Source organism: Homo sapiens, chromosome 8, assembly GCF_000001405.40.
Source record: "Homo sapiens chromosome 8, GRCh38.p14 Primary Assembly".
Lineage (NCBI taxonomy): Eukaryota > Metazoa > Chordata > Mammalia > Primates > Hominidae > Homo > Homo sapiens.
Genome location: NC_000008.11, coordinates 75,374,163 through 75,662,520, shown reverse-complemented (window position 1 = coordinate 75,662,520; position 288,358 = coordinate 75,374,163). Strand labels below are relative to the sequence as shown.

Sequence of the window (288,358 nt, the reverse complement as noted above, 5' to 3'; positions counted from 1 at the left end):
ATATTTTACTGAACATGTGTGCTATATCAGGGATCCCCTTATGATATACTAGATTTGGAGTAGTCAGGAAGACAGACATGTTCTATTCCCGCAGACAATGCATAGTCTAATGTGGAAGCAGGCATTATACTAAAAAATTGCAATGCAATTTGATGGCAGTTACAGTGCACAGAATGATTCTGGAGCTTATTATAGCTACCCTCAGAAATATCAAACAAGTCATGGTCTATTTTAATGTGTAGAAGACCTCTGGGAAAACTAATCCCAGATCATCTCTTGAATTCTGATTCACCTTATTTCCTGACTTTCAGATAAATTAGTATGATTAATCTTTTTCTTCAAGACAATCTGCTTAGGCATTTCCCTGTTGTGCCCAACACTTGCACTCTTTGTTCCCATTCATGTAAATCCTCAAAGCGTAACCCAGCCACAGTAAAAACAAACAAACAAAAAAACCAAAAAACCATAGCCTAGAACTGTCCACTAAATCAGGGATGTAGTAGTTTCAACACAAATGCCAAACTACACTTTGTTGAGAAAGATTCTGAAGTCACATCTGAGATCAGGAAGAAAAAGGACCCATGACAATATCTGACCTGAAAATAAGAAGGGGAGGACTCATTCCTATTTGTCATTCCTGTGCCAGCTGGAGCACATCCTCTGTGGCGAGACTGAGAACTCCACTACAAGGCTGTGAGTTTCCTGAGAGCTAAACGTTGTCCTATTCATTTCTGGCACTTATTTAGAGGCTAATAATTGTACATGAGAGAAAAATTTTATATGGACTCCCTCCACTGAGAATTGTCACTAGGAAAAATCTTTGTGATTAAAATCTATCCCACATTTTTTGAATAAATGAAAAAGGAATTGTTGGGAATTTTCTTAGAAAATGAGACATATCACCCCACTCTTCATTACCACATGATCAAATTGTGCCTTTCTAGTTTATATGATGTCTTTAGTTGCATTGGTATTTTGATACTATTATCGTCTAAATTTATACTCCACCCAGGAAAGATGGCAGTGCTAAATACAAGAAAATTACAGTAGACCAAATTGGCAAGATATGACAAACATGTAATAAAAGGGGGACATTTTTTCTTCTACTTTTTTGGTGACATGGTCTCAACAATCCAAGTACTTGTATGATAAAAATTCATGGAATAAAGAGAAATAAGAAAAAATATATACACTAGTACTCTAATAAACCATGTGCAACTCATTATAAAACCCCCAAATTCTTTTTTTTTTTTTTTAAGACAGAATCTAGCTCTATCACCCAGGCTGGTGTGCAGTGGCGTGATCTTGGCTCACTGCAACCTCTGCCTCCCAGGTTCAAATGATTCTCCTGCCTCAGCCTCCCAAGTAGCTGGGACTATAGGCATGTGCCACTGCATCCGGCTAGTTTTTGTATTTTTAGTAGAGATGGGGGTTTCACCATATTGGCCAGGCTGGTCTCGAACTCCTGACCTCAGGTGATCCACCCACCTCAGCCTCCCAAAGTGCTGGGATTACAGACGTGAGCCACCACGCCCAGCCAACCTCCCCAAATTCTTATACTTCTCTCAGAAATAAAAATATTTTATTGATATGAGCATACGATCATTGAATTTTTCACCTGAACAAATTGTTGCGATGTTTATTCTAATAAGATTTTTCTTTGTTTCTTAAGGAAAAGGCATTTTTTCAGTTTTCTCTTTACTAGCACATTTTCTGGGTCTTCCTCCCCAGTGCCCTGTTTGTTCTGAGCACCTTGTCATTTCACATGCTTATTTGGCACTTCCCTAAGTGCTTATAAAAAGCCTTTCAAATAATTATTCAACCAGATGAAAATTTTAGAAGAGAATACAATTTGTACTTTTGCTGGGGGTAGGGTGGGCAATATTTAAAGAAAATTATTAATATTAGCTATATCACTTACAGTGACTCATGGTGAAAAATATTTCTCAGTTTATTGCCTTCATCTGAACAGCAAATCTATGTAGAAAATCTGATCAAAGAACACTCTTTAATAATGCATCATCTCTCATTATTGACATTTTTAAGTTGTGTTGACTTTTACAACACTGATTGTAAGGTAGGAGAAGGCTAACATTCGTAAGTGGACTGATATTTAAAATATATATTCTCCACTTGAGTATGTGGAAAGTCATTTGAATGGTGTCTGAGGTCAAATATATGTTAAAAAAAATATCTGCCAACAGTTTATGGAATGAATGTGGATCAGTATGGATGGTATTTGTCTCTGTGCATTCTCTTCTCATCTGGTAGAAGAATAAGACATACATCCTGCTGTGTATTAAGGCTGCACTTTAGCTATTGGGTATCCAGTGGGTTGGTCATGAAGGGACTGATTTGTGAGTGGTGAGTTTTCTGATTTCAACACTAGCAAAGGTGTTTCAAGAGTGTTGTCTCCTCAGTTGGTATTCTAATGACCTTTCAACACTGAATTGAGATAAAGCAATGGATGCTACTAATAGAATTTGCTGCAGGGAGGCCCATGGTGAATTGCTGACTTTACCATGAACTCCAGTGCTATGTGACACTGAAACAAAGCTATAGTAAAGGAAGCAAATGTGAATAGAAAATAAAGAGAAAGTACAATTATGTTAAAAATCTGAATATTCAGAAGCTTGTGTAAAACATTGTATAATTTAGCATTCAACAATTTTGTTTGTTAAATATGCAGCCAGGCAGCTGTCTTCTTAGGTTAAATAAGTGCTATAGCAATGCACATGTTTTTATGCTGCTTTGTAATACTTAGGAAGGTATTATACATTATAATAAACAAAATGCAGGAATGTCACAGTTGGCTAAATTCCTATCAATTATGAACTTAATTTTTATACACATTTAATGCTTATCTCATTTCAGACTTTGCTATACTGAGAAATTTTCTTTTAAAGAAAAATGGTTTATACAGTTCACTTCCTGCCATAATCAAGGTCTTTCTAACCTGATATCTGAAGGTTATGCTTCAGTGAATAATTCAGTAGGTTAGTGAAACTCTGGCAGCAAAGAAAGTGCTAATCTTAGATGGAAGCTGTGAGGGATATTAAGAAACAATTGCAAAAAGTGACATATTTAATAGAGAAAGATTACGCTGTGCTACATCTACTTAATTTGAATTGAATAAATTTTGCCAGTATTTGATGAGATGCAGACTAGAAATTATGTGAAACTTCAGAGTGTCACGGAAGTCTTAGAGAGAGAATAAAGGCCTTAAAAATATTTTATTGTGATTTTGAAAAATTCCCATTCAAGGGAATTCTGAAGGAACTGAAAAAGAATTCACTCCAGAACTTTATTAATTTGAAATAAAAATAAGGGACAGTAGAAGTTGATCTACCAAAAAAATAAATAAGGTGTAATAAGGTGTGGACCTAAAAGGAGATAGTCATGTGAGTTTTAAAAACAGGGATTTTCTTCTGAACTGTAACTGAGTGAGGCAGGTTTCCTCCTCCATTTTTCAAAGGAGATTTAATTGATCTTGTTAAGACAAGTCTAAAATTTTGAGTAATTTTAAGTGTGAAAAATGATAGGGGGCAGTTTGGGGCCTTGATCACTAACTAGATCCTCAGATGAGCCCATCTCTGACATTTACAGTTATCTTTCACAGTGTGTTCCCCTGACATAATTTCTACAAAAGAAAACATAAATATTTCGAATGCTTAACCTAGCACTACTTAGTTTAGGAACTTTAAAATGTCAAATTTATTAATATATTAACTTGAATGGTATTTAATTGTGAGGAAGATGTCTAGTATAAAACATCACAGAATCCATTCTCTCTACCCAGAATCTGTCGCATGAAAAGTACAAGTCCACATCAAATAATTTGGGAAAACATATATACTTTATCTCTATTCTTGGTGACTAAATTATATGGTGAAATATAATTCTTGGGTAGTCACCATATAATTTAACATATTAAAAATTCTAAAATGTCCTGAAGTAAAGCAAATTGAAAGGTTAAAATATATGTATTAACCAAAATAACTGTTTAATCTCAAATATTCCTAACTTATTTGGCTTCCAAAGTTGATCCCCACTGCAGATAATATCTACTAACATTCTGCAGAATATATTTTTGCAAATTGCTTCTTACATTGCTTTACTTATTCTTAACTTACATTTTATGTATACTACATCCTTAGGTCACTAAAGTTTCTTCTGTCTTTAGACCACATAGGGACATGGATTTCAGTCTTTTAAAGTTAGAGGCCTTTTAAAAGTGGAAAGAATTGTGGCCTTGCTATCTGTCATCACATCCAGGTTCTGCTACTGTGCTTCCTGGAGTAATTTTTATACTTTCCTGAGCATTAGCCTTCTCATCTAAAGTTGAGAATAGTGACATTACGTTGCTGAAGTGATGCAAAAATGAAATAAGTTATCTTACATAAAAAGTTTAGAACAGTACCTCTAGATGGTAGCCTTTTAGTGTGTGTGGCAGGAAATTATTATGATCATCATTAAAGGAAACCTAAAAACCAGACCAACTAATTAGACCGTTATCAATATTCATTTGCATGCTATAATAATACCACAACAACTTTGAAGCACTTTAGCATAGAAAGCAGCCTCAGTAAACAAGTCCACTGGGTTTCTGATCCCTTTCGTGTTTAGCCTTATGGCAGATTGAGAAATAAAACCTTGCCCATTTAGTTACTGTGGCAGATACTGTCAATTTCCCTGCTCGCATCCTGCAGACCTTACTGATTCAGTGTACTCCTGCCAACTTGCAGTTGCCAGCCAGCTGTGTGTGGGCTAAGTATGCCTGAGGGGCTTTTTATCTAGCCACTTGGTCCATGTGCAGCAGGCTGGAAGTGCTGGTGGAATCTATATCACCCCCAGGATCCTTCAAGAAATTACCCTTGAGAGTTGGGTATAAATCCCCCAGTTCACTTGCCCTTCGGTAGGATAATTCTGAGATAAGGACATTTCTCAGAATTTCCTTGAGGGATTAAGCTCCCTTCCTTACTTTCCTTGTGGTGTCCCTGTACTTTCCAAACAAACTACTTGAGCTTGAAGCTTTTTCTCAAAGTCTGCTTCTGGGAGAAACCAGCCTAAGACACTTGCAACTCATTAGAGTGGGCAGGAGAAAGCCTGTGTAGATTGTCATGCACACACATGGAGTTTCCTCAGGGATGCTATTGTCTTGATCAAGCTACTTTTAAAGTCCAGGTTTTGAACTGCAGTTGTATGAGTTCCACTTGCCTTCATCACCCTTTCCTAAAAATCTTAAAGATTTCTTTTTTGGCAACATTATGAAAATATTAAAAAAATGAACTAGATGAAAACTGAATCCACACTATATATAAAAGAGACACTAATAATATGACTGACACTTGAGTTTCAAGTCATCTTATGTCTCTGGATTCCACGCTGAAACAGTTCAAAGTCCTTATCAAATGTCCTGAAATTTTCAGGGAAGAATGTGAATTCTCATCGTCACCTTTGCTTCCAGGACCATGCTACTAGGCATGCCTCTTTAACTTAAACACAATTCCCACTCACACTAATTAGCAGTAAGTGTAACTGACTTTACTGAAAACTGGGGAGGTTGGAAAGCCAGAAGTAGTTTGTATAGTAACAGAAAGGAGAGCCATTCTTCTGCGATAAAGCATTAGCCAATCCATTGTCAAAATATTATCTGGCCACTATATTCTATGCATTATAAAACATTCTCTCCACTATAGTAGATTCTACCCTGGCCTTACCTTAAATCCATCCCCTGAAGTAAGCTGTTTCTCATGCTCCAATCCATCTTTATCTCTCCTCTCTTTACTCCCCCTCTTTGAAAAACAAATTACTTGTTGCTTGGACCCTCAGAGTTTCATTATCTCCCCTAAAGGGAATGCAAGGTATTTTCTTCTCAGGTTAAGAAAAATTCTGTTGCCATTTTGTTACATAGACATATACCATTTACCTTGCATATACTGTGTACTGTTTATTTATCTAAATAGATTAGTAACTACCATATTAATTTTATTTGCAATTAGTTATTCTCACCATGCCAGAGTAAATAGATGTGGTTGCTTTATGGCATTCAACACAAAATTATGAGATAGGTTAACTTTTTTATTTTATTATTATTATACTTTAAGTTTTAGGGTACATGTGCACAATGTGCAGGTTTGTTACATATGTATACATGTGCCATGTTGGTGTACTGCACCCATTAACTCATCATTTAGCATTAGGTATATCTCCTAATGCTATCCCTCCCCCCTCCCCTCATGCCACAACAGTCCCCAGAGTGTGATGTTCCCCTTCCTGTGTCCATGTGTTCTCATTGTTCAATTCCCACCTATGAGTGAGAACATGCAGTGTTTGGTTTTTTGTCCTTGCGATAGTTTGCTGAGAATGATGACTGGAAGGTGAATATTATTTAATTGGTTATAAAGTTAGTTTATCTGTAGGAGAAGCAACATAACTATAACATTAAATTCAAAGTTTTAAAGAAGTTGTGTAAAAAGAGACTAAGGAATTCTGATTGAAATTAAAGTTGATATAAATAGAAATAGTATAAAGAATGTGCAGGTGTGGTGGCTCACTCCTGTAATCCCAGCACTTTGGGAAGCCAAAGCAGGAGCATCACTTGAGTTCAGGAGTGTCGGCAACTTGCTGAAACCCCATCTCTAATAAACATACAGCAAAATAGCCAGATGTGGTAGTGTGCACCTGTAGTCCTAGCTACTCAGGAGGCTGAGGTGGGAGGATCACTTAAGCCTGGGAGGTGAAGGCTGTAGTGAGTCAAGATCGCACCACTCTACTCCAGCCTGGGTGATGGAGCAAGACCCTGTGTCAAAGTCAAATATATATATATGTGTGTGTGTGTGTGTGTATATATATATATATATATACAAATTATATACAAATTATAATATATATATTTTTATATATATACACATTAAGAAGTCAGTAATACAGATGGCCAACGGAAATGGCAGGAATTATGAAGATGGTATTTGATGGATTGAATGAAACTTTTGAAATATTTCCCTAGGGTAAGGGTGAAGTATTTAATTTAAAAAATGTCTCAGAGAACATTTATTATAATCCAGGGCCTGTTTTATTTATCTCAAACTTTTATAAATTTCTTGAAAATATATGCTACTGCCAGTTGGACTGTTAAGTTTCTTTTATCAGAGCTGATATACTAATTTCAGTTAATTGTGGCTCTCCATTTCACTAACTGTTCAAAGTTTAATACTGACTCTATTGGGGAAAGTTCTATTGCCCTAGTTATTTTTTTCTTATTTAATACTTCATGTATATGTGCACACACATAGATTGGTAAGTAGGTAGGTAGGCAGGTAAGTAGATAGATAAGTAGGTAGGTAGGTAGATAAACAGGCAGACAGATATATAGGCAGGCAGACAGACAGAAGACAGACTGACTGACATAGATGATGATAGATAGATAGATAGATAGATAGATAGATAGATAGATAGATAATAGATAGAGGTATAGGGCTAGATAGAGAGAGAGTGACACCTTCAACTTCAGTACTGTTTTGATGCATTGTCTTCAATATTCCCACTTTCAAAATGCATCTTCTATGCTCTTCTACAGTAAGTCAGCTTCTGTTGACTACTGTAAATTTGAAATTAAGAGCATAACAAATCTTAGGCTAAGCACTTCCTCAAAGAGACATTCTTTTTACTTTTCCTTAGTTTTTTAATCCAAGATTCTTATTTCCTGGCCCCCAAATTGCAGAAATCATGACTAAAACTGACTTTTCATGACACTATACTGGAATTTTATTATTTAATGGTTTTTGGATAGTTTGTCAGTTGTGCTTCAGCTGGTTCCAAAATTTAGGAAAGGACAGGGTGAAGGTTCAAACAACCCTTCTGAATGCCTCTGAACATTAGCAGAGTGATTCATTTATTCAATGAATATGCATCAAACATTCTGCTATGATTCACATAGATAAAAACAAAATGAATCTTGGTGTAGAACAAAATTGAATATTGTTTTTTATTTGTCTCTCTTTGGAGTGAATGCAGTAAGACATTAGCATTTATACTAAATATATAAATATTTATCTTGCATTGACTCAATAGACCACAGCCCAACTTCAAACTTTGCCATCGGTATAATTTATTTCAAAGAAGAGATTAAAATAGCTAAGCAAATTTCATCTATGTTTCTTTTTGTCTTTGAATAACATTTTATACTATTTTTTCCAAAATATTATCTATATGTTACCTAACTTTATCTTCACAACAAACAGATCAACTGGGTAGATTTTGTCTTTGCACCCAATTTATCAATGAGTTATGAGAAGAAGCTTGCAGCCCTTAAGAATGACAAACATGCTTATTTCTAAATCTTCATCTCAGTCTCTCCCACCTTGGTTACATGTCCCATCTCCTAGTTTGCCACAGACCAGTCTTACAGTAAGGAAGTAGTAGCTAGGGAAACAGTTGTTAAATTATAAATCTCAACCATCCAACCATTACCCTAAAGCAACCTGCATTGCTCAGGACCCCTGTGGTGAGACTCTGCTCTGACCTGTGTAACTGTTAAATTACTCAGCTCATATTACATGTCTCCCAATAGTTCTTATTGATACAAACACAAACAAAAGAATAACCCATCAGCTTTTGCCCAAAATATGTGATTCAGTGGCTTTGTTTAGACACCTCATAGAACGAACATTTGTCTTCTGAGATACCAGCCTTTCCACTTCTGCCCTAAATCCTATAATTTTCACTTACCTTCTATTTCATTTCCCCTCCATTCATCCATCTCCTCATTCCTGCCTTCGAGCATAGCCAGGACATTTACTATTAAAAGAAAAAAATATCAAAAATTCAACACTGCAGCTTCCAAGTAGTATGTATTTTATTTTTCCTCCCATTACATTTTTTAAATTTGAATTTTTCACAATCTGTCTTTAGATAAACTTTAAGTAATGTATGCTCTAAGTACTTGATTATATATAAAATTTGAAGTGCATTAAATGGTACTCAGTGAAAAATGCCTCTTCCTTCCTGGCTTCCATCAGAAGCCCAGCTCCCCTTTCCCAGATGCAATCGTTTTTATTACTGTATGTTCTTCCAGACAGCCTAAGCATGTTTAAGCATATATGTTTATATCCTGCTTATACAATTGATTATATACGATGCACACTGTTCCATGTGTTAATTTTTCCACCTGACAGTATATCTTGGAGGCTGGAGAATATCAATACATATGAGACATCCCAGCTCTACTTTTGTTGTTTCTTTCATTTGTTGGTTTGCTTGTTTGTTTTCATACTTGCCCAGTAGGCACGGCATGGGGATGCCATAATTTATTTACCTCTTGAAGACTCAGGTGTCTCAAATATTTGATATTATAATAATACCCTAATGGTTGTTCTGTATACATGTCATTGCTCACCTGAGCATATATATGTGAGATAAATTTCTAGGCATAAAACTGCTTGTTTGAAAACAGAACACACAAAGCTTCTTTCTAATCTTTTCTTTCAGTGTGTTACTGAATGACTCTATGCTCCAGCCAAATAACTGACTCACTAATCCGCACTACCCTCTATTTCCCTTTCTGCTAACATTCATTTTGTGCCCTTCTTTTCAAATGCCCTTGCTGCCACCACCACCTCCACAAACTCAAGTTTCCCTCTTTTCAGTTAACTAAAATCTTTCTCCTTCATGAATCATTCTCTAATTATTCATTCCATGAGGACATACCTGTTTCTTAACATCTCTAATGCATCATGTCTATAATAAACACTTATGACCCTTACTGGTCTCAACTTGGTAATGTCATTATTTGTATTAAAACTTAATTTCCTCCTAGGCGCTTTGAGGACAGACTATATCTTTTTGCTTGGTTTGTTTGATTGCTCCATAATTGCACTTAGCACAGACTGGACATTTATTAGACTCTTAATAAGTATTTGTTGCAGTAGTGTATTGTTAGATAAATGAATACAAATGAATGAGTGAATGAATGAAATCTAAGTTTTGCAGAAGACCACCTGAATTCAGTCATAGAGGACTGTGTTCATTCTCTGGGACTTTTCTCTTTGTATCTACTTGACATTTTTTGTCTTTAAAATCTTTTTTTAAATAAAATCTTATGGTACTTCAGAAAGTAGAGATAAATTGTAGTACTTTCAAATTCAGTGCTGCCCATATAAATTTGGCACACAAATGAAGATGCTGCTAAGACAATGTTATTCTACTCTGCTCATATATAGAGGGCCTAGAAATTAATTCCTAGGTAGTAGTAATTGGGAACGCAGGCATTGCCATGGAATGCCTTATCTTCATCACAGCTTAAGGAAGTTTTGACTTCTTTTGTATTCCCTCTACTGTTTTCTTTTAGAGCCCAGATTCCCCTGGAGTTTGGAAAAACAAACAAGCAAACAAACAGAAAGCTAGTCTTCATGTAAAGCGGAATGCATGACCTCTGACTGGTTCTGGGAGAGATACACAATTGAGAGAACTGCTATCATAGGTGATATTAACCATGTTTACTGCCCCCACTGTACAGATAATAGAATTGACGATCTTGTGTGATAAAGCTCTGTCTTCTCAATAGGGCAGCCTATAAAAACCATTTTTTTGTCTCTGAATCCCAGGGTTGGGTAAACTGTGAAATAATTACTATAAATATTGGAATTTTTAAAAAATTTCAGACATTCTCAAACTGTAGGAAAAAAACTATTTAAAATGCTGATTACAGGATATTGTGGTATAGGAAAAAGATCAATGAATTAGAAATCACAAAAAAAGAGCCTTAGTCTTAAATCTGTCTCTATGTCACATTGTCCAGGTCCTTTTCTTCCCTGTCCTCCATCTTCTCATTGAATAAATAACGATTTAGACTAGAAAATTTGAAGGTCCATTTGAGTTCTAATGATCTATTTAGGAGAGAGAGCTCTGGAGATAGAAAACCTGCCTCCTAGATATAGTTCCACTATTTCGTGCTAAGTGAGTCTTGGCAAGTTATTTAAGTCTCTGAGCCTCCATTGCCTTATTTTTTTTTGAGACTAATGATGCCTTCTTTACACAGTTATTGTGGGTTCAAATGAAACAAAGTTAAGTAAAAAAATTTGTAAATTTAGAGTCACTCCACACAGATAGTAATGATTATAATAGTATTCTTATTTTTTAAAAAATTATTAATAGAGACAATTCTCATTCTCATTGTACAGCGATTTTTAGGTAGAATATGTGGTGAAGAGCCCTGGTGTGTGACACATTGGTTTCCATAATCTAAGCTCTATTTTATGCATAGCATTAAAACTTTGGGAAGGTGACTGACATTATCTCTTTTAGCCATAGCTTTCACTATCTCTAGGAAACAAACAAAAAAATCTTTGTTTCTTAGAGAAAGGAATAAATGCCAATATAAAAGTGCCAAATACTATTCAGAAATATTTTTAAATAAATACCAAGAAATAATAAAAAGAAATGCTTAAACATTACTAAACTTCATGTATTTCTAATAACTATAATAGCAATATGTAACATTTTACATTTGACTTTCGGATATTTTTGTAAGGACTACATACATTGACTCAATTAATACTGAAATCAGGTATATATCTTTTGAATTTTAGAGATGAGGTGAATTGAGAAAAAGGTTAAATAATTTGTTCAAAGTCACATTAGTTAGTAATTTAGCCATCATTTCAATTCACATTTTCAGTTCATAATCAGAGATGACAAATATAAACTACCTAGCTTACAATAGGTGTTGAATAACAAAAAACATAATGTAATTATAATAGTTACTCCAGGCTATGATATCTGCAACAGTTACAAAGAGAAAATTTAATACTGAAACTTTTTATTAATCTCATCTTTTTAAATATGGAGAGAGAGAGAGAGATACTGTGAGATGGGAAGTCAGCGTGTAGCAGAAGGAAGAGTTGAGAAAAAGATATGTGAAAGTTCATTATGAGTTTTGTCCCCATAAGGTAAATGAAAGGGCTATTCCTTTGAGCTTATCATTTCTGAGACAGATGAACACTGATGGCAATGGAAATGTTGCAGCCAGTAACAATAATACCAGTAGTGGAATCAGTATCAGGACATTAGTTAGCATTGGTACATAAAAGATGTTACTGAGCATCCAAATTATAAGGAAAAGTGCATTGCCCAGTTAGTTTACTTTTTTCTTTGATTATTTTTATGTCTTAAAAACATTGCACCAAAATTGATGAAAAAAATAGGTAAAGAAATGCTTATAATTAAGCACATGCACCTGCCCTTGAAAACAGCAGTAGTACAATGTTATCTTGTCATGTATTTCTTCATGAAGGTTGGCATTATTTGTCTTTTATATAATTTATTCTGTTTGTTTATAGAATGTAACATTTCCATAATTAGTGACATTTATCTCTATTCCAATGAGGAAATAAATGAAAAACCTAAAACTATCAAGCATTATCATTGCAATAATGATATCAGTGGGAAGCAACTGGAAATTTTGAGAAACTTTAACTTGCCTTGAATCTTTAGGTTTAAGAAGTCTTAGAATCTAAAGGCGATGATATCGAGGATTTTAGCAACAGGAATTGGTTAAATACCTACATTAGAAAAGAGGGTGTTTCATTGAGCGTAAAGCATTTACTCTTCATATACAAAATGTTATTTTATTTTTAATAAAGGCAGGCTGCTTGAAATATGGCAAAAGTCACTGTGAGCATGTTTATATAGAAATAAAGGACCACAGGCACGGACAACCACAGAGAATGGAAAGAGAATAGTTTTCTTAAAACTCAAAGACCCTGAGTTCATTTACATATGATCAAATGTAATTAAGAGGCCTAAACAGTTTGCCAAAGCCAAGAGATCCAGACTTTCCTTTGCTTTATTTGCTTGTTTTATGAAATGTCTTTGGTATAGGCACTGTAATTTACAAATACACCTTGTTTGTACATGTATCAGTAGATGATAAGTGGTATTATCAGAGATATCACCATTTTATTTAGCCTCGAACATTAGGATTGTGTTTCTTCGGAAGAGAGTGAGAGATGTTGTCTACCAAGTGTTAGATTCTGTGCTTGTTAACTCAAAACTGCACACTAAACTTTCTCTTGAAATTTTGCCACCCTTGGGTTTAAGACAGTTCCTCCAAGTCCTTTGTTTTAAATTCAGTCTGTACTTAAGTAGGGAAGAGCATCTCTGCCTTACAATTGTCTGCAGAGTTTAAAGTCACTGGTTTCCAGGATGACACTTGAAACAAGAGTCACAGGAAACATTTTGTCCTCTTTAAAAAAGCAGGAAAGGAGAAATATGATGCTTAGATTTCTAGAAATATGTAATTAGAAAATACTTTTTTATAAAACAAGTACCCACATGAAAGACAGAAAAAATAAAGAGTCCTCTTAAAAGTGGAGACTTCATTTCTTGCTTTTTTACAGAGTCCTAAACTGTGCATGTTTATATAACATGTATATGTATATATTGCATTACATTTAAAAATCTAATGTAAATGTATGTATATATGTACATCTCAGATAAATAGGTAGTTATAGAGAGAAATGAGCAAGAGACACAGATGGAGAACAAGGCATATTTCTAAAAGAGAAGAGAAGGGAAGGAGACAGAGAAAAAAGAGAAGAAAAGAAGAGAGAAGAGAGAGATTTTGTGAAGAGAGTATCTTTCAGAATCTGGAAACCACTTCATTTGCTTTCATATCCTTTTTTTCCTAGCAGCTATAGGGCTAAGAGGAGCATTCTCACCTGGCTTAGAGAAAAAAGGAAAATCTCTTACCTCTTTTCTAACCTCTCCAATTAAATCCCTGCCAACAACCTGTACTTAGTCTCAAAGCATCTTTACATAATGCTGGGGATTGCATTTCACTATACTCTGGAATTGAGAATACTCACTCATTTGTATATTCCAACACTCGGAAGGAAATTATAAAAATGAAACTAAATCAGTGGTCTGTATTTTAGAATCTATACTAAAACACAAAAACAAACAAACAATAAAGGAAATGTAGATAGATATGAGTAATATTCAGAAAAAATATAGCTTGACATCAAAATATTTATTAAACACCAATTAAAAGGTATATGTTCAAACTGTGAAGATGAGTATTCCTTTCATAGCATCATAAATGTTCAAGTTGTCCTAAACCAAAGAAAAAATAAAATTATATCTCCACCTAGTGGATACTGATGACAAAGCAGGCATTAAGAAGTAAAAGCTAACACATTCCCACCAGGTAATAAAAAGCAACAAATCAGGCTTGACATAAAAATCTCGGAAATGAACCCCAAATTGGTTTATGATGTCTGAAGGGATTCTAAGAAATGCTAAGGTACCCCTAGTTCCAATTGTTTATCTAACACCAGCTTATTCTTTGCTACAAACATGATCCTTGCCCCTTTTGTCGGCAAGACGTTTTCACTGAGTAGTAGTAAATGCTAACTTTATACCTACACATTTGGATTGTGCGATGCAGTTGATCTTTGATGGAAAAATATGAATTTTAAACAAAATTAGGGAGCTTCGCAATTATCACCAGGGCCAAAGAGAATTCCAGATAAAATAGAAATAGAAAGAAGAGAAAAAGAGATCCTTGGGTTGCATTAAGGACCGTCTCTTAATTATTTGGATGCGTCGGAGGGAAAATCTGGACACTTAAGCAAACTCATTCAATACCAATAGTTAGGTACCGATTATTGGTTATAATTTAATAACTTGAAGAAAACTGTAGTATTTTTTATCCACTACAAACATTTTAACATTAGGAGCAAATGAAAAATTTTATTTTGGCTTTCTCCCTTAAGTGTTCAAGGGAATGTTATAAATATTTAACAGCTGTGATTTACAGCTATAAGATCTGGAAGCAGTGGACTGAAGTAATCTGCACTATGTAATATGTGTAGCACAATAACGTTCATCACAAAGATGTATATATGGGGTGTGTGTTGGGCAAGGGTGAAAAATGCACTTCCTGGAGAGCCAAAGAACAGACTGCATGAAAATACCATGATTTCTCAACACAAAAAAGTACTTTGAATTATTGCATGAAAACTTAAGCCATGTCTAAGTTTTTAAAAATTATTGAGCCCAAAACTAAGGATAACTTTAAAATCATAAATTAAAAACAAAGAAAAAAGAAAAGAAAGAAATTTTTAAATGAGTATAGTAAAAAGTAATAGAATTGATAGATTCCCTATGACAAACAGGAATGAAAATTTATAATTTATTAACTAGATATCTACATATCAAAAAGGTATATTAATTCTAGCAAAAAATATTCAGCAATAAGAAAATCGTTCTACTAAAGACTGTAGTTGCATTTAAACAATAAAATAAAATGGCAGCCGAAAAATAAAAGAAATACAATTTTAAAATGGTCCAGGAACTGATATGCTGAGATTTATTTTGCTTGTACTTTTATGGTTTGTTTTTATTTCTTTTTTTTTAATTCCTCAGACTTCTAAAATATGATATTTTGCCATTCTTTTCATTTCGAAATTTTGTGATATATTGTTGTTTTATAGATAAGCTTGTCTCAACAACTTATATTGATAATTTCAAATGTAAAGGAAATAAAATTTTCTACCCAATTTTGTTTTCTCTTGGAAGACTGAAAGTTAATTTATAATCTTCTTGTATATTTTTTATTATTTATCACAATCTTTTGCTGTCCTTGAATTTGGAAAAGATGTTGAATGACATTTTCATAATGTTGGCATATTTAATATTCTGCTGCCTAAGTCTACGATTTTCAAAATTTACATTTAAACCCAATTTTCTAATTTTACAGCAATTTTTTAAAAGAATAAAAACTTGTAAAAACACTAGCAAAGATTTTAAAAATATTGTTATTGGCAAATTATCCAAAACGCATAAAATTAAATATGTTTAACAGTATTTATTGTAATTTTTCAGGCCTGTGTCACAGTAACTGAGAAAGCTGATTTAGTCATATAGTTGCTTCCAGTATAGACTAACAGCAATGAGACTCTTTTTCTACACTTATATTCCTGCAAATGTATTTGGATTTTTTTCTAGGCCTTTTCCTCATTTCTTGTGAAACTAAATATAGATACCATGCCTCCTGTTGTCCTTCTACTAAAGATTTAAATTTAAGAAATAATAAATGCCTGTCTAGACAACCCTAAAATTGTTTTAGTTACTGATGTATGGATGACTGATAAATGTCATCTTTTCTGCCTGCAGTGCATTTTGAATCTAGTCTACTGACATTTGTCTATAGCTGACCTGTGTCTGCAATTTAGATTTACATGAAACATTTAAGTTTTACAACTATAAACCTTTTGGTTTCATTGTTCCTACTCTACATTCAATACAATAAAACAATTAGATCCTGTACCATGTTTCTTCTTCCTCACATGGATGTTTTTAATTAAACCAGCAGGGAAGATTGTAATCAAATGAAAGGCAATGGAATTTACTTCATCTCTTACCTAGTGAAACAATTATTAAATTCCCTAGCTTCATATTTCTCATACCGATAAAATTAAATCTGCAGCTCTGCTAGGAAAGGCAAGAAAAAAAAAAAAAAGCTGTCCCAAGTAACCAAAGCCTATAGTTCTTCAGAAAAATAATGCAAAATATATAATTCCATTGTCTGGAAAATTGTTAGCTTACTCCTGTAGATTTCATATCAGTTTTCCTTATTTTCACATTATTGGAAAGTGTTCCTATATTTTACACATAATAACAGAACAGTAGCCCTTAGAAATGTGGTTATAAGCCCTAATTAGGTTATTTCTGAACCATGTTTTTATAGAATAATGGCTTACCTTGAGTTGACCCATGATTCTATTGAAAGAAATAGTTTTCCTTGCTTATACTATATTATAAATGGGAAATTATCAAGAACATGAATATGAATAAGTGCTTTCCAGGTTGTGTGCCTATGGGTCTACGTTAGACATCTCATTACCCTGATACAGTGTGACATGTGACATTCCCACTTTTCACCTTTTATGCTGTTTACACTGCTTGGACAAGTTTAAAAATTTATGTTAAAAACAATCATCCTTACATTTCAGACATATGGAGGAAACAATTTACATAATTTCTAGCCAATAAAAAAAAAGAATTTGAGCAGCTACAAAAGTGATAACTTTAGTAACGTGAACAGGGATTGCTGACAGCCTTTCATCTGATATAGGTTTCCACTAGACTATTAGCTAGCAATAGCCAGTGAAGATGTAATTTCCATGCACATACCCCGTTTTCAGCACTTATCTCAAATATATCAGTATTTGTCTCACTCATTTGACTGTGCAATTAAGAGCAGAAAACATAACATTTGTCGCTATCAAATACTTGACTCATGGTAGGCACTCAATGAATATTTAATGGATTAATAAATATTAAAAGAATGAATATATGTGATGGGTGACATGTTGTTACTAAATCCAAAGTCCATCTTCTTTAACACCAAAATATCGAAAACACTTGTTAACGTGCCACAAGGCCTTCTAAAGAAACCTGAAAGTCATAAATAAAATTAAGCAGCACATAAAAGCACAAAGATCTTGAGAAGAAAAGGGGGAGACCTTCTAGATAAGTAGTATATTTGCATAATATGAGAAGAGAAAAAAACAATTAAGATGGGCATAATTTTACAGTATTTTTATTATGAATGTGAAACTTTAAACTGCATTATTGAAGGGACTTAGTAAAAATTAGGCTGCAGTCCCAACCTCATGGCTCCTTATGATTTATTTTGTCTGGATTCAAAAATAAATTCATGTTCTGCGAGGAATGCTGACTCTAATTTATGAAATGATTTATATGGGCAGATGCAGACGACTTTGGCTGAAACTGGTGTTTGGCCAGGGATACAGGAAATGGAGTTATTATATCTGTGGTAAATGTTACTGTGTAAATGTGACTAGAGTCAATGCAAATTTTTCAGACAATATAATTAGTAAGATGATCATGATTTTTGAAAGTAATTTACAAAGATAAATTATGCTATCCTATGCCATTTTGGATATGGGTATGGATATAGAAAGTCAAGAATAGAGTCCACAAATAATAAAAGAAATCCACTTAGAGAAAAAAAGAATATTTCCCAAAGAGGTACAGTTAATGAAATAAAGCAAAATATAAACAAACTCATTATTGCTGTCCTTAAAAGAGGTATTACCTCTTCATTAATTTCCTTAGTTATTATTTTTTATAAATTTATCATGTATTTTCTACTAGCTAACATAAATGGGAAGTGAAACCATAATTTATCTCTAAAAATAAATACTAACAAGTTATTAATCAAATAATAAAAGGCAAAAATTAGTTTATAAAACACAATTGAATTTAGATAAAAAGAAATGAAATTATTTTTAGAATAAAGTTGAGTTTGATTTTCTACAATTGTCTTCACAAATTATCCCAAATCACTCAAAATGAACTTTACAATGCTGAGCCATATGCTTCCTTAAAAATTAAGGTATATAATCCAGAATATCTCTGTGTTTGGGAGGTAAATGTTGCTCAAGTTAGCTCAGCCTACCACATTGCAGAAACCTCAAATTAACTTGCAAAGTGAATGGATAATTAAAATTTAGAAGATAGACTCAATAAATTTACCCAGAATGCAATACAGAGAGATATAAACTTAAGAAATATGAACAAGACTTTAAGATATTAAGGCTAGAATGCAAAAGTACTAGATATGCCTAATAGATATTGTAAAGTTTCGCTTTTGATACAGTGGAATAAGTTTTCAGTGGGCTGAACTTCCTGCACCTATTTATTGTTATAAACTCTTGGCAAAATACCATAAAACAACTACTTTAGGAGTTTGAAGTATGCACGAAAGCCATCTATTTTGGATGGGAGCAGACAATTGGAAATATAAACTTTCCAAGGGAGAATCCTCTGTCTTGGTAGCTTTGGCCTGAGGGCAGGCTGGCATTGTAACATGGGCTAAAGTGACTCAAGCTCCTATAGAAAACCTTCCATCTTTCTGGTATAAGAAAGAAGCAAGGCAGACTGAATTCCATCATGGTGGATGAGAGCCAGGACTAAATTGCAGCTCTGACTCCAACAGACAGAGCAGTGTGTGGAGGCCCGCATCATAAATTTTAGCTCCAGAATGACTGCAGGAATAAATCAGGAAACCTGAGAGGACCCACAGACTGTCTGAAGGAAGTGGATTGTTCCTGCAGAACCCTGAAGACCCCCCAAATACTGTACCGGTATACACAGCTGAGAGACCCATAGATGGTTCACATCACAGGACTCTCTGAAGACAGCTCCCAGTACCATCCTGGAGCCTGGTAGACTTGCTGGGTAGCTAAACCCAGAAAAGAGATAACAATCACTACGGCTCAGATCTCAGGAAGCCACATCCATAGGAAAATGGGAAGAGTACTACATCAAGGGAATACCCTGAGGGACAAAAGAATCTGAAAAACAGCCTTCAGCTCTAGCCCTTTCCTCTGACAAAGCCTACCCAGATGAAAAGGAACCAGAAAGTCTACTCTGGTAATACGATGCAACAAGGCTCTTTAACACCCCTAAAAAATCACAATGACTCACCACAATAGATCCTAACCAAAAAAAAAAAAAAAAAAAAGAGAGAGAAAGAAAGATCCCTGATTTACCTGAAAAAGAATTCAGGATGGTAGTTATTAAGCTAATCAGGGAGGCACCAGAAAAAGGCAAAGCCCAGTGCAAGGAAATACAAAAAAAAAAAAAAAAAAAAAAAAAGGCACAAGAAGTGAAAGGAGAAATATTCAATGAAATAGTATAAATAAAAATAATCAAAACTTTAGGACACATTGGACACACTTACAGAAATGCAAAATGCTCTGGAAAGTCTCAGCAATTCAATTTAACAAGTAGAAGAAAGAAATTCAGAGCTCAAAGAAAAGGTCTTTGAATTAACCCAATCCAACAAAGACAAAGAAGAAAGAATAAGAAAATATGAACAAAGCCTCCAAGAAGTCCTGGATTATATTAAATGACTAAACTTAAGAATAATTGTTGTTCCTGAGGAAGAAGAGAAATCTAAAAGTTTGGAAAACATATTTGGGGGAATAATCAAGGAAAACTTCCCCAGCCTTGCTAGAGACCTAGACATCCAAATACAAGAAGCACAAAGAACACCTGAGAAATTCATCATAAAAAGATCATTGCCTAGGTACATTGTTGTCAGGTTACCTAAAGTTAAGACAAAGGTAATAATCTTAACAGCTGTGAGACAAAACACCAGGCAACCTATAAAGGAAAACCTATCAGATTAACAATGAATATCACAGAGGAAACCCTACAAGCTAGAAGGGATTGGGGCCCAATTTGTAGCCTCCTCAAACAAAACAATTATCAGCCAATAATTCTGTACCCAGCAAAACTAAGCTTCATATATGAAAGAAAGATACAGTCTTTTTCAGACAAACAAATGTTGAGAGAACTCACCACTACAAAGCCCCCACTACAAGAACTGCTAAAAGGAACTCTAAATCTTGAAACAAATCCTGGAAACACATCAGAACAGAACTTCTTTAAAGCATAAATCTCACAGGACCTATAAAACAAAAATACAATTTAAAAAACAAAAACAAGAACCAAAAAACCAAGGTACACAGGCAACAAATAGCATGATGAATGGAATGGTACCTCACATCTCAATACTAACATTGAATGTAAATGACCTAAATGCTCCACTTAAAAGATACATAACTGGGCTGGGCGCAGTGGTTCACACCTGTAATCTCAGCATTTTGGGAGGCCAAGGCAGGTGGATCATCTGAAGTCAGGAGTTTGAGACCAGCTTGGCCAACATGGTGAAACCCTGTCTCTCCTAAAAATACAAAAATTAGCCAGCCTTGGTGGAGGCATCTATAATCCCAGCTACTTGGGGGGCTGAGGCAGGAGAATGCTTGAACCCACCAGGTGGAGGTTGTGGTGAGCCAAGATTGTGCCACTGTCCTCCAGTCTGAGTGACAGAAACTCCATCTCAAAAAATAATAATAATAATAAAAGATACATAACTGCAGAATGGATACGAATTCACCAATCCACTATCTGCTGCCTTCAAGAGACTCACTCAACACATAAGGACCCACCTAAACTTAAAGGGGTGGAAAAAGGCATCTCATGCAAATGGACACCAAAAGGGAGCTGGAGTAGCTATTCTTATATCAGACAAAACAAATTTTAAAGCAACTATCGTTTAAAAAGACAAAGAGGAACATTATATAATGGTAAAAGGCCTTGTCAAACAGGAAAATATTACAATCATAAACATATATGCACCTAACACTGGAGCTCCCAAATTTATAAAACAATTACTAACAGACCTAAGGAATAAGATAAATAGCAACACAATAATAGTGGGGGACTTCAATACTCCACTGACAGCACTAGACAGGTCAACGAGACAGAAAGTCAACAAAGAAACGATGGATATAAACCATACCTTGGAACAAATGGACTTAACAGATATATATAGAATATTCTATCCAACAACTGCAGAATACACATTCTATTCAACAGTGCATGGAACTTTCTCCAGGACAGACCATATGATAGACCACAAAATGAGTCTCAATAAATTTAAGAAAATTGACATTATATCAAGCACTCTCTCAGACCACAGTGGAGTAAAACTGAAAACCAACTCCAAAAGTAACATTCAAAACCATGCAAATACATGGAAATTAAATAACATGCTCCTGAATGATCATTGGGTCAAAAATGAAATCAAGATGGAAACTAAAAAATTATATGAACTGAATAACAATAGTGACACACCCTATCCAAACATCTGGGATACAACAAAGGCAGTGCTAAAAGGAAAGTTCATAATCCTAAACACCTACATCAATAAGACTGAAAGAGCACCAATAGGCAATCTAAGGTCCAACCTCAAAGGATTAGAGAAACAAGAAAAAACCAAACCCAAACCCAGCAGAAGAAAGGAAATAACCAAGATCAGAGTGGAACTAAATCAAAATGAAACAAAAAAAATTACAAAAGCTAATGAAACACAAAGCTGGTTCTTTGAAAAGATAAATAAAATTGATAGACCATTAGCAAGATTAACCAAGAAAAGAACAGAGAAAATCCAAATAAGCTCAATAAGAAATGAAACAGGAGACATTACAACTGACACCACAGAAATACAAAAGATCAGTCAAGGCTACTATGAACACTTTAAATACATAAACTAGAAAACCTAGAAGAGATGGACAAATGCCTGGAAAGATACAATCCCCCTAGCTTAAATCAGGAAGAATCAGATACCCTGAACAGAACAATAACAAACAATGAGATTGAAATGGTAATTTAAAAATTACCACCAAAAAAAGTCCAGGACAAGATGGATTCACAGCAGAATTCTACCAGACATTCAAAGAAGAATTGGTACCAATCCTATTATAATATTCCACAAGATAGAGAAAGAGGGAACCCTCCCTAAGTCTTTTTATGAAGACAGCAGCACCCTAATACCAAAACCAGGAAAGGACACAACCAAGAAAGAAAACTACAGACTGATATTCCTGATGAATATAAATGCTAAAATCCCAAATACTAGCTAACTGAATCCAACAACATATCACAAGGATAGTTCTATATGATCAAGTGGATTTCATACCACGGATACAGGGATGGCTTGACATATGCAAGTCAATAAATGTGATACACCACATAAACAGAATTTAAAATAAAAATCACACAATCATTCAATAAATGCAGAAAACACATTCAACAAAATCCAACATCCCTACATGATTAAAACTCTCAGCAAAATCAGTGTACAAGGGACACACTTCAACGCAATAAAAGTCATCTATGACAAACCCACAGCCAACATAATACTGAATGGGGAAAAATTGAAAGCATTCTCTCTGAGAACTGGAACAAGACAAGGATGCTTACTCTCACCACTCCTCTTCAACATAGTACTGGGAATCCTAGCCAGAACAATTAGACGAGAGAAAGAAATAAAGGGCATCCAAATTGGTAAAGAGAAAGGAAAACTATCACTGTTTGTTGACAATATGATCATTTACCTTGAAAACCCTAAGGACTCCTTCAGAAAGCTCCTAGATCTGATAAAAGAATTCAGCAAAGTTTCTGGATACAAAATTAATGTACACAAATCAGCAGCTATTCTATATACCAACAGTGACCAAGTAAAGAATCAAATGAAGAAATCAAACCCTTTTACCATAGCTGCAAAAATAAAAATAAAAAATACTTAGGAATATACCTAACCAAGGAGTTGAAAGACCTCTCTACAAGGAAAACTACAAAACACTGCTGAAAAAAAAATCATAGATGACACAAACAAATGGAAACACTCCCATTCTTTTGGATGGGTAAAATTCATATTGTGAAAATGACCATACTGCCAAAAGCTATCAAAAAATTCAATGCAATTCCAATCAAAATACCACCATCATTCTTCACAGAATTAGAAAAAACAATTGTAAAATTCATATGGAACCAAAAAAGAGCCTGCATAGCCAAAGCAAAACTAAGCAAAAAGAACAAATCTGAAGGCATCACATTACCCAATTTCAAACTATATTATAAGGCCATAGTCACCAAAACAGCATGGTACTGGTATAAAAATAGGCATATAGACCAACAGAATAGAGTAGAGAACCCAGAAATGAACCCAAATACTTACAGCCAACTGATCTTTGACAAAGCAAACAAAAACATAAAGTGGGGAAAGAACACCCTTTTCAACAAATGGTACTAAGACAATTGTCTAGTGACATGTAGCAGAATGAAACTGAATCCTCCTCTCTCACCTTATACAAAAATCAGCTCAAGATGGATTAAGGACTTAAATCTAACACTTGAAACTATAAAAATTCTAGAAGATAACATTGGAAAAACCCTTCTAGACGTTGGCTTAGGAAAGGATTTCATGACCAAGAACTCAAAAGTAAATGCAATAAAAACAAAAATAAATAGTTGGGACTTAAATAAACTAAAGAGCTTTTGCACAACAAAAGGAACAATCAGCAGAGTAAACAGACAACCCACAGAGTGGGAGAAAATCTTCACAATCTGTACATCTAACAAAGGACTAATATCCAGAATCTACAACAAACTCTAACAAATCAATAAGAAAAAGACTAACAATCCCATCAAAAACTGGGCTAAGGATCTGAATATATTATTATCAAAAGAAGATATACAAATGACAAAAAAATATAAACAGTGCTCAACTTCACTAACAATCAAGGGAATACAAAAAAAACAAAAACAAAAAACACAATTTGATATCATCTTACACCCGCAAGAATGGCCATAGTCAAAGACTCCAAGATGGCCAAATAGGAACAGCTCAAAGCTACAGCTCCCAGCGTGAGTGATGCAGAAGATGGGTGATTTCTGCATTTCCAACTGAGGTACCAGTTTCATCTCACTGGGGCTTGTCGGACAGTGGGTGCAGCCCACGGAGTGTGAGCCAAAGCAGAGCGGGGCATTGCCTCACCCAGGAAGTGCAAGGGGTCAGGAAATTCCCTTTCCTAGTCAAGGGAAGCCATGACAGACGGTACCTGGAAAATCGGGACACTCCCACCCTAATACTGTGCTTTTGAACTCAACTCTGCACCAAGTGGACCTAATAGACATCTACAGAACTCTCCATGCCAAATCAACAGAATATACATTCTTCTCAGCACCACATCGCACTTATTCCAAAATTGACCACATAGTTGGAAGTAAAGCACTCCTTAGCAAATGTGAAAGAACATAAATTATAACAAACTATCTCTCAGACCACAGTGCAATCAAACTAGAACTCAGGATTAAGAAACTCACTCAAAACCACTCAACTACATGGAAACTGAACAACCTGCTCCTGAATGACTACTGTGTATGTAACAAAATGAAGGCAGAAATAAAGATGTTCTTTGAAACCAATGAGAAATAAGACACAACATAGCAGAATCTCTGAGACACATTTAAAGCAGTGTGTAGAGGGAAATTTATAGCACTAAATGCCCACAAGAGAAAGCAGGAAAGATCTAAAATTGACACCCTGACATCACAATTAAAAGAACTATAGAAGCAAGAGCAAACACATTCAAAAGCTAGCAGAAGGCAAGAAATAACTAAGATCACAGCAGAACTGAAGGAGATAGAGACACATAAAAACCCTTCAAAAAATCAATGAATCCAGGAGCTGGTTGTTTGAAAAATACCCACAAAATTGATAGACCACTAGCAAGATGAATAAAGAAGAAAAGAGAGAAGAATCAAATAGATACAATAAAAAATGATAAAGGTGATATCACCACCAATAGCATAGAAATACAAACTACCATCAGAGAATATTATAAACACCTTTATGCAAATAAACTAGGAAACCTAGAAGAAATGGATAAATTCCTGGACACATACACTCTCCCAAGACTAAACTAGGAAGAAGTTGAATCCCTGAATAGACCAATAACAGGCTTTGAAATTGAGGCAATAATTAATAGCCTACCAACCAAAAAAAGTCCAGGACCAGAAGGATTCATAGCCAAATTCTACCAGAGGTACAAAGGGGAGCTGGTACCATTCCTTCTGAAAATTTTCCAATCAATACAAAAAGAGGGAACCCTCCCTAACTCATTTTATGAGGCCAGCATTATCCTGATATCAAAGCCTGACAGAGACACAATAAAAAAATAGAATTTTAGACCAATATCCCTGATGAACAACCATGCAAAAACCTTCATTAACATACTGGCAAACTGAATCCAGCAGCACATCAAAAAGCTTATCCACCACGATCAAGTTGGCTTCATCCCTGGGATGCAAGCTGGTTCAATATACACAAATCGATAAATGTAATCCATCTTATAAACAGAACCAAAGACAAAACCCACATGATTATCTCAATAGATGCAAAAAAGGCCTTTGACAAAATTCAACAGCCCTTCATGCTAAAAACTCTCAATAAATTAGGTATTGATGGGATGTATCTCAAAATAATAGGAGCTAGTTATGACAAACCCATAGCCAATATCATACTGAATGGGCAAAAACTGGAAGCACTCCCTTTGCAAACTGGCACAAGACAGGGATGCCCTCTCTCACCACTCCTATTCAACATAGTGTTGGAAGTTCTGGCCAGGGCAATCAGGCAGGAAAAAGAAATAAAGTGTATTCAATTAGGAAAAGAGGAAGTCAAATTGTCCCTGATTGCAGAAGACAAAATTGTATATTTAGAAAACCCCATCGTCTCAGCCCAAAATATCCTTAAGCTGAAAAGCAATTGCAGCAAAGTGTCAAGATACAAAATCAATGTGCAAAAATCACAAGCATTCTTATACACCAATAACAGACAAACAGAGAGCCAAATCATGAGGGAACTCCCATTCACAATTGCTTCAAAGAAAATAAAATACCTAGGAATCCAACTTACAAGAGATGTAAAGGACCTCTTCAAGGAGAACTACAAACCACTGCTCAATGAAATAAAAGAGGACACAAACAAATGGAAGAACATTCCATGCTCATGGATAGGAAGAATCAATATCATGAAAATGGCCACACTGCCCAAGGTAATTTGTAGATTCAATGCCATCCCCATCAAGCTATGAAAGACTTTCTTCACAGAATTGGAAAAAACTAGTTTAAAGTTCATATGGAACCAAAAAAAGAGCCTGCATTGCCAAGAAAATCCTAAGCCAAAAGAAGAAAGCTGGAGGCATCACACTACCTGACTTCAAACTATACTACAAGGCTACAGTAACCAAAATAGCATGGTTCTAGTACCAAAACAGATATATAGACCAATGGAACAGAATAGAGCCCTCAGAAGTAATACCACACATCTACAACCATCTGATCTTTGACAAACCTGACAAAAACAAGAAATGGGGAAAGATTCCCTGTTTTATAAATGGTGCTGGGAAAACTGGCTAGCGATATGCAGAAAGCTGAAACTGGATCCCTTCCTTACACCTTAAATAAAAATTAATTCAAGATGGACTAAAGACTTAAATGTTAGACCTAAAACCATAAAAACCCTAGAAGAAAACCTAGGCATTACCATTCAGGACATAGGCATGGGCAAGGACTTTACGTCTAAAACACCAAAAGCAATGGCAGCAGAAGCCAAAATTGACAAATGGGATCTAATTAAACTAAAGAGCTTCTGCACAGCAAAAGAAACTACCATCAGAGTGAACAGGCAACCTACAAAATGGGAGAAATTTTTTGCAATCTACCCATCTGACAAAGGGCTAATATCCAGAATCCACAAAGAACTTAAACAAATTTACAAGAAAAAATCAAACAACCGCATCAAAAAGTGGGCGAAGGATATGAACAGACACTTCTCAAAAGAAGACACTTATACAGCCAAAAGACACATGAAAAAATGCTCATCATCACTGGCCATCAGAGAAATGCAAATCAAAACCATCTCACACCAGTTAGAATGGTGATCATTAAAAAGTCAGGAAACAACAGGTGCTGGAGAGGATGTGGAGAAATAGGAACACTTTTACACTGTTGGTGGGACTGTAAACTAGTTCAACCATTGTGGAAGCCAGTGTGGAGAGTCCTCAAGGATCTAGAACTAAAAATACCATTTGACCCAGCCATCCCATTACTGAGTATATATCCAAAGGATTATAAATCATGCTGCTATAATGACATGTGCACACGTATGTTTATTGTGGCACTATTCACAATAACAAAGACTTGGAACCAACCCAAATGTCCATCAGTGATAGACTGGATTAAGAAAATGTGGCACATATACACCATGGAATACTCTGCAGCCATAAAAAAGGTGAGTTCATGTCCTTTGTAGGGACATGAATGAAGCTGGAAACCATCATTCTGAGCAAACCATCGCAAGGACAGAAAACCAAACACTGCATGTACTCACTCATAGATGGGAATTGAACAATGAGAGCACTTGGACACAGGAAGGGGAACATCACACACCGGGGCCTGTCATGGTGTGGGGGGAGGCAGGAGGGATAGCATTAGGAGATATACCTAATGTAAATGATGAGTTAATGGGTGCAGCACACCAACATGGCACGTATATACATATGTAACAAACCTGCACGTTGTACCCATGTACCCTAGAACTTAAAGTATAATAATAATAATAATAATAATGGCCATAATCAAAAAATCAAAAAACAGCAGATGTTGGTGTGGATGCGGTGATCAGGGAACACTTCTACACTGCTGGTAGGAATGTAAACTAGTATAACCACTATGGAAAACAATGTGGAGATTCCTTAAATAACTAAAAGTAGAACTATCATTTGATTCAGCAATCCCACTACTGGGTATCTACCCAGAGGAAAATACGTCATTATATGAAAAAGATACTACACACGCATGTTTATAGCGGCATAATTGGCAATTGCAAAATCGTGGAACCAATCCAAATGTTCATTAATCAACAAGTGGATAAACAAACTGTGAGATATATATATATATATATATATATATATGATTGATATATATCACATATATATGTGATTGATACATATATATCACATATATCATCATATATATATATATGATGGAATACTACTCAGCCATTAAAAGAAATGAATTAATGGCATTTGCAGTGACTTGGATGAGATTGGAGACTATTATTCTAAGTAAAGTAACTCAAGAATGGAAAATGAAACAAACATGTGGAAGGTAAGCTATGAAGATGCAAAGGCATAAGAATGATACAGTGGACTTTGGGACTTGGGTGTAAGGGTAGCAGAGGGGGAGGGATAAAAAAAGATAATAAAAGAAACAAGGCAGTTCAGCCAGAGAAGCAAGAAAGTGAGAGAACAACTTGGACAAAAGAGATTGATGAAAGAGGATATCCCATTCTATATACAAACAGTGTCCAAGTCCCAGCTTACCACTGAACCTATCATGCAAGAAGCAGTCTATAAATAAACGAGCAAATGAAAAACACCTCAAAATAAACTTAGATCTGAACTGCCACCCACAGTAGGTAGAACAGAGTTTTCAGTTTGAATCTAATCATGTTAATTATTTGCTAGAACAAAAGTATCACATGCTTCAAAAGAAAACAGCAGAATCCAGGGACTCCACAGCCTAATATTCAAACTCCAAAAAATTCAATCCAAAGTTACTCAATGTGCCAAGAACTAGGAAACCATGATTCATTCACAAGGTCAGACTGGAATAGGATGGACTCTAACTGCAGTCACTGGTGTCCTCATAGGAAGAGACTAGGAGATACAGAAGAGACAGAAAGAAGAATGTCATGGGAAGATGGAGGTAGAGATTGTGGTTATGTTGCCACAGTCAAAGAACACCTGCAATCACCAGAAGCTACAAGAGGCAAAGAAGCATTCTTCCCTAGAGACTTTGGAAGGAACATGGCCCTACCAATCTATGATGACATACTTCTAGCCTCTAAAACTAGGAAATAATAACTTTCTGTTGTTTGAAGCCAGCCAGTTTGTGTCAGAGCAGCCCTAGGAAATTAATACAAGAATAAAATGGAAAATTTTAAACTGCAAAACACAATACAGAGCATTTTTTAAATTAACTGTATAGGCTTAATAGCAAACTGGAGATGATAGAGCAAAAGTTTAGTATATTTGAAGAGAAATCACAAGAAATAATCTAAACTGAAGAATAAGGAAGAGAAAATTAAAAAGAACAGCCTCAGGGACTGTGGGACAATATCAAAACATCCGATAGATAGATAGTGTGAACCCCCAAAATTTGAGACAGGTCTCAGTTAATTTAGAAAGTTTATTTTTCCAAGGTTGAGGATGCACCCATGACACAGCCTCAAGAAGTCCTGACCACATGTGGCCAAGGTGGTCGGGCACAGCTTGATCTCATACATCTTAGTGAGACATGAAACATCTATCGACATGTAAGAAGTACGTTAGTTCTGTCCAGAAAGGTGGAGACAGCTAAAAACAAGTCCCCACCACTGGAGGCTTCCAGGTCACAGGTAGGTGACAGACAGATGGTTGCATTCTTTTGATTTTCTGATAGGTCTTTCCAAAGGAGGCAATCAGAATATGCATCTATCTCTGTGAGCAAAGGGATGACTCGAATAGAATAGGAGATGGATTTGCCTTTACTGGTTCCCAGCTTGAAAGGGCCCAAGATATTTCTCTTTCACAATAGAGACAGATAGAGACATACATACATACATAAATAGATACATAGAAAGATGATATGTAGGTAGAGATCAATAAAATTAGACTTTCCAAAAGAGAAGAGAGATAATGGGACAGAAAATTATATTTGAATAGATAATGGTTTCAAATGTCTCAAATTTGGTGAAAGACATAATTTGATAATTTTTAAAACATCAAGATATCCCTAACACCATAAATAGAAAGAAACCATGCCTAGGCATATTATAGTCAAACTGCTGGTAACCAAAGGTGAAAAAATACATCTCAAAAGCAGCCAGAGAAAAGTGAAAGATGACATACAAGGAAACTACAATTAAATTAATCATGGACTGTTCATCATTAACTATGAAGGCCAAAAATTAGAAATAAAATTTAAAAAAATCCAACAAAGAATTTAACAAAAAATAAAATATTCACAACTAATAATATGAAAAAAAACCCTTTCCAAAAAAAGAAAAAGAAAAAGAATAAAGAAAACTAAGAGAATCTATCACCAGCAAACCTGTACTATAAAAGGTAGTTTTTCAGGCTGAAAAACAACTCAAGTCTTCTCGAATAAAGGAAAAGTATCCCAGTGATTATTTAGAACAAAAATTACAGCATCATCTTCTTGGGTTTATAACATATGGGGATATAATACACTAGGCAGCTATGTCAGAGGCATGTGAACCACAGCAACTCCATCTTACATAGGAACTGGGTAAAATGAGGCTGAAACCTACTGGGCTGCATTCCCAGATGGTTAGTGCATTCTAAGTCACAGGATGAGATACGAGGTCAGCACAAAATACAGGTGATAAAGACTTTGCTGATTAAACAGGTTGCAGTAAAGGAGCTGGGCTAAACCCACCAAAACCAAAATGGCAACCAGAGTGACCTCTGGTAGTCCTCACTGCTACACTCCCACCATGCCATGACAGTTTACAAATGCCATGACAATGTCAAGAATTTACCCTATATGGTCTAAAAAGGGGAGGTATCAATAATCCATGCATTTTTTTAGCATATCATCAAGAAATAACCATAAAAAATGGGCAACCAGCAGCCCCTTGGGGCTTCCCTGTCTCTGGAGTAGCCATTCTTTTATTCCTTTACTTTCTTAATAAACTTGCTTTCACTTTGCCCTGCAGAGTCGCACTGAATTCTTTACTGCTCAAGGTCCAAAAACCCTCTCTTGGGGTCTGGATCGGGACCCCTGTCCTGTAACATATTTCTGGTGGACCATGGAAGGGATGATACTGAAGAGACCCCCAACCCAAAGGAAAATCATCTGTGTGCACCAGTTGGCTGACTTTGGGTAAGTGTGGTGCATATACCTGCGTAAAGAGTGGGATTAGGTTAGAGGCCCAACTTAGGGGAGTTAGAGCCTCTCCTAAGACAGGGTGGGTTAGAAACCCCTCTTAATAAAAGCCAAGGACACTTGACTAACCTTGGGTTAGAGGCCCAACTTAGGAGGGTTAGAGTCACTTCTAAGATTTACGGGGTTAGAGGCCCCTCTCAGTAAAGTCCCACTCGGCTAAGAACAGGTTTGACAATGTAGGATGTTAACTACTATTCTCTTTGGATTAATCTGCCTTGCACTATTTGCTGATGGCTGTGGATGACAGGGTTAGGCATGTACAGGATCATGGGACACGGGGAGTTTTTTCCTCCCTAAAAGTGGAAACTTGAGAGCTGATGGGACTGCTGGAAAAGATCCCTTTGCTAACAACAAGCAGCGACTTGAACTTTTCATTGTTGGCTACAATGAGTGGGTCTTTTCTCTGGCCTCCCTAAGCTCTTCGCCTTTCCCACCCTGCCACAGGCAATACTTTCCTTCTCTACTTTTCCTTTCTTATCGTTTTGGTTACTCAGGGCAACCATCTTGCCCAGAGACCATGGGTTGAAACTCCATGTTGGAGGTTGGATTAAGATGATGGGGTTCATCTGGGGGCAAATATAAGCCTTGCCAGTTTGATATTGGGTGCTGAGCAGAGTGGCTAATGTCTATGTTTTATCACACATATTCTTCCCCGGGCAGAACAAAAAATAATAATTTTCCTTTATGGTGTGGCTCGGCCCCCAGGGTGATATTGCCACAAGCCAGATCACTAGGGCTATTCATGGAAAGGGAACCCAGAAGCCTGGCATGCTGGCAAAATGGTAAGAATTTCTTACCAGTCAGATTTCTGGCTTTTCTCTCTCTGTGCAAATGGTTGAATGAATGGGGAAAAAAAAGTGTTTATCTCTTCTGTAAAGTTTTGATTAATGCAAAAAAGAATCCTAAGGCTAGTCTTAAGGTGGTGTCTTTTGTGCTATGAATTTGTTTTTCTGTGTCAAGGGATACTTCAGGATAAAACACGGGCTTAGAACACCTGTAAACCCACTTTTCAAGCTGACCCAGCAAGCTGGTCGGTAACAAACTTGGCTGCAAGTCTCTGGAACAACCAGAAAAACTGGATGAAGTCTCCACCTTGTTTTATGTCCTTGGGAGCTTGACCTTTTAACCAGGTGGCATACTTTATCTTGGTCTCCACCTTTCAGGGAATGGGAATTTTAGGGTTCATGTCATAGTTAGCTCTAAAAATCATATTAAATACAAGCCTTTGCAAGCTCAAAATTAACTACTCTAGACTCCTTCTAGGAAAGGAAATGGAGATTCACCCATGCTTTAAGGTCATAAACTGCTTTTTTAACTTTTAAAAACTGTTCAATTTACCTACCTTAAAGCCATTAGATTCTAGATAAGGCCTGGAGACATGTGGAATTAGCCATGCCCCCTAGCTATACAAAGACAATTATAAAGAAAAAGATTTTATATAAGAAAGGATGTTGTGCTATAAATTCTTGTCCTAAAGTAAAATGACTGGTTGTTTAAAAGGAGGGATGTTTAGGGCAAGTCAGAAAGTCCAAGAATGTCTCAGATGGTCTGTGTAAGCTGTGAAAGGATTTGTGAATAGGAATTTATGCAAAAAATGTTGTACAATTCAAAAGTTGTTAGGTTTCCTAAGTGCTTCATAAAATGCCACTGTGACTTACTGTACAACTTGCCTGCTTTACAGCTAGACAAGGTCTGGGGACATGTGGAGTTAGCCATGCCCCCTAACTATGCTGGAGAGTCAGCTCTTATCTGCACTTCTGCCTGGTGTGTCCTAGGCTAGGCTCCACACCTAGTACATAATTAAAATCTCAAAGTTACCAAGGTTTTCACCAAAAATAAAAAATAAAATATAACATGTAACTGACACTACTAAAGAAACAATTTTACATGCAAAGTGTGTAAAGAAAGTAAAATGTGTTTTTTGTGAAAGATTATAAGAAGACATGGGAATGTGGATTTTTTCTGCCTAAAGTGTTAAAGGATTGTTTTAAGTAAGAGAAAACGCTAAAGATTTAAACAAGTTGTGGAAGGCTTATAAAAATTAATTGTAAGAGATTCTGTGTGTGAACATATTGGCTAAAGTTAAAGGGGTGTTATTCAGTTTTTCCATAAACTAAACATTGGAATAAAAGCACAACAGGTTTTTCTTAAAGCATTGATCTGCTCTTTCACACACAAAAATGTAAAGGGTTGTAAAAGATTTATAAAAATCCTACCTTATGTTTAAACATTAAAATTGGATAAATATGTCTATAAGGTTTTATTAAAAATTGGATTTAACATTAAGAATACATTAATGTAAACATGTAATTTGGCTTATTTAGTATAAAGATCATACAGGAAGCATTATCAAATGTCAAATGGTATTTTGCTTTCTTTGGGCTGTATTTGCATAAACTTATTATTGGTATATGTTCCAAAGTTATGGGAAACTCCTATAATTGTAACATGACATAGTGTATGGTATTAATAATTATAATTGTTATATAACATTTTGTGTGCCACAGAAGTAACCAAATTTCCTTATCAATTGTGGCTTTAATAGTAGCTGTCCTAAAACTTTTTATCATCCACAGACAATTATTGTCTTTTTTAAATCCTCTTTAGAAGGTGGTTTATAATCAACTGCAGAACTCTAGCAGCTGTTCTTAAATGCAGGTTTCTAATAACTTCGGAAATTGTAACATTAGAATAGAGGAAACAACTTTCAGAGTTCTCATGAATAGCTGGAATGTTCATGGATATTAAATAGAACAGGAGTTAACTGAATTAACTGAACCAATAGAAAATGGAAGTAATCTTTTTAATTTTGCTTAAAATGCTGCTGATCCTTTGTTTTGTTTTTCAGAGTCAAGGAAACTTTTCTTTTGAGCTATTTACAGCTTTTAGCAATTGAGTAAAGTATACTCCTGTGAACAAAATTTGGAGCATATTTGTTTCTCTCTCTCTCATTTCTCCAACATTTGGAAACTATTTGTAAGTATTCTTAAATTAATGACAATATAGTTAATTGCATAAGTGCAATAAGAATTTGTTTTCCTTTGTAACAAGACACAATTGGGGAGATTGATTATCTCACCAAGGCTTTAACTGAAATGGTGTGCTTTCCTTTAAGGAATCAAATTTGACTTGTAAAGCCAATAAAAGATCCTTGGAGAATTGGCCTCAGACCTTGCCTGCAACAGTCCCTGTACAGGGTTTCTGATCTGTGATAAGTAAAGAATGTCACTTTCTGACAGGTCCAGGAGCCCCAAGTTATCTTGGGACACCAAGAGGACAGGAATTTACTCAACTCATAGATATTTGAGGGTACAAACTCATGGTTGAGCTTGGCTTTAAAAAGTCTAATCTAAGATTCCTTCTATGGAACAGAGTTCCATCAAAGGCAGTTAAAAATAGCCTATATGCAGTGAGGCTCCGCCTTGGTTTTCTCAGCTGTGATGTGTAGTCTCCAAACAGCTTAAGGGTTTTTAAGGAGTTTTCTCACATGGTCACCTCCACTCCACTCAGTTACCATCAGCATCAGAAAGGTTAACATCCCTGGGACCATTCCAGTTTTAAAAGAGATGAACTAGTGTGCTTTCTCCCCTTTTACAAGTGTGCCATCCATATACAGTCTCCTCTTGGCCAAGTTCAACAAGTGTTTCCAGGGAACCCTCTGGGTTGAGGCAAAATAGCCAAGATGTATTGAGTTTAAGTTTTTCGGGGAGGAGCCAAGATGGCCGAATAGGAACAGCTCCGGTCTACAGCTCCCAGCATGAGCGACGCAGAAGACGGGTGATTTCTGCATTTCCATCTGAGGTACCGGGTTCATCTCACTACGGAGTGCCAGACAGTGGGCGCAGGCCAGTGTGTGTGTGCACCGTGCGCGAGCCGAAGCAGGGCAAGGCATTGCCTCACCTGGGAAGCGCAAGGGGTCAGGGAGTTCCCTTTCCGAGTCAAAGAAAGGGATGACGGACGCACCTGGAAAATCGGGTCACTCCCACCCGAATATTGCGCTTTTCAGACCGGCTTAAGAAATGGCGCACCACGAGACTATATCCCACACCTGGCTCAGAGGGTCTTACGCCCACGGAATCGCGCTGATTGCTAGCACAGCAGTCTGAGATCAAACTGCAAGGTGGCAACGAGGCTGGGGGATGGGCGCCCGCCATTGCCCAGGCTTGCTAAGGTAAACAAACCAGCCGGGAAGCTCGAACTGGGTGGAGCCCACCACAGCTCAAGGAGGCCTGCCTGCCTCTGTAGGCTCCACCTCTGGGGGCAGGGCACAGACAAACAAAAAGACAGCAGTAACCTCTGCAGACTTAAGTGTCCCTGTCTGACAGCTTTGAAGAGAGCAGTGGTTCTCCCAGCACGCAGCTGGAGATCTGAGAACAGGCAGACTGCCTCCTCAAGTGGGTCCCTGACCCCTGACCCCCGAGCAGCCTAACTGGGAGGCACCCCCCAGCAGGGGCACACTGACACCTCACACAGCAGGGTATTCCAACAGACCTGCAGCTGAGGGTCCTGTCTGTTAGAAGGAAAACTAACAACCAGAAAGGACATCTACACCGAAAACCCATCTGTACATCACCATCATCAAAGACCAAAAGTAGATAAAACCACAAAGATGGGGAAAAAACAGAACAGAAAAACTGGAAACTCTAAAACGCAGAGCGCCTCTCCTCCTCCAAAGGAACGCAGTTCCTCACCAGCAACAGAACAAAGCTGGATGGAGAATGATTTTGACGAGCTGAGAGAAGAAGGCTTCAGACGATCAAATTACTCTGAGCTATGGGAGGACATTCAAACCAAAGGCAAAGAAGTTGAAAACTTTGAAAAAAATTTAGAAGAATGTATAACTAGAATAACCAATACAGAGAAGTGCTTAAAGGAGCTGATGGAGCTGAAAACCAAGGCTCGAGAACTACGTGAAGAATGCAGAAGCCTCAGGAGCTGATGCGATCAACTGGAAGAAAGGGTGTCAGCAATGGAAGATGAAATGAATGAAATGAAGCCAGAAGGGAAGTTTAGAGAAAAAAGAATAAAAAGAAATGAGCAAAGCCTCCAAGAAATATGGGACTATGTGAAAAGACCAAATCTACGTCTGATTGGTGTACCTGAAAGTGATGTGGAGAATGGAACCAAGTTGGAAAACACTCTGCAGGATATTATCCAGGAGAACTTCCCCAATCTAGCAAGGCAGGCCAACGTTCAGATTCAGGAAATACAGAGAACGCCACAAAGATACTCCTCGAGAAGAGCAACTCCAAGACACATAATTGTCAGATTCACCAAAGTTGAAATGAAGGAAAAAATGTTAAGGGCAGCCAGAGAGAAAGGTCGGGTTACCCACAAAGGGAAGCCCATCAGACTAACAGCGGATCTCTCGGCAGAAACCCTACAAGCCAGAAGAGAGTGGGGGCCAATATTCAACATTCTTAAAGAAAAGAATTTTCAACCCAGAATTTCATATCCAGCCAAACTAAGCTTCATAAGCGAAGGAGAAATAAAATCCTTTATAGACAAGCAAATGCTGAGAGATTTTGTCACCACCAGGCCTGCCCTAAAAGAGCTCCTGAAGGAAGCGCTAAACATGGAAAGGAACAACTGGTACCAGCCGCTGCAAAATCATGCCAAAATGTAAAGACCATCGAGACTAGGAAGAAACTGCATCAACCAATGAGCAAAATCACCAGCTAACATCATAATGACAGGATCAAATTCACACATAACAATATTAACTTTAAATATAAATGGACTAAATTCTGCAATTAAAAGACACAGACTGGCAAGTTGGATAAAGAGTCAAGACCCATCAGTGTGCTGTATTCAGGAAACCCATCTCACGTGCAGAGACACACATAGGCTCAAAATAAAAGGATGGAGGAAGATCTACCAAGCCAATGGAAAACAAAAAAAGGCAGGGGTTGCAATCCTAGTCTCTGATAAAACAGACTTTAAACCAACAAAGATCAAAAGAGACAAAGAAGGCCATTACATAATGGTAAAGAGATCAATTCAACAAGAGGAGCTAACTATCCTAAATATTTATGCACCCAATACAGGAGCACTCAGATTCATAAAGCAAGTCCTGAGTGACCTACAAAGAGACTTAGACTCCCACACATTAATAATGGGAGACTTTAACACCCCACTGTCAACATTAGACAGATCAATGAGACAGAAAGTCAACAAGGATACCCAGGAATTGAACTCAGCTCTGCACCAAGCAGACCTAATAGACATCTACAGAACTCTCCACCCCAAATCAACAGAATATACATTTTTTTCAGCACCACACCACACCTATTCCAAAATTGACCACATAGTTGGAAGTAAAGCTCTCCTCAGCAAATGTAAAAGAACAGAAATTATAACAAACTATCTCTCAGACCACAGTGCAATCAAACTAGAACTCAGGATTAAGAATCTCACTCAAAGCCGCTCAACTACATGGAAACTGAACAACCTGCTCCTGAATGACTACTGGGTACATAACGAAATGAAGGCAGAAATAAAGATGTTCTTTGAAACCAACGAGAACAAAGACACAACATACCAGAATCTCTGGGACGCATTCAAAGCAGTGTGTAGAGGGAAATTTATAGCACTAAATGCCCACAAGAGAAAGCAGGAAAGATCCAAAATTGACACCCTAACATCACAATTAAAAGAACTAGAAAAGCAAGGGCAAACACATTCAAAAGCTAGCAGAAGGCAAGAAATAACTAAAATCAGAGCAGAACTGAAGGAAATAGAGACACAAAAAACGCTTCAAAAAATCAATGAATCCAGGAGCTGGTTTTTTGAAAGGATCAACAAAATTGATAGACCACTAGCAAGACTAATAAAGAAAAAAAGAGAGAAGAATCAAATAGACACAATAAAAAATGATAAAGGGGATATCACCACCGATCCCACAGAAATACAAACTACCATCAGAGAATACTACAAACACCTCTATGCAAATAATCTAGAAAATCTAGAAGAAATGGATACATTCCTCGACACATACACTCTCCCAAGACTAAACCAGGAAGAAGTTGAATCTCTGAATAGACCAATAACAGGCTCTGAAATTGTGGCAATAATCAATAGTTTACCAACCAAAAAGAGTCCAGGACCAGATGGATTCACAGCCGAATTCTACCAGAGGTACAAGGAGGAACTGGTACCATTCCTTCTGAAACTATTCCAATCAATAGAAAAAGAGGGAATCCTCCCTAACTCATTTTATGAGGCCAGCATCATTCTGATACCAAAGCCGGGCAGAGACCCAACCAAAAAAGAGAATTTTAGACCAATATCCTTGATGAACATTGATGCAAAAATCCTCAATAAAATACTGGCAAACCGAATCCAGCAGCACATCAAAAAGCTTATCCACCATGATCAAGTGGGCTTCATCCCTGGGATGCAAGGCTGGTTCAATATACGCAAATCAATAAATGTAATCCAGCATATAAACAGAGCCAAAGACAAAAACCACATGATTATCTCAATAGATGCAGAAAAAGCCTTTGACAAAATTCAACAACCCTTCATGCTAAAAACTCTCAATAAATTAGGTATTGATGGGACATATTTCAAAATAATAAGAGCTATCTATGACAAACCCACAGCCAATATCATACTGAATGGGCAAAAACTGGAAGCATTCCCTTTGAAAACTGGCACAAGACAGGGATGCCCTCTCTCACCACTCCTATTCAACATAGTGTTGGAAGTTCTGGCCAGGGCAATCAGGCAGGAGAAGGAAATAAAGGGTATTCAATTAGGAAAAGAGGAAGTCAAATTGTCCCTGTTTGCAGACGACATGATTGTTTATCTAGAAAACCCCATCGTCTCAGCCCAAAATCTCCTTAAGCTGATAAGCAACTTCAGCAAAGTCTCAGGATACAAAATCAATGTACAAAAATCACAAGCATTCTTATACACCAACAGCAGACAAACAGAGAGCCAAATCATGAGTGAACTCCCATTCACAATTGCTTCAAAGAGAATAAAATAACTAGGAATCCAACTTACAAGGGATGTGAAGGACCTCTTCAAGGAGAACTACAAACCACTGCTCAAGGAAATAAAAGAGGACACAAACAAATGGAAGAACATTCCATGCTCATGGGTAGGAAGAATCAATATCGTGAAAATGGCCATACTGCCCAAGGTAATTTGTAGATTCAATGCCATCCCCATCAAGCTACCAATGACTTTCTTCACAGAATTGGAAAAAACTACTTTAAAGTTCATATGGAACCAAAAAAGAGCCCGCATCGCCAAGTCAATCCTAAGCCAAAAGAACAAAGCTGGAGGCATCACACTACCTGACTTCAAACTATACTACAAGGCTACAGTAACCAAAACAGCATGGTACTGGTACCAAAACAGAGATATAGATCAATGGAACAGAACAGAGCCCTCAGAAATAATGCCGCATATCTACAACTATCTGATCTTTGACAAACCTGAGAAAAACAAGCAATGGGGAAAGGATTCCCTATTTAATAAATGGTGCTGGGAAAACTGGCTAGCCATATGTAGAAAGCTGAAACTGGATCCCTTCCTTACACCTTATACAAAAATCAATTCAAGATGGATTAAAGATTTAAACGTTAGACCTAAAACCATAAAAACCCTAGAAGAAAACCTAGGCATTACCATTCAGGACATAGGCGTGGGCAAGGACTTCATGTCCAAAACACCAAAAGCAATGGCAACAAAAGCCAAAATTGACAAATGGGATCTAATTAAACTCAAGAGCTTCTGCACAGCAAAAGAAACTACCATCAGAGTGAACAGGCAACCTACAACATGGGAGAAAATTCTTGCAACCTACTCATCTGACAAAGGGCTAATATCCAGAATCTACAATGAACTCAAACAAATTTACAAGAAAAAAACAAACAACCCCATCAAAAAGTGGGCGAAGGACATGAACAGACACTTCTCAAAAGAAGACATTTATGCAGCCAAAAAACACATGAAGAAATGCTCATCATCACTGGCCATCAGAGAAATGCAAATCAAAACCACTATGAGATATCATCTCACACCAGTTAGAATGGCAATCATTAAAAAGTCAGGAAACAACAGGTGCTGGAGAGGATGTGGAGAAATAGGAACACTTTTACACTGTTGGTGGGACTGTAAACTAGTTCAACCATTGTGGAAGTCAGTGTGGCGAATCCTCAGGGATCTAGAACTAGAAATACCATTTGACCCAGCCATCCCATTACTGGGTATATACCCAAAGGACTATAAATCATGCTGCTATAAAGACACATGCACACGTATGTTTATCGCGGCACTATTCACAATAGCAAAGACTTGGAACCAACCCAAATGTCCAACAATGATAGACTGGATTAAGAAAATGTGGCACATATACACCATGGAATACTATGCAGCCATAAAAAATGATGAGTTCATGTCCTTTGTAGGGACATGGATGAAATTGGAAACCATCATTCTCAGTAAACTATCGCAAGAACAAAAAACCAAACACCGCATATTCTCACTCATAGGTGGGAATTGAACAATGAGATCACATGGACACAGGAAGGGGAATATCACACTCTGGGGACTGTGGTGGGGTCGGGGGAGGGGGGAGGGAGAGCATTGGGAGATATACCTAATGCTAGATGACACGTCAGTGGGTGCAGCGCACCAGCATGGCACATGTATACATATGTAACTAACCTGCACAATATGCACATGTACCCTAAAACTTAGAGTATAATAAAAAAAAAAAAAATTAAAAAAAATTAAAAAAAATTAAAAAAAAAAAAAAAATGTTTTTCCAGAGGCAAAAGTATTTCTTGTCCCTTTCCCCTCATGCTCATATGTTTTAGCTGAGGCTTAAATGCCAAGTTGAGTAATGTCTCTGGAACTGAAACAGAGAGCCAGGGACCCATGTACCCAGGGACCAGTCCCCTGGGGAATCACACAGTGGCTCAGACTAGACTGCTCTATCCCACCAGAACTCTGCTGCTGTTCATTTCCATCAGGAGCACACAGGAAAGCAAATAAGTTAGCCTTCTCATCATTAGGTCACCTAATCCCTTGGACTGCAGGATGACAGCATATATAGATCTCCTGTTTAGACAGAGTGTTCAAAATTGTAGAAAGGGGTAGAAAATTGAATAACCAACAAGCAGAGTCATTTTTGAAGAGGAAGGCAAGGATGACCCCAAATTAGCTCAACAAAACTGGGAATCCAAGAAATGGTGCTTGTAGGGAAAGAGAGGTCAGTTGTGGTCCTTAAACCTCTTGGCACCTGGTGTGGGTTATAAAACAAGGAGCTGGAGTAAAATTGCCCTTACCCCCAATTCAAATGCTCTCCAGGATTTAGGAGCTACCCAACCTGTGGGTATATGGTCTTGGTTTCCATTTTTTGTTTGTTTGCTTGTTTCCAAAACAACCTTGCTTGGTACTGCATGGAAAGTCAAGCTTTTCTTCTTGCCCACTCAGGACCACCTGTCTGGGTGGGCCTCTTCCCTGTGTCTTCACAGCGTTCCTAAGGAAGATTTTTGCAGTGCTTTCTGGAGCTGAGGGGAGTGGAATATTGTCCAGAGAAGGTGGAAGGAAATAGTTTTCCTGTTTCCTTTTCTCAAGGCGGATGTTCTCAGCCTTCCTTCATACCTCCTTCCCATGGGTGTGGCTGATAGTACAGTCAGGTTGTGGAGGAGGGCTGAGAAGAAAGGGACACTGGTCCAGCCCCAGGTTTGGTCCGAGACAGGTACACACCAGATACCATCCCACCTTCCTCTCTTAAGAACAGGCCAGCCACACATATAACCCCTTTCCCTACTTTACTAATGTGTCCCTTATGTCGTACCAGCAACAGGGGACAGGCAGACTTATGCCCTGCAATCTAGAGAGAATATTGTTACTGTCTGTAAAACGTGACCACCCCCATATCTCGCTCCTTTTTGTAAAAACAAATGCTTAAACCTGTGAGCCTGCCGTTCCTTTCTATGCGTTAATCAGTTTCCTTCCACTTGAGCTGTGTGGAAGGGAAGGGCATTGAAACTGTAGGTTGTAATCTTGTGCCAACCAATAAAAACCAGTATTTCTCTCTCTCTCTCTCTCTCACACACACACACACACAGAGCCTATATGAAAACTAATTATTTTTGCTGCACTTTATACAAATAATCAGGCCAACAGTAATAAAGAAAATCAGTCTTACCATGACTTATTTTAAGTAAAAATGGGAAACTCTAGAGAGAAATATATGTCTCAAGAACTATGGTATACTTGTCATTAAATTACTGTCTCATTAGTTGTTTTTAAGTTTGTTTCTGCAACTTAGGTTAACCCTGCTTACTCCTGTGAAACAACTGGTAAACTCTGTTGGCTACTCAGAAGAAATAAGAGGGTTGGGTAATGTAAAAATCTGAATCAATATGCTAACCCTGGGTATGTATTGTAGTCATCTAGCAACCCCATATCAGTTTGGTTACAACAGATGCCCAGTTCATGGAAAGCTTTCTAATTTAGTTTACTTGGAATAACTTTATTTATTTTGCTTTACTCTTGTGGAATATATTGCTGTTACAGTCTTTGTGTAGGAATACAGGACAAATTTACTGAATGTTTTCTTAAACGCTTATTAATCTTCCAGATATCACCCTTTGTCAAAACTCAAGAGTTATAAATGGACCTTACTATACTGATGGTTTCTGACTGAGGTTCTCTCTACCCTGAATGCAAGAGACCCTCATAGTTAGGCAGGTATATCATTGCCCCTATTCAGCCTGAAGAAGTTACAGAAGATGAGTCTTTGTCCCTCTGCAACCCTTAGGATTAAGGGTTCTCTTGTGAAAGGAAGGGGGGAAATGTCAGAAGTGTGTGTACCAAAGCAATTCCATCTTAAATAGGAGCTGGGTAAAATGAGGCTGAAGCCTACTGGGCTGCATTCCCAGATGGTTAAGGCATTCTAAGTCACAGGATGAGATATGAGGTCAGCACAAAATACAGGTTATAAAGGGCTTCCTGATTAAACAGTTTACAGTAAAGGAGCCGGCCAAAACCCACCAAAACCAAAATGGCAACAGGAGTGACCTCTGATCGTCCTCACTGCTACACTCCCACCAGAACCACGGCAGTTTACAAATGCCATGGCAATGTCAGGAAATTACCCTATGTGGTCTAAAAAGGGTAGGCATAAATAATCCACCCCTTGTTTAGCATATTAGCAAGAAATAACCATTAAAGTGGGCAAACAGCAGCCCTCAGGGCTTCTCTGTCTATGGAGTAGCCATTCTTTTATTCCTTTACTTTCTTAATAAACTTGATTTCACTTTGCACTGTGGAGTCGCACTGAATTCTTTATTGCGTGAGATCCAGGAACTCTCTCTTGGGGTCTGGATCAGGACCCCTTTCCTGTAACAGCTACAACAGAAACAATTGTTGCAGGGGCAGGGACAATCAGGGAATGTAAATTTACCTATACAGTTGTAAAGCTATTGCACTGTACATGAAGTGGTACAAGTTTAACACTATGTTGCCTGTTGAAAGTGGAAGACATATATCTAGCTCTTAGAGCAACCACTTTTTAAAAGAAGTTCTATCTTAAAAAAAAAAGTGCATAATAGGCAATGCAAAAATGAAAATACATAAACGTATAGAAAATAAGCTAATTTTGAATTGGTGATATCTATCTTAGAAGTGACATAATTCTAAGGGAAATAAATATAAATAAAGGTACCTTTAGGTATATTATAGTAACACTAAAGATAAATACAACCAGAAAAAAAAGCCCCAATTTTATGCCTAGGGCTCATTAAAATTTAGATGAAAGCATAATTCTTATAAACAAAAAGATTTCAAAAGACAAATTAATATTTCAAATGCTGGGGAAAAAACTCTCAACCTAGAATTCAATATCCAGCCACATGCTTATCATAGAAAAATGAGAAAATAAAGACATTTTCAAACAGAGCCAATACATAACTTTCATGCCTTGAAATGAATGTTAATATTCTTAAATATTTGTTAAGAAGGAAATTGAAGTCTTAAGAAAGGCTATTGGAAATTCTAAATAAATACTAACTACAAAAACAGGAATGATTGCTTTAGCAGAAGTAAAAATCAAAGTAGGACTAAAGTACTAGACAACAATAAAATGAAAGAATTCATTGGGAAGTTGTTTTGACTTCAGATATTATGCGGCTTTGTATTGTTCAGGGTGGTGGTAGCAATATTTATAATTTATAATTTAGTAAATGTAAGATGAAAATTAAAATATAAGAGTAACTAATAAAATAATTAAAATATAGTCAATGTCATAATAACTATAAAAATATATATATACCTCTCTTAAACAACAGCAATTGCCACATTGGGGGAAACACACAAAAAGCATAATTTATTCAAAAAAAGTTTAATAATATTTTCAATACACACACACTGAGAGAGGTAAAAAGAAAGCAAGGACTAACTGGTGAGCAACATTACCACCAGACTGAATGTATCTTAAGGGTCAAAGCAATGTTAGGATTATGGATTGTTGCATAATAATAAAGTAAAAAAATTACCATAAACATATAACTAATTCTCAATCTATATACATTTAACATGTTGCCTGTAATTAGTAAAAAACAAGATTCAAAGAACTAGAAGTAAAAGTGAAATAAATGACAGAGTTGAATAATAAATTGGGATTACAGTTGAATGTGTGTGTTTGTGCACGGATGTGGGCATATATATATATGTATGTGTGTGTATTAGATGCAGGAGGCAGATAACGGAAGTTACGCGGAGAATCTCCAACATGCCCCACAAGTGTTTACATCAGATACTTTTGTGTAGATGAGGAAACCTGTCCAGGGTGTCTGAGCATGCCCCCAACAGGCTGGGGGCCCACCTGCAATATTGATAGAGTGAGGTGGAGCCACTGGGAATTCACGCCTTATGCAGGGGGGAGGAGCCTGGCCTCTCAGCTCGTGTGTGGTGGCCTGGTATTCAATATGTGAGGTGGAAGCCTGTTGGCAGGACCTCTTTTATTCACTGAGAGCTTTCTTTTAATAAATTCTGCTCTCCTCATCTTTCAATATGACCATGTGCCTAATTTTTTCTGGTCATGTGACAAGAACCTGGATTTTAGTTGAACTATGGAGCAAAAACTCCTGCATCATTAGATAGATAGATAGACAGATATAAAGAAAGAGAGAGAGAATTCTGAACACACTACTTAAAGAGTACATATGCTTTTCTAGTTATATGGATAATTACACAAATTAAGATTAGCCCGCAAAGCAAATTTTACAAATACCAAATATTATTCCAAATTTTTTTTCAGATCATACTGATTTAAAACTAAAATGTAGCATTTTAGAAAGCTTAATTAAAAAAATCTAAACTTTTAAAACAGTTCTAATTAACATTTGAGTAAAAGAAAACCATAATGAAAATTACAAAATATTTATGACTAAAAGACAATAATATCACTACATATTATATGCATGTGTACATAGCTAAAATTAAAAATTTACAGGTTGAAATATTTATTAAAAACTAACAAAAATTAAAAATTAACAGTTAAAGCATTTATTCAAAATATTTTTAAAATAATGAAATAGAAGAAAGTATAAAAAGAAATAAGACAAAATATAAAATGAAGAAGCAAAAAGATTATCCAAATCTAAAGCTAGTTCTTTATTATTAATCTTTAATTAAACAGACAAAAGACTGAAGCATTTATGCAAATAAAATTAAAAACATTAAAAATATAAAAAGTAACATAACAGTAAAAGTAAAATATTTTTGAGAAGGCATCAAACTGTATTATGTTAGTCAATGTTAATTAGACAATTAGTTATGAAAGTATAACTTTCAAAAACTGATCTAATAAGATACAGTAATCCTAAATAGACATCTAACCATTAAGTTAACTGCATCAGTAGTCAAATATTTTTTCTGAAGTCTCCAAATAAATTCATTTAAAGATTAAGAGTAAGCAATTATGAAGATACGTGTTAAGCAGATGTTTTATAAATACCAACAGAGTTAAAGCATTTGAGATATGGTGCGGCCAAAGGTCTGAAAGTGGGAGTAGAGGGTGGGTTGTGTTTTCCTCCTGATCCTGAGGATTAGGGAGGACTGAAGAAGCAAAGGCTGCAATACTAAAGGGAAGTAATATATTCAGGAGAAATGCAAATTAAAACTGAGGAATAAAAAGACAGAAAAAAACAATCATATCATTTCATAGGGGTCAGGAGTGATTGACAGGAGTATGTAAAGAATCCTTCTACCCTGAAAAATGGCTGTAAGGGATTGACTGAAGGTAAACTTAGAAAAAAATAAGAATGAGCTGAATAGGATTGAGAGAAGTAGAAAGCACATTTTCAAAAAGATAAGTCAATTACCCACTGAGGTGTAAATACTGATAAATGGATGAAAATAATTTACTGCTAGGTGTGTATGCATGTGAATGTGTGATCGTGACTGTGTGTGTGTGCATATGCATGCACACACAAATGTGTAGGATGAGAAAAACTGGGGGTAAGAAAAATAAAGACTGGAGAGTTATTAAAGGCAATATATTTTTCTTCTGGAAGTTTCTTGGACAAACTTAATAAGGTCTGATTGGACTAGAGTAAAATGGGATGATTTCCAAAAACTACCAAATATGCTTAATGTTGCTAAGGGAGTGCAGGTAGTCCTAAAAGCAATTCCATTTCAAGCACTATTTTCAAAAATAGATTATACCATCTATACCCATCTAGAAATTTAGGGGCAATGCTTTTTATTTGGGACAATACCGGTTGAACCAACGTAATACCTCACTGATTTTTATAAACACAATCTCTAACTTAAATAAATGATTGTCTCTGTCTTTGGCAAGTACAAATTTACAATGCCAATGATAATTGGAAGCCCATGGAACAGGATGGAAGGAAAAGGATAAGAGAAATTTTATAACTTAGCCCACAATCACTATCAATGCCAACTTTTTTCTGTAACAATAAGAACAACAAAAGCACATTATATTTAAATATAAAAAAAACTTTCATGTTGTTGCTGTAGTTTTCTTAATCAAGGACTAAATATGGTAAAATGAAACAAATTCCATTTTGTCACTATTCTTTAGATGGTGCTGTTGACCCAGATTCTCACTCTCCACACTAAAACAGGGACTCATACAGTTGTCTGGTCCACTCGCTCATAGTAATATAATATCTAAACCAGTTCCTCACAGAAGTGAAAACCTTTTTTAAGTTTTCAAAGTTTTAAATGCATTTTCATCTAAAAAACTGAAAACTGTTTTTAAAAAAGTAATAATAATAACATCCTTCAAAAATTAGCAATATCATATCTTTTAATATTTTAGTTAAACATATTTAACATTTTCTATCTTTTCACACATGAAACTTGCAACTTTATTCTTTATGCCACATTGAAAAGCATTTTCCTATTTCTAAAAATAATCCCTTAAATATCTGAATATTCCATTACTTACTTGTAAAGGTATTCTTTTCATTTAACTTAGGTCCTTAATGAAAAATTTAATTGCAACATAAAACTAAAATCTGAGTATAAATATAGAAAAGAATTTTATGCATACAACACACATATGAACATATGAACTGTGGAATCGATCAGTGCTCTGATGTTAACTGTTAAATCTTTCTCATGAAAATTGATAAACTCTTCTGTCCATTATGGGTCTGGAGAATGTTCTTATTCTAAGCTAGGTTTGTGTATTCTGTTATTCTGGCTCTCAATCATCTACAAACTGATTTCTGCCAGTGTCACCCATTAATGATACAAGTAAGATGGATTTGCAGAGAATTATTTTTCAAGTTTGCAAATGTTTAAAAGTAGAGCATTTGTCTTCTACTGTTAAAATATTGTTTCCATAGTGTTTGCAAAGCTCTGGCTGTTTCTGTCTCTACTTGCAACTGTACACATTTGAGAAGTTCAAAAATTCCAATGTGCCTATTGCAGGTGACTAGGGATGCAGGTGACCAGGGATGCAGGTGACCAGGGAAAGCCTTTTTATAAACTGCTGTTACAGTGACAGAATTTCATAGCCCTCCATGTCACTTGATGGGATATAAACATCTTTTATACTGGTGCCATCTGGAAAAATGTTTTTGTTTCTTTAATTTGGATATCCTATAGTTTTAGAGGATATACATTTTGTGTTGCATCACCAACATTCAACCCAGTGGCTATAATGATTCTTGAAAATAGTCCAATTATTACCTGGGGATTTATGTTTTAACTACTTGACACTAAATATATAAATTAAACTTAATTTTCTTTATAGTGCACAGCACAAATATAAATATAATTTATTTCCCAGACTATGTAAATATCCCCACGATTATCCAGAAAATATTAGAAGCAGTAACATATGAACTAAACAGCAGTCAGTCTTCTCTCAGATATCTGGTTCACTATGAGAAGATGACAAACTTTTTCTAGATCTAGCCTGGTGGAGTCACTGTGACGATTTATTTAGTGAATGTTTATCTGGTACCAAAGGATGAAAGTGATGAAATAATATAAAGAGGGAAACAGAAATGTATTATAAGCTTTTCTTGTTGGTTTGTTATTGTTGATTTGGGGTTTCGTGATTTTCTTCATTTTATTATAAGTAATTATGTAAAACTGTGGCATATTTTTGTCTCCTCCAGTCTTCAATAATCAGGGCTAGACTAGACACATGGGCGCCCTAAGAAGTCTCATAAACTGATACCTCTTCAAACATATATCATCAAACTACTTATAAACACATTTTGATAAGGAGGATGCTAGGGTGCACCAGAGGAAGAAAGGAAAATAAAGAATTGCTGTGTTAATACTATATTGTCTTGAAGAAGCCATCTCCAAACTCCAAGCTCCAAACTTGCATTTTCCACTTAGCAAATGATATGGTTTTGCTGTGTCCCCACCCAAATCTCATCTTGAATTGTAGTCCCCATAATGCCCACGTGTTGAGGGAGGGACCAGTTGGGAGGTGATTGGATCACGGGGATGTTTTCCCCCATGCTGTTCTTGTGATAGTGAGTGAGTTCTCAGGAGACCTGATGGTATTATAAGGCAGTTTTCCCTGCTCTTGCTCTCTATCTCTTCCATTCCACCATTTAAGATGTGCCTCTTCCCCTTCCACCATGCCAGTTTCCTGAGGTCTCCCCAGCCATGCAGAACTGTGAGTCAATTAAACCTCTTTTCTTTACAAATTACCAACTCTCAGGTATGTCTTTATAGCAGTATGAAAAATGGACTAATACAGAAGAAGACTGCAATTTCCTCAGAAGAGAGTCTATATAAATAGATGGGGTTGGGAGCCAAATTTCACCTTTAACATTCCATCTTCAAACTACTCACAGAACTTTCCACAAGAAGAGTTCTAGGGAATACTTTTTTTTTTTCAAATCTTCTTACATTTCTGGTGGTGTTTAACTGCTTAGAGAATATTGAGCAATTTCCATTCTGGTCTTCCCCTTAACCCAGCTCTGACATTTTCAGCATTAGTCTTTTAAGTGTGAATTCTGAGAAAATGATTACTTCTTTGTCTTGTAAGCATTATACATATGATGCTTTCAAAAAATTCTTCATTTGCTCAATATACAAATGGTCATTTGGAAAACAGAGACTAATAGAAGATATATATAAGTGATTCCCTACACATTCTTTCAGTACTCCTCTTTTTTTCACCCAAAGCCCTGTATCAGAACTGCTTTTCCTGGCTTGATTTCCACATGTTAATCCCTTCAACTGAGATTTGCCACAATCTTACCTAGTCCCTTATAATGTGACATTTTGGGGTCATATGTCTTCAAAATAATAGCCATGGGTGCAATGAATTATGACACAATGGGAGGCAGGTGAGTTCCTTGATAATTTGTTTGCACCAATGAATTAATTGCTATAAAATTTAGACTGAACCAATAATAAGTTTTTTCCAATGGGATGGCTATCTCAAATCCCTTACATAACATCTAGTAGGAGGCCTACAAATATTTATTTTTGTATTTATTTATTTAGGTAATGAAATCAAATACCTGCAGAAAGATCTCTATATAAATCCAGGTAGGCCATGATTCAGAGTCACCTATGAATGCCATTTACTGCCTTTGTCCTCTGGAAAAGTCATGAAGCTTCTCTAAACCTCTATCTCCTTGCTATAAAATGTAGATATTAGTAGTACCTATTTTATGCAAGGATTTTTAGAGTCAAATGAAAAATGCACATACAGTACTTAGTACAGTGTGTGGAAAATAAATATTTCCTACTATTGATGTTATTTGCTCCAAATAAACACGAAAATAATTAGGATCCTGTTGATTTAGTGGCTAAATCTAACATGTTCGGTACTAAAATATTACAGAATACAAACAGCGGAATAAAAAATATGTAACTTCTATTACATCCTTAAACTCTGGAGACTAGTGACTCAGTTATACAATTATAAATTATATTTTTTAATATGTATCCAGTCACAAACAATTCTAAGCACAATGCTAATATATTTTTCAATTTTACTTTTTTTTTTTTTTTTTTTTTAAGACGAAGTTTCACTCTGTCGCCCAGGCTGGAGTGCAGTGGCGCGAGCTCCGCTCACTGCAAGCTCCACCTCCCAGGTTCATGCCATTCTCCTGCCTCAGCCTCCCGAGTAGCTGGGACTACAGGCGCCCGCCACTACGCCTGGCTAATTTTTTTTTTGTATTTTTAGTAGAGATGGGGTTTCACCATGTTAGCCAGGATGGTCTCGATCTCCTGACTTCGTGATCCGCCCGCCTCGGCCTCCCAAAGTACTGGGATTACAGGCGTGAGCCACCGCGCCGGGTTCAATTTTACCTTTTTAAAAAATAGATTCTTAGCAGCAACCTGGTGGCACTAGAAAACAATGAGACTCTAGTGTCAATTTCCTTAGTTTTACTTGAGTATCAATATAACAAATGTGGGTGCAACTGTTTTACTGATGTTGAGAAAATGAAAGTAAAATCACCATTGAAACAAATGGAAGTTGATGACTCCCCCATCACATTATATGACATAATTGTTAAACATCATTTCTTTGGGGATGTGTTTATTGTCGAGTCCTATTGACATCGGTGAAGATGCCTTCATTATCTGATTGCCCTGACCGAATGTTCATGCAGTGAAACTTAGAAAGTTTTTCTGCCAGTACACAGCAGCAATCTGATGATGTTAATGCTTTTGCTCTTTCAAAACTCAGATTTTTTTTTCTGAACGGCCAAAGGCAGTAATGCCACACTGCTGTCCGATTATTTGGTTTAAGAATCAAACTAAACTCCTAAGTCCAGTTATATCTTTTTGACAGATTTTGAAACCAACCACCAGAGCTATACTACAAACTGTCAAAAAAAAGTTGTATTTAAATCGTATAGCCTCCCCAAGGCCTGGTTACCATTTGCTATCCTTAACTTACTTATTGAATTTTCAGTCAAGTAGTCTGGGTTTCTGAGAATTGTCAAGCTTCTCTATTAGCAAGAAAAGCTTATTTGTAAAATGGCAATGAAAACATGGCTCAGCCAAAATTATGACAATTCACTAATTTTCACCTCTCACATGGAGTATATGTCATATTTGGACATAATATTCACTTGGCTCAGAATAATCAATGTCTAGAGAGTTCTTGGTGGAATAACTACGGGTAAAATAAACCTGGTCTTTAATTTTATTTTATGTCAAATTTAAATATTTTGTTTCAAATCACTATGAATATTGCAAATTGTTTTACAGATTATGTTAATAAGTTGTAGTAGCTTTCTAAACAGAGGAATCTTTTGGAATACATTCTTTTCTTAAAAACACAGAATAGTAATTCTTTTACACATTTTTGACATTTTATTTTGCTGGCAAATATATCGTGTGTGTATATACACACACAGGGAATATATGTATATATACATATGGATATATATGGATATCCATATACATATATCTATGGATATATATATGGATATATATGTGTGTGTATATATATATATACGTTTTCTTATATTCTGTCCCAAATGTAAATTTTTTATAATGACCAATTACTAATAGCCCTAGAATTCAAGTAATTTATAGGTATCCTAGATATAAATTAAACAGAGCAAGTCAAGCTGCCATATATGTGGCTAAATGTTTGCTTAAAAATAAATCTTTTTTAAACAGGATATCAGGTAGATTTGCACTTCTAAAAGTGCATTTTAGAGAATATATAGGATAATTATCTTATTATACAGCTATGAGGATACTGTACCAATGAAGGTAGTTAACTTACCCATAGTCATAGCTATAGCATCAAAGCCATCATTATCCTGATCCCCAGTTCTGATGATTTGCCATTAGTTCATGCTACCAAACATTTATTTATTTATTTAGAGACAGCATCTCGCTCTGTTGCCCAGGCTGGAGTGCAATGGCACAGTCTGGGCCCACTGCAACCTCTCCCTTCCAGGTTCAAGTGTTTCTCGTGCCTCAGCCTCCTGAGTAGCTGTAATTACAGGTGCGCACCAGCATGCCCAGCTAATATTTGCATTTTTAACAAAGGCAGGGTTTTGCCATGTTGGGCAGGCTGGTCTCAAACTCCTGGCCTCAAGTGATCCACCCATCTCAGCCTCCCAATGTACTGCGATTACAGGCATGAGCCACTGCGCTCAGTGCCCAATCATTTATTAATTCCAACTTTGTCAACCCAAGCTGGTGTACACAACAATGAAGTTAACAGAGAAGAGTTCTGTTAATCACTCACCAATTACCACTTTTCTAACACTCTCCCTAAATTTTAAAATGTTTCACAAATAATAGAACAACAATTCAACACAAATCTCCAATCTGAAACTTTTTGCTCTAAGATTAAAAAATGACTGTAGAAAAAAAATTAGTGTTCAAACATGATTTTCATTTAAGTAATTTTGGTGGTAAATGTGGTAGAAAAGATAAAACTGAAAAGGAAAATATTTTATACTTTAACAGTGGGGAGTTGAATTTTGGTAGGCGTAACCTTATTTTAATCTCAAATACACATCCAGCTGGTAGAAGTTCGACAGTGTTACTATTTTTATATATTTGCATATGTGGCTATACATGCAAATACATACATACAAATATATGCAGAAAAATAAGAGAGAAGGCAAAAATTGTCCTTAGGAAGTTTCATTTTTGTTCTGTATGTGAGTCCTTCCCTCATATCATTTCTGTGTTAATTCTCAACTTTAAAGTTCTTCTACATTTTGTTTGAAGATCATGAGCTCTATACTTTTATACTCTTCCTCTCTCCTTTAAGTATGCAGATGTCTCTCCAAACTTCTACAACTTCACACTGTGGCCACTGGCAATAAAATGCAGTGATAGAAAAAAAAATTATCTGGGGTGCTATGTGGTTACCATATTAACACTTTCTGTCATTTTTATTCAGGTGCCTGAATGATGTACTCTATAGCTTGTTTGATATTGAATGATAATATGACTATTCTAAGTAAAATGTGTCAGTTCAAATAAACATTATGGAATATATAACAATTTTAAATGAAAATTGAATAAGATGATTTTCCTTTATACAAGTTGCTGAGGTGTATGTTATTGTTTAGATTGATAAAAAAGTTTTTGCTATATTCTGATGATTTGGCATGAATTAGTGACAACAGTAGCCCTTTCAAGAAATTCTCCAGAACCTCTTTGGCTACTTTTGACCAATCATCTCAGAAAAGAAATAGAAGAGACAGAACAAAGGAAGAATAGTTGCTTAATATTTATTCTATGCCCAGCAGCATAATTTGAAATATGCAGGCTATATAGCTCAACATTTACATTAATAGAAATATAACATATGACGCATATACCCTAATGCCTATCAGTTTATTCTATCAGATTATTAGGGGATACTGTGACACTATAAAATGAGTTGTTGTTGTTTTTGCCACATAGAGCAAATATCCAAAATACTCAGCATCTCAAACTCAGGTAATACACACTGGCTTCAAAGAGCTTTGCTGAGTAAAATGCACTTTGTTCTTTATAACTACCTGCTCTCAGTCCTCCACCCCTCTCTCTCTCTCACTTTAGATCAGCAGCATGGGTATTGTTTTGAAAAGTAAAACTACATATATATAAATATACATATATACACACATACACATGTATAGATAGCTAAATAGAGATATAAAAAATAGCTTTGACAGTGTCTATAACTCCTAATTATTTAGCTCTCTAATCTTTTGAGACAAACTTCATTTTTGCAAATGACTAGGTGGAAAACTATACAACTCCTCATACTACTCTCCCATTGTTAATTCCAACATGGTGTATGAACATGTATCTGGGAAGTTTGCTTTCTAAATAGGTTATGGAAGAACCTAAAATCTGCTCAACTGCGTGGGTGCCCTGCAGCAGTTCTCATTTATTTCACTTGAAAAGACAAATTTTACTTTTTGAAGCTGTGCAAAATATTAAGCCAAAAGAAGCAGAAGTTGATCTAGCATAAAGAATAAAAAACTGGAGCAAAAATTCGAAAACTCTCTTCAGAGTTACCTGCTGGTGTGGTATAGGCAGGAATCCAGAAAAGGAATTGGTAAGAGGGTACAGGGCAGTTTTGTATCCTTTAGGAGAGAATAGATGGGTTGAAGTTGGGCTGTTTTCTGTTCGGGCAGTAGCCAAGGACTACAAGACAATTAACATGAATTCCCAGCACTTAGGAACTGTGCTTGAGGAAATGCTTGACAACCAAGGTCAGCACATCGGCCTAGAGAAAACAGCAGCATGGCTACCAGGTGGAACAGGGAGCATGTCCAGTATGGAGTGAAAAGCTGTGGCACCCACTAAGCCATTTGTCATGGGAGTTTCAATTATTAGCACTTTCCTCTACATGGTATGTCCTAAGCGAGGCTGGAAAAGAAGCACCTAGCTGACATGGTTGGTCATCTATTGAGTGGAAACAATAGCTTTTGATGTTTTTAATCAAAATTACTGTCTCAAATCCTTCTGCTGCCTCTATGAAACTCACAGGAGGCCACCAGTATAATGGTTGACAGTCTTCTTCCATCTCAACATTGAGTTCATTTGTCCTTCCTGAAAGTTTCCATTCAGCAACATGACCTGCATTTATTTCATGTCACACTAAGCTTCTTTCATTAGTTCTGATTCATCAAGAATTCACTTTTTTAAAAAATTAGCTAAGAGGTTTATATACATCCACACATGAATGTGGGACTAATAAAAATTAGCATTTGTAATAGAAAACTATACTGAAGGAATGTCCCCAACTAAAGCAATGAGAGAACACAATGAAAATATACAAGTAATTACCTGTGTATTTGATAGAGTTATGTACTAAAATATGACTGGCACAGACTGCAGAGAAAAGAAAAAATTATCCTGATAGGTGATTTTTAATAGTAAAGATGGGGATAAATTTGGTCACTAAAAAAAAGCCTTTAAACTGGTTGATATCGTATGAATTCATATCTCACATACCAGGAAGAGACATTTAACATGATTATGTTCTGAAAAGTCCCTTGGTTAGCCAATTGATCACACATTGAATCTAATAATTTTAGTCATACACACCCTGCCAATAAAATAACACAAAAAAATTCTAACATCCAAATTAGCTTCACATTTTTTCTAACCAGTCTTTTGTTTCCACCTAAAAGTTTTAGTTAAGGTGTAAGTTATTTAATAGTCTTAGTACATTTACTCCTCTACAGAAACGCAGTTACTAAAAGAATTTTGTTCATTTGTTTTGCCAAGGTTTGAAACATTTGTAAGGTATTTATGGACAGAAAAGCACCTATTCCTGTAACCTAGTAAACATAACAGCTGCATCTTTAAGGTTTCATGTAGCCCACATTTAACTCTTAAGTAAATGATACCTTAGAACATAATAGGCTTCTATGACTAAGTAATTTAAAAAATTTTTGTTTCTCAGAGTATTCTAAAAGTTAAGTTCCAATCATTTATAAAATGTTTTTGGATACTGCCTGGCATGGTGCAGGTCTTTAATGAATGTTTAATAAGATATGATACTGAACTGACACAAACAAACTCTAACAATGGAAAATCAGAATCAGATACAGTAACATTCACTCATTGAGATTTGAGATCACTAACACCTGAGATGTTTCTTCTGTCCTATTTCTTATGCTTGAATTGTTGCCATAATTAACTGTTTTTATTGATATGCTCATTAATTTATTTCATTGCTTCTGAAAGAACAATAACACTATGACAAAGTCATTGAAACCAGTTAATAGAACACTAAAGAGTTGATACATATCTCATCAAGTATCTGATGTATGAAGCATGATAGGAAGTAATTTGCTAATTTGTAATTTTTTATTGTCTCTTCTTATTAGGTATTTTTAACATTACTTTTTTGCTTCCCTTTCTGTTTGTCAAGATCTGCTATTTTCTCCCTCCCACACATTTCTTTGTCTCTCTCTGTCTTTCTCTCTCTCTCACACATTTTTCATTTGTAAAATAATCACAATTACTGTTTACACATTGACAAAACTGAATTTTTTCCCAAATATCAGCTTTTTATTAGATCTTATCTTTTTGGGTCCTCATGAATTTTTGTGCATTAGGATCAATTATTATATTCAAGGTATTTTTCTCTTTTCATTTTGACCAAAATAAAATGTTAATTCTACATTTTATTATATTCTTATCTCATGTAGTTCCTTAATTATTACCTTATAGTTTAAATAAGGGATTTAATATGATATTTTAAAGTTTCCTCTACTCATTTAAATTATATGCAAAATGTTGGTGTGGTTATATGTGCATTATTATAAGTTCCATCAGTCTCATGAAATTTTCAAAGCTTTTGGTTGGTTGAACTTTTATGACTAGCTTACATAACAGGTAGGGACTGTTAACAAAATTATAAACTGAAATATCCCTCAATTGGCCAAGTAATCACATACTGAATCTAATAATTTTCATTATACACACTTACAAAAAGAAAGCCTACAGATAATTATTCTAGCATCCCAAATAGCTTCATGTTACTTCTTATTGGTGTTTTTTTGTTATAACCAGCAAAAAGTTGAAAACTACAGGTTAATCTTCAATGCAAGTATACAAGAAATTATTGAGGATATGAATAATGAAGGAGATAATATACAGAAGGAAACAGAAATGCTTGTCTACTTAATTTTGCTGAAAACTTTTTAATGATTTATATACCACCATGTAAGCTTTTTTTGTTCATGTATGTACTATTATTGGTAGCCACATTTTTTAAAAAATATGACAATCTCTGGGAGAATGTTATTTTTTCCATTAGAACTCAAGCTATTAAATCCATTATCCATTTTTGTTTCTCTGTCAATGCAATCTGTCTCTTTGCTTTGCCCCTATTAATGCCACATTGAAAAATTGAATCTGTTCCCTAAGTTAGTCTCTAACCTCTTTTATTATTTGAAAGAGAGTTTAGTGCTTGGAAACTTGCTCAGGGAAATAGAATTCCCTTCCTAAAATTTTCCATTTCACAAACATTAGTATTGCAAGCATGTTCACCAGTGAGCCTCTGGCCTGCTTTTGAAGAATTACTGAACAAAATGACTGAGGTCAATATAGGGCTTCTCAGAGGCTCTGCTAATTCATATGTTCTAGGACGCTGATCCCTTCAGACTAAATGAAAAGCCACTGCTTTCTAATGCCCGCTGTATGTGGGGGAAGTGAAGGTGGGAGATGGGATGGGGAGAGATTGTCTGTTTGGTCTATGGGCTTGGTAGAACTAAAGAGAAAAAGCTTATTGAAACTCAATGCCACTTTCAGATAACTTAAAATACATTTCTTTTTTAGTCTCAAATGTATTCTGTTTTTAATATTAAATTATTTTATATATTTCTTGACAAAATTTTTGTTTATTATACATAATTTGCAAACATTAGATGAGCTAGAATAATTTGAGTGCTCAACTCCAACATGTACAGTGGATGAAGTAATCTAAAAAATAAATCAACATTTTTTTCTCAGATGAATAAGAAAATAGGGTAGGCACATCAGCAGATCTCATCCACCTCAGCCACCCTGAACTCTGATCTCTGTCTCTTGACTTCAACTCATTGAGACCACTCTGCTCTGCGATGGATTTCCCTGACTACATCGTGGGTGACCAGGTTGGACTGATCCTCCAGGCAAAAAGCTGGGGTGATTGAGGACTCACAGCACTTGAAAGGAACACTTTCCCACTTTTGCATTTCCTGCTCTCCAATGTCTAAAAAGAGTATTTTCATATATTTTGTTTAGTTTTCTACATATTTACAATGGGAAAATAAATTCATTCCCATCTACTCTCATGAAAAGAAGCAGAAATCCCTACCTTCATTTTTGGATTGGAAAATTTTAAATTGAATTACATGGCCGAGCATGGTGGCTCACACCTGTAATCCCAGCACTTTGGGAGGCCAAGGCCGGCAGGTCACCTGAGGTCAGGAGTTTGAGACCAGCCTGACCATGTGGCGAAACCCTATCCCTACTAAAAATACAAAAATTAGCTGGGCATGGTGGCCTGCACCTGTTATCCCAGGTACTCAGGAGGCTGAAGCAGGAGAATCACTTCAACCTGGTAGGCGGAGGTGGCAGTGAGCTGAGACCGTGCCACTGCACTCCAGCCTGGGCGACAGAGTGAGACTCTGTCTCTAAATAAATAAATAAATAACCTCATATAAAAAAGTACACAAATCATAAACTCAAAGATTAATTTTCATAAAAGAAACAAACTCATGTATATAGCACCCAGACTAAGAAATAAAATATTAACAACACCCCAAAGCCCCATGTATGCCCCTTTCTTTAACCATTGTAAACACTGTGCTGACTTCTAATCCCATTAATGAGTTTTGCCTGTTTTTTAACTTTATAGATGGTTCACACTCTATTGGGCCTGACTTCTTTTGCTCAGCATTAGGTTTCTGTGTTAACTGTGTTGTTGTATATGACTTGTTGTAGAATATACTTCTCTATTCAATTTTAGATATACACCACAAAAATTGAGCAGTTTTTAGTTGGGAGCTATTACTAATTGTGTGCCTACAAACATTCCTGAATGCTTCTTCAAAAACATATATTCATATTCTCGGTATATATCTAGAAATTAAATTGTTGAGTTACCTGTTCATTTAACAAATTCATACTGCAAAATAATTATACAGAGTAATTTTTCTATAAGTCTGCTAACAATGTATTATATTTCCATTTGATCCACATCCTCATTAACACAAGGTATTTTCAGTTTTTTTCAATTGTTAGATATTTGGGTAAATGTGTGTTAGCATTGCAGGGTTGTGTTAAATTCCATTTTCCTGATGATGATTAAAGTTTAGCATCTTCTTTTTTTTTAACTATACTTTAAGTTCTGGGAAACATGAGCAGTACGTGCAGGTTTGTTACATAGGTATACATATGCCATGGTTGTTTGCTGCACCCATCAACCCATCATCTACATTAGGTATTTCTCCTAATGCCAACCCTCCCCTTGCACCCCACCCCCTGACAGTCCCGGGTACGTGATGTACCCCTCCCCGTGTCTATGTGTTCTCATTGTTCAACTCCCACTTATGAGTGAGAACATGCTGTGTTTGTTTTTCTGTTTCTGTGTCAGTTTGCTGAGAATGATGGTTTCCAGCTTCATCCATGTCCCTGCAAAAGACAGGAACTCATTCTTTTTTATGGCTGCATAGTATTCCATAGTGTATATTTGCCACATTTTATTTATCCAATCTGTCATTGATGAGCATTTGTGTTGGTTCCAACTCTTTGCTATTGTAAATAGTGCTGCAACAAACATATGTGTGCATGTTTCTTTAGAGTAGCATGATTTATAATCCTTTGGGTATATACCCAGTAATGGGATTGCTGGGTCAAATGGTATTTCTGGTTCTAGATCCTTGAGGAATTGCCACACTGTCTTCCACAATGGTTGAACTAATTTACACTCCCACCAACAATGTAAAATAAAAGCGTTCCTGTTTCTCCACATCCTCTCCAGTATCTGTTGTTTCCTGATTTTTTGATTGCCATTCTAACTGGCATGAGATAGTATCTCATTGTGGTTTTGATTTGCATTTCTCTAATGACCGGTGATGATGAGCTTTTTTTCATATATTTGTTGGCCACATAAATGTCTTCTTTTGAGAAGTGTCTGTTCATATCCTTCACCCACTTTTGGATGGGGTTGTTTGTTTTTTTCTTGTAAATTTAAGTTCCTTGTAGATTCTGAATATTAGCATTTTGTCAGATGGATAGATGGCAGAAGTTTTCTCCCATTCTTTAAGTTTCCTGTTCACTCTAATGATAGTTTCTTTTGTTGTGCAGAATCTCTTTAGTTTAACTAGATCCCATTTGTCAATTTCAGCTTTTGTTGGAATTGCTTTTTGTGTTTTAGTCATGAAGTCTTTGCTCATGCCTATGTCCTGAATGGTACTGCCTAGGTTTTCTATAGGGTTTTTATGGTTTTAGGTCTTACATTTAAGTCTTTAATCCATCTTGAGTTAATTTTATATAAGGTGTAAGGAAGGTGTCCAGTTTCAGTTTTCTGCATATGGCAGAAAGTTTTCCCAATACCATTTATTAAATAGGGAATTCTTTCCCCATTGCTTGTTTTTGTCAGGTTTGTTGAAGATCAGATGGTTGTAGATATGTGGTGTTATTTCTGAGGCCTCTGTTCTGTTCCATTGGTCTATATATCTGTTTTGGTACCTGTACCATGTTGTTTTGGTTATTGTATACTTGTATAGTTTGAAGTCAGGTAGCGCGATGCCTCCAGCTTTGTTCTTTTTGCTTATGATTGTCTTGGCTATAAGGGCTCTTCTTAGGTTCCATATGAAATTTAAGGTAGTTTTTCTAATTCTCTGAAGAAAGTCAATGGTAGCTTGATGGAAATAGCATTGAATCTATAAATTACTTTGAGCAGTATGGCTATTTTTATGATATTGATTTTTCCTGTTCATGAGCATGGAATATTTTCCCATTTGTTTGTGTCCTCTCTTATTTCCTTGAGCAGTGGTTTGTACTTCTCCTTGAAGAGGTCTTTCATATCCTTATAAGTTTTATTCCTAGGGATATTATTCTCTTTGCAGCAATTGTGAATGGGAGTTCACTCATGATTTGGCTCTCTGTTTGTCTATTATTGGTGTATAGGAATGCTTGTGATTTTTGCACATTGATTTTGTATCCTGAGACTCTGCTGACTTTGCTTATCAGAGTAAGGAGTTTTGGGCTGAGACATTGGGGTTTTCTAAGTATACAATCAAGTCATCTGCAAACAGAGACAATTTGACTTCCCCTCTTCCTATTTGTATACCCTTTATTTCTTTCTCTTACATGATTTCCCTGGCGAAAACTTCCAATAGTATGTTGAATAGGAGTGGAGAGAGAGGGCATCCTTGTCTTGTGCCAGTTTTCAAAGGGAATGCTTCCAGCTTTTGCCCATTCAGTAAGATATTGGCTGTGGGTTTGTCATAAATAGCTCTTACTATTTTGAGATGTGTTCCATCAATACCTAGTTTATTGAGTGTTTTTAGCATGAATTGATGTTGAATTTTATCAAAGGCCTTTTCTGCATCTATTGAGATAATCATGTGGTTTTTGTCATTGGTTCTATCTCTGTGATGGATTACATTTATTGATTTGCGTATGTTGAACCAGTCTTGCATCCCAGGGATGAAGCCAAGTTGATCATGGTAGATAAGCTTTTGGATGTGCTGCTGGATTCACTTTGCCCATATTTTATTGAGGATTTTCCCAACAATGTTCATTAGGGATATTGGTCTGAAATTTCTTTTTTTTGTTGTGTCTCTGCCAGGTTTTGCTATCAGGATGATGCTGGCCTCATAAAATGAGTTAGGGAGGAGTCCTTCTTTTTCTATTGTTTGGAATAGTTTTAGAAGGAATGGTACCAGCTCCTCTTTGTACCTCTGGTAGAATTTGTCTGTGAATCTGTCTGGTCCTGGGTTTTTATTGCTTGGTAAGCTACTAATTACTGCCTCAATTTCAGAACTTGTTATTGGTCTATTCAGGGATTCGACTTCTTCCTGGTTTAGTCTTGGGAGGCTTTATGTGTCCAGGAATTTATCCACTTCTTCAAGAATTTCTAGTTTATTTGTGTAGAGGTGTCTATGGTATTCTCTGATGGTAGTTTGTATTTCTGTGAGAGCAGTGGTAATCTTCCCTTTATCATTTTTTATTGTGTCTATTTGGTTCTTCTCTCTTTTCTTCTTTATTAAACTGGCTAGCAGTCTATCTATTTTGTTAATCATTTTGAAAAACCAGCTCCTTGATTCATTGATTTTTTGAAGGGATTTTTTGTCTCCATTTCCTTCAGTTCTTCTCTGATCTTAGTTATTTCTTGTCTTCTGCTAGCTTTTGAATTCATTTGCTTTTGCTTCTACTTGTTTTAATTGTTATGTTAGAGAGTCAATTTTAGATCTTTCCTGCTTTCTCATGTGGGCATTTAGTGCTATAAATTTTCCTCTAAACACTGCTTTAGCTGTAGCACCATTTTCACATGTTTATTGAACATGTGGATATTCTCCTTTGTGTGGTAAATATATAAGTCTTGCACATTTCATATTGGCATGTATTTTGTATTTGACATTAATTTGTTGAAATTTCTTATATATTTTGATAAGCCTCATTCATCAGATATTCATGTTGAAAATATCTTCTACTATATGGCCTGTTTTTTCACTATTTCAATAGCATTTTAATACAAAATTTTAAATTTTATTTTGGCCTATTTTTTCTTCCTTTTTTTGTATCTTTTTTAAGGTTTGCTTAATCCAAGTCAACATTGATATTCTCATTTTTTAATCCCAAAAAGCTTTGTTGCTATGCTTTTTAACATTCTGAATTTGATTCTTAACATGGCTGAAGTAAATTTCTTTATTTGTTTTGTAGATATGAATATTTAATTGACACCACAACTTACTGGAAATATCAACTTTTCTCCACTGTGCTGAAGTGTCATCTTGTGATATATGGGTGTATCTGTTTCTAGACTCACTATTCTGTCCAATTGCTTTATTTTCTATCTTTGTACCATTTATGTACTCTTAATTTTTGACCTTCAAATAGGTTGGTTATATGGCAGTGTACCTCCTCCATCTTTATTTTCTTATTTAAGAATTCACTGGCTATTTTGGGGACTTTAATTTTTAGAAATAGATTACCAATTTCTACCAGATAAATACTGGAATTTTGACTTTGGATTGCACTGAATTAATATATTTACAATATTAAACATTTCTAACGCATGAACATGAGTATCTTGGTCTTCATTCCAATGTCTATAGGGTCTGTAGTGATGTCCCTCTGTTTAGTTGTGAGGATGAATTTTTAAACTGTTTGCACAATTTTACTAATCTTTTAAAAGAAATAACCTTCAGCTTTCATGTATTTTTCTGACGTACTTCTGCTCTTATTATCCACATGTTACACTTTTTCAGGTTCATATTCCTTTTGAACTTATTGGAGTAAAAGTATAGGTCGTTTATTTTCCACCACTTTTTTTGCAAATATACATTAAAATATAAATTTTCTACCAAGAACTGTTTATCTACATCCCATAAATTTAGGTAGATCACATATACAATTCCATTCAATTAAACATCATAAATAATTTCATACATAAATTCTTATTTTACTCATGATTATATACAAGTATGTTGCTTAATTTTCAGGCAGCTGTATATTTTTGATTATTGATTTCTAAGGGAATTCAGGGATACTTTGAGTCATTTAAAGTCTTTTAAAATTTTTTGAAGTTAGCTTTGTGACCCAGAGAGTATATTTTACGAAATGTTTCATGTGAACTTGAAAAAAAAATTATTGTCTTATAGCAGGATTCATTGTTCTTTATATATCAATAAGTTTTTTTTTAGATTTGGGACTCAGACTTTCTTTTTTTTTACTGATTATTTTTGCCTTTGTTCTATAAACTATTCACACAAAAGTGCTAAAGTCCCCCAGCATGAATGTGGATTAATCTCTTTTTTTTTTTTTTTTTTAAAGACAGAGTCTTGCTCTGTTACCAGGCTGGAATGCAGTGATTCAATCTTAGCTCACTGCAACCTCCAGCTCCTGGGTTCAAGCAGTTCCCCTGCCACAGCCTCCCAAGTAGCTGAAACTACAGGCGAACGCCACCCTGCCTGGCTAATTTTTTGTATTTTAGTAGAGATGAGGTTTCACCATGTTGACCAGGATGGTCTCAATCTCCTGACCTCGTGATCTGCCTACCTTGGCCTTCTAAAGTGCTGGGATGGATTCATCTCTTTAATCCATTAATTCTGCCAAATTTTGTTTTACATATTTGAAGTGGTTAATTGCCCCATAACAAACTAGAAGTCTTTGCCTTAATATTTGCATAGTATATCTGCCATGCATTCTTTTTCCAGTTCTACATCTTTTACATAAAATGTGTCTCTTGTAAGCAGTATATAGTTTTGTCTGTTTGCTTTTTTTGTTTTTTGTTATTTTTCCCCAGCTTCAAAGCCTTAGTCTTTTAATTAGAGGATATTTTCCATCGATATATAGTGTACATATTTGTACATTTGGTTTTGTAGCAATCATTTTACTATTTGTTTTCATACTATACCATCTCTTTGATAAACACCTCTTTTATTCGTTTAGATCAATCAAATAATTTGAGTACTCTTTTTCCATTAACTACTTAGTTATACATATGTTACCCATATTAAAAATGCATTATTAATTTTATAGTGTAATGCAAAGTATTTCTATTACTACTTATTATATATCTGAGTGTGTGTGTTAATGCAAATGTGTTTGCGTTAAAATTTTTTAGTTTTATTTGCAGCCAAACATCTTTACATCGCTGATATATTTGCAGGATTTTTGCTAGGTATAAAATTTAGAGTTAGCAGGTGTGTGCATTTGTGTGTGTTTATGTGTTTAAAGATAACATTTTATCACCATCTACCTTCCACAATTTTTTGAAAAATTAGTTTGCAGTGTTATTTTTACTTTTGGAATGCAATATATTAATTTCCTCTTGGAACTTTTAAGATTTGTTTTTGTCTTTCATTTCTAAACTTTTGTTATGATATACCTAGATGTCACTGGTATTGCCCCATCCTTTTGTATTGTTTTGTATTTATTGTTTCTAGCTTTCATAGATTGTTGTCTCTGGGGTAACAGTTTTAATGGTTTTGGAAAATTCTCAGCCACTATTTCTTCAAATATTACTCTGCTCCTCCTCTTCCACTTTCACATATGTTAGACTTAAGCATTTCTCACATTTCTTAAACTGATTCATAAGGTTCTTTATTTCAGATTTCTAAAAATCAGTAATAGAAAGTTCGTCTAATTTTTAAAAAAAATTTCTATTTTATAGTAAATTTTACAATCTGTCAATATTTTTCCATTTTTTTCCAATATTTTCCTTTAAATATTAACCATGATTATTTTAAACTCTTCCTCTGATAACTCCAAAATCCAGATCATAACTTATATCTTCTTATTTTTCTTGATTTCCTTAATATATCCGTGGTCATTGGTCACATTATTTATTACACAGCATGATAAAATAATTTTAGAGTCTCTAAATAATATTATAGTGTTCCAGAGAGTTTTTCCATTTATTTCCTAGTCATATAAAGGGTAAGTTGGTTACTGAGCAACTTCAACTGAAGAATTGGTTTAATCATCACAACTCTTCTCTCACAAAGATTTCTCTTTGGTACCACAAGATTTCTGGAAACTCCATTCTTACTTTCAGAGTCTTTCCAGTTGGCCTTTAGTCACTTTCCATGCGTAACTTCAAAATTCATCAAATATCTTGAAACAAATTTGGCTTTGTGTTGGAGGTGTTTAAGACTATAAATCTTCTATTCTACCCTAGCAAGACCATCAAAAACTTTACAAATATCTCTTCCTCAGTAATGAACTTTGTCTGGTCCAAATCTGAATTTCTAATCTTTTTCCAGTGTCTAGAGTTGATAATTGTCCCAGAGAAAAAGAAGCCATAGATTATCAGCTTTTCTCTCAAAATATTTTCTCTCCAAAATCATAACACTTAGTACTTCCTTTGCTTTATTGGCTTTTCCTATGCTTTTAAAAACATGACTTTTAAAAATGTATCTGGATTTTTTAACTTTCATAGTCAGAATAACAGTCTGCCACAAAGAACTACATTACACTATATCATTTCTATGGAGCAGAAACCTCACATTTTTTTCTAACATTGACCGTGTTTTGGATGATTTCCAGGTACCGCATCATTTGAAACACATTTATAAGATGTTATCATATACTCAGTCAACATACTACATTTCTTTAGTAAGAAAACACATGAGGTTAATATTCTTATAAATTGGTCGTTGAATCTAATTCTCTTCTAGAAAGACAAAATTGATCTAGGTGTTGTATAGGGACATTAGATCAATGGTAGTAGAATTTTAGAGTTTTCATTTGTCATTAGAAGTATCGTAACAGTGACATCAGCAACATGGGCAAATAGGAGGCTCCTGACTATCCCTCCTTCCACAGGCACATCAAATAAACATCTACACGTGGATCAACTGTCTTCAAGGTATAGCCAAAATCCAGTTGAAAAGTTCCTACACATCAGACTACTGAGAAAATATCCACATTAAAATGGGGAGGAAAAGCAAAGGTAAATTTTTACATGAATCCCACCCTACTCATAATACCTTATAATCAAGAAGAAAACTCCAATTCCTAGCTTTTCCTGAGGGGTGAAGGGCTTGTATCACACATATAGCATCCAAATTTTACAGTCCCTCCAGAGAACTTGATTTTTAAATCACTATACTTGACAAAAAGCAGGTACAGGACATCAGAGGATTTCCTTCAATCACAAAGAGTAAGGGAGCACTTTGAACCATATGAACATTTCTAGCAGCGGTAGCCCCCCGGAACAGCTCAGCTTCCAAATTCCTCCTGGAAAGTGTTTGGATGCATGCTTTGCCAGCAGCTTTATGTGGCCTGGCTTCTAACAAGCTAGTATCTGAGAGCCTGTGTAGCAAATAAAAAATAAATTTATTTGAGCTTAAATGGAAATCACAATATTCCCACACCTTCTTCTTCAGCTTGCTGTAGCAATAATTCTACCTCTACAACCTCTACATGATAAAAGGCTGGAGGTCTCTGCCTGAAAGAACAGCAGGGACCACATCCCTGAACCTTCATTCCTGGCTTGTCCTTGAGGTAAATTTCAGCAACTTCTCAATAAAGGAAGGCTGGGGACCTGTCTGTGCCTGAAAGGGGAAGTGGATACTCTACATGCTGTCCTCTTTTGCTTGCTCAGTGACAACTCCAGACAAGAAGTCTCCCTGGGATAGAAGGGTTTGAGATTTCTCCTTGCTTGAACAAGAGAGAAGACACTATCTTCCACGACTGGCTCCAGAAATAAATCCAAACCTGCAGGCTCTCCCTGGAAGCATATCTGCATGAACCAAACACCTCAACTTTTATAGCTTTCATCCAAGGGACTGGCTCCTAAATTAACTGGCTCTGGGAGCTGATTAAGCTTTGTACTCCTGTGTCAACTAGACCACAAAGAACAAATACATAACTTTTAAACTTGCAAACATTCAGCATCTATTTCTCCAGCTTCAAAGTAAACAGTCTTATCAAAACTATGGGCATTGCCTTGGACCCTCTCCTTCATGTAGGGCAGAATGAGTGGGATATAAACTTTGGCTCTCAGCTTCTCTGTAAAGAAAGAAGGAACTGAAAAATGCATCTAACACCCTAAGTTTTCCAGTTGTATCCCAAGGGACTAGCTTCCTACCTTTCTCAAAGCAATTGCATGACTTGACACTCTCAAATTTCTTGAGGGCCGCTAAGAACAAAAACAACATATTAGACAAGCACAAAGAGCTTAGAGGCACCTAAACTCATCTCTGAATGGGATAAATCGGGAGAAACATCTCCTATACAAGACTGGTCCGACAAGATTGTGAAAGGTGTTTCTTCTCTCTACTGTGCAGAAACTACCAAGATAGTAAAAAATAAATAAACAAATGGGAAATATGTTCCAAATAACAGAACAAAATAAATCTCCAGAATCCAGCACTAATAAGATTGATACATGTTATTTACCTGGCAGAGAATTCAAAAAGACCATCAGAAAGATGCTCATCAAGGTAATGAGAACAATACATAAACAAATTGAACTTCAATAAAGAGAAAATATTTAAAAGTACCAAATATAAATCAAGCTGAAGAATTTAATAACTTGACTAAGAAATTTAATAGAGTCATTCAACAGAAAACTAGATCAAGCAGAAGAAAAAAAGTAGTGAACTTGAAGACAGACTATTGGATATCATTCAAGATGAGGAGCAAAAAAGAAATGAATAAAAAAGAGTGAAGACAGCCTAAAGGACTTACGAGAAACCATAAATTTAAAAAATACATATACATTGTTGACGTACCAGAAGGAGAAAACAGAAAGTAACACAATACCTATGCCAAAAAAATAGTGGCAGAAAATTTCCCAAGTCTGGGAAAGAAAATAGAAATCAGATCCAAGAAGCTCAATAGACATCTAATAGTATTAATCTAATGAGAACTATGTCAAGGAAAAATACAATCAAATTATCAAAAGTTAAAAAGACAGAATATGGAAAGCTGCATGGGAAAAGCAAGTTGTCACATACAAGGGGACATCTATAAGACTTTCAGTGGATTTTGCAACAGAAACAACAGGCTACAGCAATGATATATTCAAAAAGCGGAAAGAAAAAAATAATGCTAACTAAGAATACTATAGCCAGTAATCCTGTCCTCAGAAATTGAATGGAGATAGAAAACTTTCTGACACAAACAAAAGTTGAAGGTATTTATCAGCAGCACACTTGCCTTACAAGAAATGCTAAAAGGAGTCTTTCAAGCAGAAAAATAAGATCACTAAGCAGCAAAATAAAAATATATAAAAATATGAAACTCACTGATAGAAGTAAGTATGTAGTCAACCTCAAAACATTTTTATACTGTGATGGTCATGTAAAAATTAATTATATCTTTAGTATGAAAATCAAAGACAAAACTATTAAAAACTACAGGAATTTGTTAAGAGACAGAAAGTATAAAAGTACCAAATGTGTCAACACAACCAAAAGACAGGAAACTTCAGGCAATATCTGTGATGAATATAAATGCAAAAATCCTCAACAAAATACTAGCAAGTCAAGTCAAACAGCACATCAAAAAGCAAATCCATCACAATCAAGTAGACTTTATCCCTGGGATGCAAGGTTGATTGAACACACACAAATCAATAAATGGATTAACAACATAAACAGAACTAAAAACAAAATCCACATGGTCAGAAAAGGCTTTTGAAAAAATTCAACATTCCTTAATGTTAAAACCCCTCAGGAGGCGGGGCACTGTGGCTCACGCCTGTATTCCCAGCATTTTGGGAGGCTGAGGCAGGCAGATCAGGAGGTCAGGAGATCGAGACCATCCTGGCTAACATGGTGAAACCCCGTCTCTACTGAAAATACAAAAAATTAGCCGGGCCTGGCGGTGGGGGTGCCTCTAGTCCCAGCTACTTGGGAGGCTGAGGCAGGAGAATGGCGTGAACCCACGAGGCGGAGCTTGCCATGAGCCGAGATTTTGCCACTGCACTCCAGCCTGGGCGACAGAGCGAGACTCCGTCTCAAAAAAAAAAAAAAAAAAAACCCTCAGTATACTAGGCATTGAAGTAATGTTCCTCAAAATAATAAAAGCCATCCACGACAAACCCAGAGCCAGTGTGATACTGAATGGGCAAAAGGTGAAAGCATTTTCCTTGAAAACTGGCACAAGACATAGATGCCCACTCTCACCACTCCTATTTAACATTGTTCTGGCCAGGGCAATCAGGCAAGAGAAAGAAATAAAAGACAATCAAATAAGAAAGAAGTCAAACTATCTCTGCAGATAATATGATTCTATACCTAGAAAACCTCATAGGCTCTATACCCCAGAGCTCCTGGATCTGATAAACAACTTCAGCAAAGTTTTAGGATAGAAATCCAAAATCAATGTACAAAATCAGTAGCATTTCTATATACCAGTAACATCCAAGCTGAGAACCAAATGAAGAACTCAATCCCATTCACAATAGCTGCAAAAAGAATAAAATACTTAGGAATACAGCTAACCAGGAAAGTGAAAGATCTCTACAATAAACATTACAAAACACTGCTCAAAGAAATCAGAAATGATACAGATGAATAGAAAAACATTCCATGGATAGAATCAATATTGTTAAAGTGCCCATACTGTCCAGAGAAATTTGTAGATTCAATGTCATTCCTATCAAGCTATCAATGACGTTCTTTATAAAATTAGAAAAGACTATTCTAAAATTAATATGGAACCAAAAAGAGTGTTAGGATTAACCCCACAATCCTAAGCAAAAAGAATAAAACGGGAGGCAGTACATTACTTGACTTCAAACTATACTATAAGACTATAGTAACCAAAACAACATGATACAGTTAGAAAAACAGACACATAGAGCAATGGAACACAACAGAGAGCCCAGAAATAATGCTTCCTACCTATAACCATCTGATCATTGTCACAGTCAGCAAAAACAAGCAATGGAAAAAGGACTCCTTATTTAAAAAAAAAAAAAAGGTATTGGAAATACTGACTGGCCATACGTAGAAGATTGAAACTGGACCCCTTCCTTACATCATAACAAAAATTAATTTAAGATGGATTAACAACTTAAATGTAAAACTATAAAAGTCCTGGAAGATAAACTAAGAAACACCATTCTCAACATAGGCTTTGGCAAATATTTCATGACAAAGATGCTAAAAGCAATTGCAACAAAAACAAAAATTGACAAATGAGGCCAATTAAATTAAAGAGCTTCGGCACAGCAAAAGACACTGTCAACAGAGTAAGACAACCTACAGAATAGGAGAAAATATTTGCAAACTATGCATCCAACAAAGGTTTAGTATACAGAATCTATAAGAAACAAATCAACAAGCAAAAAACAAACAATCTCATTAAAAAGTAGACAAAGATGCAGGGCTTAAAACCTAGATGATGGGTTGATAGGTGCAACAAACCACCATGGCATAAGTATACCTATGGAACTAACCTGTGCGTTCTGCACAAGTATCCCAGAACTTAAAGTAAAATAAAAAATAAAAATAAAAATGAGCATGAACAGACACTTTTCAAAAGAAGACAGATACATAGCCAATAGGCATAGGAAGAAAATGCTTAACATCACTAATCATTAGAGAAATGCAAATCAAAACCACAATTAGATACCATTTCACATGATTTAGAATGGCTATTATTAAAAAGTCAAAATATAGCACATGCTGGCAAGGTTGCAGAGAAAACAGAATGCTTATACAGTGCTGGTGGGAAAGAAAATTAGTTCAGCCATTGAAGAAAGCAGTTTGACAATTTCTCAAAGAACTTAAAACAGAACTAGGCCAGGTGTGGTGACTCATGCCTTTAATCCCAGCACTTTGGGAGGCCAAGGCTGGCAGATCAGGAGGTCAAGAGATAGAGACCATCCTGGCCAACATGGTGAAACCCCATCTCAACTAAAAGTACAAAAATTAGCTGGGTGTGGTGGTGCACGCCTGTAGTCCCAGCTACTCAGGAGGCTGAAGCAGGAGAATCGTTTGAACCTGGGAGGTGGAGGTTGCAGTGAGCCGAGATCACGCCATTTTACTCCAGCCTGGCCACAGAGGGAGACTCTCTCTCAAAAAAGAACCAAAAAAATAAAATATAAATAAATAAATAAAAAGGACTACCATTTGACCCAGCAATCCCAATATTGGGTATATGCCAAAAGGAATATAAACCATTCTAACATAAAGACACATGCGTGTTTATGTTCATCACAGCACTGTTCACAATTGCAAATATATGGAATCAACCTAATTGTCAGCCAATGATAGATTAGTTCAAGAAAATGCAGTACATACATATCATGGAACATTATGCAGCCATAAAAAAGAACAAGATTACACCGTTTGCATCAGCATGAATGAAGCTGGAGGTCAGTATCCTAAGCAAGCTAATGCAGCAACAGAAAACCAAATACCACATTTTCTCACTTATAAGTGGAAACTAAACATTAAGTACACATGGACACAAAGAAGGAGAAAACAGACACTGGGCCTACTTGAGGGTGGAGGGTGAGAGAATGATAAGGATCAGAAAACTACCTATAGAGTACTATATTTATTTGCTGGGTGATGAAATAATCTGTACCAAACCCCCATGACATGTAAGTTACCTGCATAACAAACTTGTACATGTACCCCTGAACCTAAAATAAAAGTTTTTTTAATGTGTCAACAAAAACAAATTGTGGAGGGAAGTAGTAAAAGTTTGTGCAACTTATCAAAGTTAAGTAAAACTTACTAAAACTTATAGGATGTAGCAAAAGCAGTCTTGACATGGAAGTTTATAGCAATAAATACCTGTGTCAAAATGAGAAAGATCTCAAATAAACAATCTAATGTTACACTTCAAGAAACTAGAAAAAGAAAAGCAAAGTAAGCCTGAATTTACCAGAAAGAAAGAAATAACAAAGATCAGAGTGGCAATAAACAAAACAGAGACTAGAAAAACAACATAAAAGATCAACAAAACTAAAAGAGTTTTTTTAAAGATAAAATTGGCAAACGTTACCTAGATTAATAAAGAGAAAAAGAGAGGACTCAAACAAAATCAGAAGTGAAGGAGGAGACATTGCAGCTAATATCACAGAAACACAAAGTATCATAAGAGACTGCTATGAACAACTCATCGCTATGAACAACTCATCTGTGTTCATCAAGGATACTGGCCTGTGCACACACATACATATATATGTATATCAATATACATGTATGTAGGTATGTATGCCAAAATCTTAGATGAACACAGATGCAAAAATCCTCAACAAGATAATTGCAAACCAAATTGAATAGCACATTGAAAAGATTATTCACCATAATCAAGTAGTATCTATCCCAGGGATGGAAGGATGATTTAACATATATAAATCAATAAGTTTGATCAAAATATTAACCAAATGAAGTGTAAAAGTGATATAATCATCTCAGTAGATATAGAAAAAGCAATTGAAAAAATTCAGCATCCATTAATGTTAAAAACTCTCAAAAAATAGGTATAGAAGGAATGTACCTCAATGCAATAAAAGCCATATATGAAAAGCCCACAGCTAACATCATGCTAAATGGTAAAAAGTTGAAAACTTTTTCTGTAAGATTAGAAACAAGACAAAAATGCCACCTCTCCCCACTACTATTTAATTACTACTGAACATCTAGACAAATTAGGCAAATAAAAGAAATTTAAAAATTTATGTGAAAAAAGAAGTGAAATTGTCTCTCCTTGCTGATAACATAATCGTATATATAGAAAGTCCTAAAGACTTAACCAAAAACCTGCTAGAATTGATAAATGAATTCAACAAAGTTGCAGGTTACAAAATTAACATACAAAAATTACTAGTGTTTCTCTACACTAAGAGTAAACTATCTGAAAAGGAAATTAAGAAAACAATCCCCTTTACAATAACATTAAAAAATAATAAAATACTTAGGAGTAAATTTAACTAAGAAGGTGAAAGATCTATACTTTGAAAATTATAAAACATTAATGAAAGAAATTGAGGAAGACATGAATAAACAAAGAGATATCCCATGTTCATGGATTAGAAGAATTAATATTGTTTAAATATCCATACTACATAAAACTGATCTAAAGATTAAATGCAATTTCTTTCAAAATTCCAATGTCATTTTTCACAGAAATAGAAAAGAAATCTTCAAATTCTTATACAGTCAGAGAAGACTCCAAATAGCACAAACAATTTTGAACAAAAAGATCAATGCTAGAGGCATCATATATTCTAATTTCAAGATATATCATAGAGCTATTATAATCAAAACGGTATGATATTAATGTAAAAACATACACATCAATCAATGGAACAGAATAAAAAGCCTAAAAATAATTCCAGTTATGGTCAACTGATTTTCAACAAATATGTCAAGAACACACAATGGGGAAAGGACGATCTTCAATAAATGGTGTTGAGAAAACTGGATATCCACATGCAGAACAATAAAATTGTACTCTTTTCTTACACCACATACAAAATCAACTCAAAAATGGATTTAAAACCTTAGATGTAAGACTTAAATTTGTAAAACTATGATAGGAAAACATACGGGCAAGCTCAACAACATTAGTCTGGGCAATGATTTCTTGATTAGAACCCTAAAGCACAGGCAATAAAAGCAAAAATAGACAAATAGGATGGTATCAAACTAAAAAGCATTTGCGCAGCAAAAAAAAAAAAAAAAAAAAAAAAAAAACACACACACAAAACACAATTAACAGAGTGAAGATACAACCCACAGGTTGAGAGAAAATATTTACAAACCATGTGTCTGATAAGACTGAAGGAGGCAGATCACTAGGTCAGGAGTTCGAGACCAGCCTGGGCAACATGGTGAAACCCCATCTCTACTAAAAATACAAAAGTTATCCGGGCATGGTGGTGCAAGCCTGTAATCCCAGCTACTCAGGAGGCTGAGGCAGGAGAATTGCTTGAACCCAGGAGGTGGAGGCTGCAGTGAGCCAAGACCGCACCACAGCACTCCAGCCTGAGTGACAGAGCGAGACTCCTTCTCAAAAAAAAAAATAATAATAATTAAAATAATAAAAAATAGATCTATAGAAAAACACTAAAATCTTTAATAATATTATAAATATGTGGTAACATTTTTACAGTAATTTATTATAGTGATTTTTTTCAAATGAATTGTATATGAAAAGTTTTATTTTTCATGAACTTTGAGACCATTTTAAGTTTTCAAATTTATATTACAATATAAAACTATATTTCTTTATCTGCTTGGTTTCAAGCTGGTAAGGCTTATTAACTTCTACTCCTGCTTCAAGCATGCAAAATTAAAACATAGTTGAAGTAATGAATAGGAAGACAATAATAAGATAGGTATGTCATTACAATGATGAGGAATCTCACAAAGTTGTAACACAGCCATGGTTTATTTTTGATACACAAAAATAGGCAAGTTTATATCACACAGTGATTTTGAAAGTGTGATTAATATGCAGGTGATTTTTGCATATTTTTCTACTCTACATACTCAAAGGAACAGATTTATTGAAAACACTGGTACAAAGTTCAAAGATTAACTACATGGCAGGATTTTACCAGTGGAATCTAACTGCTTAATAGGGGTTATGGATGAAAATGTTTGTTAGAAAGCTGAATTTGAGAAATCAAGTTTTCTATTTGGAGATCACTTCTACTCCATAAACTCCCTTTACTCCGCACTATCCAGGACCTGGCTTTAATTCTCTCTTTTACTTTGTTTTTCATGTATGTACATCACCTTAATGTTTAGAGCACTGCCTGTAGATTAATTATATAAAAATCATATGGATATGTTGATATAAAAATATATCATACATATTTTATATATAATTAGATAAAATAATATTTATAAAATTATACTAACATAATATAAACACAAGTATTTATATCATATATGTGCAGGTTATAGAAATTACAGATATTTAGTGTTGTACATACAATCTTAATTGAACACTGTGTAATCCAAAGATTTCATTATTGCACACTCCCAAGCCCAAAGTCCAAATCAGACAAATGAGTCACAAGTGAGCATCAAGTCATATCATTGGAAGGTTATTCATAAACAAGATAGTGCTCTTATTTGTATTCTTAAATACTAAATTCACTTGTGAAGATGATTGTGTCTACATATTTAATAAACTGTGGAAGATACCTGGCTAATAAAGGAAAGATACTTTTGATTTATTTGTGTAAAGATTTTCACAAGTCAATTTTGAGGTTGAACTGCTGTAGTGATTATCTTAGTTTTGTACTTTAATTAATTGGTTCTTCAATTAGCTATTCAATCCCTACTCAGGACCGTCCCCAACTGTCTCAGACCATTTTCTTTCCTGTTCATGGTTGCTACTATACTTACATCTTGCTCCCCAGATTGGAAATCTCCTTTTGTGAATTAAGTTCTGATGAGAATTCTTTCAACACTAAGTATTATAGAACCAAACCTTGACAGCTAGTTGGATCAGACTATTGCTATGTGCCTCAAGCACAACAAAAAGAGAATAATTTTATATACACATAATACCTTGAAATCTTATAAAAGTTCTCTTTGAAGAGCTTAGAAACATCTCTCTGGACTTACAGAAGATTGAGAATATATTTTAGCAGTAGGATCCCAGTGCATGACTATATTTCATTCACTGATAAAATTACAAGATAAATCTGAATGTGAAAACAGTAAATGAAAGAAATTTATAGAAGATCTGAGAAAGAGACTTGATAAAACAAAAGAATAATATTAAGCAAATTCTTAATTAAAGAACTTCTGCTAAGAAATTCAGGATTTATATTTTAAAACACACTATTAAGAATTTTCCTTTCTTTGTTGTAACATGCTTAGTTTTACCAGTCAGATATGGTTTAAAGTTTGGTGTTATTTTAAGCATTAGGGTATATTGTCTCCTAGTTTCATTTTATACTCACTGCCATTCAGTGACACTCATACTAAATTTGGAAGTGTCAAAGCATTTCTACATTGAAAGATTGCCAAATTCAAAGACTGTAGTTTTGTTTGTTTGGTTTTTCTAATTTATGCTTGAGAGCCAGTTTTATTGTACACTTTAGATGCTTTCAGAGTTGTAATAGTTGGATTGCTTGTCTTCAAGATTCTTGGTGCAACTTCCATGGCTGCCAACAGTAAAATAGTGTTATGAGCAAACCACTCACGCAGGATGAAACTGCTCAAAATGAAAGATGATCTGATGCGCTATTTTGAGGATTATGCTTCTTCAAAATATGTTTACTTGTGTTTATTTGAGATATACCATTCTATGACATGAAAGGACTGAATAACCATGATTGTTAATACAGAGTGTCAACTTGATTGGATTGAGGGATACCAAGTATTTATCCTGGGTGTGTCTGTGTGGGTGTTGCCAAAAGAGATTAACATTTGAGTCAGTGGGCTGGGGAAGGCAGATCCACCCTTAATCTGGTAGGCACAATCTAATCAGCTTTCAGCAAATATAAAGCAGGCAGAAAAACGTGAAAAGGAGAGATGAGCCTAGCCTCCCAGCCTACACCTGTCTCCAGTGCTGGATGCTTCCTGCCCTCAAACATGGGACTCCAAGTTCTTTGGTTTTGGGACTCAGACTGGCGTTCCTTGCTTCTCAGTTTGCAGACAGCCTATTGTGGGACCTTGTGATCACATAAATTAATACATAATAAACTCTGTTTATATAGATATATATCTCCTATTAGTTCTGTCCCTCTAAGACAACCCTGACTAATAGAAGAACTATTAATGAAATTCTTGAAAAATCAAACTTAAGTTTACTGGTACATTCCCAAATTACCCAGTGTAATTTTTTTTGTATAATAAATGCAAGAGTAAAGATTCATGGACTGTTAATCTGATTTTCAATATATATTTTCATTAACTTTATTTCAAAAGTTTCAGAAATTTTCACACTTTAAAGCAAGATTTTCTGTTTGTGTTTATATGGCATAATAAAACGATAAATGTATATTTTAAAAATTCGTTGCAACTGAATAATAAATTTAGCATTTACATAAAAGAGGTGTCAGAAAGGTGAAGAGATCAATGTCAAGTTGCTATATCGTCACATACTTAAGATCAGTAGTTATGTTATACAAAAAGCAAACTGACAATATTTAAAAATAAAAATAACATTAGTAAGTTAATGTTTAAAACTATAATTTTAACACATAAACAATGTAGACCACAAAACTTAACATGACTTTACATGTCTATATTAGTTTTCTTTTAAACTAGATCAATAATATCATATCATACAAAACATAGATAACTCAAATCAAACTGTAATTAGAAGTACAGTGGAAATGAAGTTATTGCCTTTGTGTGGTCTGGAGCTGAGTTATGAAAGTATACTGGCAGAAAAATTAGCCAGACCTTTTTTGCAATAGGTCTGTCATGGGAACCACCATTATTAAACACTTTAGAAAAGTTTTTCTTTCATTTTACAGCAGGATTGAATAGACATTATTTTTAGATCAATTTAGGGTTCACAGCAAAATTGAACAGCAAGTACACAGAGCTCCCTTATATTCCTACTTCCACACACACAAACTAACCTCACTATCCGTAATACCACAATAATAAGTTTATTAAAAGCAATGAGCTTTCTGTGATAGTTCATTATCACTCGAAGTGATATCACCTTTCATTAAGGTGCAGTCTTGGTGTTGTACATTCTATAGGTTTTCACAAACGTATAATATGTATCCACAACTAAAGTGTTATACAGAATAGTTTCACTGCCCTAAAAATCCTGTGTTCTCCCTATTCATCCCTTTCTCCCACTAAACTTCTGCCAACCACTGATCTTCTTGTTGTCTCCACAGTTTTACCTTTTCCAGAATGTCATATAGTTTAAATCATACAGTATATAGTCTTTTCATATTGGCTTCTTTCACCTAGTAATATGCATTTAAGTTTCCTCTATGTCTTTTCATGGCTATCGCTCTTTTCATGGCTTGATAGCTCATTCTTTTTAGTATTCAATGATTCCCCATTATCTGGATATACCACAGTTTATTTATCTTTTCAACCACTGAAGGACATTTTGGTTGCTTCCAAGTTTTGGCAATTGTGAATAAATCTGCTATTAACACCAGTGTATTTGTTTTTGTATGAATGTAATTTTTCAATTCATTTGGATAAATAGTAAGAAGCAAACTGCCGTATTATGTGGTAAAAGTATGTTTCGTTCTGCAAGAAACTGCCAAATTGTCTTCCAAAGTGGCCCTATCATTTGACATTACCACCAGCAATCAGTGAGAGCTCCTTTTTTGTCAACGTCTCCACCAGCTTTTGATGTTACTGTTTTGGATTTTGGCCATCCTAATCAGCCTGTAGTAGCATCTCATTGTTTTATTTTGCCTTTTCCTAAAGACACATGATGTGGAGCATCTTTTCATATGCTTATTTGCTATCTGTATATATTCTTTGGTGAGGTGTCTGCCTAGATCTTTTGCTCATTTTTCAGGTTGTTCATTTTCTAATTGTCAAGTTTTAAGAGTTCTTTGTATATTTTAGATAACAGCTCTTAAACAGATATGTCTTTGGCAAATATTTTCTCCCATTCTGTATCTTGTCTTTTTATTTTCTTGAAAGTATCTTTCACAGATAAATTTTTAATTGTAGTGAAGTTCAGCTTATTGGTTATTTATTTTATGGAACATGACTTTGGGATTTTATTTTAAAAGTCATTGCCATATCCAAGGCCATCTAGATTTTCTCCTATGTTATCTTCCAGGAGTTTTGTAATTTTGCATTTGACAATTAGGTTTATGATCCATTTGAAGTTAATTTTGGTGAAGAATGTAAGGTCTGTGTCTAAGCTTATATATTTTGTTGAACTATTTATTTTCAGCTATCCCAGTTCTCTTCTAGAACTATTTGTTGAAAAGACTATCTTTTCCCGTAGTACTGCATTTGTCCTTTGTCAAATATTAGTTGACTATATTTATGTGGGTCTGTTTCTGAGCTGTCTATTATGCTTGCTTTATCTGACTATTCTTTTGCCAATACAATACTGCCTTGATTACCATAGCTTTGTAGTAAGTCTTGATGTTGGATATTATCCATCTTCCGACATTGTTTTTCTCTTTCAATATTGTGTTGGCTATTCTGGGTCTTTTGACTCTCCATGCTAAGTTTAGAAATAGTTTTACTATATATATATAAAATAGCTCCTTGAGATTTAGATGGGATTGCATTGACTTTATATATCAATTTGGGAAGAACTGACAACTTAACAATATTGAGTCTTCCTATCCATGAACAAGTAATATCTCTCCATTTGTTTATTTATTTATTTATTTATTTATTTATTTCTCTTTTAAAATTTCACTCATCAAAACTTTATAGCTTTTTAAATATAGACCTTACATACATTTTGTTAGATTTATACCTAGATATATTATGGTTTTGGGTGGTAATGTAAATGGTGCTGTGTTTTTTATTTCAAATTCCACTTGTTTATTGCTGGCATAAAAAAGTGCTTAACTTTTATATATTAACCTTGCATTTCTTAACTTTGTGTTAGTCATTTATTAGTTCCAGGAGATCTTTGTCTGTAGATTTTCTACATAGACAATCATGTTATCTGTAAAGAAAAACAGTTTTATTTCATCCTCACAAAACTGTATACTTTTTATTTTCCTTTCTGTGTTATTGCATTAGCTAGGACTTCCAATAAAGTGTTCCTGATCTTAGTGGAGAAGCTTTTAGTTTCTCGCCATTAAATATGAGGTTAGTTGCAAGGTTTTTTGTAAATACTCTTTATTAAGTTAAATAAATTCTCTTCTATCCTAGTTTGCTTAGAGTTTTTATCATGAATAGGTACTGAATTTTGTCAAATGATTTTTCTGTATCTATTTATATGATCATGTAGTTTTCCTCTTTAGCCTGTTGTTGTGATGGATTGTATTAATAGATTTCCAAATGCTGAACCAATCCTCATACCTGAACAAATCTCACTGACTGTGATTTTTAATTTCTTTTATACATTATTGGATGTGATTTACTCATAATTTGTTGAAGATTTTTGCATCTATGCTCACGAGAGATACTGGTTTGTAGCCTTCTTTTCTTGTAATGTCTTTACCTGATGTTGGTACCAGGGAAATGCTGGACTCATAAAATGAGAAAATACTTTCTCATTTTTTCATTTTCTGGAAGAAATAGTAAAGAATTGGGATAATTTCCTCCCTAAATATTTTTTAGAATTCATCATTAAACACCTCTGGGCCTGTTATTCCTGTTTTAAGAAGCTTAATTATTAACTCAATTTATTTAAAAGGTATAAGCCTATTCAGATTGTCTATTTCTTCTTCTGTGAGTTTTGGCAGATTATGTCTTTCAAGAAATTCGTTCATTTTATTGAGAAGATAAAATGTGTAGGCATAGAGTTCTCCATAGTATTTATTTATTATTCTTTTAATTTTTATGGACTCTGTAGAGATGATACTAGGAATTTGTGTTTTCTCTCTTTTTCTGTTAGCATAGCTAAAGGGTCAATTTTATTGATCTTTTCAAAAAACCACCACTTGATTTTGTTAATTTTCTCTTTTCATTTCTTGTTTTCAGGTTCATTGATTTCTGGTCTTGTTTTTATTATTTTTGTTCTTATACTTACTTTGGATTTAATTTTTCTCTTCTTTTACTGGTTTTCTAAGGTGGACATTTATATTATTGATTTTAGATTTTTTTCTTTCTGATATATGCATTCAATGATATAAATTTTCATCTAAGCACAGCTTTCACTGCCTCCCACATTTGGTAAGTTGTATTTTCACTCTTGTATACTTTAAAATGTTTTAAAATTTATCTAATATTTTTTCTTTGACCCATGTATTTTTAGAACTATATTTTTAAATCTCCAAGTATTGTGGTATTTTTTAACTATTATTCTGTTATTGATTTCCAGCTTAATTTCATTGTGGGCTTAGAGCAGTCATTATAAAATTTTTATTTATTCAAATTTTTTCAGGTGCAATTTTACGGTCTGAAGTGTGGTCTATCTTAGTGAATGTTCCATGTGAGCTTGAGAAGAATGTGTGTTCTGCTGTTATTGGATGATGTTGTCAATGGATATCCTGTTGATTAACGGTACTGTTGAGTTCAACTATGTCCTTATTGATTTTCTGCCTGCTAGATCTGTCTACTTCTGAAAGAAGGGTATTAAAGTATACACATGTAATAGTAAGTTCATCTGTTTCCCTTTGCAGTTTGATCAGTTTTCGCTTCATCTATTTTGATGCTCTGTTATTAGGTGCAAACACATTAAGGATTGTTATGTCTTCTTAGAGATTTGACCACTTTATCATTATGAAATGCCCCACTTTATTGCTGATAATATTCCTTACTCTGAAGACTGCTCTGTCTGAAATTAATATAGTTTCTCCTCTTTATTTTGATTAATGTTAGCATAACATATCTTTCTCATCCCTTTACTTTTGTTTTATATGATTCTTTGTATTTAAAGTGGGTTTCTTATAAACAAGACATACCTGAGTTTTTTTTCTGTTTTTTTTTTTTTTCAGTCTAGCTTGGCAGTCTCTGCCTTTTAATTAGTATATTTAGACCATTCATGTTTAAAAGAGTTATTGATTGATTGTCTTAGTCTGTTTGCATTGCTCTAAAGAAATACCTTAGTCTAGATGATTTATAGAGAAAAGATGTTTATTTGTATCATGGTTGTGCAGGCTGTACAAGAAGGATGGTGTATGCTAACATTTGCTTCTGGTGAGGGCTTCGGGACGCTTCCACTTATGGTGGAAGGGGAAGGAGAGTAGGTCTCACATGGTAAGAAAGGAGGAAAGAGAGATGGGAGAGAGGTGCCATACTCTTTTTAACAACCAGATATTGCAGGAACTAAGAATGAGAACGCACTCAATCTCATGAGAATGAGAATGACACAAGCCATTCATGAAGGCTCTGCCCAAACACCTCCCACTAGACCCCACCTCCAACTCTGGGAATCAAATTTTAACATGAGATTTCGAGGAGACAAACGTTCAAATTAAATCATTGGTATAGTCGGATTAATGTCTACCATGTCTGGGCCGGGCACGGCGGCTCATGCCTGTAATCCCAGCACTTTGGGAGGCCAAGGCAGGCGAATCACGAGGTCAGGAGATCGAGACCATCCTGGCTAACACGGTGAAACCCTGTCTCTACTAAAAATACAAAAAATTAACCGGGCGCTGTGGCGGGCTCCTGTAGTCCCAGCTACTCGGGAGGCTGAGGCAGGAGAATGGCGTTAATCCGGGAGGCGGAGCTGGTAGTGAGCCGAGATGGCGCCACTGCACTCCAGCCTGGGCAACAGAGTGAGACTCCGTCCCCCACAAAAAAAAAAATAAAAACTACCATGTCTGTTACTTCCTTTTATGCATTTTTTCTATGCATTTTCATTTGCATTTTTTACTTCACCTTTTTTTCTTATTCATAGTTGACCTAATAGATAATAATTTGTTCAAAATAATAACAACAATGTATTCCAGCAACATAGTTTATTGATAAGTGGAATGAATAAAGCAATGAAACAAGAAACAGGAGGAAGAAATTAAGAATATTTTGTTACTATAAGGTACTAGTTGTGAAATGCTATAATGCTATTTGAAAGTGGATGTGGACTAATTGCAAATGTATATTGTAAACTTTAAGGTATCTCCTAAGAAAAAGCAAAGTTAATGCAACTGCTGGCAGCCGTATTACTTGTTCAGCAAATATTTATTGAACACCTACTATGTGTCAAGCACTATGCTAAGTAATAATTACGCAAGAGTGAACAAGAAACCATTTCTGCCCACAGGGAGTTTGACTTAAATATCTTTTTTTTAAAAAAAAGGAGCCTATTTTTGGAAGTTATATAAAATTGAATAGATATTATGAAAAAAGAAAAACTTAATATTGATATTTTATAAATTATATAGTCCAGTTGCATCTTGCTTGAAGATTGAGCTCTAAAATTAGAGTTAATGTGAGAAGTGAATTGTAAAAGATTACCCTTTAAACTTTGGAATCACATCAAGAATTGTCAGATACTCACACTCTCAAAGACATCATGGTGTTCAGCTGCCTGTAATTCCAACACTCTGGAAAGCCGAGGTGGGTTGATCACTTGAGGCCAGGAGTTACAGACCAGCCTGGGCAACATGGTGAAACCGCGTCTCTACTAAAAAAAAAAAAGTTAGCCGAGCATGGTGGTACACGCCTGTAATCGCAGCTACTCATGTGGCTGAGGCACGAGAATCACTTGAACCTGGGAGGCAGAGGTTGCAGTGAGCCAAGATTGCGCCACTGTACCCCACCCAAGCCTGGGCGACAGAATGAGATTCTCTCAAAAAAAAAAAAAAAAAAGAAAAAGAAAAAAAAAAGATGTTATTGAAACAGAGAAGAGCAAATCAGTAACTATTCTCTCATGCTATCTCCAAGAGCAATACCTTGTGAAAAGCAGGAGAAATCTCCCCTACTAAAATTGGTATTTCCTTTTTTATTTTCTGAACAAAATGTTAAAGGTTAAATTAAATTTGGCTATGATCCAGTTTCACAATTTAGAAGAACAAAACTTTTTAAATGTTACCTTCACTTATTCCTTCTCTAACATTCTATTTTTCTTTATAAAAAGCCCACTTTCTGAACTTCATCATTTTCTCTCTCAAAAAAGCTTTTAACATCTCTTTCAAGGCAAGTCTACTGGCAACAAATTCTCTCAAAATTTGTTTGTCTGAGGGACCTCACATTTGAAGGGTAATTTTGCATGATACAGAGTTATAGCTTGGTGTGTGTTTTTTTTTTTCTGTCAACATTTAAAATATGTCACTCTATGCTCTTCTTGCTTTTATGGTTTCTGAGAAGTCTGTTGTAATTCTTACGCTTGTTTCTGTATAAGTAGTGTTTTCTTTTTCCTCTGGCTTCTATCAAGATCATTTTCTTTACATTTGATTTTGTGTAGTTTAAATATGATATAGCTACTTGCAGTTCTTTCAGTGTTTAACCTGGTTGGTTTTCTCTGAGCTTGCTAAGTCTACGGTTTGATGTCTGATATTAATTGGAGAGAATTCTGTTATTATTACTTCAAATATTTCTTCTGTTCTTTTCTGTCTTTCTTCTTTCTGGTATTTCTATTACATGCACATCACACTATTTGTAGTTTTCCCACAGGTCTTCAATATTCTGTTATGATATCTGTTTTGTTTTTCTGTCTTTTTTTTCTTTGTTTTTCAATTTGGGAGGCTGTTATTGACATACTTTCAAGCTCAAAGATTTTTCTCAGCCATGTTCTGTCTACTAAGGAACTCATAAAAAGCTTTCTTTATTGTTTTTTACCTTCAGAATTTATTTTTGGTTCCTTCTTAGAATTTCCAGCTGTATTCCCACATTATCCATCTGTTCCTGTGTATTGTCTAATTTTTTCACTAGAGCCTTTACCATATAATCATAGTTGTTTTAAATTCACACTCTGTTACTTCCAACATCTCTGAAACATCTGGTTCTGGTTCTGATGCTTGCTTGCTCTGTCTTCTCAAATTGTCTGTGTATGTGTGTGTGTGTGTGTGTGTGTTTTTCTACTATGTCTTGTAATTTTTCATTGAAAGGGAGACATACTTTATTGGGTAAAAGAAACTGCAGGTAGTGATAAGGTGTGGGGGTAGAAGAAGCTTTCTATAGTTTTAAGATTAGGTCTCAGTCTTCTAGTTAGCCTGTGATATGGTTTGGCTGTGTCCCCATCCAAATCTCATCTTGAATTGTAGTTCTCATAATTCCCACATGTCGTGGGAGGGACTGGTGGGAGATAATTGAATCATGGGGACAGTTTCCCCCATACTGTTCTCATCATAGGGAATATGTCTCACAAGATTTGATGGCTTTATAGGGGGAAACCCCTTTTGCTTGGTTCTCATTTCCTCTCTTGCCTGCCGCCATGTAAGACCTGCCTTTCACCTTCTGCCATTTCAAATAGGATCATTTTGAGCTGCATTTCCCAAATTATAATCACATTTTATTTTTCTTTCATTAATATTCTACAACTATAAATAAGTAATTGAACTCCTGATACTCCCATCACAATACACCATACTTTGGAGGGTTTTCTCAACATCATTGATCACCAGAGAAATGCAATCAAAACCACAATGAGAAACAATCTTATGCCAGTCAGAATGGTGATTTTTAAAAAGTCAGGAAACAACAGACGCTGGTGAGGTTGCAGAGAAATAGGAATGCTTTTACACTGTTGGTGGGAATGTAAATTAGTTCAACCATTGTGGAAGACAGTGTGGCAAATTCTCGAAGATTTAGAACCAGAAGTACCATTTGACCCAGGAATCCCATTACTGGGTATATACCTAAAGGAATATAAATCATTCTACTATAAAGATACATGTGAGTGTATGTTCATTGCAGCACTATTCATCATAGCAGACACATGGAATTAACCTAAATGCCCATCAATGGTAGACTGCATAAAGAAAATGTGGTACATATACACCATGGAATACTATGCAGCCATGAAAAGAAATGAGATCATGTCCTTTGCAGGGACATGGATGAAGCTGGAAGCCATCATCCTCAACAAACTAACACAGGAACAGAAAACCAAATACCACACGCTCTCACTCATAAGTAGTAGTTGAACAACGAGAACACATGGACCCAGGGTGGGGAACAGCACACACCAGGGCATGTTAGAGGGTGAGGCATGAGGGGAGGGAACTTACAGGAGGAGTCAATAGGGACAGCAAACCACCATGACATGTTTATATCTATGTAACAAACCTGCACGCCCTGCACATTTATCCCAAAACTTAAATTAAAAAAAGAGAAAAGAAAATAAAAACTAGGGAAGCCCATTCTCTGTATCTGATCTTATCTGAATCTACCTTGGAGTCAGGAGACAATCTTGGCCCCAGAGTAAATTGTTATGATTAGTTGGCCAGATCTCAAATCCATGTGAGATGAGTACTTTGAGCCTTCTGTAACTACAGAAAGTTCTCAACCTACAGGAGTTAGAGTAGTTCTAATTTATAGCACTCTTGCAATTGCACCTGTGTAATTATTTATGGCACTTAGACCAGCAAGAGCACAGATTATGTCACTCAGACTGTCTAAATCTTGAGTATTGCCACATAAAACTTCAACCCTAGGTTATGTCCTTGAGATCATTCTAGCTACATGTTTCAGATACACCACCAGTTCCTGGACAAGGATTAACCACATTTCTTGCATCTCTGTCATTCCTTTTCCAGCCAGGCATTTCTTATATAATCAATAAATGTGTGAAAATAGATATTTCGTTTCCTTTTAAAATGATTATTTACAAGTTCAAAAAGCCTTTTGCTGTACCATGTACAGATATTTTTCATTTCATAGTTAAATAATTATAATATTTTTAGTCATGTTATAAGCTGTTAGTGAGTAGGTCCTTTGGTAACTATTGCAATGCTTTACCAGAATTTAAAAAACAGCATTGTTATATCAGAGTCCCATACAAAAAGTAATATGCAACATATTTAAGGATTCTTTGTATATCTTAGAGTTATGATAAATATTTTATTATGTCCATGACTTTTCAAATAAAGACTATAGTTTGCAAATTTAGGTTAAAAATTGATTTATCTAAGCTCTTAAAATTAGCTCTTAAAATTCACATAACAGAATTATTGATGATTTATCATAAATAGCCTAAAAAAGAGCCACATTATTTTTCTAAATCATATTTTAAAGATAAATTTTTCCAAAAAATGTTCTAAGAAATGAATGAAAGGGATATGTAACAGTTAAAATACACTTAAGACAGATATCTAGTATCTCCATCAAATCATGATTTCCAAACCATAATTTAATCATGTTTTGTTGAAGATAGTCCTGCCAATGAAATATTAAAATAAATAGTAGGAGATTATTTTTACAATTTATTTGCCTATTCTTTCAAAAGATTTTCCAGATTTAAAGTAATTTCAGCATCTTCCTGGGTTTTTCCTTAAACGGGAATTTTTTTTTTTTCCATTCGTGATATGCATCCTTAGCTATTTCACCTCCATTCTCTGGGTTTTGCCACTTGCCTCTTGGCTAATGGTTTCATTTCAGTTACATTCATTCCATGATTTGACTACAATGACCATAGTTTTCCTCAGCTTTTATGTTCTTCATGTCTTTGGTCCGTCAGCCAAAAATGTACTTCACAACCCCATCCCATATTGTTCTGTATTCAAATCCTGCTTACAAGCTCAATTCAAAAGTATGTCATCTGTTAAGTATCCCTAGTACTCATACGCAGAAATAATTGACATTTTATTTGTGTTCTCAGGCTCCATTCTTTGTATCTTTGATGATGGTTGCTAACATTTATTTTTAGTGCTTGCTAATTCCCAGATTTCATGATAAGCACATTTTATAAACCATCTTGATTCACTTAAATAATAATGTAACTCATGTTAGTATTATAAATATTCTTTTGTTTGTTTTGTTTTGTTTGGAAACTAATACTCAAGAAGAATTTGCAAGTAATTTTAAAGAGATTACACAGTAGAGCCCACATTTGTATCTAGGCTGATCCTAAACTCTCAGTCTCCATGATGCATTGTATCCTAATACTTATCGCATTCTCTGTTATAAGTATTAATAAGTTATCAATCTTCCTCACTAAACTTCAAACTCCTTGAGAACAAAGATACATACACATCATTCATCTTTGTTTCTGGCCACATCCTACTTAGTGCATTTCTTGACCCTAGTCTGGACAAAATAAATATTTGTCAACTTTTAAATATGCTTATATTAAAATTCCAAATTCCATTTTTATTCTAGAATTACCAGGATATTTTTTATGAAAGATTATTTTCTATATATTGGTAGAGAAATGTAGAGGTAATTCTATGGCTATTCAGTAGTACATTACTTTAATTATGCTGCTGAAATATCATCAAATTGTGTGTCTCATGATGCCATTAGAAATCATTTCAGAATTTCCTTCTTTAGACAAAACTCTAACTCTAGACTAAGGTCAGTGTTTTGCTAAACAAATGTCACTATGGGTTTTGATTTGCACATCTGATCTTATCTGCCAGCTAACTACTCATTAAATCTTTACATTTATATTTAGACTCAATTATTACATAGTGCAAGGGCAGTGATGATTTATAAATAAAATAATCAATTATTTAAACTTATTTAAATCCTGTCTTTTACAGTCATTATCTTAGGGTGATTGGGCTTTACATTTTTTCTCTAAATTATCATTGTACTAAATTCATGGTATTTTATAGCTAAAAAAAATAAAATAAACAGGTTATATTGTAAATGTACCTACTAAACTGCCTGTGACCTAATATCTAATATGACTAGGAGAATAATGTGTGACTAACAATTCAGATTAAATGAATTGTTTAATCTATTAACAAAAAGCCTAACCTATTATAAGGGTAAAAACCTTTGTGTTTTGATGCCATTTTGGCCATATAAAAATATAATACATTGTGTTTTGGGAAATATTTTTACACAGCGTATATTTTAAAATAAAGAATATAAGCCAAAATCAGAATTAAAAATATCCATGAGAAAAAACTATAAGTTAAAAATATAGACAGGCATTAAATGATAATGTTTCACTTACTAAAAAGTTGAATCCTTTTTTACCATTTTTATTTTCAAAAATTAATACGACAAATAGATTATCATATTAAATCATCATTATCTAAATTATAATTTGTGATAATTTAATTATAATTTTAGATAACTAATAATTACTTTAAAATAACCCATTGAAGAAGTATATATATTATTTTTTCTTCAGCACATTTCTTTCTCAATCTTTACTAACCAAAAATAATGAATAATGTGACTAATCTCTTGTCTAATTTACAAATCGCTACTAATCACCTAATAATTGCTGGGAATTCTGTTGAATCTTGGAAATCCAAAAATGTAGCCAACATGGTCTTTGCTCTGCTGGGGTTCATTGTAAAGGGTAATAAATAGCAATTAAAATATTAAAATAAATGCTATAAATAGAAGGATATACAACAAGTAGTGAGACACATGAAGGAATTCCTTAATTTTACCCATGAAGGTTGTAAAAATGTTCACTCAAGGGTGAGGGTAGTATGCTAACTAAATTTTTAATCTAAATCTTTAAGAACTGGTAGGAGTAAGCTAAGAGATCAAAGAAAAGAAGAAAACACCAGTCAGAAGAAATAGCCTGTGAAAGGGTGAAGCTAGAAATTTGTCATCTGGAACTCATCCATTATGAAATTCTTAACTACAGTATCTTTTTCTGACCCAAACTTAGATCTTGCCAGCCTTTCCATTTTATTTGTTATTTCTAAACATCTCTAGTTCAATCTCCTCCATACTTTTTAACATCTCCCTTTTCTCCCAATCCATTTATCTTTGATGTTCTATTTTACCTGGAAATAAATTAGAATCATTCATGTTTCATAGTTTTTCTTGTTTCAGTGTATTTTTCATTAGATTATTTTATAAATTTGAATTCTGGTGGTATTGTAGTCTACAAATCTGATTTTTACAAATTTGGGTTTTACAAATTTGATTTTTGAAGATATTGTAATCTATATTGTGATTAATTTCATTTTATAACTCTCTTTGCTAATATATAAATACATTTTGTGTGTCATTTTAGGTTGGCTTCCCTAGGAATAGGACTCTGAGATTTGTGTGTAGGATATTTACTAGGAAATGCTCTAAAAACGCACACCCAGAAGGGAGATGGAGGCAAACTTTGGTAGAAGAAGCTAAGTTGTGATGGTGACTCAACAAGAGGGTCCGCCAATCCCACAGTGAGAGCAGAAATTGAGATGGCTTTCAGAGTTTTTCGGAATTGAGGCAAGAGGTCCAGGTCTGGCTCCTCAGATTCACCATTACATCTCTCTATGAAGCCAACACTGCTGGCTGAATAGGAACCAATACAACATTCTGTAAAACATTTTATCTAGTGTCTTTAGACTAGATGATGGCAGACGATAGGGGAGTCAGCATACCCTTGGATTGAGGTTGTAAATATAGACTGTTTCTGATCCTTCTTTCTGGTAAGAATGCAAAAGAGCATGCATTCATACAGATTAATAGGCACATACCTCACAATTGCAGCCATGTTAATTACTACGATTAGGGCTACTATTTAGTGGGAGTCTAGTATCAGTCTTCAACATCTATCTGCCCTTTTAAGACATTTTGATGAATTAAGCAGAGATTTAATGAATACTACTATTCTTGCATTTTACAGTTCTTTACGAGATCATAATATTTGCTCCCCCAACACACACTCAAAATGTGATATTCTTATTCTGATTGAGAAGAGCATTTTATTATCTTTTTCTAAACACAGTTGCCCCCAGACAGAGCTGTCAAATTTCATTGTTCTTGCATTTATCATTTCCCTCATTTTTCTTAACTCCTGATATATTGCACCCACTAGTACATTTTCTTTCACCAATATACCATTACAGTTCATTATAGGTGAAAATTTAAATAATTTCACTACTACTTTGTTCCAGGAGCTATCCATTGTCCAATAATTACCAGTGACAAGGCTCCTGTTGAGAGCTGGCTGTTGGGTAATCCTGTTTCACAGTCCAATAAGGCAGGGAAATTGCTGTGGCCCTGTCCCTCCCCTGCCCCTATCAGCTTGTCTGCCTCAAGGAAAATCAGTGCATCACCTCAAGCATAAGCTCAAGTATCAGCTGAAGCATGGCCAAAGTAGGGAGATCCTGTCTCTACAAAAAATTCAAAAATAGCCAGGTGGGATGGCTTACGCCTGCAGTGCCAGCTACTCAGGAGGCTGAGGGGAGAGGATCCCTTGAGCCTGGAAGATCGAGGCTACAAAGAGCCCTGATTGCACCACTGCACTCCAGTCTGGGCAACAGAGCAAGACTGTCTCAAAAAACAAAAAAACCTATCTGCTCAAACAGCCACATTGAAAAGGATGTCAAATTGCACTCACATATAGTGTTATAATAAACCATATTATTAATACATTCTTTTCTAAAATTCTGTGTCATATTCCAAATATGACCCAGAGCAAAGCCTTCCTTCTCATTTTTCTCTGTAAAATTAGGTTATATCTCTTCTACTCTCCACTGAGATATAAAAATTATCTGTTAAATATTTTAAAAAATTGTTTGAAATTATTTAAATAGTGCCTACTAATGTAATAAAAATACAGATTCATTAAGAAATTGGGAAAACATGGGGGTTATCTGTATGAAAGTAAATGTGCTAAAAACATCTGCTTTCATAGTAGAAAGACAGCAAGTAATGTCTAAAATGAAAATAAATAAATAAATGAGATTTAAATATGTTTTCAGATTATAGAGAAAAAAACCGATATAGTATTTGAATGTTGTTGCTGCAGAAGTGAACTTGGATAAGAGATGAATGGTAAGAAGGAGAGCTCCAGGTTTCATTGTAGGCCTTAAGTGTAATTTGTCTTTTTAAATGATGTACACGTATTACCTTAATATGAGTAAAAACAAAATTAAACTTAGAATTTCATAAGTATAAGATTAACAGGTCCTTATAATTTAAGACATTTTACAAAGAAGCTTTAAACATCAACAGAGGGTACCAGAAAATTGAAGGATCTAGGTTAAATATTTATATATCAAAAGTATATTCATATAATGTTTAAGCCAACTTAGGGCATATATTTTTATTACTATGACAACACTAGGTAGCAAGAAAAACTACATAACTAAAGTACAAATGTAAGGATTCCCTTTTCAATCAGTGTCCAGTGGTTTATTTGGAGATGTGCTAATTAATTTTGCTTTGGACTCTAAAGACAAGCGTTAACGTATAAATTTAATTAAATGATGATATGATTTGGCTCTGTATCCCCAACCAAATCTCATCTCTTAATTGTAATCCCCACATGTCGAGGGGGGGACCTGGTGGGAGGTGATTGGATCATGGGGACGGCTTCCTCCATGATATTCTTGTGATAGTGATTGAGTTATGTGAACCCAGAAAATCTGAGACAGGTCTCAGTTAATTTAGGAAGTTTATTTTGCCAAGGTTGAGGACACGTCCGTGTGATGATATGTGCCCAGGGAGGTCGGGGAACAGCTTGGTTTTATACATTTTAGGGAGACATGAGACATCAATCAACATGTAAGAAGTACATTGGTTCAGTTTTGAAAGGCGGGACATCTTGAAGCAAGGGCAGGAAGACTAGAAGGGGAAAGGGAGCTTTCAGGTCACAGATAGGTGAGACACAAGCAGTTGCATTCTTTTGAGTTTTTGATTAGCCTTTCCAAAAAGGCAATCAGATATGCATCCATTTTGGTGAGCAGAGGGATAAATTTGAATAAAATGGGAGGCAGGTTTGCCATAAGCAGTTTCCAGCTTGAGTTTTCCTTAGAGATTTTGGGGGCCCAAGATATTTTCCTTTCACAGTTCTCACAAGATCTGATGGCTTAAAAGTGTTTGGAAATTCCCCTGCCTTGTGCTCTCTCTCTCTCTTGCTGCCCTGTGAAGAAAGTGCTTGCTTCTCCTTCACCTTCTGCCATAATTGTAAGTTTCCTGAGCCCTCCGAGTCATGCAAAACTGTGAGTCAGTTACAACTCATTTCTTGATAAATTACCCAGTTTCAGGTAGTTCTCTATAGCAATGTGAAAATGGGCTAATACAGAAAATTTGGTACTGGGAGTGGGGCACTGCTATAAAGATAACCTGAAAATGTGGAATGGACTTTAGAACTGGGTAACAGGCAGAGGTTGGAACAGTTAGGAGGGATCAGAAGAAGACAGGAAGATGTGGGAAAGTTTGGCACTTCCGAAAGACTTATTGAATGGTTTTGACCAAAATGCTGATGGTGATATGGACAATGAAGTCCAGGCTGAGGTGGTCTCAGAAGGAGATGAGGAACTTGTTGGGAACTGGAGCAAAGTTCTTGCTATGCTTTAGCAAAGAGACTGGCAGCATTTTGTCCCTGCCTTAGAGATCTGTGGAACTTTGAACTTGAGAGAGATGATTGAGGGTATCTGACAGAAGAAATTTCTATGCAGCAAAATGTTCAAGATGTGCCTTTTTTTTCTTTTCCGAATGCATACAGTGATATGCATTCACAAAGAGATTATCTGAAACTGAAACTTTTGTTTAAAAGTGAAGCAGAGCATAAAAGCTTGGAAAATTTGCAGCCTGGCCATGTGGTAGAAAAAAAAAAATTTTCTTGAGAGAAATTCAAGTGATTGACTGCAGAAATTAGCATAAATAAAGAGAAGTTGAATGTTACTAGCCAAGACTATGAGGAAAATGTCTCCAGGGCATTTCAGAGATCTTCACAGCAGCACCTCCCATCCCAGGCCTGGAGGCCTAGGGGGAAAAATAAATGGTTTTGTGGGCCAGGCCTAGGGTGCTGCTGCTCTGTTCAGGCTCAGGACATGGTGCCCTGTGTCCCATCCACTCCAGCTCCAGCCATGGCTAAAAGGTACAGCTCACAGCTCAAGCCATTGCTTCAGGGGGTGCAAGCCTCAAGCCTTAGTGGTTTCCATGTGGTGTTGGGCCTGTGGGTGCACAGAAGACAATAGCTGAGCTTTGGGAGCCTCTGCCTAGATTTCAGAGGATGTCCGGAAACACCTGAATGTCCAAGCAGAAATCTGCTGCCGGAGCAGAGCCCGCATGGAGAACTTCTACTAGGGCAATGCAGAGAAGGAATGTGGGGTTGGAGCCCCCACACAGAGTTCCCACTGGGGCCCTGCCTAGTGGGGCTGTGAGAAGAGGACCACTGTTCTCCAGACCCCAGAATAACAGATCCACTGACAGTTTGTACCGTGCACCTGGGAAAGCCACAAACACTCGGAGCCAGTCCTTGAAAGCAGCTGTGTAGGGGCTGTACCCTACAGAGCCACAGGGGCAGAGCTGCCCAAGGCCTTGGGGGCCCACATCTTGCATCAGTGTGCCCTGGTCATGAGACATGGAGTTAAAGGAGATTATTTTGGAGCTTCAAGATTTAATGAGTACCCTGCCTGGTTTTGGACTTGCATGGGGCCCCTTTGTTATGGCCAATTTCTCCCATTTGGAATGAGAACGTTTACCCAATGCCTATATCCCCATTGTATCTTGGAAGTAACTAAGTTAAGATTTTGGGGAATTGTTGTGAAGGCATAATTGGTTTTGAAATGTAAGAAGGACATGAGATTTGGGAGGGGCCAAGTACAGAATGATATGGTTTGGCTCTCTGTCCCCACCCAAATCTCAAATCAAATTGTAATCTCCATACATCTAGGGAGGGACCTGGTGGGAAGTGGTTGGATCATGGGGGCAATTTTCCCCATGCTGTTCTTGTGATAGTGAGTTCTCACAAGAGCTGATGGTTTAAAAGCATTTGGCAGTTCCCCTCTCGCTTTCTCTCTCTCCTGCTGCCTGTGAAGAAGGTGCTTGCTTCTCCTTTCACCATGATTATAAGTTTCCTGAAGCCTCTCTAGCCATGCAAAACTGTGAGTCAATTAAACCTCCTTTCTTTACAAATTACCCAGTCTCAGATCGTTCTTTATTGTAGTGTGAAAATGGACTAATACAAATGACTATATAAAATATATTATCAGCATCTGTAAAAACACGAAATCATTTTTGAACACTAATGAAGCACCTGGTTTCAGTGATTTTTTTTTTCTCAGTTTTTATTTAGAAAGTTTAGTGAAACAAACATAGCATCACAGTTTAGTAATACTTTAATCTCACTATAATTTAACATGGTAAAAAATCTACTAATTTTTGATTTCCAACAATAAAATTTATAAAAATAATTATACATTTATAAAATGAATTATTTCACAATAAATTATTCACTTCTATTACCTGAAAAAAGTTGAATACTATATAAAAGTAATAACTTCCCTTATCAATATTTTGAAAATATGCTGAAAACATCAGTTCCTTTTTTCCAGCATCTATGGCAGTTCAGTATATAAAAATATAATATTATAAATTCCCTGACCATAGTTATTGAAGCAGAATCATTACTAACAATTTCAAAGATACAGCTGTTTAGTAAATATACACGAATAAATTACAGGGTTCACTAAAAATGAATTTTATCTTTTATACTTCAAAGGTATTTGCTATGTTCTGAATTTTTGTGTTTTCCAAAATTCACATGCTGACACCTAGTCCCCAGAGTGATGGTATTAGGAGGTGGGGCCTTTGGAGGGTGATTCAGTCATGAGAATTAGTATCTTTATTAAAGAGACTCGAGAGAGCTACCTTTTTCCTTTTATGTATAAGGACACAGCTAGAAAATGCCATGTATGATCCAGAGGCCTAATTTGTTGATCCCTTAATCTTGGACTTCCCACCATTGAGAACAGCGAGAAATAAATTTCTGTTGTTTATAAGCTGCCAAGTTCATAGTATTTCATTACAGCAGCCTGCACAGACCAAGGCAGTATTTTTTTTTAATGTCTTCTAAGGGAACCCCCCCAAAAGTAAACAAAAATCTACAAAAGTTATTTGTATGATCAAAATCAAAACATTCTTATTCACGAAATAGAAGCTACAGTAAATTTTCAAAAAATAAGAGTTAAAAAACTCCCCCCATATGATATATTTTACAGTTTCACAAGGGTACCAGGTCGTGAAGGAATTTTATTAAATCTATTAAATCATAGATAGCTTTTAATAAGTTCAATTTTACTTTAAGAGCTAATAAGTTACTTGATATTAACCTTTTTACTTATAAGGTAAGTGGGAGATATGACATCATAATCTTAGACATTTAAAAAATCCTGAGAAAGATTATTTCAATCTTTTACAGTTTGGGATCCTCTTTTTAAAAAAAATTATTGATAATTACTCGACCAGTTTTTCCAATTTTCCCTCTCCTCAACCAGAGAGGAGCCACTGCATCATGAGGTGGCCCATGCTTCATTTGTTTTAAAATAAACTCCAGCTTTAAGTGATATCAGAGAGTTTAAGACTCCAATGAACTCTACTCCTCAGTCTAGAATTCGACATTTGGTACATCCCTGGGCTGCTACATTTCAAAGAATCTGCTAAGCCAGTCATTTTACTTTGTTTTCGTTTTCATCAGAATCCATCCGGTGAATCTTTTATTTTATCTAATGTTTTTAAGAGAAAGTCTGGTTAAAACTACAAAAGTGGTTTCTTATTCAAGCTACAACAATTTTACACTCACTGCTTATCGGTAAATATATATTATAGGCAATATGATGAATAGTATCCAATCATCACTCAACTGCATATATTTAAAAACCACACTATGAGTAAGAAGTTCACATTTTTCATTCCACACCAAAGATTCATTAAAGTCAACTAGACCTGGGCTTGAATGTGTTTCTCTCACTCGTTATGTTTGTGAACTTTGGTTATGTTCCTTAAACCCTCAAGCTAAAGTTTCCCTTATTTATAAAACAGCGATAATGATATCTCTCCTAAAGTGTTATTGTGAGGACCAAATAAGGGACATGGGTGGTAGATGGCTAACTTGTCCTCAGAATCAGTTCTCTCAGAGTGACATGGCTTTGGCTGACACAGACTTTCCACCTATAGATAATTCTCCTGGCTACCGTGGGAGCCAGCTGTGGGCATGTACTAATTTCTAGTCAATGGATAACTATTTTCTAAATTGTTTCAGGAGAAAGAAATAGATTCCTCTCTTGATTTAGTCACTGTTTTAGGGGTTTCTTTGTTACAGTTCACCCTGTATCCTAACTGATAAAAGCAACATGTTTTTGCTTAACATACATCTTCAAAGAAAGTCAGATTTCAAAAAGTATCCAGTCATCCTTGGAATGGTTTTTTGTATTTTTCTAAACTTAAGATAGGAATATTTAACTCTAAAGCAAAGAGTTGCTTCTTTACCACAGACTGTCCATAAGAGATTCTTCTTGAAAAAGATACAGCCTATTCTACAGCAACTGCTTTATTTTTCTAATCTCCAAGTTTATAATTTATTTTTAAAAACTTAGCTCATTTTATATTAAACTGAGATTTCTGATCTACTATTTTCAGTCAAAAACGAACACTTTGTTCTGTATCACATCACAATAAAGCAATTATTTACAGATTTAAATTAACATTAATAAAACAAATGAAACTCATACATAAGATTCAATTGGTTCAGGCACAATGCAGGGGCAGTTGGAAAAAATACCCTATATAAACATCTTCAAACTCAGATATACATTGGTTGCATGTGAAAGTTTTACATAGTAGCAATAACAAACAGAATGAACGTATAAACAAGAAAATAGGACACCATCTTATAACAGCACCAATGAAGAAGCCTTGGCTAAGAGTTTGCCAAAAGTGCTATCCTGAGATATTTCAAGATCAACAACTTTTCACATTTATGTAGTGCCGTTCTGAAGTAAACACATTTTCACAATTGCTTTTGTTTGGAGAGATGCTGGTGTGAAATGACTGATGCTTGGTTTGCAGCTATTTTGTACTGTTCTTGCCCAGAGCCTTGTGGTGGGGAAGGGAGTGGGGTTTCAGGAGTTGCTGAAAAAGAATCAGAGAATTGAGTCTAATGGTGGCAGTCAGTCTTCCTCACCCCATTAAACCCTACATAACACCAATACACATTAGCGTAATTTGGAAATGTTTTTAAAATATCCTACACAGAATAGTGATTTGTAGAATGCATTATTGGCCCATGACGTACTGTTAGAGAGTACTCTCACCTTACTTTCCAAATAACATTAAATAGAAAGAGGTCATGTTAAAAAATTTTTTTCATAGTTACTTTAAGGTGTTTTCTGCCTTTCCTAATAGCATTTATAAGCATTTGATTCTCTAACAAACCTAGCAGGAAAAAAAGGCAGTGAAAAGAATTAACAGAAGGACAGTTTTCTCAAATATTAGAAAACAATGTTTATATTTTTTATAATCAAAATTCACATAAAATAAAAATATATTTGGTTTGGATTCCACTAATTCAGACATATTAGATGACATAAAAAATTAAGGTTAAGATACTTTATAAATGTTCTGAAATCTAAGTTGTAGTCAAAAGCATCTGAAAAATACTGGCTTTTTTTTTTTTGCTTCAAAATTATTCTATTACAATCGAGCTTGCCTGTCGCATCCCCTTTGATGCAAAGAGCAAGCCTGAGTAATTGAATATAAAGTAACTGAATATAAAAAATTGAATTGAATGTAAAAAGTTACAGTTTCAAAACTTCATTGTCTAGAATAGTAGTTCTTTCTATTGTAAAATCTAACCATATTATAAAATAATCCAGGAGTTATTCTGTAATTTTTAGAAACTTGAAATATTTTAGTACTCACGCTTATTGTTATTGTATTATTCCACATAGTAAACAGAACTAACAGAAAATGTTTGATGATCAGGCTGAGGCTTTGTAAACTTTATAGCTTATGTCTCAACAGTTTTAAAACATTATATACAAAACAAGAACAGTCTCCTTTTACCTGGTGTTCATTAATACATTAGCTTTATATTATTGTTAAGTATGGATTAGCAATTACTTAGAAGCAAAATTTTTAAGTGCAGTTTAAATGACAAATCAATATCAAAATCTGCTTTTACAATTATTTCTGGCTATTTAGACCAGATCTAAGACTGCAGTAGCCTTCTCTAAAAGACCAAGAAAATATGCATGAATTTAAATTTTGGTTGTGTTTAATATCCTGCTTTGCATAAAATATAAATTATTTCAAATGAGCATAGTAAAGCCAAGTTTTCTTTTGCAAACAAATCCCACAAATAGTATGTGGAAAGAACAAGAATAAAAATGAAAGTAACAATGTGATTTTTAAAAGACTAGGGTCAGCAAATATGTTTTTAAAATACTATAATACTAGCCCTTAAAAAGTATTCAACCACCAGCAGAACTGTCCAACTCTCTTGTCAGTTGATTCCTACAATGTTTATTGTGTTGTTAATGTGTTTTATTTTGTGAGTTTATGAATAACTGATCTTTAAGAGACACAACTCCATAAACGCTCTAGTTTGGTATTAGGCTTGCCCCTCTCTTTCTGCTATTGATTATCTGTTAAATGAAAATGGTAAGATCTATTCTGCAAGGATGGTCCCAAATAATGTCTTTCAAGTACATTGGAAATCCAAGATTATGCCATATTTTTCTAAAATTTATATTTTTTCCTAACAATTTCATTTCTTTCTCTTTCTCATATATTCAAATAATTTTGGTTTCAGATACTATTTACACAAAGATCTACCTGTGCTTGTATCTAAAAGATGGCATGGTAGCACGCAGTCCCATGGCTTCTACGTTCCCTACCAATGCCTAGAAGTCAGGTGGTACTGGTAAATTGTTGTTACATTGCATACAACATTTGGAAGAAAAAAAAAATGCTGTAGCTAGCTATTAAAGACTATTGTAAATTCAGTAGGCAATAAGTGTATGCATAATAGTTACATCACAATAACTCAAGTCATCTCAGTGAGTTAGTAGTAGGTTTGGTGTTCAGAGGCAATAGATCAAAGGTAAATCTGGGATTAATTAGAGTAAATTCAGAAGCAATTAATCAGTTAATCTAGATATTTAATCAAATAATTAGAGATTTGTATCACCAGAGTAGCTTAGAAAAAATAGAATTAGCATGAAAGCTACAATAATAGATTAACTTAGCTACTAACAATCTCTATAGTATTTATATGGTCATTTGCATTCCAAGGAGTTTTCATAAGCAGCCCTCACTGCACAATTCTGATGTGAATGAATTCTGGTTACCAAGGCTTAGTTAAACACCACCAGTCTGGCAACAACATGGTTCAAGTTTCAATTACCACGGTAACTCACAATTAAGAGTGAGCAATTTCATAAATACAGACCCCACTGCCAACTCTTCAGTCTGCAAACAGCTACCTAAATAACAGATGTGCTTTATGATCAGTGACTGATCATGTCACAACTTTTAGTCTGTCCATGATTGGTCATTGAGCATCTTCTATTCAGTTCAGGCATGGAAAACAAACTGCATACGGTGGCTGTGTTGCCTCCTTGTTTCCTAGTGGTAAATTCACATCACATTTTACAAAATTGAATAATTGAATTAGAATTGACCAACAACAGTGGAAGTGCAGAAAGGAATAAAAAGTGATAATGCTGGAAGTGACATACAAATAAAACATAAATGCAGTCACAGAAGAAGTAGCTGACCATGGGAATGTTGCCGCTGCTGTTGTTTGAGTCTCTAAATATGCAGCCAAGAACCCAGCGAAGGAAAACGTGTCCACATAAATGAGAAAGCTGGATGTGTCGAAAGGGGAGAAGGTGTCCCAAAATAAGTGAAACCGGCAAGAAAATTTCACATTAAATGAATTCTCAGAAACATGCCATGACATTGAGAATGCAAGGGATAAAATGTTGAAAGCTGATCCAAACTTCCCAACGAGTAAAACTCATCAGGGCATAGAAAAAATCCTCACTTCCTAATGTAAGTTTCAGAAGGTGACAAGAACTGGTCAAACTGCATTTCACAATTTTTTTTTATAGAGAAATAAAACCCTTCGATTGTCAATATTCCTAATGTTTTAATTACAGTGTACCAACTGAAATGTTTTGTATTGAATTCTACAAAATAAGTATAAAGATTATATTTCTTTAGTCTCCATAAACATTAAGAGAGTTCTTAATATTTTGACAAACGTTTTTGAAGGTGCCAAGCAAGAAATAATTTTCCCATTGATTATTAAGATTCCCTTGCATGGTTTCAGCTTGCATTGTCGTTTTTATGGTCTCACACTACCATGCAAAGCAAGGACTACTTGTATACTCTTTTGTGCTCCCCAGACCTATGAAGTAGAAAGATTTTTCTTTCATTTTCATTTTAGGAAGCAAACTTATGTCTAGGGAGAATAAGTGACAAGCTGAATAACAGTCTTCTACTGCTGAGTCTCAGATGGGAAATTACACCAAGTTTTTGCCATTTCTGGTTACTAATAGATTCTTTCCCACAATTCCACTTTTTCTTGGGTAATTAAGAAATATCTTGGTTGAAAAGTAGTCTATAAACTTACAGATCTGGTCTGCATGAACCAGTGTTGACATGGGACCTAAAAGTATAGTTTGTCCAGTTAATGGGTCTTGAGACAAATGTGGATGCATTGGATGATGGAGATGACTGCCATCATTGGAAGCCCCTACAAAAGATAAAAAGATGCTGTGTTAGTGATATTTAATCAGGAACAGCAAGTTTACCTTGAAACAAATGTTTTGATTGACAGCTTAAATATCGCTATTTTTGCCAAGTGCTTTTTGGGAATTCAAAAATAAATTGACAGAACCACTGGCATATTAAGAACAATGTCAGCTTTCACTGTACATTGGCTAGATTAATGTTGCATCATATTATGCTGTGTATTAATAATGGACCTTGTGTGCCGTTTCCTGGAATCATTAGGTTCGCTGCCTGTTGTTAAGGCAATTCCAAGAATCACTTACCTCAAGTTTATAGTATTTGGGATCACTGTAATAGCATGAACAACTTTCATTTCAGAAAGATATCATTAGGAACAAATTATGCACCAGAAAACTAAAAATAAATATAATGATTTTACAAGGAAATTTAATCTAGATTGGAATGCAAAATAAATGATTTCTTAACTTATTCCTGACATGTATTGCAACAATGAAATATCATTTTCCCTTTCTACTATTTTGTGTCAATTAATTATTTCAGGAGCACAATGTTCATTTTTAAGATAGTATATATATATATGTATTAGGTTGTATTGCAATTCCAGTATCCTTGAGGTTTTAAATGAATCAGGGCATGAAAAACCATGATATATTTGAAGAGGTCATAAAATCAGGAAATTTGTTTCTCTTTGCCATGTTTGGAAGGATCTGAAAATTTAAGTCAGAGGGACTGTGGAATAGAGGTGGTGGAGGCTAATAAGAATGGGGGTTTCAGGCTGGGTGCAGTGGCTCACGCCTGTATTCCCAGCACTTTGGGAGGCCGAGGCTGGCAGATCACAAGGTCAGGAAATCAAGACCATCCTAATCAACACGGTGAAACCCCGTCTCTACTAAAAATACAAAAATTAGCCAGGCGTGGTGGTGTGTGCCTGTAGTCCCAGCTACTCCGGAGGCTGAAGCAGGAGAATCACTTGAATTAGGGAGTCGGAGGTTGCAGTGAGCCGAGATTGTGCCACTGTGCTCCAGCCTGGCGACTGAGCGAGACTCTGTCTTAAAAAAAAAAAAAAACAAACAAAAAAAACGAATGGGGGTTTGAATCTGTTCAAGTATTTTTGTCTCTCTGATGGGTCTTGCAAATTTTCTAAATGTAAAACCTTGAGTTCATTATGTCATAGCAGAAGGAAAAAAATTCAGGAGCATCACAGCAACTTCAGTAGATGAATTAAATATGGACAAAAAAATCAGTAGGTCAAACTTATATTTAGTGTGATTCTAATCAATAAAGTAGAAATTATTCAATGTACTCACCACCTAATAGCATTTCCTGAAGTAGATTGTCAATTTTAACCATCCCAAAAAGTTTAACAAACTGTATTTGCTCAATCATTTGCCACGTGATGCTCTGCAGTGTGGGCAGGAGCAGAAGCAACTCTCCAAACCTCCCCCGGGAGTCATACTGCCGATCATTGATGTAGTCCTCCAAACCGATCTGCACTTGGAACCTCATGTTCTTAATTTTTACTGGATCGCTTAGCCCTTTTGCATCTAACAAAGGAATAAGAGAGGCAGTGTACAGATTTAACCTAATTACAGTGTGAGACAATAAATATTCTAATATTGAAAAGTAGTTCAATTTTTATTATATTAATTCTCTAGTGGAATTTTGAAAACCAACCTGGATCAAAAAATACAATTGCCTTTAAACAAGCATACTCATTGTCATCAATCTGGATTTCTTGAAATGGTCTAACCAGCTCATCTAGAACACGATTGGCCACACGGCTAATCTCAACTTCACAGCTGTTGCGGTGAATAACATAGTTGTTTCCTATGAGAGAGAAAACAAAACAAAACAAAACAAAATAACCACCTGTCTCCCCAAATTGTCAGCACTGTTTAAAATTTAACAAACCGGTGTTTAAAATAGTCTACCCTTGAAGGAATAGTGATGTACTTCCTCTCTCAGTGGTGTTGTTAGTTATGCTAGAAAAACTTAAGCATGCTTAAAGGACCAAGAACATTAATAATGTGATCACATGCATTTTAACGGGATCAGTCACTGGTGATAACACAAAAGTGCAGACTAATAACATGCTGATATTTGACAAAATCTAAATATAATGATTAGTTTTTCTCTGTGTCAGACATCTATTAGCGTTTTATTCACTAATGACTACAATACAAACCCTAAAGAATCTTTCTTGTTTACAGCGGATTAAAAACAGCACTTTGATACTCTAGGCATTCTAGGCATACACTATTGAGACAGTTTTAACACACCTAAGTAAAGGAGGTTGATTTTTTTTTTTAAATTAGCATGTGAATTCTCATGAGTTGCCTCTGATAGTATGTTTTCTCTTCCAGGACTTCTTTAAATAGAGGTGGGATAACCACTTTATAAGGCTGACTTTAAGGGAGTTCAGAGATTGGGTAGCGAGCTGGACCACCTATTCCCTAAAGATCTTTCTAACTTAGAAATTCTCTAGCTATAATATGATGAAAATTTTTATAGCTTCCAAAAATAACAGTTAAATTGTTATTTTCTGGTTTTATAAAAAGACAAATATTCTAAATTCTTTCACTGCAGGCAAAGACAATCCTCAGGGTAACAGCATGTTCAATGGTAGCCTCACTCTTTTTTCTCCAGCTTTATGGAGTTATGACAAGCAAACAGAATTGTATATATTTAAGGTGTACAATGTGATTTTTTGTTTGTTTGTTTGTGTTTTTAGATGGAGTCTCTATCGCCCAGGCTGGAGTGCAGTGGCACGATCTCAGCTTGCTGCAACCTCTGCTGCTCAGGTTCAAGTGATTCTCATGTCTCAGCTTCCAGAGTAGCTGGGATTACAGGCTCCCGCCACCACGCCCAGTTAATTTTTTGTATTTTTAGTAGAGACGAGGTTTCACCATGTTGGCCAGGCTGGTCTCGAACTCCTGACCTTAAGTGATCCTCCTGCCTCTGTCTCCCAAAGTGCTGGGATTACAGGCATGAGCCACCATGCCTGGCCCAATGTAATGTTTTAATTTGTATCTACATTGTGAAATAATTACCATAGTAAAACTCATTAACATATATTTCACCTCACATAGTTACTATCTTTTTTTGAGTTTCACTCTTTCTTTATGAAAGGTTAGCTTACCTAACTATTCTGGGTAAATCAATTTAGAACTAGAATGTATACAGTAGGCATTTTGTTTTCTAGGTATATTGCATTTAGGTCTATAACAAGAACAGTATTCTAGATGTTTACTAGAAATTCAAGAGAGGTATTTAATAGCATTTCAGGGCATAGTCTCCACAATCACATTATGTGGTTTAGAATCTTGGCTATATTATTTTCTAGCTTTGTGACCTTTGGTAAACTTTCTCTGTCTCCATTTCTTCACCTGCAAAATGGGCTGAAAATAGTAGTACTAATCCCTTAGGGCTATTTCAAGGATTAAATGAGAGAATATATATACATATACATGTAATGTACTTAGACCAGTGCATTTACATAGTAAACCTGCAATAATATTAAATATTGTTATATTGTCTTCAATTTATTTATATTTGGGGCTAAAACATCTAGCACAAAAATAAAATAATCTAGTCATATTTTCACACATGCCAGAGAGAGGTAGAGCTAGTAAGTGTCAGAAGGATCTCAACCCTCAAAACCTAACTGTTTAAGTTAAGTAAGGTAGCGGGATTGGAGCAATTAATGAAGACAAATGTCTTTTCTTTATGTCTTCTCTACCCCACCACCCCACACCTATTATCCTTCCTTAGCCTCTTCTAGCATTCCTGTCTATCGAAATTGTTCAGTCATTACCACCAATACTTTTTTACTTGATCATTTTGTAGCATATCGTGGGCTATCATGGGCAATAAGATCATAGGACGTAAACATGTTTTTTTAAAGTGTGTAAAATAAAAAGCAGACTCTGAGGAAATATGAAAACACATTGAGACTCCATAAGGCAGCCATATAATTTACTAATTATTCATTCTGATATAATTTGAACATACCTCAATATTATGTTTATTGAGCAACATCTCTTTTTTATTTTTAAATCTTAATGCTCCCTGATTGTCTCATGGACTCTGAACTTACATACAGTCAAGGCAAGGAAAAATAAGGCCAAGTGAGGACACAATTAAATTAAACCTGTGAAGTGACAGCACCATTTGCCAGTGTCTGTAAATACTTGGTACATACAGAACAGACCCTGTATAATATTGCAAGAATAAAATATGCATAATTTCTTCTTAAATTAAAAAAAAAAAACTTACCCAAAAGCAAAATATCTTTATACATCATGGATCTCTTTGTAGCTCCAAGCAGTAAGTGCTCCCCTGCGTGAGCTCTCAACAGTGCCACCTTAATGAAAAATTCTCAGTTTAACAATTAATTATAATATATAATGATTAAAAGATGACATGAGTCTTGTTAACTTAGAGTGTTCTTTAAGCCTGGGACTTTTTGTTTAACAAACTATAGTATTCATAGATACATGCCATCATTAAGCCTTCCAGTTTTCTATCATAGCATGTCAATAGAACTTACTTTTCAAAAATTTTAAAACTATCTAGCAAATCAATACAATGGCAGCAGAAAGAAAAAAAAAAAAAGCAGACAAGTTAACTGTTTGCAAGGGAAACAGAATCAGACCAGAGTTCAAATCCCAGCACGGCCACTTACTACCTGTTTAACCTTGTGTAAGTTAACCAGTACGTTTGAACTTACTCATTTGTTTTCATCTACAAAATGGGAGTAGAGATAAAAAAAATCTCATCATGTACTCATGAGTACTAAACGATAAAACATATATAAAACATAATCTCCTGCACGTAATAAACTAAATAAACAAAAGCAAAGCAAAGACTTCTTGTAAGGAAAAGATGGGAGGTCTGGGTTCTGCCGCTTTCTAGATTATTCTTCTCAGTAAGCTCTCAACTGAGCTTCATTCGTACACTCAATTACCTGCTGGGCATCACCACTAGGAAGTATAGGAAGCATTACAAATTTAACACCTACCAATGTAACACTTCCCCATTATCTTCATCTAGTAAATGACACCGTAATCCAAAGTGCTTGTTCACATCAAAACAAGAGACTATTTTGAGTCCTCTCTAACTCTGCAGTAAATTCTAGTGCTGCTTCTCAAAATACAAGCCAAAGTGATCCACTTCTTTTCATCTCCATTGCTACCACCCTAGTCCAGGCTGAAAACTCTTTGAATGGTTTCTTATTGTCCCTAGACTGAAATCCAAACTCGTCAAACATGGCCTCACAGGTGATGGGAGGCGTGAGAGGGGTCAGTGCTTTGCCTCCCAGCCCTCATGTCTCTGACTTCATCTTGCAACACCCCTTGTTCACATTGTTGCTGCCTGACTCAGAACCTTGGACATGCTGTTCCTGTATCTGGAGTGCTTTCTTCTCAGATTCTCCTGGGCTTGGCCCCTTGTCTTTCAGGGTCTCAGGCAATAACTTCTCTGGTCCTCAGTTTAAAGTATCTCTTCTCATTTTATCCCCATTCTCCAACAACTCATCCTATTCCATTTTATAGCATTTTATAGAGCTTATCTCCACTTGGAATGAACTTTCTCATAATTTTTGCATTTTTTAAGTTATCCACCTTTCTCAAATAGAGTGTACATTTATGAGAATAGTGAAGAAATCTGTATTTTTACTGCTAAATACCCACAGTTCCTAAAACTGAACAGTAATCTCCTAATAAATATTCATTTGATGAATTTATTGAATGAATTTTACTGATCTAGGGTTCAGTTTTAGAAACTGTAAAATGGAGATAATAACACCTGTCACCGAGCTCCTGAGAGAATTAAATGAAATGATGTAATTTATAGTGCAACTGAAAGCTAATTTCCCATGCCTTATTCATAACAGACATTTACTAATTTGTGGCTAATTAATAAATGTTATACTGTTAATATTAAAGAATCAGTTGGCAAATTAAAACTGTTTTTCACTGGTTACTGGATTTTAATTTCCCAATTTTTAAATCACTGAATATATAAGTCAGCAACTTCTAAAGAAGAATGATAATAAAAATATAAAACTGATAAATAACGTAACCCTACTTATATTGCTTGGGGTGAGACTGGTAGGTTTTAGCAATTTAGCGTTATTCACTGGCATAACCTTCTGAGCCATGCTATCTTTATGGTATGTCAATATTCGTGACTCACACCAGGAAGGCAGTTACAGAGCATTTTAAGAATTATTTCAGATTTCACTGTATTTTTTTTTCCTGTCACCAGGTGAAACGCTCTCTTAAAAATAAATATACACTGGTTATAACACTTACCATGGTTAATTTAAGGTGAGAGAAAGGGAATTTTTCCAATTATTTTCATCTACAAAAAATTATACCCTACTTAGTAAGAACGGTTCAAAATGAATCTGAAACCAAAATACTTATCTTTATAGTACAATTAGGAAATTCAAGTTCCTAAGTATTTATTAAAATATCCTAATGGGCATATGACAAAATATGAAAATAGAAGTATTAGTAAAAGATCACTCTATCTTTTGTTGTGTAAATTTTATTTCTCTATAAATTTCTGATCATGTTTCTACAGATGTTTTTCTTTTTGCCAGACATGTAACTTTTATACAATAAATTCTAGAATAAAATTGACAGCATGAAAGGTAAAACTTTATGTTAATTGCATGAAGTACCCACCAAGACAACACCACAACCTGTGTGGTTTCTGTCTAGGAGTGACCTGGTATTTCTGAGGAGTTTTATATAGCAGCTTCAGTAAACGCCAATACACAACATCCACCATTTGCTTCACAGACATTCACTCTTCTAATACTTTGTCTCACAATGATAGTTACATGCTATCTACCTTTCTCCCTCACATGACCCTTTTAAAATTCCAAAAGGGCAGAGGAGTGTTTTGTTCAGTTCTTGTCCAATCAATAAATTTGCTACACCCCTAAAATAGAAGTCAAACAGTTGTGCCTCTTGATAGAACAAGGTGAATGGGTAAGGAAACCCAATCCTTCCTCCTAATTTATCTTTTGCCAAATACAGTAATATAGAATATGCATTACAAATAATATGGAAAGAACATAAACTTAGCAAAGTTCAAGAAGCATTTTTAAAGCATTTATAAAGTTTTAAATGTGTACCTGATCATCCAATGGTAATTCACAGAAGGCAGGAATATATTTAGCCCATTCCACCAAGACTAAGAGCTGCTGTTTCATAGATTCACAGACATCACCAATACTTGCAATTTTCTTAACGTTTATGTCAGTGCTTGACCCAGGGCTTGAGACTGAGATCTAGTATTAAGAAAAGCATTATATTATCATTTAAAATAATAGATGGCCAACATTCCCCTTTTTTTCTTTTGACTATGATAAGTAAAGGCCATAGAAGTAGGCACTATTGTTGTTACAGTATCTTGACAAATACTAAACATTTTAAATTGAAAAATGAAATACTGATTTAAATTGAAAAATAAAATACCTATAAGTTTACAAGTTAATTTAAAAACATTTCATATATATAGCACCATCCTCTGGGAACAGTATCTTATGTTAGTGGTCAAATCTGTACACTAAGTTTTACCCCAACTTTTGAGGAATTTCACAATTCAAAATGGCTATAAAAATAGATAGATAGTATCCATATGTAATATGCTCTTTGATTTTATTTTGAATTAAAGGTGATATTTTCTTTAATTTGTGGAAGTTTATGAAGAAAATGTTTTCATAACGTTTACCCAGTTGGGGAGACAAGAAGCAAGAACTATTTGTCTCGCTGCATTAAAAGGAAGCCCATCAAAATTAAATTAAAAAACCAATGTGTGACTCAGCAATGTTGAAGAGCTTAACATATAATAAATTTGTAAGATTTGTAAATTTGTAAATTTGTAATTTTAGACTATATAAAAATATAAGTAATAAAGCTTTTCTGCTGAAAGAAAACACAGTCTAAAAGTTTTTATAAACTTATTTTTGAACATGCGTGTGAGTGTATCTTTATCTGTATTTGAATATTTTCTCATAGCTCCCCTTTAGGTCATTCTCTAAAAGCTTTATTGCCCATCAAGCAATCTTCAAGTAATAATGATAACGGTGATGTTAACCTCATCATATTACCCTTGTGTTATCAAAAATGAAAGTAGTTGCACTGACTCATTATAGGACCTGATTAACTACTTGGCAATTTTATAATCTGCTTTATAATAGAAAAATAATATTAACATTTCTAATAAGGGCAATGCTAAAGTAAGTTTGATTTAAGGATTTCTTTATACAACACTAAATAATTTATTTTTATGTATATAACTAATGACTTATTTTTTTAACTGTAGAACTGTTATTTGAGAAATTTAAAATAATAAAGTTTTCTCTCTTCTGTGTTTTCTGAATTCTGACTCTTCATTTAAATGTCTGCTTCCAAAGCAGTTCCCAAAGATCCAGAAGTCATTTTCAAGGAAAGAAGCTCTGATAACAAATATCAACCAAACTCCCCAAAAGTTGTGGTAGCTGGTTGTACAGATTCCATCAATAAAATAAAATACTGCCTACAGAGCTTTGTGCTATTCATTATTTTTAATCAAACTTATAAGCAAACTTTTTAAAAAACAATCTTAGACTGAAATTTGTTTTATTTTTCCATTTAAAACTAGTCTTGTTCAAGAACAGTCAAAATTAAGTCAGCAGTCCCACTCAAACTTTCAAAGTAAAACTCTTAATTGTGTGTAGATGTAACTTATTTTAGTAATGAGCACCTTTGAAAAAACTTAGATTATTTTAGCATGATGCCTACATGGACATTTGATTTTATTAAATAGGGTTTGATGCTGCCGTGCCACAGGTACCTGGCGAGACCGAACTTCAGCTTGTGCCAGTGTGTTAATGGAGGGGATGTTGCTGCCATCAAATGTGCTTCTTCTGGTGCTTATTCTGTCACGTTCATTTTGTACAGCTAGGGGGAAAAAACACAGTATTTATTGAGCACTTCTCTTTAGTGTATGTTAGAATATAGATTTTAAGGAGTTTTTTTTTTAAGTAAAAAAAGTGAGAAAAAGTCTTTCTAAAAGACCTTGGAAGAAAGATATTTTCATTCTCCACTACTTTCAAAAATAGCAATAGTCAGGTTTGTCACTAGAGCTCATAAAACAATGCTGTTTGAGACTTCATGACAGCATGCATGTTAGAAAGTGTTGGGTCAGCCAGTTCCGCCACGCTGTATTTTTAATAGGGTGGTTTTCTATTCTCTCAAAGTTAATAAAACTATAAGATAACTAGAGGAAGAGCATTGCCTATAAGATTGACCAGGTCAAAGATAAGAGTGTATTCACTATCAGAAAATATGAGTCATAGATTTTGAAACTTCCATTTTCTTTTCTCTATAAAACACGAGCAAAAATGGAAAGTAAACTTAGTTATGATGATTTTAGGATTGCAATATTATGATCTCTTATAAAACACTGTCCATGGGACAGTTTACCAACATTAATAAAGCAAAAGATGTACCATGGAGCAGTCTCTCCTGAGAAAATTGAGGTTTGAATATCAGCATTTTGGAAAGATGAAGAAATCCTATATATTATACAGGTTTCTAAGAGAAAGCTAGATCTGCTTCTTTACTTCAGGGTTAAAAAAAAAAAAAGAGTAATGTAATTCCCCAAATCCCTTACTGAAAACTGCATTTTTAAATATAAGGAAGAGTGACAGGGAAAATATTAACTCACATGTTTACCAGAGAGAGAATAAAATCAGGCCAAGTGTGGTTCAAGTCTGTAATCCCAGCACTTTGCGAGGCTGAGGTCAAAAGTACGAGACCAACCTGGCCAACATGGTGAAACCTCGTCTCTACTAAAAATACAAAAATTAGCCAGGCGTGGTGGCACACGCTTGTAGTCCCAGCTACTTGGGAGGCTGAGGCAGGAGAATCACTTGAACCCAAGAGGCGAAGGTCAGAGTGAGCCAAGATCGCACCACTGCACACCAGCCTGAGTGACAGAGTGAGACTCCATCTCAAAATAAAATTAAAAAAAAAGAGAGAGAGAGAGAATAAAATAGATATCAAAGTTGAATTTCAAAACTTTAGAGGTGAAATTATCTTTCATTAACCAAAGAGAAGGGAAACAAGGAATGTAGCCCCTAAATTATTTCGGTTAAGGCTGTAATTTGTTCTGCTGGAGCAACAAGGCATTAAAATATCATTTTTTTTCTGCAAGTATGCTTTTGTTAAAGAAATCCACCAATTTCTAGAGACCTAAAACTTACTATTAAATATCCACTCCATTAAGTTAAAGGAGGAATTACAGGACTTTTTGCTTTTAAGAAAGAGTGAGTTGTCTGTGGGTTTGTCATAGTAAATGTGGCACATATACACCATGGAATACTATGCAGCCATAAAAAATGATGAGTTCATGTCCTTTGTAGGGACATGGATGAAATTGGAAATCATCATTCTCAGTAAACTATCACAAGGACAAAAAACCAAACATCACATGTTCTCACTCATAGATGGGAATTGAACAATGAGAACACATGGACATAGGAAGGGGAACATCACACTCTGGGGACTGTTGTGGGGTAGGGGGAGAGGGGAGGGATAGCATTAGGAGATATACCTAATGCTAAATGATGAGTTAATGGGTGCAGCACACCAGCATGGCACATGTATACATATGTAACTAGCCTGCATGTTGTGCACATGTACCCTAAAACTTAAAGTATAATAATAATAATAATTAAAAAAAAACAACTACCCAGAAGCATTCTGAGAAACTTCTTTGTGAAAAAAAAAAAAAAGAAAGAGTGAGTTTTTGTAAGTTGGAGTGAATCAGTAATATTTTATTTTAAAATCATACTTACTGGTAGCTTGCTCTTTTTGTTTTACAGAAATTGTTATTGATTTTTAACCTAAACTGACTTATTTGGAAATGCATATGCAGAGATAAAAAATTAAGATGTTAGCTAAGCGTTTATGAATTTCACTTACATGATTATTCTTTAGAAAAATGCTAAAAGATATTGTAAACATTTATAATCTCAGTGCTATCATTTTTGACATAAAACTATGCTTCTATTTGTTTCCATCTAATTAATCTTGCTACTATGCTGTTAGTGTAAAAAAGAGAAATATATCAACTTTAAAACTTGAAATTACTTTCCAGTTTATTTAAGAAAATAACACATTCTTTTATGAACAAAAGATAAAATTTACCTATTTTAAAACATAATTGTATTTCACAAATTGTAAAACTCATAAAGGAAACATAGGATTGTTATTTGCTTACACTTTTGTGGGGATAAACATGGAGTTCAAGTAAAAATGGAGGAAGGCAATTGACCAAGTGTGTAATTAGTTCCATAAACTGCCAAATAGAGCTTCCTATGAAATTAGAAATAAATCACTTTTTAAATGAGAAAGTGCTTCTCCTTTAATTTTGTGAACTTTATTTTTTGTTGTCTTCGACACTACCAACCTGAGCAAAACTAATGGTATTTCTGTATCCTTAAAATATTGAATGGCAAAGAAAAATCTAACTATGTTAAAGATGGGCTTCATATATTTTACACTTCTTTAGTATAGTGGTTTCATTTGATTATTTTAGTTTGTGAAATAGTTGTGAAAAACATCTCTTTGTATATGATAGGCATGACCAAACAGCAAAACTGACAAGTATAAAATTTTGTAGCTGTTACACACTGTCACATGTTTACAATGTGTTCAATACATTTGTTTCTAAATTAATCATATTTAAAATGTAGGAGAATATAATCAGATTACTTAATATATTCAAGATGAAATTAGTACACACTAAAATAGCACATCTAGTCTCTTGTCTCGGTCCCTCGATATAATACAAGCTTCCTGAAAGGGAAGATTATTTTGTCTGCTATGTTCACTATTGAAGCTTTAGCACCTAGAACAGTGTTTGGAAAATTGCAGTGTTCAACAAGTATTTAGTAAATAAATGAATGCATGAAAAGTAGATGTTCATTCAATGTTCATCAAAAGAAAAAAGATATTCAGTTGTTATTGAGAACAACAACAACAAAAAATACATTTGTGTCAGGTGTGGTGGCTCAAGCCTGTAATCCCAGCCCTTTGGGAGGCTGAGAGGGGTGGATTACTTGAGGTCAGGAGTTCAAGACCAGCCTGGCTAACATGGTGAAACTCTGGTTCTACTAAAAATACAAAAATTAGCCAGGCGTGATGATGCGCACCTGTAGTCCCAGCTACTGGAGAGGCTGAGGCAGGAGAATTGCTTGAACCTGGTAGGTTGCAGTGAGCCATGATCATGCCACTCTGCACTCCAGCCTGGTTGACAGAGCGAGACTCCATCTCAAAAAAAAAAAAAAAAATCTGTAATTTCAACCCACTAACAGAATATTGGTATACCATTTAGTCAATAATTTTGTTGCCTTGGACAATGTAATGGTGGAGAGAATGATATCCATAATCAGGTAGTCACCAGATAAATACTGGCTATACCACTCAATAACTGGATGTCCTTGGGCTAAATTCTTTAACTTGAGGAATCATAGATTCCTCCTTATTATATTGAGGAAAATTAGAACTCATGTAAAAAGTTATACTAATCAATGAGAATGTGTGTGTATGTTTATCACTTTTCATCAATAATGTTAATTATCATCATCATTATTATTACCTTCTTTTTTCATTCCCGCTCTAAAACACTTTCTTAATCGACAATATCTACATTGATTCCTTTTGTCCTTGTCAACAACACATTGCCGACTGAACCTATAACATAAAGATATATCAGTTTGCAGAAAACTATAATTTACAAAAGAAGCAAATAAACAGACAAATGGATTTTAAATATGTATTGTCAAATTCGGTTCGATAAAAAGAAGGTATAGGAACAATCAGCTATGACCTTTCCAGTCTCTCAATCAGCATGTGCGTGAAAACGCGAGCCTCACCTCTCACTTAGTCTTTATAGTAAAATAAAACTGAATGACTATCTTCATTTTGGCTGCTGTGCATAACCACTTTTATCATGAGTCATGAAAGCCAAACCTAGTTTTGAATATCTTTGGCATTCAAGTTTTTGTTGCTTATTGCTAAATGATTTCAGTATGAAGGAGGCTATTGTCAGAACTTCATGGCCCTGTATTTTCATGCTTTTCTCTTTTCAAATATTCTTCTATTAATTTTAAGTGTACCCCACAGCCCACTGAAGTTTACCCTAAATGGCAAATTATCTATTAAGAGGTCATTGAGGACAACATTGAGAGTACAGTTGGCATCATGGGGTAAGACTTTACACACAGGTAAACAAAATAAAGAAAAAACAAATGTTGGTGAGGATGTGGAAAAATTGGAGCCCTCATACACTGCTGGTTAAAATGTTAAATGATGCAGCTGCTTTGGAAGACAGTTTAGCACTGTCTTAAAAAGCTAAACATAAAGTTATAGTATAACCCAGCGATGCCATGCTAGGTCTGTATGCAGAGAAATGAAACATATGTACACATAAAAACTTCTTCATAAATGTACACAGCAGCATTATTCATCATAGCCCAAAAGTGGAGATATATCCAAATGCCTATCAACTGATAATAGAAAAACAAAATGTGGCATGACTGCACAGTGGAATTTTATTATTTGTCAGTAAATAAGAATGAAGTACTGATAAATGCTATAACAGGGATAAACCTTGGCAGCCTATTCTATTCTAAACAAAAGAAGTAAGTCACAAGAGATCATATATCGTATGATTTTGTTTATACAAAATGTCCTGAAAAGGCAAATCTGTAGAAACAGAAAATAGATTCATAGTTGCCTCATATTGTTGGGGAGGGAGTTGGGAGGAAATGGGGGAGTAACTACTAAAGGTTTCTTTATAAGGTGATGAAAATGGTCAAATTTGACTGTAGTGATTGTTGCACCACTCTGTGGATACACTAAAAAACTGACTTGTATACTTAACCAAACAAACAAACAAACACATAAAAAAGAGTACAGTCTCTGAAATTAAATCTAAGCTTGATTCCACCATTGACTCTCAGCAGAACTTGGGGGTGTTAAGTAACATTAATTTACAATTGTAAAATAAAGAGAAGGACTTGCACAAAAGGTTGTTGTGTGAATGCACTTCAAATAGTTGGGGGCAAATATTAAGCATACAGTAAACGCTAACATTTCTTCAAAATTCTGGCAAAAATTATCCATACATATTGATATGTACCTGTTTATTTATAGTTGATGATTAATGATAAGAATAAAGACATATATTTTGTGACCTATAAAATGTACTTCTTCTAAAAACTATCGGTGTCCACTTAAAATTGAATGAGAAGCAAAGCCTATCATCAACAAATTGAGCTGGAAGAGAAATGTGCTTTCAGAGTGAGAACAAGGCATTGCCCATTTGGGAACAAATGGCTGATGAGACTCAGGAGAGAGGACCAGATTGACAAAAACACAAGGAGAATGCATTCAATTAACATTAAATTAATAACAAAAATTGAATACACATATTATTAAGCACCTACAACATACAAGATCCTGGTGTAGGGATTAAACAGATTAATGCTACTTGTTTCCTCCACTCAAGGAAATTATAATCTAATAGAGTACACATACAAATTGTACATAATGTGAAAAACATAACATGAAAAGTATTGAAACAGCAATTAAAAGTGCTTTTGAAGGAAATCCCAACCTCAGTTTGATGGAGCAGTTACAGTAGAAATGGAACTTTGTAATCTAAGGAAATAGATACATTTGAGACCAGCACAACCTGAGCTTCAAAAAGTCTCCATGCCCTTAAACTTCCATCAATATACTAACCATTTTCCAAATGAAAAATCATAACATTTGCTGAATACTAAAATATGTAAAGAAAGCTAGGTTGGCAGTAGCATTCTTAATAGGAAGGTGCAGGAGTTAAACTCTATCTGTTGTTAGAATATTTTTTAAACCTCTAAAAGCTGCTCTGAGAGCATCCCTTTTCCACTCTTCCCATAAAGAAAGGACAGAAGTCCTCATAGCCTTTGTGATTCTCTGATTCTCACAAGTTGTAGGATTTAGTTGTTTGGATCATCATTTTACACACACACACACACACACACACACACACACATTCAATTTTAACAGAGCACCTGACTCCAGAAGGTATGGTTTACAGGTTATTCTGTATTTGTTTTAGTTTAGAAACATTCATACAAAACTATTTTTGATGAGGGAATGAAGGACATTGATCTACCTTTTACCTTTAGAGTTTTAATGTAAATAAAGGCAAAACTTATCTAAATACACTTTTTTTTGTTTACCTAGAAAGTTTTTAAAGTGGGCAATTTATATTTCTCTTAACCTGCTTCAAACTATCTTGGAAAAATTACTAAAGAATTACCAGAGAACTAGACAGATATTTGGGGAGTTATATATTAACTTGTATTGCACCCTAGGAAATCACATGGCAAGACTTTGAGAAAGTTAACCTCTTCCCAAATGTCCAATCTGTTCTTAAAAGAACATAATTCTACACGTACCTTTTATTGACAGAACCAACATAGTTATTTTTATGTTAAATTTAACCATTTTTGTTAATAGCCTATATTCAATCTAAATGTAATCTGCATTCAAGGACAGTCATACAGATGAATCAAGATGCAATATGTATACTTAAATCGTGTTATGATGTTGACTAGGTATTAATCAAAAAAAAAAAACCCAAGAAAACAGCCTACTGGAAATGCGTGACAAATATAATATAGTTAAATAAGCTTCTGACAAAACATTTAAATTTAATGACAAAAAATATGGCATGAGAAATACATTCTAAATTTTAGGACTGAAAATTAAATTTCACTCATTGATATCAACAAACTACCAAAATCATCTGCACTTTCATAATTTTGTTTTTAGACCTAGGATGTAATGGCACTTAAAAAATAAACATGAAGAAAAATACTCTTATTAAAAAACCTTTTAAATGCAGATTTTAAAATGTTTAGAGGTATATGAACATGTGGTAAAATAATAAAGAAACACAAGGAAAAGATAACATGAAATGGCAATGGTAGTTACCTCTAGGAGACGAGGGAGAAAAAGTGACAGAGGAGGTGTCCATTAAAGGCTTCAACTATATTGGTCTAAGCTGGGTGGTAGGTAGGTGGATTTTTTATATACCTTCTGTAAGTCTAAAATGTTTCATAAAAAAGAACACCTATGTGAATACATCCTGTGTACATACCCACACGTTCTTACTTGTACCGCAGTTTAGAGATTGTATTTATAGACTTACAGATATACGAAAACTCTGAATTTTCTTCTCTTACTTTTTGCGTGCCAAACTGAAACATCTGTAAAGATAACTTGCCTAAAAGGGCATTTAAAGTACCTGCAAGAATAAACGTGACTCTTACGAATGCTGCGTCTGAAGAAACCCTTGCACCCATCACAGCTGGATGCCCCATAGTGTTTTCCTGTTGCTCTGTCCCCACAGATAGCACACAGACAGTTGACACCGTTGTCTGTGGTATTCATACTTGTCTCTGGGGCAGAACTATCTGTCAATAAAAAAGGAAGATTACAGTTAGAGTTAGTACTATTTCCTGACTAAATTGTCCTACTAATTATTTATAGGCTCATAACACTCCATTCATTGGCTTCTTGGAGACCCCACACTGGTGCTTTCCTTTTAACCCCTGGCTGGCTGCTTCCGTTCTAAGCTCTCCTTTCTTATTTCTGAACATTTAACTTTGGGACACCATAGGGCTTAGTTCTCCAACTATGCTCTTTCCCAAGGGAAGTTTATCAGTTCCATGACAATAAATATTAGCTGTAGGATGAATAATTCCAATATTTTATCTCTAGCCCCGATGTCTCCCATGGGCATCAACATGAAATGCCCAAGCACCTATTGAAGAACTTCATTGTGAAATCTAATCAGAATTGTAAATTAACATATCAAAAACAAAAGTCTTTCATTTTTCCCCTAGAACTTGTTCTTCCTTCCTTCAGTCTCCCCTGTATCAGTCAATGGATCCATCCAGTTTCCCAGGGCCAATAATCTGTGAGTCTTTATTGTATTCTCTCCTTTATCTTTTATAACCAATCCCTTGGTAAGTCCATGTTTACAATACTTTTTATTTATTTATTTACTTAATTTTTTGAGCCTGAGTTCCCCCTGTTGCTCAGGCTAGAGAGTAGTGGTGCGATCTCGGCTCACTGCAACCTCTGCCTCCCAGGTTCAAGTGATTCCCATGCCTCAGCCTCCTGAGTAGCTGAGATTACAGACGTGTGTCACCATGCCAGGCTTATTTTTGTATTTTTAGTAGAGACGGGGTTTCACCATGTTGGCCAGGCTGTTCTTGAACCCCTGACCTCAGGCGGTCTGCCCACCTCAGCAGGCGGTCTGCCCACCTATAATCCCAAAGTGCTGAAATTATAGGCGTGAGCCACTGCGCCTGGCCTGAAATACATATTTAATTCACAACTTTTCACTATGGACATCCTTATTCAATCAACCATCATCTTTCCTCTAGATTATGGCAACAGCCTGCTATCTAAGTTCTTTCCTTCCATTCTTGCTGCCCTACTGTTTGTTACCTCAAAGCCACCTAAGTGATATTGCTGTAGTAATTCATATCATGTCACCCTCTGCATCCAACCCTGTCGTAACCAGATACAGAATAATGTCTAGGCATCTTCCCACAGCCTGTAAACCCTGCATGTCAAACCCCCGTAAAACTCCCCGAAATCTCTGATCCCAGTATCTGGTACCACTTTTCATTCAGTTCACTATTCTCCAGCAATACCGTCTTTTTTTTTTTTTTTTTTTTCGTCGTCATTGAAGGCTACTCTCATCTCAGAACTTGTTCACCTGCTGTTCCTTCTGTCTGGAAAGAAAGTTCCTCCCTAAACGTTTCTTTGAGCTAGCTACCAGGTTTCTGTTAAAGTCTCACATTTTGTGTGAAACCTTCTCTGAACACACATTTAAAAATGTCACCTCCCATCTGTCCTTCAAGTAGAACCTAGACCCCTGCTTATTTTAAGTATTATTATTATTTTTTGAGTCAGGGACTTGCTTTGTCACCCAGGCTGGACTGCAGTGGTGCAGTCCTAGCTCACTGCAACCTGGACCTCCTGAGCTCAAGCAATCCTCCCACCTCAGCCTCCCGAGTAGTTGGGGCTACAGGAGTACATCACCACATCCAGCTAGTTTTTATTTTTTTTTATTGTAGAGACAAGGTCTCACTATGTTGCCCAGGTTGGTCTTAAACTCTTGGGCTCAAGCGATCCTCCTGCCTTAGCCTCCCAAAGTGCTGGGACTATAGGTGTGAGCCACCACACCTGGCCTTAGCTTTTTAAATGGCCTTAGTTTTTTATATAACTTTATTAGTGAAAAGTATATTCTGCATTGGTCTGCTCATTTATTACCCATCTTTACACACAGAATATAAGCCCCATGTTGGTAGAGAATTTATCTGTCTTATTTAGTCCTCTGTTTTCCAGCTTTTAGGATTATGCCCAGGATACAGTGGGTCATCTAATACATAATTCTGAAGGAATAATTATTTTTTAAATGTAGATATTTATAATAAAATGAATATTTCTTAAATGAGTTAATATTGTGGATTACATCTTGAAAAATCTATATGCATTCAAAAGATATTAAATATATGTAATAAAACTTCATTATAAAATTGTATATTAACAACTGATTATTGTATAGCTAACAAAAGGATAATACTAAAGGTTGTCATGTCCTGATTATATTTTGTAACTTACATATATTCTACTTACTAATATTTCTGAGTAGACAAATATTGTCATATATAATTTCATGAAGTAGAAAAAAATTTTAATGAGAATATGCTTAGGGTTAGTCATGTGACATAGGATTAAAATGCTAAACATTTTTCTTCTGGTAACATTAACAAAACAGATATTGACAATATGAAAGTTAGAACTGTTTGGAATTGATTGTATTCTGAGAGACTATATAGAAATATGAAAAATTCAACTCTTGCTTCAAGTTTAGTGCCATACTTACATATTGCTGACAACATTATTACAAACAAACAAGTTACACCATACTTTGGATATAGCCATACAAAATCGTTATTTCAGTACATTTGTTAAACACTTATAGTAAATAAGTGTTATGATTATGGCAAATATGTCCCTACCATTTCTTAATCATGAGTGTTTTTTAAATTCAGGATTCTGATGAAATACTCTATTAAATATCTCTAGTCAAGTCTAAACATAAGGACACAAAACAGTGATTTCCTGAAAGTTGCACTACAGGTTTATTTTAACTATAGTTGTGCTAAATTTTCAGAATTCACCTTTTGACTATTTTTTAAAATCCCCACTAATAAGGAACTGCTTATTAAAAATAGAACCAGAACACCAGTCATACAAATTATACAATACAGTAGAATAGTAAGATATCCTCAGTACAAGATATATTCTCAATCTTGCATTAAACACACACACACACACACACACACACACACATACACATTTTCCAAAGTATACATAATTACTCGATCTTAGGAGTTCTAACAGTTATAACATATTTTAAACAAGATTTTTTTTACCGGGTATTAAGTCTAAATTCAAAGTCAATAGTAAGCTGTATTACATAAAGACACTACCCCTAAAAAACTCATGTCTTATTTAAAGTTAAAATGTTACAGTAATTAAATACCAACAGCTTTGTGCGGCTAAACATTAGCCTGTCAGGTGAGGTTATAATACAAGCCTTATTCCCTTTCATATTTGCGTTCAATGCAAAAACCTGATAGTAATTTTAAATGTAGTTTCTCATCACTAGCAATTGAGAACTGGAATTATAAGGAAAAGGGTAGACAATCAGTGAAACTCCCTAATGTTCTATGGAAACTTTGTTCCATAAGTCATTTTAAATATTGCTTAGAAAATATACTTTCACAGCCAATCTGCCAATATGACATATTACTATGATTTACAGCAAATAAAATAACAGCTGAGACTACTCTTTTTACCTGTCTAACTGGCCCATGACAGAATTCTGACATTACTTTATTACACAAAACCAGGCTTTTTCTACCTCTAACACAAAATAGCCACAGCATTATTAACTTAAATTTTGTAATGAAGTGCAAAAGCTCAGATCTGTGGCCTTAAAAGCAAGCCCTAAACTCTCCAGCAAAAAAAACATTGAGCCACCACCTTTGGAAGCTCAGTCTTCCACCTTCTCCAATTATACTTACTTTTCTTTACATCTATAAACAGATGATAACTCACCACTTGAATTATATAGAATCTGCATAGTTTCAAACTCCAAAGTTGTGTAAGTTGGGTCCAAAACTTCACTGTAATTTGCCATGTCCATGTCCAGTATTGGTTCTGATACCCTCATCATTGATTTAGAAACACACATACAAGTGGCACCACAAGCCCAGAGTGCGTGATGAGTGTTTTGATGTGTTTTGCTTTCAATCTGTGAGTGCTAATCCAAAGTTAACTGTAACTGAGTGACTTAAGAGCTGCAATGGGAGGGGCTGTAAAACTGTAACCTTCTTCAGCAGGCCATATTCTGCTTATTTCTTCTTTTATGGCATATGAAAGCAATTCCTTGTGATAATCTTGGAATGCTTCATGGAATAGCCTTATCTGAAGTGCTTAGTGGACTAACATGATTTCCTAAATTGATTTCCAGTAGACAATAAATGAGATCATTAAGAGAAGGATTAAAAATAGAAAAGAAAATCTCATAGGTTTTAAACTGTAATAATAATGTGAGGTATCCCATTTAAGGAGCTGAAATCACATACCTCATATTCTGAAAAATGGGACTTACTTTACTGCTATAAATTTGGTAAATCAAGTCTGTAAGTTAACATTTCACATAAACACTTTACAATTTCAAGTTTTCTTAAATGTACAATAAAGCTACCTTTATTTTGGAGTAAAGCAAATTTTGTAATTTGAAATGTGGGGAGTTATGACATATCCTGACAGCCCCCTAGGCGTAACCCTTATATGGCCTTTAACAATATTCTCTTTAATTATCTATTTATAGGCCTGTGTCCCAGCTATGCTAATAAACTTCCCAAGGGCAGAACCAGTACAGCTGCTAGTACATGGGAGGCATTTCAATAATTGTTACATGTATAATGTTTCATTTCTTTTGAATTCTGATGTCATTAAACTGAAATAAAATTATCCCTAACGTGTAGATCTACATATTCCTATCATCAATCCTCATCTATATAGCACAGTACATCTTCTGTGTGTATATTTGACAAGGAACATCTAGGGTTTGGGGAATATTTAGACAATAGTTCTCAATCAATATATTTTACTTCTGAAAATATGTTTATTGATTCTATTTTCCAAGAAAGAATTCCAGCCCCATTTACATTATAAATTCAGAATGTCCTTTTCCACATTTGTTAAAGATTGCAGAAAAGTAATATTTCTTAACACCACAAACCTTATGAATACTCTGTCTTAGAAACTATTGTACTTTTCACCCGGGAAGGCTGGCCTCTTAAAGTACTCTAAACCATGTGACAAACTGTAAAGAAAATAGCTTAGAGTCAATTTAGCAGCCAGATTCACTAAATCAAACAGTGATCATTGGAATAGTCCTCTTGCCCTCATATTCTGTATACTCTTAATTGTGAAGATAATATGTTGGAATAAACTTTCTTTTTTGGCTTTCTTTAATGAAGACTAGACATAGGTTATTCAGTTTTTAGAGAAGTAGACAGAAGTGGTTTTTATTTGCGTGAAGTAGTCCTTATTTTAAATGAGTTAACAAACATTTCTTTTCTATAGGAACCAAAGGGATGAATTGTGCAGAGCCCACAAACTTTCTAATCTATGAAATAACTAACCAATACAGAGGGATGTCACTGACGGGAGTGTCCCAACAGAAGAAAAAGTAAAAAAGAAAAAGATAGGAAAAGCTCATTTATACATCTGGAAAACACTAAAAGAAATGTGGCTGTAGCTCAGGAGAACAATGCTGTCATAGTTTTATCCTTCTACCCTAGTCTGTTCCCGCGGGTGACAGTACCGGATCCAGGCATTTGACTCTAAGGTGAAAGGGGCTACAGATGGATCTAAGCACAGATCTTCAAGTAGCAATTAGCAACTAATCAGAGTTGGCATTCAAGAAGAAACCTGTGCCCCATGCATGTTAGTTTATGTTATTTTCTTCATTTCATAGAGTAAGAACTCAAGAATTTCCAGAAGATATGGTAGATTTGAATAGCAAGCATATCTCCTCAAGTGGGTAGTCTTTGTAATGATATTCAGATGTAGAAACACCCACGGAATTCAGTCAGCCTCAGCCTAGCAAAAGAAGCGGTTTCTTTAGCTTTTCTCTGAAGGAGAGTACAAAGTACAGTGGAAGCCCTCTTTTCTTAAATTCTAGGACTCATAATTTACCCAACTGATTAAGCAAATAAAATAATTAAAACAGAAAGTCATAAAAAGATATATCTTTACTTCATCTTATTTTACATAGGGGGATATGGATGCTACTGTTTGTAAAACCAAGACCTTTTCATTGAGTAAGAATGCACTGATTGGGGTTCTTTACTAAATTTTTTTTCATAAGTCTCATACATTGCCTTTGATTTCTAGTTTTTTATTTTTTAATGGAGAAAAAAGTTAAAGCAACCCATAAGGCAATCCAAAGCAAAAATTCTAGAACCCTTCTAGAATTTTAGTTTTTCAAAATATTGTCTAAACTTTAGTCGATTTGCTTTTATCTACTTCCACAGTATTTCCCTTGGTTTTTATAGTGGAGGAAAAAAAAAGTCTTTTAGCCAGGCACGGTAGCTCACGCCTGTAATCCCAGCACTTTGGTAGGCCAAGGCAAGTAGATTGCTTGAGCCCAGGAGTTTGAGACCAGCCACAGCAACATGGCAAAACGCTATCTCTACTAAAAATACAAAAAAACTAGACAGGCGTGGTGGCATGCGCTTATAATCCCAACTACTCAGGAGGCTGAGGCAGGAGAATCATTTGAACCTGGAAGGTGGAGGTTGCAGTGAGCCAAGATCATGCCACTGCAGTCCAGCCAGGAGGACAGAGTGAGAGTTTGTTTCAAAAAAATAAAATAAAATAAAATAAAATAAAAGCCTTTTAATGCTCATGTTGCATTAGATAGCACAATTTTTAACGAAATTGTGAAATGAAATAACAAGAACAAATGGCAGTCATACACTAGGTAACAAATCCAAATGACTCTTGATAAGTGCATAAAATTGGTAAGATGTGCCTACCCTGAAAACTAATTAGTATGATCTACAAAGGAAATTGAGTACTTTAGTTAATCCCAGGTTTTGGCTACATGGAGATTACAGGCTCTCTTATATTGATTTTAACTTGAGATAACTTGTGTTTATAAATTAATTTACATTCCTCTTTATAACCAATCTTCCTCTCTACTTCTAAAACTAGTTAAGCTACATTCAGAATATTTTTATTTATTTAAAGAGGAGAAGGGAGAATGAAGAGGGTGGATGAGAAAGAAAAAAAAAGCCACAGAGAAACAATTTAAGTTACAGTTAATTTTAGGTTTTTAGTTATGCATCATAATCAAAACAAACAGCATACTCTTAATACTAATTCTTTGTGTTTCCCATTCATTCGTGATTGTGGTGTTTTTATAACTCAATAAACATGTCTATGGCACAATTAAAAAATGAAATTATTAAATTAAGTTGCATAAACCTTAGATACATGAAACAGTTACCGGTTTTTTTTATATATATTCACATTAAAATTCAGTTATTTTCAGCAAGGGGACTGATGGATATTAGCCAAGCAGCCTTTCATGATGGCTTCATCAAGTACTTTACATGGGTAAATTCATTAAGGCTACATTAGATTAAGAACTTAAGTAGTTAAAAATAAAACTATATTAATTTTATGCCTAAGTGATAGTAGAAGAAAATTATCCTTAAATAAATAAGACCTATGTTATTAAACCCTACATTCAACAGAAATTTATGAGTGCTTTTAAGTTTACTTCTAAAGGTTAAATTGGGAAGCACATCATTTATACATAGCAATACATAAAACAGTAATTTATAATAAGTAGCACACATTTTCTAAAGATATATAAATTTAATCTGTATCAAAAAATATAAATATATGATGAACTATGAACTACTGAAAATCTCTCTTAACATTGCTTTCCAGTATCTGTTCTCTAAACTGAGCAAAACATTACTTTTACTTAGTGAAATCTCATGTTTTGTAGGCTAAGATGTTCCATCTTAGCTCTAGTTAGGTCAAACACTCCAGAGAGAATGACAACATTATTTGTAGATAAAAGGTTAATTTTAAATAGCACAACTAATTGTCTTGAAAAATGTTTCTCCCAAGCAACTGGCATGTGAAATATTTAAATTTCTTTAGAGCAACATAACAAGCAGTGAAAACAGCATGATGTTTAAAGAAGACAACCCAATCCACTATTGATTCTTCAAGATAATAGCAGAAACATTTCTATCTTATCTGGAAGACCATTAAGTCATTTAAATTGTTCCATACTTTATATTTGATTTAATCATTCTTACACAGCGTGATTTAAAATAGAAAGCAAGCTAATAAAATAAGGGTTATTTCCATAAAATAATTTTCATGAAAATAATTTGGAATGCTAATAACAATATAAAAACATTTTACTGTAAAATAGAGTTAAGAAAATTTGTTTTTTAAACTTATTTCTTTGAGATTATTTTTCACTAGCAAAAGCACTACATATCAATCTCCAAAGCACATCTATAGTTCTTGTTGTTTTCATATTCTACTTTTCAAGTATGAAGATTACACAAATGAGATCACTAAAAGCTAAATGAAGAAGAATAACAATCTAAATCAACCCAGTGTATTTTTCAGTGTAAGCAGGAAACCATTAAGTGAAGAACTCTACCCAACATAAATGACTTTTTAATTCAAAGCAAAGCCACCTTTTGTTTCTCAAAAAGGATCTCAATTAAAAAAAAATCATATTTCCTTGCTGCCACTGTCCTAATCTAACCATTCTTCCTCTTTTGAAATAGAAATCTTGTATTTTCTTCTTCCTAATTTTGATGGGGGAAAACAAGTAAATTCACAAATTACAACAAACAAAGATGGGTATTTTAATATTTAAGGCAAGTCACTACCATGTATATACAAAGAAGTTTGAAATTGCCTCTTATGATGGGATTCTATTTCCAAAGAGCTTTATACATTTTTTTCCTAAAGCCCAGATTATGTGTAATTTTTAGATAAACAAAAATTATTTTTTCTTATCTCTTTCCTTTGTTGTTCAGTTTAGATCTATGCAATCGCATTAACTCATTAACACATTTAAACCGAAGTTATTATAACATGTAAAAATTCTAATTTTGATATTATTTTTGAAACATGTTCCTGTCCTCGATTTGTTGAAAATTTTAAAAATTTAAACTGAACTTCTATAGCTTTGCTTACATAGTTTTATTATAATAATACAGCTTTGCTTACAGTTTTATATATAATAAAATTCTATAGCTCATTTCTCAATTCATGTTGAATTTCAATTCACAAAATGTAGTCCAAGGAACCAATTTTAAATCTTTATCACATCACTACTAAAAAATGCCATTTGACAGTAAAATCTAAAGAAAGTTGACAGAAATACATAAGCACCTTGTGAAATAGCAGAATTTGTTTAGAAAGATGCTACTATATTCTTTCTAGTATTTATGGTTTACCTGAACTATTTATATTTATTTTATTTGCATATTAAAACACTACGTTATTTAAAACTAGTTATACAAATAAATGTAAAGTCCAAAACTAAGGAAGAGTAAAAACTATCGTTATTAAATCAGTTACTGTTAGGATAGACAAAATGATGATTGCACAGCTCTGAGCTAAATGTAACCAAGAAAATGCTCTGAGTAAAAAAAGCTTAGAGGTGATATAAGAAATCTGCATATATTAAACCTACCTTCAAGGTCAGCTGCCTTATGATTCAAAGCAGACTCTCCTTTTCAGAAGATAAGGAGCTGATTAGCATTAAATTATTAACTGGAATGTAGATTATACTGGTAAGGAAACTGAAGTGTGGATATAAGGAACATGTTAGGATTTGACAGTCACTATTTCTGCATTTCGTTTTTACAATGGGTATTATCATTGTTGCTACTGCAAACTCAGCAAAGCTAGTCAGAATATTTAAGATTGTGGTGGCATTTTGAAACCAAAATTGCTGTATTATGCAAAATGAAGGGAAGGAAGTTATCAGTTTGGGCCAGTACCTATTGCAAATCTGTTCTGAAGAGGTATAATGTTTAAGAAAAATAGCAGCAGTTTCACTATGCTGAGTGCAATTTAGACTTGAACATTTTAATGAACTATAATGTACTATAATGAACATACACTTTAGCATCTGGAAACCAGATAAATAAATAAACATATAAATAAGAGAGTTTCTCCATATAAAATACAATAATAGATTATATGTTCAGTCAAGTAGTCAAGAACTGCTCAAAATTCCTCTTTAAAGCTTTCTTAGATACATATGGAGAATAACATTTTAATGTGATATTTGATTGAGATAAAAGTAAACAATATTTGCATCTCCATTTAATAGAGGTAGGTGTATAACTGGCTCAACTGAAATGTTAAATATTTCACCTCCTTTTTGATAAATGTATTTTTAGAAAATAGTGTTGGTTGGTTTCTCAAAAATACCATAAGGAACTTTTTTTTGGTTCAAGAATATAGGACATAATTAAAATAATATTAATAGTAAACATATGAATATAATATGAACTAAACACAGTGGGTAAAGTGGTGGCTTTTGTAACACAATCTATTATCACTCTCAAGTAAGAAACCTGGAATTGTTTAATGCCAACTTGTATATTAGGCCAATGATTCAAAAATTCTGGTGCACATTACAATTATCTGGAGAACTTTTGAAGAACCCCCAAGGTTCAAGTTGCATCAGACACGAATTAAATCAGAAAGTCTGGAGGTAGAAGCTGGTATCAGTGTTTTAAAAACTCTTTAGGTGATTCCAATGTGCAGCAAAATCTGAGAACTACTGCTTTAAGAAGCAAGTTCTATGAAGGCAAAGACCTTCTATTTTCTATTTACTATTTTGTCTGCAGTTCCTAGAATACTGTATGTCACCCAGGAAATGCTCCACAAATACTTACTGAAAGTGTGAATAAAATACATATGCAAATAATAAACTTTGAAGTGTATAGCATTTACACTGAGTACATGAGTACATTTTATGTGTCAAATGCTTTTCTAGTGACTGGGTATTTCTACATGAAAAAATAGAGAAAAATCCCTGCCCTCATGGAGCTTATAATCAAGTAATCATGATAAAATAATGATCATGATGATAATGATGAAGACTTATATCTGTATAAAGAGACAAATAGCTGAACCATTGTTTTTCTACAGGATCCATGAAGCTGGACTGAGAAATAGAGTTATTATCCTACACATTTAGACTTCTGCAACAGAACAAATTTATTGGTTTGCAGCTAGAGGTGTAGCCCTGATACTGTCTGACTCTTGAATGCCTGTCATAATTTACACTGTAGTTTAGTCATGGGTATTTCAGTGGGAAGTTGCAAAATATACATATAGGATTACTAGCCTGGGGCTAGTCTAAATAGGAAGAAAATCTTATTCCATTTTTGATACAGTCTCCTGTATATGATTGCATATGTGCCTCATGTTACCAATGCTGACTTTCCAGAGCACAAAGAACATTCTTCTCTTACCCCATTCACTTCCACTCTAGGTGTAAATTTAAGAGGTAATGTTTGGGAAGCATGATTCAATGTGGTATAAAAAGTAAGCACTGGAATAGAAGGTGCCCACATAAATATAATTTTAAAAATATACCAAAACTCAACATTGAACATATTTCTAAATGGCGATGTATTAAGATCATTTCCCTTAATCTAGAACTACTACAAGAGTATGCAATGTCACCAGTATTAATCATTATTATTTTTTATGTTCTAGTATTTACAATAGGGAAAGAAAAAATAATTGGTATAAATCTTCGAAAATGATATGAAAATAACATTTTAGAAAATAATCAGCCAGAAATGAAAACAATAATTAAGATTCAATTTCTTATATGTAAAAACTAGTATTATAAAAATAACTCTTCTCTCAAAATAACATGTGCAGTTCCAAGTACAAAGACAGCTACAGGAAGAATTTATTTATTTATTTTTGATGAGGTAGAGGGGTTTTTAGATGTTATGACTTCAAACTCATATTAAAGAATAAAAATTTTAAAATAGCCAAAAGTTATAAATGAAAGAATAGTGAAGATGATCTTATCTGATATGCAAACATAATATAAAGCCATTATAATAAAAACAGAATAGTTGTGTTTAAGAATAAATAGTATCCGGAGATAAAAGAGAAATTCCAATTTATTTGGTGTATATGGCCAATGAATACAGTTGTCTTTTAGTATCCATATGGGGCAGTTTCAGTAACCCTGTGGATACCAAAATCCTCAGATGCTCATTTTGTATAAAATGGCATAGTATTTGCATATAATCTATGCACATCCTTTTGTATACTTCAAATTATCTTTAGAGTACCTAATACAATGTAGATGCTACATAGTCATCATAATTATTTATTTGTATTATTTTATTATTTTTCATTTATTTATTTTTGAAAATATCTTCAGTCTGTGGTGAAATCTGTGATTATGAAACCCATAGATATGAAGGGCTGACTGTATAATATAAAAGTGTTTAAGTTCAGTGTGAAAAAGGGATATTTCATCCAAATAATTATTTTGATATTTTATTATCCTAGACAAAGGTAAGTTGGACTCATACTGCACCACAGAGAAAAATACTTAGATAGTGGAAAGATAAGATGCCAAAGTCCTTTAACCTCTATATTTTGTAAATGTAATTTTTATCAATTCTAACCTCTTGTATTGAAATGCTAAATTTGACTGTTGATACTTGGAATTGAGTTTTACCATATGTCTAGGAATGCATCTTTTAATTTTATTTTTTCATAATCCTTCATGGAACTTGATGAGCTCTTTCTATCTGTACTTAACATTTCTTCATCAAGAGAGAATTCTTCTATTACATTTTTATAGCTTGTTTTTTCTTTATTCCTTTACTACAAAATTTTTCATTATTCAAATGTTATATTTCTCTAGAATTTCTATCTCAAAGGGTTCTTGTAACGATTAACTAAGTTAAAAACAAAAAGCACATTGAGGCCGGGCATGGTGGCTCACACCTGTAATCCCAGCACCTTGGGAGGCCAAGGCGGATGGATCACCTGAGGTCAGGAGTTCGAGACCAGCCTGCACAACATGGTGAAACCCTGTCTCTACCAAAAAATACCAAAATTAGCTGGGTGTGGTGGTGCATGCCCGTAGTCCCAGCTACTGGGGAGGCTGAGGTGGGAGAATCACTCGAACCCAGGAGGCAGAGGTTGCAGTGAACCGAGATCGCACAACTGCACTCCAGCCTGGGTGACAGAGTGAGACCCTGTCTCAAAAAAAAAAAAAAAAGCACATTGAACAATGCCTGCCACTGTCTTCTGTCTTGTATGCTTTCCTTTATGATTACCATCTCTTTGCAGCTTTGCTCTTGTTCAGATACATATTCTAGTGCACCTTCTGGACCACTAATTTAGATCTCCATAGGGACCATATTCTCACTGAATCCTTCTAAATTTTTGAACTCAAAATCATACATTTTAGTCTTAGAAAATGATTTAAACCTAAAGTTACCCTAAATCTTTATTATTTTTATTCTAATTGTCATCAACCAGCTGCAGAAATTCTGCCTAAATGTCAGTTTGGTACCTGAGTGTTCTACTTATATTTCCTTTCTCTGGCTGCTGGGTTTCCTTAGGTAGTATTTTTTTTTTTTATTACTGGTGGATCTATTCACCTTCATATCCAGATCTGCCTGCCTGAGTATAATAAATGAAGGAGTCACACAGCAGTGTAAGGCACAGTAACCTTGTGGGCAGGTGCTAGAACAGCTAAAAAATTGCCAGTTTTGTTGCAAAGTGACAAGTAGAACCTCTCTGCTTGTGATGCCTTCAACTACAAAGTCTGGTGCCCTGAGGATCAAGGATAGGGGAACTCAGCTTAATATCACAGCTCTGCTATTTTCCCGGAGGCCTAGAACACCAGCAGCTCTCCAGGTATAATGTATTTAGGCCGGCACAATCTATCCTTGAGACGAGTGGGACAGGTCCAGATATCTTGGTTGGAACTCTGATTCTTGCTCCAGGATCCTGTGGCACAAGTCCCCAGGTTCACATCTAGAGCAGGGAACAGTAGCCTCTGCACACGCACTCTGTTCTGCTTTGTTATTACCCTCCTGGCCTTACCGCCAGCTTATTTTGGTAGCTCCTCTTCTTGAGAAAGGTGAATGGTGGTTGGATAAAAGTTTGGAGGAGAGGACAACAAAATTAAGTGTTTAAAAATTAAATATTTTTAAAAATTAAAAATAAGATAAATGTTGTGATGAGAAAGGTGATCCAAATTCAAAATCTTAAAAAATACAACAGGAGTCCTGAGTATGCCTAAATAATTCAAGTAGAAATTAGTGAAAGGAAATTCACATCTAATTTAAGGTGAATCTTCCCCATAGTTCTCTCTCACAGAACCCTTTTCTGTTTCTTTTTGGTTCATTTGGTAGTTATGTAATTAATTTCATTTACATGATCATTGTCCATTTCCTATATTAAACTAATAGGATTAAAAAAGCATCACTCATCCCCACTACCATAGAAAATGGTACCCTACCTTCACCCTCTGTCTCCTAGGCTTATATTTTTGAGATAGTGGCATTTCTAGAAAGTCAAAGAATAAAGATATATCCCATTTTTTTTGCCTACAGCTAAGATGATATGGTTTGGCTTTGGGTCTCCACCCAAATCTCATCTCGAATTGTAATACCCATGTGTCGAGGGAGGTGACTGAGTCATGAGGTTGGTTTCTCCCATGCTGTTCTGATGGTAGTGAGGGAATTCTCACGAGATCTGAGGTTTTTTTTTTTTAGACAGAACCTCGCTCCGTTGCCCAGGCTGGAGTGCAGTGGCGCGATCTCAGCTCACTGCAAGCTCCGCCTGCCGGGTTCACGCCATTCTCCTGCCTCAGCCTCCAGAGTAGCTGGGACTACAGGCGCCCGCCACCACTCCCAGCTAATTTTTTTTTTTGTATTTTTAGTAAAGACGGGGTTTCACCGTGTTAGGCAGGATGGTCTTGATCTCCTGACCTCTTGAACCGTCCGTCTCGGCCTCCCAAAGTGCTGGGATTACAGGCGTTAGCCACCGCGCCCGGCAGAGATCTGAGGTTTTTAAAGTGGCAGTTTCCCTTCTTTCTCTCCTGCTGCCAGGCAGGAGGTGTCCTGCTTCGCCTTCTGCCATGATTGTAAGTTTCCTGAGGCCTCCCCAGCCACGCGGAACTGTGTCAATTAAACCTCTTTTATTCAGAATTACCCAGTCTCAGGTAGTATCTTTATAGCAGCGTGAGAACAGACTAATACATAAGAAAAACATGAAAAAAGTAGAAGTTTAGGCTTTTCACTTTTTGGGCATTACTATACAATGAAACTAGAGAACCAGTTTCATAAATCCAAACAGAGAGGTAACAAAGTTTCCTATGAATTTGCCTCTGCAGACCCATCTGAACTCATTCTATGACATCTGCATTGAACCATTTTAAAACAAATTATTGTAACATGTTACAGCTTAGAATTAAATGACTCATTCTCCCATAATACTGACCTTGTTCTATGAGGGACCTCATTTTTCAAACACAGAGAAAGTGAAGTATTTTACAGAAGAAAAGATAGAGTACTAAAAATGCCTTTTATTCCTCTGATAATCACAGTAATGCTGTGAGAGAATTAGATCAATTGTTCAAATCCTTTATCTTAAAAGTAGAGAAAATATGTTTCATTGAGGTTTTACATGAAGTTTAAGGCTGCAAACAGCAAGGCCTGAATGTAACTAACCACTCATATTTTCCGATGTTATAGTCTCTTCTATATATTGGCAGTGTATCTAACAAAAAAAACTTAAAGCTTAAAAAATCTTCTAGGAGCCTTGGTAGGCCCATATTATTGCATGCCACTAGTACCAAGACATGGATAAGATATCCATGGACTTGCCCTCATTTTCTACCTACTACATGGGCCACTCATATATTATCACTTTTCCCAGCCTTAGGAGTAAGCAGATAAACAACAGAGAACAAATGAGACAAGGAAATTGCAAAATGCACAATTATGCACTCTCACATGAACAGGGTTAGAGATAAAGGTATTGCCATCAGGTTTAAAGGCTTTATTCAAGATTTCAGAAAGACAAAAAATTGAAGTAGAAGAGTCAATTGATTTCTCTGAACTACTAAATTCCTATCAAATAACAGAGAGCTCAAGAAGCATTGTTTAAATAAAGTTAGCAGAGAAAGTATCGAATTTTACTTAATTTACACAGAAAAGGAGAAATCCTAATATAGACTCACTCAAAGATACATTTTATAAATGAGTCAATCACAATAACTGAAAGATCTCATATATCTACATTTATAAAATTTACTTGTTTATGGTATCAAAACAGCTAAATGGTGCACCAGTTTCAGAAGCAAATATTAAACAAAATTATTTGAATTCTGATTGTAATATAATGAAATTTACTAATGGCTTAAATATGTTTTTATAGTTGTATTCTTGGAGACTGTAACTAATACTGGTATACTACAATTTTCTACTTTAACTTCTTAAACACAAAAAGGATGTGTGTATGTCTGTGTATATATATGTTTGTATACCGATTCTCATTATCCATGGTAATCATTTTTTTACAAAGTCATTGTGAACATTGAATTAGCGAATACTGAACGACTGCTCCTAGGAGAAATAGGGCTATGCTCCTGCGAGCCTTTACTCACACATTTTCATGAACCAATCAACATATAACCTTCCTTTTGTGTGTGTTTCTATTTAAAGACACTGATTTAATATATATTGTTGATTAACATTAAACTCACATCCAACAATACCATAACTCATATCTGAAAGCTTATCTAACACATATTTTCTCTATAAGTCACATATTTTCTCTATAAGGCACATCATAGCCGTTTTGCTCCAATGAACCCTAGATAGTAGTTCAACAATATGCTTGAGGACCATTTTAAACACCAACAATAAGCACAAAAATGAGGCAAACAGGGCACTAAACATGTTGTGAAAAGAATGCTTGTTGGGCCAGGTGCGGTGGCTCATGCCTGTAATCCCAGCACTTTGGGAGGCCAAGGCGGGAGGATCACGACGTCTGGAGATCGGGACCCTCCTGTCTAAAACGGTGAAACCCCGTCTGTGCTAAAAATACAAAAAGAAAAAAAAAATTATCCAGGCGTGGTGGCGGGCGTCTGTAGTCCCAGCTACTCGGGAGGCTGAGGCAGGAGAATGGCGTGAACCCGGGAGGCGGAGCTTGCAGTGAGCCGAGATCACGCCACTGCACTCTAGCCCGGGCGACAGAACGAGACTCCATCTCAAAGAAAAAAAAAAAGAATGCTTGTTAACCTGGGCAACTGAAGAGTGAGTCCCTGTCTCTACTAAAAAAAAAAAAAAAATTTTAATTAGTCTTGTGTGGTGGCATGCTTATAGTTCCAGCTACTTGGGAGGCTTGAGGTGGAAGGATTGCTTAATCCTGGGAGGTCAAGGCTGCAGTGAGCTATGATGGTGCCACTGTACTCCAGCCTGGGCAATAGAGCAAGACCCTGTCTCAAAAAAAGAAGAAGAAGAAGAAAGGAGAAAGGAGAAGGAGAAGGAGACTTACTTTCAGCATGAGAACTGAAACAAGAAGGAAGAGCATTGCTCATTGCCTTGGACTTCAACTGGGAATATGCGCACTGAGTTACTCAAACATTTCCACCACTCTGTATATGTCCAAGAATGAATGCCAAAGTGTCCACGTATTGATTTAGAGGTTAAACATAAATTTGAGGCCAGGTGCAGTGGCTCAGGTCTATAAACCCAGAACTTAGCCCAGTGTGGTGATGTGCACCTGTGGTCACAGCTACTCGGGAGGTTGAGGTGAGAAGATCGATTGAGCCTGGGAGATTGAGGTTTCAGTGAGCCATGATCATATCACTGCACTCCAGCCTGGGTGACAGAGTGAGGCCCTATCTCTAAATAAATAAATAAATAAATAAATAAATAAATAAATAAATTTGAGCAAGTAGAGAATTCATAAATATGGAATCTGCAAATAATGAAGATCGGTTCTATTTACATGAGTCCTGACATTTCAGTTTCTAGCTTCATTTGAAATCTCCCTCCAACTTACCAAATGCAGTAAATATTTTTATTTAAAATTATATGCTTCTGATTCATCCTTTACATTTGTGACAACTCCCTTTTTTGTTTGTTTGTTTCCTCATCCACCTCATAAATACAAACATTCTCTAAGGTTCATTCTTTAGTTTGCTGCTATAATTTTCCTTTGGAATCTCAGGCATTTAAAATGACCATTACTATTTAGAAATATGAGTTCAACTTTTTCTTACAGAGACTGCTCCATTTCAAAATATAATCTTATATCTTAATTGGTTGAATAACCCTTTTTTTCTTAGAGTGCGTTTTGTGTCACATACGGTAAAACTCTGCCACAACAATGTACGTGTGGACCAAAATATTCAATCTCATCACTATGAGGTTAATAAAAAATCACAAGTGAACCTGTGGAGCTAGCTGGCTTAGAGGTGAGGTGTCAGGTAGCACAATCCATGTCTTTTCAGGTCCCAGAGGTGGTTTTCACAGGGTAATAATTGCTCATTAAAGCTGACATATTATTAGAAAAACCAATGGAGGCCGGTTGCGGTGGCTCACGCCTGTAATTCCAGAACTTTGGGAGGCCGAAGCGGCCAGATCATGAGGTCAAGAGATCGAGACCATCCTGGCTAACGCGGTGAAACCCCATCTCCACTAAAAATACAAAAAATTAGCCGGGCATGGTGGCGAGTGCCTGTAATCCCAGCTACTCAGGAGGCTGAGGCAGGAGAATTGCTTGAATCGGGAAGCGGAGGTTGCAGTAAGCCAAGATCACACCACTGCACTCCAGCCTGGGAGACAGAGCAAGACCCTGTCTCGAAAAAAATCAGAAAAGATGTTGGAAAGTGTGATTGGTTAAAACTGCCAAGACAGTGACAACTCTTTGTCTCATTAGTTCCCAGTGTGGGTTTACTGCTATGACCTCATCTGTCCTCTTATCTTCTCTAACACTTTGAGAACTGGGGCTTTAGGAAGAATGAGAACCAGCTGCCAAAAACTGACATTGTGCCCAAACTGTCATATTTATGAAACAGGTTAATACAAGTTTTAATATACACACACTGGAACCCATTTACCTGCTGCAAATGTAAAAGTTTGCCTTTATAATTTCCCTAATTTTATTTTGGCATAATTATTCTTCAAATAACCCATATACTATATACGCACACTTATATTCTTAACAAACATAGCAAATTCTGTCTACTTTAATCTTTTTATCAATTCAATAACCAAGTTATGTTGATTCATCCTAAATAACACTTTTCTTATTTGTCTCTAACTATTCATTCCCCTTGTCTTCCTAATTCAAGGTGAAAACATTTCCTGTGTAGGGTGTTGCAATATTGCCTTTCAGTACGTTTACTTACTCCATCTTTTCCCTCATCCATTTCTGTGTACTGTATACAGGCTATTGGTCTTAAAATACTTATTTTATAATGTCATAATTCTGATACACAAATTAATGGCTACTATAATAAAAATATGTAACATATGGACATAAATACATAAAGTAGGTTTTCGAAACTATGCATGATACAATACTAAATGATGAAACATTTCTCAAGATTACCATTTTAATCAGACAGAGTGATCATGTGATTTCTTGAGTCTTTGTTCCTTTCTAAGGAAGATGAGCTTGGGCACACAACAGTAGAATGTTTTGAATTGTTGGCTAAAGTTTCCATTTATATGCCTCCCAAATTCAAAGAAATTCTTTACATTATAACTTTGCGTAGTTATTCATATATCTTATGGTACCTGATAAAATACTATGTATAATATTTACATCATTCATTTTTATTTAATAACTGCATTAATAAGAAGTCAAACCATGTAAAATGTGTGTCCACTATAGGTCTTTTAAAAATCCTCATGTCTCTGTGCTTAAATCCTAATCTGTGGATACATAGGCGTGTATAGTTGTAAACGTTATCAAGCTATAGGTGGATAATCTGTGCACTTTTCTGTATCTATATAATAAGTATATAAGTATACTCATACTTCCTTGAGATATAATCTCACAGCAGATTAATTTTTAATTAAAATTAAAAGGTACCCCATATAAGGTGTCTTCTAGTAAATATTTTCATTATACTTCTTATATTATTACACTAAGAATATTATTTGATAAAGATAAGACAATTACCAATACTTCTATAAAAATATAGAAGTATATAAAATTATTTGTTTCTCATCAGTTATAATCAGTGTGTTACTGCAATGACATGGTTTTCTTTTTGTGATTTAATACTCTATTTAGTATTATAAAATATAATACTATTTTATACAGCAGGGAGAAGTTTTTAAAAAATTCATTGCATCTTTCTACTTTAGAAAAATGTTTGATTTTTCACTAGTCATACCTGGATGCTTAGATAGCACTATTACACATACCAGTTTCCCCATACATTTAACGTACACTAAAATGACTCACATAGATACCTCTCTTCTATATTTATTGTTTATCACTAGGGTTCAAAATATTGAAAACATTAGTTTATTATATATCTAGGAGTGTTTTGTGTGTATGACTGGGAAATGCAGAAAATAAAATAAAAGATTAAAATATTTTCTTAAAAAGGAGGCATTGCAGTCATGAGACCTAGATGCCAATTAGAGAGCCTGTGAAATTGAATTGATTCAAGAAGTTGAATTAGTATCTGGGAGAAGATTTAGAGAGAAGGAATTAATTATTCTGTGGATTTGAGAACATTACTATTTCTTTGCATTATTTACATAGAGCTGGGATTGAAAAATTGTCTTTCTTTTTTTTCTTTTTTTTCAGACGGAGTCTCACTCTGTTGCCAGGCTGGAGTGCAGTGGCGCGATCTCGGCTCACTGCAACCTCCACCTCCCAGGCTCAAGCAATTCTCCTGCCTCAGCCTCCCAAGTAGCTGCGATTACAGGTGCCCGCCACCAAGCTCGGCTAATTTTCTGTATTTTTAGTAGAGATGGGATTCACCAATTTGGCTAGGCTGGTCTCGATCTCCTGACCTCGTGATCCACCCTGCTAGACCTCCCAAAGTGCTGGGATTACAGGCATGAACCACCGCGTCTGGCCTCAAAAATGGTCTTTCTGATTGCAAAGGCTTTGTTTCTTTGATGCCATCTCTTTGTCAAGCTATTTAAAGTAAATAAACTCCAGTGAGAGCATTTCCATTATATAGACATGCTATAACTCCAGCTTCATATTAACTTATATGAAATATCGCTCTACCAAAATTTAGGTAACATATTAGAGAAATCATCAGGCGGCTACATCAGTGGTTTCCAATGGCAGATGATTTTGCCTGCTCCCCAGGAACATTTGACAGTATCTAGAGACATTTTTGGCTGTGATAACTGAGGGAGAAAGATGCTACTGCATGTAGTGACTACAGGCCAAGAATGCTGCAAACATCGTAAAATGATGGAGGAGCTGTCCACAACAAAAAATGATCTAAGTCAAATGTTAATAATGCTCAGGTTGAGAAAATTTGACCTACAATATAGTAGATCTATGTCTGCATTTACCACTCATGGGCTCTTGGGCAAAATATTTAACATACTTCAAATGGGATTGTGATAATGTGTTTCAGTGTTTGAAAACTGTAATGATGGACATGAATGTATGATTGAGCCTTTTGAGAATTATAAAGAACTATTTAATCCATCATGTTATTACTTTCATAACATTAATATTCATGTAAGTATACTCTGGTATATTCCAAGCTATATAAACACTGGCTCTTACAGATCATCATAATCCCACTATCTCCACAGTCAGACAGTAATAGGCATATAAAAAAAGTTTGTTTAATTAAGGAACTAATATACTAGCATAACAATTGTGATTCCTGGGCAGAATCTTCTACACAGAAGTCTAATGAATACAGCTTTTGTCATTCATTGAAAAAGCTTTATAGCCTCCAAAGCTAATTCTAATAACAAAGTACAAATGTTCCTTGACTTGCAAAGGAAACGTGTCCCAATAAACTCATCATAAGTTGAAAACATCGTAAGTATAAAAGTGTGTTTTCAAAGTAACCCCATCTTAAGTCTGAATGTATTGAATGTGTACTGCTTTTGCACCATCATAATAAACCCAAAAATCCTAAATAGGGCCATTGTAAGGCAAGGACTGTGTGTGGGGGGAATGGAGACATACAAAAGTGTAAGATGTGGAGTGACTATAACTTTAAAAGAGACATGCAATGGACTTAATGTTAAAAGCCTTTTTATCCAAAAGATAAGGATTATATTTTTAATGTAACTGCAGAACTCTTAAACTATTGTACTTAAAGACCAGCTAGTCTAAGAAGAAGTTCAAAAGGAAACAAGATATATCAAGTAAAAGATGGTATCAAATTAGTTTTCTGTAGTAACAGTACACATTTATCTCGGATCATAGCTTCAACTGGCTGAAACTGCTAGAACCAGAATTCAGGACTATTAGAACATCCACACACATCCAAATCCTAAAAAGAGTAGTAAGAATCCTCACTAAATTAAAGCAATGACCACCATTATTAAATGACTGTTGGAAAAAGAAATCATTCACCTACTTATCACATGAAAAGCAAGTAAAATTTGTATTAAAATATTATCAATAGATTTTTATACATACTATCTACATAAAACTGTGCAGCTGCTATCAAGCAAATAATTTGCTTGTGTCGCACTGTAAAATATCTTTCTTCAGTCTTCCTCTAAAAATATATTTCACTGGTCTTCTTTTAACCAGGGAATTTTAGCTTGGGCTCGATGACTTGAATTTATTTGTCTTCTTCTCATTCTATCTGGGAAAACTTAAGGAATATTTGTTACTTTTTAACAGTTTTAAACCTGATCTGATTAATCTCCAAATACATGTTGTTTTAGACTTGAGTAGGTTTTAACAATAGTTCTTTTGTTATTTTCCATTAAAAATATCCATGTATAAAATATATCCACTTGAGATAATACTTTAATTAAGAATTGGGCAACAGTAAATGCAAATGCAGAAAACTTGGCATTTTTTATATTAATATTACATATATTAGTACTTTCACTTCAAATATATTCACACAATAATTAAAGATACTATCAAAATATTAAAAATATTTATAATCTGTTTATTAAAAAGATTAATTTTAGGTTACTTGTGAAAGTAAGCTACCTTTATAGAAAAATAAGTTTTGTCAGAAAAATAAGCAAGAAGAGCTATTTGGCAGCCAGAATAAGCAAAAAGAGATAGTAGAAGAAAAAAAGAAACATGAATTTAATTCACTAAGTGAAAGTAAAATCATAGGCTGGGCGTGGTGGTGCACACTTGTAATCCCAGCACTTTGGGAGACTGAGGGGCATGGATCATTTGAGCTCGGGAGTTTGAGACCAGCCTGGGCATCGTGGCAAAACCCTGTCTCTACAAAAAATATAAAAATTAGCCAGGCATGGTGGCATCCACCTGCAGTCCCAGCTACTCAGGAGGATGAGGTAGGAATATTGCTTGAGCCCAGGAGGTCTAGGCTGCAGTGAGCCAAGATCATTTCACTGTACTCCAGCCTGAGCAACAGAGTAAGACCCTGTCTCAAAGAACAAAAATTTAAAAAAAAACATAAAAAGAAAGAACGAGAAAGAAAGTAAAATCATAATTTAAAAATTTACAAAGTAATATAGACATATTGGAATGACTTTCATTAAAAGAGCAGATAATATTAAATAAAATAAGAATAGTGAAAGAAAAAGTTTCTTATATCATAACTACTATTGAGCTCTTTCTATATTCAAGACACTGTTAAATTCTTTATTATGCTATTTACTATATCTTTTAGTTATACAAACAATTATATGGTTGAGGTAAAAGTGTTTTCCACCTTTTACAATGGTTTATAGAGAAATTATCTTATTAATTCATTTATTCAACAAAAAACTAAAAAGCACTTATAATATCTAAGGTAGATGTAAAAAAATAAGTAAACAAAAGAAGTAAAATGAAATCATGAAAGACATTCAATTTAACACAGAGAAGGCTGGAAGAGAGAAAAAAAAGAAACAGAAAACAAATGGAACAAATAAAAAACAACTAGCAAAATGGTCAACTTCAATCCAACATGTTAATCATCAGTTTAAATGTCAATGGTTTAAATACACCAGCTGAAATACAGAGACTATGAGATTGAATAAACACACACACACACACACACACGCTCACATGCACAATTATATACTGCCTACAAAACCACACTTTAAATACAAAGACGTAAACAGATTAAAAGTTTAAACAAGAAAAAAAGTTGTATCATTTATATGGTTTGGCTGTGTCCCTACCCAAATCTCATATTAAATTGTAGCTCCCATAATTCCCATGTGTCATGACAGGGACCCAGTGGGAGGCAATTGAATCATAGGGGTTGGTCTTTCCCATGCTGTTCTCATGATAGTGAATAAGTAAGACATGACTTTGCTCCTCATTTGCCATTCTCCATGAATGTGAGGCCTCCTCAGCCACGTGGAACTGTGAGCCCATTAAACCTCTTTTCTTTTATAAATTACCCAGTCTCGGGTATGTCTTTATTAGCAGTATGAGAACAGGTTAATACAGTAAATTGGTACTGGAAGAGTGGGATGCTGCTTTAAAGACACCTGAAATGTAGAACTGACTTGGGAACTGGGAAACAGGCAGAGGCTGGAACAGTTTGGAGGGCTCAGAAGAAGACAGGAAGATGTGAGAAAGTTTGGAACTTCCTAGAAACTTGTTGAATGGTTTTGACCAAAATGCTAATAGCGATATGGACAATGAAGTCCAGGCTGAGGTGGTCTCAGATGGAGATGAGGAACTTGTTGGGAACTGGAGCAAAGGTGACTCTTGTTAGGCTTTAGCAAAGAGACTGGTGGCATTTTGCCCCTGCCCTAGAGATCTGTGGAACTTTGAACTTGAGAGAAATGATCTATGGCACCTGGTATGAGAAATTTCTAAGCAGCAAAGCGTTCAAGAGGTAACTTGGGTATTGCTAAAAGCTTTCAGTTTTATGTATTCAAAAAGATATGGTTTGGAATTGGAACTTATGTTTAAAGAGGAAGCAGAGCATAAAAGTTCAGAAAATTTTCAGTACGAAGATGCAACAGAAAAGAAAAACCCATTTTCTGAGGAGAAATTCAAGCCGGCTGCAGAAATTTGCATGAGTAATGAGGAGCCAAATGTTAATCACTAAGACAATGGGGAAAATGTCTCTGGGGTATATCAGAGATCTTCGTGGCAGTCCCTCCCATCACAAGCCAGGAGGTCTAGGAGGAAAAAAAAAAGATTTCATGGGCCAGGTCCAGGGCCTTGCGGCTTTGTGCAGTCTTGGGACTTGGTACTCTGTGTCCCAGCTGTGGCTAAATGTGGCCAACATAGAGCTCAGGCCATTGACTCAGAGTGTGCAAGTCCCAAACTTTGGCAGCTTACAGGTGGTATTGGGCCTGCAGGTGCACAGAAGTCAAGAATTGAGGTTTAGTGCCGCAATAAACATATGTGTGCATGTGTCTTTATAGCAGCATGATTTATAATCCTTTGGGTATATACCCAGTAATGGGATGGCTGGGTCAAATGGTATTTCTAGTTCTAGATCCCTGAGGAATCGCCACACCGACTTCCACAGTGGTTGAACTAGTTTGCAGTCCCACCAACAGTGTAAAAGTGTTCCTATTTCTCCATGGAATACTATGCAGCCATAAAAAATGATGAGTTCCTGTCCTTCGTAGGGACATGGATGAAGCTGGAAACCATCATTCTCAGCAAACTATCACAAGGACAAAAAAACCAAACACCACATGTTCTCACTCATAGGTGGGAACTGAACAATGAGAACACACGGACACAGGAAGGGGAACATCACACACCGGGGACTGTTGTGGGGTGGGGGGAGGGGGGAGGGATAGCATTAGGAGATATACCTAATGCTAAATGACGAGTTAATGGGTGCAGCACACCAACATGGCATAAGTATACATATGTAACAAACCTGCACATTGTGCACATGTACCCTAAAACTTAAAGTATAATAATAATAATTAAAAAAAAAAGAATTGAGGTTTAGAACCTGCCTAGATTTCAGCGGGTGTATGGAAATGCCTGGATGTCCAGGCAGAGGTATGGTGCCTGGGAGGAACCCTCATGGAGAACTTCTGCTAAGGTAGTGTGGAAGGAGAATGTGAGGTCAGAACCCGCACACAAGGTCCCTACTGGGGCACTGCCTAGTAGAGCTGTAAGAAGAGGGCCACCGTCTTCCAGACCCCAGAATGGTAGACTTGCACTGTGCACCTGGAAAAGCCGCAGAACTTAGCTCCAGCCCATGAAATCAGCCAGGAGGGGGGCTGTACCCTGCAAAGCCACAGGGGTGGAGCTGCCCAAGGCCATGGGAAACCCACCTCTTGTATAAGAGTGACCTGGATGTGAGACATGTAGTCAAAGGGGATCACTTTGGAGCTTTAAGATTTGACTGCCCCATTGAATTTTGAACTTGAATAGGGCCTGTAGCCCCTTTATTTTGGCCAATTTTTCCCATTTGGAACAGGTGTATTTACCCAATGCCTGTACCCCCATCGTATGTTGGAAGTAACTAATTTGTTTTTGATTTTACAGGCTCATAAGTGGAAGGGACTTGCCTTGTCTCTGATGAGACTTTGGACTGTGGACTTTTGAGTTAATGCTGAAATGAGATAAGACTTTGGGGGACTGTTTGAAAGGCATGATTGGTTTTGAAATGTAAGGATATGAGATTTGGGAGAGGCCAGGGCAGAATGATATAGTTTGGCTGTGTCTCCACCAAAATTTCATCTTAAAATATAGCTCCCATAATTCCCATATGTAATGGGAGGTACCCGATGGGAGGTAATTGATACATGGGGTGGGTCTTTCCCATGCTATTCTCGTGATAGTGAATAAGTCTCATGATATCTGATGGTCTTATAAAGGGGAGTTAGTTCCCTTACACATGCTCTCTTGCCTGACACCACGTGAGATGTGCCTTTGCTTCTCCTTTGCCTTCTCTCATGATTGTGAGGTCTCCCTGGCCATGTGGAACTGTGATTCCATTAAACCCCTTTTCTTTATAAGTTACCCAGTCTTGGGTATGTCTTTATTAGCAGCATGATACAATCATATAATCATTAAGTAAAATGAAGTTGGAGTAGCTATATCAATTTCAGACAAAAAAGACTTAACAAAAAGGAATATTGTCAGGAGTAATAATAGTGACCTTATATAATGATAAAGGGGTCAATTCTTCAAGAAGACATAACAATCTTAAATATATATGGACTTAACAAAAGAGCTACAAAATATATGAAGCAAAAATTCATAAATCTGAAGTATGCAAATTCACAATAACAGTTGAATTCTTCAGCACTCATCTCTCAGTAACTGATAGAACGAGAAACAGAAACTCAGTAAGGATGTAGATGACCAACACAATCAATCAACTTTATCTAGTTGACATTTATAGAAGATTTCACTCAATACTGGCAGCATAAACATTCTATTCAAGTGCACAGGGAACATTCAAGAAGATGAACCCTATTCTGGTTCATAAAATAAACATTGAAAAATATAAAGCAATAAAAATCACATAAAGTATAATTTTGGACCATGACAAAATTAAACTAGAAATAATAAAAAGATACCTGGAAAAAGTCCTCTTATGTTGGGATATTAAATCAACAACAACAAGAAATAACCCGTAGGTAAAAGAGGAAGACTTATTTAAAAAAAAATATTTGAACTAAATGAAAATGCAACATTTTTAAATTCTGGGTTAAAGCTAAAGCAGTGCTTAGAGGAAAATATATAATATTAAATGTGTAAAGATTAATTTATGTTTCAACTTGACTGGGCTAAGTGATGCCCAGACAGCTGGTAAACATTATTTCTGGGTTTGTCTCTGAGGGTGTTTCCAGATTAGAGTAACATTTGAATTGCTTAGTAAAAGATGGTGGCCCTCGGGCAGGGCGCAGTAGCTTGCGCCTGTAATCCCGGCACTTTGGGAGGCCGAGGCAGGCAGATCACCTGAGGTCAGGAGTTCGAGACCAGCCTGACCAAGATGAGAAACCCTGTCTCTACTAAAAATACAAAATTAGCTGGGCATGGGGGCGCATGCCTGTAATCCCAGCTACTCGGGAGGCTGAGGCAGGAGAATCACTTAAACCCAGGAGGGGGAGGTTGTGGTGAGCCGAGATCACACCATTGCACTCCAGCCTGGGCAACAAGAATGAAATTCCATCTCAAAAAAAAAAAACATGGTGGCCCCCATGAATGTCAGTGGTCATTATCCAATCCTTTGAGGGCCCCAAATAGAAGAAAAAGTCAGAGAAAAGGTGAATTTATTCTCTGTGTTTGAGCCAGGACATTCATTTTCTTCTGCTTTTGGACATTGGTGCTCCAGGTTTTGGCCCTTTGACTCCAAACAGACCTTACACCACTGTCCTCCTGCTTCTCTCCCTCCCCTTCACAGTTCTCAGGCCTTTAGACTGGACTAAATCACACTAGTTTTCCTGAGTCTTCAGTTTGTGGATGTGAATAGCATGTTGTGGGACTTCTCAGCCTTAACAATCATGTGAGCCAATTTCTATAATGAATATATATGTATGTGTCTGTGTGTCTCTGTGTGTGTGTCCTATTGGTTGTTTCTCTGGAGAATCGTGCCTAATTCAAAGTGCTTAGATTAGAAAAGAAGAAAACTCTCAAATCAATAAACTAAAATCTCAGATTACTGAAAAACTGAAGAAACTACAGGAAGGAGAGCAAATGAAACCTAAAATAAACAAAGTAATTTTAAAAAATACAAAAAATATGCACAAAGACAAACAGCTTATAAATTGTACAGTTGAGAATATCAATCAGGTGTTACAGCTCTGAATTCTGGGTGCTTAACTAGCAATGGAACACTGGAAAGACTAGTAAACAAAGCAATACATAGACATTGTTGAGCATGAACTAAAATAACTAGAGTACTGGTTGACAAATATAATATTTAAGTTAAACAGGAGGTAATCCTTAAAACTTCTTAAGGGTTTATATTATTTAAATAACAAGTATATTTATTAATTTTAAATTTGAATCAAATAAGCAAGTTACATTATAGTTTAGTAAGTAAAATAATGTTTATAACAGAAAAGAAAGGCTAAAAATGGAGGGAGGTTGAAAGAGAAGGTTAATCAATATGAAGGCAGAAAATAATTTTGAAAAAGAATAAAGAAATCATAAAATAAAATGACACATATAAGCAATCATTATAAATGTCACTTGAAAACAAATTTATAAATTTTCTAAAACAATGTAAACAGCAGTAACAAAACCCTGCTTTATTTATTTAAAAAATGAAAACCTATTGTACAAAATTTGAAAGTAAAAAGATGGGCCGGGTGCAGTGGCTCACACCTGTAATCTCAGCACTTTGAGAGGCCAAAGCAGACAAATCCCAAGGTCAGGAGTTCGAGACCAGCCTGGCCAACATGGTGAAACCCCATCTCTACTAAAAATACAAAAATTAGCCAGGTGTGGTGGCACACACCTGTAGTCTCAGCTACTTGGGAGGCTGAGGCAGGAGATTTGCTTGAACCCGGGAGGTGGAGGTTGCAGTGAGCCAAGATTGCACCATTACACTCTAACCTAGACAACAACAACAAAAAAAAAAAAGAAAGAAAAAAAAAAAGAAAGAAGAAAGAAAGGAAAAAAAAGAAAAAGAAAAAGAAAAGAAAGCAAAAAGATGGAAAAAATAAACCCAGCACACAAACAGAAGAGAGATTTATGTCAATATTAGACAAAAAAGAAATTTGAAGACCAAAAAAAATCATTATACATGTAAAAGAATCACTATGTAATGGTAAAATACTACAATGGAAAGTAAAACTACTCAGCTTATATTTAGCTTATTTAGCTATTAATATAGACTAGAAATATATAAAGGAAGAATGGGCAAAATTAGAAAAGTGGAAAATCAATATTAATTCAAACCTTCGATACATATCTTTTTGCAACTGATAAAGGAGGAAAAAATAGCAAACTAATAGAATGCACATATACAGAAGCCTTCATCTGACAATTAGAAAATGTTTTTTTGTCAATGATTCATGAACATTTAAAAAACTGACTATAGAGAAAGTCTTAACCTAAAAATGAAAGAAAGCATTATATAGATCACATTCTCTAAATAAAATATAATAAAATCAGAAATAAAAAATATAATAAAAAGTCCACTTGCTTTCAAAAATTAAGAAAAATATAAATAATATGAATTGAATTAGAAATTAAAAAGCAAAGTAAGAAAAAAATCTTTTGCATAAAACAACTATAGTTGGAGAAAAATTTAGTCTCAAGTACAATTTAAAAAGTCAGAAAACAAGCAACAGGGAAAAATAACACAATAGATATAAAATAGTAAAAATGTGTCAATTATTGAAATAAAAATGCAAAGATTAAGTAGAGTCTTAACAAGGTCAAATTTATTATTTGCAAAGACAAGGAATGTTAGACATTACAAACAAAACATAAGAATTATAGTAGATACTCAAAAATAATCTGTGAATATTCTGAACAATTTTATGGCAATTTTCCTAAACAAATTGAACTCAAATTTGATCACAAGATGGGCATTTTTCTAAACAAATTTAACAAATTTAATCACAAGAAATAGAAAATCTGAATAAAGTCATCACTATTTTAAAAACGTGGCCAGGTGCGGTGGCTCATGCTTGTAATCCCAGCACTTTGGGAGGCTGAGGCAGGCAGATCACCTGAGGTCAGGAGTTCAAGACTAGCCTGGCCAACGTGGTGAAACCCCATCTCTACTAAAAATACAAAAATTAGCTGGGCGTGGTGGTAGGAGCCTGTAGTCCCAGCTACTCAGGAGGCTGAGGCAGGAGAATCGCTTGAAGCCAGGAGGCGAAGGTTATAGTGAGCCGAGATCACACCATTGCATTCCAGCCTGTGGGACAAGAGCGAGACTCTTTCTCAAAAAAGAAAACAGAAAAACTCTATCAGTTCATTAAAATCTACCTAATAATAAAACTCCAAGCTAAAGAAGTTTTATAATAAAATTGTGTTAGACGTTCAAAAAACACATAAACTCAATCATCTATACACTCTTTTAGAACATAAACCAAAAGTCATACTAAGTTAGTAATGTATAAAAATAAAATGCAACAGGACAAAATCGAATATATTGTAAGAACATTAGAATGACAATATTTGCAAATCTATTCATGTGATTCACCACATTAAAAGATTAAAATAATAAAGATGTTGACCGGGCGCGGTGGCTCACACCTGTAATCCCAGCAGTTCGGGAGGTGGAGGCGGGCGGATCTCGAGGTCAGGATATCGAGACCATCCTGGCTAACACAGTGAAACCCCATCTCTACTAAAAATACAAAAAATTAGCCGGGCGTCTTGGCTGGCGCCTGTAGTCCCAGCTACTCCAGAGGCCGAGTCAGGAGAATGGCATGAACCCGGGAGGCGGAGCTTGCAGTGAGCTGAGATTGCACCACTGCACTCCAGCCTGGGCGACAGAGTGAGACTCCATCTCAAATAATAACAATAATAATAATAATAATAATAGTAATAGTAATAATAATAATAAAGATGTTTATCTAAAATGAAGTAAGAGAGTCATTTGGTAATATTCAATATCCATCCACTATAAAAACTTAGCAAACTGCAAATAAAAGTGAACTTCTTTAATATAACTTAAACCAATCATTAATAATTATTCATTAAAGGCAATTAGAATCATGACTTTAGTATCATGAAAGACATAAAATTGCTGCTAGCATTGCTTTTCTTAAATATTTTACCAGAGGCCCTAACAAGAGAGAAATTTTAAGAACAAATAAATTTAAAAACATAAAGATTTGAAAAGAAGAAAGGTATTATTATTTTCAATCAATTTAATTGTCCAAATAGAAAACTCAAAATAATTTACAATATAATATTAACAAAATCATTCCACGAATTTCCTAGATATAGACTAAAAAATAATTATCTATTGTATTCCTCTGCACTGGCCAATAAACTAATAAAAAATAATGAGATTTGAAAGAAATAAAATACTTCCTTGCACCAAAGGAACAAAAACACTAGGGTACTTAGTAATCATGAAGAACATTATAAAACCTTATTAAAGGCAAGCTAGGCCAGGCGTGGTGGCTCACGCCTGTAATCCCAGCACTCTGGGAGGCCGAGGCGGGTGGATCACGAGGTCAGGAGATCGAGACCACGGTGAAACCCCGTCTCTACTAAAAACACAAAAAATTAGCCGGGCGCAGTGACAGACGCCTGTAGTCCCAGCTACACGGGAGGCTGAGGCAGGAGAATGGCGTGAACCCGGGAGGCAGAGCTTGCAGTGAGCCGAGATCGCCCACTGCAGTCCAGCCTGGGCGACAGAGCGAGACTTCGTCTCAAAAAAAATAAATAAATAAAAATAAAGTCACGCTAAATACACGCAGACATATACCATACTCATGGATGTCAACACTGCTTAAGTTAATCTACAGCTTTAATTCAACTTTGATCCACAGTAAGTACTGTGTTAATTGTATTTTAAGAAGTGATTCTATAATTGATATATAATAGAAGAGAAAAAGGCCCAAGGAGGCCAGGATAATTCTGAAGAATAGGGAAAGACTTCCCAATTACATATTAAGGCAAACGTATATGTTATAAAGAGAGTGTGGTATTGTTATAGGGTTATAAGTAGAACAGAATAAAGAGCTCAAAATAGAGCTATGCCTAGACAAAAGTTGATATCCACATGGCATTCCAGTCTAATGGGTAAATGATTAATTATATAATCCTAACTAATTATACCTATAGAGATCATAAAATGAAATCCCAAATACAATCATATGTAGATTAATGACTTACATGTAAAAAGCAAGGCTTTTAGAATATAATAATAATTATAATGTCAAATATATTTATTGTCTCAGAACAGAAAAATGAATAATACTAAAAGATGCAAAAAGCACAAACCATAAAGAATATATTGACACATCTCCTTACATTAAATTAAAAAGAAAACTTTTGTGCATCAAGATACCAAAATAAAAAGATAAAGTGCTAACTGGATGAACATTAGGCAGCAATTTAAAATGACTGAGGAATATGAAGAAATACCGTGTTAAATTTTAATTTTGGGATTATTTTTAATTACATAGAATCCAACCACATAAAATATATAAATACATATATATATACACACACAGGAGATATGTTAACTATGGGGATATATTCTGAGAAATGCATTGTTAGGCAATTTCATTGTTGCGCAAACATCATACAGTGTAATTACACAAACCTAGATGGTATAACCTACTACACACCTAGGCTATATGCTATAGTCTATTGCTGTTAGGCTACAAGTCTGTATAGTGTATTACTATACTGAATACAATAGGCAATTATAACACAATGGTAACCTTTTGTGTATCTAAATATAGAAAAAGTGCAGTAAAAATATAGTTTAAAAAAATGAAACATTGGTACTCTTGTCAAGGGCACCTACCATGAAGGGAACTTGGCAACAGTGGAAGTTGCTCTGGGTAAGTCAGTGAGTGTGTGGTGAGTGAATGTGAAGTCTTAGAATGCATTACGATACACTATTGCAGACTTTATGTAGGCTACACTGAATTTATTTTAAAATGTTTTTCAAAAATAAATTAACCTTAACTTACTATAACATTTTAACTTTCTACATCTTTAAGTTTTTTAACTTTTTGACTCTTATAACAGCTTAAAACATATACACATTGTCAACTGTACAAAAATATTTTTCTTGATATCCATATTCTATAAACATTTTCTATTTCTAATTTTTATTTTTTTTTACTTTTTAAACTTTTGTTAAAATATTAAGACAAATACACACACCTTAGTCTAGGCCTACACAGGGTTAGGATAATCAATATCACTGCCTTCCACCCCCATATCTTGTCCCATTGGAAGGTTTTCAGGGACAAAAACATGCATGGAGCTGCCATCACCTATGATAATAATGCCTTTCTCTGGAATACCTCCTGAAGGACCTGCCTGAGGCTCTTTTATAGTAATTTTTCTTTAATAAGTAGAAGTACAATCTAAAATAAGGATTAAAAAGTATAGTAAATACATAAACCAGCAACATAGTCATTTATTACTAATACCAAGTGTTAGGCACTGTACCTAATTGTATGTGCAATACTTCCATATGATTGGCAGTGCAGTAGGTTTGTTTACACCAGCATCACCACAAACATGTGAATAATGCATTGCCCCATGACATTATAACAGCTATGACATCATTAACCATAGGAACTTTTTGGCTCCATTATAATCCTATGGACCACCATCCTTATATGTGGTCCACTGTTGACCAAAACATCATTATACATCACGTGACTGTGTTTTGTTGTCCAGAACATCATTATGTGGCATATTATGCAGTATATGAGAGACAGAAGATAAAGTTCCATTGATGAGCCTTATCTAAAAGTCTTACTTTGCTACGATTTCCAAATGAATCATGACAATGCTTATTAAAATACATGTGTCCCATAATGCACTATGTAATAGGCAATAGAATGTTCCGGCTTCTCACACCCAACCCTAATTGCAGAATTCCTGTTAGTCTCCCCAGTCTTTATATACACCTCCTCTTGGCATGTGGTCTCTTCAGACAAATCTTAGATCCAGGACACCAAATATGAATCTTTGACTCCCAGGGGTTTCCACCTTCTACTTCTTTGTCATGTTGGCTCAGTCCTTAGCTCTTCACAATGAAAACTTCCCTTTACACTTCCCTTGGATGTGTTCCAGCCATCTAGAGCACACTAGAACTGGGAATTTGACCCTAAGCCTAACTACAAATATCTCAGCTTGCTCCAGCCAATCCTCTTCTGATTTCTCTCCTTACAGACCTCAGCTGACTTGTAAATGAGTGGAGTCCTATGGGTATGTCATCCTCCTTGATACCTTAAACTCACCCTCTTCGGACACATTTCTGTAATTTTCTGTTTGTGTGTCTCCCTAACCAGACTCTCAGGCCTATAGTCACTTCCAGTTCGTCTTTCTTATAAGTCAGTAAAATTGAATTTTCTAAAATTCATTCGTGACATCATTCACTCAAAACTCTTTAATAGCATTCCACTGCTCTTAGGATAGAGCATAAATTCCTCCACATGGATTACAAGACACTTCAAACTCAGTTCTGGCCTTCGTCTTCAGCTTCATCTTTTGTCAGTCATCTCTTCCCCTCTAACCTTCAATATTAATGAACTTCTCAGCTCATGTTTTCTCTTGCCTCTGTGTTTGCCTACGTGGTTACGGCTCCTGTCTTTCCCCTTACTACAATCTGTTCTTCCCCTAATGTAAAGATCAATTGTTATTGTCAATACTTGAGTTGTGCTTTCAGCTAGATTCTAAGCTCTTTGAAAAGTAGTTCTTTTGTCTTAAAGCTGTATACCTACTAGCTGAAAAAACGAGGTTTCAATAGCTTTTGAATAAATGAATAATTTTAAACCTAGAAAGTTCTTTTTTAAGAGATTTAATAAATTTTTCATACAGTTATTAAGGCCCAATATTTTATTTAACTGTTTAATATATTTAGAATTTATTTGGGACCATGGTGTAAGATGGAGATCTAACTTCCTTTTTTTTTTTTTTTAAGTAAATGCTTTTGTAACCACATGTCAATCCTCACAGAAACATATTTTATTTGGATATTATAAGATTAGCAAATTGTTCAAGGCTTGTGCCCAGCCCATTTTCTCAAATAGGGCATGGAAAAGTTCTTCTTGGAGCCAGAGAGTAGAGGAAAGGAGCTCCCGGCCCAATCTCCCTGCCTGTGCTGGAAGGATGGATTTTTCTGTATACAGAAAAGGGTCATTTAGTCTATTTGTTAAAATATTCTGTTTGTCTATTCCTGTTCCAACGACATCATTGTATTCTTATAATGTTGTTTAGCCATTGATACGGTTATTCTCCCTTTTCTTCTCGCTTTTATCTTTTTTTTTTCAAAATTATTATTTTATTCTGTTCATTATATGAAAATTAACTTTGGAATCCTTTTCACAAGCTTTGTTCAAACTAAAATTAATTTAAAAACTCTTAAATTCTCCACATATTTTAGTTTTCTTACACAGAAACCTGAGAATTCCATTTATTTCTTTTATGTTTTAAGTCACTTAATAAGTTTAAAATTGTCTTAAACTTTGCACATCTCTGCTTAGAATTATTCTGAAACACCATGTACTTTAAAAACATGTAACTAGTTAAATTTTGATGAATTAATTCTTTTTGAACAAGTTTTATAACTTTATTATATATATCAGATAGTTTTATAAAATGCAGTATTTGAAGAGTATAGCACATCACTACCTTTTAATGTTTTTAATTATAAAAGTTACATAAGCTTTGATTGCAAATGAAAAATATAGTAAACTTTAAAATTTATGTCAATTAGAATTTTAAAAATCAGCCGGGCACAGTGGCTCACGCCTGTAATCCCAGCCCACTGGGAGGCCAAGGCAGGTGGATCACGAGGTCAAGAGTTCGAGACCAGCCTGGCCATGATGGTGAAATCCCATCTCTATTAAAAATACAAAAATTGGCTGGGCATGGTGGCGGGCACCTGTAATCCCAGCTACTCGGGAGGCTGTGGCAGAAGAATTTGCTTGAACCCATGAGGTGGAGGTTGCAGTGAGCCAAGATCACGCCGCTGCACTCCAGCCTGGGCGAGAGAGCGAGACTCCATCTCAAAAAAAAAAAAAAAAGAATTTTAAAAGTCAGTAGTTTCCTCTTCAATGGCAAATCGCTATATAGAGATAGAGATTGTAATAAAATAGAAATTAAGTAGATAGATTACATATAAAAATAGACAATTACCTGTCCATTTATAGTTCTTACATATAATCTATATGTTTACACAAAATGTGTATTTTACAAACACACTCACATAAAAACATACAAATGCACATGTGGAATTTATATCTGTCTATCTATCTATCATCTATTATATATGTTCTTTTCGTAAACCTATAACATTTTTAGGCCCAAATAAAATTGCAATGCTCAACCATCAAAACATAAATATCATTCTACATTAACACATAAAGACCTATCTCGTCTTTCAGCCACTGCATAAAAAGCTTTTGCTGATGTTGTTGTTGTTGTTGTTGTTGTTGTTGATGATCTGCCACAAAAGCACTTTACCTAGCCCACAAGAATTTGTCTTTGCACTCTATCACAAAATTGTCTGGAAGCGGAAAATAATCCTTACCAGTTAACTTTTGCTACTCTAAGGGAGAAGAAAAGTGGAATTTAGGAAAATCCAGGACATTAGAACACATTCAGAAAATATTTAAGAACTGTAATTAAATGTTAGTGAGCCAGTTCAATCCTGAAATCTAATAAGCTTTGAATTAGAAAGGAGGTCAAAGGGAATTACATTGTAGTAATCAAAATATATGTCTCCTTGTAAGAATTCAGGGATATGAGAATGAGGTGGTTTGTTAATTATTTTCTCTGATTAGGTTACCCATTTCTCCCCATGTACATTTAAATATTAATCAGAGATTCACTTTAGTACAGTATTATTCAAAAGGATAAAATGAGGGAAGAGTTCAAGTATAAGATAAACAGCCAGTGAACGTGGAAGATAAGTTTCCTGCTTATTAAATCTAGTATTTAATAATTACTAAATCTGCTTGTAAATTTTATGATAGGTCTTATTCTTGCTATCTTATAAACTGAACTTTATTTTTATAAAATTAGCTTTACATTTTTTGACAGAAATTTCAGATTCTTAAAATCACTAAATCTTCGATTTTTCAGGCTTACAATTATTTAGCTTTTATACTACCTAGTTTCTAACATACCAGAAGATTGGTATGAAGAGATAGAAAGAAAAGGTATAATTCTCTCTAATATATGCCTAATGTTAAATTACTGACATAATCATTTTAAAAAGTGTACCCAGATTTTTAAAATGCAAATCAGTTTTATTTTCATTAAGAAAAATAACCCTCTATACTAACCAATTTTAAAAGTTCAATTTTGCTCCCAAGAATCTTGAACTCTAGAGATGTCATTTCTAATTTAAAAAAAATAATTAAAATGCACTGTTAGTTATTACAAACAGACTGTCAAGGGTCATTCCACTTAAATTATTGAGTAGTAACAGAGTTAATTATTCAGAGTTTGTGTCTCTACAAAATATTTAAAATGTAACTCACAGTTAAATGAATTCATTACATTCTTTCTCAGATGATTTTTAAACTAGATGACAAAAGTGTCAAGAATTCCCGAATATGTATATTTGCAACTCTTGTATTATGTTTTTTTTTTTGGAAATCTTGCATTACGGAGTTTACAGAATAACTCTATCATAAGGTACGTTTATATTTGTTTGTAAACGACAAGGCAGTGAAACTCAAAAAAATTGAGAGGTAAAACAATGTTGTTAAATATTTTGCTTTAACTTTGTTCATATTTTAGTGAGTGAATATTGTTTCAAAACATTCTGGATCTAAGGTCCCAAACTTTTGAGACCTTTGTACTGTTTGTCTTGTGCTGGAATAAGGGTTAAAGAATGATGTAGAAAGAGAAGCCAACTCAGGTTAGAATACAGACAATTCCAAATTCATTTGCATATTCCAAAGGTGTATCTAGAGGCAAGAAATGGATAGTACAAATGAATCAGGAAAGAAGCACAGCTAGCAAGGAGCTTAAGGACATCTCAGACTAACATTTCATTTTGTGGTTGAGGAGACAAAGAAGTTAAGTGACTTGTCAAAGGTCCACCAACAAGTTAGCAGAAGAGTTGAGTTTAGAAATCAGTAACTACCAACATTTAGTGGGTAAAATCAGTACTTGTACTGAAAACTAACATTTTCAGAAAAGGTTGGCATGGAGAAACAGAGACCTTCCCTCGAAACCCTAGTAAATTATCCATAAAACCCTCTGAAAAGAAAATTTCTCAGTGATACTCATGAGTGTTAAAAATTGAGCATATCCCAGATTCTGGTAGAAGTTTCTATAATCACCTATATTAATGAGTGGAATTAAGAAATATTCACTCATCTTTCCTCTCTTGTCCCATCAAATATAATAGGTATAATTCAAAAGTACAACATTATAAAGTGAAACAGATTAGATATTCACAGTAGTTTCCACAATTCACAATTCACTGTATAAAATCCCAGGGTTACTTACAAATAAGTAATAAGAGATCATTTTAATTTGTAATGAAATTATCCTAATAAAAAGATCTAATAGAAAGACCTTAATAAACAAATCATCATCAGTACAATATAAATTTGCAATTTAGACAAAGGGAAATATAAATAGAAAACTAACATTGGAAAATGTCCAAATTTGATAATAATTACAGTGCATTAACCTCAAAATATATTATGCCTAGAAAATGAGCTTTTTGTAAATGACATTATGTGTTGCAGATAATTAATATCACTCGTGCAACGCTAACAGCAATGTAAATTGCCCTCCCCCAAAAAGTATATGTATATGTGTATATATGTTTGTAAGTGTATAATATATATGTATATATCAAGAGTTATTAAAATGCTTGTAACTTTTGACCTAGTAATCCCAGTTTTAAGAGCATGTCTTTCTTGAGATTTAGTAACCAGAACTATCTTTGATATTTTAAAGGGAGAAACACTTGTTAATATAAAAGGTAAAAATATGTTTTGTTTTCTTCCCTGATCATATCCAGATTTTTTTTGTTGTTGTTTTTGGTGTGTGTGTGTGTGTGTGTGTGTGTGTGTGTGTGTGTGTGTGTGTCTGTGTGCTTTGGACAAAGTCTTACTCTGTCACCTAGCCTGGAGTGCAGTGGCACAATCTCAGCTCACTGCAACCTGTGCCTCCTGGTCCAAGGGATTCTCCTGCCTCAGCCTCCTGAGTAGCTGGGACCACAGATGTATGCCACCACACCTGGCTAATTTTTGTGTTTTTAGTAGAGACAGGGTTTCACCATGTTGGCCAGGCTGGTCTGGAACTCCTGACCTCAAATGATCCACCTGCCTCGGCCTCCCAATACACCCAGAATTTTATTAGCTTTTAGGATTATGGAGACAACTTAGACTCATGTATTCTAAACATAACCCACAATGACTCCTAGGCCTTTAGATTACCTGGAACTTCCTCTTTACTAGCTTTAAACTGGTTCCCATCCACAGCAAAAGATTACAGCTTGTGACCATGTGATTTTCTCATACATGACACATTCTCACTGGCATACCCAGAGTTATTAGCAGTTTTCAGAACTCTGTAAGTTCTCCACTCCTATAAGTACTATAAGGACTCCACTCCTCTTTGTCAGACTCAAAAAATCATTTCATAATTCAAGAGAGTAAGGGTATTTATAGGTACAACACTGATTCAGCTCTAACATACAACAAACCTCAAACTTCAGTAAAGTATTATAAGTAACAAATTATTCAGAACACAAACAACAATGATTGTGACACATTAGCTTATCACAGCACTATGGATAAAAAGCTCTGATCTAGACCAGAAGCTGTTGTAAGAATATCTTGACAACATCTCTCACTGGAAGCCAGAGACACTGTACACCCAACTCTCTTGAACTATCACTCTTACTATTAGTAATAAAAATAATATGGCATTAATTAAGTGATCAATCTGTGACATCTCTGTGTTACTTTACATGTTTTAACTCATTGAATACTTATAGCTCTGTAGGTGATCGCCATTTTTCTCTTTATTTTACAAAGAGGAAATTGAGGCTTAGAGCATTTAGTAATTGCCCAAGGCTTAGTAAGCAGCAAAACCAAACACAAACACAGGGCTATCTAATGTCAAAGTCTGCTCTCTCAACTAGTGCTTTCCTTTACCACAGAAAATTGTTTTTAATATTTGAGAATGATTTACCTATGAAGTTTTCTATATGAAAAGTAATCTCTTTTTCCTTCCAGAACCCCCTGCTGCCCTTCCTAATAATATCTCACAATTTTGTAGATACTATGTATCTGTCCAGAAAAAGTGTATGCAAGTAAAAACTGCATGAGTATAAGTGTTTGTGTACTTTCAAAGTACAAATATGTTACAATATGCATTTTGTTTTGCATATTTTGTTTGAAAATATATCCATATCATCGTATATTGGACTACTCCCCTACTAACAGACAATTTCAGACTTTTGCTATTACAGACAATATCATGAATAGCCTACAAATGTAATTGCTAACAATGGGTGTCTTTCTAAAGGAAGAATTTCTGAGCGAAAGGTATAGGTCAAATTTTTTAGGTCAAATTACTTCAAAGCAATTATAATAATTACACACACTCCAACAATATATCATAATAGAATGCCTGTTTTTCCACAACCTCTTCTATACCAAATATTAAAAGACATGTTTAAAAACTGAATGGTAAGAGTAGTATTACATTGTTGCTTACCCTTGTGCTTCTTTAATTATTTGTACAGGATGAGGCGTTTTAGTATATGTTTAAAAGCTTACTTTTTCTTTTGACCTACGTGTTTTTGTCCTTTGCCCATTAGGCTGTTTGCTATTTTCTTGTCACTTGATAAAATCTCTTTACATATTAAAATTAACATTTACCTAAAATATGCTATAAACTGCTATTTTTGTAATGCAGGTTTATAAAATTCATCAAGTCAAATTTTATTATTTGTTATCTCTATGTTTTACTGTGTTTATACAGGGTATCCTCATGAGGATTAGGGAAAACATGTTCTCTCAATTCTCTGTCTTTCACACAACTTTTATATATACTTTATTTTATGTTTAAAACTTTGTTTTTAAATTTGAGAAATCTATTGTATAAATGCTGACCATAGTTAATAATACTTGCAAATCACCAAGAACATAGACTTCAGGGCCAGGCGCGGTGGCTCACGCCTGTAATCCCAACACTTTGGGAGGCCGAGGCAGGTGGATCACAAGGTCAGGAGATGAAGACCATCCTGGCTAACAGGGTGAAACCTCGTCTCTACTAAAAATACAAAAATTAGCTGGGCGTGGTGGTGCACGCCTGTAGTACCAGCTACTCGGGAGTCTAAGGCAGGAGAATCGCTTGAACCCGGGAGGCGGAGGTTGCAGTGAGCCGAGATTGCGCCACTGCACTCCAGCCTGGGCAACAAAGAGAGACTCCATCTCAAAAAAAAAAAAAATACTTTAGGTATTCTCATCATGAAAAAAAGATAATTATGTGAGATAATGCATATGTTAATTAGCTTGATTCAGTCATTCCAAGATAGATACGTATTTCAAAACACCAATGTTGTATACCATAAATATATACCATTTTAATTTGTCAATTTAAAAAACATTTCTTTAAAAAATTTGTTTTATCTGGGATATATTTTGGCATAATATGTGAAGTTGGTAAGGGATGTAATTTTTTTCTCTGATGGAATGCGAACCAAATGTCTACACACTATTACTGAACAAAATCTCTTCAACAATAATTTTTCATGTGAAAAAAATAACAAAACTATATGTGTGTGTTTTGGAGTACATTTGGATTCTGTTTCAACTTATCGATCTGTCTATTATGTACCAAATGTTACCAAACATTTTGTTATCTGAGACAGGATCTCACTATGTCAGCTGGGCTGGAGTGCAGTGGCATAATCATAGCTCACTGCAGCCTTAGACTCCTGGGCTGAGCCTCTGGCCTCAGCCTCCCAAGTAGGTGGGACTACAGGTGTGCATACCATGCCTGGATTATTTTTTTTATTTTTATTTTTTGTAGAGATACGATCTCCCTATCTTGCCCAGGCTGGTCTCAAACCCCTGGACTCAAGTGATCCCCCCACATTGGCCTCCCAATGTGCTGGGATTACTGGTATGAGCCACCTTGGCCAGCTGTAAACTTTTAAAATTCCTGTAGTTTTATAATATGTTTTAAAATCTGGTAGTATTCATTATTCTTCCCTTGTTAGTCTTTTTTATTACAATTTCCCAGGATAAATTCTAATATAATTATATATGATAAACTATAAACACATTTTATATATAGATACATGTTTATTATATTTATTTATAATTTAGTAGCTTTAAGTGTATTCAAAAGGTTGGACAAACATTACCAGTCTCTAATTTCAAAACATTTTCATCAGTCCTCAAAAAACCAATATACATTAACAGTCATGCCCGACCTCCCTCCCCTTGCCTCTGAAAAATACTAATCAATATTCTTTCTCTATTAAATTTTCTCATTCTGGACATTTCATCTGAAGGGAATTGTACAATATTTTGTGTGCATGTGTGTCTTGTTTCACTTAGTGTAATGTTTTCAAGGCTAATCCATGTTGTAATAGGTATCAACACTTCATTTTTTTATGGCTGAATGATATTCTATTATATGAATATAACCCATTTTCTTATCCATATGTTAGCTGATGGAAATACAAATTATTTCCACTATTCAGTTTTTATGAACAATGCTATAGACATTGTTACATATTTTTTCATATGAACATGTATTTTAAATGCTCTTGGGTACATGTTCTAGAGAGAAATTGCTAGATCATATGGTAACTCTATGTTTGTCTTTATGAAAAACTGCTAAACATTTTCCCAGAGCAGTTGGCCATTTTACATTCCAACCAGTAATACATGAGATTTCAATTTCTCCACATCTTCACCAACACTCGTTACTTTCTGCCTTTTTCATTATAGCCATTGTGGGGGATGTAAAGCATTGTCTCATTGTTTTAAATTGCATTTTCCTAATGACTAACGATGTTGGACATTTTTTCATGTGCTTATTGTTCGTTTATATATCGTCTTTAAAGTAACATCTATTCAAATCCTTTGCCCATTTTTGATTGAGTTTTCATTGTATTGTTGCTGCAGTGTAAGAGTTCTTTATATATTCTGGATACAAGACCCTTATCTGACATATGATTTGTAAACATTATCTCCCATTCGATGAATTGTCTCTTCACTTTCTTGATAATGTCTTTTGAAGCACAATGGTTAATTTTGGTGAAGTCTAATTTATTTTTTCTTTTGTAGTTTGTGCTTTTAGTGTGATATCTAATAGTCCATTGCCTAATACAAGCTCATGAATATGTTTTCTTTTAAGGATTTGATAGTTTTAGCAGTTGCATTTGTGTCATTGATCACTTTTAGTTAATTTTTGTATGTTATGTCACGTAGGCATTCAACATTATTTTTTGGCATGTAAATTTCCAGTTGTCCTATCTCCATTTTTTGAAGAGACTATTGTTTCTCACTTGAATTGTCTTGGTGCCCTTGTCAAAATCAATTTATCATGAATATATGAGTTTTTCCCCCCACTGGACTCTAAATTCTATTTCATTAATCTATATATCTATTCTTATGTTAGTACTGTACAGCTTTAATTACTGTACCTTTCTAGTAAGTTTTGAAATTGGAAAGTGTGGGTCATTCAGCTGTGTTCTTTTGTTGTTAAATTTTCTTTTTTGCATATTTTAGGTCTCTTGAATTTTCATCTGAACTTTATTATCAGCTTGTCAAGGTCTGCAAAAAAAAGACAACTGGAATTTTGTTAGGACTATGTTAAATATGTAAATCAATTTGTGGAGTATTGCCATCTTACATATATATTAAATCTTTCAATCCATGAACATGGGATGTCTTTCCAATTATTAAGGAATTCTTCCATTTCTCTCAATAATGCTTGTAGTTTTTAGTGTACAGTCTTGTATCTCTTTTGTTAAATGTGTTTCTTAGTACTTTATTATTTTTAAGCTATTGTTAATGAAATTATTTTCTTATTTCACCTTCTGACTGTTGTTTGCTAATGTATAGAAATTAAACTAATTTTTGTATATTAACCTTGTATCTATCCTATAACCCTGTTGAACCCATTTAGTAGTTTGAATAGCTACTGAGGGATTTCTTGGGGCTTTCTATATAAAACATCATGTCATCTGCAAATTGACATAGTTTTACTTCTTCATTTCCAATCTGGACACCTTTTCTTTCTTTTTCTTGCTTAGTTGCCCTGGTTTGAACTTCCAGTAAAATGCTAAATAGAAGTAGCAAAAACAGACATTCTTATCTTGTCCCTGACTCCAAATATTTCAGCATTTGTTTGATGTTTGATGTGAGTTTGCCATAAATATACTTTATTTGGTTGCTAAAGTTCACTTGTATTTCTGGCTTTTTAAGTGTTGTTTCTTAAAAGTGTGTTGTATTTTGTAAAATGCTTTTTCTGTTTCTACTGAGATGATCATGTGGTTTTTGTTCTTTATTCTTTTAGTGTGCATTGATTTTTTAATGTTGAACCACCCTTTCATTTGTGAGATAAAGCCCACTTGATTATGATAGATAATCCTTTTTTTCTGTTGTTGTATTTGGCTTGCTAGTACAGTATTTTGTTGAGGATTTTTTGCACTTATATTCATAAGATTGCTGGTCTGTCAATTTTTTTTCTTTTGATATCTTCATCTGGTTTTGTTATCAGGGTAATATTGGCCTCATATAATAAGTTGTGTTTCCTTCTTTTCAATTTTTGGAAGTGTTTTCAAAGGATTTGTGACAATTTGTCTTTAAATACTTGCTCGAATTCACCAGTGAAGTCATATAATCCTGGACTTGTTTTGCGGGAATGTTTTTGATCACTAATTTAATTATCTTACATATTATAAGCCTATTCAGAGTTGCTATTTTTACTTGAGTCAGATTTGATACTTTGTGTCTTCCTAGAAATTTGTCCATTTCATCTAAGTTATCAAATTTGTTATGAAACTTTACTGTTCCTAGTGGACTTTCATTGCTTTTTTGTTCCTTGTTAACTTCAAACAAGTTAATAGAAGACCCAAAAATTGGATATGGGCTTTGAATAATATACCTCAAAATGAAGAGACATAATTAGAAAAATATTATTTATTTAGAGAAATTTGATTTATATATAATGTTGCTGAAATAAGAATATATGTATCTCTTGCATTAAGCATATCTTTTTTTTGTCTTGTGTGCCGACAGGGATTCTATGGTGGAACTTAAAAATTCTAAGTGTCCCAAATGTCCTAGCATTTGCCTGTGGTATGAATACTTCAAATTTATTTTAAAAATTTCAGTAGGGTCTCTATTAATATGTATACTATATTAATCATATTCCAATTAATTTTGTGTAGTGTTTATACATTTTTTGAAACATTTTACAACAAAATCAAAGACAGGATAATATTAAATGCAATTTAAGTTTAGTTTCTAAACTGACTTACCATATTATAGCATAAGAATGTTCTTTTAATTAAAAAAAATTCTAGGAATCTTATAATGATTTGCTCGTCTTCAGCAGCTACATGAAACCATTTTATCTATTTTTTTTTTTTGAGGGGGTGGAAATGGAGTCTTGCTTTGTCACCCAGGCTGGAGTGCGGTGGCATGATTTTGGCTCACTGCAACCTCCGCCTCCTGGGTTCAAGCAATTCTCCTGCCTCAGCCTCCCGAGTAGCTGGGATTACAGGCGCCTGCCACCACACCCTGCTAATTTTTGTATTTTTAGTAGAGACGGGGTTTCACCATGTTGGCCACACTGACCTCGAACTCCTGACCTCGTGATCTGCCCGCCTCGGCCTCCCAAAGTGTTGGGATTACAGGCGTGAGCCACCGTGCCTAGCCAAAACCATTTTACCTTTTCTTCAATACATTATTAGGTGTATTATATATTGTACTTTATACCTCTTTTAATTTCTCTGCAGTACCTAGCCCTCTCCTGGTCTCTATGTGTCCAGCAGTTATGACTTCCTTTTACAAGGAATCAGATGTGGTGTCCTCTGCTTGACAAAATTAAATGTATTTTAATGACCCAAAAACACAAACACGAACACAAACACCCACCTTTTCTGCCAATAGAGAAAACAGACTTTGTTTTAAAACAGAGATAATACACAACCCTGTTTGGTTCTTAGTCCTCAAGCCCTTCTCATCTACACAGCATTTATATACCCCCATCAAAGCTAGTGAGAAACAAGCCAAGGGCTGTAGCCCCTACTCAACTAGGTTTTTCTGAATCATAGGGCATTGGAACTGAGGAAATATCTTTTCTGCAACAAAATTTGCATTTTGTTGTTAAGATAATGTTTCTAAATCTAGTAGACACTGCTGCTCTTCATTTTTCCAAAAACTGCATTTCTCATAGTCACAAAACTTTAGACAGTCATCAGAGACATAGCACAACCTATCTTTACATATTTTAATGCCATATATATATATATATAGTAATAATGTATTTGATGCTGCTTCGTTATAATTTCTATATATGCTTCTATGTTTTCTATGTCTTTTTCTCCACTTGTCTGGTTATAGTCTTATTAATTTTCATGGAATAAAAACCAAATATTATAGGAGCTCCTTCATGACAACCAGTTATGTTCTTGAGCTTTGTAGAGAGATTCTTTTTTTAATAAATTAAGTGGTAAGAAGAGATGCAAGATTAAGAAATCCAAGATTTTGGAGTAAATCCCCTCTGAAAGTTGTGAGATGGAGAATTCTGGTGGCTGTTTAAAATAACTAGGAGTTTGAAAATGCCCTGAGAAAAACTGGTAACGTCAAGCTTTTGAGTGAGCAGTTAAGGTTTGACAGACTCAGGAAAAATAAACAAAAAGACCTCCAGTGCCATGAAGTTAATGTAACATCCACTGAGTTGAAAAAAAATATATTATATTAAGATATATTCAGGAAGCTGCTAGAACCCTGCCAGTAGGTATCAGGAAAAGCTCATGACAAGAAAAAAAGAATAAAGGATAACCGTGACTAGAATAGTATTTTTTAAAAACCAATTATCTTTAAGAAGTACATTTTACGGTAAATTTTGTTTACTCTTCTTGCAGAATAATTTTCTGGATCTCCTGGATCTCTCAAATTTTTTGCATATTACTTATATTAAAATTGGATTTAAATATACACTACTTTTAAAGAAGTAACAGATTTTAAAATATTAGTTTTGATATTACTTTTTTCCCATAGATATTTTGTCATTCAATTATTAGATATTAGTAGTACCTGCTCATAACTATAATACAGTAGCTCACAAAATTTAAAGACTTTGTTGAAGAGGGAGAGAATAAATAATTGATCAATAATAGGGACAAAATAATATAGAAATATTGATATTGTTCCATTTCTTTATTAAGGTAAGGGCTATATTGTACCTATTTCAGTATTATTCTTTATACTGCATATGTAGTGTGTATGTTTGTATCAAATATTTTATTATACAAAATTAAAAGTGCCAAGGCGGGCAGATCACTTGAGGCCAGGAGTTCGAGACCAGACTGGCCAACATGGTGAAATTTCGTCTCTACTAAAACTACAAAAATTAGCCAGGCCTGGTGGGACGGGCCTGTGGGCTCATCTACTTGGGATGCTGAGGCACAAGAATTGCATGAACTCGGGAGGTTGAGGCTGCAGTGAACCAAGATCGCACCACTGCGCTCCAGCCTGGGTGACAGAGGAGACTCTGTATTTAAAAAAAAAAAAAAAAAAAATTAGAAGTGTTCTGTCTTTATGTATGTTATCACACTTGCCTCATACAAGTTCCAAAGTTGACAGAATGCTCAGGCAGAGACAATTAAATGTCAGGATCCTGTTAGCTCCTCAGCACAGTGAATTCTGAGGCCTACAGAAACATTACAAGTTAGTAATCCAAAGTCTTCTTTAATATAATAATAACTTCCCATCCTTAACATCTATAGAAAATGTGATAATAGTGAATGCCATCACATGGGGATATTAAACATGGAAACTTCAGAGATATTACACCTGTATTAAAGTTTTCTATATGACTCTGCATGATACGAAATACCATTGTTGGTGATTTCAAAGATGACACAATGAGAAGAGTAGGAGGATACTAGTTTAAGTTTTAGGAACATAGTCTGTGAATCAGTTGCAAAAGCATAAATAGAATAAGCAAAAGTCATTGTGTTCCAAAATCTCTGCCATTTTTTCTCTCCTATCATATTCATCTTATTCTGTCTTCAGTGTTTTGTTATTTGATAAGATATACCAGTGTACTACTGGCATCACTTACACTTACTAATTGATGGAGACCAAACTATGAAACTATATAGTTTCCTTAACACCAAAAACATCACCTTGCTTATAGATAGCAGGTCATAATTCAAAGTCAATTTAAATAAACACTGTTTTTGTTACCTTTTTAAAGTAGAGATGTTTATTGTTAAATAAATATATTTTTCTATAATTGTATAATTATAATTGTATAAAATGTATAATTTTAGTGCATGTTTATTTCTACATATGCTATTACTAGTATTATCTAAAAGTTAATCCTTTCAAATACTACATTTTGCCACCATTCATTCATTCAAAAAAAAATAATGACCACTTATTATGTTCAAGGCAGTAATCTAGGCGATAATTTCAAGAACTAATAAACCACAATACTGGTCCTTGATAAGATTGTTTCTAAATGCACATGATTCATAATATTTTAATGTGTAATCTTTATTTATTACGTTCAATAAAAACAAATTTAATCCTTAGTCTGGAGCAGAATTCTCAATGGTCACAAATTAAAGCCCAATTTATGCAACTGTAATAAAAGACCTTATTAATGTTCATCTCATTATTTCAGGCAATAAAAATGACTTAAATTTTCACGTATCTATCACATGATTTTTTCTTGGTCTCCTTGTGTATTGTCAACCTGTGTGTGTGTGTGTGTGTGTGTGTGTGTGTGTGTGTGTGTGTGTGTGTGCTGTATGGGAGAGCAGTAGCTTTTTTCCTTACTCTGTGTAAAAATAACACTTTGTCTAATTTTATTGTCATTTATTTCATGCTGCTTGTGAATGTATTGAATACATGTTTATAATCTCATTAACTGTCTTCTCTTTGCAGGAAGGTTTGATGTTTTAGACAACTTTGATTTCTCTACAATTGTTTCGACAAAGTATGAACTTAGTAAATTTTGTGAATGAACTGTAAGTTTATAATCATTCAGCTTTCCTAATATATACTATTACTATTTGAAATAGCAATACAATGCTGCTCAGAGATATCACATTGGAAAAATATTAATATATGGAGGGTAGATTCTATTATTTGGCATTGATGTATATGTCTGCAAATTTGCTTTCAGTGGAAAATGTAACAACAGAGAAAATTAAAGAAAATGTACCCCCAATTGCTTGGGACAAATTTTTAAACATTTTTTTTGAAAAAGAATAACAATTAAAACATAATCAGGCTTAATAAAATTAACAAGTTCAGCAAAAAAGTTTTCTAATTGTTATATATCATCATCAGTAGGAATTATATATGCTTATCAAACATTGTTTAAACAGGTAAAAAACACTATGAAGCTTACATAAGTTGATTTTAAAACACTATTGTAAAAATAGATAAAACAGAAAATTTAAAAATATACTTTTTTAAAAAAAGAAATGCAATTAGTAAACAAATATATAGAAAATTTTCATACTAAACTTAACATTATAAACAATTTTTTTTAACTTTTCCAACTAGCATTTTATTATTTTTCAATTACAATACCAAGTATTGATAAGAATGCAGTCAAATGGACAATCTCTTACACTTTTGTTGGAAATATCCATGGTATAAACATTTGGCAAAGCTATTTTGCTGTATATACCTTTATAGCTTTTGCCTCAATGATTCATTCTGTGAGAAAGAAAGCACGCCTTTTTCTAAGCACTCTTCAGGATGGGGAAGCATGTGTCCAACCAGCCTCCATTTCTTCCCAGGACATGAAACTCAATCTACTCAGTACAGTTCAGTCTAATAGTTCCTTTCCCTCCAGATATATACCTTGCTGTCTTTTCTAAAATTGTTTAACACAAATTTGGTCCACTCCAATGATGAGATTTTCCCTTCTTCCCAAATTTTACTAAATATATATAAAATAAGGTAGATCTACATGTTTTCAATACATATTTTTACACATATTTAAGCATTTTATGATTCATATGTATATGACTACATACATATTTATGTGTGTGAGTGTATATATATATATATATATTTCAGTCATATTCCAACTCTGTTCCCTCATGCATTTCTTGCACAAAGTCATGTGCAGACTTCCACTTGTTTTTTGTGTCAAACCAATCTTATTGTTCAGAGAACTGCACTCTCCCTGCTCCAAAAAGGGAAAAGGCAGAGAGTGCTTGGATGAGAAGTTTTTCTTTCACTTTTTCTCAGGAGAAATCAGCCTCCTTGCTTATAATTCAAAGCCAGAAATATCTTTCTGGCCTTCCTTGAGTGGTTTCTGTGAGGGTAGGATGAGCCACTGTGTAAGGTCAGCTGGGATGGATAGAAAATAAAAGTAATGGACTTCAGTGTGACTCAGGACAAATCATTGTAACCCCCTCTAGGCTTTGGTTCTTCTCTACAAAATGAGGATAAAGAGACCCATCTCATAAAATTGCTTTGAGGAATAAATGAGATAAATTATGTGCAAGTGTTATGTAATCTACAAAGAAGTTGTGGTGAAGGCCATCATTATTGGTGAGAATGGGACACATATGTGAAATGTGCAAACATAGGGGGGTCACAATAATGCTCCCATCTGGTGCTTAGACTGTGCATTTTATCTGAAAATACTCTGCTTTAACCAGCCTTTGGCTTCTCCTTTAATCTTTCATTAAGATTCTTCCCTCTCCTACAGGTTTCTAGCTGAATAGTTTTACATTAAACAGTTATTAAACCAGAGAGCACTCTATCTGATCTCAGACACTACTTAGGGTAATGCATACTATCAAAACTGAAAGGATTTAGAAGAGGAGGAAACAAGTAGGTAGTAGTAAGAGTGACTAGATCAGTGTGGGGCGGTGGCATTTGAACTGGGCCTTGAAACATTGGAATAATGTAAAGAAACAAGCATTTCAAGCCAGGAATTGAGTATGAAAACAGGTGTAGAAAACTCATCTTAAAAGCGATTACCTTCAGTATGTAAGGAAAAAATGAAATGAAGTCATAGCAATATGTGCTGGCACAAAGCAGTCTACAAGAAAACCAGCACAGCTCTGGAGTAAACCTGGCCTGGAGAGGATATTATTGAAACAGATTTCAAGCTTATGGCTAAGGGCCTCACTGTCTAAAACCACTTGTTTGGGGCAAGCATTGTTCTTTGTGTGCCCATCTCTTAACCACAGTGGCCTGTCTAGACATAGCTGGACTCTTCTGCTTATAAGTCTTCATGGTCTAATCCTTAGTCCTCTAAGCGACTTGCATTTCCCATTTCAATGAGAATTACAGTGATCTGGCCTGACGCGGTGGCTCACGCCTGTAATCTTAGCACTTTGGGAGGCCAAGACGGATGGATCACCCGAGGTCAGGTATTTGAGACCAGCCTGGCCAACATGAAGAAACTCCTTCTTTACTAAAAATACAAAAATTAGCTGGCTGTGGTGGCATGTGCCTGTAATCCCGCTACTTGGGAGGCTGAGGCACGAGAATTGCTTGAATCCCCAGGAGGCAGAGGTTGCAGTGAGCGGAGATCGCACCACTACACTCCAGCCTGGGCAACAGAGCCAGATCCTGTCTTAAAAAAAAAAAGGAAAGAAAAGAAAAAGAATTATAGTGATTTTAGAAGTGTGTTTTTGTGCTTCTCAAATTTCTATGACCTAAAAAAATTGCCTATAAGATACTATGATTTTAGTGTATAATTACTCACTACATTTTTTATTCTCAACATGTATTTATTGGTATTGTATAAAATATAATTATCATAAAAGTAAATCTTCAAGTAAAAAAATTTTGTATCAGTAACATGTTGCAAACATCACTGATACCTAATATATGCCCGTTCTAACACTCCAAATATACCACATTTATTCTTCCAATAATCCTTGGGATAGATGTTATTACTATTATTATTACTACTTCATTTCATAGTAGAAGTTGATGTTTATGAGGGCTAATTTACTTGCTTAAAGTCATAGAACTCATAAATGGCAGAGACAAGATTGAAAATCCTGTACTTTCCAAACACAAACTAATGAATTTTGAGGGATGGATGAGAGGAGTAGCTTCTTGGATTTCCAAACTATAAGAGGCACTGAAATAACTCTGGACCTAAATCACCAAATTTATACTAGTGCTGAGCTGACTAATATAGGAAGCTAAGAGAGGGAGACAGGAAAATGCAAATTATTAAGCGAAGACGTTTTCTATTGAGTATTTTATATGTGAGTATATGGTTTCAGTTAGCTAAAAGTGAACAATCGCAATCTGCTCAAATTGTTTTGTTTACTGGACAAAAAATATTGTTTTCATTATCTACATTATGAACATTTTAAAAATTCTTCAGAAAATCACAAAATAAAACCTAAGTAAGAAGAAATAATCAAGAAAAGAGAGAAAACACTTGCCATCTTTTTCAGAACATTGACTCTACCACATAAGTGCAAATAAAGATGTGCATTTGCTCTGATAAACAGTTTTTATTAATAGAAACTCTTTCCCATCATTAAATAAATGTTCTTTAAATACTTCAAACTTTCTAATTTGAGAATATGCTAATTAAGTGCCCAGTGCCAGGCTCCAAACGTGCATATAAACATTTATGATATTTTATAAGCAATAGATCAGAAATAAAAACCAATGACAAAAGGCATAGTCATAATATGGGCAAGGAAGATCATATTTGCAATAAAAGATAGGAAGGAAAGGATTTCATAAGGAGGTTGTGGTCAGTGTACACTTTGAGACCTTTTAGTATATACGAAAGCACAAGCAAGTCAGACAAGAAGAAAAGAGGTCTTTACAAGGTGTCCAAGTAATAAATAATTTACAAAGCAATTTAGCAGCCTCAGCGGGCACCACTTACAAGGCTGTGGTAGGGAACGGAGTCTATATTTGTAGAGAAGAGTAGAATCAATACAAGGAGTAAGCTGTCAGTTTTTTCTGTAGTGTCAATATCTCAGACTGGCTGCTTTCGCTGGTGCTCCTGTGGAAACAATTTCCAAAAGTATACTATTGAGTGACATGCTGCATAGATTAAATGATTTACTTTTATCCCCTAACTGCATGTTGAAAGACCAATAGCCCAAAAGGAGTCCTACAGAGCCTGAGGACAAAGCAACCCATAATAACAATGTGATTTTGGAATGGTTTATACTTAAGAAAACTCTAGTGCCACAGGAAGTTCCACACAGAACAACAAGTCAACATGAAATAAGCGGTCATGTCATGATAGACATAATATCTGGCTACCAGGAGGATCATTCACAATGTTGAGAAATCTGACTAAATAGATTTATTGGCCAGATTTTTCATTTGTAAGTCATCAGATAAAATGGTGATTTCACCTTGGAAGAGCAATGAGCAATCTAAACTCCCTTTTAGTTTGCACCTGTGTGTATGACCCCATGTACAATTTTTTGAAGTGTCTTATAAAACTCAACCATGGTCTTAGCACTAAATAATTAGGTAGTTTAAATCCTTATTAAATCAGAAAGTTATAGAGTTCAATTGAATGTAACTATAAAGCAGTAGGCAAATTCAGATACAAGTATAACAGGAAAACACTCCATCTGAGCCATGGAGGTAGGTCAAAAAGGTTGGCTCTTCAACACCATTGCTATGTGACTTCAGTTTTTTAAATGAGAAGATGAGGTTCAGTTTATCTCTGGTCTCTTCCAGCATTAATAATTCCATTATTATAAACATCAATTACTGTTTAGTGTTAGAGCAGATAAATAATTTGTGAGATATTGACATGTGTAGGAATATTTGCCCTTAAATTGAAAGGCATCAAACCATTGAGATAAAGAACTAAGATGCTAATACATTTAAAAATAAGTTTCCTTCACAGCACAGATTCTGCCATTTAGAAGCACTCAGGTAAAATTTGGAAGGTGGAAGAAAGGCAGGACCTTTACCATTCCTCCAGTAACTGCAGGTGAATATATGCGTGGCTCCAACAAATATGAGATGCTATTGTGGCTTCTGGGTTATTTTTCTGGAATTCAGCCACCTCCATATTGGAGGCCTTTTCTTTGATCAGTGCTGGGAGCTTCTTGACTCACCAAAGTGAGCGGTGAGCCTAAAAGCTAACAGTGGTCTTTCCTGAATTCTATTTCTCCAGGTCTTCCATTAGTTTTGTGAGCATTTTGTTCCTGGAATTAAATCCCTCCTACTTCAAACTCCTGAAGTGTTTTCTGCTTTTCTGACCAAACCGAGGATGAAACAGTGCCTTTTCATACTTTTTAATAGACAGAAAACATCACACTCCTTATATTCATTTTTTAAATTTGAGGAAATAGAATGAGAAAGGCTATCAAAGATACTGAGATAAAGGCTACTAAGAATGGCTGATCCATACTGTCCCTGTGTAAATCGCAGTTCTCTCATCTGTAAAATGAAGAATTTGCTATATTAATCCCTAAAGTCTCTAATGCTTTAAAGTCCTAAGAAAGATTGTATTGTTCTAAGCTTATTGTCCAAAACGTCCAATGAGGCCGGGCATAGTGGCTCATGCCTGTAATCCCAGCACTTTGGGAAGCTGAGGTGGGCAGATCACTTGAGGTCAGAAGTTCAAGACCAACCTGGCCAACATGATGAAACCCTGTCTCTACTAAAAATACAAAAAAAAAATAGCCAGGCATGGTGGCACACGCCTGTAGTCCCGGCAACTCAGGAGGCTGAGGCAGAAGAATTGCTTGATCCTGGGAGGCAAAGGTTGCAGTGAGCCAAGAACACGCCACCGCACTCCACCCTGGGCAACACAGTGAGACTCCATCTCAAAAACAAAGTAAAACAAAACAAAACAAAAAAAGTCCAATGACCAATTTTGTCAAATTACATTTAACAACAGTGATTTCTAAACTCCCTAATAAGTGGCCCTTGTTTCTGGAGTCCAAAGACATAAAGAAAAATATAAAGCATGGTTCCTACCCTCAAGGAGTGATATGGTTTGTCTGTGTCCCCACCCAAATCTCATTTTGAATTGTAGTTTTCATAATCCCCACATGTCATGGGAGGGATCTGGTGGGAGGTAATTGAATCATAGGGATGGTTACCCTCATGCTATTCTCGTGATAGTGAGTGAGTTCTCAAGAGATCTGATGGTTTTATAAGGGGCTTTTCCCCTTTTGCTTGGCACTTCTCCTTGCTGCTGCCAAGTGAAGAAGGCCGTGTTTGCTTCCCCTTCCACCATGATTGTGAGTTTCCTGAGGCCTCCCCAGCCTTGAGGAACTGTGAGTCAAATCTCTTTCTTTTATAAATTACCCAGTTTCAGGTATGTCCTTATAGCAGTGTGAGAATGACCTAATACAAGGAGTCAATCTTTGTGGAGGGAAATAATGATCATCTTAATTAGCATGAACAAGTGAGAAAAGAAATTATTCTAATTCTAGTTAGTCCTGAAATTCAGAGGAAAATTCATAATTGAGAACTGGAGTGATCATGAAACTGGGTCTAAGCTGGGCTTTAAAGGATAGATAAATTTTGATTGGTAGGCAAAAGAAAAGAAGACTTTTGGGTCAAAGAAAGGCAAATAATTAGTGTTTGAAAGGATATGTGAGAAGTGTGATTGGATAGTAAGAGTGGGACTATTTTATGGAGGGTTTGGAGAGAGCTAGACAGAAAATTTCAGATTTGTTTACATGAATGATTGGAAGCCATTAAAGATTTGTTGAGCAGATCAGTGATATTACGTGTACAAACCAAATAACAAATATAAAAGATCAAATATGTGTCTATCCCGAAATTCTTAAACATGGCAGCTTCTAGAGCCAACGGCATGTTAAACTTAAAAACAAATAAATAAATAAAATAAAAAAATATAAGAATCGCTGATCTACACATACAATTACATGTAAAAGAAAAACCTGTCTGCAAGTTGGCAAAAGGAGCCTGTCCCAAGGTAAATACTGTTATAGTGGAATATAAAGGTTGTCAAAATGAGTTTTAAAGCATTTATATTATTCAGAAATGAGTAAAAAACTGGGTTTTTAATATTTGCCAATTTTTAAATTGTTGAAGTAAGTGGGATTTAACATTACCTAGTTTTTTCTTATCATTTTTTTTTAGACAGGGTCTCGCTCTGTCGCACATGCTGGAGTGCAAGTGGTGTGATCATGGCGGCTCACTGCCGCCTCGATCTCCCAGGCTCAAGTGATCCTCCTGCCTCAGCTTCCCGCATTGCTGAGACCACAGGCACATGCCACCACACCCAGCTAATTTTTTATTTTTTGTAGAGATGGGGTCTTGCTCTGTTGCCCGGGTGGTCTCAAACTCCTGGGGTCAAGAGATCCTCCCGGCTCAACCTCCCGAAGCGCTGGGATTACAGGCATGAGCCACCATGCCTGGCTACTCAGTTTTTAAATTCACTTTTAGAAAGTGAAATTCCAAAATCAACTATAAACTTTCAGCATAGAAAATTTTTGTTTGTTTGTTTTTTGCCTGAATTTGGTCAGCTTCCATCTACAAAGGTACAGATGAACTGAAATTGGTTTCTACAAAAGAACTATAGTAATTATTACTAATTTAACTAAAGTGTGAAATACTCTTAGGCAAGGACTATTGTTTATAGGTATCTTATTTTCTTCCTAAGGGCTTAGCTTACTACTTTGTACATAACACAGATTCAACATGTATATGATCAATGAAGGAAAAAGAAAGATGGCCAAATCAAGTTACTCAAATCTGGTTATTAAAATATAACAAAAGGTACTGCTAAGGTTCAACCAGAAAGCATGTTGAGGTCTCTATAAGAGGGACAATGGAGACTTATACTTTAAGACATGCAGAAAACTTAAGGGAAAATTATTTGGCCAAGGCTGATCGTAGGGACAATGTCCTTAGGAAGGACAGCTAGTTTCATTTGTAAGGTTAAGGTCAAGAAGTCAAATGTGATGGTCAAGAAAGAAGAGCTAGAAATTAAGAATCCAGTTAAGGCAGGGACTGTAATTCATTCAGTCATTCATTCATCTGTAAGTCTGGCATTAAGGCCTGAATAAAACTGGGCCCTATATAATCATTCAGGGCTCACATCTGATGCTTTGGATGAAGGATATGGTTGGCAGCTAGAGCAGACCTAGTAGGGAAGCTAGTGTCTGCAACAGCCAGTAGAATCTGTGTCGGCAGTATGACTTAACTCCAAAGACTACCAAATGCTGTATCTCAAAATACATGCCCCTGTACCATCAAAATTATCTAACAAACTAGGGCAATCTGAGCCCAGAGTTTTTCAGGGTCCTTGCTCATTTGTACTTACTTCAAGAGCAGGGACGGTCAAGGCAGCAATCACTGGAAGAAAAACCAAAATAAAAAGTATAAGAGGAAATCTATAGAGATAGATTTTAAATTATGTTTTACTTTGGTGAGTTTGAGGAACAAAATTAATTTTTGAAAGGCAAGTTTATCTTAAATATTGAAGTTTGAAATAAATAAATTAGGTATCTTTAAAACTGGATGGTATACATTTGATTGCTAATCAGTATTAGTGATAGGAAAATGTCAAAAAGCATAAAAGCTATACATAGAAAGAAATATATTCAATCAGCTCAAAACTTTAATTAACAGTTTCTATGGTATAGGCTTAATGTAGCTACTTATTCTGCAGTTTTTTACATAGAATTTTACATTGAACATTATTAAAATATATTTATGACATTGATTTTGGGTTAAATTGTTCAGAAAAATTAATTGCAAATTGTGTGCCAATTCACAAGATAGTGATCAACTTTTCTCTTTTGATGAGTGGAAACTCTTTGGAATTTGATGTCAAAATATTCACACTTGAAACCTAGCTCCAACATGCTTTAATGGTTTTCTTCCTTTTTATAGAAAATGATAAGTACTTGGTATAGGGAATTTGTGAAATGTAGAATTGTGTGAAAAAAATAAGAACCAGTGCAATTCTACCACCATTTCCATTTTTATATATTTTCTTCAGAATTTAACATGTTTATAAATTTATTAACAAATTAATATAAAGATTTGTAATATTTCTGCATATTTGACCTACAAAGTTGACCATTTAAATATAGTTATCTTAGTTACATTCAGTACAACCACTTACAATTGGCGGCTAAGAGCTTGTGCACAACATTCAGAGACGTCAGGTTTACATTGGAGCTGTCCGCCTACTGTATAACTCTGGCCAATTTTCTTCCTTTACAATTTAGTTTCCTTATCCATAAAATGTAATAAATATGGTTTCTACTTCATAAGTTTTTGGTGGAGTCTCAATGAAATTATGTCAAAAGTGCTCAGAGAGTGCCTTGCAATTCACTCATTTGTTCATTTCCTCAACAAATGTTTACTGAGCTCATTCTATGTCCCAGTCACTGGGGCAGGCATTGAGTAAACAAGGACACAGTTACTGCTTCAGTGAAGCTGATAGTCTATTGGGGAGGACAGACATTTGAAAGATACCACAAGGTGATTAATTATAATCATAATATATACCATGAAGGAAAATTAGAGTTTTGTGAGAACATGTAACTGGGGAACATAATGTGGCTGAAGTGGTCCTGCAGATCAGCAAAGGCTTTCCTGAGAAAGAAACACTTAAGCTGGAACCTGAAGAAGTAGCCAGGCAAAGAGGATGGCCAGGAGAATTCCAGGGAGGCCCTTGAGATGGGCAGAAGCCTTGTGCACTGGAGTACTCTGGCTCAGAACTCAAAGGTTGTTTCCACAATTGCAATCAGAAGGACTATACATTTCTAAATATCACTCTTTTCAATTATTATTAACCAGAGAGCTTTTTTCCATTTTCCATTTTCCATTTTACTGAAAACATGATTCGTAATGACTGTTTATTGCTCATCATGAAGATGTACCACACTATACTTAGCCATTCTCCTATTTAGTCATGTGATTCATTTCTAACAATTTCTATTTAAAGAAATGCTGAGCTAAACATTCTAATTTACTTAGAATTCTTCTTAATGACACGTTGGGTCAAAAGGAAAATATATTGCCAATTTTGCCATATTTTCTTTCATTAAAACAATAAAAATTTACGTTCTGAAAAGCAGCCATCTACTTGGCTTCCCTAACTTGAATATTCCTTAACTTTACTTTTGAATCTGTAATACTACTAATAATAAAGTTGTGATAATTCATGAAGTATTTTATGTGAAAGTGTCCATGTGTATAGCAAACTGTACTAAAAGGTCAGTTATATCAGTGCTGTTTATTATTGATCGAGACATATCAATACAGAGATAATATATCTAAGAAACTGTAACTAATAACACTTGCTAAGGTATCACCTTGTCTAATCCTTAATAAGTGTTATTATAATAAATTTTAAGAGATATTAGATACACAGTTTTTAAAGTATTATATACATCCTATTTAAATGAATAATTTCTCTCAGTTTTAAGAGAGCGGACCTTTCATTTACCTAAGTCCAGCATTAAATACACGACATTAAGCTTCAAGGAAGAGTTGCACCAATGGTATGTTTACGTTTTAGGGAGGAAAAAATATGAGAAACCTTAACAATTTAGACTGCGAGTCCACTTGGTGAGATGCAGGGGGCAGTGTAACAAAAGCTGAGAAAAGAAATGGCCTCACTGCAGACCTGAGTGCAGGGAGGGGCCGAGCACCAGAGGGAACTTCTCTGGGTGGAATGGGTGGACTGTTCCTTTTTAACAAGAGAACACTTTTGCTTGCTTAATGTTAATAGCCCTGTTAAAGAGAAAAGATGCAGAGAAATGCAGTCATGCCCTGGGCCATGAAAACCACTTAAGGAATTACATTTGCATTGAAAAGAGAAAGTAACCATCCCTTGACTAATTTATTAAGATAAAATTTAAAAAAAAAATTAAGTGACTTATTTGAAATAAATGAATAAATATTTTAATATAGCAACATTCATCATTTTTAGAAATATAATCCATTTTATATTTATTTTAGCAAAACATAACATGCTGTTGTCCATTTCCTCATTAAAGAGCTATTGTTTTGTTATAAACAAATCATTTCAAACTTTGTTTTATGATACCTGCGCATGTTCAGTTCACATGTCATTGAGTTTAAAAGTGTTCAATTGTCCCTCCTAATATTCAGTCACTACTGATTACTCTGTTATTTAGTGATAAACAGAACACGGAATTAGATTACAATTTTAACCAGAAAATGAAAAGTTAACTAGGAATTACTTCAGCCAACAATAATGAAACAATGGTGTAAATATGTTATAAACACTACTGCTGTTAGATACAGAATCAAGATATGACTGTGTCAAATTTTGTGTTTACAGGTTAAAATTCAAACATATTCTTAATAAAGAAAAAGCAAGCATGACGACCAGCAAGTGGTATTTAAAAGAATATAAACTTGTCAGTGTTCTAGTGACAAACATCAAAAGGCGATCAGGAAAGTATCCAAAACAAAACAAAACAAAAACCAGCCGGGGGGCGGTGGCTCACACCTGTAATCCCAGCACTTTGGGAGGCCAAGGCAGGCAGGTCACCTGAGGTCAGGAGTTCAAGACCAGCCTGGGCAACATGGTGAAACCCCATCTCTATAAAAAGATACAAAAATTAGCTGAGCATGGTGGTGCAAGCCTGTAGTCCCAGCTACTCGGGAGGCTGAGGCAGGAGAGTCGCTTGAACCTGGGAGGCGGAGGTTGCAGTGAGCAAAGATTGTGCCACTGCACTTCCAGCCTGGGTAACAGAGAGAGACTCCTTCTAAAAATGGAGCAGAAGGGAGGGGAGGGGAGGGGAGAGGAGAAGAGAGGCTTTTAATACAAACTATATCTTTCAAGATCAATACAAGGAGGTCCCATTAAAATCCTCCCAAATTTCCAGATGAGATTTTTAATTTTTTCTAGGCAACTAGCTAATCTTTCTGCTGCTTAAGGAACTGTGAAATATTCCTTAATCTCATTTTTATTCAGGAAGGCATTTACACTGCAAAGCCTCAAGTAGGGGATATTCTGAGGGTGAGACCAAAAGATTTTAAATTTGAGGATGATCCACTTCACAACTTGATTTTCTCGAGGATATTGTGATATTGCGCTTGACAGTTGTTTGCACTAGATTTTTAAAAACTTCAATATCATGATTTTATTCAAGCTTATACACAAAGGCTATCGAACATTTCCAACAAAATTCACAAAATTTCCCTGAACAAAGGTGCAAGTAGATTATGTTATGTTAGAGGATGAAGACAGGCACAGGGTATGCAGTCCAGAGTCCAGAGGTGTATACAAGTGTATACAAGTGGCCATTACACATTTTTTTTTGTTTGGGCATTTTGCATTTTTATTTTTATAAATGAGTTTTCAGATGTCAAAAATTTCATTGAAAATTTAGATGCATAATTTTTATTGAAATAGAATTTGGCCATGTTGATCTTAAATTTCCCTGTGGACAGTACAGAAATCTCACTAAGGCTGTGACACCCCCTCTTGATGAAATGTGTACATCCTAGAAAGTGCCTTGGGGTCCCACCGTTATCTTCTATTCATCGCCCTACTCGTGCTTATCAGATTTGCCCAGCTCCTGTAGGAATGACAGAAACTCATCAAGTACATAGCAACCCTAACAGAACAAAGAACAGGTAAGTGCTCAAAAATAATACTAACTTACTGTTTTCAAAATTCCAGGGAACGAAAGTTTTTTCCTGGCTGATAATTCAATTCATCTCAGGGATAGCCAGAGTTGAACCTTGAAAAATAAATGGAATTTCTACTAGTAAGAAGAGCAGATGGATATTCCATGAAAAGTCTGGAGTATAAGGCAGTTCCAGAAGTGGAAAAGCACAAAATTTGTATGGTAACTCCTGTGTCTGACTCAAGTATAGGAATTAGGAAAAACATAAATGGCTCATAAAGTGTTAAAAGTAAAGAAATTTCAGATGTAATATAGTCCAGGGGCTTTTCAAACCTTTACTTTATGGAATTATCTAAATAAATTCCAAGCATGAAGCTAATGGATAAAATACAAAGTCAGAATTGTGTGGGAGACTAAAAAGCATTTCTAATCTGTAGGACTCTGCAGAGCACCGTTTGAAAACCAGTGATCTAATTCCATCCTCTGGTGAGAAAATGAGATCCGGCCGGGACCAGTGGCTCACGCCTGTAATCCTAGCACCTTGGGATACCGAGGCAGGTGGATCACCTGAGGCCAGGAGTTCGAGTCCAGCCTGCCCAACATGGCGAAACTCCGTCTCCGCTAAAATAAAAAATACAAAAATTAGCCGAGTGTGGTGGCTGACGCATGTAGTCCCGGTTACTCGGGAGGCTGAGGCAAGAGAATCACTTGAACCCAGGAGGCAGAGGTTGCAGTGAGCCGAGATCACGCCACTGCATTCCAGCCTGGGTGAGATTCTGTCTCAAAAAAAAAAAAAAAGAAAGAAAAAGAAAAAGAAATGAGATCCAGAGAAACGAAGTTACTTGTTCAAGGTCATTAGGATTGAAAATGAAGAGTCCTTACTTCCTTTGTAGTAATATGTATAACACTTAATTATCCCAGATATATTTTCTGGCAAGGTTCATGGAAAATATGGTAAAATATTATTTCAGTACCATACTTCAATACAAAAAATTAATAAAGTTGGACTTACTTCACCTCCGCCTGAATTTTGTTTTACTTTAGCTATTATCTTTATCATTCACTCTTGGTTTCACTGATAAAAATTATTTTTAAAGTTCAAACTAAGTATCAGAGAGAAGACCTGTAGTAGCTTATCAGAGTGCAGCCATGCTACAGGATTCAGCCTGGGCTGCCAGCTTTGACACTTTGGGCACTCAATATGTGCTGCTCTGCCATGGCTATGCACGTATACAATTAAAATGTGCGCTGCTCAAAGAAGGGGAAATGATTTTTCCCAAAGTTTGATTTAATTTTACCTTAGATATTATGTACTTTCCAGTTAATCTTATTAAACTTTTGTGTTATTATTAATTCTTGAGGAACTTTTTAAAATTTACATTAATAAACCAAAAGTTACCAGGTATAGCACATAGATAAGCAAATTATCTAATAGGCAATTAAGCATACATTTAATAAGAATTATATTGTTCTCAGATTGTATGGGAGAATTTTTCCAAAAAATAACACTTTTTTCTATAACATCAAAAAAAAAAAGTTAAGGTTGTTTTTCCTGTTATATAAATCATAAACCTTTGTGATATGTTTTTGCTATTTTTGGTAATATGGTATATCCTAATCAATTAAAAGTGTCATGATAGACTACTTTCCTCAAATTGATACAAATAAACTTGAAAACATTGATGTGATGGATAATCTTCTGGAAATATGTTATTTATCAATACTACAGAAGATAAAGAAATGTTCTTTTTTTTTCATATTTTTCAGCTTGTAAAATCTTCCTTCACCTCCATGGTAGTTTAACAAATGCAGAACATTTTTCTTATTCTCTCTTGTTATCCAGTTTCTAATTTTAAAAAATGTTTGTTCAACAAATATGTAGGCATTCACAGCATCGCTATTTCTTTATATAAGAGACACATACACCAAAAAAAAAAAAAAATGCAAATGAAGTGATAGAATCTTGTTAATGATATAGCCCTGATATTAATTTCTACACTGGTTTTATCTCTGAATATTTACTGTCCTGAATAAGTGTATGGCTCTAAAGACAGTCTCCTCAGTTCAAATCTGGGCTCTGCCAGATTTGATTACTAAAAATTTTAGGTTACTAAAAATCAGTCTTCTCCTAAAGATGATTCACTTGATTCCATACAACCTGTATTTGAAAATCGTATTATCTGCAAAATATGCAAGAAATAAAAGATTTGATTGGTACCATATGCAGGCCATTTTTTAGGTGCACGAATCCACTAACTTCAAGGGCAATTGTTTTTTATTCCTTTAGATAAATGAATCCTTTGCCTCTATTGATGAGCAAAGCTAAGGGATATATAATCTAAGAGGCCAATCTATCTCTTAATAAGGGTAGTAGTTTGGTCAGGGATGATTTGGGAGAGTTCCCTTGGAAATAATACTGTGCTTAACAAATAACAAGGGCCAATTCTGTGCTAGATATTTTTCAAGCCCTTTCATATCCCTTTAAAATTATGCGTTGCCGGCCGAGCGGGGTGGCCATGCATGTAATTCTATCACTTCGGGAGGCCGAGGCGGGCAGATCACCTGAGGTCGGGAGTTCGAGACCAGCCTGACCAACATGGAGAAACCCCGTCTCTACTAAAAATACAAATTAGCCAGGCGTGGTGGCACGTGCCTGCAATCCCAGCTGCTTGGGAGGCTGAGGCAGGAGAATCGCTTGAACTCGGGAGGCGGAAGTCGTGGTGAGCAAAGATCAGATCGCGCGATTGCACTCCAGTCTGGGCAACAAGAGCTAAACTCCATCTCAAAAAAGAAAAAAGAAAAAGAAAAGATGCGTAGCTATCTCCAGCTTTATACATGAGCAAACTAAGTCTCAAAAAGGTACACTAGCTTGAGCAAGAATACATACCGCTTGACAAAGCCAAGATTCAAAGCCTAAATTTATCTGATATCAACATGCATTCTCATTTCACATTATATTTTGGGACTGAAGAGTCTAACAAGCCACTTTCTTTAGTTTTCAGGGTGGACTCAAGATCCTGTGCTATGAATTTCAACGTCCTCAGTAAAAGAAAAAAAATTGTTTGAAAATCCGCTGTACAAAAAACTGAATTTTAGAATCCGTAAAACAACAGGTTTTAGGACTTTAGAATGCCTGCGGAAGTATTCCAGAATTCTAATATGCAGAATTCCTTTAAACCGTGTTCATTAATCCTTTTGTCCCTAATACTATTTAAATTCCATTTGTCACTCAGGCTGGAGTGCAGTGGTGGGATCTCAACTCACTGCAGCCTGGGCCTCCTGGGCTCAAGCGATCCTCCCACCTCAACCTACCAAGGAGCTGGGATCACAGGCACCCGCCACCACGCCCTGGTTAATTTTTTCAATTTTTTGTAGATACGGGGTTCCGCCATGTTGCCCAGGCTTGTCTCGATCTCCTGAGCTCAGGCGATCCGCCTGCCTCGGCCTCCCAACGTGGTGGGATTACAGGCGTGAGCCACCACACCCGGCCTAAATTTCAATGTATATTTATGTAAGCTAATGCATCATAATTTTTTTTCTTTTTTCTTTTTTTGAACGGAGTTTCGCTCTTGTTGCCCAAGCTGGAGTGCAATAGCACGATCTCGGCTCACTGCAGCCTCCCCCTCCTGGGTTCAAGCGATTCTCCTGCCTCAGCCTTCCAAGTAGCTGGGATTACAGGCATGTGCCACCACATCCGACTAATTTTGTATTTTTAGTAGAGACGGGGTTTCTCCATATCGGTCAGACTGGTCTTAAACTCCCAACCTCAGGTGATCTGCCCACTTCGGCCTCCCAAAGTGCTGGGTTTACAGGTGTGAGCCACCACGCCCGGCAGAGAACTTTTTAAAATATATATTTATATATATATTTTTAATGGTGCAAATAGTAATACAAAGAAATGCAAGGTCTAGCAGAAAAACAAGAACTGAATTTTTAGTTTCATTTAGTTTGGGTAGGGGTCCTATTTTAAATATTAACAAATTCAGAAAATAGGTAGTTCTCTCTTGCGTAAATTTCCATTGCCCTTCTGCTCTCTTTACATGTGTTTCCAAATTTAGTCACCTAGAAATTAACTGTTCTTCAATTTCTGTACATATGATGAGACTTGAAGAATTTGACTGTAAATGTAGAGGATCCAATAGACAACGATATTGATAAAGTCTAACATTTCTCATTCCCCATAGTGTGATTCTAATAAATATTTTAGCACTGAAAGTACACAGTTAAAAAAATTAACCTAAGAATCTTTAGAAAATTTAATGGTAGGCTCTGACCATGGGGAACATATACATATATCAAGTCAAATGGTTTTCTTTGTAATGGCAATATAATCTTAAAAAACCAAAATATTTCAGACTCTTGAAGCAAAACTGGGAAATGCTTCTATTTCATTCCTACAAACTCTGCTGAAGGTGTTATCAATTAAAATTGACAAGATGTTGATAAAACTGAGAGTTTGAGAGAAGCTAAATAATTTTAAAGCTAAATACTCAGTTTTTAGTTTTACTTGAAAATAGATAAGACAGATAATCAAGCACTACATTAAACAAAATGTTTATACTTAGTTTTCAATTGAATCTATCCATGAATATTAGAAATGTTAACACTGGGAGGGGAGGAGACACTCCTCACTCCTGATGTTTCCTTCTATACAGCTGGAGCTGACTCCTGACCTCACTGCATGCATTCATTCACCTGCCCCAGAGCAGGTAAAGGAATTTATCTGGCTGGCAAATTTGGAAAGATTAAACTGGCCTGCATAGCCCTGCCCCGCCCCTCTTTCTTTGGGCAGAAAGCTACAGGTAGTTCCCACAGGAAATTACACAGACAGGAATTTCTAGCATCTCAACTCTTGATAAAATATGGCATACATAATCTACAGTACATGTAAAAACAAAACAACAACAAATTTTAAAAACTATGTTTGTATTACGTTATCTTCTCACAAATGCTAAATGACATAACGGGGTTAATTTTGCCATAATAAAAAGTGCAAAAAGAAACATTAACCTGATATTGAATAGTTGATTTCAAGACATACACTCAAATGCAGAATTTCAACAATTTTGTCAAGGGTGTGGAGAAAAGGGAATGCTTATACCCTATTGGTGGTGCACTCTTATGTTTATTGCAGCACTGTTCACAATAGCAAAGTCATGGAATCAACCCAAGTATTCATCAATGAATGATTGGGTAAAGAAAATGTGGTATATATATGCCATGGAATACTACACAGCAATAAAGAAAGAATAAAATCATGTATTTTGCAGCTGTATGTATGGAACTGGAATGCCAAGTGAAATAACTTAGAAACAGAAAATCAAATACCACATGTTCTAACTTTTAAGTGGGAGATAAACAATGGACATGGATGTAAAGATGGAAACAATAGACACAGGAGACTCCAAAAAAATTGGAGAACAGGAGGGAGGTGAGTGTTGAAAAATGGTCTTTTGGGTGCAATATGCACTATTTGAATGATGGGTACACTAGAAGCCCAAATCTCACCATTACACAGTATGTCCATGTAACAAACCTGCATGTGTACGCCCCAAATTCATAATAAAAAAAATTTTAAAAATAAATTTAATTTTAAATTCAAAAATGAAGTTCAACAATTTTCATCAGAAATTGAAAGTACGTTATTGTCGCATACAAATTGCCAGTTATATACACCCTACATACACTTTAGTTTCTACCCTATAATATAAATTGTACTTCTATGGTTTATTATAAATGAAAAATAAGGCTGGGAACTGGGCATTTTCTTCTTGGCACTTTAAAATAAAAACAATAAATGAAAAAATAAAAAAACTCTGAAGCTGTATGTTTTCAGTGCTTATCAATATAACTGATCCATAAGCCATTAGTGGGTCATAAAATAAAAAAGCTCAATAAAATAATTATAACCTCACATGTTTATTTAGCTCTGAGACTTAAATGATGGACCTTTGTACCTGGCCTTGCCTAGAGACAGTTTCATTACACACACACAAACACACACATACATAAATATAAATACACGCACACACATAAACATGCATAGGCTCATGTTCTATCTTTCTCTTAATTATATAGACTCATATACACATGTGCTCACAGGACATCTATAATGTCATATATTTCCTTTAATAAACAACAGAGGGGTACTATTTGGCTTCCTTTTAAAAATAAATAACTTAAGCCATGGTTTTTTTAAAAAATAATTATTTGGCCAGGCACAGTGGCTCACGCCTGTGATCCCAACACTTTGGGAGGCCCAGGCGGGCAGATCACGAGGTCAAGAGATTGAGACCATCCTGGCCAACATGGTGAAAGCTTGTGTCTACTAAAAATACAAAAATTAGCTGGGCGTGTTGGCATGTACCAGTAGTCTCAGCTACTCGGGAGGCTGAGGCAGGAGAATCGCTTGAACCCGGGAGGCAGAGGTTGGCACTGAGCCGAGATCACACCACTGCACTCCAGCCTGGAAGACAGAGCAAGACTCCGTCTCAAAAAATAAATTAATTAATTAATAAATAATAGGCCAGGCACAGTGGCTCACACCTGTAATCCCAGCACTTTGGGAGGTCCAGGCAGGCAGATCATGAGGTCAAGAGATCAAGACCATCCTGGCCAACACGGTGACACCTCGTATCTACTAAAAATACAAAAATTAGTTGGGCGTGGTGGCAGGCACCTGTAATACCAGCTACTCCGGAGGCTAAGGCAGGAGAATGGCGTGAATCTGGGAGGCGGAGGTTGCAGTGAGCCAAGATCGCGCCACTGCACTCCAGCCTGGGCAACAGAGCGACAAAAAATAATATTTATTATTTGTATTAAAAAATAATAATTCCATCTCCAAAAAAAATAATAATTATTATTATTCATCATTCTTGACCTCTGAATTTCCTCTGAATTCAGACAAACTCCAACCAAAAGGAAAAGCTCAACTTATGTGGACATATTTCAGACATTTGTAATTAGATTTCTAACTTTCTCAACTTTTTTCATCAATATTGAACTTATTTTAAGTAGTTTTAAGGACATGAAATCTAAAACCTTCATACAATACTCAATCTTCCTTCTAACTTCCTAATTTAGCCATAATATGGAGAGTGGTCAAAGTTATACAATTTCTCAAGTAATGGTAGTATATTAAACAAATTTAGGGCATATAAAGAGTATGCTTCTTACCTAGCAAAGTAAATGTTTTTACACACTTAAAAGTGTCTCTTGTTACTAACACAAAAGTAGTAGGCTAATGCCACATTGTTGATTAAAACTGCTGTTCTAGTCAGTGTTCAAATTAAAGAAAGAAGCATTTATTAACTGTTTAAGTTTTGTTATCTATATCCAGTATCCCTCCCATCCCCTCTGGTCTTAATAGCTAGATTTCAGGGGAGAAGGAATCTCTTTCTTTCAAAGTAATCTTTTTAAAGACCTTCTGGCCTTCTTTAATTTCTCATCAATGTCTAGAGATCTCTATTGACTATCCCTAGTTGACCACAAAGATTTTCACCTCCATCCTAACCTTCTCCTAACTCCTACTTTTTGTTCTCTTAATGCTTTCTTTGTTTTGTTTTTTGTTTCCGTTTGTTTTTTTCTCAGACAGCCCTTCTGTGAAATTGTTCACAATTTGGTCTCCATTTTGTCATCACACATTCACTTTTTTTTTTTAACCTCATCTACCCAAACCGTGCCCAAGAAACTGGTTTTCTTTACCAGGTGTCACCAGTTAAAGCCATAACTTTCCTACCCTGTGCTGCCTCTTTTGCATCGTTCTCTGTCTACTCCCCCCAGTTCCAATCCGAGTGAATCACTCCTGAAAGTTTAAGCTGTCTAATCTTCCTAACATGTAGCTTTGTTAAATCTTATTGTGGATGATGGAGACAGTCAGGAGGTGAAGTGGAGTCCCTGTAATTCTTTAATAGCTAAAGAGCCAAATGGATTCTTCTTCCCCTGGATAGACTTGATTTCACTATTCTCTTCACCTCAGATTTAGCAAAACTGTTAAACTCACTATTTTCCCACAAAACATTCACATGCCTGCCTCAAACTTTAGTATTTCCTTTGTCTAAAACCATATTTTTCAAACATTTTTAATCATGACTTACAGTGAGACACACATTTTAACTTGTGACCAAGTGTACATACAAGCATATTGGTCCAAATATATTTTATGTATGTATCACATATAAATCTAAACAATTTCCATGACATAATGACACTTTTTTTTTTTTTGAGACGGAGTCTTGCTCTGTCGCCCAGGCTGGAGTGCAGTGGGGCGATCTCGGCTCACCTCCTGGGTTCATGCCATTCTCCTGCCTCAGCCTCCCGAGTAGCTGGGACTACAGGCACCCACAACCACGCCTGGCTAATTTTTTGTATTTTTAGTAGAGACGGAGTTTCACCATGTTAGCCAGGATGGTCTCAATCTCCTGACCTTGTGATCCACCCGCCTCGGCCTCCCAAAGTGCTGGGATTACAGGCTTGAGCCACTGCTCCCGGCTGACACTTTTATATGTAAATCGTGACTCACTCAACATATTTCATTGCCCAACAATGAAGACCAGCCCATTGTTTAAACACTCTGATCTAACTTTTCTAAACCCTTGCCCTTTTTCTAGGACTGGTTCATTTACATCTCATTTAGCCATTCATTTATTTAATTTTTAAAAAGTATTAATTCCCTATAGGAAACCAGGCACTTCTCTACGCACTGGGAATAAAATAATAATGAGCACAGCAAAGAAATTCCTGCCCTCATAAAGTTTGCAGTGTCCAGCCCCCCAAAACAGTGATCATCCATGCCCGTCTCTTCTTAATGGATTTACCTATTTCACCCATTTCATTGTTATATCATACTACTTTACTTTCCTCATCTTTTAATGTGAGTTCCATCTACACAAATAGACTGTAACATCTTTCAAGAGATGAATCTGATTATACATATTTGCACTCTGTATCTTTACTTACTAAGGGAATAGGGTAAGGCAAAGAACGACTGAGTTCTAGTCTTAGCTCACCACTTCCCAGCCTCACGAGCTTAGGCAAGTATCTCAACTTCCCTCAAATTCAGTTTTTCCATCTGCAAGTTGAGAGGGTTCGGCTACACCAGTGGTTTTCCAAATTCTACTGCACAAAGTTTACAGGATTCAATGGAGATTTCAAAGTGGGCCAGGAAGGGGTCTTTTCTCAAAAGGAGGGAGAACTTGAATCCCCATCTCCTGCCTCAACTGAAAATTACAATTTTCTTTAGAAAAAAGAATTTCTAAGCTAAATACTTTCTAAATTATTAAATCTTGAGATTCTCCAATCACGTTCTTTATCTTTTTCTGTCACACAAAGTTGAGATAGGAGGATGAAGAGTAAAGTGGAAAGACAGGAGGTGGGAAAGAGGAGTGGTAAGAGGTAGGGAGGAAGGATGAAAGAAAGGGAAACACTTTCAATAGGATATATGACTCTGAGTTAGGAACTATGCTAGAATCAGCATATATGTCACCTTATCTTTCAGCAGCTTCACAAGACAGGTATTGTTATACCCATTTCACACTTAGAAAAATGAAGCTCAGAAAGGGTAGATTACTTGCTCAAGTACCATAAGTAAGAAGCCATGAAGCAAAGATCTGTTCTCTTTCCATCATCCCAAGCTGCCCTTAAAAGAAGCTAACATGAATGTTACATTTGCTCTTTTAAGGTTTCCCCAATTTCACCTTAATTAATCCTCACAACATTGGGAGTACACTTTAGCATCATTATTATTTTGCCAATTAGAAAACCAAGGTTCAGAGAACTGAAAATGATCCCTCCAATGTCAAAGTAATTCAAGACAAGGATAGAGCTAAATATCTGAATTCATATTCTATGCTCTTTCCATCACACCAAACTGCCTCCTTTAAAAGAAAGAAAGATAAATTGGAAATTAATAAGAAGGAAGGAGGCAAAGGGTATGGAACAGGCTGGAGAATTATCAGAGTTCCACTACTTACTTTCAGAGGACTGTTGAGTCAAATGAGATACTTTAACAGAAAGCATCTTGAAAAAACTGAAACACTCTATCAATGTAAGACGTCATTTTAACTATTCAAACTATGTATATTGAAGATGACATTTTATATTTTTATAAAATTCCAGGTGGTGATTGCAAATATGAGAGCTATATAATGAATTAATTGCTTAGATATACTGCAGAAATTCATATAAAAGGAGGGCAAGCTGACACTTTTCAGATTATGCTACAAGAGTCAGTTACATATGCCTGCTTTTCTGTTCATGATATACAGTCCCTACTGGCAGTAGAATAATTCAAATTTTCAATTTTTCTTGGATTTCATCACCAACTCAATCAAATGAATGAAAGTCAGTATTTTAATATCCTTGCACTGTGTGAAAAATAATAGTATGCTCCACTACCTGAACTCTTAAAGCATTTTTTATTTTGATTGTCTTTCCATTATACTGAGAGATTGTCAGGACTTTATCAGGAAGATCATCCAAACAAACTAGAACGTTATTAAGGTTCCAGCAGTGCAGTAACTCACTGAATGTATGAGTGATTAAAAGCCATACAGTTGTGACAAGGACCATAAGGAGATCAGACAAAGAAGTTACATGTCTTTAAAAGAAGAAGAAGAAAGACTAGAGTGACTTAACCCCTTGTATCTCTTACCAGTGCTAAAACTACAGCATTATTTGACTAATATTTAAAGTCTCATGTGACTCTATTTCTTATAGCAAATAATTTCCTGAGGACAAAAAAATAGAAAACAGGATTAACACAGAATTATAGCATAACTATTGCCTTGACACAATGTCAGGCTTTCAAAAATAATATTTAACATAACAAGATATCCAGACTTTAGTAAAATACTACCTATTTTGTAGTCTGTCACTGGCTTATAGTTATGCTTCTTTGTTCACTGAATTATTTCGGACTTAATAAAATATTCCCATTTCATTTAACATTCACACAACTGTTAATTAAATGTGTCCTATTTGCCAAGGATTGTACCAAGCACTGGAAATAAGGTGTAAAATGAAAAATGATGATCCTTAAAGGAATGAACAATCTGTGGGGGGAGAGAAACAGCAAAATTAATTTTTATAATAGACTACAATTGGAAAAATGCTATGCTATATTGTTAAATGAGGTAATCCTGCCATAAAAATATAGTACCAAAATGTTAACTGTATTCTCTTAAGCCAAGAACAGTGATTATATTTTCTTCTTTACACTTTATATGTCCTCTGATTTTTATGAGGATCTTTTAATGCTTTTATAATCAAATGTAAAGAATCCATGAAACAATTCTTGAATGGGTAGTTGTGCAGAATGCAGTGAGAATGCCAGGAGAAGGCCACTGACTTCGTAAGAGAATCCTGAAAGGCTTAAGAGCAAAGATTACACCCTACTTTGCTCTGGAAGATGAATCAGGCTTTGCTGAGTGGAGAAGGCAATGTAGGTGATATTCAGATAGTAAGAGAATCATCTAAAAAGTGAGAGTTTTGACGTCAGTATTCCATGTAGTTTGAGTGGTGAATGGGAAAGAGAAGATAGCCCGGGCTCCAGCAGTTGAGTGAGCCCTTTAAACAGGGGACACTCTCAGGTTTCTTTTTTTATAAGATGCCTCTGGATCCAGAGGTTTTTGAAGTAAAACTCCTGGTTAAAAATGAAAACACTTAATGAAATAAAAATTGACTGAGGGGACTTGAAAGGAATACTCCATCGAAACTGACAGGATTTGTTCACAGATTGGGTATAAGGATGAGAAAGAAGAAAAACTTGAAGATAACCTGGGGAGATTTGATGATGAGAAATTAAGGAGCCACAGGCTTAAGATAAACAAAGAATTAATAAAATTATGGGTGCCTGTTGAGGAAAAACTGTCTGTAGATTACTTATCGGACAATTTGAAACACAGGTCTCAGACTCAGGCAAGAGACTGAGGCCCTTTCTTCTCTGTCTTCTGCCACTTCTACAGTAAAAGAACTAATGATAAAACACAAGTAAATGAGTAGTAACCTTTTTAATTAAGTAAGTGAAACCCTCTAAAAAAATCATCTGAGAAAGTTTCTGATAATGGCAAAACAAACAAAAAATTATGTATACCAAGAATCCTCAGATTCATATACTGTCCCTCTGATGTAGATTGGATTATTGTCGCAATTACTCAGTGCCTAGTACTAGGATTATACCTCCACACCCTGTGCTATGTAATTTTACAAAGCCTCCCACTGTGGGTGGGGTATATTTCCCCATCCCACTAAGGTTGGGCTTGCCCTGAAACCGCTTTGACTAAGGAAATGCGAATGAACATAATGTAATTGCTTGCATGGTTGGGCTTGTTCTCTTGTGCACCTGGGATCTGCCACCAAAAAAAAAGATTTTCCAATATCTCTGCTGCTCCTTCCACCTGCACCTCAGACCTGAAGCCAAATCAGAAGCCTGCCATTTAACTCATTCAGAAAAGCCTAGCCTAGATCAGCTAAATTATTACAGCCTTTTAAGTATAAAAATAAAATATCAATAAGCCACTGAAAGTTTTATGACTCTTTTGTCATGCAGCATTTTGTAGCAATAGCTAACTAATGCAGCTTTTTTTTTTTCTCTTAACCTCAGAGTAAAGAATAAAGAGTGGGTTTTGTTTTGTTTCTCAAGACTTTGGTTTCCCATAAAATCATAATCTACTTGTCTTAACTTGCTTTCTAGATGATAGGGAGGCAATAACAAGGCTACCATATTAGGAAGGAACGGTTAATGAGTAAATTACACAGGGAAAGGGAAAAACATTGACCATTGAAAAATTTTAGCATTAGAAAACTCTACATATAATTTTTTTTTTTTGAGATGGAGTCTCGCTCTGTCACCCAGGCTGGAGTGCAGTGGCATGATCTTGGCTCACTACAACCTCTGCCTCCCAGATTCAAGTGATTCTCCTGCCTCAGCCTCCCTAGTAGCTGGGATTACAGGCACATGCCACCACACTCGGCTAATTTTTATATTTTCAGTAGAGACGGGGTTTCAACATGTTGGTCAGGCTGGTCTCGAACTCCTGACCTCATGATCCACTTGCCTCGGCCTCCCAAAGTGCTGGGATTACAGGCATGAGCCACCGTGCCCAGCCCTACATATATTTTATGTTGACCTTTTAATTCATTAAATGAACACAAAGTGGGAGATGCAGACTAAGCATGGTTCTTGAGAAATACCTAAGTGACCTCTGCAAAACTTTAAGTGTAGAAGAAAAGACAAGGACCAAAGAAGGACCTCTCCCTGGGGAATACCAGCATATAAATGAATGGTAGGAAGGAAACCAATGAAAAGGACTGAAAAGAGGATAGATATACAACTAGAAAAACTATATTATAGAATTAAATTGGAGAAAGAATGCAAGCGATTGGAATAGTGGAAGATATATTAAAATGGTTTTCTTTTTAACTATCATTTCCTGCTCAGGCATCTATTGCAATGATATAATTATTTGTATGGAACATTACATACATATGCATATATGCATATGTACATTTTTGTATAAATATATATGACGATATCATTTATAACAAGAAAAGAAAACAACATACAGCAGTGGTTCTTAAAATGTAACGTGAATGTGAATCACCTAGAACATTTGCTACTAATGCAGATTCTGTAAGTCCGTCCTAGCAACTCAGTTTCCATGGTCCAGATTAGGACTCTGGATTCTGTTTCAACAGTGCACAGAGGTAGATCTGATTAGAGTCATCTGGGAATGACATTTTAAAAAAAAATAATTACTTTTCTTGATGTCTAGAAGAAGGAAGTAAAATATATGGATAGATAAAAATTTGTGACTTCAGTGTGCTGTTTGCTAATATAAAATTCCTTTTTTTTTTTTTTCCTGAGACAGAGTCTTGCTCTGTTGCCAGGCTGGAGTGCACTGGCACGATCTCCACTCACTGCAACCTCCGCCTCCCAGGTTCAAGTGATTCCCCTCTCTCAGCCTCCCCAGTAGTTGGGACTACAGGTGTGTGCCACCACGCTCAGCTGATTTTTTGTATTTTAGTAGAGACAGGGTTTCACCATGTTGGCCAGAATGGCCTCCATCTCCTGACCTCGTGATCTGCCTGCCTCAGCCTCCCAAAGTGTTGGGATTACAGGCATGAGCCACCGCACTCAGCCCTGTTTGCGAATATAAAATTTCTAATGTGAACTAGTGAGTACTGAATGATAATAGGAATGTGGCCATTCCAGTGAAATGGAGTGCAGGTTAAGGACAGCAGAAGAAAGAATGTGTTGCTAAAATGTTTAGCACATAATTTGCACTCACACATTTCTTGAATAAATAAATAAATGCTTTAGTAGAGAAACTGTCTCAGGGACATATGTGAGCTGGTCATAGGGAAAACCAAAAACCTAGAAATCATCTTACATCAAGAAAACAAATGAGAATGTATAGGAAGATTATGTAAGACTGAAAATATTCTAAGGAACTATTTAACGAAAAAATAAAAGAAAAAGTATACTCCTCAAATTAAAAAACAACAACAACATAGAAGATACAGAATGAATGGTCAGGCCAGGTGCAGTGGCTCACACCTGTAGTCCCAGCACTTTAGGAATCTTGAGTTAGGCAGACTGCTTGAGCCCAGGAGTTCAAGACCAGAATGGGCCACGTGGCAAAACCCCATCTCTACAAAAAATACAAAAATTAGCCAGGCATGGTGGCAGGCACCTGTAGTCCCAGCTACTTGGAAGGCTGAGGCAGGAGGATCTCTTGAGCCTGGAAGTCAAGGCTGCAGTGAGCTGAAATCACACTCAGCCTGGGTGACAGAGTGAGGTCCTGTCTGAAAAAGAAAGAAGAAGAGAAAGGGAAGGGAAGGGAAGGGAAGGGAAGGGAAGGGAAGGGAAGGGAAGGGAAGGGAGAAGGAAGGAAGGAAGGAAGGAAGGAAGGAAGGAAGGAAGGAAGGAAGGAAGGAAGGAAGGAAGGAGCGAGAAAAGAGAAGAGAAGAAGGAGGAGGAGAGAAGGAAGGAAGGAAAGGAGGGAGGGAGGGAGAGAGGGAGGAAGGGACAGAGGGAAAGGAAAAGAAAGGTCAGCAAGTCAAGCAAAATCAAGAAAGTGGATTTTCACTGAAAAAAATGCCATAGAAGGTAAAATTCAGCAGCACAGTCTAATAAAACAAATTAGATAAATAAAATAAAATCTATAAAAATAAACTTGACTGTAAAAAAGACATTGGTAATTTGAGAAAAGAAAAAAGTTGGAAGATAAAGAGGCAGTCATTGCTTGTTGACAGATGTGAGGAAAGAAGGCAGAATGTATTAACAAAATAATCCCTGAAAAAAGAAAATTTTGGTATGAGTATAAAGGAACAGAATTCTAGCATTATGAAGTTAGACAATGTGGTGTTTAAAGTCTCAGAAACATATTTGCATTTTGGAGTATAATGAGCCTCTACTTGATATTTCCTTAAACTGACTAAAGAACAGATATTAAAAATGATAGTAAAGGTAAAAGAAGCTAATAAATAAATACTGGCCTTTTCCTAATTTTCATACATATTTACTCTGTATATATTATTTCATCAGATGCACACAAACACACACACATAACCTGTGACTAGGAAGGAACAAAGTGAAGAGTCTATTATCCCAGGCTGCTTCCTTCATTTCCAATAGAAGGAGGATTCTAGGAAGGTTTAGAAGCAGAATAAGTAAAGAAAGAATTGAGTTAGTCAAGAAAGTTCAATTTTGAAACATGTCCTGGTAAACTTTGAAAATATTTTCTAGTTTTTCTTTTTTCCCCTCTGATCAGTTCTTCTTTCCCATTTCTTTGCTTTCACTTTCTTGTTCTTATTTCTACTAGTTGTACTTCCTAAATTAGTTTTCTTTTTCTCCTGTTTTTTATTTCATACTTTTGTTGTCTTTCTACTTTTTCTTTTTGGCATAATACATATTTCCATTGCTTACTTTTTAGGCTTCAAATGTATTTTCTGTTTTGCTTATGATACCTTTAGTCTCTGAAACTTCTTTCTGGTTATATAATTGGTTCTATTTATTTGTTTATTTTAATTTTTTAAACCTATAAAATGTGCCATACATGCATAAAAGCAGATAAAATATTGCCTTCAAGATTTTCTTGACTTTCTTATGCCTTTGATTGGCATAGAGATGTTTAGCATGAGCTTATTAATATTCACTAAAAATCATGCTTGGCTTTTCACTGGAAACACTATAACTTTATTGATGAAATTGCAAAGAGTTGACAACCATGATTTATGAAATCATCTAATTTGTGAGCATTATATATTATTCTAGTTATGTATATTATCTTAAACTTTAACAATTTTTGCATAGAGTCTATATGAGGCTACATGGGTTAGCTGTAGGATCTGTAGAATCCTATATGAGGCTATCTGTAAGTTCTCATAATACCATATCATCCCTTACTGACATCTTAGGAAGTCAACCAAAAACAAGAGTTCCAGTTAGGATAAACAAGATGACTACTCCCTCTATTGAAGGATGCCTTAGGAAATGTAGGCAGACACTGTTGTGCCTCTATTCTACCCTAATCCAGACAAGGATTAGAAAACAAGGTTTACCACCCTTTACATCATGCCTCATTCCTTTTCCTCTCCCAACATATTCTCTTGTTCTTCCTATTTGGACTTCATTAGTGAATTCTCTGTCCATACTTGGATGATGCCTTTTTAACCTAGCAGTCATGATTCTGGATACTTGTTCCCTGGTGTTTTCCTGTACACTATTTCAGAAATAAGGGCAGCCTCATGTCCCATGATCTAAATGAGAGGAATTAGAAAGCAGTCATGGGTATAAGATAAACCAATCTCTAATATCTCACATTATTAATATACAATCTGATAGACTCCATAAAAGTTAAAACAATAATACATAAGCAAAATTATATTGAGTCAAATAAAATAAGACTCTCATCCAAAAAATAAATTGAGGGGATTTGGAGAATGACAGCTGCACAGCAAGATTAAAGAGGCCACACATTCTGAATGAAGAAGGAACAATATAGAGAGCTCCATGAAGGACATTTCCAAGGGGAAAAAATCTGAGACAATATAAAACTTTGAGGGGGTAAAAAACTGAGGATAAGATAAAGGCAAATTTAGTGCAGGAAACAAAATGAAAGACAATTTGATATTTCAGGATAAAAACAAATCTGCATGAAACTTTCAAAATCAAATAAAGCAAATACAAGTAAATTTGGAATGGTATTATATTAAGTAAATATAAATCTAAAGAAAATGTAAATTTGAAATGATTTCAAAAAATTGAGTTAAAAAAAAAAGAGAGAGAATCCATTTTCACATGGTGAACTTGTTCCCATGAGTGCCCTAGGTTTCCTGAGAGTGAAACTACTTCAAAGAACATAGTACACTATGTGACTCAGCATCAAATAATATTTGTGGTTTGGCAATGTTGTTCATACATTTCCAACTTTAAAGTCAATGTGTCCGGGCACGGTGGCTCACACCTGTAATCCCAGCACTTTCAGAGGTTGAGGCAGGTGGATCACCTGAGGTTGGGAATTCAAGACCAGCCTGACCAACATGGAGAAACCCCGTCTCTATGAAAAATACAAAATTAGCTGGGCATGATGGCACATGCCTGTAATCCCAGCTACTCGGGAGGCTGAGGCAGGAGAATCACTTGAACCCAGGAGGTGGAGAGTGTGGTGAGCCAAGATCATGCCATTGTACTCCAGCCTGGGCAACAAGAACAAAATTCTGTCTCAAAAAAAAAAAAAAAAAAATCAACATATTCACAAAAAGAATAGTTGGAGGTGGTTATAGGAAAACTGTAAATATAAACAAACTTGACACCTGACCAAAGTTAAGCTGCTGAAGAAAGGAAAACTTGAGGAAATGAGTAGGAGAATTAATACCTTATCTGGAAAGTGAAGAGTATAGACTCTGTTGAAAAAAAAAATGAATGCTTACCCATATTATTTTCAGTTGTAAAAGTAAACAATAGAAGAACAAAATTTAAAATATAAATGTCAAATATTGAAAGGAGGGGCAAGGAAAGATGGTGTAATTAAATTGGCCAGATCCTAGCCTTTCAAATCAGGAGTCAACAATTGTTTAAAAAGTTGACAAGCATGTGATCAAGAATTATAAGGTAACATTCTAAAGAAAAAGAATTAAAACCCAACAGTTAGGAGTTCCCTCTGAGAATGGGATCAAAGTGAGGGAATGACGAGGCAGAGGTGATACTTTATATCATAACTTTCCTATAATATGAGGTTGGGATTTATTTTATAAATGATTTTTAAAAGGCTAATGCAGGATTTGTTTTTCATAAAAAATACTAGTTGTACACCTATACCAGCAAACAACAATACAGAAAATTACATGCTAAAAATTAAGTTCCTAAAATGGAATGAGAAAAAGCCATCATCAAGCTAATGAATTAATTCAGATTCCTAAATTTAAGAGGCATTACAGAAAAAAAAAAAACAAAAAAACAAGCAGACATTGAATATCAGAGGAGGAACAAAAAGAGCACATTGAGCAGCAGAATATTATTTGTAAAATAAAAATAAGGCCCACAAAATGTTTAATATATTTAGAAAATAGTTTTTGCAAATGTAATTATTATTAGACATTACTTATAACATCTAAGTACAACATGTACTATATTGTCTGCCTTCTCTATCTTTGTTATTTTCTAAAAATGAAGGAGAAGGAACAACATTCCTTATAACTCACCACCACATCACCTCTAAAGAGACAACACTAAGATATTTATCTGATGTTATACAGTTAGTAAATGATGAAGCCAGAATTTTTCCAGATTCAAAGCTATTTCTATTATATTACACTACCGTAATCATTGTAGTGATCATTAATCTCTGTGATTGTATTTTTTCTCTACTAAATTATATTGACATATTAATATCAAAATACAACAGTCTTCCCTTATCCAAGGTTTCGTTTTCTGCAGTTGCAGTTAACACCAGTCAACTGTAGTCTAAAAATATTAAACTGAAAATTCTAAAAATAAACAATGTATAAGTTCTAAATGGTCACTGTTCTGAGTAGCATGATGACATTTCATGTCATCCTGCTCTGGATGTGAATCATTCCTTTGTCCTGAATCCACTCTGTACACCCTATTCAGCCATTAGTCACTTAGTAGCCATCTTGGTCATCAGATCAACTGTCACAGTTCAAGTAACACAATCACTGTGATACTGTGACAGTTGATCTTATTTTACCTAATAATGGCCCCAAAGGGCAAGAGTTAATAGTACTGACAATTTGGATATGCCTAAGAAGGGTGAATAAAGTACAGTAAGATATTTTAGGCCTGTCGCAGTGGCTCACACCTGTAATCCCTGCACTTTGGGAGTCCAAGGCAGGCAGATTACCTGAAGTTGGGAGTTCGAGACCAGCCTGACCAACATGGAGAAACCCCATCTCTACTAAAAATACAAAATTAGACAGCCATGGTGGTGCATGCCTGTAATCCCAACTACTTGGGAGGCTGAGGCAGGAGAATTGCTTGAACCCAGGAGGCGGAGGTTGCAGTGAGCTGAGATGGCACCACTGCACTCCAGCCTGGGCAACAAGAGCAAAACTCCATCTAAAAAAATATATATATATATATATATATTTATATTTATATATTTATATATTTATTTTTTTTTAAAGAGACCATATTCACATGACTTCTATTACAGTATATTGTTGTGATTGTCCTGTTTTATTATTAGCAATTGTTGTTAATCTTTTACTATGCCTAATTTATAAATTAAACTTTATGATAAGTATGTATGTATAGGAAAAAAACAATATATACAGAGTTCAGTGCTATTCATGGTTTCAGGCATCTACTTGGGGTCTTGGGACATATCCCCCACAGATAAAGGAGAACTGCTGTATGCACACAACTGCACTATACTTACCCAGATCTTTAGCTTTTGTAGTAGGCAGAATAATGGCCTCTCACAGTTGCCCTAATGCCTAGAAACTGAATGTTACCTTAAATGTCAAAAGTGACTTTGCAGATGTGATTAAGGGTTTTGAAATAGAGGAGATTGTCCTGGATTATCTAAGTGGGTCTGATATAATCGCAAGGGTCCTTAAAGGATGAAAAAGAGAGGAAGAAGGGTCAGAAAAGGAGATGTAATAGCAGAAGCTGAGGTTGGGTAATGAAATTGTGGGCTTTGAAGAAGGAAGATGGCGGAAGGGGCCAAGGAATGGAGCCAAAAAATGGAGGAAGACCCTGGAAGCTAAAAAAGGGAAGGAAAAAGATTTTCCTGGCTTCTTCAGAGGAATGCACCCCTGTTGACACCTTGATTTTAGCCCAGTAAAACCCCTTTTGTACTTCTGACCTCGAGCTGTAAAATAATAGATTTGTGTTGTTCACAACACTCAGTTCGTGGTAATTTGTGACAGCAGAAATAGGAAGCAAAGAAAAAAACAGGCTTACATCTTGTCCCTGCTGTGTGATTTTGGGCAAGATTCTTAACCTCTATAAACCTCTTTCTTTATCTGCAAAGTTGGAATCCTAAATATATTTGAACAAGTGTGGTAATCATTAATCTACAGTAACTCATTAAAGGGTCGATATTATCATTAAGTACTAATTGTAGAAGAAAAAGAACATTTGTAAGAAAAAGTGGTGAAGACTGTTTTCTTCTGCCAAACCCTCAAAGTTAGCTAGCCAGCAATTCTTCATAACATATTAGTTACAAGTTGAAATATGAAGGGGGAAAACTCTTCCAATATTGAAACCACTTCATGATTTGAGCTCATTCGCTCCACTCCTTTAATATCTAGCCTCTTTGGGGAAGAGGCAATATCCTTGACTGTCTATAAATTTATGAGTGTAGTTTCTTTTATGGCTCTGAATGTAATAGAACCTAAGTAAATACTGATAAGTTCTCTATTCTTCTGAGAAGTTTCCACCCACATAATATTGTCCTATCATTGGAAATCCCCACAGTTTTGATAAGAATGAAGGCAAGAACTCTTTTATATATAACACTTGTCAATTAGAATCAGAACAGCATTCATCATTTTAGTTGGAAAGTCTATAGATTTTTTAAAAACCCACTTGAAGTCTGTATAATGAAATTTTACCCTTATTGTCTTTTAAGCACCTTCAGCTGGTTTGGAAGGTTAATGCTGGCTTTCAAGTTTATTTTTGTCAAGCATCCTTTAACATGGTTTGCATTTATAGATTAAATGTAAACTGAATTAAAAGCACTAAGTATTTAGTACATAAATGTCATCACACTCTCCCCACATAAATCAACCTGAAACAGAACTAGAAACCATGTCCACTTTTTCAATATAGGGATAGGTAATGTCTTTATTAATCAGGCCTGTAGGAAACAATATTAACTCTTTCAAACCACTTAGTTACTAGTCATTTTCAGGAACTCTTTTTAGGTTTGTTTTTTTCTCTTTGTGTACTGCAAAGAGATTTTTTTTTTTCTTCAGAACGTACGTATTGATTTAAGCTTTCTTTATACAGAATCATCATACAGCATGAGTTAATTAGTATCTACAAGGCCTCACAACTAGGCAAATTCTCATGGAAAACTATGATCACTCTAAAAAATATAAAATATAACTAAGGAAAAATGATTTAATATGTAATTCCATGGTGTATGATTTTCCATTTGTATGTGAATTACTTTAAGACACAACTATGTAACTTGAAAAACAACTCTTTTGGACTCTGAGTAGAGTCCTGGAGGGCTTTTCTAGGTGGCTAGCATTCTGAAGACAAGTGCCTGTCCATGCTGCCACCAGATCATCTGGGTCTGAATCACATCAATGGATAAGTAAGGATAAATGTGTACATGACTAAATGCATAAATGAATGAACACTTCTAGAATGAAGATGTATACAGATTAGCTCCTGGGTTTCACATGAGGATATAGCAGAGTTCACTTGTCTTTTCTAAATGAAGTCAAACTATACAGGTCATTTATAAACACTACTACACAAGCCAAGTATGAACTCAAGACTTATAACATCAAGACTAGAATAAATCTTTTATGATCCAGAATCCTATCACTCAATAAATGAACTATTTTTTACATTCTCTTATTGATTTCCTGATCACATTTTGTAGGTTTATTTGTATAGCACAGAGAAATCAGTTTTTGCTACATAATGAGAAGAATTTAGGCACAAGTTTAAAATTCTGCATGTACATTAGGCTTCATAATTTTGATAGGCCACAGTGATTTTCTTTCCTAAGAACTCATGACACTTTATGAATATTACACTGACTAAGAATGCAGTCATATACTGCTGAGATACATTTGGTGTTATTATTTAGCTAACATTCTATTAAATTTTATATAAGTGTTATTTACCTAGCTAGTAGAGAGTTCCTTCCTACTACGGAATAGGAATTACCTTCCTTTATATAATCCCACTCTGCCTGAAGGGTGAAATAGCTAGATAGACAGACATTTGTTGAATGAATGTAGTCACTGTAAGCAAATAAAAAATAGTGGGAAAAATTGTAAAATGCCTAACATTTCATATTCTAGTTTGAATATAATTACAGTAGTTTGTTTCATAATCTTTATTGCCTGAGATAAAGACCATTACTGACCTTTAAAAATGTACATTATTAAGGATAATCAGAATGTTTTCATTAATATCATATCCATTAAATAGCAGTTAAAATATAAGTCATTAGAAAAATAAAATAGAAGAAAGATTGTCATTATTCTCTTTAGTTTTCACTTTTGATTTAAAAACACACATGAGATGAAAACTGTATTCTTAACTTTGACCCAGTTATGATGTTGACGCAACCTGAACTATGCCCCTGAATGCCAACCTGTAAGTGGAGGTTATTGCTTCTTTCCATGAAGGCGTAAATTCAATTCACATGTACCAGGCATTTAGGAAACAAAGACATTAAGGAGATACAATTCCTGCCTTCAAGAAACTTAGGGGATAGTAGGAACATTTTTACGTTTTTTCATGCTCAAAGACAAAACAGTTTTTGTTTATTTGTTATTGTTGTTGTCTGAGTAGATATTATGAAAATTTGACCCCTGTATCATTTGGGAAAATGAAGCTTTGAAAATCAGTCTGAGTGTGTCTTTATCTTTAGAGTTTCCCTCATTTTGACAACTATTCTTCCTTAGAAGTAAAAAAAAAAAAAAAAAAAAAAGTTAGACCATTAAACATAAACCAACAGTAGTCTTCTTTCTGCTGATTTTTTTCCTTTCTCATCTCCTTAGTGGGTTTCACATTTTCCTCTTATTCTTAATCCAAGACGGGGTATTTAACCCTCTCTTATCTATTTCCTTATCTCTATATACATTCATTCAGTGATTGTATGTACAATAGGAGCAGCTACTTTTATTATTACCTCCTAAATGTACATATCTAAACCTAACCACCTACCAGTGAGCAGGCTAGTCTTAAGACATAACTGAAGTTTGGCATGGTGGCTCACTCTGTAATCCAAGCACTTTGGAAGTGAAAGGATCTCTTGGACCCAGTAGTTTGAGACCAGCCTGGGCAATATAGTGAGACTTTGCCTCTACAAAAAATTAAATATATATAAAAAACAGAATAACTCATTACATTTTCCTCAAAATTGGTATCTTTCTTTTTTGTTCTCTACTGCAAAGGACCATCATCTCACTCCTCACAATATAAACATACACACACACACGCACACATAATATTATATGTAATTAACATACATTCCTGCATCCCTGTCTACAGTAAATGTCTTACTCTATGGCAATGCTCTTATGAGAAAAATATCTTTATGCAGAGCTAGACCTGAGCAGCCACCACCCCCACCGCCCCTGATGCCTGCCCTAGATATTCCACATGCCTTTCAGAAGTATTCTCTATAGCAAACAACAGAAGATCCACCTATTAGATTCACTGCAGCATGTCAGGCTCCAAGGAATTTCCAACCTCTCTAAGATACTACCTCTCTACTCAAATAATCCTTAGTAAAATCTAGGGGAATGTCATTAGAGTCACATAGACTCAGGTTTTAATTATGATACCATGTTACTTGCTGTCTCATCCTGGACACGTTCAGTTTAGTTAAATAACAGTGTTAAAAATATTTATCTCAGAGGTGTATAGAGGAATAGGCATAAGGTGTATAGCCACAGTGACCAATCTCCCTTCTATCTTAAGGATCATATAAAGCCACCTGACAAGTCAAGGAACCACCTGATTATGTCAAATAAGGAACATGGTGCCAGAGCATTAATACAAATCTTCATCTGATCACTTTCTTTTAGATTATGTGGTATGTAAGAGGTGTGGTTCCTTGTTTTTAAAACTGATGTATGTGGGTCCTCTTTACAACTGGATTAAAGTCTACAGCTATAATAAAGAGCCTGAGGATCTGTTCTGAATGCTTCAGATGCTTGGTAAATGACTGAATCAATTCATTAGCCAATGGATCTGTTCTGGATATATTAGAGACTATTATAAATATTTAACCAAATTAACTAGTTAAAATATTCTTAGGCCAGGTGCTCACACCTTATCTTAGTACTTTGGGAAGCTGAGGCAGAAGGATTGCTGTAGCTGAGGAGTTCAAGACCAGCCTGGGCAATATAGTGAGACCTCATCTCTACAAATAATTTTTTTTTTATTTTTTTGGGCATGGTGGCACACGTCTGGGGTCCCAGCTACTCAGGAGCCTGAAGTGGGGGAATCGCTTAAATCCAGGCAGTTGAGGCTGCAGTGAGTTATGATCATGCCACTGCACTCCAGCCTAGGCAATAGAGTGAGACTCTGTCTCAAAACAAAATAATAAAAATTAATTAATTAAAATAAATTAAATAAATAAAATATTCTTTATTCTATGGGACTTTTATATAGAATGTTAATTTTACCATCTTCTGAAGATTAGGAATAGATTTTGGTTACCAACCTGGAAAGACTATCATTCTCACCCTTTCTAAGGAAATATTTGAGTCAATGCTTTATGTTCTATTTAAAAATAAAATAAATCAGGTTTAAAAATGGCCCAAACAAGATAAAACATCAAATTTAACCTTGAAATGAAAACTAAGTGATCCAATAACACAGGAAAAGTTATACTCTTCAGAGGACCATGCTCTCAGGAAGATAAAAAAGGGATTTTTTGAAACAATATTTCAAGTGTACAAATCAGCAAATGCTTATACTATTCCCTAAATTTCTTCTCAAACTGTGTTACATCTCAGGCCATATACCACTTTCAAATGTTTTTGTTTTCATTCTTAGTAGGTACTCAATGAATTTGAGATTCATTCTCTTCTTTTCTGTTTGTTTCTTCATTCATAATATAAATATTATGTCGAATTTTGCACTACCCTGTAAAGATCTTATACAGAGAATAAGATCTCAAATATGTAGAAAATGAGCCTTACTGGATATATATGAAGCTCTGGACAGGTTTATAAAATTCTGTGTACTTCTGAACAAAGACGTCCCCAGCTATACTCAGATAAGAAGTGTTCTTTACAGATCTCATAACCGCTTAGTCAAATTATGTTCATAAAATGGCAAAGCTCGTATAACTTGTTGCAGCTAGCTCTGATTTAAAATATCTAATTCTATAGAATTAGTAATGATTCTATTAGTTAATTAAATTAAGACCTTTCCGTTTTGGTTTGACTTTTTTTTGTGATTCAGAGATGACATCAAATCAGTCTTTATACAGAAAGTATGCAAACTGCTACCACTAGTATTTTAGAAGCAGCAAAAGTAACTTGTAGAAGAAATTATATTCACAGTACATTACGGTTATTTAAAAAAATTAACATCTTACTGGAAAATATAGAGGCAATAATCACTTCTATGAGCTTTTTAAGAGTTATTATATTTTACTAATTCAATGATATTATGGAGTGTCTGCAAAATCAAACAGAACTGAAATGATTTATCAGAATAAATATTAGCAGAAGAACATTTTCTTAATTACTCACACATTTCATTTTGCTTTAAGTTGAATTATTCAGAAAATTATAGTTCCCCAAGTTCATGCATAACAGGAAACACCAGGTTGGGGCAATTGATTGAATTGTTCTCTGGAGCACAGTACCTAAACATTACTCACCACATTGATTATCATTGTGGCCTGTGTGTAACTAAAGATACCAACACTTTATGGAAATTAATTTTTAATTATTAATCACTTCCTATCTGCCTAAAAGCAATATGATTAAATAAAAACAAATACAATCTTTCTAGATAAAGACAGTTGGAAGAGGTATATGGAATATAATGCTTAAATTTATAAAAAGTTTCAAAAATTGTATGTTTCAGGAACTACATTTTGTTTTTACAAAAAGACTATGATAATCTAGTACTAATTTGTTAGGAAGTCGGTCTCCAAAAACTTAAATCAATGTTTTATCATTTTGAGAGTTGATATACTTAATTTGGAAGATGAGTTATTTGTTTGATTTTTGATGAGATAGAATAATACATTTAATGAATGTATTATTTACACAAAAGGGATGATGTGAGGACAATGAGAGACTAAAAACCTTTATCTTAATTTTTATATATGAATGGCAAGCATTCCTTCCAAAATGCTAACATATATACGTGTGTTTCTATATAGTGTGTTTCTTACTAGAAGCATTTCCTTATAAAACTCCTTTTATTCAATCACTCAAAAATAGGTTTAATGATACCATAGGCTAGGTACTCTTCTCAGCACTGGGGATATTCCCTGCCCTCATGGACCTTATTCTGGTAAGCAACAGGGATACCACAAAAATAACTAAATATATTAATCGAAATGTCAGTGACTGCTTAATGAAGAGAAATGAAGAAGGATGAGGTGATAGAGTGATTAGGGTTATTTTGGGTAGGCTAATTAAGAAGGCCACTCTAAGAGAATGACACTTAAGAGACCTGAGCAAATAGGGAGAAGAGGCCTTCTGTGGCAAGCACAGCGGGTAGAAGCCTGACACAGCAACAAGCTCTGTGTCTTCTGGAAACTTCAGGTAGGCCAATGTGGTTGGAGAGCAAGGAAGTGGTAAACAGTTGGAGATGACATAGAAAGGCAACAAGTGGACTACTGTGTGCTTACTATTAGTGGGTACCAAGTACCAGACACACCATTCAATGCCCAGGATAGTAAGAACTGCATGTACTGAGGTTTTACGATGTACTGGGAAATGTACTAAACATTTTATACTTATCTCATTTAACCCTCAGTATCACCTATCTTAATTAGCTCAGTTTGCTGTAACAAAGTACTATAGACTGGATGGTTTAAACAACAGAATTTTATTTCTCTCGGTTCTTGAGACTGTAAGTCCAAAATCAGGGTGCTAGCAGAATTGAGTTCTGGTGAGGGCCTTCTTCCTGGCTTGCTGATAGTTGCCTTCTTGCTGTGTCCTCACAGGGCCTTTTCTCTGTATGTGGAGTGGGGGAGAGGAGGAGAGGGAGAGAGGGAGAAAGGAAGAGAGGGAGGGAGGGAGGGAGAAAGGAAGAGAGGGAGGGAGGGAGAGAGAGAGAGAGAGAGAGAGAGAGAAATTTCTTCTTCTTATAAAGCAATTAATCTCATGATGAGAGCCCCACTGTGTCACCTATTCTAATCCTAATTACCTCCCAAAGGCCCCATCTCCAAATACCATCACATTGGGACTTTAACATATAAATTTGGGAAGGATTTTAACATATGAATTTGGGAAGGACAGGAACATTCAGTCCATTACACCAACCTTGTGTGATATATATTATTTTTAGTTATTTTACAAAACAAAGCAAAAAACATTAGGATCAGAGATATGAAATAACTTGCTCACGAAGAAGACAGATCAAGGTCTTAGTCCCAGTGTGTCCAGAGTTGGTTCCTTCTGATGGGTTTGTGGTCTGACTGACTTCAAGAATGGAGCTGCAGACCTTTGCAGTGAGTGTTACAGCTCTTAAAGATGGCATGGACCCAAAGATTGAGTAGCAGCAAGATTTATTGTGAAGAGGAAAATAACAAAGCTTCCACAGCATGGAAAGGAACCCTAGCAGGTTGCCACTGCTGGCTACGGGGCGGGGGGGCAGGGGGGTGGCCAGCTTTTATTCCCTTATTTGTCCCCACCCATGTCCTGCTGATTGGTCCATTTAACAGAGTGCTGATCGTTCCATTTTACAAACCTCTAGCTAGCTACAGAGCACTGATTGGTGTGTTTTTACAGAGCACTGATTGGTGCATTTTACAAACCTCTAGCTAGCTACAGAGCACTGACTGGTGCGTTTTTACAGAGCACTGATTGGTGCATTTTACAAACCTCTTGCTAGACAGAAAAGTTCTCCAAGTCCCCACTCCACCCAGGAAGTCCAGCTGGCTTCACCTCTCACCAGGAGGCTCAAATAAGTGTAATTAGTCTTGGTGCCATTCTGCTTCTGGCAAGGAACAGCACAGGCATATGCCTACTGTCCTGAAACAAGGAGTCTGGTTACAGATATTAGAACAGCCTGTCACAGAAAATAGGAAACTAAAGTTAAGAAGGCCTGACATGATTGCTATTCTCTAGGTGAACTTTAGCAATCACTTAACCTTTTTAAATTTACATAATCATTCATTTCCTCATTAATTTATTCTAAATCTACCTAATATAGACCAGGCCATGTGCTCAAGAACCAAAATTAATAATAGAGAGTGCCTTCAATAATCTCTCATTCAAGTGGAAAAGCAAACATATTCACTCTTCATAAAAGTGTTCATATTTTGATTATCTAATAGTGAAGAGCATAGGCTTTAAAATAGGACTGCCTGATGTGGAATCATGGCTCAAACAGTTACTAATTGCATACATTAGTCTTTTTCTTTTCTTTTTTTTTTTTGAGACGGAGTCTCACTCTGTTGCCCAGGCTGGAGTGCAGTGGCACGATCTCGTCTCACTGCAAGCTCCGCCTCCCGGGTTCACGCCATTTCCCTGCCTCAGCCTCCCAAGTAGCTGGGACTACAGGCGCCCGCCACCATGCCCGGCTAATTTTTTGTATTTTTAGTAGAGACGGGGTTTCGCCGTGTTAGCCAGGATGGTCTCGATTTCCTGACCTCATGATCCCCCCGCTTCGGGCTCCCAAAGTGCTGTGATTACAGGCGTGAGCCAACGTGCCCAGCCACATTAGTCTTGAAACTCATTAAAAAGATACTTATTTGGAAAGTGAAGACAATAAATGTGTACAAACCTTGAGGTTGTGTTAGGAATAAAATAGTCTATAAATCATGTACTGTGGTGTTGGACACATACTAATACTGTAACAATCGTTTATTATAAATATTACTACTGTAACCACTAGAAATGGTATAATACCAACAATGAATATTATAACTTTTGTTCTTTAGAAATATTTATTTATATTATTTATTATAAAATTGTAAAGTTATTTTGAATTTGTTGAATACCAGTTTGGCAAAGACATCCAGTAGTTCCCTAACATATGATCTCCCTCCTTCCACAGCAAAAGATTTGTAATTGGGCACTTTGGAAGTGAAGATCATATTCCCAGCCATGCTTGCAGCTCAGTGAAGCCATGGAACTAAGTTTCCACCAATGGAATGGGATCAGAAGTAATGTTTGCTACTTAGGTGCCTGGGCCTTCAGACATTGTGCATGAAATCTTCCATGCTCACTCCTTCCTGGAAGCTGGAGTACAGGTGTGCCTGTGATTAGGCTCCAACCTAACAGAACAAGATAAGGCCCTAGAGCAAAAGCCATAAAACTACCAAATTGTCTGTCTTGTAAATAGTTTTAAGGGACAAACAACAAAGCTGGAGGCATCACACTACTTGATTTTAAAATCTACTACAAAGCTCTAGTAATCAAAACATCATGGTGCTGGCATAAAAATAAGCACATAGACCAATGGGACAGAATAAAGAGTCCAGAAATAAATGCATACACTTAGGATCAATTGATTTTCATTAAAGATGCCAAGAACACAAAATGGGAAAAGGGCAGTCTCTTCAATAAATGGTGCTGGGGAAAACTGAATGTTCACATGCAGAAGAATGAAACTTAACCTTCATCTCATACCATTTACAAAAATCAACTCAACATGGATTAAAGACTTAAATGTAAGACCTGAAACTATAAAACTACCAGAAGAAAACATAGGGGAAAAGCTCCATGACATTTCTCTGGGCAATAATTTTTTTTTTTGGATATGGCTATAAAAGCACAGGTAACAAAAGCAAAAATACACAAATGGAATTATATCAGACTAAAAAGCGCTGCACAGCCAAGGACACAATCAACAGAGTAAAGGGACAACCTGCAGAATGGGAGAATATATTTGCAAGCTATACAACAAAATATGTAAGGAACTCAAACAACTCAATAGCAAAGACAAAAAACAAAACAAAACAAAAACAAGTAATCCCCCCAAAATGGGCGAAGGACCAGAATAGACATTTCTCAAAAAAAAAGGCATACACATGGCCAATGGAGTATATGAAAAAATGTTCAACATTACTAATTGTCTCAGTCTGTTTTGTGTTGCCATAACAGAATACTACAGACTTGATAATTTATAAAGAAAGTTATTTCTCACAATTTTGGAGGCTGAAAAGTCTAATATCAAGATGCTGGCATCTGGTGAAGGGCTTTTGCTGCATCATCCCATGGCGGAGGGTGGAAAGACAAGAAAGCACACAAGACACACAGCGAGAGAACTCTGAACTCACCTTTCTAACAAACCCACTCTAGAGATAATGACCCACTCCCATGATAGTAACATTAATTCAGTTATGAGGACAGAGCCCTCAGGACTTAAACGCCTCTAAAAGTTCCCATTTCTCAACACTTGTTGCATTGCAGATTAAGTGTCCAACACATGAACTTTGGGGGACACACTCAAATTGTGGCACTAATCATCAGGGAAATGCAAATTAAAACCACAGTGAGATATCCCCTTACACTTGTCAGTTGGCTATTATCAATATCAAGATGAAAGACCACTAGTGTTAAAGACAATGTGGAGAAAAAAGAACCCTTATACACAGTTGGTGAGAATGTAAATTAGTATAGCCATTAGGTAAAACAGTATGGAGTTTCCTCAAAAAATTAAAAATAGAACTACCATATGATCCAGCAATCTGACTACCGTGTATCTATTCAAAGAATATGAAATCAGTATGTTGCAGGCCTTAGGAATACTTAAGGCTATTAATATTTGATTTTTGTTTTATTATTTTTCTGATTGGAATTGGATCAAATATATGAGATCCCTCCAAAACACACCCATATTCATTGCAGCACTATTCACAATAGCCAAGACATGTAATTAACCTAAGTGTCCATCAATCAATGAGCAGATAAAGAAAATGTCGAATACATACACAATTGAATATTATTCGGCCTTAAAAATTAAAATTTTATCATTTCCAACAACATGGGTGAACCTGGAGGACATTGTGTTAAGTGAAATCACCCAGGCACAGAAAGACATCTGTCACAGATCACACTTCTGTGTGGACTCTAACAATATCAAACTCACAGAAACAGACAGCAAAATGGTGATTACCAGAGGCTAAGGTGGTGGGGAATAAAAGGATTGGGGAGATATTTGTTGTCAAAGGACACAAAATTTTAGTTACACAGGAAGAATATACATACATCGGGGGGCTATAGTTAGTAACAATATGTTGTACTCTTAAAAATTGCTGAGAATAGATTTTAAGTAGATTTTAACTATTCTTCATTTCTCAAACCAGTATCATAAATCTCACAACAAAAAATATTATTGAGATAGGCCGGGCGCGGTGGCTCATGCCTGTAATCCCAGCACTTTGGGAGGCCAAGGGGGGCGGATCACGAGGTCAGGAGATCGAGACCATCCGGGCTAACACGGTGAAACCCCGTCTCTACTAAAAATACAAAAAAATTAGCCTGGCGTGGTGGCGGGAGCCTGTAGTCCCAGCTACAAGGGAGGCTGAGGCAGGAGAATGGCGTGAACCCTGGAGGCGGAGCTTGCAGTGAGCCGAGATCGCCCCACTGCACTACAGCCTGGGCGACAGAGTGAGACTCCGTCTCAAAAAAAAAAAAAAAGAAAAAAATATATATATATTACTGAGATAATGCATATATGAAGTAGCTTGACCTAGTCATTCTACAGTGTATGCATATATCAAGACATCATGTAGTACACCAAAAATTTGTTTTTTTAGTTAATTAAACCAAATTTACAAAATTTTATAGGAAGATAGGTATAACCATTTGTTTATGTGTTGTTTATAGCTGCTTTAATTCTATAATTGCAGAATAGAGTAACTGCAACAGAAACCATATGAGACCCCAGATTCTACAGTATTTATAATCTGTCTCTTTACAAAAAAATATTGCCAATGGCTGCCCTAGGAGATAGCAAAGCAGAAAGATAGAAGCAGTCTGAATCCCCAAATAACCTTGTGAAATACAAATACCATCCAACCTAGACCAGGGACTTTGGTGTTGTTACATGAGAAAGAAACTTCTATTTTATTTAAACAACTTTTTGGGGCCCTTTAATTATAGCAACATGATCTTCATTCTAACTGCTATACCCCCCCAAATCTCAGTTTTTGTGAAATTATGCTATTTGATTTTCTTTGTCATTTTTAATGAGGTTTGAGAAATTTTCTTCTTAATTCACAAAGTCCTTTGCATTTTAGGGAGCTAAATCTACATTTGTAATATAGAAAATAATGTCAACAGGTTGCTTGATTTGTATAATTCTGATATAGTCCTATGTATTTTTTAAATGTTTAACTTTCATCAAATCTGTCATTACTTCCTTTTATAATTTCTTACTTTGCTTTTATATTTGGAAAATTTTCCTTATCCCAAGATCAGATAGATAGTTGTCCTTTTAGGTGTTTTTTAAAAATTTTCTGAATATTTCACTTATAATTTTTCATTCCCAATGAATATTCATAACAGTATCCAGCAGTACTTATCAGTTTCCCCCTTATACATATTACAATAACATATTATAAGCACATATTATACTTACATCATATAATCTTATATTAGAAACGTATAAATATTAGGTTTTCTTTTTTTTTTTAAGGTATTTGTTTTTTTTTTTTTTTAAAGAGGTCTTTTATTTAAATCATCTTGTATCATGTCTGACACTTTTTTTTTTTTTTTTTTATACTTTAAGTTTTAGGGTACATGTGCACATTGTGCAGGTTAGTTACATATGTATACATGTGCCATGCTGGTGCGCTGCACCAACTCGTCATCTAGCCTTAGGTATATCTCCCAATGATATCCCTCCCCCCTCCCCCCACCCCACCACAGTCCCCAGAGTGTGGTATTCCCCTTCATGTGTCCAGGTGATCTCACTGTTCAATTCCCACCTATGAGTGAGAATATACGGTGTTTGGTTTTTTGTTCTTGCGATAGTTTACTGAGAATGATGATTTCCAATTTCATCCATGTCCCTACAAAGGATATGAACTCATCATTTTTTATGGCTGCATAGTATTCCATGGTGTATATGTGCCACATTTTCTTAATCCAGTCTATCATTGTTGGACATTTGGGTTGGTTCCAAGTCTTTGCTATTGTGAATAATGCCGCAATAAACATACGTGTGCATGTGTCTTTATAGCAGCATGATTTATAGTCCTTTGGGTATATACCCAGTAATGGGATGGCTGGGTCAAATGGTATTTCTAGTTCTAGATCCCTGAGGAATCGCCACACTGACTTCCACAATGGTTGAACTAGTTTACAGTCCCACCAACAGTGTAAAAGTGTTCCTATTTCTCCACATCCTCTCCAGCACCTGTTGTTTCCTGACTTTTTAATGATTGCCATTCTAACTGGTGTGAGATGATATCTCATAGTGGTTTTGATTTGCATTTCTCTGATGACCAGTGATGATGAGCATTTTTTCATGTGTTTTTTGGCTGTATAAATGTATTCTTTTGAGAAGTGTCTGTTCATGTCCTTCACCCACTTTTTGATGGGGTTGTTTGTTTTTTTCTTGTAAATTTGTTTGAGTTCATTGTAGATTCTGGATATTAGCCCTTTGTCAGATGAGTAGGTTGCAAGAATTTTCTCCCATGTTGTAGGTTGCCTGTTCACTCTGATGGTAGTTTCTTTTGCTGTGCAGAAGCTCTTTAGTTTAATTAGATCCCATTTGTCAATTTTGTCTTTTGTTGCCATTGCTTTTGGTGTTTTGGACATGAAGTCCTTGCCCATGCCTATGTCCTGAATGGTAATGCCTAGGTTTTCTTCTAGGGTTTTTATGGTTTTAGGTCTAACGTTTAAATCTTTAATCCATCTTGAATTAATTTTTGTATAAGGTGTAAGGAAGGGATCCAGTTTCAGCTTTCTACATATGGCTAGCCAGTTTTCCCAGCACCATTTATTAAATAGGGAATCCTTTCCCCATTGCTTGTTTTTCTCAGGTTTGTCAAAGATCAGATAGTTGTAGGTATGCGGCGTTATTTCTGAGGGCTCTGTTCTGTTCCATTGATCTATATCTCTGTTTTGGTACCAGTACCATGCTGTTTTGGTTACTGTAGCCTTGTAGTATACTTTGAAGTCAGGTAGTGTGATGCCTCCAGCTTTGTTCTTTTGGCTTAGGATTGGCTTGGCGATGCGGGCTCTTTTTTGGTTCCATATGAACTTTAAAGTAGTTTTTTCCAATTCTGTGAAGAAAGTCATTGGTAGCTTGATGGGGATGGCATTGAATCTGTAAATTACCTTGGGCAGTATGGCCATTTTCACGATATTGATTCTTCCTACCCATGAGTATGGAATGTTCTTCCATTTGTTTGTATCCTCTTTTATTTCCTTGAGCAGTGGTTTGTAGTTCTCCTTGAAGAGGTCCTTCAGATCCCTTGTAAGTTGGATTCCTAGGTATTTTATTCTCTTTGAAGCAATTGTGAATGGGAGTTCACTCATGATTTGGCTCTCTGTTTGTCTGTTGTTGGTGTATAAGAATGCTTGTGATTTTTGTACATTGATTTTGTATCCTGAGACTTTGCTGAAGTTGCTTATCAGCTTAAGGAGATTTTGGGCTGAGATGATGGGGTTTTCTAGATAAACAATCATGTCGTCTGCAAACAGGGACAATTTGACTTCCTCTTTTCCTAATTGAATACCCTTTATTTCCTTCTCCTGCCTGATTGCCCTGGCCAGAACTTCCAACACTATGTTGAATAGGAGCGGTGAGAGAGGGCATCCCTGTCTTGTGCCAGTTTTCAAAGGGAATGCTTCCAGTTTTTGCCCATTCAGTATGATATTGGCTGTGGGTTTGTCATAGATAGCTCTTATTATTTTGAAATACGTCCCATCAATACCTAATTTATTGAGAGTTTTTAGCATGAAGGGTTGTTGAATTTTGTCAAAGGCTTTTTCTGCATCTATTGAGATAATCATGTGGTTTTTGTCTTTGGCTCTGTTTATATGCTGGATTACATTTATTGATTTGCGTATATTGAACCAGCCTTGCATCCCAGGGATGAAGCCCACTTGATCATGGTGGATAAGCTTTTTGATGTGCTGCTGGATTCGGTTTGCCAGTATTTTATTGAGGATTTTTGCATCAATGTTCATCAAGGATATTGGTCTAAAATTCTCTTTTTTGGTTGTGTCTCTGCCTGGCTTTGGTATCAGAATGATGCTGGCCTCATAAAATGAGTTAGGGAGGATTCCCTCTTTTTCTATTGATTGGAATTGTTTCAGAAGGAATGGTACCAGTTCCTCCTTGTACCTCTGGTAGAATTCGGCTGTGAATCCATCTGGTCCTGAACTCTTTTTTGTTGGTAAACTATTGATTATTGCCACAATTTCAGCTCCTGTTATTGGTCTATTCAGAGATTCAACTTCTTCCTGGTTTAGTCTTGGGAGAGTGTATGTGTCGAGGAATGTATCCATTTCTTCTCGATTTTCTAGTTTATTTGCGTAGAGGTGTTTGTAGTATTCTCTGATGGTAGTTTGTATTTCTGTGGGATCAGTGGTGATATCCCCTTTATCATTTTTTATTGTGTCTATTTGATTCTTCTCTCTTTTTTTCTTTATTAGTCTTGCTAGCGGTCTATCAATTTTGTTGATCCTTTCAAAAAACCAGCTCCTGGATTCATTGATTTTTTGAAGGGTTTTTTGTGTCTCTATTTCCTTCAGTTCTGCTCTGATTTTAGTTATTTCTTGCCTTCTGCTAGCTTTTGAATGTGTTTGCTCTTGCTTTTCTAGTTCTTTTAATTGTGATGTTAGGGTGTCAATTTTGGATCTTTCCTGCTTTCTCTTGTGGGCATTTAGTGCTATAAATTTCCCTCTACACACTGCTTTGAATGCGTCCCAGAGATTCTGGTATGTTGTGTCTTTGTTCTCGTTGGTTTCAAAGAACATCTTTATTTCTGCCTTCATTTCGTTATGTACCCAGTAGTCATTCAGGAGCAGGTTGTTCAGTTTCCATGTAGTTGAGCCGCTTTGAGTGAGATTCTTAATCCTGAGTTCTAGTTTGATTGCACTGTGGTCTGAGAGATAGTTTGTTATAATTTCTGTTCTTTCACATTTGCTGAGGAGAGCTTTACTTCCAAGTATGTGGTCAGTTTTGGAATAGGTGTGGTGTGGTGCTGAAAAAAATGTATATTCTGTTGATTTGGGGTGCAGAGTTCTGTAGATGTCTATTAGGTCCGCTTGGTGCAGAGCTGAGTTCAATTCCTGGGTATCCTTGTTGACTTTCTGTCTCGTTGATCTGTCTAATGTTGACAGTGGGGTGTTAAAGTCTCCCATTATTAATGTTTGGGAGTCTAAGTCTCTTTGTAGGTCACTCAGGACTTGCTTTATGAATCTGGGTGCTCCTGTATTGGGTGCATATATATTTAGGATAGTTAGCTCTTCTTGTTGAATTGATCCCTTTATCATTATGTAATGGCCTTCTTTGTCTCTTTTGATCTTTGTTGGTTTAAAGTCTGTTTTATCAGAGACTAGGATTGCAACCCCTGCCTTTTTTAGTTTTCCATTTGCTTGGTAGATCTTCCTCCATCCTTTTATTTTGAGCCTATGTGTGTCTCTGCACGTGAGATGGGTTTCCTGAATACAGCACACTGATGGGTCTTGACTCTTTATCCAACTTGCCAGTCTGTGTCTTTTAATTGGAGAATTTAGTCCATTTACATTTAAAGTTAATATTGTTATGTGTGAATTTGATCCTGTCATTATGATGTTAGCTGGTTATTTTGCTGGTTAGTTGATGCAGTTTCTTCCTAGTCTCAATGGTCTTTACATTTTGGCATGATTTTGCAGCGGCTGGTACCGGTTGTTCCTTTCCATGTTTAGCGCTTCCTTCAGGAGCTCTTTTAGGGCAGGCTTGGTGGTGACAAAATCTCTCAGCATTTGCTTGTCTGTAAAGGATTTTATTTCTCCTTCACTTATGAAGCTTAGTTTGGCTGGATATGAAATTCTGGGTTGAAAATTCTTTTCTTTAAGAATGTTGAATATTGGCCCCCACTCTCTTCTGGCTTGTAGGGTTTCTGCTGAGAGATCTGCTGTTAGTCTGATGGGCTTCCCTTTGAGGGTAACCCGACCTTTCTCTCTGGCTGCCCTAGGTTTTCTTTCAGAGCTTTTATGTTGTTTCATTGCTCTATTCTTCATTTCTCAAACCAGTATCATAGAGCTTTAATTATTATAGCTTTAGAGTTTAATTAATATCTAGTTTGACAAGTCACCCTTATTTATTTATACTTACAGTTCCCAACTTTTTGAGTACTATGGAGAGGGGGATGACTTTTTAAATTTTATTTGGTCAAATGATAAACATAAAATGAATTACAACTTACTGATTTATTACAACTACAAAAAAGATTGACATAGAAGAATGTACACAATATAGATAGGTGAAAAAAATCACATGCCATATATATCACATGTTCTTACTTTTCATAAGTAAACCAGCAAATACACTGGACCCAGAGCACATGCCTGTAATCCCCACCACTCTGGTGACTAAGGTGGAAGAATTATTTGAGCCCAGGAGTTCAAAACCAGCCTGGGCAACATAGTGAGACTCTCATCTCAAAATGAAAACAAAGTAAAACATCGAATACTTTAAATTTTATAGAATTCTTCATTATGAGGCTAAAATAAATAATTTTTGACTACCAACGTATAACTTGTTATCCTTTTAATATGTATTTTGTCATATAATTATTGCAATAATTCAGAAGTTATTAATACTAATGTTATTCTCATTTTAGAGACTGGAAAACTGGATAATGCAGTTAAGTGATTTGATTAAAATAGTTAAGTGTCTTAGTTCCTTCAGGCTGGTATAACAAAATACCATAAATTAGGTTGCTTATAAATAATAGGAATTTATTTCTCACAGTTCTGGAGGCTGGGAAGTCCAAGATCAAAGTACCAGCAGATTTGGTGTCTGGTGAAGGCCCAGTCTAGGTTCATAATGGCTGCTTCTCCTGTTCCCTCACATGGTAGAAGAGACTAGCTAGATTTCTAGGGCCTCTGTTATAAAGGAACTAATCCCATTCTCGAAGGCAGAGCCCTCAGGACTTAATCACCTCCTAAAGGCCCCACCCTCCTAATACCATCATCTTGAGAATTAAGATTTCAGCACATGAATTTTGGGGAGATGCAAACATTCAGATCACGAAGGCAATACATAGTAGAGTGTGAGATTGAGCATTCCTGTGCTCTGTCATGCTTTCCAGTCATGGTCATCTGATCATTACTTGTTCTATAGTTGTTCTGGCAGACTCACAGAATATAGGCATTTTATTTTATTTTTATCCCTGAACACCTTAAAAACCAGGTTTTTATATTGTCATGATCAAATTTCTATATTCAAACTCAATATAAAATAATGATCCCCATCTCCTGAAGGCTTTAGGAAATATTTATGGGTATTAATTTTTAATTATTTTTCTGATTGGAATTGAATCAAATGCATAATTGTGATTATTTATCTTCCCATCTAGGAATGTCTTCCTATTTTTAACATATTTTATTATTTTTAAATTTATTTTTAATTGAGACCAGGTCTCTCTCTGTTGCCCAAGCTGGAGACAGTGACACAATCATGACTCACTGCAGCCTTGACTTCCTGGGGTTCAGTGATCCTCCCACCTTGGCCTTCCACAGTGCTGAGATTATAGGCATGAGCCATTGCGCTGGGCCATTCACATGTTTTTAAATGTATTTCAAAAATATTTTTTAAAAGTCTTGCCTATTTATAATTTTAGTAATTTTATTATAAAATATATATGCAAAAGAATATTTAATATGTGTTCAGTTTAATAACAATGAAACAAATATCCATATACCCGATACCCAGGCTATAAAGTAGAGAATGAACAGTAATTTCGATGTGCCCTGGGTACCTTAACTTGATTAAATCTCCACTCTCTGGGGTAATTTCTATCCTGTGATAATAACTTCTTGCATTTCTTTGAGTTTTAACCACATATCTATGGTTAGTAACAATTAACTATTTAGTTGTTTCTCTTTTGAATCTTTATATAAATAAAATATTACTGTAATACATTCTTCTCTGACTTGATTTTTTTCCCGAACATTGTGTTTATAAGATTCATCTATGTTAATGGACACAAGAATGCTTTATTTATTTTCTCTACTTTATAGTAAATCATCACGTGAATATACCACAATGCATTTATCCATTCTACTATAAATGGACATTTGGGATGTTTCCAATTTTTGCTTTTACAAACAGTGCTGCTATAAATATTCTAGTGTATGTTTCCAGGTGCAAAAATCAATGTGTGGTCTGTGGACCCAAGCCAGTTCGCTGATTGTTTGCTACAAGTTTGTGATGGGATAAGTACAGAAATGAAGAGCAAGCATTTAGAAACTTTAACTGTAATCTGGTTTTGCTATAATATCCAAGCACAGAATCAGTGAACTCATATCATTTAATAGGACTTCGCTAGTTTGATAATGTTGAACTCACGGTATGACAAAAAACAGTTATCAAGATCTGCTGTAAATTATGCCTACAGTTAATAATATTTTCTTGTACACTTAAAAATGTGTTATAAAGGCCGGGCATGGTGGCTCACATCTGTAATCCCAGGACTTTGGGAGGCTGAAGAGGGCAATCACTTGAGGCCAGGAGTTTGACATCAGCCTGGACAACATGGCGAAACCCCATCTCTAGTAAAAATACAAATATTAGCCGGGTGTGGTGGCGCACACCTGCAGTCCCAGCTGCTCAGGAGGCTAAGGTGTGAGACTCACTTGAGCCTGGGAGACGGAGGTTGCAGTGTGCAGAGACTGTGCCATTGCACTTTAGCCTGGGTGACATTGAAAGACTCTGTCTCAGAAAAAAAAAAAAAAAGTTCTAATCTTGGCTTTAAAGAAATTAAAAATTAAAAATTTGTTACAAGGTAGCTCTCATGTTAAGTATTCTTAGGATAATAAAATAAAAACTCTAAAAAACACACATACAAGTCATGCACAATAGAACCACGCAATATTTTTAAAATTAGATTGGGAACTGCAATCTAAAAGTGTATAAGCCAGCACTATAGCAAAACCTTATCTCTACAAAAAAATTTAAAATTTAGGTGGGCATTGTGGTGCCTGCCTGTAATCCCAGCTACTCAGGTTAAGGTGGAAGGATCACTGGAGCCCAAGAGGTTGAGGCTGCAGTGAGCCATGATCACTTTAATGCACTCCAGCCTGGGCAATATAGCAAGATCCTGTCTCAAAAATAATAAGAATAATAATAAGAAATTAATTAATTGAAGTGTATAAAAATGGGATAAAATGAGGACATATACTTTTATACATACATGTATAGTCTTAATTTAAAATTAAGCCTACTTTTAAAATTTATAATTTAACATTATTAGCTAAATTAGGGCTGTAAAATTTGTGTATTTAGTTTTAATCTTTAATTTATTGACAGCAGTATAAGCTTCACCTTTTTTCCTTTAATTTTGGTCAGGACAAGGTATACCTTTTCAGAATGTAGTGGTAACACTAAATAAAATAATGAAAAATAAACAATTTCAAAGAAATAAAACATTATCTTCCATATATTTGATTTAGTTTTTTAGCCATAATTGCTGGCAATCTGTGAAACTATACATATTCCTATTTAAACATAAACAATTCATAGATGGTTTTAAAAAGCAGTTGGTGTTGTTAAAGCTAAAAATTCATTAAAAATTGCTGAGACATTAGTGAAACACTGCATCAAAAGTGTGTTAGAAATGATAGCTGCAACCACTGCAAATAAAGTAGCTCAAGTCCCACTTTTCAATGACAGCATACTTTAAAACACTACAGAAAATGAAGAAAAATAATGGACCCACTCACAGAACAAATACAGCTAGGAACTGGATGAATGCAAAAATATCACTAACTTGGCAACTATTTTAATCTCTGTGTAAACTGTATAGGCTGGTGATATAAAGAAGTATTTTCTCAATGTCATTGATGACTAGAAACAACCAGCTATGGATTTGTAAAACTGAAAAGGATTGCATTGACATAATAGTTGGGAGTTTAAGTTTCATTAAGATAATGTTCTGATGGTACAGTTGCAATGACAAGACAATATTCTGAAATAGTTATGCAGATTAAGAAGCTTTCACCTTCAATACTGTATGTGGAAACTGGAAAGAAAAAAAAAATTTAAGGAGCTTTCATGACAATAGAAATCAATATTCTGGTTGCTTCACCAAGAAAGACTTGCTATAAAAAAAAGTCTTAGTTATGTAGTAAAAACTGAATTATCTAAAAAACAGTTTTAAGGTAGAAATTATTATATTATGTTTATAACATGTAAGCTTATTGTATTTAAAAAAACTAATGTGGAGATATAATGCTTAATAAAGGAAAATGTTCAGTAGAGAATGTTTGAAGTTTTTGACATGATTTAATATATGTGAACTCTTAATATCTTTGCAATTATTAAACCATTTTGATCCCAAGTAAAGATGTGATTGAGACTGCCAGACTTACTTCATTGTCTTTATCTTTAGTATATTCATTGCTGTTTACACTTCTTTCTAAGAAAAAATGTAATATGTTTTTTAATGCCAGATACAAAACAAAAATGAAAGTCAGAAGCCTAAAAGAACAAAGTTTTTAGATTATTATGATGAGTCCTATAATTTAACAATATTATCAATGAAGATCTTGATACTGCACATCAGCAAAAAATTATCATTGAATCCTATGAATCTGATAGAGTACTTTGGAATTTACTTTTCATCAAAATGCAGACATGTAAAAAATTCATCATTTAACTATAAATTAAAATAGGTTATGGATGGAGATTTGAAAATGAATTTTGAAAATACTAAATAATTATGGCATCCACCTGTAATCCCAGGCTCCATGGGTTAATTTTGTATAAAAGTTAAAAATAATTATATTTTCATTTACTCTTTGGATGCTTTAATCTCATTACTATGAATTAATCCTGAAGATACACCTCCAACCATGATAAATATATGCACAATGTTATTTATTTTAAGATTGTTTGTAATTGCAAATATTGAAACTGCCTAAATATCCAAGCCTAGGATGCTGGTTAAATATACAATGAATACACATGCACGGTGCAGTACTATGCAACTACAAAGAAATAATGAGGAAGATCTCTATAAATGGTTTTGGAGTACCTTTCAAGAGATATAATTAAGTGGAGAAAAAAAATCAAAGTGAAGGAAAAAGAAAAGCATATATATTTACCCTACTCGTGAAAGAAAAAAGCAAAAACTATTATACATAGATCTGCTAATCTTTATGAAAAAGAATCCCACTGAAATTGGTTACATGTGATTGGAGTATAGAGTAGAAGAGATAACGAGAGTGTGAGTCCTGTTGTAATTCTTTTATATATATTGTTTTTACTTTTGAAAGCATAACATACATATTTAAAAATTACATTAAATAAGAATGGAAGCAGAAAAAAAAACATAAAACAGAAAGCAAGCAAGGTAAAATGCATGAAGGTAAATTGTATTCCAAATGAATATCATAACTGAAAAGGAAGAAAGGAAGGGAGGGAGGGATGAAGAGAGAGAAAGAGGGAGGGAGATTGAGAGGAAAGAAAGGAATTAATCAAGTTTCCTGTGAACTCATTATTTGTCTGTATTCCGTCAGTCTGGAGCAGGGTTGGATGTTAGGGACAGGGACAATGTTCTAACATATCCAGAACTTGTTTTAGGTTTTACAGTGGTACAGTGGAAGTAATTCTGAAACAGTTTTAGATGTCAATATAGGACTAAGCAAATGAATAAATGTTTTATAGTTATTGGCAGCCAGGGATCTGGCTGTATAAGAAGAGACAAATAGGGAATGAGAAAAGGCAAGAAAGTTCATCTGGTGATGGATTAGAATTGGAGGTATGAGAGTGAACTCATGATTTCTTAAATATGCATATGTTTATGTATATGCATCATTACATGTACATACCTGTCAACATGCTGTTGTGAAATTGATTTAGTGTAACAAAATATGGGAACAATTTCGTGTTGTCATCAATCCAGTTTAGATACATCAAGCAAGCAAGAAACAAGCTCATTTGTCACATTAAAAACTCTATTAATTACATATTATGAATATTCAAAGTGCTCCTACAGTCATAAAATATATGAAATGCCTATTTCACTCATAGCATTTTATTTAGAAATAATTGTGGAATGACAAAAGGTGATAGTGATTCTTTATATTAATTTATAATAATCACACTTTCAATGAACAACTTGTTTGGTTTGTCTAACTATATTTTCATCAGCGTTACTTTATATTATTTTATTAAAATATAATTATGTCTACCGAATCTAATGATAAAAATGAGTTTATATTTTTTATGTCCATGTTTTTATATTTATTGTTTTCTGGAAGTGTATTAACATTTCTTTTTTTATTTTATTTTTATTATTATTTTTTTGAGACGGAGTCTCACTCTGTTGCCAGGCTGCAGTGCAGTGGCGTGATCTCGGCTCACTGCACCCTGCACCTCCTGGGTTCAAGCCTTTTTTAAAATAATTTATTTTTGTCACATTTTATAAAAGACTGGAAATTTTAAAAAACATTCTTCCTTTGTCCTAGATAGTTTAAGGCCCCTTGCCCCGACATATACTTAGCAGTGGAACTGCTTTCTCAGTGTTATAGCTAAACTTTACCATTGATTCCAAATAGATTTCTAGAGGGATTGTAGAAAGATTCACTTTGCCTAAAGTGTATGCCAGTTCCTGTTGCTCACTAATGCTGACAGTGTTATACACTTAATACCTGGAAATATGATGAGTATGACACAAGAATTTCAGTTTAAACTTACTTTTCTCTAATTATAGATACGTGCGAATATGTTTACAAATATTTCTATGAAATGTCTATGCCTTATTCACACTTTTCTTTTGGTTTTCTTTTTGTAGTTGACTGACTCTGACTTTTTATATTCGAAACTTTGTTGGTCATGGGCAATGCAAATATTTTCTCCCAGCTTTTGGAATGCCATTGCAGTCTTTTATAGTGTCTGTTCACCTACAAGTTTTTCTTTTGTTTATTTGTTTTTAACAAACTGTTTTTCTGATGCTCAGCCCAGGCTGAAATGCAGTGGCACAATCATAGCTCACAGCAGCTTTGAACTCCTGGGCTTAAGTGATCCTCCAGCCTCAGCCTTCTGAGTAGCTGGGACTACAGGCATGCACCACCATGTCCAGCTAACTTTTTTATTCTATGTAGAGTCAGGGATCTCACTATGTTGCCCAGGCTGGTTGCAACTCCTGGCCTCAAGTGATCCTCCCATGTCAGCCTCCCAAAGTGCTGAGATTACAGGTGTGAGCCACTGTGCCTGGACAAAGTTCTCATTTTAAACTTTAAATATGTTTCAGTGTCTCTTTACAGCTTTGCTTCTTTTTAAAACTAATTATTTCATGAAAAGTAATCAGAAGGATATTCTCTTATGTCCCTTTGAAATTTCACCTATTAAGCCAATTGGAATTGAATTTAAAGCGTGAGGTGGGATCCAGTTTCATCTTTTCTATATTAACTACCAGTTTTCCCAATATCTTTTGTTCGGGCAACTACCCTTTCCCTACTGATCTGCAAAGCAGGCTCAGAGAGTGAGTTTCCACAGAAGTGTGGGTTGTTTATGGGCCGAGCATTCTGTTTCAGCAATATATTTCTAAACTAACAATACGTTGTAATAATTATAATAGATTTAAAATAGATCTTGATATCTGATAGGGCAAGAGGTCTTTCCTTGTCCCACTTTTTCAAGAGCATATCAGTAATTCTTGTCCATTTGATCTACCACATAAATGTTCAGATGAGCTAGTCAGTTTTCATGAAACGTCCTGGTGAGACAATAGGAATTGCATTAAATCATAAACCAATTTGAGTAAAACTGTCATTTTAAAAACAGTGTCCTCCTATTTACAATATATTTTTTAATTTATTTGTCTTCTAATGTTTTTCAATACAATTTTATTCTCTCCCTTGTAAAAAACTTGTGTTTCTCCCATTATTCTGAGGTACCTTATAATTTATGTTGCTATTATAACAGAATATTTCAAAGTTAAGACAGTAGCAACAGACTATTGATATATACAAATGCACATGAATGCCATATTTGGATTTTATAGTAAAAAATTACTAAAAATTTTTCTATAGATCTTTTAAAATAGGAAGTCCTATCTTCTATAGAACATTAAAATTTGTTTTTTGGCTGGGTGTGGTGGCTCACACCTGTAATTCCAACACTTTGGGAGACCAAGGTGGGTGGATCACCTGAGGTCAGGAGCTCGAGACTAGCCTAGCTAACATGGAGAAACCCCGTCTCTACTAAAAATACAAAAATTAGCTGGGTGTGGTGGTGCATGCCTGTAATCCCAGCTTCTTGGGAGGCTGAGTCAGGAGAATTGCTTGAATCCGGGAGGCAGAAGATGCAGTGAGCCCAGATCATGCCACTGCACTCCAGCCTGGGTGACAGAGTGAGACTGTCTCAAAACAACAACAACAAAAATTACTTTTTTCTTTTCAGAGCCTAATAACTTGTTGCTTTTTCTCTTGCCATTGCCCTGGGTCCAGTCTGTAGTACAATGTTGAATTGATGTGGTGAAAACAGGCATCATTGATTTACTCTGGATTTTAATGTTTCACCATGGAATGAGATATTTAGTAAAAAAGTTCGATAGCTGCACTTTATTATAGTAAAGATAGTCTCTTGTATTTTTAGGTTGTTAAGCTTTTTTAACAAAAACACGAATTGACATTAATTTTATAGGTTGTTTTTCTGTATTTGTAAGATGACTGAAATAGATTTTACTTTTAACCTATAAATTTGGTGAATACATTAGTAGATTTCTAATGCTTAATCAAGTTTGCATTTCTATAATAAACCTGTGATCATGATTTATCTTTTATAAACAAATTTAGTTTTTCTTTCCTAATATTTTGTATAGGCCTTTGCATCTGTGCTTGAGTCAGATGGACCTACTATTTTTCCTCCTTGTATTTTGTGTTGGTTTGATATCAAAATTACACTAGCCTCATTAAATAAGTTGTAGAGTGTTCCCAAATGTTCTGTTCTTTTAAAGAGTTAAAGTAAGACTGAAATTATAGGTTCCTTAACTGTTAGATAGATGCACCTGTGAAATCATTTATTCAGATTCGTATGTTCTTTATGGAGAGATTTTTGACAATGGGTTCAAGTCCTTAATGATTTATCAGACTACTAAGTTTTTCTATTTCTTCAAATGTTATTTTTGAGAAATTATATTTTTGTGGATACAACTACTATTTTAAATGTTTTAAGTGTACAGGTATAAAGCTATTTATCGTGTCCCTGTATTATCATTGTAATACCTGCTGCATCATAGTTATACCCCACTTTTCTTACCTGATTTGTGTATGTGTGTGTGTGTGTGTGTGTGTGTGTGTGTTGGCCTTGTTGTTTGTGTTCTGGAATCATTTTGTTAAGCGTTTCCAAATTTTAAGTTGTTTTTCACTCCCTATTTTTCATTCGCTATTGTATTATTGTTTCCTTGTTTATTACATTTTTATCATTGTGACTTCTTTCCTTCTATTTCTTTGTGTTTATTTTGTTGTTCTGTTTCTGACTTCTTTAGTTGTTTATCTCATCTATTTGCACTGTTATTTCCTCTCTATTATAAGCTTGTTAAGGCCTTAACTTCTCCTTTTGTTTCTACTTCAGTGGTATTCCAGATGGTTTGATATGTGGCATTTTCATGATCATTCATTTTTAAACAATTTCTAATTTCCATTATGATTTCTTCTTGGAAACATAAGTTATTTAGGCCAGACGCAGTGGCTCATGCCTGTAATCCCAGCACTTTGGGAGGCAAAGGCGGGCAGATCATGAGGTCAGGAGATCGAGACCATCCTGGCCAGCACGGTACAACCTCATCTGTACTAAAAATACAAAAATTAGCCGGGTGGGGTGGCAGGCGCCTATAATCCCAGCTACTCAGGAGGCTGAGGAAGGAGAATCACTTGAACCTGGGAAGCGGAGGTTGTAGTGAGCCGAGATCACACCACTGCACTCTAGCCTGGCGGCAGAGTGAGACTTTGTCTCAAAAAAAAAAAAAAAAAAAAGAAAAGAAACATAAGTTATTTTAAGGTGTCTATTTTTGATTTTCAAACTAGAGGGTTCTTATCTTTATATTGAATCCTATCTTAACTGTGCTAAAGTCAAAGACTATAGTTACATGACATTAGTCTTTTGAAATTTATAAAACCTGCTATGTACTTACTGTTTTTTGGCTGGTCAATATTAGAATTGCTGATACAGTTGTGTTAAAGTTTCCAACTGTAATGATATATTAAAATGTATGCAAATTATTACCTAGTTTATTTCGACATTATACTTGCATGCATAAAGGTTTAAAATTGTATCTTCAGTTAAGCGTGGTGGCTTATGCCTGTAATCCCAGCACTTTGGGAGGCTGAGGTGGGAGAACCACTGAAGCCCAGGAGTTTGAGACCAGCCCGTGCAACACAGTAGTGAGATCTTGTCTCTATTACTACTACTACTACTACTGATAATAGTAATAGTAAAACATTTAAAAATCAATCAATAAATACAATCATATTTTCTTGTTGAGTTGAGTTGCTTAGAGATTTAATGGCCTAAAACAGCAATTAAAATTGATCTTAAAGTTTCTTTCTTTTTTTTTTTTTTTTTTGTTCTGAGACAGGGTCTGACTCTCGTCACCCAGGCTGTGGTGCTGTGGCCCCATCAAAGCTCACTGCACTCTCAAAATCTTGGGCTCAAGCGATCCTCTGCCTCAGCCTCCTGAGTGGCTAAAACTATGGGTGCACATCACCATGCCTGGCTAATTTTTTTCTTTTTCTCTTCTGCAAAGATGGGGTCTTTCTATGTTGACCAGGCTGGTCTCTAATTCTTAGCCTCAAGCCATGCCCCTGCCTCAGCTTCCAAAAGTGCTCAGATTAGAGTCATGAGCCATCGGAGCTGGCCTTCTTATAGCTTCTATGGGTCAGAAATTTGGGAGCAGTTTGGCCGTGTGGTTCTCTTTTGAGGTCTCTCACAGGGTACACTTAAGGTGTTAGCAGGAGTACAGACATCCGAAGACTTCACTGGGGCAGGGGATCTTCTTTGAAAATGGCTCATTCAAAGAGCTGGCAAATTGGTAGTGTCTTTTGAAGCTTCAATTCATTAAATATGTACCTTTCCCCAGAACTGTCTAAATGTTTACACAGAATTCCAGCTGATGGTCCCCCATAAAGTGTTCCAAAAGAACAAGGTGAAAGCTACATTGTGTTTTATAGTTTAACCTCAGAAATCACACACTGTCATTTCTGGACTATCTTATTGGTTAAAAAGATCATGCCTATTCATTCTTAGATGAGTCTTAAAAAAAGCCATGAATACCAGGAGGACAAGGATCGCTGGGTGGCATCTCAGAAGCTAGCTACCATATAGAACAGTATTTTTGCTTGAGAATTTCCTTTTTATGTTATTTAAAAGGTAAATTCTGGCTGGGCATGGTGGCTTATGCCTGTAATCCCAGCACTTTGGGAGGCAGAGGCGGGCAGATCACCTGAGATCAGCAGTTTGAGACCAGCCTGGCCAACATGCTGAAACCCCATCTCTACTAAAAATACAAAAATTAGCCAGACGTAATCCCAGCTACTTGGGAGGCTGAGGCACAAGAATCGCTTGAACCCAGGAGGTGGAGGTTGCAGTGAGCCAAGATTGCACCACTGCACTCCAGCCTGGGCAACAGAGTGAGATTCCTTCTCAAAATAAATAAATAAATAAATAAAACAAATTCTTTTTTTTTTTATTTTGATACATCTTTTCCCATCTTTTTACTTTTTTATTTTTTTTAATACAGGGCCATAATCCAGGTTGGAGTGCGGTGGTACAATCATGGTTTAACCTATAGCCTCAACCTCCTGGGCTCAAGCTATCCCCTCTCCTTAACCTTCTGAGTAGCTGGGACTACAGGCACATCATGACGCCTGGCTAATTATTTTTCTTTTTATTTCTGTAGAGATGGGGTGTCCCTATGTGGCCCAGGCTGGTCTGCAACTCCTTGGTTCCAGCTATACTCCTACTTCAGCCACTGTTGTAAGTGCAGTGCTGGGATTACAGGTGTAAGCCACTGCACTTAGCATCTATTTTGTTTTTGTTTTGTTTTTTTTTTTGAGATGGAGTTTCACTCTTGTTGCCCAGGCTGGAGTGCAATGGTGCGATCTTGGCTCACTGCAAACTCTGCCTCCCAGGTTAAAGCAATTATCCTGCCTCAGCCTCCCGAGTAGCTGGGATTACAGGCGCCTGACACAACACCCAGCTAATTTTTGTATTTTTAGTAGAGATGGGGTTTCACCACGTTGGCCAGGCTGGTCTCAAACTCCTGACCTCGTGATCCACCCCCCTCAGCCTCCCAAAGTGCTGGGATTACAGGCGTGAGCCACTGTGCCGGGCCTTAGCATCTATATTCTTTAGTTTAGGTGTGTTCCTATAAACAACAGAAGTGGGATTTTGTTTGTAGTGTTTTGTTTTCTGTCTGATAATCTCCTTTAATTGAAAATTTAACTCAATTTATATTTATTGCGATCACTGATATGTTTAGATTCATTTCTATCATATACTACTGTCTTCTATTTTCTATATTATCTTTTTCTGCTTTTTAAAATCTCGATCAATGTTCAGCGATTTCACTATATCAAGCCGTTCTGTGATTATACCATAATTAACTTAAGATTTGTTTTGTTATGTGAATATGAAGATCCATGTCTTTCATCAATCCTAAAAGTAACTCAACTATTATCACTTTAAACATCTCACTCATGTTTTTTCTCTTCCTTCATTCTGGCTCTCCAATTAGATGTATGTTGCAATTTCTCTTTCTGTCCTCTCTATCTCCTAAAGTCTCTTGTATTTTCCAGCTCTGTCTCCTTGCTCTACCTTCTATATAATTTTCTCAGATCTATCTTCTATTTCAAAAATTTCCTTTTCAGCTATTTCTACTCTGCTGTATAACACATACAATAAATTTCAACTTTCATTTGTTAATTTTTCTTCATATCTCAAAATGCTCTTTGGTTCTTTTTTAAATGTATCTGTTTGTTTTTATAGTCTTCTGTCTTTTACCATATTTTTAATAATCTATATTATTTTGAACATTATATGTAATTAATTTACATTCTACAAATGAAATTTCTAACAACAATCTTCGTAATCTACTTCTCCAGTTTGTTTTTACTGATTTCTTTCACTGAGATGTTCTATTCTGTTTGTATTTAGTGATTATCTTTTTAATGCAATCTCATATCCTTTGAAATTTTATCTATGAGAGTTATGTGGGACCTTTATTTAAAGTGCTTTCTTGTCACAGGATTTTTGCTTGCTTCTGCAAAGTACTTGGGGACACTATCAACCAAGTGTCACTTAAAAGTAAAATTTTACCTTTAGAGGTTTTGAGGTTACATATGTACTATGAATATGGCTTACATAAGGGAGAAGTTATGAATTTTCTTCTGGTGAAACTTTCCTTTTCCTTCACTACACCCAGAACCAAATATCTCCCTCAAGAGCATTCTCTCTTGCTCTCTCTCTCTCTCTCTCCCTCTCTCTCTCTCTCTCTCTCTCTCTCTACTCCCTACCCCCGTCTCTTTTATTTGCTTATTTAATTCACAATAAGTATTGTCTTTCAGGGATCCTATTCATGCAGAGGTATTTGTAGTCAAATCTGCCAACTTTTGCCAGCCCAAACTAAATTTGTTTACAAAAAATGGTCTTGTAAATCCTAGGCTGTATGCAGTGAAGAACTTCCAAACATCTTCAGAGAAAATGTCTGTTTCAGTGACATTCATCTTGCTTACTTCTCTTGATTTGTTAGTTCATGCTGTTCATGGACTCTGAGAATTCTCCTTACTTTCCACCAACTCAGCTATGCAATTAATTTTTTTTTTTTTTTTGAAACAAGATCTCGTTCTGTTGACCAGGCTGGAGTGTAGTGGTGCGAACTCGGCTCACTGCAATCTCTGCCTCCCGGGTTCAAACGATACTCCTGCCTCAGCCTCCCTAGTAGCTGGGACTACAGGCGCATGCCACCATGCCTGGCTAATTTTTTATATTTTTAGTAGAGACGAGGTTTCACTGTGTTAGCCAGGATGATCTCGTTCTCCTGATCTCGTGATCCGCTGGCCTCGGCCTCCCAAAGTAATTTTTAAATATACATATACTGTCTGGAATCTTTAGGTTTTTTGCTAATGAAAGGATTTCTCTAGACATTCAGTCTACCATACTGTCAGAAATACAAGGAAAGGATAACTATGGGGTTTCTGATTGGAACACTGCAATGAAATGCTATGATTCTAGCCTTCTTTCTTCAACTCAGACTTTTGGACCTGATCGGCCTTTCTGCTTTAAAAGGAACAAAACACAGAGCTGTGCTTAACTTCACTACACTTTTATGAAACGTCATGATCTTCACTAATCCTGGAACAAGGCTTACATTAGATACTACCAGCTTCATTATGAGAAGTGAGTATTAATTAACCATGGTGAGTAGCAAAGAACCAATAATCCTCCATTATGTGGGATTTAGAGTCAGAGATTCCTGTGGTGGAAAGAAATCCAGAGATTCCTATGGTAGAAGTAGGGACAATGGTAAGAAATTGAAATGGAAGAGAGAAAAACAGAGCCCAAACACTTACTTTATATTAATATGTCTGTATGTTGTCTAAAGAAAAAAAAAGAGAGAAAGAGAGAGAAAAATGGAGTTACACTATATTGAAGATTAAATTCCAGACAAAATACATTGTTGAAACATAACTTTTGAAAGACAAAGTCTAAATTGAGTCAGTACCTGATCCTAGAGATCTAAGATGCACACATGTTAGGTGTACAAATCTGACCATGTTGGAGTGTCCATTTAACCTTTGGTCTTCTTCCTATATTCTCTCTCTGTGATGGGTACCACCAACCATTCATTTAGGCAAGCTAGAAACTTAGAAATTATTCTTGAGGAATTTCTCGCACACTTGCCATTTCTAAATTATTACGAAGTCCCTTATATTTTGCCCTCAAAATTTCTCTGAAATCAATCTACTCTTCTCATATTCTCTACCAGTAACTTCCGTTAAGCTATCATGATCTGGTGCCTGAACTACTAAAATACTCTCTTGACTGGTCTTCCCGTATCTACTTTTGCCTCCACCCAATCCATTTTTCACCTGCCACCAGAATAATATATTCAAAATGTGAATCTGTTTACCCCATCTCCCTGCTTAAAATATCTCAGTAGCTTCTCATCAACATAGGCAAAGGCAAAAGCATTATCTACAAGATTCTTATTTTGACCCTTACTACCTCTCAAATAATATTCTTCATGATACTGTTTTCTCCAACTATACTGGCCTTCTTTATTTTCTTCATGTTCAACAGTGCTCTCTCCTGCACCAGAAGGCCTTTGCAAATATTCCTCTTTTTTTCCTTTGTTTTCTAAGTTAATTTTCACTCATCATTTAGATATCAGCTCAGTTACAACTTTCTCAGTGAAGCTCTTTCTGCGCTTTCTTGATTAGATTGTATCAGCTATTGCATAGTCTTATGGCATCACATACTTCTTATTAAATAAGCCTGGAGTAATTGCAGTTATTGAATTAATGTCTACCTTTACTGTAGCTGGAAGCTCCATAAATACAAGGATATTACCTAACATATTACTGCCCCTAGGAAATAGTTTATTTTCTTTTTAATTTTAAAATATATCAGAGATGAAAGCATGCATATAATGCATTTGTGAGGGTAAAAGGCTAACAATAAGTGAAACACCAAGTAACTTACCTAAGTGAAGAAAGAGAACACTGACACTCTGGGAAAGCCCCGGTTGTGCCTCTCTCCAATCATACACCCACCTGCTAGGTCTAGATTTAAATGATGCAGCATTAACCTGAGGTTTTGATCAATATTCCTACCTTCCCTTTACAAAATGTAAGTAATAATATTATTACTCATGTTGATGAGTATACCTCTAGTTTATATGTTCTCACCACAATGTAATGTTCCATTATAAGTATATAAAGCAATGTTTTATGCATATTGATGGACATTGGGATTGTTCATTGATTTCTAGTACTAAAACAATGTTGCTTTGATTGATACTACTGTACATACTTCCTCTTATTCATGTGCCAGACTTTGTGAAGGATGCACCCTGAGGAAAAGAACTGCTGGCTTAAATAATGCTACACAAACCTTCAGGGTTCACTTGCATTAATAAAATATTAGTTATTTGATATAATACACATAACATATATATACATTTATAGGGCTAGTATATAAATTCTGTTTATTTTCCACATTTTTCTCAATATACCCTGCTATTATCTAAATCAAAGAAACATAGGCTTATTACAATTTAACCTATTATACTAATATATATTCATTCATTCAACAAATACTTAACAAGGCATTCGCTATCTGTAAAGTACTATACTAGATGAGAAGATAGTCTTTATTTTATTTTATTTATTTTATTTTTTTTTGAGACAGGGTCTCACTCTGTCACCCAGGTTGGCGTGCAGTGGTGCAATCTCAGCTCACTGCAACCTCCACCTCCCAGGTTCAAGCAATTCTCCTGCCTCAGCCTCCCAAGTAGCTGGGACTACAGGTGGTGCCACCACACTAGGCTAATTTTTGTATTTTTAGTAGAGACTGGGTTTCACCATGTTGGCCAAGCTGGTCTTGAACTCCTGACCTCAAGTGATCCACCCGCCTCAGCCTTCCAAAGTGCTGAGATTACAGGTATGATCCACCATGCCTAGCCTATTCTTAATTTTTTAATATTTTTATTTCAACAGTTAATTAGAGTCTGGATGCCTGTCAGATGTTCAACATCACAGCCTACTCACTGATACTCACAAGGTAACATGCATTCAAAGAAATACAGAGAGATCATGAGTAAAAGAATACCTGCAAATAACCAGTACATGGTATGCTGTAAATTTTTGATAATACTGGTCTAAAAAGATTACTTATTATCACCTCACTTCTCATGTAATAGCAATATCATTGAACATTAACTAAAACTTTTTTCAAAACTAAAACCACTTAAAAAACAATACCAAAAAGAATACACAGATTTAAAATGTTTAAATCTGATTATTGCCTTGCATTAAAAATTAATCATTGTATTTATCCCTAACCCCATCATGATCCCAGGCCTGAAAATGGAGTTACATAATGGAGTTTTAACAAGCGACTGTAATACTCCCAAGTACGAACTAAACATTAACATAATTCGATCAGTGTCAGGGAGTTCCATAGTACTTAGCCAATCATTACCTCTTCGCATCTATTCTTTTCACTAAACAACCTTTTATCCTCCAATAAATAAGAATTGCCAATCATTACCTCTTCCCACCTTCTCTTTTCACTAAACAACCTTTTATCCTCCAATAAATAAAAATTGCAATAATGGAAACATTGTCTGGTCTGCACCTCAACAATATTATTAAGGTTAAAACAGTGGCTATAATTTAGGTGTCCCAGAGAGAAAATATTTATTGCCGGCACACCCTAACAAACAAATGAAAGCCTGTGTTGAAGGAAATTTTTTCTGAGTTCACTTCCTGGTTCAGAGGTATAAGAGAAGATATAAAAGAAGTGTCTGCTTAATTTAGAGAAAATTATGCTATAAGATGACCAGAAGAGATAATTTATAAGAATAGCTTAAGTTCTTTAAAATGTATTGCTCTGATAATCTTAGTTAAATAAAAAGTACGATAAGTCTAGAGGAAGTGCAATGGAGAAACACAGAGATCAGGGAAGATGTGATTCTGGACAGACAAAATGGCATGAGCGAAATCCACGAGGAATGGAAGTGAAGGGTGCTTACAGCCAAAACAGTATGACAATAAAAGTCTAAAAACTTAGGAATATATTGTTGTGAAAAAATAGTTATATAGTTGCATGTACAGTAAGCTTATACGGAAAGAAAGGAAATGACCAAAGGCAAGTGGAATTAGTTGTTTCTAGACTCTGCTACCACTTTTCTAAATTATTTGATCTATCTCCTTTTAAATGATAGTGTAATATTCTTACCAATTGACAAAATAGAAATATTTCCATTTATATTTTAAATAGATTTTATACCTTAAAAAACTAATATTAGCTAAACACATGTATCCCCTATGGTCCAGTAATTCCACTCTTGGAAATATACCCGTCAGAAAGGAGTGTCAAGTCCAGTAAAAGACATGTAAACTATGTTCAAGACAGCTTTATTGTAATAGCCTAAAACGGGAAACCCAATTAACCATCGACAGTAGATTTGGTAAATTATTTGTGGCATATTCATCCAATGGCATACCAGAGAACAACAGAAAAATACACAGCAAGACAGTAAAATAGGCGAAATTAATCTTTGCCTGGTTAGGAGCCCAGTGATACTTTTGGGTAGTTGGAAATTTCCTATGTGGCATAGCAATGGTTACAGAAGTGTGTATATATATAAAAAATATATAATATATATAAATATTATATATATAACATATATTATATAATATATGTAAAAATTTGTGTGTATGATTAAGATTGGCTACCATTAACTTAAAAAAATCATTTAAAAGCAATACAAGGATATATGTTAAAAGCCAGAAAAAGGCTAATTTGTTGACTCACTAAATTAACTTCTGGAAGTTAATACTAGATAAGTTGATTTTTTAAAAGCTGCATTGGGCTGGGCGCGGTGGCTCACACCTGTAATCTTAGCACTTAGGGAAGCCAAGGCGAGAGGATCACTTGAGGTCGGGAGCTCAAGATCAGCTTCGCTCAAACGGTGAAACCCCGTCTCCACTGAAGTACAAAAATTAGCCAGGCATGATGGCAGGTGCCTGTAATCCCAGCTACTCGGGAGGCTGAGACGGGAGAATCACTTGAACCTAGGAGACAAAGTTGCAGTGAGCCGAGATTGCACCACTGCACTCCAGCCCAGGTGGCTGAGCGAGACTCCGTCTAAAATAAATAAATAAATAAATAAATAAATAAATAAATAAATAGGCTGCATTGATGTTGGTGAAGCTGCAGAGAAAAGGAAATGCTTATACACTATTGGTGGGAATGTAAATTAGTTCAGTCACTGTGGAAGGCAGTTTGGAGATTTCTCAAAGCACTAAAAATAGAACTCCCACTTGACCTAGAAATCCCATTACTAGGTATGTACTCAAAGGAAAATAAATGATTTTACCAAAAAGACAAATGCATTTGTATGTTCATCGCAGCTCTATTCACAATAGCAAAGACATGGCATCAACCTTGGTGTCCATCAATGGTGGATTCGATAAAGAAAATATGGCATATATATATACCATGGAATACTATGCAGCCACTTAAAAAAGAAAGAAATCATGTTCTTTGCAGCAGAATGGATGCAACTGGAGGCCATTATCCTATGCAAATTAACACAAACACAGAAAACCAGTTATTGCATGTTCTCACTTATAAGTGGGCACTAAATCTTGGGTAGACATGGACATACAGTTAGGAACAGTAGACTCTGGGAACTCCAAAAGGTGGGAGGGAGAGAAAGGGGCAAGAGCTGAAAAACTTCCTGTTGGGTATTACGTCCACTATCTGAGTGATGGGATCAATAGAAGCCCAAATTTAATATTATCCAATATACCCTTGTAACAAACCTGCACATGTGGCCCCTGAATCAAAAATAAAAATGGAAATTTAAAAAATAAAGGTAAAAAATTTAAGATGCTGTATTAATAAACACTCTCAACCTGTACAAAAATTTTAAAAAGGGTTAGATAGATTGTATTATTTCTATTTAACGAACATTTAATTTGATATTAAGAAGATAATGCTAAATATTACTTTAATAAGGAAAAAATAATTCAATAATCAATGTAAAAATCCATATACAAATTACTCATAGTGAATAAATATAAAACATACACCTGCCAACAAACACACACACATAAGAAACTGGACAGGGCCGGGTGCGGTGGCTCACGCCTGTAATCTCAGCACTTTGGGAGGCCGAGGCAGGCGGATCACGAGGTCAAGAGATCAAGACCATCCTGGCCAACGTGGTGAAACCCGTGTCTACTAAAAATACAAAAATTAGCTGGGTGTGGTGATGCATACTTGTAGTCCCAGCTACTCGGGAGGCTGAGGCAGAAGAATTGCTTGAACCCGGGAAGTTGAGGTTGCAGTGCACCAAGATCACCCCACTGCACTCCAGCCTGGAGACAGAGCGAGACTCCTTATCAAAAAAAAAAAAAAAAAAAAAAAAAAAGAAAGAAACTTGGCAGAAAGTTTCAAAGAAGGAAGTATATGTGTGCTGGATAGTGATTTAATTCTCATGTTAAAAAATTCTTTAAATGTTCTGTTTCTGCTTTTATAATTAAGAATAGTCATAAATGGCTGGGTGCGGTGGCTCACGCCTGTAATCCCAGCACTTTGGGAGCCCAAGGTGGGCAGGCCACGAGGTCGGGAGATCAAGACCATCCTGGCTAACAAGGTGAAACCCCGTCTCTACTAAAAATACAAAAAAAATTAGCCAGGCGTAGTGGCGGGTGCCTGTAGTCCCAGCTAGTCGGGAGGCTGAGGCAGGAGAATGGCATGAACCTGGGAGGCGGAGTTATGAGGCAGAAGAATTGCTTGAACCCGGGAAGTTGAGGTTGCAGTGCACCAAGATCGCCCCAGATCGTGCCACTGCACTCCAGCCTGGGCAACAGAGTGAGACTCCATCTCAAAAAAAAAAAAAAAAAAAAAAGATAAAGAAAAGTCATAAATATACTGAGAGTTATGAGAGCTAACTAATGTAAAATGTTATTAAGGGCAGAGCTAAGCCAAAAGAAGAGGGATTATACTTTCAGATAAGGTGAATGACTTAGAGAAGGCATGGAGGGAGAAAAAAGTATAAAATTATGGAAAAGGGAACAAAATTCCAGGCCAAAAATATTTCAAATGGATGTATAGTTTGGTACAAGTTTATGGAATAGGAGGTCAAGGAAGAAAGACCAAGTGTTGAAAGAACAAATTAAGACAGCTGAATCTCACAGAGGAAGATATAATATTGCAATTAAGCCCAGCAGAATATCATCTCTGCTCCTAACTGGTTGTGTAACACCCATCTGTAAAATCGGAATGATAATAATATAGTTATCAGCTTGTTATGAGGACTAAATGAATTAATGCTGATAAAGCATTTAGAGCAGTGCCTGTAAATAATAAATGCTCAATAAATATTAGATAATACATACTGGCTAACACGGTGAAACCCCGTCTCTAGTGAAAAATAGAAAAAATTAGCGGGGCATGGTGGCGGGCGCCTGTACTCCCAGCTACTCAGGAGGCTGAGTCAGGAGAATGGCGTGAACCTGGGAGGCGGAGCTTGCAGTGAGCCGAGATCGCACCACCGCACTCCAGCCTGGGTGACAGAGTGAGACTCCGTCTCAAAAAAAAAAAAAGATAATGCAGCAGAGAAATAAGTTTTCAGAGAACATGAGGAGGAAAGATTAATTTCACTGGATTATTTCCTAAATTTAGCCTTTATTTAAAAAAACTTAAAATCTATAGCCTTACAAAGTTAATATATTTACTTTGATAATGATTTTCCTCATCACTTAGAAATTTGACATTAATTTTACCTAGTATTCACTGAGGCCTGATTCACACAATTGCAGCTTTGCAGAAATCCAACATGAAACAGTAGCTGAACAAGCACTGCCCTGATCATATAAACAATGGTACTTATTTCCATGTGAGCCTAAAAGCTAATTTAACACTTAGAACTTAGTGGATATCATAATGGCTAGAAAACAGATAAATTACTGTGGGGAAAATACTAGCTTTTGGTTGAGTATTCAACAGAGCTATTATTATTTCACTAATAGTCTGTCATCTGGACCTAGAAAATAGACACTGTAAAGGTAAAATACCTTCCTATTTCCCCGCCCCTCACAGCATAAGTAGTAAGATATATGGAATAGTCACTAGGGAGCTTGTATTGCCCACTGATCTCAGTTTCCTTCTCTGAAATTTATTTTGTTGTTATCTTTCCCCTAAAGTTCTTTTGCTACTGTTTTCTCAAAGTAGAACACAACAGCATAATGAACAGGTAAGTAACTTTCTCCATCTACCCTCCACCTGACGCGCACACACACATAGAAACAAACAAATGAAAAAAGAGTAGTTTCCAGGGTCTGCATCATCAACCATATAAAGAAGAAAAACATGCCCTGTTGCTCAAGGCAATCTCCACGTGCACCGTGCATGTGGAGAGACGAGATGGTCTATGCCAGCAGTGGCCTCTACTAGCAGGAGCAGCACCTGCAAACTTGCTACAAATGCAGGTGCTCGGCACCATCCTAGACCTACTGAGTCCCGGGGTGAAGCCAAAAAATCTTCAGAGTTACTAGCTTCCCAGCTGATTCTGATGCCCACTCAAGTTTGTGAACCACTTGCATGTGCAATTTCCGTGTAAACTGCCTCTTACATAAATCTTAAAAGTTGCAGAAACTCTAGCAGCACTGTCAACTCTCCAGTGTAAACTAACCCCTGTCAACCCTATTTATCTTCAAACATAATTAAGATAGAGATGATAGGTTTTTCGTAAATGCCAGAAAATATTTTTCCCATACATCTATTTAAAAGTCATTGAAAATAGAAAGCTGGTATATCTAATCTAAAAAACCAATTCAAAGTTAAATTGTCACAAAATTGAATAAAAAGTCATCCCAGATGATAAAGGAATGGTGCAGATTAAACTTCCTTTAAATAACCCTTAGACCTGGACTGACCAACTAGGTAGCCACTGGCCACATGTGGTCACAGAGCTCTGAACTGTGACTGCGAGAAAGTGAGATGTGCTGCAAGTGTAAAATGCACAGATTTCCAAGACCTACCATGAAAAAGGAACAGGAAAGATCTCATTAATAATTTTGCTTGCTTTGTTTTTTCTCATTAATAATTTGTACATTTATATTGGCTATACATTGAAATGATTATATTTTTAATATATTGGGTTAAATAAAATAGATTATTAAAGTGACTTTCCTTTGTTTCTACTTACCTGCGATGTGGCTATAAGAGAACTAAAAGTACACATGAGGCTGAATTATACTTTCATTGTCCAGTACTGCTTTAGAGTCCTCAACTAGCACTTCTTAGTAATCATCATATCTTAATCTAAACAAAAATAATTACGTCATGTAATTTACATTTTCAAGTTATATGTAAAGAATGAGTCAGAGTTATTTTGTTTGTTTTGCTTCATTAAATACTCGGCATCCTAATTTCCTTTCTCCTCTTGCTGCCTGGCCTTCTGTGACAATATCCACTCAACCGTCTGCTGCTGAGACCTCCCAGTCAGCTGGGTCTACTCAGTTATCTCCAATCATCAATAAATATGAAAAAAGACACCTGTACAAATCAGAGGAAACTCACAGAAACTGAGAACTAAAGGATAAAATATATTCATATGATGTTTATGTGTGGGAGATCGGGGAAGGGTTTGGAAGGAATATTGAACACAAATGATGAAGGAAGGCCCTGGGATAAAAAACAGCTTGACTAATTAGAGGAGAATGAAGAAAACTCAGATGTGACTAAAACTTCAGGGGTCAAAGAGAGTTGCAAGAGGTAAAAGAGAGACGGCTGAGGCCGGAACGTCAAACACCTCATAGGCCGCAAGAAAGAGTCTGGACTTTATTCCTAGTACAATGAGAAACCAATCAGATGATTTTAAGCAGGAAGATAACATATTCTTATTTAAGTTTTAAGAATGTCCTCCTTGAAGGGAGCAATGTGGTTACGGAGAAAGCAGTTCGTAGACTTACAGCAGTTGTCCACGTACACAATTGGCTCAGACAACATAGCAGCAGTAGAGATAAAGATAAGTAGAAAATGTGAGGCCCAATTGAAGTTAATATTGGCAGATCTCTAATTTACTGATGAATTAGATAAGATGTGTAAGGAGAAGACAGAAATTAAGAAGACTCCTGGCTTTTGATTTAAGCAAAAAATTGGGAGTTTTTTTTTTAACCTAGTTCTGATATCATAAGAGGAAATTAAAAATAATAGCGAAAAAATATTTCAGTTGGTTAAGCAACTACCAAGTGCCAGAAATGGTGCTGAGTGTTGTCTTATATATGTTGTTCAACTGAAGATTCTCAGGAATCCTATGAAAGTTAAGTGGTAGTATCCCATATTAGAGATGTGCAAACTAAAGCACAAAGAAGTTAAATAGCTAGGACCTGATACATTTATCTAAATCAATAAACCACTGTTCCTAATACATTTATTGCAAGATGGCTAAAGCCATAACACAACTAATCACTCGCTGTTTTAAAACAGACGCACTGGAGTGAGCACACTCTCCTAAACATCCATGAGCTGCAATTACATTGTCAGTGACATTGAAGTGTTGGTGGGCGTGAATCATGGAGCTTGTACTGCAATCACAGTTGTTAGGATTTTACCTGAGAAACTCTGAAATCACCAGTGTAATGCATAACTTCAAATACAGAAACTGCCCTTTGTATCTTAAAGGCTTATGTGTATTTATCTCTTTCAAACAGGACAGAGGGGAAGCCACCATAGATAGTGTCCCTCGGAATGGGTCTGACATCTTGAAACTTTTGCTCAGCATGAAGGGTGCTTTGCTGTGTTTTTCTTTCCATTGATTCAAGAGAAGTACCCAGTTTAGTAGCCTCTGGATTATTGTTTGTGTAAATTCAATGCTTCCTACTAAAACTCACCATTTATAAATTAAGGTGATACATAAATGCCTGTATGAGGACCTGAACCGAGCAGAGTACAAAAGCCTCAAAGAAATACTTAAAACGGTTTCTCCCAAATGCAAACACAGTATCTGCCTTGCTTTGGAGTTCAGCTTACTTTGGCATTGTTGTTTAACTTCTGATAGTCTCAGGGACACAAACATGCATGTCCACAGAACTTCCCTCTGCTGCTATTTAATCAAAACACTATCATTGACTCAAAGGCCATGATGGGAAAATAGTGGTTTGTACATAAGTAGCAGGCAAAAATTATTTTTTAAAAAACAAGAGACTTATCACAGGCAGGTGCAGTGGCTCACGCCTGTAATCCCAGCACTTCAGGAGGCCGAGGCAGGCGGATCACCTGAGGTCAGGAATTCGAGGTCGGTGTGGCCAACATGGAGAAAACCCGCCTCTACCAAAAATACAAAATTAGCCAAGCATGCTGGCTCATGCCTGTAGTCCCAGCTACTCGGGAGGCTGAGGCAGGAAAATCGCTTGAACCCGGGAGGCGGAGGTTGCGGTGAGCTGAGATCGTGCCATTGCACTCCAGCCTGGGCAACAAGAGAGAAACTCCATCTCAAAAAAAAAAAAAAAAAAAAAAGAGAGAGAGAGAGACTTATCACTAGGTTATTCATGAAAGATTCTTCTTTCTATATATTCAGTGACTCCGGATATCATCCTCAAGCCACATCAATTTTGCCATTTGTCCTAGCCAGAAGGACTTGTCAAAGGGGGAATATACTAAGGCCAAATATGAGGAAAGTGTGGATGAGGATATGACTGTTAGGAGAGAGGAAAGCTTTCTACAAGTAAACATAAATGGTTTTGATTCTAGATGTTTGAACCGAGTTGATTTAATTGATAGTCGAAAACAAATATATGCATAGACTGTAAGGAAGATTTAAAACATCCAAGCTTCTAATGAGACAAAACCATTTTATGGTTGCCCTGTTATTATTGGCTGAACTGTGTGTCCCTCCCAAAATCATATGTTAAAGTCTTAACCCCCAGTAGTACCTCAGAAAGAAATAACTAAGGTAAGATGAAGTCAAGTTGGTGGGCCCTCATACAATATGACTGGTGTCCTTATAAAAGGAGATCAGGACACAGACAGCACACCAATCTAGGGGCGGCCACATGAGGACACCAGGAGGAAGCAGCCATCTGCAAGCCAAGGAGAAGGGCTTCAGAAGACACCAAGCCTGCTGAAACCTTAATCTTAAATTTCTAGCCTCCAGAACTGTGAAAAGATAAATTTCTGTTATTTAAGCCACCCAGTACGTGGCCCATTATGTTATGGCGGCCCTAGCAAACTAACACTCCTACCTAAAATATATGTGTGTGTGTGTGTGTGTGTGTGTGTAGACACACACACATTTATAATTAACTAAGTATTCAAAATTTATCGTGCAAAACTAGATAAAAATTAATACCATAAGCACCAGCTTCTATTTGATCAAATATGTGACTATTATCATTTTTATTCCTGATTTCATAAATTAGTTTCAATTAAAATTTCATGTTCAGGGTTTTACAAAATCTATTCTAACACGTCTCAGAAGTCAATCTGCCGTATTGTTTATTTACACATGAAATATCAGTTAAATTATTTTCACCTAATAGATGCTCAAATTGAATTCAGTGAAATCATTCATATGCTTCATATAAATAATTGATAGAACACAAAGGAGAAAAATAAAATTACCTTATTTCATTTTTAGCTTTAGAAGATACTGTAAAAACTGAGATGAGATTAATAGCATAAGACCTTATTAGTATTTAAGTTATTATCAGAAGAAACTGGGCTCTGGAGACGAATGGCCTTGGTTCCTATTTAATGCTTACACTAATTATTTAGTCTCACTGGGTATTCATAACATCTCCTTGACTCAGTTTCCTTAGTAGCATAGTGGAGATAACAATATCTTATACCGTATAGAGTTATTGAAAGAATTAAACAATTTAATATATGTGAAGCATTTAGTATCTAGCACACATAAACTGAATAAATGTTAACTCCCTGTAATCCCAGCTATTCAGAAGGCTGAGGCAGAAGGATGACTTGTCGCCAGGAGTTTGAGGCTACAGTGAGCTATAATCATACCACTGCACTTCAGCCTGGGTGACCCTCATCTATAAAAAATAAAAATAACAGAATGCTGACTAGTCACAGCAGCGTGTGTGTGTGTGTGTGTGTGTGTGCGCACACGCGTGCGACCATGCACATGCTCGTATGTGTGTGTACCAAACCTACAGTAATCGGAATAAATATATAGAAATATTAATATAAAGAAGAGTCAAGATAGCAAGCAATTACACATTTATTAAGTACATCCACCTTTTGCCAGACTCTATGCTGAGCACTTTAAATGTCATCTTATTTATGTCTCACAATGTACAGTAAACTGGGTAGGGAGAGCTTCAGGAAGTTTGCTAACATGCTCAAAGCTGCAGGCTTGAATCACGTGTATTTAACTCCAAAACCTGCATGTGTTTTTCATCACCCCAAACTAATTAAGTAATATGAACATAAACAGAATGATTATGCAAATTTATTTTAAAAGAAGCTCAAGCCTTCTAGGTTTATCTGTGAGAAAATGGCAGGTCCCATGCGAAGTCTACATAGACATGCTGTACAATACTTCAGCAGTTTTCTTAAAGTGATTTTGAACTGATCACACAAAAGAGGCACAAATAACATACAGTAATGTGTATGAGCATATTAAACATAATTACTATTAAAATCATTTTTACCTTCCTTTTAAGGGTACAGCATTTTAATATGGAGAAGCCACACACTGGCAAGTAGACTTCAGTTTCTCTCGGTTATAAGCCACTGGTACTTTACCATAAAAAGAACCTATAGGAGTTAAAAATGGGTGAAAATTTTGAAAACACAGCAAATCAGGACATTTCAAAGCTTCCAAGTAAGTTCAAAAACTGAAGAAAAAAAAGAAAATGTCCAAATCATGAGTCTATTCAGCAGGTAATTTTTATTCATGTTTCCGAAGTTGATCTGATGTTCTAATTGCATGTCAGCCGTATGCAGAAAAAAGTCAGGGCAGAGCCCTGAGCAAGACAATGAAATCAGAATATACTGAACAAAAGGACTGTGTTTGAAAAAGTAAGTTCTTTGAATTCCCATGAGACATTAAAAATAAAACAACAAAATTAAAAATAAAGAAAAGAACTTGATCACATTATTTTTGTCTTAACAAATTAACTAACATATCATTTTACTTTATTTATCTAGGGTCAGGTTACAAATAAAAGACAACTAAAAAAAATTCACAGAATCTAAAATATCTTCTGAGATTTTGAAATTTTTGTGAACCATTCTATAATAACTGTGAATTGTCATTTTTAAAGTACGGGTATACAACCCAAACTTTATCAGAACCTATTGTACCACCTGCCAGAGCTCAGCAGGACACTCTCCCCTGCCCTATTGGGAAAGTGCCCTTCTGAGCCTTTGTAGACCAATCCAGCTGTCATTCTTTCCTCACACTCCATTAAATGTACATATACATGCCCCCCACCCCCCAACACACACACGTGCACACACTGGTTGAAAAGGCATTGGCTTAAACCCCAAAAACCTATATTTGATATTGACTTCACATGGCCCCGAGTCTCTGCGCCTTCACATAGTTGTCACAGGACTAAAGCAAATTGATCCAGGGGGAAACACTGTAGACCGTGTATATAAAAACACTCTATAAACTGCAATGCTCAATTCTTAGTATAACTATTGTTGTTGTATTGATATTTATTAGTATTGGTGCTCACAAAAAGAGTCTAAATTCCATAAGTCTTTATATTCAGGCTACTCTTTATTTTTGAAAACTCATTTTCTATCACCTTTTTCTATTTTACTCCATATTGAGGCCTCATAAATCCAATTTTTTATTTCTTTTTTTGTACATGCTATTCCCATTTATGAATATAATATCTTTACCCTTTTTCTCTTGATCAAATCCTATCCCTTGTATAAGAATAAATTCATGTGGGGAGAAATATTTTCAAAACCCATATCTTGAAAAGGACTGATATCTATAATATATATAGAACTCTTCTAACTTGATAATGAAAAAAAACAAACAACTCAGTTTTTAAAAGAAGGGGACTGCATAGGATTTGAACAAAACTTCACCAAAGATAATCATTTATGTTACATAAGCTCATGAAAAGATGTTCAGAATCATTAGTCATTAGGGAAATACAAATTAAAATCACAATGAAATATCTTATATCTTTTAGAATGTCTAAAATTAGAAGACTGATCATACCAAGTGTTGGTTAGGCTGTAAAGAAATTGAAACTCTCAAGCCCTACTGGTGGGAATGTAAAATGGGACAACTACTCTGGAAACCAGATTGGTAATTCTTTGCCTATGATCCAACCATTCTATTCCTAGGTAATCATATAAGACAAATGTAAGTGTACACACCAAGACTTGATACAAGAAAGTTCATAGCAGCGTTATTTGTGATAGCCAAAACCTGGAAACAAGCCAAATGTTCATCAAGTGAATGGATAAACAAATTGCAGAATATCTATACAACATTATGCTATTTAGCAAAAAATATTTTTAAAAACAACTATTGATACATGCAACCAAATAAATGCATATCAAAATAATTACACTGAGTGAAATATGCCAGACACAAAATAATACTGCGTGACCCCATGGATATAAAATTCTAGAAAATGCAAATGAATTTACAGGTCCAGAAAGTAGATCAATGGTTGCTTTGGGACAGGGAAGGAAGGGAATGCAAGGAACAGGAGAAAGAGTGTATAAAAGAGCTTTAGAAAACCTTTGGAGGTGTTGGCTATATTCACTATCTTTACTGTGGTGATTTCATGGGTATATACATATATCAAAACTTCTCAAATTGTACACTTTAAATATACGCTGTTTATGGTATGTCAATAACACCTCATAAATCCAAGGTTTTTTTTTCTCCCCCAAAGGAATAAACTCCTGATGCACAAAGTAAGATGAATGAATCTCAAAATAATTATGCTAAATTAAAAAAAAAGACATAAAAGGGTACATAGTATATGATTCCATTTATATATTATCCTGGAAAAGGCAACATTAATGACGGAAATCAGATCGGTGGTTGCCTGGGGTGTAGTGGAGGGAAAAATTACAAAAAGGCACAGGGAGTTTGAGGGGGATGGGTGCAGAAATGTTCTTTGTCTTCATTGTGGTAATGGTTACAAAACTACATACATTTGTCAAAACTCACTGAAGCACATGCATAAAAAGGGGTTTTACTGATTGCAAATTATATCTCAATAAACCTGACTTAAAAATAAAGAATTTATATTTAATTTCTTAACCTACTCCAGGAAAAGTGAGTTGGCTTTTCACTAGGTTTTAATAATACTTCCCCAGGACTCAACAATTATACTTAGCATGGTGAATAATAATTTTTTTATTTTTTTTTAAATCTTTTAGACAAAGTCTCTCTTTGTCGTCCAGGCTGGAGTGTAATGCTAGAATCTCGGCTCACTGCAATCTCAGCCTCCTAGGTTCAAGCAATTCTCCTGCCTCAGCCTCCCAAGTAGCTGAGCTTACAGGCGCCCGCCACCATGCCCATGCTCATTTTTTTGTGGGGTTTCATCATGTTGACCAAGCTGGTTTCAAATTCCTGACCTCAAGTGATCCACCCGCCTCAGCCTCCCAAAGTGCTAGGATTACAGGCATGAGCCACCATACCCAGCCAATAATTTTTTTTTATAGGTATCCCCAGCCAGACAGGAGAACTTTAGGAAAGAGTTGTTTCTAAGTCATTGCTGAGAAATATAAAAATGTAGGTCAGTTTCAATCTCTCTCACTCCTTCATCTTACATATTCTATAATTGATCAATTCAGTTTAAATACCTTTGAAACCTACAGATTCTAATGTCTTCTCACCTTCATTGCCACTGGCCACTATCGTAGTTCTCACTATTCCCCTCCCCACCCCTCCCCTCCCCTCCCTTCCCCTCCCCTTCCCTCCCTTGTCCTCTCCTGTCCTCCTCTCCTCTCCCTTTCTTTCTGTCTTTAACCCATTTTCCAAAATGCTGCCAGTCAATCTTAAGAAAAAAAATCTTAACTCAACCTGCTTAAAGATTGTGATGGCTTCCCGGTGCCTTGCAGACATTGTCCAATCCTTGTTACCCACATTCAATATTGTTAGAATCTGGCCCAGTGTTCCTTCCCCACTTCATCTCTTGCTACTATTCCTACTGCAAGTCTGATCTCCTCTGCCCCAAATACTTTTCTAATTCTTCTCTACTCAGCAAGTTCTCATCAGAAGTCATTAACACTTCCCTGAAATATCTCCAGGCTACTCAAGCTAAATGTACCCTTTTTGCTTCTGTTTTCCACGGTATTATACTAATTATAATTATCTGTTATCCTAATATAATAGTGTCACCTTATGTTTGTCTTCAAGGTAGATTATCACTGTTTGCAGTGATACTTATATTTGTATTCCAGGTACCGTGTAGAGACCCTATAACTTAATTCCTGCTAAAATAATATATATTAACTTTATTTGGAACCTGTAACTATGATGTCTGAAATAAGAAAATGCAAAAAAAAAAATTCTAAAACACAGTCCATAATCTTCAGTCAGCCAAGAGCATAAGCAAAGCACAAGACAGTGCATAAGCCCACGGGAACAAAGATTCAAAATACTTAAAACATTAAATTGTCAGATCCAGGTGTTATCATACTTTTAAATGATATCCTACTATTAAATAATGATACTTTTAAATGAGATGGGGGAAAAGCTGCCTAGATTTCTTGTCAATTTTTTTGTTATCCTTTATAAATATGATTCTTCTATACTGAAATAGAGTGTAGGAAGTGTCAAACATTCAACAGACAAAATGCTTAATTTAAATAATGCAAGAATTTATCCATATGTACTTTGAAAGTAAGAACTATTTTCTCATTTCATAGCTATTTAATCTGAAGAAACATTAAATGACTTGCTCTGGGATATACAACTGACAGGCGGCAGAATTGAGATCTGCACACAGGTAGGAATAACTCCAAAGCCAATGTTCCAGCCATGGAACTATACTTGGTGTGATTTTTCTCTACACTGCTTAGCTGAAAGCTCCAAGAAATTAGAGACTCTCTTTCTTATTCATCAATACATCTCCAAGGCCTATTAGAGGGCTTGGACAGGTTTCCAGCGGTCCACAATTTTCTGAAGTTATAAGTACTTTGTGTATATAAATATAATAATCTCTAGAGAGAAGATCAATAAAAACAAGTAACACCTATTAAGAACTTACAACAAGTCAAGCAGTGCTGTAGATGCATTATCTCACTCTACCATAAGAACAGCAACACAGAACACATACCTGGTACTCAATGTGCCAGGCACTGTTCTAAATGTTTCCCATGGATTAGCATATGTAATTACCCTACCAATTATATGGCATAGGTATTATAATTGCAAACATTTCAAAAATGAGGAAATTGGACCTCAAAGAGGATAGGTTGCCCAAGCACCCCTCCCTTCCCATTTAGTGAATAACTGGGCTGGGATGTAAACCTTGCCATCTGACAACGAGGCCTGCCCTTGTGACTTATACACCACGCAGCTTCCCATGAAGCTAGTCATCCTTAAAGACCTTCATGTTCTTCAAAATGTTGAGTGTCACACAAAAAGAAAAAAAGTGAACTCCCTATTCGTTTTCCAGGAAACCATCTTGATAAAATAAAAGGTTTTCAGGGGAACATCAGATGTTATCAGCTAATTCTATCATGTAAAGAGCATACTCTGTCAACATGTTTTAAAATATAAGGTAGGGAAGAACAGGCAATAAGGCAAATCTGTTATTTAAGTTCTACCCATAATGAGTAGGTAAATAGTATTGAGTTACAAAGATACATATGGAAACCAATAGGTCTGTGTAGCTCCTACAAATTATCCAACAGCAGCAAGGGTGCTGATACCTCTTACAGATATTCTGTGGCCTAGAAAAGTGCCTTCCCCAGGGAATATTCAGCCAAGAACAAAGGGACATGGTTTGGTTTGTGGGTAGTGTAAAGGTTTCAACCGTTCCTCTGCTCAGTTAGGCACCTTTGTGCAGCAAGCAACTCAATGAGGACATGGAGCAGCCATAGTTACGTTCACGACCTAGAGCTGACGTGCCTTCATTTGAATCCCCAGCTCTATCCCATGTAAACGTGTAACCTTAGTCAAGTTATTTCATTTCTCTCTGGTTCACTTTTTCCGTCTGTAAAGTAGGAAGAATGTTAATATGAACAGCACAGGATTGTTATAAGAATCTAAAAAGCAAAAGGCATATAAATTGCCTACAATAGTACCTAGTGCATATTAAGTATTCAATAAGAATTACCTGATCTATATGTGTGTGTGCGTGCGTATTCTTTAAAACATAAGAATAAGAGTAAGCCATATTTGCAGAGTTCCTTATGTCTCTATATGAGTGTCAGGACTGACACCAATAGGTATAAATACCTTTGAGGATGGTGGAGAGAAGTAATTGCAAGACTGTGTTTGTTTCAACAACATACCCAGTTTCATTTGCATGGATAACTTTTTAAAGGACCCAGAGCTATAACACCTCATTTAAAATCATACTTTTGCCCTAGGGGTGTGAATCTTCTCTTTGGAAGGAAAACATGTAGTTACAAACCACAAAATCACAACTGCAACATGTTGTTATTGCAAACATGGTCCACATGTTTGCAATCTAGAAATGCTCATTATCATGTATCAGTATCTCCAGCCATTCAGTAAATGGATAGTTAGTAACAAATGCGGTAGATTCTTTTACAAGCTCAGAATAAGATGGTATATTCAAGTGTATTTAATTCCATTCCCATTTTATTATATTTTTAAAGAAAAATTCCCGAACTCCCCAAGTCAGATGTTCTGGGACTGGTTTATATAATTCCCAACAATGAGGAATCAATTTTTCAACAGTAGATTGACAACATTCTAAATAAATCATTATTATATAGTGTTGGCAAGCATGGTACAAGAAATATACTGTGGGTGTTTAGAAAGGCTCTTGGCAATATCTATCAAACATCTCCCTGGTGCCAACAATTCTCTTCTCAGAATAAATATTCAGCAGTACCCATGCAAAGATAATGTACATAGATATTCATATCATTGTTTGTAATACTTAGAAATTGAAAAATCCAAGCGAATATTCTGAGGGACACTGGCTGGTTACATTGGGTAGACACATTTAAAAAAAAATCTGTATATATTGACAGATAAGTATTTGAAAAATATTAAAGAAAAATAAATTTCAGAATACTAGTATGATATGAACCATTCAAATTTTAAAACAATAAAACTGTCTGTGTTATACACATAGAGATTAGAGAAACACAAACCCAAACATCAACAGAAGTTACACTACATGGAGTGGAATGGGGAGGGGGCTCTTTTTCTATTTTACTACGATTTTGATGTTGTTTTATGAGAAAATATTACCTTCAGAATTTATAGAAAAAACAAGAATTTAAAACAAATAAAAACAGGCCGGGTGGGGTGGCTCACTCCTACAATCCCAGCACTTTGGGATGTCAAGACGGGCAGATCACGAGGTCAGGAGTTCAAGACCAGCCTGACCAACATGGTGAAACCCCATCTTTAATAAAAATACAAAAATCAGCCGGGTGTGGTGGTGGGCGCCTGTAATCCCAGCTACTCTGGAGGCTGAGGAAGGAGAATTGCTTGAACTGGGGAGGTAGAGGTTGCAGTGAGCCGAGATTGTGCCACTATACTCTAGCCTGGGTGACAGAGCAAGACTTCATCTCGGAAAAAAAAAAAAAAAAAAAAAAAAGAACAAGGCACTCAAAAACAAATACTTATTATTTGCATGAGGAGTATTTTTTTTTAATCTTAGCAATCCCTAAAATAAATTTGCGCTATCCCATATGCCTATAACCGTGATTAAAAATGCAATATTTGTGAGATCTTAATAAACACACTTTACTAAAAGAGTTGAACCTTCATAAAGCACTTTGGAAAAATGTCCTTATTTGTGGGCCCATAACTGGAGCTTAGGAGAAATGGGAAGACAAACGGCTCTCAATTTTCCACTCCATTTTGAAAAGTGAAAAATGAGCAGTTTACCACCACTCACCACCACCTCCCTCTCCTTGCCACACCTTCAAGTGATACCAGGAAAGAGCCCAACACTACTTGGTCACCTACTTCGACCACACAGCAGATCAGGTGGCTTGAGTGAGAGTATCCACAGGACATGAAAAGAGAGGGAGTGGTGGTGAGGAGGTGGGGACAGGAGGACTCCTAAGGAAAAACGGTGACAGCTAGACAGGAAGAATGTTTAATGACAAATAACCGCTTCTAAAGAGAGAAGGGAAACCTGTAAAATTAACGAGAAAGCAGAAGAAACTAACAAAAACAAAACCAGGAAATGGTGCTCTCAATGAGTGTTTAGTTTCCGGGACATCCCATTCACTTTTGAGCTTCTGGATTCTGTATTCTCTTGCCCTTGCCCGCAAGTGAAAACTCATGCTGATTGTTTTGCTTGTTGTACAGTGCTTTGACTCAGTTCCGAGCAAGATTTATAAGCACAGATCATCAGGTATGAAGCACATATATTCATTCCATTCTAAGATCTTATCACGTGCTGGCTTATTTCAGTTAGACACAGAACGGTTATTGCTTAACTGGCACGTTGTTAACTAAGCTTCCAAAGGACATTTCATCCCAAAGTTAACTAGGAAGATCTCAATACTATATTTAAAATATCCCCCAACGGCATCACCGGCAGATGCCCACTCCCAAGATGTGTCCATGAGAGATGGATGGAAGCTGAGACTTGAGCAAAGGCCATGCATGGGGTGATGCTGCAGGACCAAGCACCTACCCACAGACCTCCAGGGTCCACGAACATCCATTTGTCCTGGCCTTGCCCCAGGCCACAGAAGTACTTACACGGAAGACCCCCCAGAGACCTGGGAATCACATGACCCGCTACAGCCACCAAAGCTTTCTCTGCACCCAAACAAATACAACTCTCTCTCTCTCTCTCCTCTCTCTCTCTCTCTCTCTCCTTCTCTCTTTCTTTCTTTTCTAAGGTAGAGGACTGGCACCTTTCAATTCCCCGGTCCCCCCACTGCCCGCTGCCGCACCTCCAGCGCCTTCTTCCCTCCAGCGCAGGCTGGGCGAGGCCTCGGGGTATCTGCTTTCAACACGGCCTGGCCTAGGGGTCCTGAGGCTCAGCCCCTCCTTCAGCCGCCCGAGGGGAACCGAGGCTCCTCCTGCCCGGCAGCCGCCGGGGCGGTGCGCTGCGGCCAGCCCGGGCCCCGGGCGGCGGCGGAGAAACTTACCTGCGCGGGCCGCTCCCGGAGCTCCCGAGTCGCAGTCAGCCGCGCGGCCGCCGCCGCATCTCCCGGCAGCAGGTCCCCCACCCACCCCGTCGCGCTGTCCCGCGCCGCACTTTTCCCAGGCTGGGAAGTTTGCTGAAAGCGAGGAGGTGGGAAGTGGGGGTGGGGATGGGGGGACTTGGGAGAGGAAGCTTAAGGATTTTGTTGTTGTTTGTTTGTTTGTTTGTTTCTTTTTCCCGATCTCTAGCAAAGATTTTAGACCATATGCTGGGAGAATATTAGCTTTGCTCAATGGCGACAGGGCAGCGGCCTGACTCTCACAGTCCTATCGATTTACTAAACAAACTGAAACGTGGGTGGGGACGTTAAACAGTAACCAGCAGACTCAATGAAAACTGAAAGCAGCGAGGCCGCCACCGCCTCGGCGCGCGCATTTCCCTGTTCCCAAGGCCCCAGGGCGACTGGCGGTCGGGCCAGCAAGTCCCAAAGCCCGGCCTCCCGAGACCGCAGCGGCTCTCCCGGGCCTCCGCGGGGCAGCCAGGCGGTGACTGCCGCCGCCTCATGCCGGAATCTCCACTATGCGGGCGAGTCGCCCCGCGCTGGACCGCTCGGGGCTAGAGCGGATCAGTCTCCGCCTCCTACACCCTGGGGAGCCCCCGGGGGTCCGCGCCTGCAGCCCAAGGCCAGGGCATCCTTCACGCGACGCGGGCGAAGTCCCCTCCCCCGCCCCGGGTCACGCCTCGTCTTGGGCGATGTCAACCCTGGCTTGTGGAAGTGCTTCTGGACACGTGGTAGCAGGGAGAAGCCTGCTGACCCTAGAATGCTGATTTCATCCTGAGCTCATGAGGTCCAGAAAACGGCTGGAAATATCATTAAAGGGAATTAAATGGCTTCCTAGGAGCAGCTCTGAAGCCACACCACTAGGGGAAGCCGCCACCGTTTCTTCAAACTGCACCTTGGGCCTCTGGGGTTATATTCTACCATGACGCTCCTGACCACCTAGCTCAGCAAGAGTTCTGGGAAGAGGAGGGGGAATGGTTTTCCGTTCCCATCCGTGCCAGCTACCTGTGGTTTTAGTCTTTAAGTACCTCTTTAGATATGTATTTGATGGAAAACTTCCCTTTCTCCCTCCCATACCCTTTAGCTTTCGACTTGCAGAAGTGGGTCTCAGACCCGTCCCAGATGCGCTGATCTTCTTGGTCAGGCATTTGTTCACCAGAAATATAGCCAGAGCGCCGGCTTTTAAAAACATCTCAACAATTTAACTCGTGGTTTCAGGAATGAGTGACTTCAGGTCAAACAAGTAATTATCATCGTGAGATAAATAGTTACTTAATCCGTAAGATTTTTCTTTTCCTACCAGAGGGTTGGCTGATATTTTAAGGCTGTAATAACAATGCCAGGGAGATCAAAGGGCTAGGTGTTTTTTTCTTTTTCTTTTTAGATCGGATTTACTAAACTTTCTCAGTTTTCTCCTTCTGAATATCTTGCTGAAAGGTTCTTTGAAAAACAAGTTGTTGGCTGTTTTAGAAATGAGGACAAAGGAGAGAGATCATATACTATTTTTCTTAAAATCGACCTTTTTGAACAAAACATATTCTTTGGTTCCTCATTGCCCACGCGGTTTGCAAACCGTGTCAAGAAAGTGGCCTCTGTTCATGTCGCTCATGGGAAACCATCCAGACACGGCAGAGGCAAAAGAGTTACAATTAACGGGTTATATTTATTATGCAAATCTTTCATAGGTGTGTTGTTTACAGATCACCTGTGGACATTTTCTTTAAAAATATTTCCAGATACTTGGAGAATGAAGGTCTATTCTATGCCAAAATATGAATGTATAGTTTCCATAAAACACAAAGTCTGGAGACAAGTTCTTCATCCTCATTCACAGAAGCTTTAATGACACCTGACATCTCTTGTTCTCAGCAGAGAAATAATATTTTAATTCAATAGTCTCAGTTTATTCCACTGTTAATCTGCGATGTAAGTGGGTTGGGTTTTGGATAATCAATTCATTTCTGGTATGTGGTAGAATCGCTGATCTACCAGGAAATAATCACATGTTCTGTGTACAAAATTATTTTGACACAATATGTAGAACCTTTGCGATAAAATTTATCAACACGAGGATTTTCAATAATGAAAAAAAGTCATGCATTCAAGAAATTAAACTCTGTGAAGTCTTAGTTATTATCTAAGAAAAACATTGCATTTGTTCAATTTTTAAAAACCCCTGAGAAGAGTTTAGGTAACACTGCCAATCCTCCTGTGCCAGGAGCAAGAAAGGAGGGGTTTCAGATGAATGAATGGATGAATGAATAAATAAACGACGTTAAGAACTAGAAGGAACAAGGATTTGACTCCCCTCTGGAGCTTGGCAGTTTTTACTAGATAAACCAATGCTACACGACCAAGCTTTAGAGCATCACTTATATTGTTCCTGAAACTAATTTATTACGATTCTCCATGGCATGGCTTGAAGCTGCTGAAGATGAAAAATGTGCTCTATGGAGAGTCGTCCCCTGATGCTTGGGGGTGCGGGGGGCGGGGGTTGGACAACAATAAGAAGAAAGGCTCAGGATAATTTTTCAGGGAAAGGTTCTCAGTAGATACAATGTTCCATTTCGCTAGTTAGTGGTTAGGGGGAAATTATACACATATATATTTATGTTGCATCTGCTCTTAACCTAAAACTAAATACACAAAATGTGGCGTCAAAAAACCCTTTACTTCACTTTCCTATTAAATGTCTCGTTTAGCCTGTACTTTTCCTTTTCGCTTTGGTACTTTTTTACACCATTCCCCCCACCCCCATCCCCCCACCCCTACTCTCGCGCTTCCCAACGCCACCAAGATTGTCTTGATAAGAACTCCAGGTTCTCCCACGAACCGTTCTGATACTATTAATTAAAAGCAGTGGCCTCAGGCAGAGGGCTCAGGAAGTAGGGAGGGCGCGGGCCCGCGCGCACAACCTCAGGGAAAAGGTCTTTATGATTTCAGCATCCAGAGACCCTATTTCTGAGGACAACTCCGCACCCATGTCCTGGTACATGAAACCATCACCAAACGCGAACGGGAAGTGTCCTCTTCCTGCCTAGGTGCTGCTGGGGCGCTGCCACTCCTGCTGACCGGGTTCAGAACCCGATTTTTCGCAACCGCGGTGGCACCCACGCCGGAGTCCTTACCTCCCCGCGCGGGCTCAATCAGTGGGGATTACCGCCCACCCTTACCCCAGTTTACACGCAGGAAGGGGGGAAAAAGGGAAGAAAATTAAAAGCTCATGCAGTTCTCCTCCCATTCTTTTCTAGATTTGGGCACAGCTCGGTGACACCTTCAAAGCTACTCGTATAGAAAGGACCGCGGGCGGGACGCGGCCACCGGGGCTCAGGTTAAATTTAATCTATAGCTGAGCTACTCGCTCCTCCAACTCACCCAGTGGACCAGTGTTTGACCCAGGGGGCGAAACAACGGATAAAGCAGCCTCCGCCAGAATTTCAAAAACTCCCTGGAGGCCACTGAATGTTTTATGCATCAGAAGGGAAGTCTGGGATTCCGGTCACTGTGGCTAGGAGGGGGGAGGGCTCGGCCAGCAGGGTGAGGGTGGGGGCGGAGGCGGTTTCAGCCTTAAGCCATCCAGGCCTCGGGTTTATGGCCCGGGGCTGCTTCTGGCCGCGGCTCTCTACCTTGTTGCCCCGGCCTCTTTCAAAAAAGCAGAGGTTTTTTGCTCCCTGGCGCAGCCCAAAGCGAGGGCACAGATTGTCGGAGCTCTAAAGCTGCCGACTCGAGCCCCTGGGAAGGGGGATGCTAGGCCATTTCATCTTCTCCGACCTGCACCGTAGCCTCCAACGAGGTCCGCCCCCGCTGGGCCTGGAGCAATAGCGGACTGCAACTGGGACCCCGGGACTTTGGTACCCTCCTCTACTGTTTCATTTGTCGGGCTTTCCACGGGGCGTCCACTTCTTAAAGACTTAAATTTAACACGGTGAAACAAGAACAACAAGAAAAAAATCAGTAGAACAGACCGATTGAACATGGCACAGGGATTGATTAGTACTCCCAGTCCTACCATCACTGTGCAGACTCTAAAAAGAAAAGAAAAAAGTCCATACACTTGCATGACCCGTTTGGTGGTCAGACATTTAAAAACACTAAAGCTGCAGGCGTGGCCTTCAGGACCGGCCACCCTAGTTGGCCCCACATTGACCCAGATAAAAATTAGTCTTTATTTTGCGCTCAAGTCACAGATCAGAAGCACCCAGAGTAAGTTCAGTTTAAGGAAGGCCACAGGAATGTTCCCAGACTCCGTTACCTGTAAATAAAAATGCAAAGCCAAGATTTCAAATTGAGCGTCTAAATTGAAACTACTCTGCGTATGTTACGCATCTGGCTGAGACACCGTGAAAATCGAACATACTTAATAATTCTCAATGTCAAGGTATGGTTCTTGTAACAAATAGGCAAACTACTAGGCTGGATCCCTTCTCTTCCCACTCCCCTCTTTGTAGATTTCCTGCTGAAGTATTGATTGCCAAGGTCTCTACAAGATTTGCAAACTTTTACAGTCATTTATGGTGCATGCAATAAAAACAGGTGATATGAGCATGCTAGTTCAAGGTGTAATGCAAAGATGTATTCGGTGCCCTTGGCAACTATCTGTGAGACCTGTTTGTCTTTGCAGAACCCGCCCTTCACTGCAATGAACCCCTCTGTAACAAAGATTGGCCCTTTACATTTCCAGGGCCTTGGCCCCTCAGTGGAGAGGCACACACGTTTCAAGTAGAAAATTCAGTTATTTCAGCTGTATTTCAAGCCAGGAAAAAAAAGAAAAAGAAAAAGAAAGAAAGAAAAACTTTAAACAAAACGGTGAGAAACAAGGAAAAAAGAACTATTTAAAATTCCCCAATTTCCTACTCTCTTTTTTTCATAAAGAAAACAAAGTAAATCTACAAACAATTTACAATGTACTCTCTCACTGCCCCTTGCAATTGGGCAACCGGGATCTTTCCACTGTGAAAAAATAAGAGAACTGAGATTACACAGAGACTACACCACATTTTGGATTGTATGTGTCCAAAGGAGAAAGGAAAAAGACAGAAAACGAGTGTATTGTGTGAAAATACTTAAAAGCCTTATTAGAAACCCTACCTTCCTTTACCAGTTTTACCAGTCGTTTTTTTGTTTGTTTTTTAGGATCTATGTAGGAGACTGGGGGAGGGGGCTGAAGATAAAATGATTCATTTCTAAAATTTTGTGCTTTGAACAAAACTGGTTTTCTCATCTAGTGCTGCAAATAAGAATGGGTAACAAAATAAGTTCAAGAGATCTATTGTACAACATGAAGGCCATACTTAAGGACAAGGTATTGTACTTTTAAAAAATGCCAAGAGGGTGGATATTAAGTATTCCCCTCACAAAAATGATAACTATGTGAGGTAATGCATTTGTTAATTAGCTAGACTTAACAATTCCACAATATTTATATACTTCAACACATTATGTTGTATATAATAAATACATACAATGTTATATGTCAATTAAAAAAATTAATGAATTTAAAAATAAATAGGGTATTTGCAGTACTCCATAAACCCTTCCAGTCGCTTCATTCTTCTGAAGGTAGCCACTATCCTGACTTCTAACCCAATTAGCTTTGACTATTTTTGAACTTTACATGAGTGCAATTATAATGTGCTTTTAAAAAAAAAAAAAAAAAAAAAAAGGTGACACAGCTCCTGAAAAGCATTCAGAGTCCTATACCTGCCATCTAGTGGGCATAAAAGAAAATGCTGATTCTAGGCATCCTCCATTCCTCTGAGTTTAGTTGTTTTCTTACTTACAAACCAAAACAAGTATAAGAAATGAAAGAAAAATGTAAAATTATAGCTAAAGGGAAAGAAACACACTATTACACTAGGGAGCGTTATAACATAATCATTCAATTTATTTCATTCCTTTTGTGTGTATTAATCATTAAGGTTATTGATCTTCACTCAGATCATCAATTTATTATAATACTAGTTTTTCTTCTAAATATCTTCATATAAATTTTATGCTATTTGTCTTTTTTTGGATTAAATTCACTATCAGCTTTGGATCCAGTTGACAAGCAAATTTCAAAAATTCAAAAAACAGCTAAGAGGTACCTACTTCCTGTTTGGACTCTGAAAATATGCACACAAAGCCATCTCTCATTTTCTCAAAAAGAAAGAGAAAAGGAGGATGAAAAGGAGAAGGAACAGCAGCAGCAGCAGCAAAGAAAGATGGACTTGATTATACTTATACACTCACATGCTTGCTTTTGGTACCTTGCTATAAGTTTTATACTCCTTCAAAATTAGACCTCATCAAATACAGTCAGCCCTTTCTATCCATGGGTTCTGCATCCCTGGATTCAACACACCGAGGATCGAATATATATTTGTTTAAGACAGGGTCTCCCTCTGTCGCTCAGGCTGGAATGCAGTGGTGCATCTTGGCTCATTGAAACCTCTGTCTCCTAGGCTCAAACAATCCTACCACCTCAGCCTCCCAAGCAGCTGGGACTACAGGCATGCACCACAATGCCCAGGTAATTTTGTGTTTTTAGTAGATGCTGGGTTTCACCATGATTGCGCAGGCTAGTCTTGAATTCCTGAGCTCAAGCAATCCACCCATCTCGGCCTCATAAACTGCTGGTGGCATGAGCCATCGCACTTGGCGGAAAACATTTGGGAAAAAAAAAAATGAATGGTTGCATCTGTACCGAACATTTACAAACTTTTTTTGTTGTCACTATTCCCTAAACAATACAACTATTTATATAATATTTACATTAAATTAGGTGTTATAAGTAATCTAGAGATGATTTAAAGTATACTGGAGGATGTATTAATACTTAGGTGATACACAAATACTACACCTTTTTTTTTTTTTTTGAGACAGAGTCTTGCTCTGTCACCAGGCTGGAATGCAGTGTCATGATCTCAGCTCACGGCAACCTCTGCCTCCCCGGTTCAAGTGATTCTTCTGCCTCAGCCTCCCGAGTAGCTGGGATTACAGGCATGGGCCACCACACCCAGCTAATTTTTGTATTTTTAGTAGAGACGCGGTTTCACCATGTTGGCCAGGATAGTCTCGATCTCGTGACCTTGTGATCCACCCGCCTCTGCCTCCCAAAGTGCTGGGATTACAGGCCTGATCCACTGCACCCGGCCTACACCATTTTACATTAGAGATGAACATTCTCGGATCTTGGCATCTTCAGGAAGTCCTGGAAGCAATCACCCATGGATACCCAGGGACAACCTCATCAAAAACAAGTAAAAATCTACTTGGTAGGGCAACCGAAAACTACTTTTTGTTGAAGTTCACATTATTAAATATTTAGCATATGTAGAAGATTTACTGAATGAAATAACCATTAAAAAATCATCACTATATTTTAATGATAGCTGACATTTTTAAATTTAAGGGTGCTTTTAATATGCCAGGATTGTTTTATGGGATTTTAATTAGTTAACACATTGAGTACTTACAACAACCCTAGAAGATCTGTATCGTAAACACCATTTTACTGGTGATCGCGGAAGCTGAGGAATCAGCAAGTCATGAAGCTGGTAAGTCAGAGCTGATATGGTTCCAGAGCCGAGGGTGGCATGCATCTTCCATGTCATACTGCCTCCCATAAACAAAAGAGGCAAAAAGACATCACTGCAATTCAAGTTAGAGGCTAAAAGAGTCTGAGGGACAGAGCAAGACTCCATCTCAAAAAAATGATAAATATTAAAAAAATAAAAGAGATACAAGATACATCCAAAAGGAGCATTTGCTTGAAGGCACATGGTCTGTAATATATCAGACATCCAAATGAAAGGAAAAAAAAAATCAGTTAATTAACACTAATTATAAAAATCAAGTACTAAGAAAAATATATGTAAAAAGCAAAAAATATATTCACTTATCTCATCTATTTAGTATAATTTTTGACCACTATCGTTCAAACCTTTATTGTAGATTGATTCTACAGTCTATGCCCCTCTGTACTTTAATTTCAAGTCATGAAGTTACCAATGCTACTGCAAACAGTTCTTGAAAAGCCCTCCAACATACTTCCAAAAATTTGTCCCTGAACTTAGCAGGCTTCATCATCTCAATTATTTTTCCACTTTGCCTCATTCTAATTTCCAATTTTATCTTATTTACAAAACAAAATGCAAGTGTGTTCCGAACATATTTTTCTATTATCTAATTACAGAAAATATTATCCTCTTTTCAGGACAGTGACTGTATAAACCTGAGCTGGTTAAACGTATTCAAATTCCTCAATAATTGTGTCATGAGAACAAGACTTCTCTTCTGGAAGCATATTGCTCATTTTAGAAACTGTAGGTGAATGATCAATCTATGACACTATATGTTTTTGTTTTGTTGTAATCCACAATATTTGAAATATTAACGATGACTAATTAAGTAGCACTGTAGCGTGTAGGTATTAATTTATGAGTAGTGAATGCTTTCAAAAGCTGACAGCAGCTGGTGCGGGATTCCTGCCATGGTTTAACAAGAGAAGCCACTAGCTCTGCCTTCCTGATCTCTTACATGACTCCAATCAAGATCAGACAGCAGACAAAAGCTGAAACTACAGCAGTCAGGCCCTTTGTATCTCTCTTGTATATCCATGTAGATCTAAGTGCACCTTCCCCTTTTCAGGAGGAAATATTGACGCTCTCACAGGAAGAAGAGATTCAACTCCTGTTTAAGGTTAATCCATCCACCTGTGTTCTTGATTCCATCCCTTGCTGCCTATGCCTGGCCTTGTTCTATCAATTACAGTATTTCTTTTTCTTATATCTTCACACTCTCCCTCTGCAATGGTTTCTTCCCTGCAGGCTATAAACAGGTTCAAGTCTTACCAACAAACCAAAATATTTTAAAAAGCAAAAGCAAAATTTCCTCTCTACTCTGTCTCCTTCTGGTGTTGCCCTATTTTTTTGTCCTTTGCAGCCAAGATTCGCTAGCCAAGTCGACTTATGGTCTCCTTATCAACACCTTTCATTCACTCTTCCACCCACCATAATCCGGCTTTAGCTGGTTCCACTCCAGGGACTCTGCTCTCAGAAAGGGCCTTAGTGGCCTCCTGATTGGTAAATCCAATAAGGACATGCTCAATCCTTATATTAAGCTCACCAGAGTCTATGTCTAACCCTCTTAGCATTCTTTTATCTGTATTTCTTAACACTTTGCTCCAACCATCCTATAACAACTGCTGTTTCCTAAGATTCTTCCTTTACACTTTTTTCTTCTGACTCTTCCTGGGAAATCCCATGCACTCTAACAGTTTTACCTACCACAACATTGGCTGATGATTCCCTAAATTACACTCAAACCCAGATCTTCCCTCTAAGTATCAGCATTATAACAGCTTTGGCTTACCTCTCATCTTCCCTGTCTTCTATACCTTTTATAGGCACTTTAAACTCAGTATTTTCTAAATTTATCTTATCCCCAAATATGCCTTTTCTTTGGATTAATGGAAATATTATCCAGTTGACAAAGCCAGCAAAATAGGAACCGTCAGTGACTCCACCTTCTTTAATACGTTGAGTTAGTATTTGCATTCATTTATTCCAGTGGATTAAAGATTTTTTTTCTCATACAACAAAAAGTCTGGAGATTGTGTAGTCCTGACCTGGTAGGGCAGCTAAACTGCCATCAGGGCTCAATTGCTTTCTATTTTCCTGTCCCACCATTCTTAGAGTGGGACTTTTATCTCATGGTTGAAATATGCTTCCTTTATTTTATCTGTATTCCAGGGAAGAAGGAGGAGGAAAAGCAAAGGGCCAAAGAATCATTCTAACTAAAAGAATTGCCTCCCTTTAGATGGCTCCACTACCAGACACCAATTAGCAACGTATGTGTATGCGTCATTGGCCAGAGCTGGATCAAGAGGATACCATTTGTAGCCATAGATTGCAGGAAGGTTATCTTCAGTAACCAGACTGCCAAACCAAATACATTTGGGATTTTGTTGATATGTATTAATACATTGAATTTTGCAGTTTAACAAGCCACCTCAGAATATAGTTGCCTAAAACAATGATAATATTATATCTCACAATTTGGGTTGGTGGGGCGGTTCTGTGACAGCTCGACTGAATAATTTGCAATAGCCTTAAACTCTTGTCTAAGATTTCAGCTGGGATTGCTGGGCCTTCCTCTTTCTCTATATGACCATTCCTGATCCAGGAAGATATGACTTCTCATGGTAGTCCCAGCATTCCTAAAAAAAGGAAGAGAAGACAAGCTCCAATACACTAGTACTTTTTAAGCATCATTTAATATTATGTATGTTAATGTCCCATTGATTACAGCCAATGACATGGCTAATCCAAAGTTCAAGTAGAGAGAGAGATATTACTTCCTGATGGGAGGATGGCAAACTCACAATACTTACAGGAAAGGGGGAAATTTATAGTTACTTTTTCCCAAGTCTACTACAGTAAGGAGGTATAGGAGAATAGATATTATGTAGGCAAAACCAATGGCTGTCTCATCTTTTATATTTTACTATCTTTTAACCTGTTAATATCTTAATTAATAAAACTTAAAGAAAACCTGTGCATTCTAGGCATGGCATCCCTGTAACTTTCTAATTTTCAAATCAGTGATTGTTAAATTTTCTTAGATTTAGGTCACTTGGAAAATCTGATCAAAGTTATGGTATATTATGGACTGAATGTCTATGTACCTCCAAATTCATATGATGAATCTTCAACCCTTAGCATGACTGTATTTGGAGATGTGGCCTCTAAGGAAATAATTAAGGGTAAATGAGGTCATAAGGGTGGGTTTTAATCTGATAAGATTAGTGGCATTGTAAGAAAGAGACACCAGAGAGCTCCCCATCTCTTCTTTTGTGTGTACACACTGACGAAAGACCACGTGAGTGACGGGATAGTGAGAAAACAGCCATTTGCAAGCCAGGAGGAGAACCACCACCGGAAACCCAGCTGGAACCTTGATCTTGGACTTTCAGGCTCCAGAACTGTGAGAATGTAAATTTCTGTTATTTAGGGCACCCAGCATTTTGTTATAGCAAATCAAACAGACTAATACAACTGCCTTTTATCTAATTAAAAGTCTTTACATTAAGTTTTTTTGTGTGTGTTAAAGTTGCAGCTGGGATTTCAGTCTCCTGAGTGGATCCTGATAGATGCAGGAGAGAGTGGTGAGAAGGAAAGAGGAGGGATTTATCTGTGAGTTCCCTTCTAACCATTGTTTCCTATTGTCCAGGTTCTCAATGCCCAGAGTTTAGCTCATGGAGCCTTTGGATAAGCTATATTACTCAGGTCTAATAGTGATGGGAAGAATTAGAATTTCAGTAGTTATCTCAGGAGACAGAACTGCTCCTGTATCAACTGGAATAAGTCCGATTTATACTTGGTTGCCTCAGTGGTGACTGGGTGGAGCCCCAGCAGAGTTAGGCACCATGGTGGTGGCAAGGATTTGATCCAGATAGTGGATGCTCCATCAGCCTGGACTACAAAAGTGGGCACAGAATGGAGTAGGTCTCCAGCTGCTCTACTAGGGATATTTATGTAAGTAAAAAAATTCCTTGTTTTTTAAACTGAAATTTGTGAATATGCTTGATAATGTAATATAAGCTAACCGAATTTAACTGAAACAGAAATTCATACCAGAAGTGGGGTGCTAATTACAGAGAAATAATAACCTTATTAAGTATGTAGCAATAGTTAAAGGGCTGAGCATACATAGGTGGTGAGAAAACTGGTTTCAAAAACTGAAATCCATAAAACGTGTCAGTGAAGCATCTGGTAGACTGTTGATTGTATTAACCTGGAAGTCAGGTTATATACCTATTTAACTTGAGCTCCAGGAAACATGCTCTGAAAATAGATGTCGGTAACAATGTTTGTTGCTGTTGGCTACGTTTGGCAAGATATTATGAGAAAAAATGATTTTGCTGATTTATACACATAAGTGAAAAAGAGTAAAGAAATTTAGGAAAATTGTATTTGGAAGATTAAAATATTTCTTAACTCTAACAAGTAAAAGGTAAACATAGCTCACCCAGCACATGGCAGGTAGAGAGGACATCATCCTGGTTGATAAGTGGAGTACAGGCCATCCCTGGCACAAGGTGGCAGAATAATTGCCAAAGATTTCAACAGAGGTGACCTCAGAAATTGTTCCAGTGAGGGTGAGGGCAGGGGATGTTGTGGAAGGTATGATAATGATATCATTTGGTGTCATTTGAAAAGAATATGTATTTGGAAAAATATGAGGGCAGCAATGCTGAGTTCATTGATTACTGTTAAATTATATTAAACTTGCCGAAGAATAATGAGGAAGTAAGGGCTGTTAACCAGCAGTAAATACCTAATTGTGAAAGCCAGAGAGTTTCTGTCTCAGTTTACAAAAATGCCCTTATACTTGGAGTGGAAGGGCAGACACAGTTAAGGTTACACCAAAGGCCTAGTTGTCAGAATAACAGAACTCCCGAGGTATTTGAATGCTCAGCCACAGCATGTCTGCTATATGAAAGTTAGGGCCCTGGTAAGGAACATTTCAAATCCTGAATCATGGTATACAGCCAACCAGATGAACTGACCATAAGAATGTTGTCTCTGTAACTTCCCTGGGTCTTCTGCGGGTACAGAAGTGATTCATTCTTCCCTAGTCAGAGCTAGCATTTCCTCTGTGCCAGAAGATGCTGCAGAAACCTGTCTCATTCAAGGGAACAGAAGGCTCCCTCTCCCCTTAGAAGCTGCTCACCTTCTGGCCTGCATGCCAAGTTGATAACTAGGGTTATCTCCCAGCATAACCCAGTAACCAGCGGTAAGACAGCAGGACCATTACTATGGGATCTACATGACTATGGGGTCTATGCATGACTCAGAGTCAACCAACTTCACTGAAATCTAGATCAGCCTTCCAAGGGTATAACTGGGGCTGGGTGCGGTGGCTCATGCCTGTAATCCCAGCACTTTGGGAGACTGAGGCAAGCAGATCACTTGAGGTCAGGAGTTCGAGACCAGGCTGGCCAACATGGTGAAATCCCATCTCTACTAAAAATACAAAAATTAACTGGGCATGATGGCAAGTGCCTGTAATCCCAGCTACTTGGCAGGGTGAGGCACAGGAATCACTTGAACCCGGGAAGCAGAGGTTGCAGTGAGCCAAGGTCATGCTACTGCACTCCAGCCTGTGCAACAGAGCGAGACTCCATCTCAAAAAAAACAAGAAAAAACAAAAACAAAGGTATAATTGAAGTACCACATTGGAGAAAACACTTGAAAGGGTAGGGCACCATCTTTCAGGATGGGTATATTTATTAAATCAAACACCTCTACATGGCCTGTGTCCACAAGAGAAAAGACACCTGGATCCAGGAATCAAGAGATGGAAGCAAAAGTGGCCTCTATAACCATCGCTCTCAATGACACAGTTGGAAACACTGTATTTCTGGTTCCCACAGACTCTGGGCCCTGCAGTTTTAAAAGCCCTAGTCCTCAGAGGAATGTGATCTTAAAGGGAACACAGCAAGGTTGCCATTGAACTACAAATTCCAGCTGCTATCAGAGCACTTTGGATTCCATGTGTCCAGGGGCCAGCAGACAAAAGAATCACCATACTGAGCAATTTCTGATGAGCAGGAAAAGGTAGGGGTGCTTGTAGACAAGTAAATGCCAAAATGGTAGCTGAAAGTGAGGGGAATTTGAATGAATGGTGGAGAAGAGGATGAGTGCTATCTCTAGGATCAACCACAACAACAGAGACTTTTGTTCATCTCACTAACCTCCCTCTTCTGGGTTCCAAACAGGAAGAGGGACCCCCAGGAAGTGTGGAGGAGCTGCTCCCTGAACCTGTGTGAATATGTCTAAATGACACAATGGGTGGATTGTGGTGGCCGTAAGTACATGTCTTGCAGACCACCAAAGACCGGGAGCTTCACTAACCGATCTGCTGCACTTTGATCTCCCTCATCAAGCCTGCCCCAGTGGCACATTTCCCACAAGTTTCGCAATGGTGGTGACTGAGTGCACCAGGGACACAAACGCAGTCCCATTTCTACTAAGGCAGGCTCATTTGGGATAAGGGATTACTCTAACGTCTGACTTTGGCTCCAGAAACCCCTGGTGGCCTTGTTGGACCTTCTTTTGACTGTGTAGCCATTGAGGATTCTTCTACCCCACCGTCCTGTCCTCTCTCCTTCACTTAGGGTCAGGTTTACGTCATGCCTTGATGTCTCTCCCAGCTTCCCCTGGCTCCTTCCCTATTTTTTTTCTCACAAGTGTTTCTCATAACAAAATAATTGCATGTGTACTCCCATCTTGGGCATCTGCATCTTGGAGGAACTGAATGAACATGCTGTTCTGGGGGTAGAAGACCCTTGCAGAATCTGATCAGCAGGATTTTAGATTTGCTATAGAACAGAGACTGCTGCATGATGGCCATTCATCACTTTTCTACATGGGAATGTCTTTAGTGGATAAACTGTCCTTTTCCATCATTTATTATTAGGGGAAGAGTAACTTGCCCTTTTTCCATGGTTATTTGAATTAGGAGGTGCTACATCCAAAGGTGTTATAAAGACTATCACACATTATCCCAACTTTAAATAATATAATGCTTCACCCAAAAAATGTGGAGTTTGGGCTCAGTGCCATGTTGGTTGGGACTTCTGTTTTATTTTCATTTATTAATTAATTTATTTTTTTGAGATGGATTTTCGCTTTTACTGCCCAGGCTGGAGTGCAGTGGCGCGCTCTCAGCTCACTGCAACTTCTGCCTCCCAGGTTCAAGCAATTCTCCTGCCTCAGCCTCCTGAGTAGCTAAGATTACAGGTGCGTGCCATCATGCCCGGCTAATTTTGTATTTTTAGTAGAGATGGGGTTTCAACATGTTGGTCAGGCTCGTCTTGAACTCCTGACCTCAGCTGATCTGCCCACCTCAGCCTCCCAAAGTGTTGGGATTACAGGCATGAGCCACCACACCCGGCCCTGTTTTATGTGCCTTCATTAGTGGGTGAGTGTATTTTGTCTACAGATGAAAGAATGAGCCAAATATTTGAGTACAAGATTTAGTCATTATGGTGGTCATAAAAACTATTTACTATTTCTGATTTCTTCCTTCCAGGAAAATGTTAGATAGCATTTCCTGATCCTACCTTACCAGGTGGGACTGGATAACCAGATATGGATAATAAGTTCTAAGTGGAAGGACATGTGCCTTTCTGGGCAAGAACATCTAATTGCAAGATGTCTTTTTTCCCCTAAAATTATGGCAGCAACGTTTCTTCAGCATGGATTCTAAAGTAGGGACATCACAAAGGAGAGCAGCCAGATAACACACCAAAAAATATCCTGCATAAATGAAAAACAAACCTTTGGTGTTGTTGTTTTGTTTTTTTGTTTTTGTTTGTTTTTCTTTTGAGAGTGAGTCTCTCTGTTGCCTAGGCTGGAGTGCAGTGGCTCTATCTTGACTCACTGCAACCTCTGATTACTGGGCTCCAGCAATCCTCCCACCTCAGCCTTCCTAGCAGCGGGGACCACAGACGTGCACCACTATGCCTGGCTAGTTTTTGGTAGAGAAAGGTTTTGCCCTGTTTCCTAGGCTGGTCTTGAATTCCTGGGCTCAAGTGTTCTGCCCACCTAGGCCTTCCAAAATGCTGAGATTACAGGGATGAGCTATTGCGCCCTGCCTACCTTCTGTGTTTTAAGCCTTAAAATGTTAGTTATCTGAGCGTAATTCAACCCAGAGATTCTCAAACTAATTGTGTGTCAGAATTACCTGGAGCATTCATTAAAATACAGATTGGGAGCCCACTTTTTGTTTCTAATTAAGTAGGTCTGAGGTGAGACACAAGAATCTGCATTTCCAAGAAGTTTGCGGGTGATGTTGCTGCTGCTGGTCTAATGACCACACTCTGAGAAACTGAACTAACCAATCTTGATGTTTGCAAGTATTAACCTTAACATTCTTTTGTAACCTGTATAACTATGAGCATTAAGCTGTTAAGGACACACATGATGAGGCCATTTTTCTGCACAATCGGGACTCTATTCAGCTCCTAAACAATTGGAAAATTGTTTTTACCATCAATGGAAATGGGCTATAGTCCCATACGTACTCTACAGTGTGGACATTACATTGAGTCAGCAGCAATAGCAGATTCATGGAAGGACAATAATTTGGGATCATGCAATTAGAAAAGAAAGCATTAGTAGCTGTAACACATTGTTCCGCATTCAGAAAACAGAATTTACTCTAGTTAATATAACCAGGAATTGTTGTAATATGCAGTATTAAATAGATTACCAAAATGTTAGGAAGGATAAAGAAACAAATCATAGGGGCTGTGGCTGTGTCTGTTCTGTTTACTGCTGTGTCTCCAGTATCTGCAAGTGCCTTGTACTTAATGTATATATTTGACTGGATAATAGCAAAGAATTTATGAATTTTATTCTAGTTTCTTACTGTTGTCCATTGTGGCTCATTATCAGTAAATGTGTGGAGGTTATAACTGAAAACTGTTTAACATTAAAATGTTTTAACACAAAGTTTGCTCTTAGATTTACATCTGTGTGGCTAATAGGTAAGTTATGGGCGTGCTTGGTATTCAGGGCAAAATTTCTCAAGAGGTGAGTTTAGAGATGTTATGGATAATTTTCTAGAAGCAATCAATTCCTACTTTTACTGAAATAATCCTTCAGAGACTCACGAAATAAACCATGTTTTAAAATGAGCGTATTTTCATTGAACTATACACTTAAATTCATTCTCTCATATTTCAATTATACCTCAAGAAAATTGATTAGAAAAGTAAAAAAAAGAAAAAAAAAAGAAGGTCTTTTTGCTTTTCCAGGAATTGGTAAAAATGTTAAAATAAAATACATTCAAGATCCTCAAAATTATGTGCAAGTAAAGAACTAATCAAACACTAGATAAAGAGATTTATTGATTTATAGACCTGTCAAGGCGGCTCACGCCTCAGCACTTTGGGAGGCCGAGGCGGGTGGATCACCTGAGGTCAGGAGTTTGAGACCAGCCTGACCAACATGGTGAAACCCCGTTTCTGCTAAAAATACAAAAAAGTTAGCCAGGCATGGTAGTGGGTGCCCGTAATCCCAGCTACTTGGGAGGCTGAGGCAGGAGAATTGCTTGAACCCGGGAGGTGGAGGTTGCAATAAGCTGAGATTGCGCCACTTCACTCCAGGCCAGGCGAAAGAGCAAAACTCTGTCTGAAAAACAAAATATTAAAAATTAAAAATATTTATGTATTTATTTATTTGAGACAGAGTCTTGCTCTGTCACCCAGGCTGGAGTGCAGAGGTATGATCTCGGCTCACTGCAGACTCTGCCTCCTGGGCTCAAGGCATTCTTCTGCCTTAGACTCCCAAGTAGCTGGGACGACAGGCACCTGCCACCATGCCCAGGTAATTTTTGTATTTTTAGTAGAGATGGGGTTTCACCATGTTGACCAGGCTGGTCTCAAACTCCTAACGTCAAGTGATCCACATGCCTCAGCCTCCCAAAGTGCTGGAATTACAGGCCTGAGCCACCACACCTGGTGAGATTTATTTTCATCTAATACAATTTTCATAAAGATTTTTTTTTCTATTACAGAAACTGAGTCCACAACCTAATCTGTTCCACTTATAGTAAAATAAAGTCACATTGAAGCTTGTGTTCAGGAGTAAAATAACTATTTTTGTAGCTGAACATTAAATTTTTTAAAAAAATTCTAGCAGCCAGTTTTTTGAAACTGAATGATTAAGAGGGAAAGAGTCGAAAGAAAGATCATTGTTATTAGGTTAATTTTTAAGCAGTGTTAGAATGGTAAATATGGGAAAACATACATTTTCTTGATCCTCTTTATTTATGTGAGCAAACCTGTACAGGAAAATGTTGTATACTACTAAGCACTGTTTTACATTATACTAATATTATATTATATATTATATTATATTATATTATATTATATTATATTATATTATATTATATTATATTATTATACCATGCAGTGCTCAGTATACATAAGCTAGCTCTCTTCCATTCTCTGTTAACATCAGTAGAACATTAATTGGTAATTGTGTGGTAACTGCAATTAACTCATGTCACCACTGTACCTTTTCATTAGTGTCTCCAAGAGTAGTATTAGTCTCTCAGTGACCTCAGCATAAGTGATAACATCCTTAGCTGTTAAAGTGAAAAAAAAATTAAGTGAATTTAGTGTTGTGAAGGGTGATGGAGTGACAGCCTTGGAGACTGGAGCCCTTTTTATCTATCCGTGGCACAAATAGTGAAAATGCAAACCTCTCTAAGCAGCATCCTTGGTACATCTCATCCCTTTTCTCTAAGAATAGAAGATTTCTTACTTAATTCTTCTACTTGTTAAGATGACTTGCAAAGTCACCTACTGTGTTTGCAAATTTTCCAGGGAGGTTAACGGCTGTGAGAACTCTCCCAGTGTCACAGGCTCATTCATTTCTCTGTTCCCAGGCAGTGCTCATGCTAACTAATACACTTGGTATATGTTCTTTAAGCACAACTTCGAAAATTCTTATCATGGATTCTCACTTATCACATGTCCACTTGGGGTATAACCAAAAACTATTAAATATTAAATTACTTTTACAGAAAATTCATTCTTATATTCAACCTCGGTCAAGTTTTGTTCTTCAAGCTCACATTCTTCCTGAAAATAAAATAGAAAACAAATTATATATTCAATGGTGTAGCCTTTCTCAAACTATGGCACATTGGCGAGGAAAACTCTTAAGCTGGAGGGTAGGGGTATCTTAGTGATTAAATGCATGGGCTTGGAAATCAGAGTCACCTGGATTTGAGTGCAGGTGACAACACTACCTGAGCACCTAAGAAGATATAAGAACACAAAAGAAGAACTGAGGTATTAGAAAATGCTTCCTTGAGGAAATACTCTCTCATCTGTGACATAAAAGAGAATCAGAGTTAGCTAGACACAGGAGAAACATTCTAGACAGACAGTCTAAGAAATTGGCATTCACAAAAGTGGTATTATGAGACAGAGCCCAGCACACCCAAAGAAACATAAAACCTCTGAAATGGAGCTTGAGAGGGAGGGATCTTTACAGGGTATGACAGCTGGGGAGGTAGACCATCATCTGCTCCTGGAGGACACAGAGCAGGGGTGAGGCTGCAATTCTGTATGTCTGGGCAGTAGGAAGACACTTATGGGTCATAAATGTGTGTGTGTGTGTCTGCATGTGTCTGTGTGTTTATGTGTGTGTGTGAGTGAAGGGAGGAGGTATGGAATGTAAAGTATAGTAGAGAGAGTTTAATAAAATGTGTGCTTTAAAAAGATCACTCTGGTTGCAGTGTGGATAACAGGGGGCAAAAATCTATGTGGGGAATCAGTTAAAAGCCTACTTCAATATCTTGGGCAAGAAATGAGAGTAGTCTGTACTAGAGTGGTGGCAGTGAGGATGTAAAGATGGGTACAAATTCAAACACTACTTAGGGGCAGAAATGATAGGACTTGAATATTGTAAGGCAAGGAGAGGGAAGATGAGAGACGACTCTCAGGTTTTGGCTGACTGAACTAGATGGTTATCTACTCACATGGGAGACGCTAAAGAAAAAGAGGTTTCTGTGAGAAGACCTGGGATTTATCGAAGTGACTTTAGGATCTCTGAGAGTAGATGATACCACAGCATCTTATGTCAGCTCTTTTAGTAACTTGTAACCACTTTTGTCCCTTTTAATCCATTTTCCACAGTGAAGCTAGAATCATCCTCCAAAATGCTAAATTTGATTACAACACTTCTCCTCCTGCTTCAAACCATTAAATGACTTCTCACTGCACTTAAGATTTTTAAAAAAGTTAATAGAATCTAAAAAGCCTGCATGATCTGGTCTCTGGTTTTTTGGTTGGTATCAGAGTATGCCGCTCTTCTCGTTCCTCATTATATAGCTTTTACTCTGACCTTTCCATTTCTTGAAAGCACCACACCCTACAGTACACATGCTCAACAAACTTGGCTTATTTATCTTCTACCCATTCTTCAGTTGTTAGATCAAACTTCTTGAGGAAGGCTTTTCTGTTACATATTCTCTTGGCCCTTGTAATTTTCTTTTATAACATTTATCGTTGTAATGTATCATTGTGAGACTGTTAAATTTCAATATACAGGTTGGTTGGTAGAACATGACAGTTTATTTGGATGCTTGTGGTAGGCAAAACAATAGCCAGCCAACGATTTCCACCCCCTAACTTTGAACCTACGAATATGTTCATGTACATCCAAAGGAAGTTGGTAGAAGTGATTAAGTTAAGAACCTTGGGCACGGGATGGTGGCTCACGCCTGTAATCCCAGCGCTTTGGAAGGCCGAGGCTGGCAGATCCCTTGAGCTGAGGAGTTCAAGACCAGCCTGAGCAACATAGCAAGATCTCACCTCTATATAAAATAAAATTAAAAAATAAGAAAAAAAATGTTAAGAACCTTGATGTGGGGAGATTATGCTGCATTATCTGAGAGAGCTCAACCTAATCTCATGAGTTTATAAAGGCAAACAATCTTTCCCAGATGTTGTCAGAGAAACAGATGTGATGACAGAAGCAGGGTCTAAAAGATACTACTTTGCTGGTTTGAAGATGGAGAAAGAAGATCAAAGCAAAGTAATGTAGGCAGCCTCTAGAAGCTATTATGTTGGTGCAAAACTAATTGCAGGTTTTTGCGATAAAAGTAATGGCAAAACCGCAATTACTTTTGCACCAAGCTAATAGACAAAGCAAGGAATTCTCTTAGAGTCTCCAAAAAATATTGCAGCCAGGCTGCACCTTAATTTTAGCTTAGGGACAGCTGTGTTGGACTCTTGACCTATTGAACTGTAAGATGATACATGTATGTTTTAAGACAATACGTTTGTGGTCATTTGTTACAGTAATAATAGAAAACTATTAAACATTAAATTACTTTTACAGAAACTCATTCTTATATTCAACCTTGGTCAAGTTTTGTTCTTTAAGTTCGCATTCTTCCTGAAAAGAAAATAGAAAACAGATTGTATATTCAACGGTGTAGCCTTTCTCAAATATGGGACAATGGAGAGGATAACTCTTAAGCTGGAGAGTGAGGGTATCTTAGTGATTAAATGCATGCATGGGCTTGAAAATCAGAGTCACCTGGTATTTGAGTGCAGGTGATGACATTACCTGAGCACATAAAAAGATATAAGAACAATTATATCTATAAGATATAATATAGGTGCAATTCTGAATTATGTTTACACTATGAGTAATTTAAAGTATGTTTCTGGCTCACTGGTTTCCTAATTCTAAAATTTTCATACTTTTATCATGCTGCTGAGTTTCATGAAAATATAGTATTCTGAATTGTCAGTACAAAAAGTGTCCTTAACTTTGACCTTCTTAATGGAATTCACGGCAGCATTCATTACCTCAATTGTTCCACATCAGACAAAAATAAACTTCTAAGTCTCTACATTGATTCTATAAATTGATGAAAAAATTATCAAATTATTATTAAAATTAGCTTAGGTGATTATTACTTTTAGCACCTGATAGCTTTGATATAAAACTGGCATTATCTAACTCTCTATAAAGTTCTTCTTTTGCTAAAGGACCTAACATTCTATCAACAACCATTTCACAGGTGGGGTGCAGTGGCTCATGCCAGTAATCCCAGTACTTTCAGAGGCTAAGGCAGGTGGATATCTTGAGCTCAGGAGTTTGAGACCAGCCTGGGCAATATGACAAGACCCCACCTCTACTAAAAATACAAAAAAAAAAAAAAAAAAACCCAGCCAGGTATGGTGGTGTGCACCTGTGGTCCCAGCAACTCAGGAGGCTGCGGTGGGAAAATCTCTTGAGCTCAGGGGGTGGAGGTTGCAGTGAGCCGAGATTGCACCACTGCACTCCAGCCTGGGCCACCAAGTGAGACACTGTCTCAAAAAAAAAAAAAAAAGGGACCTTAAAATAGGGACATAAGATTGTATTATTCCAGTGTGTCCAATCTAAAAAAAACCCCAATCATTACATAATTCTATAAGAAATCATAAAATGAGTAAAATTAACAATTACAGTTACATGCCACTTAATGATGTTTTGGTCAACAACAGACTGCAAATATGATGCTAATCCCATAAGATTATAATATGTATGAGTCTTTTACTCTACCTTCTCTATGGTTAGATATGTTTGGATACACAAATAGTTATCATTGTGTTACAATTGCCTACAGTATTAAGTACATACAGTAACATGCTGTACAGTAGTGGTTCCCAACCTTTTTGGCACCAGGGACTGGTTTCGTGGAAGACAATTTTTCCACAACTGAGGGTTCAGGAAGATGGTTTGGGGATGATTCAAGCACATTACATTTATTATACATTTTATTTATATTATTATTACATTGTAACATATAATGAAATAATTACACAATTCACCATAATGTTGAATCAGTGGGAACCCTGAGCTTGTTTTCCTGCAACTAGATGGTCTCATCTGGGGGTGATGGGAGATAGTGACACCCAAAGTGTGTTGTTGCTTATGTCCAGTCTACTCCATAATCTCATTTTGGTTGCTGTGACTGCAGAAAACCCTGCTTCACAAGGATAGGATATTGGAAATAGAAGCAGGCTTTTCAGTGTTTTTGTGGTAATCTCAGGATACTCTACCTTGACTTTAATCCAGAATGTATAGAGATTTGAAGCTGTCTCAAACATACTTTTAAAGCCACCAGATGCAGCTTTAAAATTGAAGTACATCAACTCACTTGCCACTAAAAAGCCTGCCAGATGCAGCTTAATTGTCACTTGCCCACTCACTGATAAGGTTTTGATATGAGTCTGCAAGCAATTGATTTATTATGGTCTCTGTGCAGTCAAACCTCTCTGCTAATGTTAATCTGTATTCGCAACTGCTCCCCAGTGCTAGCATCACTGCCTCAGCTCTCCCTCAGATCATTAGGCATTAGATTCTCCTAAAGACCATAGGCAATCTAGACCCCTTGCATGTGCAGTTCACGATAGGGTTTGTTCTCCTGTGAAAATCTAATGCTGCTGCTGATCTGCCAGGAGGCCGAGCTCAGGGGATAATGCCAGTGATGGGGAGTGGCTGTAAATACAGATGAAGCTTCTCTCACTTGCCTGCCGCTCACCTACTGCTGTGCGGCCTGGTACCTGACAGGCCACGGACCAGTACCATGCCATATAGCCTAGGTGTGTAGTAGGTACCATCTAGGTTTGTGTAAGTACACTTTATGATGTTCATACAATGACGGAATTGCCTAATGATGCATTTCTCAGAAAGTATCCTGGTTGTTAAGTGACTCATGACTGTATATGAAAAGTCATACATCATAGTGTGATAAATAAATGTACCTTCTGCAGCTACACTTGTTCAATCTTTGTCTTCAAGCATAATTTTTTCAAATTAACTGCTTCTTTTTGGAATAGTTGTTGGTATTTCTTCATCAGACATACTTCCTCTGGTTTTTAGGTGGTCAGTGATGTCCTTATAGCCCCCATGGTGGATGGTAGAGGTCATCAAATATTTTGAACAAGTTAACACGTTCATCATCAACTCTCTTGAGAAACAAAGTGTACTACTAAATTTTTCCTAAATGTGCATTTTCTCTTTTATTTTGGTGGTGGTGGGGTGGGGGGTGGGTTGTTGCCAAAGGTATTCATTACAAAACAAAACAGCATATTTTGTGACGTGTTTGATGACATAATGGTTCATTCTCTATTTCTAACTTCAAGTAGTTTTAACCTATAGATATCCTTGTTTTCTACTGGACCCCGTGACTAGTGTCTTCTGGAACAGCTGGGACACCAAGTAGTCATCAGAGAGAGCATATGTCATTCTCCTGTCATCACTAAGGCCACAGGTGTTAACTGCCCCAAGCCACTTGTGTCCATCTGTGTGTCACACAAAATGTTATGCTAAAAATTTATCTGGATCTCTGCCTCCCAACGTGTTCTTTGATGCAGACTGTGTGACTCTATTTTAAACAGGATGGATTTTTTAGGGTCCTTTGCCTCCTTCAAAACTTAGTAGTTTTTTAAAAAAAAAAATGAGCTAGGCATACCAATTCATCAATATCTATTTTCTTCCGTGAAGCATTCCCAACCCTGATGCAAACAGGCTTCTTGCTGCTCCATCATGCTAGCAGTCCACGGGACCGGGCATATCTGCCTTCACAATCTGAAGAGCTTAGGCCTTTGCTCTGGAAGATCTGCCATCTGCTTTTCCTCAATTCCCTGCATTCCTGTCATTTCCCAGAATAATAGAAACTCCCCAAATTTAACAAAGTTCGAAACTTGTAGTAACTGACATGATTAGCTGTTCTCTTGAAACAACTTTGCTTTTCAAGTTAATCAAACATGCCTCTCAGTTCACAAAACCAATTGGACCAGAAATGCTTATTTATTGATTGATTGAGATATGGTCTTGCTCTGTCACCCAGGCTGGAGTACAGTGATATAAACATGGCTCACTGCAGTCTCTATCTTCCAGGCTCAAGAGATCCTTCTGCCTCAGCCTTCCAAGTAGCTGGGACCACAGGCATACACCACCACGTCTGGTTTATTTTTTATACAGAGGGGCTTTGCTGTATTGCCCATGCTGGTCTCAAACTCCTGGGTTCAAGCAATTCTCCTGCCTTGGCCTCTCAAAGTGCTAGGATTACAGGCACGAGCCATCATGCCCTGCCCACATTTCTTTTCTGATACTGAATTTAAGGTCCATTTTGAGTCTCCAATGTTCTCTGTCACAGAAATTTAACTTTAGTGAGTTGCAGATAATTTTAGTTAATTCAGGATCATTCCTTATTCTTCTGCCTTTACTTCACCAAAATTCTCTATGGCTTCTTCATGCCAAACACTGACCAGCAAAGGGTCCCTGGTGTCTAGCTGTCCCAGTTTGCTTCTTGTGAGCTGTACATGTGCTGGAATATTCTTGATTCTTGGTCCAGCCAGTTGTGGCTGCATTGGTTTTCGATCTTGACTACAGCCTTTGCTAGATTCACCTCATTATTCTGACAATATTCAGACATGGACATTACTATATCTCATCCAAAGCACATGTGACCAAAATGATGCAGAGGAAAATCAGCCACTACCAGATACCATGTTTGAGCTTCAAGAGAAACCATACTTCTAAGTCAGAAATCAAACTACATCTGACTAGTCTGTATTACAACAAAAGAGCTACTAAATAGCTACATCTTTATTTTAGTAAACTCGGACGCATTTTCTATGCTGGAATTTAGGTAAAAGCCAAGTTTTCTCTCTCATGACTGTCATTTTTTTTAAGTTCTTGGTTCTCTATATTTGAAATCTAAAATATTATTTTCATATTTCAGCTTATTTGATTTTTACAGAAGCGTTTTATAAATAAAAAATTATGTGACATGAATTTGAAAGCATCGTGGGGTGTAGAAGACAAAGATACACGATAGTTTATGAGAAATTGACTTGTTCAATGTAGTTATGCAATTTTAGACATTTATTTGGTGCATTTGCAAGTATACAGAAATAGGATGAGCTCTGCAAAGAAGAAAACCTATGCCCCCACCTTCATCTCAGAAAAGACAGATTAGCTAAAACCTTTTTACATGGGGCTTATATTTAGTTTCCCGCCTGTACTATGTACTGCTCACCCCAGTGATTTGAGCTAGTTCTTCTGCCCCCATAACTTTCATGGACGCTGAATAACTTAATTGAGAAAAGGACCCTAACACAGATACTTTTTAAGAAAAAATATAAATTCTTTATTCTATTTCAGGTGAGACAAACAAAATAGACTTGGATCACATTTTGAAAGAATTCTTTTATTTTTAATTATCTATATTCTACCATTTTCTCCAAAGAATGTATAACAAACTCCAAGAGAATCTAAATTGTTGTTTCAGTCCAAATGAGATGTGCTTACAGAAGCCAGTTGAGCTTCTCATCCTTTCCTCTTTTTTGATTATTAATACTCTTCTAGTGGCATAAATTTACCTGTCTACTGAGGAGATAGGGCTCTGATTTTAACCATATTTTTTTTCTAGAAGAAGAAGGATGGTGATGACTTGGCATCTCTAACAGTAAATATAAAAATGCATAGTTAGCAGACCTCATGTTTTTTCTTAAACTACCTTTAAAGCAGTAACAAGATATATCCTGCGGGAAGTTCCTAACATTCCACTCTGAAACTTTACTATCCACAAACATTAGCTGAAGTACTGTGTGTTCAGAGCTATTATCAGGACTAAATAGGTTTAAAGAGCAGCAGAAGACTGGTCACTTTCTGTTAAAAAATCTAGAACCTAATTGAGACATCCAAGACATATTTATAAGAAATTATTAAGGAGATAAATATCTCATTATTCTGCAATTTCAAATAAATGGTCAAATTTATACTTTGTGGCATTACAAAAAAGTTATAAACAGAGTGGGATTACTGAACAGAGAGGTTGATGAAGGTTGGAATTCCACAGATGTTAAGATTGAAAAGAAGGTGCATAAGTCATGCCTGGAATTATGGATAAGATTTGGAGAGACCGAAAGAAGAAAAGTCATTACAATTCTCTTCCACTAAAACAAATGTATTCGTCTGTTCTTGTGTTTGATATAAATCTTTATTCCACATTCAATATCTTTACCCTACTCTCTAAACCTTCTATCTTCCTTTATTTTTTTGACACTGGTACCTATCTCACCAATGTTTAAAAAAATCATTCTTTTGATCCATACATAGTTGCAAAGCAAAATTTCTTCTGAATATGTTTTAAAACTGCATAGCTTTGATTCATAAATTCAGCCCATAGATATTTCCTGTGATCAGTTTACCTCAGAAACCACTCTCTCTGTTCAGAGGAGATATGAGGGATGGGGGGAGAGAAAGACATTGAAAAACTATAGTTTCTCCTTGCCAGGAGCTTGTTGTTGTTTTCTTCTGCCCAGCCTTCCTCCCATTTTCTGGGTGACATCAGAACAGTCCCACCTCCAACTCACCTCACCCCCCACATAATCTTTAAGACCTACTCCCCCTCACCCTGTGGTTTTTACTAGTTTATAATGGGTGGCTAGTCAGAGTACTCTGCCCCAGTTTATCCCATTCTCCAGACAAACAGAGGGACACATTTGGGCTGAGCTAATGATTAGTTTCCATACCTTGGATCATAGTGTCCAAAAGGTGAATAATTGATCCAAACTGGAAAAATCAGAGTCCCTCCTTGAATTTCTACAGTGGAGAAATTTCTACTCTTTCCTCTTGAATCAGAAACTGATACGATATAAACTCAGACAAGTTCCCATGCGGCATTAGTCCATTTTCTGTCGCTTGTAACGGAATACTTGAAACTGGATAATTTATAAAGAAGATCAATTTATTTCTTACAATTATGGAGTCTGAGAAGTTCAAGGACGAGGGACTGTATCGGGTGAGAGCCTTCAAAGTCTCAAGGCAGCACAGGGCATCACATGCTGAGGGGACTCAGTGTGCTTGCTCCTGTCTCTCTTCCTTTTATAATGTCATCAGTTCTCCCAAGTTGAAGGAATGTATGTTTTGATAAAGTGCCAAAAAGCCAAGAAAATCCATTATGCTTTTCAAGAATAAAAAGGAGAGAGGGAACTTGCCCTAACAGTGATCAATACTTACCCTAAAGCTGCAGTAATTCAGTGAAATATTTGTGCATTGATAGAAAGATAGGCACACACACTTGGAAATATCCATTGTGTTAAGCATATTTATTCTTTAAACCTATTGTGCCTCACTTTCTTGGATCAGCATCATGTTGTGTCTAATATGGTCACAGATAAATGGCATTCTTCTAAAAATGTAGAAATACCCATGGCAACAAGAAAAATACAGACAAAATAAAAATCACAATTTTTAGTCAGGCATGGTGGCTTAGGCCTGTAATCCTAGTTACTTGGGAAGCCGAGGTGGGAGGATCACTTGAGGCCTGGAGTTTGAGACCAGCTTGGGCAACATAGAAAGACCCTCTCTCTACAAAAACTAAAATAAAATACAGAAATTGACCAGGTGTGGTAGTGCATGCCTGTAGTCCTAGCTACTCGAGAGAATGAGGCAGAAAAATTGCTTTAGTTTAGGAGCTCGAGGCTGCAGTGAGCTATGATTGTGCCACTGCACTCTGACCTGGGTAACAGAGCCAGGCCCTGTCTCTAAAATATATATATACACACATATATATACACGTATATGTGTGTGTGTATATATATATGTGTGTATATATGTGTATATATATATATACATAGACACGTATATATGTATATATATACGTGTCTATCTATGTATACATATATACGTGTCTATGTATATACACATATATATACACATATATATGTCTCTATGTATATATATACATATATATGTATATATGTATATATATTGCTAAAAAATCACAATTTTGTTTGCAACTAGCAAAGAACAGTGGATACAAAGAGGCTCAATAAATTGAATTCTAGAGAGAAACGAGCTCTCCATAGGTGAGCAGACAACCATGATGTCAGCTTCCATTACTAGGGTTGGGTATCTAGTCTAGATAGGTTTGGACAGAGAAAAAGCCTGACATAGGAGAAACTCTTCCAAGAATAGAAGAAATCAGCTAAGCCTAGACAATAGCATAGGCTGAAGAGATGAAATCGAATGAGAAAGAGTGCAATTATAAAACTAACCCAACCTTGTTCAACTTTGGGTAATAAAACAATGAGTTGTTTTTCAGTTGCCATGGACCCCAAGTTGCAAGTTATGTCACCTAAACATGCTTAGATAAACCAAGTGTGCAACCACAGGAGGAAGGTAAGTGCTTGGACCAAGAAACGGGACCAAACTAAGAAACTGACACCACACGGCATGATCCATGATCTAATCAGACTGAGCCCTGGCATCACCCCATGATGCGATCCAATAAGATCACACCTCCCAACACCACTTCATTGCAAGATCCAATCAGCTCGTGTCTTATTACCCTCTGCCTATAAGACCTGCCCCAGCCTTCAGCTCAGAGAGACAGATTTGAGCATTGCCTCCTGTCCCCTTGCCAGGTGACTCACAATAAACTTTTCTCTCTATGAAAACCTGATGCTTTGGTGTTTGGCTTTCCAATGCGTGTGAGCAAACAAATCCAGTTCAGTTTGGTAACTAGAGCCCTGAATCCAAAATAAGTTGTTCTACCTGACAATTCTCTTTTGGCTCCAATCAATACAAGCCTGAATTTTGCATCCTCTCTACAAAAAAAAAAAAAAAAAAAAAAAAAAAAAAGTTGATTTGAGAGAAAAGTGGGAAGAAATCACATAGAACTACATTTAATCATGGATTGCCACATGTAAATCTCAACTCTTGGTTCAAAAATACCTGAAATTGAAATCCAATCCAATTTTCATCTCAAATACTGATATAATAAACATGACAGGAAAATGAGAGGTTGAGAATGCCACTGATCATAGTCAAATTCAACTGAATTTAAAGGTACAACCCAGCTTTGGTTCAATTCAACTTCAGAAATTATCTAAATAATTACTCCTCTACTCATTGTCAGGCCGAGGAAAAGGGTTGCACTTTCTGACAAATAAAACTAAGTAAAACAAAATCATATTTTAATCTCCATTGTTCTTCTGTACACAATGTCTAGTATACAATTAAAAGTAACAAAACAGCAAAGAAAAAGGAATATGTGTGACTCATGAATAAGAAAAACACACAAGGTTCAGATTAGGTTGTTTAAAATGACTATTATAGATATATGAATAAATTTAGAGAAAAAGGTGGATACAGTGAGTGAAAGGATGAGGCATTTCAAGATAGAAGTGGAAATTCTGAGAGCAAAATTTGCATACATTATAGATAGTCTGAAATCAAACATCTATTCATTGGGTTTAATAAAAGATTGAATACTACAGAATGATAAATGAAATTAAAATAGAGTCATAGTAATTATCCAAATTGAAGCAGAAAAAGAAAAAAAGGGTGAAAAAAATGAGCAAAAAATCAGTACCTGTAAGATTTTATGAAGTGGTCTAATATACATGTAATTGAAATCCCAGGAAGAGGAAAAAAAAGGAATGGAAAAAAATATTGGTGAGGAATTTATTTATTTATTTATTTATTTAATTTATTTTTGAGACAGAGTCTGGTTCTGTTGCCCAGGCTGGAGTGCAATGGCGCAATCTCAGCTCACTGCAACCTCCACCTCCCGGGGTCAAGCAATTCTCCTGCCTCAGCCTCCCGAGTAGCTGGGATTACAGGTGTCCACCACCATGCCCGGCTCATGTTTGTACTGTGTGTGTGTGTGTGTGTGTGTGTGTGCACGCGCTTCAACTGTTGTTTATTGACATACAGGTAGGCTCTATAGCAGCAGGCCTGGAGGCTCTGCAGTAGTAGGGGAAAATGGAAGGTGGAGGGTGGAGTGTTTTCTGCAGGACAGCTGAGTGGAGGGCGGGGACAGCTGCGGACTGGGGAGGCCCAGGGGGTTGAGGAAGCAAGTAAGGGCCAGGGCCAGAGTCTGCTTCAGTGGAGCAACTGCCCTGTGCCCTAAGGCCCCTAACTCTCGCTGGCTGTTTCCTGACCCCAGGCCAGAGTTGGGAGTCCTCTGGGCATCCATTTTCTAAAGGAACTGAACAGAGTAAACACAAGAAAGGAAGCTGTCACCCTCTTGCCATCTGGCTCCTGGGGCCTCCAGTCCAGCATTCCTCCTTCTTCCCTTGATTGGGTGGGGCCACATGATGGGCAGCCAGGCTCTGGGCTGTCCCACTGGAGCAGGCTGTAAACACAGCCATGTTTCAGCGAGGCATTGATCTTCTTCCCTGGTGTCCCAGCCCACCAGTGCCACATTACAGCCCACAGTGAGCTCTACAAGCGTTGCTGGCCTAATGGATGGGTTGGGGGAAGGGGGTGGGACAGGAGCTGGAGGAGGGGCTCTGGGGTCCATCACGGCACAGGAACAACACACATGGTGTTGGTGAAGCCGGAGCCAGGGTGCCACCCGGTCAGCACAATGACCACATCTCCCTTCTTGAAGAAGGCTTGGGCCTTGCCAACATTCATGGCCAAGTTCACCCGGAGGTCCACGTCCTCAGCCCAGGCCTCTTGGACTGGGTCCTTGCACAGCACAGGGAAGATGCCACGGTACAGGTGGGCCTAACGAGCTGTCTGGGGATTCCGTGTCACAGCAATGATGGGGGCATGTGGGTGATATCTGGCCACCTGGTGAGCAGACTTGCCAGACTTGATGAATAGCTGGGATTACAGGTGCCCGCCACCATGCCCCGGTCATTTTTGTATTTTTAATAGAGACGGGGTTTCACTGTGTTGGCCAGGCTGGTCTCCTCCCAAAGTGCTGGGATTACAGGTTTGAGCAACTGTGCCCGGCCGATTTTACAATTTTTATAAAAAGCATTAATATACAGGTTCACAAATCTCAACGTAATGACTCTCAACCAGAATGAATACAAAGAAAATCACACCTCTCCATATCATAGTCATATTCCTAAACAGTAAAGAAAGACACACATAAAAATTTTTTCTAATTGTTTGAACCTGGCAGGTGGAGGTTGCAGTAAGCCAAGATTACACTACTGCACTCCAGCCTGGGCAATAGAGTGAGACTCCTTCTCACAAAAGTAAAATAAAGCAAAATAAAATAAGAATAAAGAAAGAGATTTTTAAACATCTTTAGAAAATATTTAAAATGCTCCAAGAAAGGTGAGAAGACATAGAAGACATATTACATAAGCAACAACCATTTTTCCTCAAAAACAAGGCAAGCTAGAAGACAATGACATCAAGTCTTCAAAGTGTTGGGTTTTTTTTTTTCTTTTCTTTTCTTTTTTTTTTTTGAGACACAGTCTCGCTCTGTCACCCAGGCTGGAGTTCAGTGGCACAATCTCGGCTCACTGCAAGCTCCGCCTCCCAGGTTCAAGCGATTTTCCTGCCTCAGCCTCCCAAGTAGCTGGGATTACAGGCCCCTGCCACCATGCCCGGCTAATTTTTTGTATTTTAGTAGAGATGGGGTTTCACCGCGTTGCCCAGGCTAGTTGTGAACTCCTGAGCTCAGGCAATCTGCCCACCTCGGCCTCCTAAAGTGTTGGGATTACAGGCGTGAGCCACTGTGCCCAGCCTAAAGTGAGAAAAGAGAGAAACCTGTCATCTAAAAATTTAAAAGAGAGAAACATGTCATCTAAAATTTGATGCAGCAGGTATTCAAAAGTCAAGTTGAAGTAACGACATCTATTTTTTCTTGATTTATTTTGAGACGGGGTCTTGCTCTGTCACTGAGGCTGGAGTGCAGTAGCAGGATCATAGTTCACTGCAGCCTCAACCTCTTATGAGCAAGCGATGCTCCAGCTTCAGCCTCCAAGGTAACTGGGACTACAATAGGACACCCATGCCCGGCTAATTTTTATTTTTTTCTAGAGACAGGGTCTTACCATGTTGCCCAGGCTGGTCTTGAACTACTGGACTCAAGTGATCCTCCCCTCTTAGCCTTCCAAAGTGCTGGTATTACAGGAATGAGCCACCACGCCTAACCTCTACAAAAGAGGAAACATAAATGGCCAACAAGGAAGTAAAAAGATGATCAATCCTATTTGTAGTCGAGGAATTGTGGAATTTAACCAAAATGTGATGCCATTAGATAACCTATTACACAAAACTTGAAAAGTGTGACAATAACATATTTTGGGAAGTGTGCTTAGTAAAGGAAACTGTCCTCCAAAAGGAAGATGGGGCTACATATTGGAGCAACTACTTTGGGGAAAAAAGTTCAGCCGTAGAATTAGAGATACAAGACAAATATAGTAAACCTAGCAATTACACTCCTAGAATCATACCCTAGAGATAGTCTTGCACATTTTCTCCAGGTTGCATGTACAAGAATCTTTGTAGTGATTTTGTTTGTAACAGCTCTAAACTGGAAATAATGCAAGTGCCCATTGATACTAGAATAGAAAAATATATATATGTGTGTGTGTGTATTCATAGCTGTATTTATAGCTGTATATATATGTTTTCATAGCTGTATAGAGTTTGAATGAAAGTATATGTTTATATACACATTCAAACTCTATACAGCTATGAAAATGAACTCACTGCAGCTGCACACGACATGAGTAAATCTCACAAACGTAATGTTGAGAGAAAGCATCAAGATATAAATGAATGAATATGGTATGATTTCATTTACATGAAAATCAAACCTGGAAAAATTTAAAATATATTGTAAAGTGTTCATGCTGGTGTAGTAAAACTATCAAAAAAAAAAAAAAGCGAGACAATATGAAAGGGTCAAATGGTGAAGTTTTGGTTATAGGGAAAACTCTATCTCTTGACCTACGTGGTAGCTATTTGATTGTTCACTTTATAATTATTCACTTATATATAATGAATACATATGCAATCAGTTCTCTAATTTTACAATAAAAAAGTATTATTGTAATACTAATGTTTTCTTATTATTTTCAAGAAGGGATGTTTATTAACCAGTAGAATTGACATTTAGACCAGACAAGTGTGTCTCTGGAATCAGTACTCTTATCCATTCATTAAAATACAAGCCAACAAAAATGGTTCTGAGAATAGTATTAAAGGGCCAAAACCCTTGGTAAAGAACGTTCACACCAATATTCTAGACTTAGAAAAAAGCTTAGGTAGGTGTAGGTAATAAATGTTTGTTTCATACATACGATTTTAGCATATTTGCTTATTCTTTTGTATCCTTAAAATGTGATGTTTTCAGTTGCGTTTTTTTGTTTGTTTAGTTTCTTTTGTTTTTGGCTTGAGCAGGA

At 36.1% G+C, this 288,358-nt stretch overlaps 1 protein-coding gene and 1 pseudogene across 9 annotated transcripts, besides 7 other annotated features; both read right to left on the bottom strand.

Annotated features, from left to right (window-relative positions):
- Positions 1 to 95,686: 95,686 nt before the first annotated feature.
- On the bottom strand, positions 95,687 to 254,872 carry HNF4G (hepatocyte nuclear factor 4 gamma). Of its 9 annotated transcripts, none has more exons than XM_017013373.2 (13): positions 254,557 to 254,872; positions 181,038 to 181,115; positions 176,705 to 176,736; positions 172,313 to 172,432; positions 118,542 to 118,710; positions 114,840 to 114,934; positions 111,027 to 111,133; positions 109,324 to 109,479; positions 106,452 to 106,539; positions 103,851 to 104,003; positions 103,484 to 103,720; positions 102,055 to 102,177; positions 95,687 to 98,546 (listed from the first exon to the last, which is right to left on the bottom strand). In XM_017013373.2, exons 5-13 carry the CDS (start codon positions 118,685 to 118,687, stop codon positions 98,425 to 98,427), a joined length of 1,227 nt encoding a protein of 408 aa, XP_016868862.1. In that variant the 5' UTR covers positions 118,688 to 118,710; positions 172,313 to 172,432; positions 176,705 to 176,736; positions 181,038 to 181,115; positions 254,557 to 254,872; the 3' UTR covers positions 95,687 to 98,424. The 9 variants fall into 9 exon arrangements, with proteins under 9 accessions (XP_016868862.1, XP_047277693.1, XP_047277695.1 ...); XM_047421737.1 differs by lacking the exon at positions 254,557 to 254,872 and adding an exon at positions 245,952 to 253,015; XM_047421739.1 differs by lacking the exon at positions 254,557 to 254,872 and adding an exon at positions 206,934 to 207,047.
- Positions 101,736 to 101,945: an enhancer, noted in NCBI's record as "active region_27543". NCBI's record gives its function as "activates an Ori minimal core promoter by ATAC-STARR-seq in GM12878 lymphoblastoid cells {active_cell/tissue: GM12878}" and the evidence as "EXISTENCE:reporter gene assay evidence [ECO:0000049][PMID:35858748]".
- Positions 254,347 to 254,416: a silencer, noted in NCBI's record as "silent region_19303". NCBI's record gives its function as "represses an Ori minimal core promoter by ATAC-STARR-seq in GM12878 lymphoblastoid cells {active_cell/tissue: GM12878}" and the evidence as "EXISTENCE:reporter gene assay evidence [ECO:0000049][PMID:35858748]".
- Positions 254,437 to 254,636: a silencer, noted in NCBI's record as "silent region_19302". NCBI's record gives its function as "represses an Ori minimal core promoter by ATAC-STARR-seq in GM12878 lymphoblastoid cells {active_cell/tissue: GM12878}" and the evidence as "EXISTENCE:reporter gene assay evidence [ECO:0000049][PMID:35858748]".
- Positions 254,830 to 255,577: an enhancer, noted in NCBI's record as "H3K27ac hESC enhancer chr8:76319179-76319926 (GRCh37/hg19 assembly coordinates)". NCBI's record gives its function as "activates a minimal SCP1, AML or CMV promoter by ChIP-STARR-seq in naive and primed H9 embryonic stem cells {active_cell/tissue: H9 hESC(naive and primed)}" and the evidence as "EXISTENCE:reporter gene assay evidence [ECO:0000049][PMID:30033119]".
- Positions 254,977 to 255,246: a silencer, noted in NCBI's record as "silent region_19301". NCBI's record gives its function as "represses an Ori minimal core promoter by ATAC-STARR-seq in GM12878 lymphoblastoid cells {active_cell/tissue: GM12878}" and the evidence as "EXISTENCE:reporter gene assay evidence [ECO:0000049][PMID:35858748]".
- Positions 257,202 to 258,023: an enhancer, noted in NCBI's record as "H3K27ac-H3K4me1 hESC enhancer chr8:76316733-76317554 (GRCh37/hg19 assembly coordinates)". NCBI's record gives its function as "activates a minimal SCP1, AML or CMV promoter by ChIP-STARR-seq in naive H9 embryonic stem cells {active_cell/tissue: H9 hESC(naive)}" and the evidence as "EXISTENCE:reporter gene assay evidence [ECO:0000049][PMID:30033119]".
- Positions 261,200 to 262,399: an enhancer, noted in NCBI's record as "BRD4-independent group 4 enhancer chr8:76312357-76313556 (GRCh37/hg19 assembly coordinates)". NCBI's record gives its function as "activates an origin of replication core promoter dependent on BRD2, P300/CBP, MED14 and CDK7 cofactors, and independent of BRD4, by STARR-seq in HCT116 cells {active_cell/tissue: HCT116}" and the evidence as "EXISTENCE:reporter gene assay evidence [ECO:0000049][PMID:35650434]".
- On the bottom strand, positions 285,209 to 285,808 carry PKMP4 (pyruvate kinase M1/2 pseudogene 4; annotated as a pseudogene).

What these genes read in the sequence shown, in the direction of transcription:
- HNF4G (NM_004133.5), bottom strand. Translation starts at nt 122,558, where the DNA reads ATGATGAGGGTATCAGAACCAATACTGGACATGGACATGGCAAATTAC. An exon ending in AATTACCATTGGATGATCAG is followed by an intron (nt 106,540 to 109,323) that starts GTACACATTTAA and finishes TTTTTCATTAAG; the next exon opens with GTGGCACTGTTGAGAGCTCA. An exon ending in TCAGGAAATGCTATTAGGTG is followed by an intron (nt 102,178 to 103,483) that starts GTGAGTACATTG and finishes TATCTTTTGTAG; the next exon opens with GGGCTTCCAATGATGGCAGT.